Genomic DNA, 288,358 nt, shown 5'->3' on the forward strand with positions numbered 1-288,358 from the left:
TCCTACTGTATCAACGTACACAAGTTGTTCGTCACCCCCTGATTATTTTGCTGCAGCCGTACTCCGGCAACTTCAGTTCCCTTTCTAGGGAGGAAAGGACTGGACAATATATCCAATATTCAGGGCTGGGGTTGTGGCTCAGTGGGAGAGCACTTATCCTGCACATGTTAGGCACTGGGTTCAATTCTCAACACAAGAAAGAAAGAAGGAAGGAAGGAAGGAAGGAAGGAAGGAAGGAAGGAAGGAAGGAAGGAAGGAAGGAAGGAAGGAAGGAAGGAAAGAGAGAGAGAGAGGTATTGTGTCCATGTACAACTAAAAAAATTTTTTTTAATCCAATATTCTGACTTTTCTGTAGGCGACTTGAGAGTCTGGTTTCTGTCTTGTTTGAAGATGAACACTGACATCAAAGAGCCCTGAGAGAGAACAAAGGCAACTTAGAACAAGCACAGACATTCACTATAAAGCCCTCTCCCTAATTAATTGCCAAGTGAATAGGCAGAAACCTCATATTCCAGCTTCTGCCTGGAGAGGGAAACAGTTGAACTATGTAGTCATTCTTGCTAATTTTCAAGGGACTGCTGGCAGAACTGGCTTTTGGCCCAGAGTATTGATGGGACCAGCATTCTCTAGATGCCTAGGGGCTCTTGCAGACAAAAAGGAAAGAATTAGGGCCCACTGCTCCAGAAAATGCAGTCAGCAAACAGAATACCAGAGAGAAAGATATGAATTCCTGAAACAGAGAAACCACTTATCCCTCTGATCAGGAATTTGTATGCACAAGCCCAGAGAAAACACAGGTTTTGTTTTTTTGAAAAGGTTTGGGAATTTCCTAGAATCTCTGGCTTGGCTTATGGTCAGGGTCTTCTCCTGCATGAGGCCAGTCTTTGAAGAATAGAGATGTGGCAATTTTTCCTAATGCACATATTGCAACACAAAGAGTCAAGGAAAGTGAAGAAATGGGGAAAGCACAGCTCAAACAAGGAAACAAGATAAATTACCAGAACAAAACTCAATAAAAAAGATCTCTATGAATAACATGATATAGAATTTTAAATAACCATTATAAAAATGCTCAAAGGTCCAGAATGAGTGAAGTTAGAATTTCAACAAAGATTGAAATTTTTTAAAAGAATGAAACAAAAATCTTGGAGCTGAAGAATATAATAACTGAATTGAAAAATTCAATAGAAGGGTCAAATAACCAACTAGAGTGAGCAGAAAAAAATACCAATAAATACAAAGGTAGGTTATTTGAAATTATTTAGTAGGGGAGAAAAAGGAAAAAAAAAATTAAAATGAAATAAAGCTTAAGGGATTCTAATGGACACCATCAAGTGAAAAAACATCCATTATAGAGTCATAGAAAGAAAAGAGAAAAATCAGATCACAAAACTTATTCAAAGATATAATAGATAAAAACTTCCAAAATCTGGGAAGGAAATTGGAACCCAGATCCAGGAAATCCAAAGGGCATTCATTAGGATGAATCAAAAGAAATGCACAGGAAAATACTTTATAATAAAATTATCAACAGTTAATGACAAAGGGTTTCAAAAACAGCAAGAGAAGAGCAATTTGTCACATACAGTGGCAGAGAAAATCTCCATCAGACTTTAAGTGTATTTATTAGCAGAAACCTCGCAGGCCAAAAGAGAGTAAATGATATATTCCAATGTGCTAAAAGATAACCCCAAATACTCTATATGATAAAACTATTCATCAAAATGAAGGAGATATAAAACAAACAAAGGCTGAGGAAATTCATCATCAGTAGACTTGCCTTAGAAGAAATGCTTAAGGGAGTTCTTCAACTTGAAATGAAGACACTAAATAGCTGCTTGAGTATGTAAGAGAGTACAAAACTCAATAAAGATAAATATGAGGTCAGTCCTCATATTTATCACATTTCTATAACAATGTTAGTTAAAATACTTTTAATTCTTATCCTAAAGTTAAATGACAAAGGTATTAAAAATAACATAAGAAAATGTTTATGGGTACACCATATAAATAGACATAAATTGTGACATCAATAATGTACAGTGGGGGGTAGAGGAATAAAAGCATAGAATTTTTGTAAGGTACTGAATTAAGATGTTATCAGTGAAACAAGAAGGAAGACAGCAACAGATAAAAGAGAGATGAATAGGCTATAACACAGACAGAAAATAATTAATAAAATGTCAATAGTCAACCCTGCCCTATTAATAACACTTTAAATATGTTTTAACTCACCTGTGAAAAGGCATAGAGTAGCTGGATGAAATAAAAACAAAATACAACTTTATGTTATCTGCAAGACTCTTTTTACATTTAAGGACACAAGGAGGTAAAAGTGAAGGGATAGAAAAATATATTTTGGAGAAACAGTAAACAAAAGAAAGCAGGGGTAGTTATCCTTTCAGATAAAAGTGTCAAAAGAGACAAAGGAGGACATTATATAATAATACAAGAGTAAATTAAACAGGAAGAAGTTGCACTCATAAATTATTTATGCATCCAACATCAAAGCACCTAAATATATAAAGCAAACATTGACAGAACTAAAGGTAGACATAGATAGTGATAGTAAAAAGAAAGCTTTAATACCCCGCTTTCCAAAAAAAGGAACCAACCAGACAGAAAATCAACAACGAAAAAAAAAAAAAACATCAGATTTGAACAACACTGTAAAACAAATAAATCTAACAGACAAATATAGAACATTCACTCAATAGTAGCAGAATACACATTCTCCTGAATATTTAATTTGTTAGGTCACAAAACAAGTCTAAACAAATTTTAGAAATTTGAAATTGCACTGACTATTTTTTTTTCAACCACAATGAAATTTAATTAGAAACAATAGCACAAAAAAACTGAATATTGCACAAATATGTTGAAATTAAACAACACACTATTGAACACCAATGAGTTGAATAAAAAATAAGGAAATTAGATAATTTTTGAGACAAAAGACAACCTACAAAATTTATAGGATGTTGCAAAAGCAGTGAGAAGGAAGTTTATAGATAAATTAGAAAATAAAGATCTCAAACCTTCTCATTTTTCATTGTAGACTAGAACAATAAGATCAAACCATACAAGATTAGCAGACATGAGGAAATAATAAAGATTAGAGCAGGAATAAATGAAGTAATTTTAAACAATTTTAAAAATAAATGAAACTGAGAGTTAGTTTTTCTAAAAGAGCAGCCAAATTGATAAACATCTTCTAGACTAAGAAAAAGAGAAAATGCAAATAAAATTATAAATGAGGAGACATTACAACTTATGCCACAGAAATAAAAAGAACTACTATGAACATTTATATATCAAAAAACTGAAAACCATAGAGGAAAAAGATAAATTCTTAGAAATATACAATCCACCCAGACTTAATCGTAAAGAAACAGAAAGCATGAACAGACCCATCTATAACTAGTGAGACTGAGTCGATCATAAAACTCTCCCAACAATCAAAAGCCCAGATCAGATGGCTTCACTGTTGAATTCTATTGAACATTTAAATGATTAACACTAAGCCTTCTCAAACACTTATCGAAGAAAATATCAAAGAAAACACTGTTAAACATTTTCGTAAAACCAGAATTATTCTGATATTAAAACAATAAAAAAGACACTATACAAGACAAAAAGAAAACTGAAGGCCAATATACCTGATAAACATAAATGCAAACAATCTGAACTGAACGTTAGCAAATTGGAATGGAGATATAGTCAATTGTAGAGCACTTGCCTAGCATGGACAAGGCCCTAGGTTTGATTTCCAACACTTAAAAAAATAAATAAATAAAAAGTCAAATTCAACAATATATTAAAAGAATTATGTGCTGTGACCAAGTGGGTTTACCCCTAGGATGTGAGGATGGTTAAAATCAGTTAAAATCAGATTTGTTAAAATCAGTTCATGCAATATGCCATTGTACATCATAAAGGACTGAAATCACATGATTATTTTAATAGATGCTGAAAAAGTGTTTAAAAATATGACACTCTTCATGATAGAAATACTTATCAAACAAACAATAAAAAGAAAGTATTTCAACATAATGAAGATACTATATAAAAACCCATAGATAATACTATATTAAATAGAGAAAAAGTGAAAGTATTGCCTCTAAGAGCAAGAACAAAGCCAGGGTATACACTTTTGCCACCTCTCTTCAACATAATATTGGAAATCCTAGCAAGAGCAATTAGACAAATAAATAAATAAATTACATTTGAATCAGAAAAGGAGAATTATAATGATCTCAGTTCATAGGTGATATGATCGTATATGTAGAACACCCCAATGATTCCATCAAAAGCTTGTTAGTACTAATAAATTCAGTGAAACTGCAAAATACAGAATCATTACACCAAAATCAGATGCATTTCTATACATTAGCAACAAGCCACCTGAAAAAAAAATTAAGAGAACAATCCTATATATAGTATCATCAGATGAATAAATTTTTTAGAAATAAACCTAACTAAGGAAGAAAAGGACTTGTACATTGAAAATGCAAAACATCGATGAAACAAATTAAAGAAGACACAAATAAATGTAGAGATGGCCCATAACTGTAGATTAGAAGACTTAACATTGTTAAAATGTTCTATAGTTTGAATCTGGAATGCTCCCAAAAGGCACATACGTTAAAGGCTTGGTCTCCAGTTTGGTGACAACCCTAAGGTGTGGGGCCTAGTGGCTCATCTTTAAGCCTCTCCCTGTCCCCTCCTCTGCCTCTCTTTTGCTCCCTGGTCATGAGGTAAGCAGTTTTGCTCACCAAATGCTTCCCTATGATGTGCTTCTCTTGCCACAGACACAAAACAAAAGGGCCAATTAATCATGGGCTAAAACCTCTAAAACTATGATCCAAAAGAAACCTTTTCTCTTTACAAATCGATTAACTCTATTTGTTAAAGTGTCAGAAAGCCAACAAAAACAAATGTTCCTATTACTCAAAGCATTCTGTAATTTTTTTTAAAATTTTTTCCACTCTGCTCCTTTTTGCTACTTATTCTCACTGTAAATTAGGTTAAAAGCAGCCAATAATACTCATGCCACAGCCTGAAGGCTTTGCTCCTTGAAATCCTCTCCACTAAGTAAACCAGTCCATCACTTTTAAGTTCAGCCTCTCACCAAGTATCAGGGCATGGACAAAATACAGCCAAATTCTTTACCACAGTGTGACAGAAGTGATCTCTAGTCTAATTCCCAGGAGAGCCCTCATTTCCATCAGAAATCTCATCAGGGGGCTGGGGTTGTGGCTCAGTGGTAGAGCACTTGCCTAGCATGTGTGAGGCACTGGGTTCAATTCTCAGCACCACATATAAATAAATGAATAAAATAAAGGTCCATCAACATCTACAAAAAGAAAAAAGAAACCTCATCAGTATGGCCTACATTTCTTTCTACATTTCTGTCAGCATAAGGTGTTCTAAGCCACTACCAGAATCATTAAGCTACATTTACAACAGTTTGGCTTTATCTAGCCTCTCTAAACCCTTCCACACTCCTCTTGTAAACCACTGTTGCATTCAAAGGCTGAAGAACCATAGCAGTCTCTATGCTGCACACCTATAACCTCAGCTATTCAGGAGACTGAGGCTGGATGATCACAAGTTTGAGGCCAGCCATGGCAACCTAGCAAGAAGCCCCACCCAATCTAATATATATATATGTATATATATATATATATATATATATATATATATATATATATATATACATATATATATATATATATATATATATATATATATATATATATATATCTCACAAAGACTGAAGAACCTGAAGTCTGATAATATTCAAGGGTAAGGACAGCCACAGAATAACACACCACCTATGATGGGAGAGCAAGTGCAAGAGAACTAGTTCCCCCTTCCTCCACTTTTTTTTTTTTTTATTCCATCTGGGCCTCCAGCCTATTGGATGAGGCTGCATACATTCAGGGCAGGTCATCCCCACTTCATTTAGTGACCCATACACCAATCTTCTCTGGAAACACCCTCACAGACACACCCCAATTGTGCATTACCAATTCTCTAAGTATCCCTTAATCCAGTCACGTTGACACCCACAATTAACCATCACAAAGGTCTTTTCCTGATTTCAAACCATGTTACACATCTATAGTAATCAAAATAGCATGGTACTGGCATGAAGACAGAAGTATGCCAATGGAACAGATTAGAGAGCTCAGAAATAAGCTCTTAAGTACATGGTCAAATGATTACAAGGGTTCCAAGACCCTTGGAACAGTGCGTTCAACAAATGCTGTTGGGAATATGCAAAAGAATGAAGTTGAACCCTTACACCATATGCAAAAATAATAAAATTGATTAAATAGCTAGATGAAATATCTAAAACTATAAAATTCCTAGAAGAAACCATTGGGGAAAAATGTCATAAAATTGGATTTGGCAATTAGTTTCTGTATATAACATTAAGAGCACGAGTAACAAAAGCAAAAAATAAACAACTGGAACTACATCAAACTTTAAAACTTCTGCACATCAAAATAACCAACAGAGTGAAAAAGATAACTTAAAAAATGTGAGAAAATCATTACAAATTGTTTATCTGATAAGGGATTAGTATCTAAAATATAAAAAGAACTTCTGTAACTTAACAACAACAAAACAAGCAAACCCAATTGATATTGTTAGGTTAGTTAGCTATGAACAGGCGGGTGGAAGGAAAGGACAATGAAGGACAGACATTAGGCCCATGTACCAAGAAGAATCCAGGAGCCATAAAACTGAAGCTGGAGGGAAACTTGTCTCAACAGGCAAACATTAGGAAATGAGATCTGGAATTCCTAACCTTCCCCAGGCTGTGGAGGACCATAATCCCTTGAGGAAATTATTACTTAACATCCTGAGACCCTCACTAAGATAGATAAGTTTCAGAAAAGTGGAGTCTGGTACATCAAGACCCCCCAGCTATAGCTCAAGGGACACTACAGCCTTCAGGTAAGTATCATCATTATCTCTTGCAACCAACTATGTCACAACCACCCTGTCAACCAGAATATTCAGGTACTCACAGAGGAAGTTGCTGGGGGCTATGCAAAGGATAATAGACCAATTTAGGGGAGACAGGGCATGGACAAAATACAGCCAAATTCAAAGCAAGAACAAAGGACTCCGTTTCCTTAAAAACTCCTGCCCTGTGAGCACCCCACAGTCCTCTCTTCTGGGCGGTCTGTGTAGTCCCCATGTTGTGCATAACCCTCTCCTTCCACTGTTTAAACTTTCACTTGCTACTCTGTGTTTGAGTTCTTTCTGGCGAAGTCACAAGACCGGCACCTGAGGACTATGGTGGCTGCCCCAGCTCAACTGGGTAGGCCCTCAGCTCAGTAATATTATGTGTGAATATTTGTGTCTCCCCAACATTTATATGTTGAAATCCTACCCACAAAGTGATGGTATTAGGAGCTGATCAAGTCCTGAGAGGCCTCATGAATGAGATGAGTGCCCTTATAAAAGAAGCCTGAGAGACTTTCTCCCATCTGCCATGAGAGGATACAGTGAAAAGACAACTGTGCACAAACCAGTAAGCAGGCCACCACCAAGCACTGAATTTTCTGACACTTGATTTTGGACCTCCCTGCCTCCAGAACTGTGAAACATGAACATCTGTTGTTTATAAGCCATTCTACTTGTGGTATTTTGTTATAGTATCCCAAACAAATTAAGACACAAATTTGAAAATGGGCAAAAAAAAAACATGAATATATATTTCTCCAAATAAGACCTACACATGGCCAACAAGCATATGAAAATACACTCAACATCAATAGTAGAATACAGTTAAGTCAAAAACATGATAGTACTTTACTTCCTTAAGGGTACTTTTATTTTTTTAAAAAATTACACTCTCACCACACAAAAAATAACAAGTGTTGTGATACTGAACAAGAATAAATTTGGGCCAGGCATGGTGGTGCATGCCTGTAATCCCAGCACCTTGGGAGGCTCAGGCAGGAGGATCAGGTGTTCAAAGCCAGCCTCAACAAAAGCAAGGTGCTAAGCAACTCAGAGAGACCTTGTCTCTAAGTAAAATACAGAATAAACCTGGGGATGTGGCTCAGTGGTCAAGTATCCCTGAGTTCAATCCCCAGTACCCCCTCAAAATAAATAAAGTTGGGACACTTGCACTATACAATTTCAAGACTTACTATAAGACTACAATAATCAAGAAAGCACAATAGTGGTGGAAAAAATACAGAAATGTATCAATGGAACAGAATAGAAAGTCTAGTAATAGGCCAACATAAATATAGTCAACTGACAAGGAGCAAAAGCAATACATTGGCACAAAGCATTTTTAAAAAATGGTGCGGGAACAACTGAACATTCACACATTCTATGGTTTGAATCTGGACTGTCTCCCAAAGGCTCATGTGTTGGACACTTGGTCTCCAGTGCAGCAGTGCTCAGAGGTGGGACTTTGGGAAATGATTGAATCATAAGGGCTCTGATTTCATTAACAGATGAATCCACTGATGGATTAAAAATTTTATGGCATTATTGGGAGGTCGCTGAAACTGTAGGAGCTGGGAGTCTGAGGACATGCTCTGGAAGGGTATATCCTGGGCCCCTTGCTCAGTCTTTTTCTCCCTCTGCTTTCTGCTTGCCATGAGGTGAGCATCTTTCCTCTGCCTAGCCTTTATGTCATGATATTCTGTCTTGCTTCAACCTCAAAGGAACAAATCCAGACAACTACGGACTGAAACATCTCAAATCATAAGCCAAAATAATTTTTTTCTTCATTGAATTGTTTTTATCATGTATTTTGTCACAGTGATGGAAAACTGACACATAAACAAAATAGTAAGTTAAGATATAGACCTTACACCTTCTATGAAAATTAACTCAAAATTGATTAGGATCTAAATATAAAATGCAAAAATATAAAATTTCTAGAAAAGAATAAGGAGAAACAAAGAAACTTTGGACATGACAATGACTTTTGAGACACATCACCAAATGTGTCCAATGACTTTTGGACACATCAGGCCATAAAAAAATAATAATAATAATTGGTAAAGTGGACTCCATTGAAATAAAAAACATCTGTGAGTAAAAAAAAATTAGCCACAGTTAGGAGAAAACATTGGCAAAAAACAATACTAATAAATTATCAAAAATATTAATAAAGAACTCTTAAAACTCAATATAAGGAAACAACCCAATTAAAAATTGGGCCAAAGACTTTAATAGACACTCACTGAAGAAAATACACAGATGGCAATTAAGTAAATAAAAAAAGTAAATTTAAAAAAAAGTATCATATGTTATAAGGGGAAACAAATTAAAACAAATATCACTATAAACCCATTAAAATGGCTAAAATTAGAGACTGATCATAATAAGTGTTGACAAGAATATGGAGTAACTAACACTCATACCCTGTGGGGGATTTTCCCCTACCAAGTTGCAACCTCCTTGAAAATTAGATTGGCAGATTCATAAAAAAAATAATAGATTTATGATATAACTCTGAAAATTTACTCCTAGGTGTTTTTCTAAGAAAAATGAGAGCAAATGTCCATATAAAGACATATACAAATGCTCATAGGAACTCTATTGGTGAGAGCCAAAAACTAGCAACAGTCCAACTGTTGATAAATAAATAAATTGTGGTAAATTGATCCAGTGGGATATTAATCAGCAATAATAAAACAACATGGATGAATTTTAAAGTAATTATGCTTAGTGAAAGTGACCAGATGAAAAGAATACATATAGAGGAAAATTTTTTCCCTAGTACTGAAGATTGAAACCAGGGCATTCTATAATTGAGCTATATCTTCAGTCCTTCTTTCATTTTATTTTGTGACAGGGACTTGATATATCCCCCAGGCTGGGCTTGAACTTGCTATCCTACTGCCTCAGCTTCCTGAGTTTCTGAGATTATAGGCATGGGTCTCCACATCTAGTTAAGAATAGATAATGGGAGTTGGGAGTAGAGCTCAGTGGTAGAATGCTTACCTAGCATGCACAAGGCCCTAGCACTGTAAAAACAAATAAACAAGACAAAAAACATAATGTATTATTCTATTTACATAAAATTCTAGAAAGTGCAAATTAATCTCTGGGAAAGAAAGCCGATTAGTAATCCAGAGTAGGAAGGTGTGAAGTGGTGAGAGGGAAGGATTTCTAAGGGACAGTTAAGGTAATAGATTTTTATCTTGATTGTGGTAAGTTTCATGTTTATGCATGTATTTCAAAGCATATCAAGTGGAATGGTTTAAATATATGCAGTTTTTTGTATCCCATACCTTACTTAGCTTTATTTAAACAAATAAATAAATGGTGTTTCTAACAAATAATAAGAGAGAAAAAGAATATAAGAATCGATAGGTTAAAATTACATAAGACATTAATGAAATATTTCATATAGACTATTTGGATCACATAAAAAGAAAAAATCTATGAGATAATTGGAGAAATTTGGAAATTGATATTAAGAAATTATCTTTTTTCATTTGTTCTAATTAGTTATACATGACAGAAGAATGCACTTTGATACATCATACGTAGATGAAGTATAATTTCTCATTCTTCTGGTTGTACATGATGTAGAATCCCACCTGTGGTATAGTTGTATATGCACATTCCTCTTATTGTGAATTACCATTTGCATATCAGAGAAAACATTCAGACTTTAGTTTTAGAGGATTGGCTTATTTCACTTAGCATGGTATTCTCCAGCTCCATCCATTTGCCACAATTTCATTCTTCTTTAAGGCTGAGTAATATTCCCTTGTGTGTGTGTGTGTGTGTGTGTATAATACACACACAAACACATACCACATTTTTTTATCCATTCATCTGTTGAAGGGCATCTACGTTGGTTCCATAGTTTAGGTATTGTGAATTGAGTTGTTGTAAACATTGATGTAGCTGCGTCTCTGTAATTTGCTGATTTTAAGTATCATTTTTTTTTTACATATCATAACGGTATTGTTATTTTAATTTCAGAAAAGAATCTGTATCATTTAGAAGGAAGAAGATATGAAGTATAGATGAATATTGGCCATATTATTGAAACTCGTGATGGGTATATGTGGTTTTTATTCCGCTCTAGTTTAGGATTAAAACTTTTCATAAGAAAATACTTGAAAGCTGAGCATTGTACACCTGTAATACCAGCTACCTGGGAGGCTGAGGCAGGAGGGTCTTAAACTCAAAGGCCAGCTTTGGCAACTTAGATCCTGTCTTGAAATAAAAAAATAAGGGAATGGGAATGTAGCTGAGAGGTAGAATGCCCCTGGGTTTCATCCCCAGGATCACAAAAAGGAAAAAAAAAATGCTTTAAGAATTTTAAATTTAGAAAAATTAACTGTAGTTTAGATTTATAAACTGTATTTTCCTTTGTTACATTTGTTTGCAATTTGAAATACAATAAAGTCACCAAAATTAAAACTGAAAAGATGTTTTCCTAATATGATGGTCAATATAAAGAACTCCTACAAAGTATGATCTCAGCAAAAAGTATGATTTACCCTCAGAAAGAGTCTTGCAAGCTTTTATGTGCAAAAAATTTTGTAGAAATCAGAAATAGAAAGCCCTTTAAAAAGGTGGGGGGGAGGTAACATTTATTTAGCACATACCATATATTTCAAAATTATATAATATTTGTTATGATTATAGGTTCTTCAGATGTCCAGACACAACACAATGGTATCTGAAGAGACAAAAGATAGACTTTTTATTTCTTACAGCTCCAAAATAGAGGAGGCTGCTCTGCAAAGCCACATGGGGGCATGCTTCAGGGGACAGAATAACAGTAAGCTGGAGCTGTAGAGGGAGTTTATATAGGGTGGGGAGGCGGGGTGGGTAGCTTGGTTTTGTGGTTTCCTGGGGTAGATGCTTTGAATAATTCCACAGGCCCACAGAGAGGCCAGCCATGGGTGGTGCTCTCCGGAGGGCTCTGGCAGTTGCCTATTGGATATGGTAACTCAAGTTTATAACCAGAACCTGAACCTGGCAAGGGAAGTAGCTTCAGGGCAGGGCTTAGCAAACCTCCCCCAAAAAGGAACTGAGAGTTTTTAGCTGTGACTTCAAAACCAAGTCAAGTCAGCTCTTGTGCAACAGTGCACACACACTGTTCACATCTCTTTAATTCTGTTAACTCACAGCACTTATATAACACCTAGGAAATGGCACCATGATCCAGGTCAGGAACAAAGGCAGGAAGACACATCGTTACTTACTCAGTAAGTGACAAAGTGAAGATTTGAAACCACATGATTCAGTCCCAGAAACCACAAATCTTTTTTTTTTTTTTTTCTTTTTAATTTTTTATTGTTGGCTGTTCAAAACATTACATAGTTCTTGATATATCATATTTCACAATTTGATTCAAGTGGGTTATGAGCTCCCATTTTTACCCCATATACAGATTGCAGAATCACATCAGTTACACATCCATTGATTTACATATTGCCATACTAGTGTCTGTTGTATTCTGCTGCCTTTCCTATCCTCTACTATCACCCCCCCTCCCCTCCCCTCCCCTCTTCTCTCTCTGCCCCCTCTACTGACATTCGTTTGTCCCCCTTGTATTATTTTTCCCCTTCCCCTCACTTCCTCTTGTATGTACTTTTGTATAACTCTGAGGGTCTCCTTCCGTTTCCATGCTTTTTCCCTTCTCTCTCCCTTTCCCTCCCACCTCTCATCCCTGTTTAATGTTAATCTTCTTCTCATGCTCTTCGACCCTACTCTGTTCTTAGTTACTCTCCTTATATCAAAGAAGACATTTGGCATTTGTTTTTTAGGGATTGGCTAGCTTCACTTAGCATAATCTGCTCTAATGCCATCCATTTCCCTGTAAATTCTATGATTTTGTCATTTTTTAATGCAGAGTAATACTCCATTGTGTATAAATGCCACATTTTTTTTATCCATTCATCCATTGAAGGGCATCTAGGTTGGTTCCACAGTCTAGCTATTGTGAATTGTGCTGCTATGAACATCGATGTAGCAGTGTCCCTGTAGCATGCTCTTTTTAGGTCTTTAGGGAATAGACCGAGAAGGGGAATAGCTGGGTCAAATGGTGGCTCCATTCCCAGCTTTCCAAGGAATCTCCATACTGCTTTCCAAATTGGCTGCACCAATTTGCAGTCCCACCAGCAATGTACAAGTGTACCCTTTTCCCCACATCCTCGCCAGCACTTGTTGTTGTTTGACTTCATAATGGCTGCCAATCTAACTGGAGTGAGATGGTATCTTAGGGTGGTTTTGATTTGCATTTCTCTGACTGCTAGAGATGGTGAGCATTTTTTCATGTACTTGTTGATTGATTGTATGTCCTCCTCTGAGAAGTGTCTGTTCAGGTCCTTGGCCCATTTGTTGATTGGGTTGTTTGTTCTCTTATTGTCTAATTTTTTGAGTTCTTTGTATACTCTGGATATTAGGGCTCTATCTGAAGTGTGAGGAGTAAAGATTTGTTCCCAGGATGTAGGCTCTCTATTTACCTCTCTTATTGTATCTTTTGCTGAGAAAAAACTTTTTAGTTTGAGTAAGTCCCATTTGTTGATTCTAGTTATTAACTTTTGTGCTATGGGTGTCCTATTGAGGAATTTGGAGCCCGACCCCACCGTATGTAGATCGTAGCCAACTTTTTCTTCTATCAGACGGCAAATCTTAACCACCATTTTTCACTGATCAAAATGAGGTGGGGGGCAAACAGGGAAATAAAAATAAACGCTCTCCTAGGCCATTAAATCCTAGTGTCAATAAAGGGCTTTGTGTGGACAGTATAGAGAATTCAAAGGCAAAACTCCACTGTCATCCTCGTAAGGGAACCAGGACTTCCATGTGGGAAGCTAATAAAACAAGTGATGGAGGAGGGGTGGGAGGGTCCTGGAGGTCAGAGGGCAACTCTGCTGCTTTGATTTGGCTTAATGTTTATGTGAAAAGGCCCAGTGAGCCTCTTTATTGGAGGGTGGGGTGTTTAAAGTCATCCCCCTGGAGGAGCCAGTGTTGAACCATCACTCAGGCCGGTGAATAATCCCGCTGAGCTGAAATCCAACTGCATACACCTCAGAGCCTCCATTGTTCTGGGCCGCTCTAAAGGGAAGACAACATTCATTTAACGCTATACTGATTTTCAAGGATTTTAAGGAGAAAAGAACAGACCAGCACAGGGTTCATCCAGGAGAGATGAAACTAGATGAATATCAAGCTTTCCCAGGATAAGATTAAAAAAAAAAAAAAAAAAGATGCTCTCCACAATACAGACTGAGGAAATGCACCCCGCCTTTTTTTTTAAGGAAGGATTTAAAAACTCCAATCCAGATGTGATCAGATCAAAATGCATGATCATTGGGCAGTAAGCAACCCTGAGTATTTTCAAAATGCTTCCTAGATGATCCAAATACCCAACTGCTGTTTTTGATCACGGAGAAGCTTTGCAGGAAAAAAAAAAAATACAACTACAAAAATATGTTGTAACCAAACTATTTATTCAAAGTGAAAAGGCTGGCTTTGAAATGGATTTTTTGTTTCAAACTGTACAATAGCTTATTGAAAACCCCTTTTTCTAGTTATAATCTAGTCTATTACAAGGATTTATTCAATCAGAACACTTTCAAATATTTTGGTTTTGATATGTAAAATGAAATTTCCTACAGATATTCTAAAATTAAAGGTAAAAATTTTAAATGAGAAACTATCATATTATGGTCATAAAATTTTTGAAAAATATTGACGTGAGGAAAAGAAGTCACCCAAACCCCCCTAATACAGAGACACAATGCAGAGACATCTGATGTAATATGCTCTCACTATTCTTTCTTTCACACAGTCAAACAAATTGGTAATGATACCCATCATTGGCTCCTATCCTCGCTTCAGCCACTATTTTCATTTCATTAACCTTATGAAAATGTGCCCTTCCTCTTAGACTATTTACATTTTGGACTCATATCATATGATGGGGTTTTACAGCATCAAAGCCATGTGGCCCTCCCCGTGGTTGTTGCTGAGTGGGAGCTATGATGACATGGAAGGGATGACTCTCTTCCCTGCTCCACAAGCCCTGCTGCCATCTGATGTCAGAACAATGCTCTGATGTTCCCAGGTCTAAAAACTCATTCTTGAAATCTGCCCTTTCTCCCTCTGCCCAAAACCCCTTTTTTCTTTCAAGAACTCAAACCAAGTCACTGGGCAGGCATCTGATGGGAGACATCATGCTTTTCTTCCCATTCTTTCCTCCATCTCGCACCCATTTTGCTTTCTCCTCAGTGCTCACACATGAGCCTACTTCCCATTTCCTTCTTCAGTATAAATCAACTTGGATGAATACATGTGGACTCATGCATTCACCAGACACGTCCAAACATGAAAATTTAGTTCATCCAAATATCCCGTGCTCCCTTAGTATCAAGGATAATACCACAGAAGGCAGGCACTAAGGAGATGGGCTTCATGACTATTAAAACAGCCATTGCTTGGTACTCACAGGGGATTAGTTCTGAACTGCCCCCAAAACAAAAATCTGCAGATGCTCGAGTCCCTTATATAAAATGGCATGGTATTTATTTATCCCCTATGCACATTCTCCTGTACACTTTATCTCTAGACTGCATACACCTCAAAGCCTACCGTATGATCCAGCAATCCCAATACTTATAATACCTAATACAATGTAAATAGTATGTATATACTTGTTATACTATGTTGTTTAGGGAATAAAGACAAAGTATACATGTTCAGTAGGAATACAATTTTTGTTTTTCCCATATTTTTGATTTGAAGTTGATTGAAACCCTAGATGTGCAACCCACAAATATGAAGGGCCAACTGTATAGCATTCCTGAGTCATTTGTTTTTCCTAGATCCAGTTTTTAAAAACATGACTCATGATTCAATAGGAGTTGTCAGGAAGTACAAAATCATTGCTCAATTTATTTGGCAATAAAAATGGCCCTTATGGTTTTTATGTAATTTTGATTCTGTTATGTAATTCTTCTTGACATAGTGTTCCAACCCAGTAACTTGATAGTGATATATAGTAAAGTACCTGTTTAAGTGTTTTACCTGATCATCAACCAAATCCAGGAGTTAATCTGAGCCTGTGGTGAAGGGTGTAGACTAAGAAATACACTTTGCATCAGCAGACAAAATGAAAGCAGAAGAAAAATATAGCCTGCTAATAGAAGCACAGAGGAGAGCAAGCTCTTCCTAGCTACAGAAGCCACAAGACAATGTGAAACCAACTTGATTCCTGAATTTTGGGTCCAGAATTTCTAAACTGCATGAAAGATTCCCCTTTACATTTTTACATGATTTCCCTGCTCCTCAGGTCTACTTTGGACTTGTCAGTTGATGTGTATCAAAGTAATTCTTTTACAAATGATTCTTAGAAATTTTTGGTGTATTTTTGGTGGCTTTGAAACTTTGCCTTCACATGGAAACTAAAATTAAATGAATATAAAAATTTCACATTCACAACCTTTTCCCCCCAGAAAGTCTACAGATGGTATTCCAATATCTCCTGGCATTTCACAGTGCAGAGCAGTCAAAGTCAATCTGATGTGTAGGGTTCTGCAGGTAATCCACATTCCTCCTCTCCCTCTCCTCTGGAACGTTCACAGTATTTCTCTTCTTCTTTGTGTAGGTGCCAATTCCAAACCTACTATTTTCTTTATAGCAGAAACTCTATTATCCTTAAGAAGAGGCCCACCTTTGTTGAGAGAGGACTTTCAAAAGCAGCAGGTGAACTGATAGGCTTGGAAGAGCTGGGGTAAGGGAACGGATATGCTGGCTGCTGAGGGGCACAGGAAGAGGCGCTGAGTGCTTAGATAGTGATGGTAACTTGGAAAGGGAGATTCTGGACAAGAGGAAAGTTACCTGGGAAGCCAACGAGCAACTATCCATTAAAAGCTGCCCCCTAAAACAGTGTGGAGGGTTCTCAAAAAACTACCGTATGACCCAGCAATCCCAATACTAGATAAATATCCAAAGGAAATGAAATCAGTTGATTAAAGAGATATGTGCACTCCCATGTTTATTGTAGTAGTTATTGTATTCACAATAGCTAAGAAATGAAATTATTATATGTCAATAAAAATATCTCTTGATGGAAAATAAAAACTATCCCCTTAAAGTAAAAAAAAAAAAGTTTGTTTTTTCCATATTTATTTTCCTTCTGTCCAGCAATGCATACATTTACTTTTACCAAATCATTTTAAAACTGCAGAAATAATTACCACTTCACAAGAGCATGTATATTCCATGAAGACCAGGACATTCTTCTGCACCTCCCCAAAATACTATATATATATATATATATATATATATATATATATATATATATATATATTTAAAGTTTTTAAATATATAATAAATACCATCTTGTACAATGTCCTTATTTGTTTAAATGTATTCAAATAACTGAGCATACTGGTGCAGTTGCATAATCCCAGAGACTTGGGAGGCTAAGGCAGGAAGAGCCAAGTTCAAGGCCAGCCTCAGCAACTTACCAAGGTCCTGTCTCAAAAAATGAAAAGGGGTGGGGATGTAGCTCAGTAGTAAAGCAACCCCAAGTTCAATCCCCAGTACCAAAATAAATAAATAATGTCTTCAAATATTCCCCAGAAAAATATCTCCTTCATATCACACTCTATACACACCCTACTCAGTATTTAATTAAATATCACATTGTTTCTCTTTAGTTGCCTTTAACCTAGAGAGTGCTGTGTGTGTGTGTGTGTGTGTGTGTGTGTGTGTGTTTTATGGGGAGGAGTAGCCATTAAATAATGATATTTTAAAAGAATATAGACCTGTTGTCCTGTAGAATGTCCTACGATCTGGATTTGCCAGATTCCAGAACATCTGCATAATTCGCAAGACCTACTGCAAAATGAAAAGCCACTTTGCTAAAAATTTAAGAATTTCAAGATGGTCACAACAGACATCAAATTGAGCACAGATCCCTTCAAAGCTTGTCACATACCCATGAGTTGACCCAGCCCACTTTTGTCCTCCTGACTTGATGCAAGTTGAATGTTTTTTGCCAAGACTACCACATAGGTGACGTGTGCACCTCCCATCACAACCGTCAGGGAGAAGCACTTAGATCTGTTTCTTCAGCTTGGAAAAATTTTCTTGATAGGGTTTTGAGAGGTGCTTCTATTCTAATTAGTTCATTTCATCTCCAGGAACACATATTATTCTTACATTGAATTATAATCTTTGGTATCTCTCTTTTTTTTTTTTTTTTCATTTTTAAAAAGTCTTACCCTCCTACTTTTTGGAAGATTTCAACAATGTGTCCTTCAAATTACTTCATTTTCAACATGTCAATTTCTCTTCTTAGCGATGTTAATTCTACTGCTAAACTCTTTGTTTTCTATCAACTTTCTTCTTGTCCTATCCCCATCTCCCTTTTCATTTCATGCATTTTCTTTTCAATCTGTTTCTCTTTATTATTATATTTATTATTATTTTCTACACATAACATTACAATGATCTTGGCAATTCATACATTTGTATCATTGGGGTATAATTTCTCATTTTTCTAATTGTACACCATCTGTTTCTCTTTATAAATGGTCTTTCTTAGTAAATAGAGGCCATGTTTTCTCATATGCTATGGAAGATGCCTAAACGTCTTCTAAATTTTATTTTGATCCCTAAGATTGGAAATGTTTAGAAATTAGAGATTTCAGTATGATGCCCCCTTTCTGTCATTCTGCAGTATTTTTCAGACTCCTGTCGTCTGGTTCTTGTTTCTTATCACTCATCTTAAAGTTGAAAGAGCTAGCAGACAGCATGTTGCTCAACAGACGGAGTGTTCAAACGCTCTTGGCCGTCACCAGACTTCCTTCTCAGATTACAATTGTGTGGAAGATTGATATGCACAGTTTCTAACTCAATTCTTCATACCCAGGAGATATTCATCTAGTTTACACAACTAGACTGAAACATAAACTTTTCCAAGAAAGAAATCTGGAGTTTTGGCCCTGGATTGCCTATAAAGGTTCATTTTTAGCCATTTTCCAAGAAATAAGTGCCCAAGATTTTTCTTCTTATTGTCTTCATTAAATCAAGACCAGCCAGATTCATCAAATATTTATCAAGCACTTTTTATTTATTCGTTGTTATTCCAATATTATCAAGGCTTAAATTCTTTCTTAAAACCTAAAAGAACCTGGGCATAGTAGCACACACCTGTAATACCAGAGGTTTGGGAGGCTGAAGCAGGAGAATATCAAATTCAAAGCCAGGCCCTAAGCAAACTTAGCAAGTCTCTGTCTCTAAATAAAAATAAAAAGGTCTGGGGATGTGGCTCAGTGGTTAAGCACCCCTGGGTTCAATCCCTGGTACAAACAAAAATTGGAAGAAGAGCTGTGAGCATTTAATAGAGCAATATGTTGGACAGGCAAAAAGCCCAAGCCCAGGATTTCTGAGGAGTGTTCATCCTTTCTTTGGTTCTGTAGCAATACACCAAATGGTTTATTTAATTACCAATGCAACTATATACACAATAAGGGAAAAAAAGAACAGAAAAGGAGAAATTAATTACAGCAGTAAATATACATAAGACTACTTAGATAGTAGTCTAAAATATTACCTAATGCATTTTTCTTCTGAAAATTTCTTGTTTAACTTAGAAACTTCCATTATTAGATTCCTTCCAAGAGGCTAAGGTATTACTCAAAGAAGAATACTAAAATATTGGAAAATAAAAGATTAAGATGTGTGGCTTTTTGCAGATGGGGGCACAGAGATACTAGGGATTGAACCCAGAGTATTTATTTTTTGTTTTGAAGATCTAAGTTGCTTAGGGTCTTGCTAAGTTGCTGAGGCTGGCCTTGAACTTGCTGACCTCCTGCCCAGTCTCCTGAGTCATTGGAATAGCAAGGGTGTGCCACCATGCCTGGCTGATTTGTGGCTTTTTGAGGTCTTGTGTTATAGAGACACTAGTCTTCAACAGGCACTGAAATGTAAGGTCCATACATCTAAGAGAAAAGAATGTTTTAAAATATTCAAAAGCTTGGTTTGAAAAATGGAAAGACAGACTGAGATAAGATGGTATACAGTACATTGAAGAACCATAAATCAGAATAAGAAGGTATGCTAATATTGAATTTGTTCTTATGCACAGAAGTAAAAAAGTTTAAAAAACTGGTGAGACGTGCACAGAGGATTGGTGAGAAAGCCCAGCACCAACCATCCTCTAGGAGAAGAGTCACCTATTGATGGGTGGGGCAGGGCGTGGAAATATTTAGTAATAGAAATGCCAAGTAGGTCTAGAATTATGGGAGCAGAGAAGATGATAGTTAAACCTCCCCCACTGTAGCTCATGAACTTGCAAGTCTTGAAAAAGAGCCCTGTGTCCCCCATGGCACCAGAGGTTTAGAGTGGCCAGGGGAGGTGTTTAGGGAGATGACACTTAAGGCAGACTTACTGATTGATGATCACTAGGTCAGAATAACTTTAAGCCCCCTAACTGCCACTATACCAGGGTTCAGAAGGGTATAAAGATGAACCAAAAGCCCAAGTAGGATCTAAGTCAGGATGGAGAGGTTGCCCAATGTGCCAGAAACAGATAGCTGCTTACCCAAGATGTGTTTCTTGTTCTCTTCTGTACTGAGAGGTAACATCCCAGGTGTGACAATATGTTCAGTTCTTACCGATGGAAGGTGAGTGGAATTGATTAAGAAGCAGGTGTGTTTGCTCTTTCCACACTCTTTGCCTTCTCTGTGGCTGAAAGAAAAGATTGCAAGGCCAATGGTCATGGTTCCTACATACAATTTGGCAACCACAGTGAATTCACAGAGGGTATCTAAGAATCCATCAAATATTCATAGAAAACAATAATAGCAGAACATATTACAATGAAACAAAAGGGCTCCTTGGCTTTTAACTTTCTCAGGGAAACACAGCTGTCTGTTGGAAACTGATCAAATCACTGCTATTAAAGTTTTTGGCCCTCAGTTTGGGAACTTCTGCTTTAGTGTATGGTGAAGCCACAGATGAAAGGACATTGAGTTCCTAGATATCCACATGGAAGAAAGCCACTTACCAAGAAGAATGCCCACACTGCATTGCATAAATCCATTGAACACACAGAGTTCACTTATCACCGTGGATGGCGTTACCCTAATTAATACACAGAGTATGTGGGAATCTTAACCTTAGGTCATGGTGGTGCTCCAGACATCAACAGCAGACAACTGTGCATTGTAATTCCTGACAGCTGGATGAGACAAACCACATCTTAGTGGAGACCAAAAGGTCAAATGAATAATTCACTGAGTCCCTTACTTAATACCATGTTAGTACATAAACCCCCTGAGGAAGGGGAGGATATGGAAGAGGTAAAGGATAGTAAGGATTTCCCAAGTAGACAGAATACCCTTAAATTTGGCACGACTTTTTTTTTAACCACCAATGGATCACTGTTTGAATCTAAGTTAACTATAGTCTTTTGGGAAAGAAACAGGTTTACATTTGGCATAGTACATAATGGAATTATAAAATTTTCAATTCACCATATATATGTTACAGCAAGGCAAGAAATATAGAAGCCAATGAAGTCCACTGTCCCAGTTTCTACATGGTCACTTGGCTATAGATGATACTTGCGACTTCTCTTTTCTTCTTTCTTTCCACCTTCCCTTGCTTTGGGCGGGCATCTCAGCTGCTTGGGGTTCTTTGCTCATTGCGATAAGGAGCCGGACTCCCCAGCAGAGCTGCCTGGGTGAGGTTTCAGCACTTCCATTACTGTTCCTAGTATATGATGACACAAGGGACTCCCCTGAATTCCCTCTACTGCTTCAGCTCCAGCTATGCAGCAGTGCTATTTCTTTATTGATAGCCAAGCTAGATTACTCTAACCAACACTAGAATCCTTTTCTTACCCAATTTTTTTTTTTTCCAGAGGAACTCATAAAAGGATCGTGTTTTCAAATTCCAATTATAGGACACTGTACTGTGTGCCATGGTGGGACCATACCTCCATCTTTGCTCACTAAAACCTCTAAACCAGTAGAGTCCAGATTTATGAAAAGTTGGTACCAAAACTAAAGTAATGGATGACGAGTAGCCCCAAACCAGGAAGTTCATTATAGAAGTATGAGAACGTTTCATAGCTGACACATTCTTTGGTCCCCTTCACCTTAGATTTAAAATGAGTGACTTTTGCTGCTCATCTCTCTCCCAGATATATAAAACCAGCAACTTAGAAGTGAAGATTTGTCATCACGTAATTTAGTGGTTCTCAGCTAGGGCATTTTTGCACCATAAGGGAACATTTGACAATGTCTGGAGACATTTTCAGGGGTCACAAATGGTGGGGAGTGCTACTGTCATCCAGTGGGTGAAGGGTACACAGGGAAATCCCCCAACAACAAAGACTTGTCTGATCCCAAACTGCAATGGCTTTGAAGTTGAAAGACTCTTGATCCAGTTAATTTGTTATCTAAGTAATTGCTCCCCCTGTTGGAAGCAAGGTCTGTGACGGCATCTCTGTGCCTGGATCATGGTAGGCAACAAACATTGAATGGCTAAATAATTGATGGATGAATGCTACATAGTTGACATCAGACATGTTTATATATATTATTTCATCAAAATACGTTGTTCCTTGGATAATAAGGGTTAGTAGGATGAAGGTGGGTGACACATGGCACCATGGCTGAAATATTTGGGGTGGCACAACTTCCTTGAATGTCCCAATGTAGTTCTCTTCCCTACATGACACAACCAAAATGTTCATAATTTTCCTACTTGTTTATTTGCTAACTTGAAGGAAAGTGTGCAATTGCTACGATGTCCTCAATTCCTTCCTTCATTACATGAATGTCAACATGATAGCAAAATTGTAACTTGCAATTTGTACAGGGATTTGATGTTCTTTTAGTTGTTCTATGTTTTTCTAACAATTACAAATGTAGTTCCTTTTCTAGAAAAAGTGCTGTCTGTTGTCTCTTCCCATGATCCCTTGAAACCTCACTGAAGCTTAGAAGAAAGGCCAAGTCAAAAGTGGAGGTTGAGTGGTGGCTTGTCACCTCCTAACTGTCCCCACTGCTCACTCTCTCTTTTTGGTGGTAATGTAAGAGGGGTCCGCTTTATGCTTTGAATGTAGCCCTTGCTGCTCTGCCACTTTGATTTATTTTTAAAATGGACATGTTTCTTTCTCTTCTTCTCTCCTTAATCTCTCAGGGAAAATAGGATTACCTTTCTTCCCCATCCTAGGCAGATTTATCTGTCCTTGAGTACACACCTGCCATAGGAACGAAGTAATTCAGACTTTGGGGATGGTACCAAAGATGTCAGAAATGACTACTCCCAAATTAACAAATGAATTACAACTCCAACAGAGAACACCTGGAATGTAGCCTTTGAATTACCTTTTTAAGAGCCCCCTGTTCCTGCTGATGGAGGAGTCCCCTGTGTTTCTCCTTTGCTGGCAAAGCAATAAACCTTCTTTTTCCTTTTTCTCAAAACCATGTCCTTGTTATTGGATTGGTATGGGGACAAGGACTAAGCTTTTGTGGGGAGATTGAACCCAGGAGAGCTCACGACTGACATACACCTCATTTCTTTCTTTCTTTTCTTTTCTTTTCCTCATTTTTTCCCCATTTTATGTTGATACAGAGTGTCACTAAATTGCCCATGCTTTGTCTTGAACTTGTAATCCTCCTGCTTCAGTCTCCAGAGTTTCTAGGATCACAGCCCTGCCCACCACATCTGGCTGTCCCCACTTCCCTTTAATCATAGCTCTTTTACAGAATTAGTGGCAACTTTCACCTACCAGTTTATTCACAGGGCTTTGTCCCTTCTAGGTCTGTGGAAGGAGTTGTTCTTAACTGTCTTTGTAGCACTGGTACCAGAAGCATAAGATGGGCTCAATCAATGCTATTGAATGAATAAGATGCCTTTTGCCTACTTCACAATGTCACCCAGGGCACCCTTTGCCAATGTCACCCAAGACATAATTTTGCCTACTTCACAATGTCACTTTCAACTAGCCATGCAGAGAAATGGGGACACCACAGGGGATCAGGGGGTATTTAGTTTCAACCCTGCGTGAATCACACTCCAGTGGTGGCTCCAACCAAAGAAGAGAAACAAACGATCAAAAGTTTCTAGCAGCAGCAAATAGATTTAGGTTAAATCGCCTGAGGCACGGGGTGCTGATCCCTGAGGAACGGCAAAGCAGGAGAACCGCGTGTGGGCAGAGTATGAGCTCTACCATGACTCTGGATGCCTCATCCTCTGCTAGTAGCGTGGCCATCTGGGAAGCAGAGACCAGTGTCACTGTGAACTGATTCCTTCAAGCCCTGGGCCGCCAAACTGCCCGACTAGTCCTGAAAAAGCAGGGCGCAGCCTGCACGTTCCCCAGAAGTGCAGCTGAGGAACTTTCCCAGCCCTGCCCACAGGTTGCTGGAGGGTCAGACGAAAGGGATCCGCCTTCCCCAGATTGGGGCCCAGTAGGGCGAAGGTTGTTCTCAAAGCCACGTGAAGCTTTCCTCGCCCCTAAAAAGCCCCAAATAGGCAGGGCTAATGGGAGAGGAAAGTTAAGAACTCCCCAACTTCTAAGACGCAGGGCCCGCCTGCCACCCCGAGAGCTGCTCTTGCAACAGCTGCCACCGCGCGCCCCAGCGGTGCCTAGACCAGCCGAGAGGAGGTCGCGGCCGCAAAGCGATGTCCCGCCAAAGCCTCGGGCTGCGGGCGCTGCCACTGCCACTGCCACCGGCGCCGCTGCAGTTGCTGCCGCTGTTGCTGCTATTGTTGCCTTTGGCTGCCGCGCGCCAACCAGGTGAGCAGAGCCCCCCGTGCGTCTCCGCACCCCGCTGCGAATTCCCCCTGAATCTGCTTCCAGAGGGTGTCTTGTGTAGGGGTGGACGCCAAGGGAGACACTGCAGGGAGACTGGCGAGTATTGCTCCAGCTCTGCTGTAGCTCAGTGACGGCACTGGAGAAGGGTAGGACTTGGAGTGTGGTCTGCGAACTTGAAAAGTTTTGGCAAGAATTCTTGGCAGACAATCCGTTGGCTCCTGCGCCAACTCTTGACCCACAGAGCCTTGGCTCCTCCCGAAAACTCCAGCCAAAGGACATCTAAATATATTTATCCAGATCATAGGGAAGTATGGTTCCAGGCTGCCATTTGTTTTGTTTAAAAAAAAAAAAAAAAAAAAGACAGTGACTTTGACTTAAGAGAGTGATTACAGACTGGTATTGGCAGCTTAATACTTCGCCAGACAGCGTGCTAAAGGGTGCCGTCTTTTCACATAATGTTCACCATAATCTTAAGCAGAATTATAATGCCCATTCTACAGATGAGAAAACTGAGACTGGGAGGAAGTCAATAATTTGCATAAAAATAATAGCTAGTGAAGACAGCTGGGATGTCAGAAAGTATTACCTTAACTATTTCTTTCTTAGTAAAACAGGTTTTATTCCTACAGGTATTGATGTTAATCTATATCCATTGGGGGTAGGGGGGAAAAGCCTTGAATTCATTACTTCCATTCCCAGTATGACCAAGATAGTGAACTACAGGGACTTGAAAGACTTCAAAAATAAAGTTAAAAAAGGGTTAATTTTGTTTTATTATCTAATCCCTTTTCCATGCAGACCTTGTGCAAGAACAGGGTGGGACCTGGGGAGGGTCCCCTTCCCAAATATCTGTTCTGATTCTTATTACACCACTTTTCCTGCAACAAATATCTGCAATCACCGGATTTTAAGGACTTTGCTTCCAAAACTTGCCCACTTCAGTTCTCTGAGCTTGGTAGGGACTTGATAAACACCAAAGGGACTGCATCTTCATCTCTCCAGAATGAAGTTCATATCCTCTAATATGCATCTATTTTCCCAAAAACAACTTCTTTAATTTTTAAAACCCACTTGGTAGGTTTTTTTAAATTTCAGAAATTAGGAAATAATTATATATTTATCCTGGTTGTGTCTTTCAAGCATTATACACTTTAGACATTTAATCATGTGATACTTATCTTTCTAGAATGAAAAGTCCTATACATATTTTTTAGACTCTTCTTGCATAATTATATGCTTGGCACCGAGGCTCAAACCCAGGGAGGGTATCATGCATGCTAAATCCGTGCTGTATCACTGAGCTATATCCCCAGACTTCCTTATATTTTTCTAAGTGGTATATATAGCGAAGTCAGGTTGTCACTGGGGGAAAAGATAGGTTGGCTACTTTGAGATGCATAGCATATACCTTGGTAAAACTGGTTCTGAATCTGGCAGTTAGTCTTGCCAGGCTAGATTACAGTCATTCATCTTCCCAGTGCTGCAGATCTGATCAGATCCAAGGAAGGTGATTCACCCTGATATACACCCAAATCTATTCACCAGACTCATTCATTATTAATTATTCATTAGAAATATAACTGTCAAGCAGACTGGATATTTATGTAGACTGCTCCAGGCGCTTTCTCACTGTGATCCAACCTCAGGATGGTAGATAATACCAAGAATTCTAAGGCTGGAGACCTGATTCATCTGTCTACCAGTAGGCCCTGGACACTTGAATCAGCCAATAGAGTACCTGCCCCTCTGCTGGATAGTGCCAGTCTGTCACAGCTGGCCTGATGTCTGAGGCTGTCTTTTTACACTTCTGTAGCTCATCAGTGCTGGCTTGAGACTAACAGATTTCCTCTCTAGATAGGTTATCCCTCTAGTTGTTGAAGGGTTCACTGTCCTGGGAAGTCAATTTGATCTCACTAATATGGCGAGGCAGACCAGTGGTTTGGACCAATCTCAGCCATTCTTTTAGCTCTGAGTGTTTTCTTATTTCCAAATTTACTTGAGATAGGGTCTCACAGTACTTTGGGTTCATTTTATATATCTATGTATTTTATTTTTATGTGGTGCTAAGGATCAAATCCAGTGCCTCTCATGTGCCAGGCGAGCACTCTACCACTGAGCCACACTCCCAGCCCCTGGGTTCATTCTTTAGTTATTTATTCTTGGACATAAAGTATTAGAAAAAGGTAGCATGAATTCCAAAAAATAAAAACATGGAAACTGACTACCTGTGTTCGAATCCTGACTTCAATACTTACGTGTGACCTTTGGTCAGTTTTGTCATCTGTCTGTGCCTCAGGTTTCTTACCTGCAAAATGGGATTATGATAGTGTATATGGCACAGGGCTCTGGGTGCTGTGAGGAACAGTGCCTGGCATAGAGTGTGTATTATATAACTGAAGGCCCACTGTTATTGTTATTGAAATAGACTGGATTTAGGGGCTCTCCTGAAATTAGGAAAACCGGATTTAGGCCCCAAGAAGTCCTATCTCCTTTTGATGTGATAAGAAAGTCTTCAGGGAATCAAAACATGTTAAATACCTGAAGGAAGTGAAGGGCTGTGAACCCTGCCCAACCCTGACAGATACCAGAGAAGCTGGGAGCAAGATTTCCCCTTGTCTCAGGCCTGATACAGACTGGCCCCCCAAAAAATCTACATGTATATGTCTGGATTTTGTTTTATTTCCCTGTCTTAAAAAGTTCTGCTCACCTTCAGGGATTTTGGAGGTGGAACTTTTGAAACAATGAAGTGCCTTCCATCTTCCTTCAAAGTTGGCTTTCATTAAAACCTCTTTTCCTATCATTTTGACCCTGAATTTCTGGAGCATTGAGTGTTATGGCCCAACCCCTTTCCTCCCAAGGCATCTCCTAGTAACAGCATTAGAGTTGCTTCTACATGTATTATTTGTGTCTCCCAGTAACAGTATTAGAGCCACTTTTCTCTGGAAAGGCATGGTGGATCTCTTGATGAGGCAATCAGAATTGCAGATGATAATCTCTATGCTCCCAAGTAATAACTTGTTATAAAAGCAGGATGTTTGCTTAATCATGGCCCAATATTTCAGGATTTGGGGTACACACCATCCCATTAAGCAAATATTTCAGAAAACAGTGAGCAATATCTTAGATCACTTTCCTTGGTTATAACTGACTGACTGAAATAACCTTTATTATTTTTTCCTAAATGCATCTTTTCTTAAATATGCTTGCTTTAGAATTTTCCAACTCTTTTCTCTTTTCCAGAACCTAAGTCCTCCTCTCCATTATCATAGTGTAATGAACCTGATGAACTCAGTGCTCCCTATACTCTTGAACATTTCTGTGCTCTCCCTAGATCATTTTGAGTATAAAAAAAAATGTATATAAGTTCCATAACAATTCCTGGCAGAAATATCCATTTATCATTATTATTAAACTTGGTTTTCTGGTCCTTCTGGAAAACATGACTCCAGTAGAAAAGATCAAAATCTTTCTTTAGAAGAAAAATTATAAAGATCCATCTTCAGCATTTAAATTGAGGCCGAACGATATATTTTTTAAAATTTTATGGTGACTTATTTTTATAATATATAAACTGAACTTGTTTTGAAAGTTTGTTCTGACATGTAGAACATACATTTTTTTTCAGACTTCCTTAGGAATTAATTTTACATCATCACTTGTTATCTTTTGTTTTTGTAAAGCATTAACTATTGATCAAACAGACTGAAATTAAGAGCCCCTCTAAAATTGAGAACAACTTCCTCATACTGAGAGTAAAAGCTGAAGAGCCGTCCTCCTGGTTTTAGGGAACTTCAAGGAAGCTGTAAGTGACAGCCCCAGCCCTGGCCTGTCTGTCCCAGCTAACTTAAACTATATATGTTACACATGTATATTTCCTGCCTTTTGCTCCATTTTGCCACCTCTTTTAAAAGCTTTCTTTGCCCCCAAAGCTTTCTGAAGATGGCAATTCATATGAAAAAAAGTAGTTTCTTCTATCTTTCTTGAAAGCTGGCTTTGAATAAAACCTATTTTCCTTCCAATCTGGCTCAACATTTGTGAAACTCCTGAGCTTGCACAGCCTAACCTATTCCCTGGAGGTAAGAGTACCACCAGGCAACACTCACAGCAAAAGAGATCAGCAGCAGCATTCATGAAATGAATCTCAAGGGATTTATTTTCTTCAACATTTTTAGCTCTTTTCATGCACTCAAGCTTTTTTTTTTTAATTCAGTTGCATCTACAATTTATATTTTACAATCTTTTGAAAATTTAGTTTTAGCTAGGTGCAGTGGTGCACACCTGTAATTCCAGCAATTTAAGAGGTTGAGGCAGAAGGATTGCAAGATCAAGGCCAGCTGGGGCAACTTTGCAAGATCCTATCTCAAAATTAAAAAAAAAAAAAATTCTTTTAAAGGGCCAGGGATATAATATAGTTCAGTGGTAGACTGCCCTGGGTCAGTATCCCTAGTGCCAAAAAAAGAAAAAGAAAGAAAATTTAGCTTTAAAATGTGGCTAGGAAATTTGTCAATGTCATTATGTAGCTTCTTTATACTACTGAAAAAAAAAAGGAATTAACTTAATGTGGTGAAAATGAAATAGAGGTAGTGAAATTATGAGGAAATTTTGGTGTAGAAATTGAAACTCTGTGTCCACACAGACAACAGGTGTCCTGTTACAATTAAAATTGTGGAAGTCTCTTGAGAGATTAGAAAACAGAATGAGCAAATCACTGAAAGAAACCGACTTGCTCTGAAATCTATTAGCCTTGTAAATACCATATAATTGCAGCATAAGGTAATATTGAGTTAATCAAGCCTGCATTCTTTTCTCTGGGATCATTTGCAAACCCAAGATATCAAAATTTTAATTCAAAATTAGAAATCAAGAATTAACACACTATGAACTTGATAGGTTTCTGCTATGCAGTGTGACCTTCCCAGCCAGTGTGAGGGTTTGGGATTTCAGTTGTCATGTGATCAATAAAGTGTTGTGCTGGGTCAAGGGAGTGGACCCAAGGAAATATGAGATGTCACTTCTCATCCTCAAGAAGCTAAAATGTCAAGTTCATTGGACAAAGTGCACGCATATAAATATGTCTAATTAGCAAGCAATAGGGATGAGGATTAAGCTAACAGTGCCGAATCAGAATGAGGCGAAGTTGATGTTCTATTGACAGGACTGTAGCAAGAACGGAGAACAGCTGGCAGTGAAGAATAGGGATATTTCAAAGAATGGAGGAAAGGGATCACTCCAGATCCAAGCAAATCTCCAGCATTTTTCCACATGAGTGTTTTGTTGCTTTAAAGCTATTTTTGAGAGCTCTCTCTCTCTTTCTGCTGACCTGGTACAGCCATACATTGTGCATCCCGCCTTACATTCTTACATCCCCTTACTTGCCTTTTATTCCAGCTTCATGCAAGTGTAACATGAGGTGCACCACGTCAGCAGCACTGTGCAGGTTTCTTGCTTTCTACCTCAGAGCATCTCTGAAATTGCAATCACTTAGCACTGAAACACATGTAAACCCGGCAGTGAGGATTTCACACTCCACAGGGCAACTTTGGGCCTGTGCAGAAGGAGCAGATAAATGCTCCCTTTTCCATCCTAGGGGTGGAGACTTTGGAAGCTCATTCCACACATCTTTTTAGGAGGTCCCCATGGGAACAATCTCCAATGTCCATGATGGAGATTCTTGAATTGAATTTCTCTCCCAGTCCCAGTTTCTCACTCTAGTTTCCTGAGAGCACTTGGTCAAAAGAATCTCCCTTTCAGCAAGAGAATTAGCCTTTAGTCTTTGGAGAGAGTCAAGCTGAAGCATCACCTTATAATTCTGTTGCCTCAAGATTATTTAATCCATGAATCATTTATTTGCTTAGCGCCTGATGAAGAGTCAAAGCAAATCTAAAAACCAGATAGCAATTTACCAAGAGTGCTTTCAAGAAGTGAAGCACAATGCCAAGGTGCACAGACAGAAATACCAGAGACTTGTTCAGTGAACATAGGAAGGCAATTCAGAGATCAGAATCAGTGAATCATTAACTCTACCCCATCTGAATAGATGGTTTCAATTATATTTTTTTCTGTTTTTGCTCACATATTCTACCTGCTCTGTCTCATTTCTTTTTTGTCTCCCTCTAACTTACTGAATATACTAGGCCACCAGTATATTGCTTAGGGTTGACAAGTACTTACTCTTTCATAAAATGAGATGCTAGGAAAATCAGTTTCCACATCAACTTGGGAGGCTGAGGCAGGAGGATCAAAAGTTCAAGGCCAGCCTGGGAAACTTAGGGAGACTCTCTCAAAATAAAAAAATGAAAAGGGCCAGGGATGTATCTCAGTGGTAGAGCCCCTGGATTCCATCCCTGTTGGGGGGTGGGGAGAAAGAAAAGAAAATCAGATTTCAAATATGAGAATATGTGAAAGAGTGATTTAAGGCACTAAAATAATGTTAGGAATTTTTTTCCAACCTAAAACAATGAACTCATAGAAAATATTAAGCATGCAAGTACATATAAGAAATTTAATTTGGGTGTTTGGGGGTTTACTTAGAGACAAATATAAAAATAATTTAGAGACTCTTATCTTTATTTATAGAAGAAAAATACTTTTTAAAAATAGTGTTCCTATCTACTTAATATTTGTCAAGCAAGTCCATTTTGAGGACATTGCTACTAAGTGATGTTTAAATCTGATTTTTCATTTTCATAACTCCAGAGAGGCTATTGACAGATGGCATGAGCCTCTCTGGCTGGCCAGATCTAAGCTGAGAGTTGGAACCCTCCTATAGGTCTGTTACTCAAGCTTGCAGACTTAATCACAGGAGTTATTTTTGACAATAACTTCTGTGAATTAATGTACTGATAAACTTGCCTTTTATTGAAAGAACAACACACATTAAACTAGAGTCATCAAAGTAACATTATTTTCTTAGGTACAGCGGTTTTGGACATAAAGTAGAAAGCAGACAGACCCTGTTTTTACAGAGGCTTAGGTATAACTAGGTTACAATTAGAATAATGTTTTTCTACATTTTCACTATTTTACTTTTCCTACCATTTGCCTCCCAACATGGAGATTTATGTATTTTTTAAAATAAAAAGCTATGATGGGTTAAATTATTAAAGGATTAAAGAAAATCAGAGAATAGTGTGGATGCTGGGAAAACCAGAAAGAGATGCTCCTTGGAGAAAAATCTCAGAGTAGCCGAGGACATCCTTTAGGGCTGGAATGAGAAACTCAGTTTTGGTTTAATTCTCAAAGCATATGCCAAACTTAATTTAGAATTTAATTATCATTACTGCATTCTGAGGACTGGGTCAAGGTTTTTTCATGCATAGAGGTACCAGATGGCAAAAAAATTCATATTGCAGAGGTTTATTTTTTGTGATCAGGAAATTAGGCAGTACTGTTACAGGGTTGGGGCCTGTAACAGTGCGAAGGCCCTTCTTCAAACCTCGAGCCTTGCGAACAGGCCAGAAAGATTTCAGATATGTTCCTCAAAGTAACAGGCATGAGTTTACTAAAAGAGATAGAAAAGGGAAAAGAGGGATACTCTTAAAGGAGATAGTGGGACTTCTCAGAGAGGAAAGGGACAGTGTGTATAACTAGGTTACAATTAGTTCCATTGGGGATCCCAGAGAAATTTCCAGAGAGTGCCCCACTCAAGTCCACCTCTTGACTTTTGACTGACAACAGGATGACATCAGACTTTGAAGTCCCCACTGCCATGACCACTCTAGGTCCCTTTGGCCCATGCTGAACAGTTATAATTGGAACCTGTTCTTACAGATTTTTTAGTTAGGGGGAATTTTCCTTGTCTCCCTGAGTTCTGGAGTCTGGTCTGTGTAAGGATCACAAAAAGTTCCCTCCTTCAAGGTAACTAGTGGTGTTCTTACCAGCATTTTTCAGGCCTTCGTTTCTTCCACAGATAACAAGTAGTTTGATGAGAAATGTTAACATACCATGTGGACTTAAGCCAATCAGGACTGGAGGTAAATTGCTTTTTTAAAGTGAACACTTGTGGGGGTAAGCACAAGGGGCCTAGTTTATAGAATTATTCCCTTAATCTGTCCCCTGTCAGCACCCACAACAGTGAAAACACAGGGCCAAAGCACATAGCTTACCTTGAGCAAGCCAAGGTGTATAGCAAAGAGGGGAAGGCAGAACTGGGAGGTTGAGATGAGAAACGTTGGGGGTTAGAGAAGGAGCCAAAGCTAAAGTCACACTTTGTGGATAGCACTGACAGGGAACAGACCAGTAGGATTACGTGCCTTCCTTTTTTTCTTTTATGGTTCCTGTTTATGACTCCTCCCTTGGCACAGCTCTTTAGGGATCCTTTTTAGGAAGCCCTGCTTCCTCAATTCCATACAAGGCTCACTGGCTGTGAGGGTGGAAGAGAGTGTGTGAGAAAAGCTGGGAGAGGACTCTGCTATGACATTTGGGGTCAGAAATAAATTTGGGAAATATATTTATTGTTTTTGAAAGCATAAGGGAAGTTTCTATGGAACCTGCCCACAATTCTCAAATTGTGACTGGTTGGTGTCTAACAATTAGACACTTACTTGTGCAGGAAGCTTATTGACAGAGTTTCACTTCCACTTAACTTTTCTTAAAGAAAGCCTTCCATTATGGTCATGTTTTTATTAAGAAGTAAGTTGGCTTAGTTCTACTTCAGATTTTTCTTTTGGAATCATAATTAGGATCTTTCTGAGCTTGACCAAGTATCAGCCCATCACCCAGTCCCTCTGGGCTAACATACATGATTATTATGGAGCTGGGGCCTTCCCAAGACACCTCTTCAAACCTCGATTCTTGAGACCAAGTCATGTAGATTTCAGACATGTCGCTCAGAGTAACAACCATGAGTTTATTGACAGGCTAGGGAAAAAGAAAAGGGGACACTCTCAAGGGAGAGAGTGTGTCCTCTTAGAGAAGAGAGAGGGAGTCTTCCTCTCCTGCACTCCAATTTTATTAGGGATCCCAGAGAAATTTCCAGAGAGTCCCTCTCAGGTCCACCTCTTGACTTTTGACTGACAGCAAGGTGACATCACACTTTCAAGTCCCCACTGTCATGGCAACTCTAGGTTACCTTGGCCCATGCTGACTGGTTCTAATAGGATTCTTAACCACACATTCTTATAGATTTTTATGGGTAGGAGGAACTATCCTTAGCTCTCAGAGTTTCAGGATCTGACCACAAAAATCTTTTGGGTTCCTCTCATCAACATTATCTTGGGCCTGTATTTCTCTTGCAGGTAACAGGTAGTTTGCTGAGGAATGTGCTGAGGCCAGGAAGGGCTAAGGTAAATTGCTTTTTGGAAAAGAAAGCATGTGGAGGTCAGCACAGTGGGCCCATTTTACAGAATTATTCTCTTAACCTCATGTTTCCACCATTCACATCTGTCTGTCCCTAACATGATGATCTAGTGTCAAGATTTTATTTGTAGTGCTTATTTGATTGACAATCTTTGTAAAAAAATGTTGATTTAATTTTAAATGTTGTCAACAGATGACTCTATATAAATATTAAATTGACACTTTCTAGTCTTCTGACCACTAAAACTCTCTATGCCAAAAACTAAATTTACATTTCCTCCCAGGCTTATTCCCAGTTTGCTTCCTCTATCAGTAAATGATACAGCATCCATCCCCTGAGTCTCAACCTAGAACCTGAGAGTCAGTCAGCCTCCTCCTACTACTTTGATGACTGGCCTGAATATAACCACAACAGATGTACAACTGGTTTCACAGAGGGGAAAAAAAAAACTCACTATATACTGTTTCCTTTCTCCATTTTTTTTTTTTTTTTTTTTGGTTCCTCCCTCTTGTTTCTTTTCTAAGTCTTCTTTCTTTTCACAATTATTTATTGAGTACCTGTTACGTGCCAGGTTCTTTTCCAAGTACAGAGAAAACAGTCTCTGGCCTTGAGGCATTCAGTATGGGAGCAGGGACAGACATGTAAGTTCAGTTCAGTGGGACAAAGCCTAAAGATGTACAGACAAGGCACTTTGAGCTTGTAGAGGAAGTCAGCCTCTACAAAGGGGGCGCTGCTTCCTGAGTTCTAAATAGCAATTTTGAGATTGCTATAAGAAAAAAACATCTCAGGCAGACCAAATAGCATATACAAATCAGAAGCAATGACCCAGCTCATGGTCTGTTGCAGAGCTATATATAATAGTTTCTGCATCACAAAGTGCACAGAGGGGTGATGACAAAGCTGGTAAGGCCAATGGAAGTCATGTTATGAAGACCAAGAGAGTAAGGTGAAGGATTGCTATTTTGATAAGACATAGAAGCCATGAAAAATTTTAGTAGGCAAGGTGACAAAATTAGTTTGAATTTCTTTTGTGGTGATGGTGGTGGTGGTGTTTTATTTATTTATCTATCTATCTATTTATCTATTTTGGTACTGAGTATTGAACCCAGGGGCACTTAGCCACTGAACCACATTCACAACCCTCCCCTGGCCTTGCTTTTGTATTTTATTTTGAGACAGGGTCTCACTGAGTTGCTTAGGGCCTTACTAAGTTGCTGAGGTTGGCTTTCTCGCAATCCTCCTGCCTCAGTCTCCCAAGTTGCCAGGATTACAGGCATGCACCACTGCACCTGGCCTAGTTTGCATTTTAGAAAAATTACCCTGGCAGAGAATGAAAAATGGGCTAAAGATCTCCTATAGGAAAGGCCAGTTGTAATATACCTAAACTATCATAGAAATATAGAAAAAAAGGAAGAGACTGATAAGAGAGATAATTCAGGAAGTTTTGATTGAACATGACTCATGAAGATGGGGAGGCAGGATGGATTTTTTTTCAGATTGAGAGATGACAGATAAAAAGCAGGAAGGGGGGTAGGAGGGATTATGAATTTTATTTTAATATTTTTAAATATTTTTTAGTTGTAGTTGGACATAATACCTTTGTTTTATTTATTTATTTTTATGTGGTGCTGAGGATCAAACCCAGTGCCTTGCACATACTAGGCAAGTGCTCTACCACTGAGTCACAACCCTAGCCCCAACTTTCATTTTAAATATTTTGAATTTCTAGTGCTCATAGAATCTTCCAGATTATCTTTTCAAGTGTACTATGGAATATACAACAGAAAAGGGAACCCACAGGGAGAATGAAGAAAAGGGCAGGGAAAGGAGAATGGGATTCAAGAGAGAGGAGCATCCCAGATACCATGGGAGGAGAGAACTTTAAAAATACAGTTAACTCTTTGGGTCCATGTGCTCTACATCAAAGAATTCTACCAACCGCAGATTGAAAATATTTAAAATAAATAATTGTGTATGTACTAAATATATACGGACATTTTTCTTGTCATTATTCCCTAAACAATACAGTATAACAACTATTCACATAGCATTTATATTGTTTTTGGCACTAAAAGTAACCTAGAGATGATTAAAAGCACACAGGAGAATGTGTGTAGGTTAGATGCTAATGCTATACCATTTTATATAAGGAACTTGAGCATCTGTATATTCTGGAATCTGCCGGGGGTCCTGGAAGCAATCCTCTGAGATACTAAGCAACAACTGTAAGGAGTCACCAAGGTCAAGTGCTTTTGCAAGTTCATAGGACACCAGGATTTCATTAGTGAGCCAAGCAGGAGCAGTGCTGGTGGCATGGTGGGGATGGACAGGGGGGGCAGCAGGTGGGAGGGAATGAGGAAGTGAAGTGTGGGAGTGCATTCCTTCCAGAAGGTAGGCCTGGAACTGTGCCAGTCATGATGGCCGTTCTAGCACCAAGCACAGTCCCCAGTTCAGCGGGGATGCATAAAATTCATGATGATTTCATGAAGGGAGTGAGAGATCCCAACAATAGCTAAATCTGTTCACAAGATGCAGAGAAGGCTTTTGTATTTGGTTTCTTTTTATCTGTGAGATAATGGAGCATCTGCATTGTGCTAAGGGAGAAGGAGAAGGGTGCTTTAGGATACAGCCATGGTACAAAGTTCCTGAAGTAGGCAAGGGGGTGCATCCAGATTAGGGTAGGACTGGGGTGAACAAGAAGGAAGAGGTGGCATGAGTGCAGGGTTTGTGAGGATGGATTCACAGAACTACCAACACCCTGAGGAACCACAGGTGATAGCTTAGAGTTTTTCTGCAAAATAAGGATGTCACACAGGAAGAATTGAGCAGGGAATGTAGGATAAGGAAACTAAGAATGCCTTTGGTCCGACTGCAGAGAGAAATGGAAAAGTTGGTGAGTAGGGCCAAGAACCTTTTCATTAGCTGAATTAAGAAGTGAGGGAGAGAAAAAAAAAAAAAGAAGAAGAAGTGAGAGAGCTCCAGTTCCAGCTCTACCCAGAACCTCATTCCTAGGATGAAATTCGTAAGCCCACTTCTGTGATGCTGTAACTACACCCCTACGTTTGACCTGCCTCTCTGTGGTCTGGGAACATCCCTGTTGATTAAGGCTTTGGTTTTCCCCACTGGTAGCAAGGCAACTATATTCTAATAGAAACAAATGTGTTGAAATTGTTGGTTACATAGATGTAATATACCCAGGTTTCTATGGAGTACCGTTTTAGCAGTTTTTCCTTTTCTTCCAGAAGTCTACTATGCAACTGCATACTGGATACCTTCTGAAAAGTCGATAAAAGTCAAACACGTAATGGACAGGAGTGGGGATGCCTATGGCTATTACAATGACTCCATGGAAACCACAGGTTGGAGCATCCTGGAGATCAGAGCTGGGTATGGCGCTCAAGCTCTGAGCAATGAGATCATCATGTTTGTGGCTGGCTTTTTGGAGGGCTACCTCACTGCCCCGTAAGTACCTGAGTTCATGGAGCAATGGCCTGGCCACTTCTGTCCTTTTCCTTGTCTGGCAATGAATCTTGTTTTCCTAGCATTGTGCATTAGGTCCTTTGCATGTGATTAAAAAAAAAAAAAAAAAAAAGTCATCAGAATTACAATTGTGCCTGGGTGTGGTGGTGCACACCTGTAATCCCAGCAGCTTGGGAGGCTGAGGCAGGAGAATTGCGAGTTTGAAGCCAGCCTCAGCAAAAGCGAGGTGCTAAGCAACTCAGTGAGACCCTATCTCTAAATAAAATACAAAATAGGGCTGAGGATATGGCTCAGATGTTAAGTGACTGAGTTCCATCCCCAGTATCCAAAAAAAAAGAATTACACTTATGTCCATAATCACACCTACCTAAAAGGTGCACTGGATCTCTTCTATTCTTATGGCACTTCCTTCTTAATCTTCCTTTTGAATGCAGTGGTTTTAAATGAAAGGGAGTCATTACATTCTATTTGTCATTTGTTGTCTGGAAGAAAATAGATAAGAGGCGGAATGACTCCTTGAGAATCATAAAGCAGGGAAAGGATTAATTAAAAATAAAACGTAAGAGCGTTTATTTTCAACCATCTTGAAACATCTTTAGGCAAAGAGATTTTTAAATTTAAATTAAAATCTTAATGAGTCTACTATAAATGTTCCTTAGTTCTATTGTTATGTGATTCTGGTGTCATTACTTTGTCTTATAAAAATAACAGGGATGTAGTTACTAATAATGCAATCAGGATATATGCTTTTTAAGAAAATAGCTCTTTAAGGAAAATAAAGCTGCAACTCATTTAATCCATCCTCAACCCTTCTTGGATATAAAGTGTTTTTATGGCTTGACTTGGTTTCTTTTATTTTATGTGACCTAGTTATTAAGCGCACTTTCCAAAACTTATTTGGGGCTACTTCAGTCATAGTAATCAAGGTGCGGATCTTTTTTTTTTTTTTTTTTTTTTTTTTTTTTTTTTTTTTTTTTTTTTTTTTTTTTTTCCCAAATAGGTTTTGTTTTATTTTTATTGTTTTAATCTTATGACATTAGGAACAAAGTGTGTTTGAGCTGGAAGAAATCTCAGTGTGTATATTCTTTTTTTTTTTTTTTTTTTTTTTTTTTTTTTTTTTTTTTTTTTTTCATTTATTCATTTAAAACTTTTTTTTTTTTTTTTTTTTTTTTTTTTTTTTTTTTTTTTTTTTTAATTTTTTATTGTGGGTTGTTCAAAACATTACAAATTTCTTGACATATCATATTCCACACTTTGATTCAAGTGGGTTATGAACTCCCACCTTCACCCCATACACAGATTGCAGAATCACATCAGTTACACATCCATTGATTTACAAATTGCCATACTAGTGTCTGTTGTGCTCCACTGCCTTTCCCATCCTCCACCCTCCCCCCTCCCCACCTCTCCCCTCCCCTCCCCTCCTCTCTCTCTACCTCCTCCACTGTATAACCCTGAGGGTCTCCTTCCATTACCATGCAATTTCCCTTCTCTCTCCCTTTCCCTCCCACCTCTCATCCCTGTTTAATGTTAATCTTTTCCTCATGCTCAATGTGTGTTATACGAAATCACATATAAGAGGTTGTGAGGGGAAAGGGGGGGGGGGAAACAAGGGAGAGAACTGAACAACAACAGATGAGGTAGAGAGGGAAGATGGGAGGGGAGGGGACGGGGGATAGTAGGGGATAGGAAAGGCAGCAGAATACAGCAGTCATTAATATGGCATTATGTAAAAATGTGAATGTGTAACTGATGTGATTCTACAATTTGTATTTGGGGTAAAAATGGGAGTTCATAACTCACTTGAATCAAATGTATGAAAGATGATATGTCATGAACTTTGTAATGTTTTGAACAACCAATTTAAAAAAAAGAGGCAATTCAAAGGCTACATTCCACGTGTTCTCTGTTGGAGTTGTAATTCACTTGTTAATTTTGGAGACAGTCATTTCTGAGATCTTCTGGTGTCATCCCCAAAGTCTAGATTATTTCCTTTCTATAGTGGGTGTATGCTCAAGGACAGATAAAGCTGCCTAAAATGGAAGAAAGGGAATTCTGTTTCTCCTGAGATTAGGGAAGAGCCAGGAGAGGAAGAGAAGCATGTCTATTTTAAAAATTAGTTGCAGCGGTAGAGCAGCAAGGGCTACATTCAATGCATAAAGGGGGCCACTGTTACATTTCCCCACTGTCAATTTCTACATTCCATTTCTATGGAAAAATGGGCAACAACATCTCCACGTTGCTTCCTGCTAAGAGAAGGCGAAGTTGGGGGATGTAACCCAAAGTAGGACTGCCACGTTTTAAAATGGCTTTAAATGCAGCACGTTACCACCTCTAAAATGGCTTTCTTTCTATTTTGTCACTTTGGAGGCAGGAGGTGTGTGAGAAAATAGATATTGTGGGATGGACAACCAAGATGCTCAGATAAGAGGAGGATTGGTTGATCACCTTGGAAGAGATCATTTGCTCCTTGCAACTTATGAAATAGTTGAGATACCAACTATAAAAATGCAAATAAATATCATCACACCTTCTTAAGTATTTCCCCTGGAGTATGCAATAACTTTTTGCTTCCTTGAATTGTTACAACACTCCCAGATAACAATTGGGTCCTGGCCTGACCCTCCAGGGTTCATCATGATGCTAAGGCCATCTTCCTGAGTCTGCCCCTGCAGAATCATCATCATGAAGCAGCAGTAGCCAGAACCAGCTAGGGCCACAACTTAGAGTAGGGACTAGATATTTTAGGGCTATTTCTCACTGTCTTGCTCTTCTCTTCCCCTCTTCCTTTCTCCCTATTCTTCAACTGTTCCCTCCCCCAGAATCACTCAGTGCAGGATGTTGGCATTACCATGGAAACATCCCCCTCACATGGGCTCATGAGCCATGCTATAATACCCACCTGTTCCAGATGACCACAGACTGAGTGCATGGTGGCTTCTGACCCCAGACCTTTCATACATCCCCCCCACCCCCAGCTTCCTAGCATCTCTCAGAACCAGGATTTCTGACAGCCAGATGCTGCCTCCCTTAACTCCACTATTGAACAACTGCTCATCCTCCAAGTCCCTTTCAAATTTTGTCTTCTTGATGAAGCTCTTTATGATTCTATTCCCACTCCATCTCTCCCCTCCACCATCTGTTCGTGCCTTGAGGGCAGGGTCCCTATCTTAGTCATGTTTATAGACCTCAAACACTTGGCACGGTGCTTTGCCCCCAGCATTTACTTAATTACGTGTTTATTAAGTTTAATTGAATCTTGTTGTTGCAATTCTATTAGAGGTGAATCAGAAGGATGAGGTATATATTTCCATGTAATACACCATGGTAGCAGCCCTGGCCAAATTAAGCATCTTCCTTTGTTTTTCAACTCTATGGGGCGGCTTCCCTAGAGTTGCAAATTCAATTTCTGACATCTCACTGATGATGTTAATGTTGATAAATAGTCATGGATTGATTTTTAATAAAATGAGGCATGAAACCTTTCTGGAAAACAGGGTGATACGGGTGTGGAGAACTGGGATGCCCATATTGAAATGGCCCATCTCTTCCCTAGGGGGAAAGGGAGCAAGGAGAGTTTTTCATAAGCACATTCTTCAGAGGAGACTTTTAAAAGTATGTACACTGAGAAAACAGTTGCTAAAACTATGAGGAAGAGAAGTTCTAAGAAGTTTACTGCACAGAAAAAGTAAACATGATGCCTCTTTTATGTTTGTGCTACCAAGAATCTCCCTCCACACCCCCAGCTCGCTCCTTCTGATGTTAGAAACTGAACATGCTTCCAGGTCAAGGCTGTGGGCTAAGGAAAGACACTCAAAAATAACAAATGATCTATCAACTAGTAACTATTTGGAGTGTAACATAGATCACAAAATAATGATGATGATGACGATGATTCCAGCTAGTACTTAGTATGGCATTTCCACATGCCAGACCCTAGTCAAATCATTTTACATATGTTAAATTATTTAATCCACAACAATACAATAAAGTACATGGCATTGTTATTCTATTAGTAATGTGAAGACTTGGGCACAGAGAAATAATTATGTAGGTGAAAATCATAGCTAGTCAGTAGGAGCCAGGACTAGGCGGTCTAGCTACAACATTTGCCCACACATGCAAACACACAAGTGGGTTAGTCACCATGGGAAATACTAAAGGAGCCCAATGTAATCCGTTGCCCAGGGTGTCAAAACAAATAGAAAAGAGTAGGAGAGAATAAATGACAAGTGCTGAGTGACGTTGTATCAAAATAATGCAAAAAATATTCAGGAGAAGGTGGGCATACATGTGTCTTTATGACTCTCAACATGCGCATGGATGTGTCAGATATAAAGATGAGTCTCGTCACCTTTAGGAGGGAACTTCCTGCCCTTGCACTCCACAGGAGATGCAACTAATCCTAATATATCCATGAAGTGGATGCTGATGTGGTGTCTGTTCATGAGGTCCAGAAGCAGGAGGAGTTAGGAATCTTGCTCTTTGTCATGTAGTCCAGAGGTAATGGAGTCACGTCTTGAACTTGGAATTCATTCTGTGTCCTTCAATGTTATACTCTGTAGCTCCACCACACAGAAGTGTGTTGTCTCAAACCAGGGATCAGAGAAGAGCCTCATCCTAAGGAGCACGCAGGTGGGGGTTTCCCTCAGATCCCTTGAATGTGGAAGGATCGATGGATGGCACCACTTCTCACCTCAAGGTAGAGGTGTCTTCTCCCCTGCTATGATTGTCAGAATCAAAAATCTGGTCTCAAAATATCTTTTTAATAATTACCTCAGTTTCCCTCTCATATTTCCACCTGTCTTGTCCACTGTGATGTAGATATATCCTCAGCAGTCACTCCTAGGTCAAGATCAATGTTCCTCTGCTTCAGGATTTCTCTACCCCAGTGCTGCTGACATTAAAGGTTGAATTACTTTTTGTTCATTATAGGACATTTAGCAGCATCCTCTGCCTTTACCTGATAGATGCCAGTCGCACATCTTCCCTCAGTGTGACAACAAAAACTGTCTCCAGAAATACTCCCTAGAGGGCCAAATCACTCCAGTAAAAAAAAAAAAAAAAAAAAAAAAGACCCATTTTATTTTTAAATGGACTGAAAATGGGGGAGATCTGGAACTCTGGATAGAGTTAGGCAGGGTTCAGTGATACAGGCTTGGGGGAAAAGGTATGAACCTTTTGTTTCCTTTTCTGTATGGGCATTGTACATGAATAGACAATAATCTATTTTTTCTGAGAAATAAAACTTTATATTCACATAACTTGCTTTAATCCTAAGAGTTCATTTCTCCTGAGGCAGAGGTATTACAAAATAGTCATTTCCACAAAAACAGAATAACATGTCATTTAAACTGAGTCAATTCACAATGTTCCACTCCTCCTCCAACCAGATTTCCCTATGATGGGTCAGTGTTACAGAGGCATTTGGAGGGAGGGGAGATGTTTAATTGATGGTTTTCCTGTGTCTTCTTACAGCATCCATTAATGTAGAACCATCTCATTTAGTCTTTGGTTTGGGTGCCAAAGACATCTGATGAGACTTCCAAGGTCTCCTTGGTCTCTGGATAAATAATCATTGACAACTGAGGTTGCTATATTCATTGCCTCCAACAGGCCTATGGACTCTCATGTCTACTCACTCCACCCTAAGCACACAAGAAATATTTGGCTATTCCTGAAATTTGTTGAGGTGTGTAGGGGTGTCACATTTTCTCAGAGGCCCACGCAATTCAGGCAGCATCTCTACTTTCCCATGAATGGGAAACTGAAGGGTTGTTGCCTCTCTGAGCAACTAACTCAAATCATCAAACCTACCTAGGGTTCTGTGCTGGTCAATTTTCCATTACTGTGACAAAGTACCTGAGATAATCGACTTAAAAGGAGAAATCTTTTATTTTGACTCATGGTTTCAGTACATGGTTACTTGATCCTCTTGCTTTGGACCTTGGTGAGATGCCCTGTTTGCGTCATGGTGACTGAGGAACAGACGGGCATTATGATCCCAATATCCCCTTCAAGGTCACGGTCTAATATTCTTCCATAAGGCCCCACCTCCTAAAAGTTCAATCACATCCCAATAGCACCATAAGCTGGTGACCAAGCCTTTAACACATGGGCCTTTGGGGACATTCCAGAGGCCAACTGTAGCAGGTTCATTTACCTGAAATGTGAGGCCAACACGGAGAGTCCCTTTATGGTCAAACCACATATCTGTTCAGCTCTATTCTTCTTCTTTCTCTTATTTGTAAGGTGGTAGAAATGGAAAAGTGACCAACCATATAATAGAAAAGGTCAGATGGCATAAAAAATGCAAATAAAAGTTATATGTGATGGTTCAATTTAAAAACAAATGTACAAATAATTTGAAGGAAAAATTCTTCATGAGATAAAGTTTACTAAATATAAAGACCATAATATAAAATATTTCAAAGGACTTTAATGTCGTTTACCTAACTAGCAATAAAACTTTATTTTTGCTTTATTAGCTTCAGTTCTGAAAACTACTAGGTAAAGAATATTTAAAGTATATGGGGACAAATTCTGGTTCTTGGAATGAGTCAACTCTTGCTTCCAGCTCTACTCTCTGGATCAGTAAAAAAATCATTAAAAAAAAAACAACCCAGATTAGAACTTTAGGGAAATTTTCAGTCCATAGGGTACAGAGAGCTCATAATCTGATACATCCACTCTGCTCTAAACTTGTAGCAGGTGATAGATAAAATATATGGAAAGAAAGCATCCTAGTAACGTAACTGGGCCTCCAAAACAAGAAAAACATCTCTTGGACCAAAAAATGGAGTAGCATGTGGTAAGGTGAGACATCACATCTTAAGCCAGGAAGGAGGAGGGGAGAGGGAAAGAGGGATAGAAAGAAGTGGGAACTGGGTCCCATGTCCCTTTCAATACTACACCCCCAGAGGCTGGGGTTGTGGCTCAGCCGTAGAGTGTTCATCTAGCATGTGTGAGGCACTGGGTTCGATCCTCAGCACCATATAAAATAAATAAAATAAAGGACTTGGAAAAGTAACTTTAAAAGAGAGAGAGAGAGAGAGAGAGAGAGAGAGAGAGAGAGAGAGAGAGAGAGAGAAACTCCTTAATGAACAAAGGATCTTCCATAAGGTGTAACCTCTTAAGGGCCCATAGTACCTTCTAATACTGCCACACTGGAAACAAGTCTTTACATGTGGAAAATTTGGGAGCTTTTTATCCAAACCATAGCATCGTAGCCTATAGATAGATAAGAAGCCATGAGCATTTGCGAGTGGGGAGAACAAGGGTGGGAGGCAACCAAAAATAAAATCAGCCTGGTGTGGTGGCACATGCCTGCAATCTCAGGAGGTTCAGGCGGGAGAATCCATCCTAAGTTTGAAGCCAGCCTCCGTCACTGGAATGACCCTAAGTAACTTAGCAAGCCCCTGTCTCAAAATAAAAGATAAAAAGGGCTGGGAATGTGGTTCAATGGTAAAGAGCCCCTGGGTTCAATCCACAATACCAAAAAACAAAATCAAAAAATGGAATCATCCATATGCTGGCTCAGCTACAATACCTGCAATATTCCATAGGTAAAGTCCTCAGAAAAGTTTTATGAGACCTGATTCCCAGAACTCAGATGCAGGTACAGGGGGAAATGAGAGGAGAGAGATATATATAAACAAACAGACAAACCAGCACACCAGAGTTCCAAAACACACACACACACACACACACACACACACACACACACATTGAATGCTAAGAAAAACAGTCAGCTAAATCAATGATTATATAATGAATATACTCCAGATTAATTTGTGGAATAGTTTAACAAAGACTTAACTTATTTTAAGTTATTTTGATGTTTTAAATTTTATGTTATTTATTTATTTTTAATTTTCACTACTTGAGCCCAGGGTCTTGCACATGTTAGGCAAGCACTCCCACACTGACCTACAATACCCCCAGCACTTTTTATTTTATCTTAAGACAGGATCCTGTTACATTGCTCAGGCTGACTTCAAATTTGTCATCCTCCTTCCTCGGCTTTCAGAGTAACAGGGATTATAGGTGTGTGCCACCACATTTGGCTTTAACAAAAACTTTCAATTTGCTTAGGATGCTTTAAGTTATAAACAAAAAAACTTGAGGGAGAATTTATGGACTAAAAGGGAGAAATAAGAAGACAGATATTTTATTTATTTGTATGTTTGTTCTTTCTAGATAAATATGACACTCGAGTGTATTTTGACATATTATAAATACATAGAATAAGTAGAACTTGTTCCAGTAAGAATCCCATTGTTGTGGTTATATAGGCTGTGGAGTTACATTGGCCATGTATTCATATGTAAGGATAGGTACACTATGTCTGATTCATTCTACTGTCTTTCTTTTCCCATCCCGTCTCCCTTCCCTTTATTCCCCTTTTGTCTAATCCAATAAGAGGCTACCTTTTCTCCAATGTATGTTTATGGCACCTTTGAGAAGACAAATATTTTTAAATACCCTATTAGAAAAATGATAAAAGGGGCTGGGGTTGTAGTTCAATGGTAGAGTGCTTGCCTAGCACATGTGAGACACTGGGTTCAATCCTCAGTACAACATAAAAATAAATAAGTAAAATAAAGGTAATGTGTCCTTCTACAACTAAAAAGATTTAGAAAGAAATTATAAAAGCAAATTATAGAGGGAAAGTGACTAGGTCCAGTCTACATAGAGGGGAAGGAATGGCATACCTGAAGCAGGGGTCACTGGGGGCATTTCTAGAGGACTGGTTACCACACCTCCCTTTTACTTCTACATTATTTTGAGGCAGTTCTCAGATATCATGTCATCTCTTCTGTAAATATTTCAATGTGTATCCCTAAAGGGTAAGACTCTTTAAAAATATAGAACAAAAGTACCATTATTACATCTAAAATTTAGTAATTATCCTCAAATATTTATATATTCAATCTGTATTTGATTTTTCAGTAGTATCATGAATATCACAATATGTTGAGTCTGATTGGTATATTTCTTTTTTATTGTGTTTAAGTCACTTTTAATCTATTATTTCCCTCTTCTTTCTCATAATTTATTTGTTGAAGAAACTGTTTAACCTATAATTTGCTGCAGTCTGGGGTTTGCTTATCCATGTGGTATTAATTCAACAGATCTTCTAAATTTCCTTATAGACAGTCATTGATTTTTAAGATAGAATTTTTCACAAAACAAAATCAGGGTGAATCTTGTCATCAAGACATTGAATACTTTTTAAGGTGATAGTTATGACAGTATTGTCATTGCTCAGTGTATGCAAACTCGTCTTGTCTATTTATATTGTTATCACACTTCAGTTATGTATCTCATCTGGAGGTGCTAGGGATTGAACCTAGGGGTGCTTTATCACTGAACTACATCCCCCATTTTTCTTATTTTTAAATTTGAGACAGGGTCTCTCTAAGTTGCTGAGACTGGCCTTAAACTTGCAATCCTCCTGCCTCAGCCTCTGAAGTAGCTAGAAATACAGGTGTGCACCACTTTAACAAAAACTTTATATTTGCTTAGATTGCTTTAAAGTTATAAGCAAAAGAAAACTTGAGGAAGAATTTATGGTACAAAAAGGAAGAAAAAGAATACAGGTAAATATTTTTGAATGACTTATTATAAATATTATAAAAACTTGGGGCTGGGGATGTGGCTCAAGTGGTAGCGAGCTCGCCTGGCATGCGTGCGGCCTGGGTTCGATCCTCAGCACCACATACAAACAAAGATGTTGTGTCCACCGAAAACTGAAAAATAAATATTAAAATTCTCTCTCTCTCTCTCTCTCTCTCTCTCTCTCTCTCTTAAAAAAAAGAAAGCTCCTTTTAAAAAATATTATAAAAACTTACAGAAAGTCATTTTCTAAAATCTCACTAATAGGCAAACTGTGGACTAGACACAGAAAAAGATTGAGAAATTTACATAATATACAGCCCAGAGATATAAAAAGGGTAAAATACTAAAAGCCTGTTACTAGACATAGCAATTGGATTAAGAAATTCCAACATAGGACTTTTAGGAGTACCAAAAAGTTGACTGAAGGGAATTTCAGATAAGAAGTAACTGATAGGGTAATAGCTAAGAATTTATCAAAATTGAGAAAAAACAAATGCCACTTCCTTAGTTGGAAGACACAATCTATTAAATTGCTACAACACCATGAATGAAACTACATAAAATTGAGGGTAAAGAGAATAATCTTAAAAGCTATCATAAAGACATTAACTACAAAGGAATCTCAACTACATAGCATACTTCTCATCACAAATAATAGAGTCATAAAATATTTACTGAGAAAAAAATATCTAACTAGCATTTTATAACTATTTAAACTATCCAGGTAAGATCAAAATAAGGATATGTTCATACATATAAATTGAAACAAATTACCACCCATTCTTCTATTAAATTATTAAAGGATATACTTTAGTTAGAATAATAGGAGGGAAATTTTGAAATGTAAGAAACAATAGTTATAATATAAGAAACAAAAAAATTAACAAAAATCTTGATTTTGAAAATTAAAAAATAAAAATAATTTTAAACATATAAATAGTTTTACATTCAAAAGGTAAAACTAAATCTCTGAACAAAAATATGATGGAAAGTGTCCACAGCTAAGACTTACTAAAATATACTTCACATTTGGATGAAAAGAGAATTATAAAATTCATTTAGATTTTTATAAGAAAATATGTAGTTATGAGTGGCTTCTAAAATGATTATATGAATAGAAGATGGATGACAGTGTTATCTAAATAAAGAAAGCCTAAAAGAGCAAATGAAGAAAGGGATAAGAAATAGAAAGCAAAAGCTTATAAAGCCAAATCCAATAATATTAAAATCATAGTAAGTATAAATAGATTATTTTCATTAACTAAAAATATTTACTCTAAGCATTTGAGACATTTTTATTTTTAATTTTTAATTAATTTATTTATTTGTTCTAATTAGTTATACATGACTGCCGCAGTCTGGCTGGGCACAATTCAGGAGCCACTTATCAAGCAGAAACGAACTTTATTTTTAGAACACACACACTGCACCACTCCAGCTCTTCAGGAATTCCCTCAGAGCCCAACTGCCACCACCATCTTCCCACAAGCCTCTCAACACCACCCCCCCCACTCCTCCTGCTCTTGAGGCTGGGTCAAGTGGGCAAAGCCAAAAGAGTCCCCCAGTGAGCAGCTACGTGGTCTGAAAGGGTGGGGAAACAGCCCAATGAGCATCACTGCAGAGGAGCCAATCAGCTGGCAGCTGGAAGTTTGCTGGGGCCATGGTGAGCCAATCAGCTGGAAGTTTGCTGGGGCCCCTTTGGCTGTGGCTCTCAACACATGACAGCAGAATGCATTTAGATTCATAGCACACAAATGGAGCACAATTTTTCATGTCTCTGGTTGTACACGAAGTAGAGTCACACCATTCATGTCCTCATACATGTACCTAGGGTAATCATGTACATCTCATTCCATCATCTTTCCTGCCCTCATGCCCCCTCTCCCTTTTCCTCCCTCCCCTTTGCCCTATCCAAAGTTCCTTCATTCCTCCCATGTCCCACCCCCATTATGGATCAGCATCCACTTATCAGAGAAAACATTCAGCCTTTCCTTTTGGGGGATTGGCTTACTTCACTTAGCATGATATTCTCCAGTACCATCCATTTACCAAGAAATGCCATACTTTTATTCTCTTTTATTGCTGAATAATATTCCATTGTGTATATATACCACAGTTTCTTTATGCATTCAACTATTGAAGAGCATCTAGGTTGGTTCCACAGTTTAGCTATTGTGAATTATGCTGCTATAAGCATTGATGTCATTTCTAATTTTTAAGTTTTAACATAAAGAATCTCAAATACCCAATAATTCTGTGAGGAATGGAAATTAAACGGAGAAATTATTTAAACCTAACAAATTGTTGAAAATCAAAGTCTGACAATACAAAGTGATGGTGAGGTGGTAGAGGAAGAGGTCTGAGAATATAAATTGGTAAATCTGTGTGGTGAACAATTAGCAATAACTAGTAATTTTATGTATAAAAGTCCATATAATATATGCATACCATAAAATATACATATATAAAATTAATAGATATTGACAAATGTTTATATGATGTGTCATATATATGATATTCATCCCAGCAGTGATTTTGTGTGTGTGTGTGTGTGTGTGTACATGTGTGTATCAATTTAATATATGTAGGTGGTGGATCCTTGAGTATTTATAAATTTACCAATAAAGTCTATGCTTTTCTATATCCTGGAAATATTTCCCAATTTTATACACACACATACACACATACATTCTAAAAGAACAGGCAAATGTGTAAAAAAAAAAAAAAAAAAGACACAACAATTCTTAAAATTGCATTACAATATTGAAAAATTAGTTACTAGTTAAATATCTGTCAGAGGAATGCATACATGAATTGGTGCATAGTCATACTATGCAATATCATCAGCAGTGGAAAAGAATGAATTTAATGGGCAGATGGTAACTTAGGTATTTCTCTAAAATTTATGTTAAGAGAAACAAATCAAGATCAATTTTTGTTCATATTTTGTTTGTTCTTCAGCATGATAACATTCATTTAACCCTAAACATTGTTTAGGGTTAAAATATGTATAGTGATTATATAAAAATATACATGGGAAAAATATCAGATTTAAGGTTGCAGTTACCACTGGGGAGAAAGGAGAGAATTAACGTCAGGAAGGTGTATACGGGGACTTCAGTCTTTCTAATATTTTGTTTTATGTCTTAAAGTATAGATGGAAAATATGACAAAATATAATGATCTAATAAATTTAAGTGGTGAATACTTGGTTGTTTGCTATATTCTATGCCTTCCATGTGTTAGAAATATTTTTTAATTTAAATTGTGTGTTTAGTTTATTTTAAAAAATATAGTAGAGAAGATTTGTAATTGGAGGCACACTATTTAACCAAAAGATTGGGTAAATTGCCATGATGAAGAAATTCAAGAAGAAATCTAGGAATCTAACAGTTCTCATCTGTCGTTTCAGACACATGAATGACCACTTCATAAATCTCTACCCACAGCTGATCAAGAAACCTTCCCTCATGGATAAAGTGAAGGATTTTATGGAGTATGTATAAAAGCTTTCCTCTTTTCATTGTTGTTAAGACTAAAGGGCCTGAAACTGTCATTTCAAAGAGCGATTATTCCTTTTCCATCTCTGTAGCAGGATTCTGGAATTGTTCTAGAACAACTCTAGGGCATAGCATTTTTTTGATGATGGCATGAAAACTGGTTTCAGAAAACATATCCTCCAATTTCTGCTGTTTCAAAGGTCAACTTAAATGTCACAGTGTCAGTTGCTAACACTGCTAGAGGACACCATCAGTGTGCAGCAGGCAATTAAATCCCTGAATCCCTTCTGCATGGGTGCCTTGCTGCTTCCTGCAGGGAGCCTTTCTGCTGCCTCCTTGTTTCTTTTTCTTGGGTCTGGTGGCTAACCCAGGCTGGGTATCAGCTAATATCTAAAGTCATCATTCTCAACATCATATAAGAATATTTTCATTTTAATAAAGTTTCTGAAGACTAAAATTTTAAATAAGATTAAATTTGTGGAATGACAAGAGATTCATTTGGGGATGGAAAGGGTCTTGGTTTAGCCTTCCAAATCACACACTAAGCAACCTCTTCTTGAAATGCTACAAGTCCTGCAGGGCATCAGTTAAAAACTATGAGGCTAGATCCTGTTAGGCAATGACATTGTATTATTTTAAGAGTTATCTAGCAATAGACTGAACAAAAAAAAAAAAGAAAAGAAAATAGCTCTCTGTATACAAAGTCATATCAGATCATCCCAGATAGAACTGAAAGAAAAAAGAATAAAAGGATTATTTTAAAAGTAAGGGGTTTTTTTTTTTTGCAGATTCTCAATTGTTTGGGAAGAATCTAAGAGTGGACCTAAGCCCTGTGCCTTGCTTTCTGGATGACGTTTGGGGGTGTTAACCCATGTTTCATATCTTGTGGGCTCTGTATTGCCAAGAGGGCTTCATGGGTATCTAAAGCCAAATGCATATATGTCAATCTGAGTTGAGCTGAACACTGTATTTTATTTCGATCACACATAAAGACCTAACACTTGTTAGTTACCTTAATAAAGGAGAAATTAATAACCTAAGTAAAAAAAAAAAAAGAGGTTTTTGCTAATCCTGTTCAGCAGGGGATATTGAGACACACATTAATAACAACTGAAATGGGATGAACCACCGGGGGAGGGAAGGAAGGGAAAGGGAAAGTGCTAGAAAATGATATTGGCCAATTGTGTGCATGTACAAATATGTAATAGTGAATCTCACCATTATGTACAACTATAATGCACCAATTAAAATATGGAAAAAAGAAATGAGATGAATCATAAGCTGTGAAAATGATCTGAGAGAGAAGCATAAAATCTAGAAATCACCTTGTCTTTATGAGTTTTATTTCCTGTGGTCTAAGTACCATTTCTACACACAGATGTAATCAACTTGTTCTTATTGACTTATTTACATATTATGGTTTATATGAAATGCATTTGTGTTTGGTATCATTTCTTGGTATCACAGGTAGATTAATATTGCACATATGTTTTGGTTCTAGATGAGCCAGAAAAATCCATTAAAGAGGAGGGAGAAATTAACATTCATTTAAGGTTTGCTCTGAAATCTTTTGAGTAACTGGAATATTATAAGATCCAGAACTTAAATTATTTTAGCATTAGCATCTGTCATCTCTAAATGCCTGGTTTGATTTAGTTTTGGATGAGCAACCACTGAGACTTCTAGTACAAATATGATTTCTCTCCCAGAAGGCAAAATCATTGGACTCGGAAAAACATCAAAGAATTCAAGAATGACTCATTTTGGAGACATACAGGCTATATCGTGGCACAAATGGATGGGCTATATGTAGGAGCAATGAAGAGGGCTATGGCCGAAGGAACAAAGGTATTATTTTTAAGAAGCTGCTCAATTTATATGTCAAAATATTGTGAAATAACATTACAGTTTAGAAGCAGATCAAATTAGGACACAAGTATAAATTCCTTGTGGATAAGCACTATTATTTTATCTGTCATATTCTAGTACCTAACTCACTGTCTGACACAAAATTTAAGTTCAAAACACAAATAAACAACTTGTTTCTGTGTTTTCCACTCTTTCATACAACTGTGTTAGGAAGAAATTTTAAAACATGATGTGAACATAGTGGTTTTTAACTAACCTGATAAAGAGTTTAGTGTTTTAAACTATAGGTTAATTAAGACAAATATCTAGGGATAAATTTCTGTTTTCCACACTCCACAGCATCCATATAAACATATAAACACATACACATAGTAATTCTGGGGGAAACTACTGAATCATTGAGGCTTCCAAGGTACCATTGGATATCTTCCAAAAATTATTGTGGGCATTTTGTTTCCTGGAGGTAATATATATGTAGGTGTGTGTGTGTGTGTGTGTGTGTGTGTGTGTGTGCACGCACATATATATATACACCCTAGGCAAAACATACAAAAAGACTGTTCACAGAAAAATGATGCACATGATTGTTAATCATATGAGCTCAGCCCTGCTCATAACATGAGAAATGTAAATTAAGTCCATACTGGTAAATATTTTCTCATCAGTTTGGCAAAAATTCCAAAGTGTGAAAGTGCACCCTGTTGGCAAGGCTATGGGAAAAGAAAGCATTCTCCTAAAATACTGGTGGGAATGCAAACTGGTGTGTTCACTGTGAATGGGAACTTTTGTCACTTTGTATCCAAATCATATACTTACATTTGATTTTACCCAGCAATCCCACTTCCAGTATTATCACAGAGATATACACTTTTGCACTGCAATATACGATATGACAAATATATAAGTGTATTCATGGCAGATAATTTATTATATCAAAAGACTGAAAGCAGTCAGATACATAGAGGCTGGCTGTGTCAATAATGTAGCTGTAAACAAAGATGAGGTAGACCTCCAAATGCTGTTAGGGAATGACCTTTTGGATTTGTTATTAAGAGTAAAAATATAAGATGAAGAACAGGGTGTATTGTGTGCTGTCTTTCATATAAAAAAGGAAAATGAGTTTAATTCTTTAGAATAAATACCAAGGAGTGATGGTGTAAGCTGGGTCACATGGTGATTCCATCTCTAGTCTTTTCAGGAACATCCTTACTGATTTCCACAGTGGTTGTACTAATTTATGATCCCAACAACAGTGTAAAAAATGTTTTTTGCCCCCTACATTATTATTATATTATTTGTATGCTTGATGGCTGCCATTCTGACTGGAGAAATACATTTACACCAATGTTTATAGCAGCACAATTCATAATAGCCAAATTACCGAACTAGGAGTTTTATTCAGCCATAAAGAAAAATGAAATTATGTTATTTGCAGGAAAACAGATGTAACTTGAGAGCATTATGTTAAGCAAAATAAGCCATACTCAGAAAATCAAGGGCCATATGTTTTCTGTCATATATGGAAGCTAGAGAGGAAAAGGGAGGGCAGAGGAGTTGGGGTGTGTTTATCTTATGAAAATAGAAGGGAGACCAAAAGAATAGAGGAAGGTGTCAAGGGGGAAAGTAGAAGGGAGGAAAATGGGAGGTACTGGGGAACAATATTAACCAAGTTATAATTTTATAGCATGCATGTACAAATATGTAAAAAGTTCTATTATTATGTATAATTATAATGCACCAATTTAAAAAGTGAACAAGGAAGACATGCACAAAATAATGAGGAATGGCTTGAAAACAGTTGAGACAGGGTCTCCCTAATTGCTCAGGATCTCATTAAGTTGCTGAGACTGGCTTTAAACTCATGATCCTCCTGCCTTAGCCTTGCCAGCCGCTGGGATTACAGGTATGGGCTACTATACCCATCGATAACTGATTACCTTTTGAAGAGGGAATAAAAGAGAATAGAGGGAAGAGGAATGAAAGCAACATTTCTCTGAATGTACCTTTTTTATAGTTTTGACTCAGGAGCCATATAAATGTTGTTCTTGAATTGTAAAACACATTTAATCACAGAGAAGTAAAGCAGTCCCTAAAAAATTGAAACAAATGTATCTAACTATGTAACAAGTGATGGCATAACTACATAGAGAACTATTATTTCAAGTGACATTGAAATTGTTGCCGCTGTACATCTTTAGTGGGATAGACCCTAGGGACAAGAAAGACCACCAACAATAACAACAATAAAGGGCTGGAATGTAGCACAGTGGCAAAGCATCTGCCTCATTCGCAAAGCCCTGGTCAACCCCCAGTTCTAAAAAGAAGCCCACCAAAAAAAAAAAAAAACCTTTTTAAACTGTATGTGATAATCTCACCTTAATAATAGTATTAGTCTTGGTATTTGGAAATTTGATAGATTTGGATGAATGGATAGATAAAGTAAAAAAAAAAATAAGTAATTATGTCAGACACCAGAATTTTCAGCATTGAAAAAATTGATGAAGTAAAGACTTTGCAGTCTTTTAAACTTGAAATATAGATAACTGCCTCAAAAAAAAAAAAAAAAACTTATTCCCTCAAAGTAACCTTTGATCATTCTTCAGAATATGACTTAGGGTAGACAATGGTGTCTTAATACACAGGAGCACTACCATGAAGAAAAAGATTGATAAGCTCAGATGAATTTATCAATAAAGATTATTCTTTTTATCAAAAGATATCATATGGGGCTTGGGTTGTGGCTCAGTAGTAGAGCACTTGCCTAGCACTCATGAGAATGATTAGCACATGTGAGAATGGAGCAATTCTCAGCAACATATATAAAAAAATGAATAAAATAAAGGTCCATCAACAACTAAAAATACATGTAAAAATAATTTTTTAAATAGTCATTATATCGAAAGTGAAAGATAAGCTATAAACTAAAGAAGGTATTTGCAATACATTTAACTAACAAGATTTTTTATCCAAAATACATATGGAACAAAAATAGAAAATACTCAATGGAAAAATTGGTTAAAAAAAACCAGAATTTTATAGAAGAGGAAATGCAATGACTCATAAATATTAAGAAATGTTCAGTTTCAGGGAAATGCATATTAAAACCTCTCTGAGATCCTACCACACACTAAAATTGTGTGTGGCAAATTACAAACCAGAAAGATAATATTGCTAATTATTTAAAGAGCTCCTAAAAATCAAGTGGGGGGAAAAAACAAAGAACAACCCAGTAGAAAAAAATGAAATATATGAAGAGTTTACAGAAAACAAACTCAAAGGTTTTTAGAGATATGCTCAACCTTACTTAAAACAAACAAACAAAAAATACAAATTCAAATTACTATGGGATAGAGTTTTCACTTATTCGATTGGAAACAAACTAAATATTTAAAATGTTATTGAAGCTGGAAGGGTATAAATTGAAACAACTCCTCTAGAACAATCTGGCAATATCAATTAAAATCAAAATCATTTCCAGGAATTTCTTCTACTCATAGACTCAAATTCATCCATAATTAATTATTGTTTATAATAGCACAAGTATTATAATAGTATTGTTTATAATAGTAAAAGGCTAGAACAAACCTGAAAGTCCATCAACAAAACAGTAGCTAAAAGTATTATAATACTCCCATACATTGAAATGCTACTTAAAAGAATGGGTGGGATTTTTATACCCAATATGAAAAGACCCCAGATATGAACAGAAAAAAAAAAAGGTGAAGGGTAATTCATATAGAACACCATTCGTGTTAAAAAATGTATTTATATGACATTTTAAAAACTTTGCAGATACACAAAAGAAATTAGTAGAAATGATAAATGAGATAGAATGAAATTAAAGCAAATGGAGAATAAGAGACTATCCAATAAAGACCTTCTTATGATTGTTTAATTCTTGAATGATGAATGTATTACTTATTCAAAAAAGCAAAACTAAGAGAATATTTATGTAAATAAGTTATCAAGTTGGGGGGTTTTGCTTTTGTTTTACTTTTTTGTTAAAATGTCATTTGTATTCATTCGTCTCCCCACCTCTATTAAGCCAGTTTGTTTATAGATGCCCAGCCTAGAGATATGCTGGTAGATTGCACCTTGCTGGAGTTGTGAACTCTAAAACGTTCACACTCAAGTGCAATCTGACAGCTACTTCAGGGTTAGCGCCTTCTGATCAGTTCATTCTATGTTAAGCACACAATCAAAATCAGAACCATTATACTGAAATTTTTGCTGTAAAAGTTTTTTTTGCTGGGGTGATTTCTGCCTTGGCAATGTCTGGAGGAGATATTTTTGGTTGTCGAAACTTGAAGGTTGGCTGGGTGCAGCAGCTCAGGAAGCTGAGGCAGGAGAATTGGAGGTTCAAAGCCAGCTTCAACAAAGCAAGGTGCTAAACAACTCAGTGAAACCCTGTCTCTAAATAAAATACAAAATAAGGCTAGGGAGTGGCTCAGTGGTTGAATGCCCCTGAGTTTAATCCCTGCTACCCCAAAACCAAAACCAAAAATAAAAAACCTAGAAGGCTGCTACGAATAACCAGAGGGTAGAGGTCAGGGGTACTACTAAACATCTTACAGGGCACAGCCCCCCAAAATAAAGAATTACCTGCCTTACAATATAACTAATGCCAAGGTTGAGAAAACCTGTTATAGAGAAAAGCAAACAGAAAGCTCTGTTTTATTTTCTAAGAAGACATTCCAAATATCTGTGGATATCAGACATGCTAACACATCTCTTCTAATTTATAAAGCCATAAGAATTATTTTGTTAAGTTAAAAAAGCCAGGACATTTGTTACTTAAGAGACCCTTCACAATAGAATAATTTAATGGCACCTTAACAAAAGGAAAACTAGAAAATGACATGTGTCACAAAGTGATGCTAAGTCTGTGTTCTCTCCCAGCCCATGACCATGTTCCAGATTCAGTTCCTAAATGCTGTTGGAGATCTACTGGATCTGATTCCCTCTTTTTCTCCCACAAAAAGCAACAACATGAAGGTTTTCAAGAGATGGGACATGGGACATTGTTCTGCTCTTATCAAGGTAAGACATAAAAGCTCCTATCTTTTCCCTGGTTCACACAGAGTTTTCTGTATGGCACCCAAGAATGGCAACATCTCATCACCCCTGGCTGAATATCAGTTGATGATGTATCAGTTCATGAGTTCCTGGTATTCTTCCTGATATGGCAAAAGTTGAGAACTGGAAGGAACTTTGATGGAGGGAATTGGAATTTGAAGCTATTACCTCTGCTTCCCTTTCATTTGGGATGTTAAGACATCTGTTTTGTGCACAGTAAAGTTAATGTTCAACTCCTTGGCCATATTTTTTGATGATAAAGATAACAGTAAACACCTAAATTGACACATCTTCTCCATGCTTCCTACACTTGCTATTGAAGTCAGTTATCCATCTGTCTTTGTGTCACTCACTATGATTCTGGCTACAGGTTCTTCCTGGATTTGAGAACATCTTTTTTGCTCACTCAAGCTGGTACACTTACGCAGCCATGCTCAGGATATATAAACACTGGGACTTCAACATCAAAGATAACGACACCAGCAGTAGTCGCCTCTCTTTCAGCAGTTACCCAGGTAAATAAATTTAGAGGTATATCTGAGTACTTTTTCAAAATAAAAACTTGGTGATTTAGAGTTAACTGAAAGGGAGAAGACATGTTTAGTGCTCAGTATACATTCTGATTTTAGTGTGCCTTTTGAATGAATATATCTCTAATACTTATTTAATAGAATGACATAAATAAGATAATGGAGTTGCCAGGAAGTAGACGCTTTGTAAATGTAAACGAATGCATCTCAATTCATTTCAACAAATTCCAGCTGAGCACTTATTTAGTACATGACATTTTCCCCAGGTCCTGCAGAGGAAGTGAAAAGAAGCACGACAGGTCCTTCATTCAGAGCCTGTGCTTGTTTCTCTTATTCATTACTATATCTGCAGCACTTAATCTAGTGTGTAGTACCTAGTACTTTCTACATTTTTTTGCTTAATGAGTGGATAAATGAATATGTAGGCTTCCATTATAGTCAGGAGGCCAAGATAAGTACAATACAGATGATGATGATGATGATGATGATGATGATGATGATGATGATGATGATACTGGATACTGAATACGCTACAGAAGTGTAACAGAAGTCATGAGTATTGCAAAGAGGGAGGACTCACTTCTGACTGTTGGGGAAAGGAAAGAGGTTGACATTTCAGATAGACCATGACTGATGGCTGAATTTGAACAAGTAGAGATGGATAGGAGGATAGTCTCTGTAGAGAAGGGCCTGCAAGATCCTATACCTAAAGGAAAGGAGTTTGAAAAGAAGCAGACCTTAGAAAAGTGGAAACAATTGGCACAAACACATGACCCCTTGAAAGGGACAACCGCTGAGCTCCCACCAATGTTTGTCATCAGGAATGTGGAAACCAGTGTTTCCAGATCCTACAGCTTCTTGACATGGGAATATAGATTTAAAAAACATAACTCACCGTGAGAACCCAGTGAAGCATGTCTGCTACCTGAAGTTGGCCCCTCAGTTGCAGGTTTGCAACCTCTTCAGGAAATGTCATGAGCAAAGACAAGGGGGACACGTTACCAAACGTCTGAGGGTCCAACGTGGGAGGAGCTTGGACAGTTTAACTTGTAATGACACATCTGTAACTTGTAGGGTGGTCATGCCAGCTACCTGTTGTATCTGTTTACCTTTGTCAGCGTACGATTGCCCTTCCTGGTATTTCCTTGACAGTACTAACACCAACTCAGCAGGAATTCTACCCAGTAGGTTTCTGTCCTTCTCTCTCGATCCTTGGTTTGATTTCATGTTTATTTTAGTTTGCATAATTTTCTTAGTGCAGAGGGAGACTGAGGACTCTCTCCAAGTTAGACTGTGTTTTGCTTTTTTTTTTTTTTTAATGTTCTATAGACTGACATGTAAGGACTGCAAGAGACTGAGACAGTCTGATAGACTTACTCTTCCTCTTATTTGTGATTCAGTGCATTTCTCAGAGGTTACCTGCACTGCTTGAAATCTCTGTGGAGTCTGGTGTTCTCCAGTAGACTTTCAATCCTAGATTACAAAGGTCGCAACGGACGAGGACACGGAGGATTTTCTATGAAACTCATGACATTTGCATATTAATCTTTCAAGATTAGAAACATAGGTCAATAATATAGATAATATAAAGACTTTTTGGAACAATCCAATCTGCAAGAGAACAAAAGACATGTTTATATCCCAGATGTTTTTTTATAGGATTTTTGTAGAACAAGGTGATTAATATTTTCTCTAGATAGTTTTGCTCTCAAGAGAAAACATGAAAAACATACAGAGTCTTATTTATATTACAGATATTGAAAGGGATCAGCCAACTGGATTAATATAATAAACATGGCTCTAAGCTTTGTTGTGACGTTCATGTCACATGCATTGTTGAATCGAGAACAAAGCTCAGAGTTTTGTTGGCTTTTCTTTGGTGAAGAAATGTTATGGTAGATTAAGTGGGAGAGGAGTAAGGAGAGGTGGGTTTTTTGTTTTGTTTTGTTTTGAAGGCTTCTTCATTATCTAGGATGTTAAGAATTTCTGAGTCAATGATAATAATGTTTTGTGTTTTTGATAGTGGTTAAGAATAGATCTTAATTTTCCTCACCATAAAATAGTAACTAAATACAGTGTTAGATATGTTAATTGGCTTGATTGTAGTTAAAATTTCACAATGTATTTGTATATCAAAACATCATGTTGTAAACTTTTTATGATACACAATTTTAGTTGCTGATTCTGTTTCAATGCAGCTGGGAAAAGGGATGAAAGTGAAGTTATTTGAGAAATGAGAAAATGCTCTGTGTTAAGATTGGTTTGTATGTTTATGTTAAAGTTAAAGACAGGCAATATAAAAATTTAAAAAAAAAAACCCAAAACTTCTAAGTAACTTCTAAAAGAGAGTCAAATTTAAATTGAGATATAAAGACAATTTCAATCAGGCCAATGAGGATAAGGTGGTGGCAGAATGTTCCATGTGGAACAGACACTAGGTAAGTCAAGAGAAAGTGTAGAGAGGCCATTAAGAGAGAATAAAGATCAATACAAGATGATTAAAATGGGTGGGCCGGAGCTGGAGGAGAAGGGCAGAGTGATCTGATCCTATTCCTCGAGGGAGCGAGGCTACACTTTGGAGATGGTAGTTGTACTGCACCCCATGTGGAGGCTCATCCAAGTTTTCGGCGGACACAACATGTTTGTTTGTATGTGGTGCTGAGGATCAAACCCGGCCACACGCATGCCAGAAAAAGCTGAGCATGCGTGGTAGACAGATCACCCCAATTGGAGGAGGAGCACAGCCGCCGCCCGACCCTGCAAGGGAGACTTTTCAACTATACAAGAGCAATATAAATATATAGGGGGAAAATTTCAAAAACACAACAGTTTCACCAAGCAGAAAGAAACGTGAGCAGTATGAAAAGACAAGGAAAGAAAGGACCACAAGCAATGCAGGTCAACTCAACTTTAGAAGGGGTAATAGCTGCAGCAGATGGAATGTCAGATAAAGAATTCAGGATATACATGCTTCAGATGATCTGGAGTCTCAAGGAAGACATTAGACAGCAAAATCAGACAATGAAAGATCACTTCGACAATGAATTACATAAACAAATCCAGGAAGCAAAAGATCAACTATACAGGGAGATAGAGGTTATAAAAAACAAACAAACAGAAATCCTAGAAATGCAGGAAGCAATAAACCAACTTAAAAACTCAATTGAGAATACTACCAGCAGACTACAACACTTAGAAGATAGAACATCAGACAATGAAGACAAAGTATTTCAACTTGAAAAGAACATAGACAGCTCAGCAAGAGTGTTAAGAAACCATGAGCAGAACATCCAAGAAATATGGGATAACATAAAGAGACCAAACTTAAGAGTCATTGGGATACAGGAAGGTATAGAGGTCCATACCAAAGGAATGAGTAATCTATTCAATGAAATAATACGAGAAAACTTCCCAGACTTGAAGAATGAGACAGAATCCCAAATCCTAGAAGCCTACAGGACGCCGAATGTGCAAAATCATAAGAGATCCACACCTAGACACATTATAATGAAGATGCCCAACATACAGAATAAGGAGAGAATTTTAAAAGCTACAAGAGAAATGAAGCAGATTACATTTAGGGGTAAACCAATCAGGATAACAGCTGATCTTTCAACACAGACTCTGAAAGCTAGAAGATCCTGGAATAACATATTTCAAACACTGAAAGAAAATGGGTTCCAACCAAGAATTGTGTATCCAGCGAAATTAAGCTTCAGGATGGAAGATGAAATTAAAACCTTCCATGATAAACAAAAGTTAAAAGAATTTGCAGCTAGAAAACCATCTCTTCAAAACATCCTCGGCAAAACATTACAGGAAGAGGAAATGGAAAATAACAATGAAAACCAACAGTGGGAGGTAGGATAGTAAAGGGGGGAAAAATAATCAAAGAGGAAAACAAACCATGTTTAGTAACATAAATAAACAAATATGGCTGGAAGAACAACCCATATCTCAATAATAACCCTAAATGTTAATGGCTTAAACTCACCAATTAAGAGACACAGGCTAGTAGAATGGATCACAAAACAATACCCAACAATATGCTGCCTACAGGAGACGCATTTGATAGGAAAAGACATACATAGACTGAAGGTGAAAGGTTGGGAAAAATCATATCACTCATATGGGCTTCGGAAACAAGCAGGAGTGTCCATACTCATATCAAATAAAATAGATTTTAAGCCAAAGTTAATCAAAAGGGATAAAGAGGGACACTAAATACTGCTCAAGGGAACCATACACCAACAAGACATAACAATCATAAATATATATGCCCCAAACAATGGTGCAGCTATGTTCATCAAACAAACTCTTCTCAAGTTCAAGACTCTAATGGACCACCATACAATAATCATGGGAAACTTCAACACACCTCTCTCACCACTGGACAGATCTTCCAAACAAAAGTTGAATAAGGAAACTATAGAACTCAATAACACAATTAATAACCTAGACTTAATTGACATATATAGAATATACCACCCAACATCAAGCAGTTACACTTTTTTCTCAGCAGCACATGGATCCTTCTCAAAAATAGATCATATATTATGTCACAGGGCAACTCTTAGACAATATAAAGGAGTAGAGATAATACCATGCATCTTATCTGATCATAATGGAATGAAACTGAAAATCAACGATAAAAGAAGGAAGGAAAAATCATGCATCACTTGGAGAATGAACAATAGGTTACTGAATGATCAATGGGTTATAGAAGACATCAAGGAGGAAATTAAAAAATTCTTAGAGATAAATGAAAACACAGACACAACATATCGGAATCTATGGGACACATTGAAAGCAGTTCTAAGAGGAAAATTCATTGCTTGGAGTTCATTCCTTAAAAAAAGAAAAAACCAACAAATAAATGATCTCATACTTCATCTCAAAATCCTAGAAAAAGAAGAGCAAAACAACAGCAAAAGAAGTAGAAGGCAAGAAATCATTAAAATCAGAGCTGAAATTAATGAAATCGAAACAAAAGAAACAATTGAAAAAATTGACAAAACTAAAAGTTGGTTCTTTGAAAAAATAAATAAAATCGACTGACCCTTAGCCATGCTAATGAAGAGAAGAAGAGAGAGAACTCAAATTACTAGCATACGGGATGAAAAAGGCTATATCACAACAGACACTTCAGAAATACAGAAGATAATCAGAAATTATTTTGAATCCTTATACTCCAATAAAATAGAAGATAGTGAAGGCATAGATAAATTTCATAAGTCATATGATCTGCCCAGATTGAGTCAGGAGGATATAGACAACCTAAACAGACCAATATCAATTGAGGAAATAGAAGAAACCATCAAAAGACTACCAACTAAGAAAAGCCCAGGACCAGATGGATATACAGCAGAGTTTTACAAAACCTTTAAAGAGGAACTAATACCAATACTTTTCAAGCTATTTCAGGAAACAGAAAAAGAGGGAGAACTTCCAAATTCATTCTACGAGGCCAACATCACCCTGATTCCTAAACCAGACAAAGACACTTCAAAGAAAGAAAACTACAGACCAATATCTCTAATGAACCTAGATGCAAAAATCCTCAATAAAATTCTGGCAAATCGGATACAAAAACATATCAAAAAAATTGTGCACCATGATCAAGTAGGATTCATCCCTGGGATGCAAGGCTGGTTCAATATACGGAAATCAATAAATGTTATTCACCACATCAATAGACTTAAAAATAAGAACCATATGATCATCTCGATAGATGCAGAAAAAGCATTCGACAAAGTACAGCATCCCTTTATGTTCAAAACTCTAGAAAAACTAGGGATAACAGGAACATACCTCAATATTGTAAAAGCAATCTATGCTAAGCCTCAGGCTAGCATCATTCTGAATGGAGAAAAATTGAAGGCATTCCCTCTAAAATCTGGAACAAGACAGGGATGCCCTCTCTCACCACTTCTGTTCAACATAGTTCTCGAAACACTGGCCAGAGCAATTAGACAGACGAAAGAAATTAAAGGCATAAAAATAGAAAAAGAAGAACTTAAATTATCACTATTTGCAGTGACATGATTCTATACCTAGAAGACCCAAAAGGGTCTACAAAAAAACTACTAGAACTAATACATGAATTCAGCAAAGTGGCAGGATATAAAATCAACACGCATAAATCAAAGGCATTCCTGTATATCAGCGACAAATCCTCTGAAATGGAAATGAGGACAACCACTCCATTCACAATATCCTCAAAAAAAATAAAATACTTGGGAATCAACCTAACAAAAGAGGTGAAAGACTTATACAATGAAAACTACAGAACCCTAAAGAGAGAAATAGAAGAAGATCTTAGAAGATGGAAAAATGTACCCTGTTCATGGATAGGCAGAACTAACATCATCAAAATGGCGATATTACCAAAAGTTCTCTATAGGTTTAATGCAATGCCAATCAAAATCCCAATGGCATTTCTTGTAGAAATAGAGAAAGCAATCATGAAATTCATATGGAAAAATAAAAGACCCAGAATAGCAAAAACAATGCTAAGCAGGAAGTGTGAATCAGGCAGTATAGCGATACCAGACTTCAAACTATACTACAGAGCAATAGTAACAAAAACAGCATGGTACTGGTACCAAAACAGGCGGGTGGACCAATGGAACAGAATAGAGGACACAGAAACCAATCCACAAAACTACAACTATCTTATATTTGATAAAGGGGCTAAAAGCATGCAATGGAGGAAGGATAGCATCTTCAACAAATGGTGCTGGGAAAACTGGAAATCCATATGCAACAAAATGAAACTGAATCCCTTTCTCTCGCCATGCACAAAAGTTAACTCAAAATGGATCAAGGAGCTTGATATCAAATAAGAGACACGGCGTCTGATAGAAGAAAAAGTTGGCTACGATCTACATACTGTGGCGTCGGGCTCCAAATTCCTCAATAGGACACCCATAGCACAAGAGTTAATAACTAGAATCAACAAATGGGACTTACTCAAACTAAAAAGTTTTTTTTCAGCAAAAGAAACAATAAGAGAGGTAAATAGGGAGCCTACATCCTGGGAACAAATCTTTACTCCTCACACTTCAGATAGAGCCCTAATATCCAGAGTATACAAAGAACTCAATAAATTAAACAATGAGAAAACAAATAACCCAATCAACAAATGGGCCAAGGACCTGAACAGACACTTCTCAGAGGAGGACATACAGTCAATCAGCAAGTACATGAAAAAATGCTCACCATCTCTAGCAGTCAGAGAAATGCAAATCAAAACCACCCTAAGATACCATCTCACTCCAGTAAGATTGGCAGCCATTATGAAGTCAAACAACAACAAGTGCTGGCGAGGATGTGGGGAAAAGGGTACACTTGTACATTGCTGGTGGGACTGCAAATTGATGCAGCCAATTTGGAAAGCAGTATGGAGATTCCTTTGAAAGCTGGGAATGGAACCACCATTCGACCCAGCTATTCCCCTTCTCGGTCTATTCCCTAAAGACCTAAAAAGAGCATGCTACAGGGACACTGCTACATTGATGTTCATAGCAGCACAATTCACAATAGCAAGACTGTGGAACCAACCTAGATGCCCTTCAATAGACAAATGGATAAAAAAAAATGTGGCATTTATACACAGTGGAGTATTACTCTGCATTAAAAATGACAAAATCATAGAATTTGCAGGGAAATGGATGGCATTAGAGCAGATTATGCTAAACGAAGCTAGCCAATCCCTAAAAAACAAATGCCAAATGTCTTCTTTGATATAAGGAGAGTAACTAAGAACAGAGTAGGGACGAAGAGCATGAGAAGAAGATTAACATTAAACAGGGATGAGAGGTGGAAGGGAAAGGGAGAGAGAAGGGAAATTGCATGGAAATGGAAGGAGACCCTCAGGGTTATACAAAATTACATACAAGAGGAAGTGAGGGGAAAGGGAAAAATAATACAAGGGGGAGAAATGAATGACAGTAGAGGGGGTAGGGATAGAAGAGGGGAGGGGAGTGGAGGGGAGGGGTGATAGTAGAGGATAGGAAAGGCAGCAGAATACAACAGACACTAGTATGGCAATATGTAAATCATTGGATGTGTAACTGATGTGATTCTGCAATCTGTATTCGGGGTAAAAATGGGAGTTCATAACCCACTTGAATCAAAGTGTGAAATATGATATATCAAGAACTATGTAATGTTTTGAACAACCAACAATAAAAATTAAAAAAAAAAGATGATTAAAATGACAAGTGGAAGAGACAGTGTATAGTTTCTCATTTTGTAATGATCTGGCCCATGAAACATGGAGGGCAAGAGAGGCTGCCACAGAACCTTTTGAAGGTTGGTGCAAAATAATTCAGGTGATTCAGACCACTATAATGTTTTATACATGGTTAATCAGTGTGTGGAGAAAAGATAGATATCCACTTTCAAGAAGAAAACAAAATGTCAAAAATTACTGATAAATTACTGTAGCACACCACAACTTTCTGTGTGCTCCTTGTCCTAGCCAGAATCCTTAAGGGATAATTGCCTAACAAGAACTGTCAGAAGTGCACTCTCCAAATTGTATTCCAGCACAGGAGAGTAGAAGGAGATGTAGTAATCATGTTACGGAAAGCTTGGTCCTTGTCCCCAATACCAATCCAGTAACGAGGACACGGTTTTGAGAAAAAGAAGAAAGAAGGTTTATTCCTTTGCTACCAAAGGAGAAGCACAGGGGACTCCACTTCTAGAGGCTGTGTTTTCGCCCATCAGGGAAGACAGGGCTTTAAAGGAAGTTCTTCAGAGGCTGCATTCCAGGAGTGCCCTGACAGGGGTCCCAGGTGCACCCTGATGGTGTGTGAAATTCACTTGCTAATTTGAGAGATAGTCTCTTCCTAGATCTTCCAGTGACATCTCCTTCCTGTGGTGGGTTGGTGCTCAAGGACAGATAACTTGGTCTAGGATGGGAAAAGGTAATCTTGTTCCCCATCCCCAGGCTAGGGAGCGGGGAGAGGGAGAAAAGAAAAATATATCCCTCTGGGTTGGGGACATAGCTCAGTTGGTAGAGTGCTTGCCTTGCATGCATAAGGCCCTGGATTCAATCCCCAGCACTGCCAAAAGAAAAAATTCCTTTTAAAATAGGCCTCAGAGCAGCCAGGGATATATTCAAAATTGACCACTGTTACAATCAATCATCATTACTACAAAAGGACCCGCTGCCTCTACTGCAAGTGAACTTGTTGAAGCCAATCTCGTTTTCTGTGTTCACCAGAACCTCAGTTAACTTCATAAAAACAGACAAGGTTATATGTATTTGGCTGGGAAGGGTTGATTTTTAAATTCCAAAGTCTTATCAGTTTGTTGGGCAAAACAGACCAGGGCTCTTCTTGTGAGGAATGAAAAACTTCTAGAACAAAGTTGTTCAAAAGCCATCTTCTCTGGAGTATCTGAAACCTTGGGCAAGTATTTTCTTGTAGGGTCATTGTCTATGTAAACAACTTGGTTTCAATAATTATTACAAAATTCATGGTCCCTTATAAGATATAGTAATTTACCAATGGAGGTTAGAATAAGAGGCAGAGAAGGAACTGATATGTCTTTAATCAAGTCAGCACATGTGAAGATTTTTTTTATAGCATCTATGTACCATTTCTGGTAATTTCTTATCCCTGGCTAATTTGCTATCCCCTCCACCCTAACCCCATGAGAAAAATGTAGCAACACTGTTATTACTCGTAAAGCCCTGGCTGTCTGGAACCTGTTTGTCCTGAAACAACGTCCATCTTCTTGCCTCTGTAGTTCTCTAACACCATTTACGTACTGACTCCTCAATGTCCATCTTGCCACCTGTGAGTACTGACTTCTAATGACTCACAGATCCTTATGATGCTTCATTAACATTGACCACAAATGCAAATCTTCCCACAGTGTTATGAATAATGTGAATGATAATTTGTTTTCCAGCTACTAAAGTTATATTTGGAATTTTATAGTGAAAATGTAGATCAGCCCAGTCTTCTCTAGAGCCTGTAATTATTGCCTTCTTTGAAAGAGATCACTTTGCATGCTGATCATTCCCCCAGCCTTCCATGCCACCACCAGTGGAACAGATAGGCGAGAAGCCTGTGGACAGAGCTGGAAGAGTTGTCTCAAACTCAGAAGGAAAATCCACCAGTTTACGTTGGCCCATGAGAGTAGGAAGTCACCTCATCAACTGGAGGCAAGGGAACTATAGCAAAGGGCTGTTCCTGTTACAGAGCAAGGTTCTCCAAAAGCCCCAGAGGGGCAGGCCAGCCCTCCACAGAGGGACACCACATGGCCCAGAGCCTACAGGGGTGAGAGGTGGAGCTCTCAAAGTGGAGTTCTCTTGTCTCCTCTGGATTACACTCAGATACAGTAGAAGGGATGTGGCTCTGCACTGAAAACAGACAGGTGAAAGCCCACACAGAGCCCAGTACATTCTGGAGCCCAAGGGCAGGAGGTGATTTTTGGTAACCTAGAGCCCTGAACATAAGAGTTACTTCAAATCATCTTGTTGCCACCATTTTGACAACTCAACCGTGCATCATCCTGCAAAAACTTTACTGAGAGCCTGCTGAGATCTGCTCTCAGGACCAAGCCATAGGCTTGAGTCCAGAGCTGCTCCTGGCATCTTGTTGAACCCATGTGTGGGTGGGGGCTGAGGGAAGGAGCTCCCAGAAACAGCCATGAGGCAGGGGCCCACATGGGTCCCTTTCTGGGCTCAGAGAGCCTGACCCAGATGGCTCTGCTATCCTGGTCAGTCTTGGTCAGGAGAAGGGGATTTATAAATTTTTGAAGAGGAGGTTTATAAGATGGACTTAAAAGGGACACAGGTCAGCGCCTAGATGTCTGATATTGTCAGCCTGACTAGTTTCAGAGTGCTAGAGGGGGACTTAGACATTTTTTGGTTAGTTTATTTTATTTATTTTACTTTTTCATATATATGAAATATGTATATGAATATATATATATACATATATATCCATGAATATATATAAATTGTTGGTGGGGGACTTAGACAATTTTGAGGAAGACATTTAAAAGCTGAATAGAGAAAGTCCCTAGCCCAGAGCTGAGGTTGGTATTGAAGTCATCAGCACCCAGTACACTTTGCTACACTTTTGATTGTCTCAGGGCATTGTATGTTCACCTGTTTTGATGAAATAATTTTTGCAGGAGTTAAGGAAAAATTCTACCGCTTTTTTAGAACAGACTTAAAAAAATCAAATCTGTTAAGCACCCAATTTACCTTGAATCCTTCTGTTTCTTTGGCATGTGTATATTTCTCTATTTAGGTCTTAACATTGAGCAATATTTTATAGTTTTTAGTATACAGGATTTACATATTAGTCAGCTTTTCATCACTATAACAAAGTACCTGATGGTCTACTTATGAAGAAGAGGTTTTTCAATTCATAGTTTTGGAGGTCCAAGGACATGGTGTTGGCATCAGTTCAGTTTGTAGCTCTGTCATATCAGGGTGTATAACTATGACAAGAGTACTGTCAGTGAGCAATCTCAGCTCAAACCAGGAACAGAGAGGAACAGGGGATGGGTTCTGTGAGACCTGCTTTCAGAGGGCTTGCTCTCCGATGACTAAGGATCTCTCGCTAGGCTCCTTCTCCCAAGGGTCCCACTTCTTCCCAATAAGAGCACCTTGCAGAACAAGCTTTCAATCCCAATAGACCCTTTCGGGACACTAAACCATATTTGAATCATACCTTTAATTAAATAATTTCCTAAATAATGTTTGATGCTTGTGTAATCTGAATTGGTTTTTATTCCTATTTCTAATTGTTCATTGCTTTATAAATGTATTAGTTAACCCACTGCTATGTAAAAATTACCCTAAAAGTTAATGACTTGAAACAATAATAATCATTGAATATCAGTATCCTGTGATTTGTGTGGGTCAGAAATTTAGATAGGGCAGAGGGAGTATGGACCGTTTGTTTCTACTCTATGATGTTTGCGGCCTTAGATAGAAGACTTGGGGATTAAGGACTGAAGGGCAAAAGGGCTGAGATCTCTGACAGCTTGACTGAAGCTGGAGGAAATTCCAAAGACACTCACATGTTTGAGAGGATGGTTCTGTAAATCGGTTCCTCTTCGCTGGAGCCTCTCCTTCAAATTGTTTAAGTATGCTTGTGACAAAGGACCTGGCTTCCAACAGATCAAGTGGTCCAAAAGAACAAGCCAGGAACAGTGATGCCTATTATGACCTAGTCTCAGAAGTCACAGGCTGTCACTTGCACTACATTCTATTCATGAGAAGTAAGGTCTTCTGACTAGCCCACATTCAAGGGAAAAAAATATGGACCCACCTTTTCAAGAAAAAAATGTGCCAAAGTATTTGTGAAAATTTAAAAATCACCACAGTACAGGCCAGGGTTGTGGCTCAGTGGTAAAGCGCTTGCCTAGCATGTGTGAGGCACTGGGTTCAATTCTCAGCACCACATATAAACAAACGAAGAAAATAAAAGTCCATCAACATCTAAAAAAAAATGTTTTTTTAAATCACCACAATTTAGAGAGATGACTTTTTTTGTTTAGTTATTTATCCTGAGAGCTCTCTAAATTAATTTGTTAATTCTCATTACTTTTGTGTAGATTCCTTGGATTTTTCCTCCAATAATGACATCTCTGAATAAAGCAAGTTTTATTTTTTCCTTCCCTTGTAGAAGCTTTGGTTATTCTCTGGCATGATTGCACTGGATAACATCTTCACGATGGTATAGATGTCAAGTGGTGGGCATGGAAATCTTGCCTCATTCCTGATCTTAGGAGGGAAGTACTCAGTATTTTCAGCCTTAAGAATGATATTAGCTATAGGCTTTTTGTAGATGCCCTTTATAATGTTTAGAAAGGTCTGTTTTTCTTCCTACTGTGACTCCGCCCCCCCCCCCCCCTGCCCTCAATACTAGGGATTGAATCCAGGGCCTTGTGCATGCTAGGCAAATACTCTTCCATTAAGCTACATTCCCAGTCTCCTTTATTTTCTTTTGAGGCAAGGACTTGATAAATTGCCTAGGCTGGTCTCAAACCTTCCTGCCTCAGTCTCCCAAGTAGCTGGGTTGACAGCCACAAGCCACCATGCCCTGCTGCTTAATGTTTTGTTTTGTTTTGTTTTTTAATCACTAAGTGATTTTTGTATTTTGCCAAGTTCTTTCTCGGCATCTATTGATATATACATAAAATGATAAGGTGAGTTACATTGATTGATTTTCATGTTAAACCAGTTGGGGAATTCCTAGGTTAATCCCACTTAGTTATGATATATTATTCTTTTTATTTATTTATTCAATTTACTAATATTTTGTTAAGGATTTTTTTTCACCTACATTCATGAAAGACATTGGTCTGTAATTTCCTTTTATTCTGGTGGTTTGGGTATCTGCATAAGCTTATCCTTACATCTTGAATATGGAATTATTTCTTTTTCCTAAGTTTTCTGAAAGAGTTTGTATAAAACAGGTATTATTTTCTCCCTCAAGTGTTTTATAGAATTAACCAGTGAAGGCTTCTGGTTATGGAGTTTTATTTATTGAAAAGTTCTTGATTAAAAATTTAATTTCCTTCATTGACATAGGATCCAGTTTACTAATTCTTGAATTTTTGGTTTTGAAAATATGTGTTCAATGGGTGCAGTGGCACACACCTGTAATCCTGGAGGCTTGGGAGGCTGAGGCAGGAGGATCTGTGAGTTCAAGATCAACCTCAGCAACTTTGCAAGGCCCTAAACAATTCAGGGAGACCTGGTCTGTAAATAAGATACAAAAAAGGAGCTGGGGATGTGGCTGAGTGGCTGAGTGATTAAGCACCCCTGGATTCAATCCTCGGTACCAAAAAAAAAAAAAATTGTCTTTCAAGGAATTTGACCATTTCATTCAAGTAGTGTTTTACATATTTTTGACATGAGTTACAGTATTTTTCTTAACTTCTTAATGTTTGTAGTATATACAGTTAAGTCCCCTTTACCATTCATGATATTATATCTCCATCCTTGCTTCACAATAGGTTTTTCTTGCTGGTTTCAGCCTAGCTAAGATTACATTAATTTTATTGGTATTTTCTAAAAGCCACCATTGATTGGTTTCCTATTGTTATCCACTTGTCTTCTTCATTGATTTCAATTTTTATCATTATAATTTTCTTTCTTCTATTTACTTTGCATTTAATTTGCACCTTTTTTCTAGCTTCTTAAAATAGAAACTTAATTGATTTTTATATTTCTATTAAAAGCAAAGAAAACTCTAAATCTCATCTGCCAAATTTTGATTTTTTTTCATTTTCATTCAGTTTAGAATATTGTCTAATTTTTTTATATGATTCCTTCAATTTTTTTTCTAAAAAAATTGGAGTTTTTTTATATATCTTTTTCTCATTGTCTTCTAATTTAATTTTCTAATTAATTTTATTGTGACCAGACAGCATACTTTGTATAATTTTTATTGTTTTTCTTTTGTTACTGAGGATTAAACCTAGGGACACTTAACCACTGAGCTGCATCCCCAACCCTTTTTATTTTTTAGCCTGAGACAAAGTCTCACTAAGTTGCTTAGGGCCTCTCTAAATTGCTTTGGTTATCTTTGAAGTTGGAATCCTCCTAAGCCTCTGGGATTAGAGGCATGCAACACTGCCTGATATCAAATTCTTACCTTTATTGAGATCTGCTTTATGGCCCAGCTTGGGTCTCTCTTAGTGAATGTTCAGTGTGCAGTAGAATAAGTATCGATCAGGTCAAATTCACTGAGAATGTGGTTCAAGTCCTCTGTGTCCTAAATTATTTCCTGTCTACTTTTTCTGTCATTTACTAAGAGAGAAATATTTGCCTCCCACCAGAATTATTAATTTGTCTTCTTATTTTCTTTCTGAAACTTTTGCTTCATGCCTTTTGATGATCTGTCATTCAGCACTTAGATATTTATAAATATCACATATTCCTATTACACTGAACATTTTATCATTATGAAATGTCCTTCTTTTGTTTCTGGTATAACTCCTTGTCTTAAAAATCTATACTGTTTGATATTAATATAGCCACTCCAGCCATCTTGTGTGCTTATTGTTTGCATCTTGTACTTTATCCATTTGCATTCAACCTGTTTGGAACTTTGTGCTTAATGTAGGTCTCCTGCAGACACTAAGTAGATGGGTTTGGGTTCTTCTTTTTTCACGCTTGACTAATTCTGACTTCTGATGGAAGTGCTTAGTTCACTTGCATTTAGTGTAAATATTTATATATTTGGATTTAAGTCTGCCATTTTGCTATTTGGTTTCATTATTTCATCTGTTTTCTCTGTTCCTCTTTTCCTGTCTTCTTTTGTGTTACACATTTTAACACAGTCTTCTAAAAATGAATTATGTATCTTAAAGCCTCAGTTAACTTTCTATACATTTCTTTCCATTTGTTATTGTTTTTGTTTTTGTTATTGTTATCGCTCACTCTAAGGATTATAATATGCATCTTTAATTCATCATAATTTACATAAAGCTAATTATTTAATTATGTCTATTTATAAATACAGGAATCTTAGGATGGTAACAATCCTAGTAGTGCCCTCTATTCTTTGTGCTAATGTTGTCAGATCTATGTTATATCTAAATGTCATAAATTCATCAACAGGATGTTATAATTTTAAGCATTTTTATATTCTAAAGAAATTAAGATTATATATTGCAAATACATCTATACACACACTTATACCTACATATATAGAAGTAAACTGTATTATAGTTGGCTTTAAGAATAATAAATAGGATTTATAAATCCTATTAGCTCAACAAACCCCAAGTAGAATAAATACAATAATATTATTTATAAATCCTATTTATTATTTATTAAATTTGATGTTTTTCATCAAATTTAAGAACTTTTCACCAGTTAAAACTTTACATTTTTTATCCTTTTTTGTCTTTTCTGTCCTCTGCAACTCCAATTACTTATCTGTCAAATGTAGATAATTTTTTCGTGTTCCATATTCATGTCTGAGTCCTACAGAGACAGGGCCAGCCCAGAATCTTGCACATTAAAATCATTGAACCAATGGGAAGAAAGGAATGCCGTATTCCTTTTTGTATTACTATAACAAAATGCCAGAAATTGGATGATTTACAAGGAAAAGAGATTTATTTGGCTCACAGTTCTAGAAGTCCAGGAGCGAGCATGGTACCAGCAGTGGCTTCTAATGAGGGCTTCATGGCAGGTGGTGTTACAAGGTAGAAGCATCTACAGAAACCACATGGTGAAAAAGAGGAAATAAGAGACCAATGAAGGGCCAGACTCATTCCCATATAACAACCTGCTCTTGTAGGAACTAATCCACTCCTGAGTCCTAACCCCCTCCACATGGCCAGCATTAATCCCTCACAAGAGCAGTCGTGACCTAATCACCTCTTCTGGGTTCCACCTCTTTAGAGTCCCACTTCCTTTCTCTACCATTGCACTAGGGATAAAGCTTCCAACTGTGGACTTTTGAGGAACAAACCATATCCAAACACTAGCAGTGCAGGAAAATGGACAGGAAAGAGGTACACATTGTGGGTGACCCACTCTGAGGTGGACATGACAGAAATTGGAAGGAAAAAAGAGAGGTAAATAAAGTGAGAGGCATGGATGAGGGTTGCCTAAGAGATCATAGCTTCTACTGTAGCCTCATGGCTTTCTGTTCACACGGCCCTTTCTTTTATATGCTTGATTTGAAAACAGGAGTTCAAGAGGTCCAGGTATTGGACCTTTCAAGCGTAAATCTTTGTATTCAGCACAGAGCAATATCTTGAAACTAATCTTTTGTAGCTACTTTAATGATAAGTGCATGGAGGGGACTTGTCTGTTTTTACAGGAATGAGGCAGCACTCAAGGTTTTAAATAAATTACTACAAATTTGTTTGCACTCAGCTTGTTATCAGACAAAAAAGGAAAACAAAAATCTCTAAATTGGTTTATTCCCTACAATGTGCCTGGCTCTGTGACTGACACTATGCTAAACATTGATTTTATTATGTCATTCAATTTTTGTAAAAACTAACAGGGGACTGGGTGCAATGGTCATGTCACACAACTCAGCGTTGAGGACTGGGTTTGAATGCAATACACCTGACTATAAATACCCACTATTCTTTCAGGAGTGGTTCAGTTTGCATTTAAGTTAAAACTGAAAGAGTCATGGACTCCAAGGGCCTCCTGGCACGCCAGGTGGGTGGAGCTTTTGTGTGGGAACAAAAACTGGAATCTATTCAAACTACTTTTAATTGAGGATTCCAGTAATGATGATCCCTATGAGGCTGAAGCTTCAAATTTAATTATCTATAAGTAAGGTTCCCTGGAATGCACTTAGTGTGTTTCATGAAGCGTGCGTTGTTTCTATTTGGCATTGTGTCCAGATAACCTGTTACCTCCCACATGCGTGTATACAGATCTTTAAACTTAAATGTTCTTCATATTTTCCTTGGATCTTGCAAAAAAAAAATGCAGATTCCACAGTACCATTCATAAAATTCTTTATTTCTTATTTCCAAACTGGGGTGTTTGTAACAAGTACCCAGGCTGATTCTAGCATACTGGGTCCAGAACCCAGTCTTTGAGACTGTGGCAGCCTTTGTGGTTGATGTAGCAAAAACTTTGCTGAGACTTTTTTTTAATTTCAAGTTTATGTACTTTGAAAGTAGGTGCACATGAAGATAAAATAGGCTCAAGGTTCCAGGAAAATTCATTGTCAGCTCATAGTCCTGAGTGTGATTACTCCCGTAGATTGTTGAATGACCTATTTAATAAATGTATGGATTATAAACATCTTTAATATGCTATAATTACTTTTATTAATTTCATGTTATCTCTTTGATCTTTGAGACTTTGGTCATAAAAATGAAATACATACAAGTGAACATGGATCAAAATTGGTGTTCACTGCTTTGAAAAACAAAAACCAAGGAAAAGAAAAAAAATAAAAGCAGAACCAGGGCACATAGTCCAAAGGATTATGGATAAATTCAGTAATCTGTTTTCTTAAAGTAGCTTTCTTTTGTTGGTTACCTCCCCTTGGGCACCACCCAGACATGGATGTCTTCTGCCAGCTCACACCTGTCTCAATCATCTTTCACCACCTCGCTCAAGACACTTCCTCCCTGCTGTCCTTCCAGATCCTACCTAATTTTCCATACTTTTCTTGATAAACTGGTCATTAGGTGATTCCCCCAACTCCACCCTGTCTGAACATGAAAATCCTCATGACTCATTCTTCTTCATTGTTTCTAATGTACTTGTTCCATTATTGTTTCATTATGTGTGTTGAATTAATGTTGTCACAGTTTTGATGATGAAGTATCTGTCCCCATCACATCCATCAGGTGTGTGTAAAGAGGAAAAGATGGGTGTGTGTGTTTTTTTTAATATCTTTATTTTTATTTATTTTTATGTGGTGCTAAGGATCAAACCCAGGGCCTCACGCATACAAGGCAAGCGCTCTACCACTGAGCTACAACCCCAGCCCGGAAAAGATGTGTTTAACGTTAGACTTAAGTTTATTCTTCTTGAGGTCTATTAGTTTCAAATAGTTTGAACAGTTTATCTAAGCTCTTTTCTTAAAGGTCAGATGATAGTATCCATCCTCCTAAAGCAAGGGATCCAGTATGTAGTAGACGTCTAGTAAATGTTGGTTAACACTGTCTTCTTTTTCTTCCTTAGATTGCATAATTATTTATTGAGCACCTATCACATGTTAAACCCTTTTCCTGGCTCTGAAATGAATAAGCACCAGTTAACAAGGCAAAAGAGGTCCCTTCCCTCTCTAATGGAGTGTACATTCTATGGAGTGGATAGAAAAGAAAAAAGGAAATAAATCATACAATTGAAATTAGGATAATTTATTTTTGAAGAAAAGCAAATTTCATTTTGATATGGATCAGGATAACAGAATGCAGATCGAATGCAAATGCACCTTTTAAAATATCTACTCTATAAAAACTTTAAGAGACTTTCTAATTCTTTTATGTGGGTACTGCAAGATATGTAGTCTTCACAGTAAACCTGCAAAAGCCTGAATCCTCCATTGGCCACATTCCTACTGCAGGATTAGGCAGAAATGTGCTCAGTGACTACTTACATGATTAATACTGGGGAGAAGTAGAAGTTGATTGTTATCAGGATTTTAGCAGGCAGGGAAGCAGGTAAATACAATTTTGGTGAGAAGGTTAAGTCCATTGTGGAGCAGCAAAATAAAGAGATGCAGGAATTTTGTGTCTTGGAATGGCAGGGAGTCAGTCATGGACTTCTTTCTTTGGAATGAGTGAGCAGAGTATTTTCCAGTTACAAACAGCAACCTATGATCAGAGGGTCTGCTGGAGACTCAGAGGAGAGCAAAGGGAGGTAAGGGTGGGTGCTTGGGCATAAGCCTTTTGAGGAAGCTATGAGGGAATTCTGACACAGTCTGTGGATTGGGATCACTGCAGTGTTTGTCATATGAGAGGTGTTTAATAAACATTTGTTGACTGACTATTGCACTGGCTCAAAGACATAGGATAGCTGAGGCTAGGTGGTACTTTCCTCAGTTAGAAATAATATTGTCTCTCCACAGCTGAGGGAAGGAGGAACAGAAAGGCTGAATATGGCTCAAAATGGCTTAAAAAAAGAAAAGAGATTTCTAATGTGTTTCAGCCACGTTAAAATCAAATGGCAGACAGACAATAAAAAGCAAAATGTACTAACTGAATTAATATTACTGTGTCAGTTAGTTATGGCTGCATAAAAAGAATAATGCTCCCAATTTCATGGCTAAAAGCAATATGTATTACTTATGAGTGCACAGATCTGCTGAGTGGTGCCTTCTCGATGTCTCAGTGGGGCACATTCATGTATATGGAATGAGCTGTGGGATGGGTAGGCAGCTCTGTGGGCCTGGGGCCCTGGATGCACTCTCTTGCATGTTAGGGGTTGGCTGAGGTAACTGGGTCTCCTTTCGTGTGGTCTTTCATCTTAGAGACCAGGATAGACTAGGTTTGTCTACAAAGCAGCAACAAGGTCCAAGAGTGAGCAGAAATATGCTTGGTCTCTTGAGGCCTCAACTCAGCACCAGCAGATGCTTGTGAGCTGCAGCAAGTGCCAAACCCAGCCCAGATTTCAGAGGTGGGGAAACCAACAACACTGCTTGATGGGAGACACTGCAAAGTCACATTTCCCAGAACGTGGACAGAGTGAGGGGTGAACAAAAGGCAGCACAGTTTTTGCAGCCATGACTCATATGACGGGCCCTGAATTATACACTAGTCATCCCTTATGTTTTCCAAAATCCCCCATGGGTGTCTGAAACTGAAGGTAGTACTGAAATCTGTACTTTCTCTGTTTTTCCTATCAAATACAACTTCAACAGAATTTAACTTATAAATTTAGGGCACAGTGTGAGATTAACAATGATAAGAATAGTTATAACAGTGTACTGTAATAAAGTTATGAATTGTGTATTCCTGAAAATTTCCATTTAATATCTTCAGACCACTGTTGGCCTCAGGTAACGGAAACCCTGGAAAGTGAAACCAAGGCTGGGATCACTGTTGTATGTTATTTCTGTCCTTGTTTGACACTTGCGGACTATTCTAGAAGGAAGCAGTGTGTTTGGTCTGCACCATTTGAGCTTTTGGAGCAGCTGATGTGTTCAATGTGCAAGTAGGCACATTGTAAACATACTTAATTGGATAATCAGAGTACATTTTTCTGGTGTGAAGTAAGCAATAAGTCTAAATGGCATCTGGTAGTGGTTCCTGTTTATCTTTGTGATTCAAGTGTTTTTATGAGTCTTAAAATATGCTTTATTAACCAAAAGACCCCTCCCCTCCTTTTAAAGTTTCAGCCAGTAGCTTACCAGACATTGTTCGCAGGCTGGCGTTCACAAACACTGTGTGTCTCACTTCGCCTGACCTCTGTAGCTTTCTAAAGTTGCTAATGACACATGAGTGCAAGATTATACTTTTATATAGTTAAAGAACATTTTTTTCTCTTATAGGCCAATCTGTTAAAAGACTTTGTCTCCTCTTTGGGCCTTTTATTTTGAACTTTAAAATATAGACTTAGTTTCCTCAATGATAGTTTTTGCCAATCAATTCATGTTTTGTGTTCTAGAACTCTGGGCGACTTATATTTTTTCTATCTTCCAGTCATTTCTTAAACATTAGTGTTAGTCATTCACTTACACGTTTTAAAGAATGCCTGCCCTCTTGTGTCCAGAGAGGCTGCTACAGTAAGGAGTGAATTAGCAAACTTAACCGTGCCAGAAAAAGGATATTCTAAACTAAGGGGATTTTTCTACCAAAGAGCTTGCTCAAAGTTGCCAAGCATGGTTGTATAGTATGAGCACTGTAAAAGAAAAACAGACCAAGAAATGAATAGTTATTGAATACTCCTACACTCTGCCAAGCTAGATATACTCTCCAAGTTCAGACTGTGTCTTCCCAGAGAGGACACTCACTAAAATTTCATTCAAGGGTGTCATTGTACCACCTTGTATCACCTGGATTGTGCAACTGTCTCTAGTTTACACAAACCTCTAAATAGCCTATCGGCTGCCTTGTGAAGAAGCTCTTTAAGTTAGTTGGACACTCCTGCCATCATGTGAATTTCATAGAAATTTTCAGAAATTTCCGGAAGTTATACATTGTTAGAGCTGAGTGGCATCACTTAGTCCCAGGCTATCAGAGGAAGGGAATAGGAACAGAGGCAGAATGAGACTTGTCCCACTCATTAGGGGCAGTGCAGGTAATTAAAATGCAAGCTTCTGACTCTCAGTCCAAGCTTTCAAGTCTTTAACCAAGTGATCTATTACTTGAACTCACCTACCTATTTTATTCCAGAACTATTGCGTATAGTGCTATTGAAATGATTTTAGGTGACACAGGGACAAATATTTTTTGCACATTAGTAGATATGTATTTGTTTTAATGTTTTTTATGGGAAAAAACCCCAAACATTAAACCTGTAGTTCCTTAGACATTATTGTATATGACAAGGCTAAGTATTTTAAGTTTTAAAATGGAGTTAATATAAAGAAAAATATTAAGTAATGTATATGTTAAAGAACTCAAATTAGCTTTTTACAAGGTACACATTTGTTAAATGTCATGCTATAGGTCATAAAACTGTGAAATTTTTACTTTTTTAATTAAAAAAAAAGAAAATATCAACAACAATTTAGATAGTACTCAGATATGACAAAAATGACCAAAGTGGTGTAAAAATGGTGGAAGTTTGGGACTACTATTGAGAAGTTTGGTGGAAGTTTTTGGACTACTCCGTCTATTCTGACTGCTGTAACAAAATACCTTAGGTTGGGTAATTTGTAAACTATTGAAGTTTATTGTGTGAAGACCTAGGTTCTAGCTCCAGCACTGGGAAAAAAAAAAATTGCTCACAGTTCTCAAGACTGGGATATCCAAAATAAGATACCAGCAGATTCCATGTCAGCGAGTGCCCTTTCCCATAGATGGTGCCTATTTCTGTGTCCTCCTAAGGCTAAAGGAGTTAGCAAGCTCCTGGAGCCTCTCTTATAGTAGCATTAATCCCATTCATAAAAGATGCACCAGAAGACTGTATTACAAAAAGCCCCTCATTGGGGCCTTTCCTGACATTTCTTTAACATCGTTAGCTTGTCCACTTGATGTCAGTTACTGATGACAATATATCCTTTCACTGTTACAGCTGCACTTGATCTATGTCTTCCACACTCAGCCCAATATAAACCACAAAATAGGTGTTCAGAAAAGACTTGTTGAGGGCTGGGGATATAGCTCAGTTGTCAGAGTGCTTGCCTTGCATGCACAAGGCCCTGGGTTCAATCCTCAGCACTACCTACACACACACACACACACAAAAAAAAAAAAAAGGTAAAGACTTGTGGCTTCACCAATTTTCCAGTGTTGTCCCAACATTGACCCAGAGTATTAAGTATCCTAATTTCAAAACCATGTTCACATTTATTCATGTAGACGTTTTCCACTTATAAAAATCATGTTGACTCATAAAATTGTAAAATACAGAAAAGTAGAGAGAGAAGAAAAAAGACATTCTTATTCTTAATTCTTAATTATGCAAAAATGAGCCCTGATAATATCCTCCCTAGTTAAAAGTTAGCTTGAAAAATCCTAGCGAGTTGGGCTCTATTTCTGTGTATCATTTTGGAAATTTGGATTTCTCCTGATTTAAAATATTTTTATCATCCCAAATCATAAAATCAAACAATGGAGAATCTAGGGATAGAGGTCTATGGCCATGTCCTTAAGCAGCAGTTGGGTAGCTGCCCCAGAGGTAAGTCAAAGCTGGGAGAGTCTCCTATAGATCAAGGAAAATAATAGCTGATAGTCTGTAAAGTGCATTGGCTATGTAAAATTATGTACTAAAAATGATAGTAAAATATCCCATGTATACATATGCTGATTTGTATATTTGTCTTTCCTGTAGGGTTTTTGGAGTCACTGGATGACTTTTACATTCTTAGCAGTGGTTTGGTATTGCTGCAGACCACAAATAGTGTATATAATAAAACTCTACTGAAAGAGGTGATTCCTGAGTCTCTCCTGGCCTGGCAACGGGTCCGTGTGGCAAATATGATGGCATATGATGGCAAGATGTGGGCAGATATCTTTTCAAAATACAACTCTGGTAAGTGGCCTTGCAGAATAGCTTTTAGGCACATATATATGTTTAACTTTAGAGTTGTTAACCAGTAAGCCACATCCACACTATGTCTTTGTATCTCCCAATATTTTAGGCACCTATAATAATCAGTACATGGTCCTGGACCTGAAGAAGGTAAAGCTGAATAACAGCCTTGGCAAAGGCACTCTGTATGTTGTGGAGCAAATTCCTACATATGTAGAATATTCTGAACAAACTGACGTTCTACGGAAAGGTACCTTCTTCATGCTGTGTCTGAAAGTTTGATGAGTATGTGCATGTGAATATCTATATGCTTGGCATGTTTATGGTGTGTGAACAGATGATGGGCAAGAAAAGATGGGGATGCCATTGCTAGTTACACTGGGAAAAAATTAACAAGTTCAACGCAACTGGTAAACCTATACCTCAGTTCATAAAGGACCATGGGCAGACTGGGATACAGGTCAGGCATTCATAAACCTGACTTTTCGTGGTGCTAGTATTGCCTTCTCTCCTGGATTTTTGGTTAAAGTTTTACATTCAATTCAGCAAGTATTGATGGAGTACTACTTTGGCTCAGGCTGAAAAAGCCTGCCCATAAAGAGCTCAGTCGTTTAGTATAGAAGGTTTGTCTCCATACACTTTACTTCTATGCTAGACTGAAGAATCTAGGATAAACTATTTGCATTGCTTGATTTGAATCTTGAACTCCTCAAAACCATGGGCAAATTATCCTACCTCTCCAAGCCTCAATTTCTTCATCTGTAAAACAGGACAGTCTTGGGGTAGATCCACAATCATTTATTTGTGATTTTTGAAATCCCAAAATTGTAGAACCAAAAACTCTTTGTTGCTTTTGGTCTTGGCTCACTTGGTAGCAAACTATTACATGATCTGAACTCATTTAAGAGTTAAGAAGGGTTGCATAGGCCACGTGGTGGGTGCTGATTGGCGGGGTGAGTAAGGAATGGTGAGCAGACACTGTGTCCCGCGGGGATTGGTCGAGGAAACTTTTCAATTTGGCGCCCTTCGGAGAGGAGGGGGAGAGGTAAGGGATTATGTGATGTTCTCACGAGATGGAAACAACTTCAGTGGGGAGTCTCCCACACACCCAACAATTATTTTCTCTTAAAGATTTATCTTATAATTAGGTTATAAAAATATGAATATTTTTCATTATGAGATGTTCCCCAAAGAAAATGTCATACATATGTACTCCATGCTATACTAGAATCTGGAAAACAACAACAACAAAAAAAACCCCTCAATTCTGAAACTTATTTGGCTCCCGATAATTTTTGGATGTAAGAATATAGATCTTACAATTTCACAGGGTGGTCATGAAAATTGAGAGAGGTAGTAGTGGGAGAAAATGTTAGCCTCATAAATCTATAAAGCAGTATAACCTTTGTTGTGTAGGAAATGAGAGTTTTTGGCATGGGAAAACAGACTAAACATTGCAGAGGAGAAAGGAGACTAGTTATGAGACTATGAGACTACTTAAGAGATGACTATAACAGATTATCAGCTGATAGATGACTAGGAACAAAACCAAGACAAAGTGTGGTCCCTGGGGATCAGGACCTGGTCCTCGGTTTCCCAGGTCACATTTTGTAATGATTTCTGGAGTGAGGCATCTCAGCATAGAGTGATTCACACCAACTAAATGCTCATAAGACTTATGCATAAAGCAATTTTTTAAGGTGGGGGTTTCAACTGCATGCAGTTCATATCCTACAAAGCAGGAGACCTTCCTCCTTCATTATAGGTAAAAATAGTAAGAAGCCAAATAATTAAATAGTTACTTGGCTAACACAGCAATTCAAAACTGAGAATCTAGCTGTCCAACCACAGCTCCTAAAAGTGTCCCTCAAGAGAGAGATGCTTGCTCAAAGTAGCATTTCATCTTTGCACTATATACATATACATTATATTTGTATAATGTACACACATATGGGAGAGATATATTTTTGGATACATAATTATTTGGCTTCTTACAATTTTTCCATATAATATATATATCAGCATCAACTCTTTTTAGTCTTAGGGAATTTTCATGGGGTTTAAGAAGGGGATTGGAAAGAACCTAAATGCACCATTCTATCAGCAATGATGCAAAGAAAAAAAATGCTACTTTGATCAAGCATCTCTCTCTTGAGGCATACTCTTAGGAGCTGACTGCACCAGCTTGAAGTTTGAACAGCTAGGTTCTTGGTTTTGATTTGCTCTGTTAGCCAATAAAATAATAATTGTGTATCACCAGGTTGTTGTGAGACTAAAGTTTCTTTATTTTGAATGCTTTTGTAAATCATGAAGCTTTATGAAAATGTAAAGTAGCAGTCATTTTCTATTACTCATTTGAGCTGGTCTCATAAAAAGAAATATAATAGTTATTATTCATCTAATGTTTACCAAGTATTAGACAATACTGTAAACACATTTGAACGCATCTCACCCATTTTGTCCCTATGTTCTAGATATGGAACACCTATAAAAGCTAAAATATAGTATATAATATATAATTGTAATACATTAATATTAATAGTTAACATTTTACTGTAAAGCTCAGAAACATGATGTACTCAAATAAATGATGTTGTATAGTTAATACAATATATAAGCTTTAGATTATGATTTCTTATCTATTTTAATGTACCTGTGTCAAATTTTTTAGAATTCTTGCAGGATTGAAACTTGGAACTTAATGGGCTAATGCTCACAATAACCCTTGTAAGGCAAATAATGTCACTGTTTACATTATAAAAATGAAGAAACTGAGGCACAGGTAGAGTAGGTAATTTGTCCAAGGTCACATAGCTAATAATGGCTGAACCAGACTTCAAATTCAGGCATATTAACTCTTGAATCTATATAACCTAGATACGTTCTAGCAACAAATGTGTTTTTTTTAATCCTATAATGTCAGTGTCATTCTTATCTCTTTCTTCCTGATGCTCTGTCCCAGAATTAGCAAGGTTAAAATAACTCCTTCTTGTCTAGGAGATCCCATACAATAATAAAATGGAGACAGGCAAACAAGGGCCAAGAATATAGAGGTGATACATTATTCCTTGAATGGTAGACACATTCCTATTTTGAATGACTGCCCTCTTTGCAATAACCCAGGCCAGTGTTATTTAGGATGTTCCTAAAATGCTTCTACTAGTTGTGTCATATGTTTGGTGCTAAATGACTAACGAACTGTGTGGCTGTGGCATACTATGAATATTTGAATGAAACTGAGGTTTTATAGATGTTTGTAGTCGAAGGAGTTAAAAAGTCTACTGGAATATTAAAAGCCATCCCCAGCTCCCTCACATTGTAGGCTTCCTCTTTCCCTCCCACTCTTTCACAGAAGAAAAAAAAAATTGAGGCTAATTGCCTACGTTCTCTTCATCCATCCCTGAGCCTAGAATTTAGGTGTTTAGTTTTCCTATCCCCAACACTGTGTTTTAGGTGTTTAGTTTTCTTATCCCCAATCACTATCCATGATTAACAATTGAAGTCTCCCTTTTGGGGCCACATTGTGAACCATCTTTTGGCATTTCTGTAGCTGTATCACTTAAGTGAGCTCCCATACACTTTGCATTATATGTTGTTTTGGTTTACAGATAATAGGTCATTTTCTGGTTTATATATTCAAGAATTTGGGGGTAAAGACAAAGAATTCTAATGTTCTTCCCCTAACAAAATAATATAGAGGTATACCAATTCTCTTCCATTCTAAATTAGGATATTGGCCTTCCTACAACATTCCTTTCCATGAAAAAATCTACAACTGGAGTGGCTACCAACTGCTAGTTCAGAAGCTGGGTTTGGACTATTCTTATGATTTAGCTCCACGAGCCAAAATCTTCCGGCGTGACCAAGGCAAAGTGACTGATATGGCATCCATGAAATATATTCTGCGATACAACAGTACGTAGCACATTTCTCAAGAATCATTCTTCAAAACTCCTTTTCTTCCCCATGGATAAAGAATACATGTAAGTTTAACATCTGTGTACTAGAAGGAATTTTAAGAAGTTATTTAAGTATTTAGTATTCAATTAAAACTTTACATTTTTTTATACTCAGCAAACAGAATTTTGGTCTCCTTTATAAAATAATAGGGAAGATTCTACTTGAAAAAAATATATGTTAAACACACAGAAAAAATAAGCTATACAGGCTTATTTTTTATACAGGATATCCCTCCATCCCCCAAACATAGGTTTCCTTCCAAGGGCAAAAACAACTAATAAAAACAAAATAATCATTACTGATTTTTGGAAAATAGTATCAAAATCAAATTTGTATTTCTTTTATTAGAAAAAAATAATGCACATTTATCTTCTATTATTTCTCTTCCATCCACTCTTCACTGTGCAAGGTTCTTGAGGCAGGATAGGCCTTGTGCAGAAGATTTGCAGTTAATTGCTCCTAACATAAGCCAAGAGATGTCTGTATCTGGGAGCAAGCTAAGCTTTCAGGCTTTAATATGTCCCTACATCTAGTATTAACAAGTCCAAAAATCTTACAATGGACAAGTGTATCTCAGAATAGCCAATACTCACTCTTTTCCCCAATATTTTGTTTTCTAGATTATAAGAAGGACCCTTATAGTAAGGGTGATCCCTGTAATACCATTTGCTGCCGTGAGGACCTGAACTCAGTTAACCCAAGTCCAGGAGGTTGCTATGACACAAAGGTAACATACAGTTGGCTTTTGAATTTAATGTCAATCAACAAGTAGGCCAAAGGCAAAGCTGAAGAGGTTGTCTTAGCATAAAGAATAATGTCTCTAAACATAAACTAAATTCAGGAATCAGCTTTTTCAGAGATTCTGGCAGTGGATCCCATTGCCTTAACTACAAGTCTCCTCTGCCACTTAATAGTAAATCTCACAATTTTGTAATGTTTTCATTGCCTAACTTGTAAAGTGAAAACAACAGTACTTACCTCTTAGTGTCTTGTGAACAAACTTTTAATATCCATAAAATGTTTTGTACAGGAAGTAGTTACTTACAAATGTACATAATCATGATGGTGATAAGTTTTACCAGACCTACTCCCAAATCCAAAGAACATATTATTGAGAGCAGTGTTATTTTACATTAAACATAACTGAATTTAGTTGAAGGAACAAGAATACTGGACCAGGTGCCCAAAGCACTAAAGGGTTTCCACCATGTTAGAATTGATAAGTATTGTAATAGGCCTCAAATTATAGGTAATAAATAGGTTTGCAGTAGTGTGCTGAAGCCCACTCATATGGTATGCCAGAACTAATTGTTAGTTGATATACTGATGGCTTAAAATCTGATGGCAGATTTACACCATGGAAATCAGCAAACATTAAAATCCAGGGTCTTTTCCATCAGAGCTGCTTGCTACTTGACCTATGGTTTATGGATGTCTTAGAGGACAAATTAACTGGTTGATGGACATAATCATTCTACTACATCTTTTTATACTTTTGGCCTCTATATGTTGTCTTTTCACTTGCATCACCTGTCCTAAATTGTGGAAGAAAACTTTTACTTTTTTTAAAGAGTGAACTATTCTTCATTGGCTTAGAAAATCATTGGACTGCTGGCATTGTTTACACATTTTTCTATCTGCCTAATTCTTAAACAGGAAATGCATTTAGTAGTTGAGTTCCAGCTCAACCTTCTTTTACACTACGTGAGGATTGAAAGGTTAGGTCTTGATGCTCAATTTTTGTGTAATGTAAAAAAAAAAAAAAAGGTAGTGGTGGTAGTGGGGGAGGTATGTAGAGAGCCAGGCACCCATGAAGCCCCAACAAATGTTTGTATTTCATAGTATTTGCAAACATTGAGCAATGAAGTGTTATATTTGTCCCAGAATAGACCCCCCCCCCCCAAAAAAAAAATCACCTCTGCTGTCTTGCCTGCAAGAATCCAGCCTAGCTTCCATCTTCAAATTCTGTCAAAGGATATGTTAAAAATATAATTCTCTTTTTGCCGGGTGTGGTGGCACATGCCTGTAATCCCAGCAGCTCAGGAGGAGGATCACAAGTTCAAAGCCAGCCTCAGCAATGTAGTGAGGCCCTAAACAACTCAGTAAGGCCCTGTCTCTAAATAAAATATAAAAAGGACTAGGGATGTGGCTCAAACCTCGGCACCAAAAAAAGAAAGAAAGAAAAAAAAAACCTAAAAAATAAACAAGCCAATTCACTTAAAAAAAAAAAAAAAAAAAAAAAAAAAAAACAACTTAGTTGTAGATGGGATACAATACCTTCATTTATTTTAATGTGGTGCTGAGGCTTGAACCCACTACACCACTGAGCTACAGTCTCAGCCCCTAATTCTTTTTATAGCCATTTTGAGCACAGGATTTTTTTTCCTGTATTATCTGGTGGTTACGTGTTTGCAAGAACCATGGACCTCATTTTTTGATAATCAGTTCCTTCTACTTAAAAACTAATTACTAACCTGATAATAACTTTGAGGACTTTATTGTCTATGGTTTGCTCTAAGCATTGCTTTCATTAAATCTCATGAAACAGGGTTATTAGCTCATTTTGCAAATGAAAAAACTGAGTCATCGAGGGGTTAAGTGCTTTCTAAATAAGTTTTGAAGGTAGAATTCTGAATATGAGTAAGAATGTAGACCTCATTTCTTCTATCAGTCAATACATACTTGAAAGTGAAATGGATATAGAAGAGTATATTACAGGAAATTTTAATCTTAAAGGAGTCTAATATTGTGACTTTGGAAAGAGAAAAGTGAAAATAAAGGCCATGCATTTAGTCAAGGTTTTTCCCCAAATGGTTTTCTAAAATGCTCTCTTCCCCTCTCTTTGCAGGTGTCAGATATATACCTAGCATCTCAGTACACAGCCTATGCCATTAGTGGTCCCACAGTACAAGGTGGCCTCCCTGTCTTTCGTTGGAACCGTTTCAACACAACTCTGCATCAGGGCATGCCAGAAGCCTATAACTTTGATTTTATTACCATGAAACCAGTTTTGAAAATTGACATAAAATGAAGGTGGTACATGAGGGAATAGAACACTGCAAACAAGATACCAAAGGTTCTATTTTAGCTGTTTTTCCCATCAGAACTATTCTTAATAAAATATATTAAATTCAGTTTGTCATTTTAATTGTACAATGATTTTTTTTTTTTTTTTTTTTTTAGCAAGCATTCACTTGTTTGGAATGCTTTAGAAGAAACATATATAACGTATATAATACTAGGCTTCAGTGTACAAGCTAACACAAAATAGTATAGTAAAAACCACTATTCGTTTACCAAAATCCATTATTCTTCTTTTATGCCTGCAGAGACCAGACTACATCTCCCAGACTCCTTGGGCAGTTGTGCCACATGATTAAATTCTAGTCAATCAAACCTGAGATGAGTACCACTTCCAGGCTACTAAGAACTTGTACTCCTCCCATGTTCTCTTTCTCCTGGCTGAATATGCTTAATGACAAAGCCTTAGAGGATGGTGAAGCTGTTGGTGATTTCTCTGTTCATCAATAGGCATTAGTTGAGTCTTTGTGGTACAGGCTAGGAATACAATACAGCAAACCTCACTGTTGTCTCGAATTAAAAGCATTGTATCCCATTTGACAGCAATTCTGCATAGCAAATTTTCTTTTGAGTGAATAATTCATACAGTGCAGTGTATAACAGGGTGATTAAAAAATAAGATGGGAGATTTTCAAAAGAAAAAAAAAACTATAAGGGCTGATAATAATCAGAATGAATCAGTACTCAGAATGTTAAAAACCCAGTCATTTATTTCAAAGTATAAATTTCAGGCTTGTTGGACAAAACCCCACTACAGTTAACACTTAAAACAGACGCCACTCTATTGTACATTTAAGAAAAAAAGGAAAAAAAAAAAAAAAAGACACAGAAACCTTCAAAACCTAATAAAAACAGGGCAACTTTCTACAGCCCAGTTAATATTAGACATTAGGAAGGTCTTACATGGTCTTATTATTTACACTTTCAACTGCAATAAACAAAAATCAGGATGCAAGCTTCCTACAAAAGGATTTATACTTATATATAGTTTTGAAATGGTTGTTAAAATACTAAAGCCAGGATCCCCAAAGGTGTTTGATTGCCCAGTTACCTTATTTACAAAAAAAAAGAAAAAGAGAGACAACAGCATTTAAATGTAAATGACAGGTATTTAGTTGACTCTACAAATAAAAAACTAAGAAAGTTTATTTTGACATGATAAGATCATGTGAGGGTGAGAATATAAAAACATGTATTATATTATCCTATACCCCCCCCCCCTTTTTCACTGGCTGAGGGGATAATGAGTTTCAGGAATTAGGTAAGTTTGCCATACTAACAAATGCCTCAGGATGATTACCGGTTGTTGTTGTTGTTTTGTGTGTATCTCAGAAAAACCAAACCAAACCAATGAACAAGAAACAGCATTTGCCCAGTAAATAGTTACAAAAAGCAGAATCATATATTGGTTTTAGATAATTATTTGCAATAATCTAATACTGGGACATGGTTTTTCTGGAAATCAGAATAAAGTAGGCCAACAACAGTTCAGTAATAACAACAAAAATCATAAGATACTGAGGATATTGACATGGCCCAAGAAGGAAAGTTAGGGAGAATACTTGGAAGGTATCTAAAGTACCCTACTGTGCTGAGATCACAGTATATATAAATGAGAGATACCATAGATATTATTTTGTTAACTTTTTACAGTACTGGAGAACTCATGGAACAAGATAAATGCCTATCATGGAATACTGACACTAACCTTGCTGCAAAAATGCTAATTTGGAGAATACTTAGAGCAAAAAAACCAAGTTACAAAAACTAAGTTAACACTTAGACAATGCTGTGAGACTTCTGCAGAGAGATGCACCTAAGTAAGATTTTAGGCTCCTTGAAGGTTGCTTTTTTCCAAGGTATTTATTTTAGGGCAATGGGAATGGGTGTGGGAATGGGGAACACCTCTCTGTGAGGCAAATGGTATCCAGACAAATATTCACTGTTCATGGAAGAAAGCTTTCCACTTCTCTTATAAAATTAAATACTGTGTGAAACAGTACAATGTATTCTGCATATTTTAAAAAGTGAGTCCAGACAAATGGAGGGATATAGATACCTTATAAAGTTAATTAACACATGTCGTCTTTGTATGCCATTTATACATTTACTAGCAAGAACATAATTTTAAAAAGAGGTTTGCTCACACTTAAAACAGGTGAAAATTACTGACAAGGTTCAAAGTCGAGAGTAATAAACATTACTGTTGCCATATAATCATTCCTACATTTCAGGTTGAAATATCAGAAGTTTCCAGGATTTCCAATAAGGCAATACCTATACAAGTATTGTCAGGCTAAAAATGTAGCAAACTTGCATTCCCAAAATGGGATAATTGAGCTTATTTATAATACTTTGTGAAAAGATACCATGAAATAAAAAAGATAACCATGGAGTATGAACTGATACTAAAGAGTTCATTATCATTAGCTATTTCTAGTTGAGTCCTCCATTCTCTCTTCCAAAGTACTCAAACAAAAAACACTCATCAACATTTAAACCTGCCCCAAATAAAATCCTAGCATTCTAACTTAGTCCCTTTCAGTAAATCCAGTGTGGCTATTGTACATTAATCCCATGGCAGGTTAATTTGAGGAGACCATCTTATAATAAATATACTTTTTTTTTTTCTGTAAATAATTACAATCTCTCTTTATACCTTCCTTCCACCATCTGGAATAAAATAAGTTTTAGGAAATTATTTTCTGTAGTAAATCTATTTTTAGAATTACTATTTGAGAACTTAGCTTTTCTTTGACAGAAAACACCAAATATAGGCTAAAATAATTAAACATTTTCATTCTACTGGGCTTTCTTCACCTGCTTAATAATACTATGAAAACTTAAAATAAGATTAGTAAATATAAATACAAATATTCATCAAGGGAACCTTTTGTAGGCAGGATAAGCAAATTGTTGACCATAAAACTCATGACCATAAAACCAGTCAATAAAGAACAATTTTGAACATGGGCTTTTCTGTTCTGCAGACAGGAATGATCTTGAACACATCATCAACATTGCAACCACTTTAGGTAAAAAACATATAAACATGCAGATATAGATAGTTGCTCATATACATCTAGAAGACAATTAAGTTTCCTCCTGTTGAAATCTTTATTGCCATAACATTGGCAACTTCATTAACATCATCATTTGCCCTAGAATGAGTAATATCTACATAGTTGGTTGGCAAATTTGACTTGTGGAAAATTCTAATTCTCATTGTGGTCTCATTTTCTGAGAGTGAAAGGAAGGTTAGGAGCATTTACATTTTGGCAACCTATAGGCTTTCTTCATCATCAAACTTCATATTTAAGATGACAGTACAATGACCAGTGCAGTCTCTAAAGAAAATTTCTTTACAACTATAATACTTTCTATTTTAAGCCATCAAAGTTGTAAACAAAACAATATTAATAAAAATGATAGCTCCCTCCTATTAATTCCAGGAAAAATAAATGACCAATTTATTTTGAGAAGGTAAAAATGTGAATTCAAATATCACAAGACGACTTGAAAAGTGATTTCACAAACTCCATAAATACTTTAAAAAATATTTCCAGTTGCACTCTCATCAACCCAGACCTCTTGTCCTCTTGTCCTAAAAACTATCTACTCAAAAAACACTAACCTGACACCAGTATAGCTGACACTCATACTGACAATCCATGACCTAAGTTGAATTTCACTAATTTTAAAGAGAATGGAGATAACAAGATGTTATATTTCATTATTATAGAGAATGACCCAAAATAATACTTTCAATTTTATCCAAAGCTGATAAACGCTAATCAGATTAAACTTGGCACCATCAAAACAAAAGGTTAAAACAGGAAGGATGACATGAAAATAAAGAGGAAATGGAACTTTCCTCTTGATATATTAGCTCATTGTATTTGGTGAATCTTACTGTTCATTTCCTTTGAAAGGCAACTGTACCATGGGTGGTTAAGTATACTAGAACTGCTTTCATAGTGTCTAACACAGTGTGCAACATAAAACAGGTCTGATGGCAAACTTTCTTAAACAATGTTTTTCTCTTGGTCCATTTTTTGAAGTTAAATAATGACTCAAAAGCATCTATACCCTTAGAAGAAACCAGCAAGTCAAGTTTTTAAAGTTAAATGATGATGCCACAGATGAGAAAAAAAAAAAGTTATACGTGTGTGTGTGTGTGTGCACACATATATATGTACATATAAAGGCCTTGGTTTGAACTTACTTGAGGGGGGTGTGTGCTATATTTTGTGGAGATGATGGAGAAATAAAGGTTGAAAAGCTAAGAGCAAAGAGTAACAACAGTGGACATATGGCCATGTTTATTTCTATAGTAAATCTGTAAGGCACAAAATAAACATAAAAGCCAGGTTAAGAAAGGGGAGGGTGTCACTGCAGATGTTTTTCATTTAATTAACAACTTAAGAAACAAAAAAATGTACAAATTCTTTCCTGTGTTCAAATTAACCTATTTTAAACTAGTCATTTTGCTTTTTATTTCTTTGGGTTTTGTTTAGATTTAGTTTAAATCACTTAACTCTGATACTATAGATTCCTTGCAGATATTTAACCTACTTCATACGAAACAGAGGTAAATGTGAGAACAAAAATGGGAGTTTCCACTGCAATAAACATAGAAACAAAATGAAGCCCCCCACCCCGCAAAAAAAAAAAAAAAAAAAAAGTCACACACACACGTTCCTAGCCTCAAAACTAAAGCAAGGTACACACATATACATTTCAAAACCCTGAAGCTGAATTGTCTGGGAGAAGATTCTTGCTTTATGGGCTGAGTTTATTTTGCTTCTGGTTATAAACAAATGTAGTGTATACACACATCTGTCCAAGAAATCTTGCACAATGTGGATTTTACATTAGGTATCATGCACAAGATTAAAAACAAGACCAAAAGGTGAAACTTTTAAAAGAGGAAAAGATAAAGGCTCCAAGGTTTAATTGCTCTGGGAAGAAGAGATCACATCCGTTGACTGAGGATCACAAAAAGGTCCAAAACGTCCATAAATATCCTTGGCTCGTACTGCAAAATAGTATTTGCTGCCAGAAACAAACTGGGTGAGAGTACAAGCCATGGGCAAGGGAAGTGCCTTTACTTCCCCAATCTTTTTCCATTGTGAGGGCACAGTGGCACTGGGTTCCTCATGGTAAGCATAGAGATGGTAACTTTCCACAGTAGCACAGCTTCGATCCACCTCCAAGACACTCCATGACAGTACAATGCCATTTTGACTCTGAACTCGTGCTAACTTCAAGTGTGGCTTCTGAGGCAGAGAGGTGCTGGCAGCTTCTGGGGGCAGACGCTGTGGTTGTGGGGCTTCTGGTAAGGGTGCAGGGTGCACGGGGCGTGGGGGCTCCTAACAAAAGAAGAATCACATTGCTTTACAAGTGATTACAGAAAGAATTATTATAGAATGCTAGAATTAAGACACCCTAAAGATTACATATAGAGCGATCATTTTACATAAATTGGTGTGGGATACCACACTAAGTTTCAAAAGTTCTATTTGGTATTTTGTAACCAATCGTGCCCAAAACAATGGTGTTAAGGGTACTTCTACTAATACTCCTGAGACCTAAAATATTGAGGTTTTTCTTGATAAATAAAATGCTCTTGCTGAAAGAATATCATTTTTTAAGAGACAGTAAGCCAGACGCAGTGCCACATGCCTGTAATCTCAGTAGCTCGAGAGCCTGAGGCAGGAGGATTGCAAGTTCAAAGCCAGCCTCAGCAACTTAGTGAGGTCCTAAGCAACTCGCTGAGAACTTGTCTCTAAATAAAATACACAAAAAAAGGGGAGCTGGGGATGTGGCTCAGTGGTTAAGTGCCCCTGGGTTTCAATCTCCAGTAACAAAAGGGACACTGTAAAAGTAGAAATCATATACTTCTAAAAAATTAATATCTGATTTAAGTAACTATTCTATAGATTCTCACTTGAACATAACATTCTTTAAAATCATGTTTGAAAGTTTATCATATGAAATTGAAGTATACATTATTATATTTTCATTTTGAAGCTGTTTTGCCAATAAAGACAGTATTGTATTCTTATAAATAAGTATATTTAACGTTGAATGCATATTATGTCCTTGGTCAGCTTGCAATTGGTGATTGGTGATATTTAAATTGAACCATGAAAAATAGGACTTAAAGAGATGCAGAAATAGTTATGTACCTTTCAGTCAATAGGTAAAGCATAAGCAAAAGCATGGGGATACTAAAGTGAGAGGATTTACAGGCCAGAAAACCTTTTTCTTAGCCATAGGTTATGTGAATGGAAATAAATAAATAGATAGATAAATAAATAAATAAATAAAAAATTTGGGAAGGTAGGTTAAGGCCACATAATGAAAAAGCAGGATATTAACTTTAAAAAACCCTCTTGACAGATAATATCCAACACTGGAACAATGTCATTATTGTAAATATTATTGTTATATCTGGGTGTTAGGTAACAATGAGAATAATTTCTTCAAAAAGGATTTGAGAACCAGAAAAAAAGGTGTATGAGTGATTTTTTTTTTCTCCGAAGTGGAACATATCATTGGTTCACTGACTTTATACTGGAAGTCACATAACAATTAATTTCCTTAATTGAAATTCACTTAACAAATGTTATATATAGTTAAGGCTGGGGTGTAGCTCGGAGCATACTTAACAAGAAGGGGGCTGCAAGTTAAATTCCCAGCACCATTTTGGTATGTGAATAATTTGTATAAACTAAATATTAAATACTAAAGATCTAATAAGATCTTTTTATATTTCCATGGCAGGCTAGTGATGTGGCTAAGTGGTAGAGTGCCTGCTAGCATGCATGAGGCCCAGGGGGTCAATCGCCAGTACCACAAAACAAACAAATACATGCCTTATAGAGTCAAGCTGTCTAAAGTATAAGACAAAGTATTCTAAAATTCTCAAGAGAAACTCCAAGTCATATTTAAAGGTATCCCCACTGAACTAATAGCAGATTTGTTAACAGAAACCAGGATGTCTAGGAAGGAATGGAATAATGCAATCCAAGCCCTGAAAGAAAATTACTTCTAAGCAAGATTACTAGACCTAGCAAACCTATCCTTCAGAATGAAGAATAAAGGCCTTGAAACAAGCAAAAATCGGAAGGAATTCACAACAGCCTGACAAAAACATATTTTAAGGGAGTCTTATATCCAAAAGTGAAAGATTATTACCATCATAAAAGCATATGAAAATATAAATCCCACTAGAGGAGGAGAAACATTAAAGAATAAAATGTTTTCAATACAGTACACTATCAAACCACAAAGATGAATAAGGAAGAAAAATAATTAGAATATAATCAATAATAGTAATATTATTATTACCAATAATAATTATTGAATGTAAACTAAAATCTCCAAATAAAAGATTTATACTGCTTAAATGGATAAAATGCCAAAACCCACAATATGCTGTCTACAAGAAAGTTGCTTTACCAGTAAAGACACATACAAACTGAAATAAAAGATAGTAATGGAAACCCAAGCTAGCAGGAATAGCTATACTTCTATCTGACAAAATAAGACTTTAAAAAGACAAAAACTAAAGAGATGAAGAAGGTCACTATATAATGTTCAAGGGATCAATTCAGTAAGAGATAGCATAAAAATTATAGATCTATATGTACCTAATGTCAGAGCATTCAATTTTATAAATAAAAAAAGCCTTTTTGACCTACAAGAATAGATAAGATTCCAATTCAATAATAGGAATGCTCACATTGTACTTTCATCAATGAAGAGGTCATCCAGACAGAAAAGTCAACAAAACAAAGTTAAAACTCTACTATAGATCAAAGAGACTTAACATATGCCTAGAAACTATTTCATACAATACCTATGGAATACAATCATTTTCATCAGCCTATAAAACTTTCTCTAGACTAGACAACATATCCATCAGGCCACCAAAAAGAAAAAAAAAGAATCTTAACAAATGTCTTTTATCTTTTCTGATAACAATGGAATAAAACCAGAAGTCAATAACAAAGGACATTTTAGAAAGTATACCAATCAATTAACAACTGAATAACACACTTTTGAACCAACAATGAGCCACTGAGTCAGGATTTCTCACTGCAAATGAACATGGAAATACATCAAAACTATGGAATGCAGCAATAGTAGTACTGAGGTAAGTTTATAACAATGAATGCCTACCTACATCAAAAAAATAGAAAGATTTCTTTAAAACAACCTAATGATATATATCAAGGGCTCAGAAAGCAAGAACAAACCAAAACCCAAATTTAAAGGAAAGAATAACAAAGATTGTAATAGAAATAAACCTAGACTTAAAAGGGAAGGTGAATTTGATCGGTACACGTGATATCCATGTATGGAAATATCATACTAAATTCTATTAATATGTATAGTCATTACTAATGTATATGAAAAAATATAACTCCATGCAAAGCTTAGTACTGTGATGTGAATACAGTAAGAATGCATAAAAAATATGCTAACTAATACACGAAAAACTGAAGTAGAATTGATATGAGTATTGGTCAAGTTGCTATATTTCCTCTAAAGTTCTCTCTTTTCCTAAAGCGACTTAATCACTTCAGTAAAAACCATTAAATAAACATATAGCTAGCCTTTGACTAGAGGGATCACAGAGTTTTACGTGTTTGATAATAGCTGAAATGGCCTATAAAATCAACTTTTATGATTCTGAATCTGCTCAGACCTCACAAATGAGTATTTGTTTTTGCGACTGCAGTGGAGTTTTGTTTTGAATTTTTTTTTTTTTAGTCACAGAAGGACACAATGTCTTAATTTTATTTATTTTTATGTGGTGCTGAGGATCAAACCAGTGCCTCACATGCTAGGCAAGTGCTCTACCAGTGAGCTACAACCCCAGCTCCTGCAGTGGAGGTTTTAACTGAAGTTTTACAGAAACATATAACATCAGTGCTTTGCTCAAAAATAATTGAGCATATGCCTGAGTATAAACAGATGGGTGGCAATATGGATGAAATAAAGATGGTCATGTGCTGATAACTGTCAAAATAGGGTTATCAGTATTGAAGGAATGGTTATACTGTTTTTTCTTTCATATATGTTTGAAAACAGCTATCTCAAAAGTATTTTAAAAATTGCATTAAAATTAAAAGAAATGTCTATTTCTCTGGTGAGATACAGTTCATTTTAAGATAATACACAAGAAATTATTCACTTAAAATTTTTTTTAATTGTAAAAAGTTCTGATGGGTTATAAAATTTGCAAAGAATACTATAAATGACATTTTTGCTGTTTATTTTTAAAGGAATATTTGATGAAAACTTATTTGTAACTGCAAACAATAGAAATAACCTATTTGTCACATACCCAAATACAGCCAGAGTTGAAGTACTGTGAATATACTCTAGAGGTGCTAAGATTAGGCCATTTCTGGTTCTGGCTCTGACTAGTTTAATGATACTGAGCAATCATTTAACAACTTGTGACACAGCACACCATTTTCTTCCCAAAAGGAGAATAATAATTTTATTCCTCATAGGATTGTGAAGATTAAATAATACATGTGAAGTATTTCATAAAGTACCTAACATATATTGAATGCTCCATTGATATTACTTTTTCTACTACAGTGAAATAATAAAAATCATTACTAAAAGACTACAGAACAAAGACTATAGAGCTAGATTCATGGATCTCTAGGAGGTATGACCTTAAGTTGGTTAACAAACTTGGTGAACATGGGCCACATCTATAACAAAAAAGGGGAGGAAGAGGGGAATACTGGGGATTAAACTCAGGGGCATTCAACCACTGACCCACATCCTCAGCCATATTTTAGAGACAGGGTCTCACTGAGTTGCTTAGCACCTTGCTTTTGCTAAGGCTGGCTTTGAACTTGCAATACTCCTGCCTCAGCCCCTGGAGCCACTGGAATTATGGTGTGCACTACCATACCTGACTGTAACAAAAAAATTTTAAAAGTCCTTTAGGTAGCAGTCCCAAAAAACTCCTGGATTAGGACTAAGTATACTAACAATGCAGGGAATATGTTAAACACTCACAAATGCTAGGCATTATTATTAGTATTTAAAAAGAGATGTTCTCCTAGGAAATAAGTAATATCAAACCCAATCTCTTGTCTTCCTCTCATAAAGCAAGCATACCAATTTTCATGATATTCCATTCCAATCAATGCTATCATATTCATGTCACAGAATGATGTGACATTGTTTTAGAGGTTAAATCTAATGATAAAGCTTTGGATTTTTCCGCCTTAACAAATGAATTTCCTAAACCAGTGGATTATTTAAAACAATAAATTAATAATAATATAGTAGTTAGGACTGATATAAGACTTTGAGGGAAAGAATAAAGTTAGAACATAAAAAAATTAAAAATACCATTTGTATGCCATAAGCAAACTCAATGATCATTACCCTTAGAACATTTATTCATAATGGTATGACCAACTTTCTTAAATAAACTCCTACTGGAAGAGCAGAAAGACCTGTCATTTCCCTTTAGTATTACTACTTGAAAGAAAAAATTCTAGCTACAATAATATTTAACAGCTGTATAGTTGAGAATTTTATAAAGCCAAGCATCGACATTTACAGTATGCACTTGTGGTGGTCGGTGATGCACTGTGAGCTGAGGACCTGCTGATCCCAGAGTTAATCCATTGTTAACAACATATGTGGTTGTTTGAGGCACTCGAACTGTAACACCTATAAAAAAAAAAAAAAAAAAAAAATTAAGGAATGACATCAGAATTCTGTAAATTTAGTAGAACACTGATTTAACACTTGATGTTGGTGAAGCAATATTTTTAGAATGCAGGAAAAAAAAAATTCCAAACTAGAAGTTTATACTTGGCCAAACTATCAGTTAAGCATGAAGAAATCTTCGTAATATGCAAGCACTCAAAAAATACAGAAGATAATCAGAAATTATTTTGAAACCCTATACTCTAATAAAATAGAGGATAGTGAAAGCATCGATAAATTCCTTAAGGCATATGAGCTACCCGGATTGAGTCAGGATGATATAAACAACCTAAATAGACCAATATCAAGTGAGGAAATAGAAGAAGCCATCAAAAGACTACCAACCAAGAAAAGCCCAGGACCGGACGGATATACAGCAGAGTTTTAAAAGAGCTTTAAAGAAGAACTAATACCAATTCTCTACAATCTATTTCAGGATATAGAAAAAGAGGGAGTACTTCCAAATTCATTCTATGAGGCCAATATCACCTTGATTCCAAAACCAGATAAAGACACTTCAAAGAAAGAAAACTTCAGACCAATATCCCTAATGAATTTAGATGCAAAAATCCTCAATAAAATTCTGGCAAATCAGATACAAAAATATATCAAAAAAATCGTGCACCATGATCAAGTGGGATTCATCCCTGGGATGCAAGACTGGTTCAATATACGGAAATCAATAAATGTAATTCACTACATCAACAGACTTAAAGATAAGAACTATATGATCATCTCGATAGATGCTGAAAAAGCATTCGACAAAATACAGCATCCCTTTATGTTCAAAACTCTAGAAAAATTAAGGATAACAGGAAATCACCTCAAAATGGTAAAAGCTATATTCGCTAAGCCTCAGGCCAGCATCATTCTAAATGGAGAAAAATTGAAGGCATTCCCTTTAAAATCTGGAACAAGACAGGGATGCCCTCCTCTCTCACCACTTCTATTCAACATAGTTCTTGAAACACTAGCCAGAGCAATTAGACAGACGAAAGAAATTAAAGGCATAAATATAGGAAAAGAAGAACTTAAATTAGCACTATTTGCCGATAACATGATCCTATACCTAGCAGACCCAAAAAATTCAACCAAGAACTAGTAAATGAATTCAGCAAAGTGACAGGATATAAAATCAATACCAATAAATCAAAGGCATTCCTGTATATCAGTAACAAATTCTCTGAAATGGAAATGAGGACAACTACTCCATTCACAATATCCTCAAAAAAAAATAAAATACCTGGGAATCAACTTAACAAAAGAGGTAAAAGAGCTATACAATGAAAACTACAGAACCCTGAAGAAAGAAATAGAAGAAGACCTTAGAAGATGGAAGGATTTACCTTGCTCATGGATTAGTAGAATTAATATTATTAAGATGGCCATACTACCAAAAGCACTTTACAGATCCAATGCAATTCCAATCAAAATCCCAATGACATTCCTTGCAGAAATAGAAAAAGCAATCATGAAATTCATCTCGAAAAACAATAGACCCAGAATAGCTAAAGTAATTCTAAGCAGGAAGAATGAAATTGGTGGTATCGCGATATCAGATTTTAAACTATACTATAGAGCAATAGTAACAAAAATAGCATGGTACTGGCACCAAAATAGGCTGGTAGACCAATGGTACAAAATAGAAGACACAGAGACAAATCCACAAAATTACAACTACCTTATATTAGACAAAGGTGCTAAAACCATGCAATGGAGAAAGGATAGCATCTTCAACAAATGGTGCTGGGAGAACTGGAAATCCATATGCAACAAAATGAAACTGAATCCCTTTCTCTCACCATGCACAAAAGTCAACTCAAAATGGATCAAGGAGCTAGGAATCAGACCAGAGACTTTGCGTCTAATAGAAGATAAAGTTGGTCCTAATCTTCATCACGTGGGGGCAGGCCCCAAATTTCTTAATAAGACACCTATAGCACAAGAGCTAAAACCAAGAATCAACAAATGGGACATATTCAAACTAAAAAGTTTTTTCTCAGCAAGAGAAATAATAAGCAAGGTGAATAGGGAGCAGACATCCTGGGAACAAATTTTTACCCCTCAAACATCAGATAGAGCTCTAATCTCTAGAGTATACAAAGAACTCAAAAAGTTAAACAACAAAAAAGCAAATAACCCAAATCAACAAATGGGCCAAGGACTTGAACAGAAACTTCTCAGAAGAGGATATACAATCAATCAACAAATATATGAAAAAATGCTCATCATCTCTAGCAATCAGAGAAATGCAAATTAAAACCACTCTAAGATACCATCTCACTCCAGTAAGAATATTATGAAGTCAAACAATAAAAAGTGCTGGCGAGGATGTGGGGGAAAAGGTACGCTTGTACATTGCTGGTGGGACTGCAAATTGGTGCAGCATGGAGGGCAGTATGGAGATTCCTTGGAAAGCTGGGAATAGAACCACCATTTGACCCAGCTATTCCCCTTCTCGGACTATACCCAAAAGACTTAAAAAGACCATGCTAAAGGGACACAGCTACATCAATGTTCATAGCAGCACAATTCACAATAGCTAGATTGTGGAACCAACCTAGGTGCCCTTCAACAGATGAATGGATAAAAAAAAAAAAAAAATGTTGCATTTATACACAATGGAATATTACTCAGCACTAAAAAATAACAAAATCATGGCATTTGCAGGGAAATGGATGGCACTAGAGCAGATTATGCTAAGTGAAGTTAGCCAATCCCTAAAAAAACAAATGCTGAATGTCTTCTCTGATATAAGGGGGGTGATTCAAAATGGGATAGGGAGGAAGAGCATGAGAAGAAGACTACCACTAAATAGGGAAGAGAGGTGAGAGGGAAAAATAGGGAGAAGGGGAGTTGCATGAAAGTTGGAAGGAGAACTTCATTGTTATACAGAATACATTTATGATGTTGTAATGAGAAAAAGAAAAAAAAAGTGTGTCACATTAGATTGGACAGAGAGAAAGGATGGGAGAGGAGGGGGGGATGGGGGGATAGGAAGGGCAGTAGAATAGACAATATGATTGATGTAGTACATTCCATGTATGTATTATGTGTCAAAATACATTCTGCTGTCATGTATGACTAAAAAAAATTAAAATTAAAATTTAAAAAAAAATACAAACTTCTGGGAACCCCTTCTCAAGTACCCACTGAATTATATGTCACTGATGTGAGAAGAAAAAAAAAGAAGAAGAAGAAGAAGAAAGGAAGACATAAGAAAAGGATATCCAGCACAGAAAGAAATACATGTATTCTCACTAGGAGGACTACAAACAAAAATCCCAGAACACTGGTTCTGTGCCACACAAGAAGGAGGCAGACAAACTTCAATGAAATAGTGACTCAAAAGACAAACTGAAATTGTCTTTATAAAGATTCCTGTCTTCTTTCACATTTCTAACTAGAACAGAAAGCTTCAAGAAAGGTCATCCTTGCCTTGTGCTAATTAGGTTTTTCTCTTTTTCTTCATGTCCCACGGATCAATGGAGGAAACTACTTATTTTATCCACAAATGACATTTCTAAGACATACCCCAGGGCAACAGAAGTAGAGAACAGAGACATATACTGTCTCAATCATATTTCAGTCATATATTCAGTAGCTGGCTCATATCATAGTTCTGCCAGAAGGTGCCCTGGTGAATCTAGTTTCCCAAACCTCATTTTTATGCAACTGATTTTCCCAGAGAAGGCTCTTAACAACTTGAGAAAGTTAAAGCCAGACAATGAAAAAATGACTCTCATAGCTACCATATATAATAATGACATTATTATAGTTTCTTTAAACACCTATATTTATCTTTGCTATTAAATTTTTCAAAAGTTTCATACACACGCACACACACACACACACACACACACATATGTATGTATTTATGTATGTATACACGTGTGTATTTATTATACATATAACTATATTGGTGACAAAACTTTTAAAGCAGAATGACCAAGAGAAAAGCAAGGATAGTAAAAGAAAAGGGATCGGGATACAATAGGGAAAGGCATACTGGAGGGCCTATAGGTTACTGGTTAATCTTATTTCATAATCTAGTAAGTTCATAGGTAATCTACTTTATTATTTTTCTTTAAACTTTAAACTTTAAATATACCTCTTACACAACTTGAATTCGTATGCTATATTCTACTACTAAACATATAAGTATTTTTAATATAATATATAATATATAATATATAATAAATATAGTTACTATAATTTACAAATTATATACATAGTTATATATATATCAGTAATATATAACATATATATAGGAAAGTAAAAGTTTCCTTATTTTCCTTTCTTTTATTTCTCAAGCACCTTCGTACTTAAAAGAGTTTCTCAATGGAATCTATCTTTTAAAATGATTTCAATCATCTGGACTAAACCAAAATTGAACATATCCACTTTAATTAGGCACTGATGTTTCTTTAACAGAATGGAGTATAGCTATACATCAAATAAGGCACTATATTAAAGATATAGGCAATAAATAAGTGACGTCAAATTGAAAACAACACACATAGCACAAATCATATAGTGTACATATCCAACCTTCTCTGGTGAATTTTCCTAAGGATAAAAAAGTAAATTAGTAATAATTTTTTTTTGGCCACTTAAAAAAATTTTTAATTGAAAAACTATATACTTGTGGTGCATGGTATGTTTTGAAATATATACATACTGTGGAATAGTTAAATCAAGCTAATTAATATGCATTACCCTCAAATACTTAATTTCTATTACCAATTTTCAAGTATACAATAAATACATAGTTATCAATTATACTATAGAACTATGTTGTACAACAGATGTTTTGAACTTATAATAATTATTTTAATATGATATTATACACACTTTTTGCAAAATCTAATGTCAATCAATATAAGCCACTCCAACTAAATGCGGAAAAGGGAACTACATAAACTTCAGAGCCATATACAAGAAAAGAGACTTACTGTTTTGAGGGTTGACCTGACGAACAGCAGGAGCCTGCATAACAGTTCCTCGGAGGGGAGCCTGAGGTGGTGGTGCTGGGAGAGTTGTATAAACCACCTGATGGTTTCCAGGAGCTCTTGGTACAGGGAGTCTTGTAGTCACCTGAGTTATTGGACGATGTGTTACATTCACGGTGGTTGGAGCTAACGGAAGGGAAAAAAGATATTAAGAATGCAGCATATTCTATTAAGCAAACCATATTACATGATAATTATCTCTATATAAAATGTAAAAAACTATAAGATAGAGATAAAAGTGTCCTTTATGAACTTGCAAGGTAAAAGTGATAAGGCCAACCAAAATTAAGTGTAATATTAAAATCCAAGCTTTAGAGAACAACTCAATTTCACTCTTTGGTTTGACTACATAATAGAACTAGATTAAGAATATGTTTTGCTATGGGAATGTCTTTAAAGAATAATTTGTCCCTCCTCAATACTAAAGTTTTCCCTAAAATTACAGGCCCTATAGTGTCTTCTAACAAGGAGGTATAGATCTAAAAGAATATCTTTATATTTCAGTTCATCAAAGTGCTTGCTATTGTAATTCATATTTTTATTTTTATCAAGTGAACCAACCTATGTTTTTGGCCAGTTATTACATTCACATTTTTCTTCTTCCTTTACTCCGGTAACCCCACCTCAAAAGAACGTTAACACACCTTGAGTAATGTTAACAGACAGTTATCAAAAAATGAGTCTCAATTCACACAACGGAAATACAATAATGTGTTCTATTTAAAAGATAGGGTGTCTCAGGGTTTCACTATTTTGTCTAGGATGACCTCAAACACCTGGACTGAAGTGATTCTCTTGCCTCAGTCTCACTGAGAGCTGGGACTACAGATACCTGTCACTAGCCTGAACAAAATGGTGATTCTGAAGTTAACATTTTCTTGTTAATAACTCTGTGAATTAGAATCACATTTTAGAAATGATCATGTAGTAACAAAACATCACAAAATCTACTTTCACATCAAAAAATGGGTTTCATAATTCAATAAGTTTGAAGAAGAATTACCCATAAAAAAAGAAAGGTTTTCTTAATAAGACAACTTGGGCTAACATGCAGCTCATGGTAGAGTATTGCATAGCATACATAAAGTGCTGGGTTGGATTTCCAGGCAGCCAAAAATAAAACACAAATACACACACACACACACGTGTGCGCGCGCAAACAAACAAACAAAAAACAGGTGAAGACCCCTTGGTCTTTACATATCTTCAACTTTCAATGTGAACTTTCAAAAAAAGAAACTAATATAAGGAAGACTTCTCTTTTCATTATCTATGCTGTCTATGTATTTGTATAATGACATTTCCTTCTAAAATATCTAAATTGGGTAATAGTTAAAATTTTGTATAAACATAGAAACACAGGTAACTTACCAGCTTTTAAGGTTGAATTAATAATAACTGCCTCTTTAGATGAAACAGTGGTATTTAAATATGAGAACCAATATAAAACTTCACCAGAAATAAAGTCTTACATAAGCACTTACTGTTTTCTGTAAGTCAATAAGCAAGGCCAAAAAGGTAAAATGTAGTTTAACTGATGGGAAATTCTCGTTAAGCATCTAGAATTCTGAAATCCAACAAATCTACACAGTAATAACTACACCAAACCACACTGCACTTACTATATCAAAAATAATTTCATAATTCAAAGATTAGTTAATGAATGGGTTTGCTAAATCTCTAGAAAATATCCCTTTTCCTACAAATTATTCAGGTATTCTAAGTATAAATTTCATTGGATAAAATCCCATATTAACTCGATGTTTTCCTTAGTAAGCAATTGTAATAAGTACTTTGTAGATAAATTTCCAAGCAATAGACTTATTAAAAGGAGATAAATTGTCTTGACTGGCTTCTGAACAGTGTAAGGTGATACAGATTGTATCTTGAAAATGTCTGATTTATAGTTTCTTGAACTGCAGAAAGTAGAATATTAGCATATAAGTCCTGATGGTGTGTGAGAAGAGTTTAAATTAAGAACCACTCAAAAAAAAATCTTGCTTGAGAAGTCAATGATTATAACTTGGATTTACTCAGAACTGGGCCTTCCAGAGAAACTATGTCATCCATGTTCTTTAAAGTGGCAAATGACAAAGATATATAGATTAAGTCCTCTTTATAATCACTCTCTGCCAGTACTGTTACTTGACACAGTCAGCAACACTAAATTATACTGTATTTAAAAAGACATATATCACCTTCAAAATAACAGTGAAAATTATTCTTAATTTTCTATGTAATCTTTCATCTCAATTCCATGGTCATACTTCTCTACAGGCAAAACTACAGGTTCTGCTCAGTGATTCAGCAAATTTACCTGTAGGTAGTAAGTGTATTGTTGTTTGAGATGGTCCACTTGTTGGCACCCCTGATGCCTGAAGAGGTGGTGCTGGTTGTATGGGTTGCAATGGTCGAGACATAGGCTGAGAAGAACCCATGGCTGACACAGGAGTGTGATTTAGCTTTTTAGGGTCTGTTAATTAAAAGTGACACGTTAGGAATAATGATAGAAAAATTAGAAAATACATAACTTTCCTTTATTGATGAGTTTTAATTTTCATTTTCCATTGGAATGTCACGTTTACCCACTTCTCCAAGAACGACTTCTTTCCCCCCCTTTTTTTTTTGGTACCAAGGATTGAACTCAGGGGTACTCAACCACTGAGCTACATTTCCAGCCCTATTTTTTTTTTTTTTTAAATTAGAAACAGGGTCTCACTGAGTTCCTTAGTGACTCACTTTTGCTGAAGCTTTGAACTTGTGATCCTCCTGTCTTAGCCTCCTGAGCTGCTGGGATTATAAGCATGCTCCACTGCTCCCAGCAACTTCTTTATTTTTTAATTATGTGTATTTTTGAGGATTTGAAAGCCAAGTCAGGAGCTATTTAAATAATTCACTACTGCTTCTGAAAGCAATTCTACCTCATATTTTTAAGAAGTTGGTTTGTTTTATTATTTTAGTGGAAGTATCTTCTGGATTCAATAGTTATCATGTCAACCAGAATAATTTCATTGCAAGAATACTTATCTATATACATACATACCTGTATCAAGGAAATTTTCCTAGACAAATACTATAAAGTGATGGGTTTGTCAGTATGACTTTGAATTCCAATTGCTCAAGGTTGTTTAGGTTCTTCTGTTTGTCAATACAAATGGAGGCTTATCATCACTATCCGGTCTTTAAAATAAAATACGTACACAATATCTAGTTTCCAAAAAAGGTCTCAATATCCTAGAAAATAAATGTCTGCACCTCAGACAAGTCTCTTAAGAATAGGAATCCACTATATAATGTAATATGAGGAGTACAAGCTAAAAGCCTCTCTATATAAAATGATCCTTATCTATCTTGACTCTAAATAAAATTTAAGGCTTTAGCAATTGATACTTTAATGTTACAGGAGAATAATGTATTTTAGAATGGGGGAATTCAAGACATACCTAAAGGTAGAACAATGCAAAGGGACCCCAGGAAGCAATGGATGTTAGAAAGCGAAATGGCAAGAGCACTAAAACAAACTTTGCTTATTTTATATTTTAATGTATAATCAGCCCTACCTGTATCATCTCAAAATAGCCTACATTTATTTTTGTCCTCTACAGATCCATTATAGTCAAATCTGTCCATTAAAAAAAAGTGAAAGCAATACAGATAATTTGAAACTCTAACAAAAAGATTGTACTGGTATGCAGTCAACCATGATGAAAGAATGGTTTTATTTCAACTGTTCTTCAGTTTTATAAGAAAAAAATAACTTTGTTGTCATATACTCAACTGTATAGCTATTTAATTTTACTTCTCTAAAACCAAGTAAAGTATCTTATTCCCTAAAATATGACTCAGGTTTTTTTTAAAAGTTTCACTTCTTTAAGGTAGTAATAATTAACTTAGCATCTGATCTTACTAGATTTTCCACATGCATTCACTATCAGAGTTTTACAGAAATATCTGTGAACCAAATTATTTTCTACAAGTTTGAGAAATACTTTTATATCATGAATTAAGATTTATATTCTAAGTTAGCTAAGACTTAAAGAAGTTTACATTAAGGAAAAGACCCACTGAACTCTAATTCAGCATTTCCCAAGCTTTTTTAACCATGAATCATTTTATTTATAGAATATCTATTAACACTTCAAAAAAAAATAACAGGAAATATGCTTTAATATATATCCAATTTAGTTCCTAAATATCATAAGTCATTATAATATTATAATTATTAAGGATTTTGGATGTGAATGTGGCTTGTCCTAAGTCCAATGAATTCTTTCAACTCTAAAATGAGTATGACTAAGTATTGCAAGGATCAAGTGAAATAACAGACACAAATACAGAGGCACTAATAAATTAAATACACTGCTAGATGCTATTTTCCTCTAGGCCTTGTTCATATTCATTCAAAATTTGATTTCTAATTTTTAACTCAATTTTTAAAACTCTCATTCTCAAAGGGATACAAATACACCAAACATAATGTTGGAGAGATATGTCTTCACAGAATATTAGTGTAACAGGAGGAAAAAACAGAGATATGTCTTCATAGAATATTAGTATAACAGGAGGAAAAAATATATAACAGGAGGAAAAACGCATTCTTCACTATTATTACTATTGAAGTACCTTGTAAAGCTCCAGTCTCTTCATCATCCATTGTGAGATCAATGACACCACTTGAATCATTGCCAGTGGCTTTTCCACTCTGAAAAATAAAACTGCATTTCTCAAAGGAAACTGGCAGGTATATAGGAAAAATGTAGTAATAATGAAGAGAAAGAGTGATAAGGAGTTGTCTGGTTCAATATGGGTCCTTAAATGGCTTTACCTCAAGAAAAACAGTTTGTCATAGATATGCCCCAGTGTAGTCATGAGTTAAACTCTTACCATGGAAAATATAATTTACAAAAAAAATTCCAGAAGTTTTTTTAAAAATGAAGCTGTCCACTGCAGAGACCTTTAAAGTGATTAAATGTTTTAAGTACTAAGTATTAAAATAAGTATTAAATATAAACCATCCATTTTCTGACATCCAAAATGATCAATTCTACTGCAAATCACCAATTATTAATTTAACAAAACACCAAAGCCAATCATTAAAAGTCAGAATTAAGTTACAGAAAGAATCTAATTGAAATCTGTTTTCCCCTCTAAAAAAAAAGAAATTGTAACTCTAATCATGTAATATCTATCCATGCCATAACAGTCTGTCTATAAACTACCTGAGAACATGATTGCATAGTATTGTGCACAGCTGTATGCCCTTTTTAGTACTATGCTTTTGGAGAAGAAACTCAATTTTTTTTTTAAATAAATCAATCACTTAATGCTTAATATAAACCTACAATGTAAGGTTTATATTAAATAAGGGTTCAAAAAATGGATACCTTGAAAAATCTACGTGCAATATAGTTTTTGATCTTGTCAGGAATTTCAAAGCCAATGATTCTATTTTCATTTTCAAAAGAAAAAAATTCAAAGAACCAGACTAGTGGAAGACTTTCTAAGTTGTATCCATGTTGATGAGATATGTATGTATATGTATGTATGTTGTGATATATATATATATATATATATATATACACACATACATGTACATATACAATATACATACTTTACACAAGTATCATATATGCATGAATGAATCTATTGATATATATACACATACTCCCCACACATGGACACACATATCCACACATGTTCCTTAAGGAGCCAATTATAAAACACTTGCAATTCAAGCTTATTGTATTCTAGAGGTGAAGACTATTTGAATACAAGATTATATTATCTAGTGGATTGAAAGAGAAACTAAAGACTTTGGACTAAGGCAGGATCAAAGACTCTCTTCTCATTCTTTCATTATCAGAAAGACCTTTTAAACTGGAAAAAAAAAAAAGAGGTATGATATGGTATGTTATGCCATTTTGACCAATTTGACAAAGGTCGACCTATTGTCCAAAATCATTAGAAATTATAATTAAGACCAAAACAAACAAACAAAAAAATCCACCTTTAAAAATCATATGACAGTGACCAAAAAAAAAAAAAAAAAAAAAAGAAAGAAAATGGAGGGTAGGACAACATAGATAGTTACTGAGTCAGGATTCTTAAGTCAGAAGGACTGATTACATCTTACAGCTCAACTCAGCTATGTGAAAAAGGTAATTTCCTTAAGTTCTAAAATGTGCATACTTAGTAATTTTGGGTTAAATTTCAAAACTAAGTAAAACTTGAAAACTAGACCTTCTAGATAATATTGTAGTGCATGACTTCTTTTATATTCTTTGAGAATTGTTAGGAACTTTTAATTTTGGATTTAGCTGATCTATGTTTATATTTGTACATATGACATTTTAAAAATATGTCATATTTATAAATATGTCATATAAATATGTCAAGTATGTACCCAAAATGCTTAACACTACACATGTCGCATGGCTAACTGCTTAATAAATGGTAATCATAATTTACTTTGACACATCAAACTGAGAGCAACTCCAAATAACAGGGTCTTTGTCTACAAAACTCAAAACTTCATAAAATTAAAGAAAATGATTTCTTGACTACAAAATTCAGGCCTGATCCCAACACAGTAACATTATTCTAAAATCTTATAACTGGAAATCTATGAAAATGATCTCATTAAAAATGATATATTTTATATAACCATAAATCAGTTAAATGAAAAATTAAAATCTCCTAACAATTCTCAAAGAATGTCAAAGAAGTCATACACTACAAAATTATCTAGAAGGTCTAGTTTTAAAAATTGACTTAGTTTTGAAATTTAACCAAAATTATCAAACATGAAAGACCATTGAGTGGAATCCAATTTAGAACAAAGAATCAGTCAGACACTGACTCTAAGTGGAGCCAGATGTTACATTAAGCAGATAAAGACTACAAAATAGCTATTAAAAATGTGTTCGAAGAATTGAAGGAAAATATGAAGGCACAAATAGATCATATCAAAAAAGTCAAATTTGAAAGACAAAAAGGAAAAATAGTAAAGGTGAAAAGAACGATTATTAAAATAAAAATTATCTAGGCAGGCTCAATAGCAGATTATAGGACAAAGGGGGAAAAAAAAAACCTCTGTGAAATTGGTAACAGATCACCAGAAGTTTTCCAATCCAAAAAAAATAAAGAGAAAAAGCAGAAGGAAATAAGAGAAGAACCTGAGACCTATGCAATAATGAGAAATATTTCAGTAAAAACCAGAGGAAATGAAGGAGTTAAAAATTATCTGAAGAAATAATAACAACTCCCCAAATTTGGTGGAAAAACATTAGTTTACAAATCTAAGAGGTTCAATGAACCTCAATTGGGACAAACCTAAAAAAATATACTACTATATATATTTCACAATCAAACTACTGAATACCAATAATGAAAAAAACCTGTTAAAAACAACCAGAGAAAATTATATTTTACAAAGGAGCAAAAACTAATGCTTTTGTTCAAACTAAGAAAGCAAGAAGACTGAAGAACATATCCAAAGTGCTGATATCTTTTTAAAAGAAGAATTCTAAATCCAATGAAGTTCTCCCCGAGGAAAAAAGACAACACACAAAAGCACATGTTCGGGATATTAAAAAAGAAAAGAAAAGAAAACTCATCCTGAGCAAATCTATATACAGAAAAACACAAGAAAATTCTTCAGTTTGAAAGGAAATATCAATTTGAATTTATAGAAAGAAAAAGAAGACCAGAAAATATAAACACAAGGATAAGTTTTAAAGTCTAAATATCTTTTCCATTCTTAATTTCTTTAAAATTTACAGGGCAATTTAAAAATAATATATTTGTAAATTTATAACACATAGATGTTATAAATGTGGAATGTGTGAAGATATGCAAAAGAATGTAGTATATGTAAAGATAAACCCACTATATGAAAATAGAAATGTAACATACAGAAAGCAAGAACACTAAAAGAATAGCTGTAAGGTTCCTATAATTTATCTAAATAATTCAATCAACTCTAAGTATAGTGGTATAAGTTAACCAGCAGTATAACTCAGATACATACTGTAAACCCTAGAGTACCCCTCTTTAAAAAAACCAAAACATAAAGTACAAAGCCAATAAGGGAATGAAGATAAAGAACAGCAAAATAGGAGACTTAAGCATAAATATATCCATATTTACATTAAGTATAAACGGACTAAATAATCCTATCAAAATGCAGACACTGTCAGAAGGGTTAACACAGCAAGGAACCAGAAAATAACTAATTTTTTGTCTTGTAGGAATTCACTTTAAAATATAAAGATACAAATGAGTCAATAGTAAAAGGCTGATAAAAAAAAATAACAAACATAGTAAGCACAAAAATACTGCTGTGCCTATTAATATAAAGTAGAAAACTTTATAATGATAAAAGGGACAATGTTTCAGGAAGGTATAACATGATTATATATTATACATTATAGAAAACCATATAGTTTTAATAGAGCATCAAAACGTATGAAGCAAAACTGACAAAATTACAAGGAAAAACAGAAACACTCATAGTCATGTTGGAGACTAATATACCACTCTTGGTAAAAGAAGGGAGAAAAAAACATTACACCAAAACAAAACAATCCAGTAAACACATAGAAAATCCAAAGAACATTATCAACCACACTATTTTAATTGATATTTATAGAACTATACCACTATACCCAACAGCAAAATACATACTCTTTTGAAGTGTAATGATACATTCACCAATATATACCATGCACTGGGCTTTATAACACAGTCTAATATACTCAGGTACTGAAATCATACAGAGGATATTTTCTAAATACAACAACACTGAATGAGAAATCAGCCAAAAGATACTTTCAAAATCTCCAAATACCATGGAATTAAAAAACAGGCTAAGCAACCTAGGATCCAAAAAGAAATAACAAGAAAATAAATGATATGAAATTGGGACATTATAAAAATTTATGGAATGCAGCTAAAGAAGTGCTCAGAGAAAATCTTACATCATTAAAATCTTCTATAGGATAAGAAAAAAAGATCTATAATCAATGTTCTAAGTTATCAAACTATATTTTTTACTGCTCACAATATGACTGATAAATATGCACTACAGAGAGTTTGCTGGCTAGATTCTCTTTCTGAGAAATATAATTGGTAATTCTTTCTATAGTTAGTAAACATTTATTTCTAATATTTATAGTCTCTACTTACATTTATTAGCATATTTAAACCTATGAAGCAGTAACATTAGTTCCATTTTATAGGTGAAATATCTAAAAAAGACACCATGTTTATATCTATCCTTACATTACTGAACCTTCTAGTTTGAAGCCATCAAATATTGATTTTATCAATTATTTTTAGCACTCAGAACTAAAAAGTTAGCTAATAATGTATCAGTCTTATAAGGTCAACACTTAAAAAAAATTGAGAGCACAAATATTGGCTTTTTTAAAAAAATTGTGGTAATAAATATAAAATAAAGAACATATCTGAAAGACTAGAGAGAGCAAGGCACTTTAGCAATTACGAAGAAAGAACTAACACAAAAGATCTAGTTGCTTACCACCTGTACATCTCTCTAAAGGAACCTACAACCATAACTGAAGCTTGGTCAGCTACCAGGAATGTGGCCCTTGGAAAGTCATGTTAATGATTAATAATTTTCTAATAATACTCTCTCATTTTCTATACTACATGTCTTCTAGAAAGTATTTATTAACCATTATGAATTTATTAACACCTCATGCAATTTGACAACACTTTGATCTTCAAAATCAAAGACTGCTAAAGTTCATAAGAAATAAAATCTTTTTAAAGTTTTTATTTGATCTGTGAACACTTGTGCATATTTAACTTGAGTCAAAAATTCATCATTTTAAAGGAGGATACTCATAATTAAAGATCACTATAACCTTGTTTTAAAATTCTTATAATATACTTGTGCCTGATACTCAAGACTAGGAATAATATGACTTTCTTGAAATGATTAAAAGGAAGAAAATAAACAACTTCATGACTATCAACAACGAGTATAGACAATCTATCAACAACCTAATAACTCCACTATAAATTCATTACACCTAAAGTAATATAGAAGAATTGGGAAGAACACTATTAATACAAGAAAGAAGTAGTTACTCCACTGCTGAGAAATTAAAATTTAACAAGGAAAAGAGCTATCTGAAAGACAAGAGACTTTCTTCCCCCAAAAGATTACTTTAAGGAAATCACAATGGTGGTGAAAAGGGAGTGAGTGGGGAAGAGTAGTACAGGTTGAGGGTAAGTCAGCTAAGATCCTCTCAAAAAGAAGAGCCTAGAATAATACATGTGGTGCAGATTGAATCTTTACAGCATATAAAGGCAAATAAACTTGACTTTCAAATGTAAATTCAACCAGTTATAGATTAATATTATAGATTAATAGATTAATATTATTTCTTAAGAGAATTGCTAAGCAAAGAAACTCAACTTTTTATTAAACGTTACAGAAAAACTGTGAAAAAAATATCTGGACAGTTGTAAAAACCACACTTAGGATTAGTTTTCTTTATATCAGAGAATACTGATGGAAATTCCACTCTCTTGTGAAATTAGAATTTTACTTTGAAGTAGAAGGAAAAAATCTTACCTGTGATGTGCTATCGGCAGCTTTTTTATTAACAGAAGCATCTACTGTTTTGTTGGTTTGGTTTTCTGAGAAGTGAAAAAAGAAAAAAGACAATTTTTAAAAATATCTATGATATGCAAAAGTTTACATTGCTTTAAATACAATAATTCATGAAATTTTCTCCAACTATTTTTTGTAAACATGCCACATAGATAAATAGATTATTTGAGAGATCAGTGATACAGTAATTTTTCAGAAAGGGAAAAATTCATAATACAGATTTTTAAAAAAGACATCTACTCATTGACCACTGACCCATCAATTTAAACTTTATCCTAAGGAATACCTTGGAAAAAGATATACATGACTTAAATGTTCTAACATGAGGAATATATTAAAATATAGTTCATACTATTGTCTTATGGAGGAAAAACTTTTATGACATGTCAAAAATACTAAAAATAAATTCAATAGAGTAAGTTTAAGTGATTATACCTACATATTTCTCAGTTCTATAACAGATTACTTTTCAGTTATTTGTTTTTCAACTAGCTTATATGGAGTTTTGGTGGAAAAAAATGTTGTGTATGAAAATTACTTACAGAACAACAATAAAAAATAAACCAAGTAAGTTTTTGCCTTAATTTCTGAAGGGGGTAGAAGAAGATATTAAATTTTATCATATTTGCTCATAAAAAGAGGGTAAGAAGTAAAAACAAAGCCCTTACAATTTTTCCTACCCTATCTAAATTATTTAACTTATTTTTATAGAAAGAATATATTAATAGGTACTTATTGTTAAAAACAATTTAATATGAATGAGTATCTGTTTTAGACTGTGAAGTTTCTGAAAGACTATTTAACATAAAACTAATTTTAGGTTACTCATCCTACATGCCTGAATATTAAGATATGCTGGTAACATTATCAAAACATTAATTTGTTAATATACTATGTTAAAATATGTTCAGTTGGAATTGAAATGCACTTCCATTTTCAAAACAAAATAAAAGGTAACTTTATAAAAATTTTAAATGAGTGAATTTCATTTTCTGTTATAATTCATATAAAAATTCCTCAAGGTTCAGATTGCTTTAAAAAATGTTACATACAAACACTTTTTTAAAACAATAACTATGATTCATTACCCAGACTGATTCTCTCTTGGACTTCACTGTTTTAGGGCAATAAGTTAATTATTCACAGAATTACAATAATATTCCTTATTCTACATTTTCAATTAATATTCCCCATCCCTTTATTACTGACTTTCCCCCTTGACCTTTAATGTATCACTTTACAGTTTCACTGTATCTTTTTTACTTTTTTCCCACTACAATATCTTTCTTAGATGACCTCTGAAAGTAAAAAGTTATAAATCAATTTATCAATCAACAAAACTGGTCAGGGTTTGAAATAAAATTGTAGCTTAAAATCCTTTCATATTTTTAGAGCTGGGGTTGTGGTTCAGTGGCAGAGCATTTGCCTAGCATGTGTGAGGCACTGAGTTTGATCCTCAGCACCACATTTAAAAAATAAATAAAACCCTTTCAATATTTATCTTAAAAAATATTTCATGTAACCATCGGTCACTTTTAACCAACATTGCATTTTTACCACAGTCATAAAAGTACTTTACAAAGGTGTATACTGGCAGTATTCCCTGAGTAAGTCTATATAATTGTTGTATGAACACAAATAGAAGGCAAAATCTTCAAACATTTAACTTGGTCCTGGAAGAAACTAAAAAAATTAGAGTTGAAAAAGTGATTGTCTTTTATTTTATTTAAACTCTAGTTTTCTTATACTCTTAGAATAAGAAATGTTTAGTAAAATCTGAAAATTATAAATGAATTCTATATTACTAGATAATTCTCCAAATCAACTTTCTTTAATGTCTATAGCTTATTAAATGGCACTAATATGTAACAGTCTTAGAAACCAAAGTCATCTCTGAGTGTAACATTTCTTACCATCGAATCTTTTATCAATAATTTATAAGTTATGCCTGACAATTCTAACTTGAATAGCTTTTAAATCTTTTTGTTTTTTAATAACACACCTTTCACATCTAGTTCACTGCAAGAGCCTCCAAATTGATTTTCCTACTAATTCTATTATTATCCCCTCTCTAAACCATTCTCCACATGTCATACCATGCTATAAAAACCCTTGAACTTCATTTTCCCCATTAGTCTGTTCATTATCTCATAGCTTTCCAGATCTCCCATGTTCTCTCATGTCTTCTCAAAGAAAATGGAGTTAAAATACACTCATTACGTTTATAATTAAATACTTATTTAATGGCCAGGTTCCCTCTAGACTGTAAGTTTGGTGAGAAGAGGGATTATTTTGTACATTTCTGTGTATCTGCAGGGCCTTGGAACAATACAGACATCTAGCATTTCATGGATGAATGAAAATTAACTTTAATTTGAGCCCTAAGTTTCCAGATAGCTCCTAATGGACTTTACTATAAACAGAAAATACTGACTTTAAATCCATAAAGATATAATAAAGTATAATGAGATATATACAAATGTATACATAATAATATAGCATATGTTTTTATCAGGCAAGTAAATAATTTCTACATAAGTAAGGGACTTACAAAGTTTCAATTATAAAACTTAACTGATTTATCACAATAGGGATATAAAGCTTGGACTTGATTTTTATATTTAGCAAAAAATTGCTATTAGGCTTCAGTGTCAGTTTCAGGAAGCCCAAATGATTACTTTAATGTGATTTCTGGCACCTCTGAAATTAGGGAGGCATGATCAAAAAAAACATCGTATTACAGGTTTTTTTTTTGTTGTTGTTGTTGTTTTTTTTTTGTTGTTGTTGTTGTTGCTGGGGACCAAACCAAACACTTGTGAATGCTATGTGAACACTTTACTACTGAGATACACCCCCAGTCATCTTACAGGATCATTTTCTAATTAACATTATAAAAATAACATAAAGTTGGCATTCACGTTTATTTATTGTTAATATCTAGCAATTCATTTTATTTCTAGTTAAACAGAACTTGAAATAAAAATCTCCTTAATAGAGTTTACACATAAAGTGTATATAAGTAAATACATGTGCTAAAATATAAAAATTTATGTTTAAGTATAAATGTACATTAATCTCAAAAGTACAATGGACTGATTAATGACATAAAAACTATAAATTTCATATGCAAAAAATTAATACAAGTAAAATAAATCAAAAACAGACACATTACTCCTAATGGAGTATATCAGCTACATAATTTTGGCATATACCCTTTTTGTCTACCAAATGTTCATAAAATTTTGAGAGAACAGAATAATAAATATAATTCTGATACTATAGAAGTGTTTAGGTTCCAAACATAGCTTTAGCAAAGTATTTTTCTAATTTTTTTTTTCTTACTCGCCATGATCTTCCAGAAAAAGTTCTATATTAACAAAAATATCTCATCTAATGACCACGAATCAATAACGTCAACTTTGCCTCAAAATTTCATAAAGAAGATAAATTCTAAAATTATATAAATAATGTTCATCATAAATTATACATTACATTAAAAATACTAAAAATACTAAAAATTTTTAGTATTTTTTTGAGGTCTCCTGACCTCAACTGAAAGTAAGCATCTTTTTTCATCTCACAAACATAGGTGTCTACTTGTTGATGTCTACTCATTCTTGCTTATCTTTCCAAAAGTAGTGGGGATAAATGTAAAGTCAGAAATGAAAAGCAAGTCTGAGAATGCATACAAAACGTATGCTTTCTAGAAACAAAGATACAGAGTTTTGCAAAAAGAAAAAAAATACAGGTACCATCAAGTTCTCCTTTTTTGCAATATTTCTAAGTAAAATACAAACGTAATTATGTGTCTTATGGAAAAAGAAAAACAAAAAGGAATCGAACATTATGTAGTATATGGAGAAGGAAGAACCTATTTTTAAATTGTTCGAATTTGGATACTGTGAGTGATAAAATGCACAAAGAATTTTCCCAAATGGGCAGGGATACATTTTTTATTGTTCTATCCCAAGCAGATATCAATAAGATACTTACTAACAAAAGTATTATAAAAGCACTTCACAGTGCTTGTTACAAAGCCTAAATTAAAAACTTACTAAAATTACTAAAATACAAATTCTAACTTCTTATTCAAAATAACCCCATTCTCAGACTGGGGAGAAAAAGGAAAGGAAGTAAGGAAAGAAGTTCAATAAAGGACACCAAAACACAGATAGGAGATATTATTTCTGATAGTTTTAACCAATAAATTAGGGTAGTATGCATTCTATCTCTTTAAACGTTAGTTGTTTTTACGTGTTGGGAATGTTGTACTCTTCTAGTCATTTTGAGATACATCATAGATAGTCTATAGTATCTCAAAATGACTAGAAGAGTACAACATTCCCAACACGTAAAAACAACTAACGTTTAAAGAGATAGAATGCATACTACCCTAATTCATCATACACTGTGTACATGTATCAAAGTATCACACTGTATTTCATAAAAATGAACAAATATTGTACCTCAATAAAAATAACCCCCTCCCAACACCTACTTTTATAACATCATTTCTCTTGGAGGTATCTAGAAAATTACTAAAAACAATCTCAGCGAAATTCTATTTAATCTGCTCTTCTAACAATTTTATCTGGTTTTTTTTTTTTTTGGGTGTTTAAGTTTTGGTAAAAATGTTACCAATTAACAACAACAAAAAAAAAAGTTTAGTCATCTAAAGGCCATTAACATTCTTACATTTCTTTTACTAAACAACAGAGTGACTTACCAATCCTTGGGGTGGTAGTGCTGTTCTGTTCTGCAGAAGATGACGTACTAAAAGCAGAAATTGGAATTTTCATCTGTATAGGACCACGATTATTTGATGGACTATAGAGTCCTGATGGGCCTACTGTAGGTAAAGAAGTCCTTGTGGCTTGTACGATAGAGTGTGCTGTGGGAACAGCCTGTACAGCAAGTGTTGTTCCTAATGGTGCAGCACTGGCAGGAGAGTTCCTTTGAATACTAGGACTGGGCACAGAAGGACCATTGTTTGGTTTAGTAGGATTTGGCAAGGATGGCAAGGATACTGGATTTTTGGTAAGACCACTCACTGTAGGTGGGCTTTGCACAGAAATGAATTCAACGTTGCCGGATGGTTGGTTGGTCACTAAAGTCCCTGGATGGCTCTGTAGAAGCTGAGGCTGGGAGGATACTGCAACAGGTACATGCAAAATCACTGGCAAAGGTTGTATAGAGATTGTAGGTTGAGGATTTCCATTAGGCACCTGAGTAGTAGCAACTACTGTAGCTGTATTGGGTGCAGGAAGAACTGATGCTGCTGTCAGAGAACCTGAGGTCACTGGAGTCTGCAGCTTAGGTTGACTACTGACAACTGCTGGAGGAGTGACAAGATTGGTTGAAGACACTACAGAAAGAAAACAGAAGTATTAGTTTAAATAGCCATCTTAATTTATCAGCTACAAATTCAATACATTGTATGGCATGGAGTAAAGTCTTTCATAGTAAAAAATTATCTAGATTTCAATTCTGGAAATTCTTAAAATTAACTTTTTGAAATATTTTATATATATAATTAGTACATTATAAAAAACAACATGTAATATTCATAGAGGACTCAGTATCAAAACATTATTTAAATGTAGTGTCAATACTCCAACATAGACATAGGCAACAGCTTTCTCATTAAGCCTCCTAAAGCTCAGTAAATAATGCCAAGAGTTAATAAGTGAGATGGCATTGAATTTAAAAGTTTTGGGAAAAAAAATGTGAAGAGAGAACCTACAAAATGGGAGAAAATCTGCTAGCTATTCATCTGACAGAGGATTAATATCCAAAATATATTAAGAACTCAAAAAACTTAACACACCAAAAAAGCCCAAATAACCCAATTAATAAATGGAAAAATGAACTAAAAAGACATCTCTCAAAACAAAAAATACAAATAGCCAACAAATATATTAAAAAATTTCGACATCATTAGAAACTAGGGAAGTGTGAATTAAAACTACACGGAGATTTTATCTCACTCCAGTCAAAATGTCAGCCATCAAGAATATAAATAATAATGAATGCTAGAGAGGATGTAGAGAAAAAAACACATTTTTATAGTGTTGATAAGACTGTAAATTAGTACAACCTATGGAAATCAGTATGGAGGCTCCTCAAAAGACTAGGAATGCAATAACCATATGACCGAGGTATACCACTCCTTAGTATTTTATCCTGAAGAATTGAAGTCATCAAACTACAGTGATACATTTTTATAGCAGCAAAATTCATAATAGCCAAAGTATGGAACCAACTTAGGTGTTCATCAATAGAAGAATCAATAAAGAAAATATTGTTAAGTATAGACGATGGAATTTACTCAGCCATAAAGAAAAACAAAATTATGTCACTTGCAGAAAAATGGATGGAACTTGAGAGCATTATGTTAAGCAAAATGAGCCAAACTCAGAAGGTCAAGGTTCACTTCAGGGTACCTAACTAGAAAAACAACTAAAGAACACTGAAAACGAAGTAAAAATATACAGATATTTTTGAAACTACACTAAAAATATTAAAAATGCCTTATAACAGCAGCAATATAAAAAAATAAATAGGAAATCTAGAAAGAACCATGACCATTAATAAGTAAAAGGTAAACCTTGTCCATATTTTATAATTTGAATCATGTAAAACCTGTATATATATTTTAAATTCCCTAGGAAAGAAACACATGAGAGGAGAATCCCTCTACTGGCACTCTACTGAGATTAACTGATACAGAAAATAGCACTGAGTGGAGAATGTAGTGAATTAAGAAACAGTAGAGAAAATCTGGTCATTAGAGATTATAGTAATTTTGGTACTTGTTTTCAATCTAATTGGAACAGGTTTGAAGTACATAACTAAATGTATTTCTCAGCAGTTTCTAGTTTTCCAAAATCACAGGTACACTAAAGCAATAATTCTCAAGAGTATGGTCCAGGGGGACATGAGGTTTCTGAGATTGTTTAAGGAATTTTGCAATGTCAAAACTCTTGTCATAATAAAAATGAAACATTGAGTTTTTCACTTTATGGACATTTGTACTGATAAAACAAAAGATTGTTGTACTTATCAACAATACAAATTTTCACTTTATGGACATTTGTACTGATAAAATAAAATATTGAATAGAAATGCTGTTGCATTTCTAGTTTTCCCTTATCTGTTAGAGAAATGTTCCAAGATTCCCAGTAACAAACCCTATATATACCATGTCTTCTTGCATACAATCATGTGTTACATAACAACAGGGATATATTCTGAGAAACATATCCTTAGGTGATTTCACTGCTGTGTAAGTGTACTTACAGAAACCTAGATGTTAGTTCAATTATTCAACATGGTTCTTAGATGCAAATCATGAGACATAGCAAACATGAATTATATGAGTCTACTACTAGCATAACACAGAATATTGTTTTATAGTAAACTACTTAAAAGAAGAAATGTACTCTAAAATAACAACAAAAGGTATAGCACAAAAAATACAAAAACCAATAACAGTTATTTATTATCATTACCAAGTATTATATATTATATGCAATTCTATGTGCTATATACTTTTATACAACTTATAGTATTGTTGATTTGTTTACACTAGCATCACCATAAACTCAGGAATAATAAGTAATGTTGAAATGATAATAAAAATTATTGAACTCCATTATAATCTTATGGAACAACTATCTTATGCAGTCCAGCATTGATAAAATGTTTTTATATCATTCATAACTAAATAAATATTCCTATGATGCAGTTTCATTTATAAATTAGGTACAGTAAGAGATTCACAACAGTCAAATAAAAAAACAGACACTACAGTAAAAATTAGAAATTATTCTTGGAATTCAATATTTATAGATCATAGATACCAGAAAACCGTGGTAAATAAAACCACGGATCAGGAAAACCGCTACATAAAAATCAAAGTAATACAGTGTTACCAAAATGCCACTATATTTTTCATTATTAAATGTTTACAGTAAAAAAAGAAGAGGAAAAAAAGTCAGTTTTATTTAGGTATATCCATAATAGTGAAAATTATTTTATTATATTCAATCCTTGAACTAGAGTTCTTAATATTTTGTGTGAAAAAAAATAGTACACATAAAATAATACTGCTGCAGGCCAAAATGGAATGCATGACTCAAGATAAAATACTTGGGTAATTGAGAAGTAGGCTAAATTAGCAGTCCTTTTCATGGAAAACCATTTTTACTTGAAAGAATAACCCAGAAAAAAAAAAAAATAGTAAGTTAGAAGAGTTCATTAACATGTTTCTGATTCCAGTATGCACCAACCTTAAAGAAACTACTACTTGACAGTGTCAAAAAAAGAAGTTATCTAAAAGAGCCAACCTATCTGCATGCATGAATATATAACAAAGTATACCATAATTATGCATAATTATTCTGCACCAAAAAATAATTTTTTTAAAGGGCCAGCCTTTTCCATCTTCATATTTGTATGAGCTGAATATCCTCCATATACATCAGCCAAATCAACATACTGAAACAGATTATAAGCAGATGTAGACATAAGAATCCAAATATCTTCAGCTGGCTTAATATGTTAAGCAAAACATTAAAATGAAAGGCAATAATACTCTTTTGACTGTTAAAATTTATTTTCACTAAAAAAAATCCTCAATGAATAAATAGTTTTAAGAAGGTTTTAATTTCAATTGAGATTATCAAGTGAACAAAAGTTCTTTGGAGTTCTTAGTAATTTCTTAAGCTTACAAAGGGATGTAGAGACCAGAAAGTTTGGAATGTACTTCGTTAGAAATATATATATCTATATTTTTATGTATATTTATTTATTATCCTTAATTTTCAGTAATATTTGTACTTTAGACCAATGTCACCAGTTTTCTAGTTCATTTCAACCTCAAAAGAATGTAAGAATAAGCCAAACTCAGAATGTCAAGGGTCATATGTTTTTTCTCAAATATGGAAGCTAAATAGGAAAAAGGAAAATAAAGGTAGGGGATGGGGATCTCTTGAAAATCAAGAGGAGATGAACAGAAGAAAGGGACCAGGATCCAAAATATGGAACCAGCCTAGGTACCCAACAATGGATGAATGGGTAAGAAAAAATATATATGTATATATATACACAATGAAGTTGAATACAGCCATAAAGAAAAATGAAATTATGTTATTTGCAAGAAAATGGATGGAACTAGAGGCCATTATGTTAAGCAAAATGTTCTCTCTCATGTGTGAAAGCTAGAGAGGAAAAAGGAAAAGAGAGGTGGGAGGCAAGATAATTTCATGAAAATCAAAAGGAGATCAGCAGAAGAAAGGGATCAGAGTGTAGGGGGTAGGAAGGGAGGAGGAAGCGCTAGGAGTGATAATGGCCAAATTATATTGTTATATTCTGTGAGTGTATGAAAATGTAACAATAAATCTCATCAGTAGGCACAACTATAATACACAAATAAAAAATGTGGAAAGAGAAAAACAAAGTTTATAAATGAGAAAAAAAAATCTAAGAAAAGAGAACCAAAGACTTTAATTTGTAAGAAAATGTTTTTGGTGTTAAAATGTTACCTGTATTTACAGGAGTTTGAAAGGTTGATGGTGTACTCTCGCTTACATTTCTTTTGGACTCCAGCATCTGTCTCACCGTGCCTGCATTTCTATGAAATTTATAAAAACATACAAATAGTCAATGGATATACCAATCTAGGGGAAACCATTTGATGCATAGAAAAAAAGCATTGGCCAGTTAGGGAAAAACGTATGCCTAGATTTGGGTTTGGCAACCTAAACCACAAGCAAACGCACCCAGGTACAGTTGGCATGTGTACTTCTAAATACTGGGGTCTGTGTATTAGAGAAGAATCTTTCTCTTATATTCTAATATCATCAATACGTAACCTGAAGACTAAATGTAAGTTCTAATAAACACACACACACACGTATATGTAGAGAGACAAAGAGACAGACACATTACTCTATCTCACCCCTGATCAAAGCTTTTCTCAATTACTTAAGAATACTACTAATGGCATGTGGTTAAAGAAATATATAGTGACATGTGTACATGTACAAATGTACAACTATAATAAACCAATAAAAATGTGCAAGGAAAAAAAGTGTGCAGTGATAAAAGAAAGTCTTCTAGCAAAAGTTATATCTCCAGATGAACAATGTAACAAAGCAGGAAAAAGAAAATATTATTATTCAACATTTATCTCTACATAAATACATATGCTTACATTCAAATATTTTTCTACCAAATAAAGAAAATCAGAACCTTGTTCTGTTATTTAAAAACTAGATAAATAGACTATAGTTCTCACCTGTAGGGTATGTTATTATTGCTATTGACATCACTTGCAGACTTTCCTGGTGATACAGGTGGGTTTGGTGGATTCTGGGAGGAAAATACCAAAGCAAAAATAAGACTAGATATAAAGAAAATGTCTTTAAAAATAAGATTTTTTAAATGCTTTCTCAACATATGACCTGTTTCTTGTATAATGTGGGAAACATTACTAGTTGAGACAAGAATTTGGATTTTGGTGTTGCCACTGGTTTCCTATTTCTTAATCAAATCTTTTTCTTCATTAAAGACAACTGCTTATCATTTGAAAGACTAATATAATAATTCCTATACCTTGGTGTTCTTGTGACAATTATATAAAACATAAAAATGTGAAAATGGTCCATACAGGCATCACACATCAGAACCAGAAATTCAATAAAATGGTGTCCAAGTTCTCAAAAATCAAAAATTTCCAAATCAAATTTATTTTTAAAATTTCATTTTAAGTACTATTGCCAGTACAAAATTTCAATAATTTCATAAAAAGTTGACACAATTCTAAACTGCAGTAAAAACTTATTTTAGACTCTTCCTCCGCAAACCAAGGAATATACAAATGGAATTTGAATACTTACATATTGATTACAATTATTTAGGCCTCCATCATTAATGATACTATATCATCATTTACTTCTTAAAATGAGAATAATAAATAACTTCTCTCAAACTAAATGGAGTATAAAAATAACATATTAAACTAAAGGTAACTAAGTTCTGAGAATACATAGAGACTATGCCATTAAGCACTCTTCACAACAAATACATTTTACTATTTTGTGTATGTTAAAGAGTAATTTTAACCTACAAATATAGTATTGCATTAGGTTTGTGTAGAAGGCAAAAGAATTAATGCAATCTTCTATAAAGGTATTTAAATTTGGCTGTTAAGATAAATACACATGAAACAAATAGAAAAGCAAATTAAAAAAACAGATTAATACCAAAGGAATTTTTTTTTTTTTTTTTTTATTAAAGGTCTGGGAGAAAAGAATGCATCTTCAAACAGGTCTTTGAATAATTACTATATTCCCAAAAGGTTAAGATAAAAGAAAAAAATGTTAAGAGAAAAACAGGAAAAAGAAGAGCAAAAGCAGAGAATAAACAATTGGTTTAGAATATGGAAAGGGGTCATATTGTGGAGTTGTGGGATTAGCAAGATGATAGAATAAAAATCCCCAGGCCCTCCTTCCTTAATGGAGACAATGACTTAACAATGTGAAGATCAGAATGCCTTTGTGAGAATTCTAGAAATGAATAGACACATTAAAGCACCCTAGGCAAATACAAGGCCAAAAGGAGGTAAACTGAAAAGAGTAACAAAGTATACTGCACTTACCTACTATATCCCATCAACCTCCCACACAGCACAGCACAGCACAGCACAGCACAGCACAGCACAATCAAGGCTTCTCCATCAAGAAGGAAGGAGAAGGGTGGAACTTACATCCAACTAATTGACAGGATGCTTAAGGCACATGTTTTATTTAGCCCATGCAGAGACCTGACTTGGAATGCAGAGTGTGGCTGTGGTACAATTGCTGCCCTGGTACCTCAAAGACTATTGGCAAGAACCTCAGCTTGCCTATGGCCTGAAAGAGGTTACATTAATGCCGACAGACAGTAAATGCTTTAAATGCAAATGGATAAAACACCTTAAATCAAAAGACATCAGGATGGCTTAAAGTATAAAATACAGATTTAATCCAACCATATGCTGTCTACAGAAGACTCACTTTAAACCTAAGGACATATACAAGGATGAAAGTGAAAACAGAGGAAACAATTATTTTGTGCAACTGGTAATGAAAATAGGGTGGCTGAACTTAACACTTTAAGTCAGCACTGTCAAAACAGGTAACGAAAGTCATTATATAATGATAAAAGGGTCAATTCATCAGGTAAAACAATCATTTAAGTATATATGCTCCTAACATCAGAGCCCTCAAATAACATCAAACACTGAAAGAACTGAAAGTAGATGGCCACATAGTAATAGTGGAAATTTTAATAATGTATATAACATCTAAACAAAAAACTAATAAGGTAATAGGACTTAATATACTAGTGAACAACTGGACCTAATGAACACATACAGAACACTATATCTTACAACAGAAAACACATTCTTCTTAAATGCACACGGAACATTCTTAAGAACATGTTAAAAGTCACAAAACAAGTCTAAACAAACTTAAGAAGAATGAAATCATGCTAAAAATCTATTGTGATCACAATGGAATAAAACCTGTCATCAACAGCAGAAGGCCAATAGGAAAGTCACAAATACATGGAAATTAAACACATTCTTTGAAAACCCAATAGGTAAAAGAAGAAATCATGATGAAGTAAAAATATCTTGAGACAAGTGAAAACATAACAGAACAAAGTTTATGAAGTGAAAGCAGGGAAGGGAACAGCAATAAATACAAGAAGTATCTCAGATTAAAAAAAAAGAAAAAAAACCAACCTAACACTTCAAAGAATTGGAAGAACAATAATTAGAAGCAGGAAATAAAGAATGAAGATTAAGTAGAATTAAATGAAATGTGCGGAAGTATATGAAATAGAGAATAGAAAAAGTCAATCAAAATAAGAGTTGTTTTTTTTTAAATAAAGATCAAAAGAACTAGCCAGGCACGGTGGCATTCACCTGTAATTCCAGTGGCTTGGGAGGCTGAGGCAGGAGGACAGAGAGTTCAAAGCCAGCCTCAGCAAAAAATGAGGCATGAAGCAACTCAATGAGACCCTGTCTCTAAATAAAAATATAAAAAATAGGACTGGGGATGTGGCTCAGTGGTCAGGTGACCCTGAGTTCAATCCCTGGAACTACCCCCCCCCCCAAAAAAAGTTAATAAAGAAAATGGGATAATAAATAAATAAATAATAAAGAAAACAACAAAAAGTAAAAGCCAGACTATAGTGGACAAATACTATGCTAATGATGTTTAGACTTAACTGTCTACTCAAAAAAATATTCAAAGTGTTTATGGCAACAAAATGACTCAATATTTTACAATAATAATATAACAGATGACTACAAGGGGAAGATAAGAAGAGTTACTAGAGGAAGTGGAATACTAAAATACTTCAGGGAAAATGATAAAAAACTAAAACAAGAATGTTTAAAAAAGGCAAAGTAATTTTAACAATAGAAAATACAGCTTTAGGAATGCTATATCATCGGACAAATTAACATAAAATTTGACATATCACAATATTGAAAGAGTTTATTAGTATTAGAGCTTCAGCTTCAGAAATAACATAATGTATAGCTTAAAAACAAATTTAATACTGGTAGAAAAGAAAAAGTTTCATCCCAACTCAGCATTTCCTGAGATCACCACTTGGAGCTAAGCAGTATTTACGCAAGAATGAAACTCTTACTTCTTGTCTTTTCTTAAGATCTTCTTTGGCTGCTCCAAAGCGTTTGGTTAACCTGGCTATCTTGGCCTGAAAGAAAACAAAAATAAAAAGAAATCAAGTGGCAATATGCCATAAAAAAGAACCCATGCATATACAACAATAACAACAAAAAAACAAAACCCACAGATAACAGGAACCTCAGTAAGACAGTTAAGAGCAAAGTAAAGCAAGCTGATTGTAAAATACATACTTGAAAAATACAGATAATTATATGAAAACTAGTGAACACTGAACCAGATGCAAATACTCTTCATTAGAAGATTAATTGGTTTACACTCAGAACTAGGGGTGTTTGCTCACACACCAGTATGTTTCCAAACCGAAAACCTTGTGCTTTGTGTTATTTTTCAACACAGTTGCAACCATATGCAATTTACTTACTGAGAATGACATTCTGGGCATATATGTGAGTCATAAAAGATCCCTTGCCAAAACTACTTGGATATATGTACAGTGTACTGAATCACATGCTCTTTTCCACTGGGTAGGTTGAAGGTTTCTCAATGTTCTGTCATTATCAAATACACTAATAATTTCATTCTCACTTCAGACTATTTCTTTAGAACATACAAAAGTGGAATTGGGGGGGCTAGAATAATATATTCTTAAGAATTTTGTCTAAATGTTTTTTAGAAAGGCTTTATTAATTGATACTTTCAATAGCAGTTTAGATGAGGGCTCATATTTGCTGTTGGAAACAATTTACATTCTATTAATGTTTAAAAATCTGATGATGTTACCTTGTTAGTATTAACATTAATTATTGTTTGTTCTGCTTATAAAATTGCCTTATTACATATTTTTCCCAAATATATATCCAAAAGAAATATGGGGGGGGGGGGGGGGCAGGGCATGAAAGAAAAAAAGAAAGAAAGGGAGGAAGGAAGAGAACATGAGAGGAAGGAAGGAAGATGGGTGGGTAGGTTGGTTGATCAGTTATATCACCACATGAATATTTGGGAGTAATTCCTTTCAGCCTTTCACTAAGACATAGATGTGGTATTCATTTGTATCTGTTTTTGCTGTTGCTGCTAATGCTGGCATTTTATACTCAAGACACTTTCAAGAATATTAAAATTAACTTCTAGGATCATGAGGGCTGTATAAGAATTTTTTTTATCCAATATAAAGGCATTCATATCATTAAACAGTGCTATTTACTTTGAAGGTTTCTTTCAAAAAGTGGTCACTTATAAAGGAAATCTCAAATCTTATGGTCTACAAATAAGGTCTAGACAATTAATTATCCCTGACTCTCAAAGGTGCCTCTCTTCAGGACTTATTTATGAATATTATTAAAGCTAGGAACACGCTGTCTGATTTCATATCCTTAATGTGGATTTGCCTTTCTAAATATTTCTTAAAATATTTCAAGTAATTTTTTTCTAAGCATATATGTTGGAAAGTATTTACCCCAAATTATGCAAAATAGCTTTCATTTTTTTTTTCTTTAGTCAGGTTATCTGAGTGGACATTCCATAAACTATAGTATGTAAACTATTATTATTCTATTTTTACTAAAACATGAAAGCAAATCATTTATATATGTCATATAGATGGAAAAAGTGTAGAAACACATGCCAAAGTTAAAAGTGGTTACCTCTATAAGCCACAAATGGAAGAAAGTGGGGGAGAAGGTAAAGAGAAAGTAAAGAGAAAGACTTTGCTTTCATATATGTAATATGTACTCAAATTCTTAAATGTATCTGTATCTGTAGTATTCAAATTATTTAAAAAATTATTAGAAAATTATATTGGTAGTAGAGTGAAAAAAATAAAAATATAGACACTGATTTACTGTCTTCTGACAATATAAAAAGGAAATTAAAGAGCAGACGTTTGTTATTATATAGAAAACTGAACAATTCCTTTTTATTATTATTACAATTCAAAATATCTGACAATGTGTCTAAGACTAGGGTATCTATTTTGGCAAGTACTCTGTGAAACTTTCAAAATGTATAAAAATTCATATTTGTAAATTTAGCAAAGTAATATTCTATTATTACGTACTTTATGGTTTTTGGGGGGGGATCCTCAATATGTAGCCCAGGCTGTTATCAATCTCCTGGGTGGGCTCTAGTGATCCTCCTGCTTAAGCTCCTAAGTAGCTGGGACTATAAGTATGTACCACTGCACCCAGCATATTATAGTCTTTGGTTATTAATTTTATTTCATTTTTTCTTGAATTCTTTCTTAGGTATACATATACTTTTTTTGTGTAATGAAACAATGGTAGTTGTTTAAATATAGGGCACATCAACTGCTGGGAGTCACATAAATGGTAATTTACTTGCATATTTTACCAAGCAACCTTTTAGAAAACAACTGTCTAAAAAGAGTTAATTGTGCATTTAGTTTGGCCTAATAATAAAACACAGTAATTTTTAAAAAGCTAGTGAACAAACAGACATGTTATCTACTATTCAAAATTGTCCCCTGCATTAATTAGGCCACCTAGGTTCACTTCGTTGATCAGAGAAGGGATCAAAAGGAATAGTAAAGTAGCTATTTTCAGTTAAAACTACTTAAAATGATATTTTTCTAAGCCATAACCAATGAAATATTAACAGCTTTTCCATTTCCCTAAGAAATCAGGTTGAAATTTTGAATTTGTATGCTGATTTGCGAAGAACCAAGCACTGCTAGCTATCTATGAACTTGGTGTATCACAACTGACTCATGTTTTCTTCAACAGAATCTTGAATATTTTTTTAGGTTTATTTTTAAGTACTTTCATGAAATAACTACTATATGTGAAACCTTTTCCTCATATTTTTTAATCAGTTATTACTAATGTATAGGAAAACTATGTTGTCCTTATATCAAGTAGTTTCTAAATTTCCTTCTTCATCCAATAGTTTACCAAGTTAATTCCACCAGGTTCCTATTTTAACCAAGTTACTTATTTCTTTTTCCTGTCTCATTGCATTGCCCAAAGACTTCCAATAAAGCTCTAAACAGTAACATATGTTACCAATCCTTTTCTCATTCTCAATGTAAGTGAAAATGTTTCCAATGATCCACTATTAATATGTGATAATAACTTTTTGAAAGAGGGTGGGGGAAAAGGTTAAGAGCTCTTGGATATAAGAGGAAATATAAAAAACCATACATATGCCCAAAGTAGGATGCAGAGTTCAGAGGAGGTCTGAAAGGATTCTAAGCTTTCACCTTTGTCTGGCCTTTAGATTGAAAATAAATTGATAGTAAAATTCCAGGCATGTTCAAAAAAGCAAGTTATTAATGGTTCCACTAGGCACTGAAGGGTAACTGTCAAAATACCACCTGACCCCTAAGATAATGAAATACAGACTTCAGTGGCCATATACAACTAATACATATTTTCTAAGCAGTTGGAAAGTTAGTTTCAACAAGTTGATAAACAAACAGTAACCCACAATAATAAATAAAACAAAACCTAGGAAGGAGGAAAAAAATTTGATTTCCAGAGTTGCTAATATTATGTGTGTGTGTGTGTGTGTGTGTGTGTGTGTGTGTGTGTACATATATATCTCCATATAATGGGAAATCATTTAGTCATAAAAAGGGATAAAACACTGATGTATACTGCAACATTATATTAGGAAAATATTATCCTAAGTGAAAGAAGACAGATACAAAGGTCACATACTATATGATTCTCTCATATAAAATATACAAAATAGATATATCAATAGAGATAGAAAACAGATTAGTGCTTAGGGGCAGAAAGCAGATTAGGGGCAGGGGAAATGAGAAGTACCTGTTTAATGGACACAAAGTTTTGTTGTAAGCTGACAAAATGATTTGGACCTAGAGATGGATACGATGATGTGAATATACTATATCCCAATGATTGTACACTTTGAAATAGGGGTTTTATCATATGAATTTTAATTCTATAAAAAAGCTTAATATTATGAAAACACAGAAAGAGATGACAACTAAAGTTAACATTTAATAAAATAGCATGGTGAGGGCAGATCATTAAGGGTGATTAAATAAGGGAAATCATGAAATGGAGTTTGCTTTTTGGTACTGGGGACTGAACCCATGGGTGCTTTACCACTGAGCTACATCCCAGCCCATTTTATTTTAAATTTTAAGACAGGGTCTCACTAAGTTGCACAGGGCCTCACTAAGTTGCTGAAGCTAGTCTGGAACTTGCGATCCTCCTACCTCAGCCTCCAGAGTTGCTGGGATTCAGCCGTTTGCCATCATACCCAGCAAAAACTATGAAGTTGAAAACTTGAAATAAAAATTCTATGGACATTAACATTCTCAGGACAGTAAAGCAATGGGTGAGTATTAAGAAAATTGGATCAAAAACTATGAGATTGAGATTAAAAAATCAAATGAATGCTACAGTGAGTGGTACACAATTGAGGAAAATGATGACACCAAAAAGTGAAGAAAGCAGTATTTTAGAAAGACTAGCATAATGTTTTGGAAGTACCAGCCAAAACTCAAAAACTAGTAATCTATCAAGGAATTTACTACTTATGGCCTAATAGAAAATGACAGTTTACTAAAGGAAAAACCAAATAAAACCTCTATTTTCACTTGCTTTTAGTTAACTTTAAAAATTGTGAATTTTGGTGGTCACACAGCAATACATTATTTGTCTCCTGCTGGCTTGGGTGTAGGTGACACCTCTGAAGTTATCCAGTAAGTTCAAAATATTGCTTTTTGCTATCTCCCCTATTCTCCAGCAAAAGATGCTTTTTGTATCTTAATGATCAACTACAAGGTTAGCCATTCCTGGGAAAGGTACTAAAAAGACATGAATCCTAAAACTTAACTAATCAGTAAATTTACTCTAGATTTACAGAACCAAGAACATCTAATGGTCTTCAGATAACATCAAAATATGGGCCAATGAACTGTTAATCTTGTTTAATTAAAAGTGGAATAATATGGGCTGGGGCTGTATGTAACTCAGCGGCAGAGCACTTGTGAGGCACTGGGATCGATCCTCAGCACCACATAAAAATAAACAAAATAAAGACATGCTGTCCACCTACAACTATAAAACAATTTTTTGTTTAAGTAGAATAATGTTTAGCTTGGAGGAAAAATAATATTTGTTCCCCTGTCCCAAATTATAGTGACTAGCCTAGGAGATAAAGGTGGATTACTATCCCAAGGATGTTCTGGCAGAAAAACAATGAAAAAAAACACGCTGAATGACAGAGATATTGATTGAGCCTGGATGTAGGACTCAATGCATATAAGTCTACTGCCCATTATCCTTTGCTCCTTCTTTCCCTTCCTATGAAAGTGCTTTGTGTCCCTAAGTTCTTGATAGACTATGGTAACAATAGCCCTTCTACCTTATTCCCTTGTATTATTCCCTTATTCCCTTGAATAAAACTGATTTCTTTCCTACTAACTCTCATCTCCCCGAGTGTTGGTTTTTGAATGTTGAGTAGCCACACCTAAATATAGTAACAGAGACACAGATCTTTTAGGAAATAAAAACTGGAAATTTGGCAATTCAATGTATACGTAAAATGACAAAGAGGAGTTGGCTTCCAAGAACTGAAGGACTGCCAATAAGAACCATAATGGGAAGATGTTCCTTCAAACTTTTTCTAAGAATTAAAAAACTGTCACCAAGAAGAACAATGAGAAAGGGAATGCATTTGTGGAGAAAATGGTTTGGTGTTGGAAATATTCAATGAGTCTGAGGCTACAAAGAAACACTGAACTGCAAAAAAACATTAAGAGATTTGGACTTGCACCTTAAATGAACAAGAAAGAAATTAAAAACTAAGGTTTTAAAAACACAAAATAACTGCAACCAGGGGACTTCTGAGAAACAAAGAATTATTTTAAATCTTCACATATTTTCAGTTTTAATTCAAAATTCTCAACAAGCAAAATGGAGTTTAATAATTAGACCATACTATTTCTATAGAAAAAACCGATAAAGGTAAAAAACCAGGACTATTGCTCTAAATGATCCATTAAAAAATTATCACAAAGACTTCATTACTAGTTAATAATAAAGATTATTACTACTAAAGTCTTACACAAAACAAACAAAAAATCCAGTATGAAACCAAGGAAATAACTTTTAGCCTAGAAGCTATAACACATCTAAATTTTACTCATATTTAGCTGCAACCATGAGACTTCTGATTGATTTTTAACTGAAAAAGAGATTTAACTTTCAGGGATCACTTCTCCCTCATTTGTAAGATAAGGCCCTGTGGTTTACAAATCAAAATTCTTTAGACTATGCTCACACTTACAATAGGATAATAGAAACCATATTTTTACTTATGACAGAATGAATATACTGATTAAAATTTCTAATTTCTTAGCTTTGGAATGATACAAACTACTATAGCATTTCATGTATTCATTTCACTTACCAGAAGCCAAAAGTAGTAATTATTAATTATTAATGGATATAGGTTAGTAAACTAATACATTAAAACATAAGATCCACACAGAACATAGAAAGAATACTCTACAAATAATTAGTATATATTATGGCATGCTAGATGCTAGCCTTTCCTCAATGACAAAAAAATTAAAAGTTAAAAAAAACAAGTTAGATAATTTTTGAGTCTCTGAGTTAAACTATGGTTTAACTAAAGGAACTCCCCCTACATTAAACTCTGAACCTCTAGAAACTCAGGGTCACTGCAGAGAAAATTAGTTAAGATAAAGTCTAACTGAAGTGGGGAGGACCCCTATTTAATACAACTGGTGTCTTTAAAAAGAGGGAAATTTGGACAAACATACAGAGATGTATGTTTACCATGAAAAGATATAGCCAGAGACTGAGGTAATGCCACTACAAGACAAGCAACATTAAAGACTGTTAGCAAGCCAACAAAAACCAGAGGAAAGGACTTCTATCCTCCAGAATAGAATGTTACACATTACATGTGAGGTTATACATTACCGTTGATAAAGTCACCCAATTTATGGTACTGTTTTCACAGAAGCCCTAGCAAAGTAATACAGACTTTTATTTCTTATATTTAGAATTTAAAAGAACAAATGTAAGTTGAGTAAAATAGTCAACTTCAAATACATATTTCAGAAGACAAATTATAAAAATGATGATATAATTAAAGTCAGCATACAAACCTGGAGTTCAGTAAGAACTGTTTTATGCCTTTTGTTACATTCAATCTTTTCTACTCGTGTCTTGAGTTCTGCCAAAGTCTTATCAAATACAGCACACTGTAATGCACACAATTTTTCTTCCAGCAACCATTGTATCACCTAAAGAAATACATATTCCTTTGTTACACAAAGGCAATTCAACAAGCCCAGAACAATGAAAGTACTAATAATAATGTATTAGCTAATTAGAATAAAACATGCTTAACTAATTTAATGAATAAAATCAGCAAATCAATGCTATCTAATGAAATTCTCTACTTCCATATATATAAAGTATCTACCTAATGGGGGGGCATATACTAAAAATAGAAAATTTCTAGAGGGTGAAATCTTGAAAATGAAAGTTGAGCATTTTCTTCTCATATCCCATTACCATGCTCAAACCACTTACTGAAAACTAGTTAAAGATCAGTTTAAAAACTGTATAGTCTAGGGCTGGGGATGTAGCTCAGTGGTAAAGCACTTAACAGGCATGCACAAAGCCTGAGTTCAATTCTTATTATCTCTTTGGGAAAAAAAAAAAAAAAGAAAAAAATTCTAGTTGTTACAGATTGATATTTCTGTGATATATACTAGGAATAATAATTCAACATCATATTCTATAAAACTCTGCTAAATGTGTTCAAAATTCCCACATTAAATCATTATGGACCCACAACAAAAAGGACACTGAGATACCTGAGTTGGCACTATTCTAAAGGAGTAAACTCCCAGTGAACATGTAAGTTTTTAAACTTCTTTCATGCATCTATCTTTTTTTTAATATTTTATTTGTTCTTTTTATTATTATTATTATTTATTCTAATTTGTTATACACAATGGCACAATGTAATTCATTTTATATTACACATATGCAGCACAATTTTTCAACTCACGGATTGTACAATAAGTATTTTCACACCATTAGTGTGTTCGTACATGTATATAGGGTAATGATGTCTAACTTATTCCACCATCATTCCTATTCTGTTGCCCTCCTCCTTCCCCTCCCTTCCCTTTGCCCTATTTAAAATTCCACCATTCCTCCCATGCTACCCCTCCCATCACCATTATGAGTCAGCATCCTCCTATCAAAGAAAACATCCGGCCTTTGGTTTTTGGGGATTGGCTTATTTCACTTAGCATTATATTCTCTGACTCCATCCATTTACCTATAAATGCTATGATTTTATTCTTTTAATGTTGAGTAATGTTCTATTGTGTATATAAACCAAAGTTTCCCTATCCATTCATCTACTGAAGGGCATCTGGGTTGGTTCCACAATGTATCATGCATTTATCTTTAGTATTATTATTATTATTATATAGGCCAAAGAAAAAGAAACTGGAGACAAAGATACCACTATCACTTTCTTTCATTGCCTCTTTCTGGAAAGTATAGTTATTTGTACTGTATCTTAGAGGAATAACTGTGATTTATAATTTCACTATCTATCTATCTAGATAGATAGATAGATAGATAGATATGAATGAATATGAGAGAGAGAGATCTGGAAAAAATAGTATCATCTGAATTTCATACACCTCTCTACAAAATGCACTTGTTATAAAGGTTTATGAACATATTTTGAAAAATACAGAAAGTACTCAATATTTTCATTACTTCTATCTCTGTCATAACAGATCTAGGGGGAGGTTTCCAAAATCTTTATATATTCCCTTTCCACAGTCCTTCTATAGGTCTCTCCCAATCATTCTTAATATTAATCTTAACATACATGACAAAGATTTTAGTAAGTATAGACCTATAACCACCAAACAAGCATATAATAAAGATTAAAATATTAATACAAAAAACTCTTGTTTCCTTTTCAGTATAAAATTAATTTCAATATGGGAAAAAAGAAAATCTCGAACATTATTCAGTTTTGTTACAAAACAAATAAAGAAATTCATCATATCTACCTTTCATTTTGATAATCACTACCATCTCTTAAAAAAATCATGTGGTCAGTCAGAAGGAATTTTAAAATTATCAAGCAAAATCATAAACTCCATAACCACTTTCATCAAGTTCTCTGTTTCTATGATAAACTGGATGTATAACTAAAACACACAATGCTATAATGTAAAAAATCTAGAATAAAGACAGTGGTACTTTTTATTCAATATGGTTTATTATTTACAATACCTTTTGAAGCTTCTGGTTAATGTCTCCTTTGGCTGTAATCTTTACTTGAAATTCTGCTTCATATTCTTCTTCAATATATCGACGACGTTTGGACTGTACATTGTCCATGTCCTCTGATTTAGAACGTTTTCTTCTAGAACATTCATCTGAGAACAAAAACACAATGATGAGTCAACTGTTTTTATTACAGAACTAAAGCCTTTTCCATTTGCAGCAAAATACTGTTTTTATCACAATAGCATTCTCAACCAATTATTTTATGAATTGTTTTGAGATCAGAAAAGCAGGTATGTAGCTTCTTCTAGCTTTAAACTTGAAATGAGTTTCACTATGCTAAATAAGAACTTTCTAATGGATAAACTAAACATGGATACTGTAAACACAAAACACTCTTTCCTTGAAATTTTCATATTAATATGGAAAACTACCTAACAACTGTGTCATGAAGAAGGTAGAAGTCATTTTACATTTATTCCCTTTGCTATATTTCATAGTGAAATGAATTCTCTGGAAAAATACAGTATTCATTCTCATGCCAAATTCTATCAACTGCACACAGCTCGAATTATGTAATTCATCCTCTTCAGTAAACATAAGAAAAATTCTTAATCATTGGCCTTAGGAAAATAATATTGTAATAGTTATTTTTAATATATCCTAATGAATTTCAAATATATAAAAATTAATGTCATTATAAAGGTACATTTGTAAAGAACAGATATTAAAGATCTTCACATAGAAAATTCCTACTTCAAATACTGTTAACATTCATGATTTCATAAGCAAATTTTGTTGAGTTTATTTTTCAATATCTAAAAAAATGAAAACACTAAAATTCCACCCTTTAAGGCAAATACTCTTATATGATTATCCAAAGCCTCTCCTCCTTACTCTATACCCATAATGAGTGTGCCTATTTTTAAAATACATTTCTGTTCTATAACTTTATATATTATATAGTAATAACTTGCCCAGAGTCATACATGGAGAGCAACATGGCAGGAAGAATTATAGAACCCAGGTTTCCTGGTATCTAGTTCAGTAATCTTTCTAGAAACCTCATCCCATCGCTTCCCTTCCCATGAAGCTTAAGAAAATGAAGACCTAAAAGTATACTAATATCATCAAATTATTTAATTATTTAGATTGTCTCAACTTAATCTAAAACAATTTCCCTCAAGACACACAGATACTACCTTAAGTTGTAAGCCTATATCTTTTCTTTTGAAACAATGAATGATACTAACTCAAGTTGTACGCTTAAATCTTTTTTGTGGAACTATTAAAAATGTAAATACTACATTCAAGTATGAAATAATACATTCAAAGATTCTTGAGTTAGTCATCACCAAAATAGATTCACTATGTCTTACTTAAATTACAAAAATTTACAATCATGTCATGGGCAAAAAAATAATATTACATGTTTCTTAAAATCAGAAACAATGAATTATTATTTTTCAAAGTAGTTCAAGTTTATTTGTACATTCATACTTTTCTCAGAAGGTCTTTCATCTTCTTCATCTATCACTTGCTCTTCTTCCTCAGGTTTGCTGTCCTTTTCATTACTTTCTATTTCTGCTGGAACAAAAGTAGAAAAGAAAATTTTGTTTCTATTGGAATTCATAACAGCCCATTTATATTTTTTATTAAGTATTCAGTAAAATTTTGGGAATAAAATTATAACACATACTGATAGAAATAAATGACCAAGTCCACATTCAATTGTTCTACAATACAAAATAAACTCTACCTGAAAAAAAAAGTACAGATTTTAAAACAAGTAAACTTACTCAGTATTTCCCATCACCAATAACATTAATAAAATCTGAAAACTACTGTAAAACATTTAGATTCCTTTGCTACTATTAAAACTAAATAATTTGCGATTTCCCTAAAAATCACAAAAAATATTAGAAACTACTGATAGGTAAAGTCAAAACAACTAATATTTTTACAAGAAAGGTAGAATCATTAAGTTATTTTAATGGTTACAGGATAGTTCATAAACAATGAAATGGAAAGGCTATCCTTATTATAATTTTTTTAAAAACTTTACTGAGAAATCGTACTATTATATTTGATAGCAATGTCAGCAACCAAGCTTGGTGTTTGACATGTATTAGTCATAGCTTCAATATAATCCTATACTATAAGCAGTATTTTTGCCATCATACAGGTGAGGAAAGTAATGTTTGGGAAGGTTAAGTAATTTTCAAAAGAGGCATATAAAATGTAACAAATAGTGCTATCAACAAGTATTGCTAACAATGTTTATACAATTATATTGTGTTAACAACAAATAAAATCCAAGAGGTACCAGAAACCACCTTTGGTCAATCTATGTATACTCAACTAACTTAAGTGGGAAATAAAGGAGAAAAATAAATCACTATTTTGGACTTCTTTTCCCCTGACTTTACTGAAATGGTCCTTTGGTGGCTTTAATAAAACATATCATGCTTTATCATATTCTACAACTAAAATTAAATAAGCAATCACAATGTATATAAGCATTATAAAAGAGTATGACGAGACTTCTTCAAAAAATCAGAGTTTTAATCACGACAGTCTTAATGGTAGAAGTCAAGGTTAAAACATTTAAAAAATACCTTTTAGGTGAAAGTAAACAAAGATGAGGATCATTAATGAACTTATTAAAGCTCAAAAAAATTTTTTCCTCATTAAAGCAGGGTCTCACTAAAGGTAATACTGTACATAAATACCACTAAAACTATTTTTGAACTTTAATGAGTAGTAAAAAATTGATTTTCCCTTTGCTACCCTTTGTTTATTATAAATGTTTTAGGATCTCTTCTCTCAACTCATTTCAGTGAAATAAAAATTTGTTTTTTGCATTCTTGTAGATGGATTACAAACCCATTACAACACATTTTTCTCTATATTTTTCCAAATCTTCCTGATTTTTAATTCTAAGGGCTGGTAATTTCTCCTAAGCTTTCTAGGCATTAGAGTTTTCAAAGACACAAAGTAATTGAGATAAAAGGTTTAATTACATAGTCTTCATTTGGCAAATCTTCACATCACCAAAGGCACAAAATTAGCTATGGCTCCAACCAATTAGGAAAACTAGAAGCTAGAGAATCTAGAACACAGAATTAAACTGGCATTGTTTGGTCTTCCTCTTTTATGTATACATTAGCGCTCTCTCCTCTTATATATGTAAGTTTTAAATTGAGATTCTTTTACTTTACTCAAAAATCTCCTCCTATCACCCAATTCCCTTTTTCCAGATATGCCCATAAGATATTACCAGAAACATTCACTGGCATTTCAGAATAGATTAATAGGATTAAACTTTATGCTAGAATTATGTGTCAAAGAAAGAACTTGGGTGAGAAAAATGGTATTAACAGATTTGGTGGGGGAGGGGGCAGGAATGGGGATTGAACCCAGGGGCAATCTACCACTGAGCACATTTCCAGTCTTTTTGAGACAATCTCATTATGAGGATGGTCTTCAACTTGTGATCCTCCTGCCTCATCTTCCCCAAGATGTTGGGATCACAAGACATGCACAACTATGCCAGGCCAACAGATTTAAAGAAGGGTAAGGCTCATCTTTCATTTAACAGTTTTGTCCACAGGGTCTTTAGAGAACTGGAAGTGGCCTTTTTTCAAACATTTTAATAATCAAAGGCCCTTGTATAAAATTTTATACCCAATTGCAACAGTTTCCTAGGGCTTCTAAAATTCATCCAAATATAGTATTTAAGTTAAGAAAGTATTTTTAGAACTTGTCCTATGGACATGTTTCTCTTATAATTCTTCCAGTTTGCTTCAGTAAAGCCTCATCATGAGTGGGAAAGTTCTCTTAGTTGCATGTTCCATGAACACAGCTCTATAATCTTTTTAATCATACTAGATAGTAAGGTTATTATAGGAAGGGACCAGATCTTGTGATTTTGGTAACAGTAAACACTCTGACAAAGAGCTAAGATAAATTGAATGTTAAATACTTATCTGATAACTATTATCTTTTGTAAGGTTTCAGTAAATTAAGATGAAAAAAAGTATGTTAGGAATTAAGGTATAGAATTTACATTAGGGGATTTAGTTTCCCATTATCAGAACTATATTTTATAGAACCTCATTTCAAGGAAACAATGGATAAAACTATTGCCTTTGATCAGAGGTCTACAAATTATTTTTGTAAATAGCCAAAAAAATATTTTCAGTCTTGGGGTCACTTGGACTCTGATACAACTACTTACTTTTCAGGAATCAGAAATAAAAAAATACACAATATATAAACAGCCCTGGCCATGTTCCAGTAAAACTTAACTTAAAAAACACATGGGACCCATAGGCCACACTTCTAGAATACTAAAATCTCTTTTAAATTTTCTTCCTATAACAGCTATTCTTTCTTGGTCTCTTTTGCTGGTTCTCCCTAATCTCTAGACACTGAAATGTCAAAAAGCTCAGTTCTTACATCTGCTCTCTTCTCCATTTATAATCACTCTGAGATTATATAATCTTATCACTCAACTCCAACTAATGTCCAGAAGCTATTCTACTCCTAAATTTTTCTAAATTTTCTTCCAAAATCCCCTTTCATCATTTCCCTTAATACAGAAAACTTCCAGTTGTAATTTATGCACCACTGTATATGACTACAAGGCTTCACAAAGAAATGCTAATTACATAATAAATAGCTAAATATAAATGGAGCTGAGACAAAAAGAATTTAAGCTTAATACAACAGTGACAACAAATTATTAGTAAATTTTAACTGGCTAAATCATGCCAATTCTATCATTACTAACCTAAAGCAAAAAGAGAAGGAAACTCCAAATTCTATTCATTTTGTGTTCATCTACCTTTTTTTTTTAAAAAAAATTCTTTGGCATTCATAGTTTATTTAGTTTATCTTAAAGATCAAATGAAAAGGGAGGGGGGGGGAAAAGAAAGGGAGTGGAGAAGTGCTATCTTCCTATTTCTCCACAAGAAATAAAAGGATCAAAAAGAGGTGGGTGGGATGAACACAGTAGCCCAAAAGCTTAGGAGAGTCTGAAGTTTGAAGGGCCATCATTAAGAGGCCATCCAAGAATAAAAAGGAAAGACAAAGAAAAATATCCTTGGAGTTAACAATATAAGTATCAACGTCATTTCCCTGGGAACTAGGAAGAGGCCCAGCAAGACAGAAATCAAAAACTTTTCCAGAGAGAGAAATCTTTATTTTGCTAGTGGTCTTAAACAGACTATGATTTTAATGATTTAATAACAGCTATTGAATAGTACTATGCAACAATTCAACAGTACCTCCAGACCTATTAAGGTACACCTGCAATATATTGTTAGTTTTCTCTTATTTTTGTAAAATCAAAATAGCTCTTCTATTTGCTTTCTAACATCTTTCACTATTTTTCGATGCTGGTCACACACATTATAACTGCTGCATTTACAACAAACGTGCTAAACAAGTGCCTAAAAATGACAGGTTTGTATTGTTTTCCTATTAGTATACCACATAAACGTCAGTAGCTGGAAAGGGAACTGAAGTCAGACTTTGGTACCTCAGTTTATCATTTTGTGTTTTGATGACATTAAAAATTAGTCAAAAACAAATAAATTGATGCAAGTAACGCCTCAGCGGGTACACACCAACATGACATGTAGGAGAGTCTGCTGCCATACAAAGAGTGTAGTTTAAGAACCAATGAAAAAACTACTTAAACTCACAATAAACAAAATCAGAGAGGGTAGGGGAAGACACAAAATTAAAGTTCAGTTACTAGCTAAGAAATGAAATCTGCCATTAAAACATACCCAACTAAAAGCATAGAATCAGATTACACTCTAAAGGCAAATAACAAAAAAATAAACCCAACACTGAAATTTTAAAGTATGCAACGTGATGGCTTATTTTTCATTCTTTGAATTTAACAGCACTATATGGATGGTCTCCAACATCAAGATTTTGACATAGATAAAATGTACAGATTCATTAAATTACAAGCCATAATTGCTGATTTTTTTCCTTTACAAAGACTACCATAATGCTTTCTGAAAGAGTTGTCCCAGTGCTGTATTTTGTATAAATACCTACTGAATGGATTAATAAATTTCACCACACTATTGCCTATTATCTTTCCAAAATATAAATTATGCTTGAAACTCTTCAAGAGCCCCTCTATTGCCATCATAATGCTTTTAGCATTGTAACCAAGGTCCCCCATGATAAGCTTCTCTGACATTATCAATTATTCATTTACTTTACAAATATTTACTGAGCACTTCCGGTGTATCAGGCAACATTATAGCCTGATGTTGGTGGCTCAGAGCAGGGGTGATAACAGTTATGGGCTGGACTTCAGACCCATTCCAAAGACAGTACCAACAGGATTTCCTAATGGATTGTATCTGAGATATGGGAGAGGAAAAAAAATGGTTCCAAATTTTCTCACCTGAGTAAGAAGATGATACTGCTATTACAAAGAGTAAAACCTATGGTATGCATACAACAAAAGGCAAGGCTTCCTTGAACTCATCTGTGCACTCATAAAGTTACCCTCCTCTACCCTCCCAGAAAACCAATTTAACATTATCACTGTATTTACAGCCTTGGTCTGTGATTTAATTCTTATCTGCATCTTGGGGGTATCTTTAAATCCTTAGAACTAAGAAGAGCCTACCTAACCTCTCTACATAAGTTCTTTGGAAATGAAGTCATCTTATAATGACCAAAAAAAAAAAAAAATCTCTACCTCCAAAACCTAAAATGATATAATATTAAAGTTTTCCTCTTTGTCTACTAGTCTTACCTCCCTGTTTTCACTTTAAACAAAGGTTTTCTAGCTGACATTCTGTTTTATTGAACAAGATTCCTCCTGAGATCTCTAAGAAAATGTCATACTATAGGAACAGAAAGGTATTCATGGTAATCTGAGGGAGATTAATGTTTTATATAGGAATAATGCTTCCAAGAGTTTGATCACAAAAGCAATTAGCCTTAAAAAAAAAAAAGAAGAATGTTTTACCAGATGGAAAATGTAGGTGTTGATCAAATCATGAAGTTTCTATCACTTTGGTAAGTAATTTGGAATTAAACTAAAAGTAACAGGAACCTCATGAAAGGGAAGGAGATCATTCAGAAGATAAAAGGAAGAGAGTAGCTTGGGTAGAATCAAGAGGGCTGAGGAAACAAATGAGTAAAAAGTCTTTATTGAATGGATAATCGAGTTTCAAGGGTTTTGGCTTCGAACAATGGTAGTATTGTTGCCTGGTCAAAAAAATATATATATTTAAAAATAAGATTTTATTGGGAAGAATAATTGAAAACATGATGTTACAATTGAAGGAAATAAACTAGTAGGCTGTTAGATTGTAATTTGTTCATTAAGTGATACCCAGAAACAATTGCTAGGACTTTGATCAATTATGTACTGATTTAGATTTTCAAAGTGGTATATTGGTCCATCTTATCTCTGTTCCTAAACTAGAAGTCACTTGTGAACAGGCTATATTTTCTACCTATCTATACCCTTTTCCAGAATTTACCATGATGTTGCTCACAGAAAGAGCATTTCATAATTATGAATTCTGTGAAGAATACATTAAGAGATCCTTCTATAGAGTCACCACCATTCTCAACGTCCTCTGAAACTAATATAAACTTAAAATTTTACCAGAATGTTTTATCAAACAGTTGCAAAAGCTAATAAAAATCTTTAAAACTTATATAATCTGCTAACCTGGCGAGTGTGTCTCATTTTGCGATATAACTTCAGACTCCTCTTTTTCACATGGAATATCCTCTTCATCAGAGAGGACCAAAAAGGCTTCTTTTGGTAAACTCTCACTACTTTCTTGTTTAGATGGAGATCCAAAAGAACCTTCCATTTTCTCCTCCAAATCTGGATTTGTCTCATCATTTGAAAGGAGAGAAGTTTTAGAAAAGCAAGTAAGTTCATCTTCAGCAGGAGCAAGTTTTTCCAAAATAGGGATGATTTCATCTGTCTCCATAGAATCTGCACTTTCTAAGATATTCTCATTTTTGTCGTCTTTTTTAACATTTTCATGAATGCTTTCTACAAGGTCTGTAGAATTTTCATCTTCATTCTTTTCACCATGGTCAATTTCCATACTGCTGGATATAGCCTCTTCTCCTAAAGCAAGCTCTGTAATAGGATCTTCCTCTACCTTCTTTTCGTTTTCATGAAGTAGATCTGAACAAATAATTGTATTATCTGTTTCTGTAGCTTCTTCACTGCCACCAATATTATTATCACCTTTTTTTTCCTGATCAAATGAATCTTTACACTGAATTTGATCTAACTTTTCATCATCATCTTTTTTTTCAAGAAAATCATCATCTTTTTTGCTACTCTGCCCTGTATTGTCAGTTTCAGTAATTGGTTCACAAACTGGTACAGAACTTGGTTCAAAGGTGGCTTCAAAGGTTGATTCAGAAGTCAGTTCAGAGGCCAATTCACCAGAGGCCAGTTTACCAGAGGCCAGATCACCAGAAACCAGATCATCAGAGGCCAATTCGCTACAAGCAGGATCACCAGAAGATAGTTCACCAGGAGCTAGATCACCAGAGGCTGAATTATCAGAAGCAGGATCACCAGAACCTATCTCACCAGAGGCAGTTTCGCCAGAAACTGGTTCACCAGAAACTGGCTCACCAGAAATCACTTGAGTAGAAACCGGTTCACCAGAAGTGGAATCACCAGAGCTAAGATCACCAGAGACAGGCTCCCTAGAGGAAGGATCAGCAGAGGAGGGATCAGCAGAGGAGGGATCAGCAGAGGAGGGATCAGCAGATGGATCACCAGAGGCAGGATCTATAGAGGCTAGTTCTTCAGAGTCTGGATCTACAGTGGCTGGATCACCAGAAGCTGGTTCAGTGGTCAGTTTAGAGGCTGATTCAGGAGTTATATTCTTAGGAGACAAAGGTTCACAACTTAAATTATCATCCTGCTTGTTTTTTACATTAACATTTAGGATACAGGACATTTCTTTCCATTCTGTTTTACTTTCTTCAGGATCAAAACAAATCTCTTCAATACCATTCACTTCCTCCTTATCTTTAATATAATCTATATTTTCCAAAGGTGAGGTTGGGTCCAAATCTCCATTTTCATGGTTGCCATTTAATAGCTTGACATCAGTTTTTAACAGTTCTTCTTTGACTTTGTACACAGCTTCAAGTTGTTGACGATCACTCACTCTCATTGTTTTCCGAGCTTTGAAGACTTTTTTCTGAGGTTCTTCTATACTATCCATTTTGAATCTTTAAAAAAAAGAAAAAGAAACGAGTTTAATAATTTAAACAGAAGTCACCTAATTATTGACTTACTACAAACTGATAGTACAAATTGATAAATGAATAAAAGCTTACATCATATGATTTTGAAATAACAAACCAAAAAATTAATCCTTGCTGTGTACTGATTTTCATATTTAATAGATTTACATAATACAAAAGTGACAACGTAGTACTGGGTGCAGTGGCGCACCCCTGTAATACCAATACCAGGGACTTGGGGGGGTGAGGCCCTAAGCAACTTAAGGAGTCCCTGTATCAAAACAAAATATAAAAGGGCTGGGGGTATGGATCAGTGGTTAAGCCACCCTGGGGGGGTTCAATCCCTGGTACCCCCCAAAAAAGAGTGACAATGTGAACAGTTCATACTAGAACATTAATTTACTAGGAAAAAAAAAACACAGAAATAAAAAGACCAGTTTTCATTTTCCACGTGAGATGTATAGAACCTAAAGGAGATATAGGAGAATACAAAAGCAGATGAAGAAAATTAGAAAAAAAAAAAGTGTAAAAATGAAAACAGAAGGGGATGGAAAAGACATAAAGGAAGAATTAAAGAACATATAAGGAAAGATTATATGTGAATCAAGCCTAACTATAAATTAACAGAAGTTTTTAATGTTAACAAGGCATTTACCATCAAAAAAGACATTGTCAATTAAAAATTTTAAATATTTTTTAAAAAGAAAGTGAAGACAATTCACACAATGGGAGAAAACATTTGCAAATTCTATATTGGTAAGAGACATATATAAAATGTATATATGTGTGTATGTATGTATGTATCCACACACCCATATCCACAAACTAAATAGACCAATTTAAAAACAAACAAAGGTCTTGAATAGACTTGTCTACAAAATAGCTCGGTAAGTGAATACTCTATAAGGAATAAACATGAAAAAGATGCTGAACACCATATGTCATCAGGAAAATGCAAATCAAAACCACAATGAGATAACACATACCAGGATAGCTGTAATAAAAGAGAATTCTGAATTCTGGAAAGGATGTAGAAAAATTTGAACCTTTAAACAATACTGGTGGGACTGTAAAATGGTGCAGCTGCTTTGAAAAACAGGCAGTTCCTCACCATGATAAACACAGATTTGCCATATGACTCTGCAGTTCTTACTCCTAGGAATACACCCAAAGAAACAAAAAGATTAAGTCCATACAAAAACTTACCCACAAATGCTTATAGCAAGCAGCATTACCTATAATAACCCAAAATTGAGAAACCTAAATATCCAGAAACCAATGAATAGATAAATAAAAATGTAGTATGTCCATACAATGGAAAATTATGCAGTCTTACAAGGAAAAAAAAATGACATATGCTATAACACAGATTAATCTTGAAAATACATTGAGAGAAAGAAATCAGTCACAAAAGACTACATACTAAATGACTTCAGTTATATGATTTGTTCAGAAAAGGCAAATCTATAGAGATGGGAAGTAAATCAGTGATTGCCTAGGGCAGAGGGTTTGGGAAGAAATGGTAGCTGCTAAAAGGTATAGGATTTCCTTATGGAGTAATGAAGATGTTCTAACACTGACTGAGGTCATGCTATATAACTCTGTGAACATGCTATAAAAACAGTAAACTGTATATTTTTATGGGTGAACTGTATGTATGTGATTATAACAGAAAAGTTGTTAGCAAAAATGGTTGGGTTTGTGTGTATTGTGTGTGTGTGTTGTATTTTATCTTGGCTAATATTTCTGTTTTACATCCGCTTTCTAGTTTCATTTGTTATTCCTCTTTTACTTTTTTGAGCAGGTTTAATTTACTACTTTTTTACTTGAGGTTCAAGTTTAATCAGTTTTTAATCTTTTCTCATTTATAATGTATATGCAGATACTATAAATTTCTAAGAGCTGATTTAGTTGCAGCTCACATTTTGATGTCATACTTCCATTATTACTCTATTAAAAAAATACCACTATGGTATCTTTTTAAATCTAGGAGTTACTCAGCAGGGTTTCTTAAAAATGCATTTCTTAAAACGATAATACCTTACTACCAAAGGAAGCTCATTTAAAAAAAAATTCTAGATTGATTTCACACCCAAATATCAAGTAATACTGATCAAGAGCAAATCATAAGCATTTGGCTTCAGTTCACACCCACCAAGGTGCGCAACAGATGAACGTCTGGTACCAGATTCTTATTGCTTGAATTGTGCAAACACATACACACACCCAGAGTCCTAAACCCTGATACCCGAGAATGTGATTTAATCTGGATAATGTTTTTAACCAAAGTAATTAAGTTAAAATAAGGTTATAGCATGAGCCTATCTAATAAACTTCAGAGACTGCCTTGACTTAATTCACAATAACACACACACACACATTTTTTCAAGAATGAAATGTACAGAAGGCAGAACAAATCCTTGCTTAGTATCTTCAGAGGGAGCATGGCCCTGACAACACCTTGATTTTAAACTTCTAACTTAGAGAATTGTGGGACAACAAATTTGCTGTTTAAGGAGAAAAACATGAGTTTGTGTGTTTGCAGAGCACTTCACCACATAAACAGAATAGTCGAAGAAAATAAACAAAAAAATCATTTCAAAATATTCATTTGACAAAAACTGACTCAATTTTTCAAGAAATTAAGAAAACACTCAAATTTGATAAAGGTTGTCTATACAAACATTATAGATATTATATTAATGGTGAAATAAGAATTAAGACAAAGATGTTCTGTTATCACCATTTTTATGTTAACACATGCCAATACAAATAAAAGAGGGTAGAGATATGATCCTGGAAGGGAAAAAAGTTATCAATCAATAGGGGATGTGTGGCTGAAGCCAGAGGTTCTTAAGTTTAAGGCTATCTTAGACAACTTATCAAAATCCTGTCTCAAAATAAAACTTTATTTTTTTTTTAAGAGAGAGAGAGAGAGAATTTTTATTTATTTTTTAGTTTTCGGCGGACACAACATCTTTGTTTGTATGTGGTGCTGAGGATCGAACCCGGACCGCACGCATGCCAGGCAAGCGCGCTACCGCTTGAGCCACATCTCCAGCCCTCAAAATAAAACTTTAAAGAAGGGCTGGGGATGAAGCACAATGCTAAAGCACTTGTCTACCATGCATGAGGCCTTGACTTAATTCACAATAACACACACACACACACACACACACACACACACACATTTTTTCAAGAATGAAATGTACAGAAGGCAAAAATGCTTTCACATTGGTTATCTTTCACCTTTATCTGCAGGAACGACTTGCTTTGGTCTGAGAGGGGATATATATATTTCATTCATTATGTATTTATTTATTTGTACTGGGGATTACAGAGAGGGGCTTTTACCACTGAGTTACATCCTCAGCCCTTTTTTGTATTTTATTTAGAAACAAGGTCTCACTGACTTGTTTAGCCTGGCTTTGAACTCACAATCCTCCTGTCTTAGATGCCCAAGCCACTGGGATTAACAGGCCTGCCTCATTGTACTTGGCCTTGGCCTGAGAAAAAGGAAAGAAAAAAGAAAAAGCAGTCTCTGAAATCTAGAAACCTAACTGATGCTACTCACAGTTAGGCCTCAATGTCATTAAACACCAATCTGATGCTTTTAGCTAAGCCATTCTGGTTTATTACTGAACAATAAAAACACCTTAAAAAACCTGCAAGACAGACAAGACCACTATGTATCCCACAGAATACCACATAACCCCTTCTCTCACTATATGAGTGACGGCTACTTCTTTATCAATTATAGCTTCAGACTCAGTATAAACAGTATACTCCTTCACAGCTAAGATTTATTGAGATTTACTTCCCAACATTACCCAATCCAAAGTGAGGCTCTATAAATTTTTTTTCCTTAAATTCTCCCCCAAATAGCCTAACATATACTATAATCAAATCCTGTAATAATTTCTTTCCCCCCTACCATCCTGATGTACCTTACAGATTCCCTATGTAAGCACTCTTCCCTCCCTACAATAAATAGTAATCCTTAACTTGTTCAATAACAAGTGTATTCCTTGTGGTCTTTGGTAAAAGTATAAAACAAGAAGCCGGCCTATTTTCTGGAGGAATCTGACACTTTAACATAACACTTTCTAGGTTGTGGTATATATTCTGCATTTATTCTCTCAGTTTAAGTCAATAACGCAAAACATAATTTTTAGTCTTCCTAGCCTGTTAATTTAAATTATAGAACAGATTTAAGTTATTTGGAAAAATTGTTCAATTAAACAGACACCTTAATGCAAAATTATCACAGGCACTATTTTAGGTCTTAGAATTTAAACGTCAAGGTTTTTCCTTCCCCATCCATTCCAAAGTCATGTAAATCACAAAATTTCCTGGAAAGAAGTTACAATATGACTTTTGTAATCAACTTTCCTTGCTAACTCCAAAGATATAAAATAATTAAATATATAACGTAAGTTGCATGGTTACCCTTTAAATATTTTCAAATACTGAGAACCTCATAATGTCCACATTCTTCAAATGTTATATGGCTAGCTACAATTATCCTGAGTTTCACTAAAAGTAAACAATCCTTTTAAAAAATGTTCTTTGTAACTTTTAGTAACCCAATTAAGAAAATGAAATCTACATGGATTCATGGATTTAAATCTCAGTTCAGTATTTATGATGTGACACTGAGCAAGTTATCTATAATTTCAATTTCTTAGTTTTAGTTATATTAAAAAGGAAATAATATCAATACCTGCCAAAGAGGCTTCAGTGAGGGCTGAGATTAAACTAGTTATCACTAAAATTAATTAACTAGCACTAATTAATAATAAACACTGGCACTTAGAGTAGTAAGCACTCAATAATTATTATCATCATTGTCTATGAATATTCAGGATAATGTTTTAAGGCATACACTTTTAGAGTCTGAGGCAAATTTTTCCTAAGTACTTCTGGCATTTTTATTTATTAGAAAAATCCATCATATAAGCCTAGTATTTAATATTAAATTGCCTTGACCAAATAACATCTAATAAAAATAGTTCTAATCTAAGGCAAGTTGATTGTATCAAAAAACTGCCATTAAACTCATCAATAATAAAATGTAATAGAATAACTACCATCCATACCCACAAGAGAGCACACTATAGCTATTTACCACGTCTTTTATGAATTCTAAATATAATTTAAAAATAGACAAAGCAATAAGTAACATAAGCAACCAGTTCAAACCAGTTCAATCATATCTGCACAAACCAATCAGTAGTCTGCTTTTAGAAATCTATTTTGCATAAGCACCGCACATTTAAGAAAGACACACATTAAAGAAAGATGTGTTACTAGCAAACAAGTCTCCATAGTTTATTACCAGAACATTTCTGAAGATCATTTTAAATACTGTCATCTGGATCTAAGATGTCATTCATAAAATTATTTTGCAGAATAAATGCTACATTTAAGGTGGCAACACTAACTCATGAAGCTTTCATATGGATGTAGCTTGTTTCCACAGGAAAAACAGATGTAAAAGCAGAAAATACCTGCCATATCTAGAAATAACTGCAAGACAAAATGAACTAGTTTCTCCTGGAAGTACTTTTTTCATGAAAGAAGTCCAAACAAATGTTTTTAATTCCCTATTCTGTATATTTGGATTCAAGAACTTTGGGGAAATACTAACAGTAATAAATCCCTTTCTACAAAAAAATAAAAATAATATATAAATATAACCAGAGAAGGATGTGTTACCTACAAATATGTCTTTATGGCTTACATATTTTTCTTCAATTTTTGGTAAACTATTTTTAAGGAAATCCAATGAGCCTCTTCTGTAAGTGAAAACATTATTTGCTTCTCTGCTTCATCGAACCCTTTCACCCACTCCTTTCATTCTTTCTAGCAAATAGATCATAGCTATGAAATAACAAAGGGAAGCTGTTTTGTCTTAGCCTACAATCTGCCTGCTGAAAAAGCTCAAGAATTTAAGTGGCTGTTCAAGAGCAGCTGATGGATTCAGCCAATCAGCATCCAGCATTCTGATTCCTGCCCAGCAACAGGAGACTGACAATAAAATCAGGGAAACATAGTTTAAAAAGATCTGGATCTTCTTTGTCTGAAATAAGTAATCTAGAACATAGCTTGCATAATATCCTAAATCCATATTATATGCACTAAGCATATAAATAAGTAAATAAGATTTATTTCTTTTATGATACTTTATCTTGCTTTAATAAATGTCCATGAATGATTCTAGAAAATTTTCTGAGGAATGAGTTTAATATGGATAATAGAAAAGAGTATACTTTCTACACAATGAGTTAGAATCTGCAAAAATCAAAAGTAGATTTCCAAGAATGCGTAGATCTTATATGGATAAACATAACTAAAACTGACAAATTTTAAATGCAAATAACAAGATTATTTTCATACCCACCTGCCATTATTATCATATATTTCTGATTCCAAAAATAAATAGTACTCTGCATCAAAAGGATTACTGTGGAGAGCACGGTAAAATGTTCTGATGTCTACTGCACTAAACTGATTCAGTTTAATTCATGAGATTAAAACATCTGGTTCTTGCTGATAGGTTTTAAGTGATAATATAATTACTATATCCTTTTCTCCTTAACTGCTTTTCACAGCTAGGTACAATATGAGCTTTCCTTTTGAAGCAATAAGATGTGTAGATTACAAAGTAAATATTCACAGAAACTGAAAGGAAATTTTTCTTATATTACATCAATTTACAGCTTTTAAATATAACATTATGAAATATAAAATAGAAAATCTGTGGTCAGAATAAATTTTTTCTCAAATTCACTATGCATTAGATTTTTCTGAATAAACAACTTTTAAAAATAAACTTTTTAAAATTTCCCTTTCCTTGCACATGAATCTTGTAATTTTTCAAACATACTCAAAAGGGAGCTTGCTGCAGCCATACTCTTAGTTTATATAATCTCCCCATAGGAAAGTAAATTAACAGCTGCTTCAATGCTCCATTCCTGTGAGAGAACTGAAATTCACTGTCTGATTGGCTCAAAGCCACAGATGTCTAATACCAATCAGACAGCAGTATCACAAACCTTGCCCAGAAACAAGGGAAACAGATGAGGGCAAATGACCTATCAAAAATCCAATGGGTGTGAAAATATAGATGAATAATGAAATTGAAACGTATTAGTACTGTAAACCCAGACGCTTTGATTAAGAAGTCTTTGGTATTTTCTTTTTAATTAAATAGAGTTTGTACTGGTCCCCTCTCTCCCCACAAAAAAGGCCTTCAGAAAGTACCAACATTACTGGGTCAAATCTCATATACACACAAGCATGACATTAATTCAAAGTAATGCATACCTGATGCAGTATACTTAAAAATAAAACTTAAGGAAAAACTTAGAAAATATGAATAAAACAATTTAAGTCAATATATCACTTTTATCTTCAAAAGCACTTCAGTTATATTCAAGCTGTTAAATGACATTAGTATAACTTTTTTTCTGAATGGGATGCTGAAAAATAATTATTATTCAAATTTGGTTTTGTTAAATGGCTTAACTAAATATGATTCAACAAGCCTCATGATCACTTCCTCTTAAAATAACTGAGAAAAAGCCTTCATCCATGATTCCTAATCTCTTAATAAATGCCAAGTATTCCTGGACTCTTTAAAAATCCCAATTCTTAGTTGAGAACTCTTCTGATTTTATTTTGCACTGCTAAATTTTGCTTGAGAATTAGCAATACTACTGAAAAAGAATCATAAAGAATAATCAGTGTGTTGTATAATAAATAATAATCTGCTTTACTGTTTATTGCCCATTAATTAGAATGGTCAACCTAACAATGCAATGGTTCACCCACTACGACCTTACCCACTCCAATTTAGTATATATACACTTTTAAATTTTATTTTAAACACTAGGTATCTTGTCATTTTTGTTTAAAATTAATTATTTTTCTAAAGTAATTAAAACATAGTACTACTGTCACTATTTCTGTTAAAAATCCCACAAAATTTTTTCATCATGTACCCTTTTTAACACTACCAGGTAGCATGCTCCTCCTTCCTCATCCTTTTCTCCCAAACACAAAGGAGACTCTTAAATTTGGTGTTTATTATTCCTAAGCCTGCCTTATACTTTTTCTATCTAATAAATTCCCCCTTTAATTAAACTACATATCTTGAAAGGAGAAAAAAGAAACTGATGCTTATCAAAGGACAATTATATGTCACACACTATACTAAGGCTTTTTCTCAGTTATTAAAGCGACAATTTCTAAAAGCTGAATTTCACAAATTATCAATAACCATACTGCTTGGTTAGGTCTATCTATAAAGTAGATCATCATCAGTATTACCAACAGCCTTCCAAAACATGTCATTTTTAAAACTACTTTATGCTAAATTCAATATGGCAATTAATAGCAGAATTCACTCAACAAACTAGTAATAAAAGGAAAAGTACTCAACCTGATAAAAGGCACCCGAAGAAAAAAACACTCACAGCCATCATACATAATAGTAAAAGACTGAAAACTTTTACTCTAGGATCAGGAACAAGAAAAGCTTCCTCAAATATAAAACTGAAGAGGTTAGACCAGATACTTGGAAAGGTCCATTCTATCTTACATTTTACATTTTTAAAATTAAATGTCTGGCTATCCTGAGCAGAAAATGTCTGCTATCAATTCTTCTATTCTCAAACTGAAGGTTCCTATGAGAACAATTAAGCTAGAAAATGAAATAAAATCATACAATGTGGGCAGGGGGTAAAACGATCTCCATTTGCAGATGACAAAATCTTGCACATAAAAAATAGTTAGGAAATTTAAAAATTATTAGAGTCAGTAAGAGTTCAACAGGTTGCAGGATATAAGATCAACATAAAAATCTGTTGTATTTCGATATCCTTGCAACAAACAATGCAAAAATAAAATTGAGAAAGCAATTGCAGGGTTGCACTGTAGAGGGCTTGCCTAGCATGCACAAGGCCCTGGGTTCAATCCCCAGCACTGGAGGAAAAAAAAAAAATGTCATCTTAGAAAACAATTCGGCTGGGTGCCCCATACCCTGTAGGGGGAAAATGGCTTGAGCTCACTAATTCCAGGCCAATCAACTTAGTTGAGACCTCATTTCAAATGAAGGGAAGGATTCCACTTATAAGAGCATTAAGAATAATACATTTAGCAAAAGAAATACAAAACTTAGCTCTAAAAACTATAAAACATCACTGAAGAAATTAAAGAGCTAAATAAGTGGAGAGACATCTCATGTCCATGAATTAGAAGGTCAGTATTATTAAGATACCATGCTCTTCAAATTGAGCTAAAGATCAAGGCAATCCCTTATCAAAATCCCAGCTATCTTCTTGGAAGAAACTGACAAACTGATCCTAAAAAATCTCATGAAAATGCAAGTGACCCAGAATTACCAAAACAATCTTAGAAAAACAAACAAATCTGGAGGACTCACACTTCCCATTTCCAAAACTTTATTACAAAGTTATAGTAATCCAAACAGCAGCAAAAGAACAGATATTTACATTAATGGAATAGAAGTAAACCTTCACATTTATACTTAATTGATTTTAGATAAGAGCTGCCAGACCATTCAATGGGGAAAGAACAGTATTTTTTAACAAAAAGTGCTGAGACAACTGTATAGGTACAAGCAAAAGAATGATGCTTGGATCTTAGTCTCTGGCCATACACAAAAATTAACTCCTAATGGATCAAAGATCTAAATTAAACACTAAAACTTAAAAATCTTAGAAGGAAACACAAACATAAAATGTTATGGTCCTGGAATAGGTAATGTTTTCTTAGACATGACCCCAAAAGAACAAGCAACAGAAGGGGGGGGGGGGGAGAACAAGCTTTAACCAGACTTCATCAAAATTATTTCTGTGCTACAAAGGAGACCATTAGGAAAAAAAAAAAAAAAATTCACACAATGGAAAAAAATTGTAAATCATTTATCTGTTAAGATATTTCTGTTATATAAGAACTGTTTCAATAATGAAAACTTTAACAGCCCAACTTTCAAATGGACAAAGATCTTGAATAGACATGCCTGCAAACAGACCAAAAGCCCAACAGCCTATAAGCAATAAACATGAAAAGATATTCATCAGGAAATTTTAAATTCAAATTACAATGAGACAACACTACACACACACCATGACAGCTGTAATCAAAAAGAATAAGTGCTGGCCAAGCATATGAGGAAATCTGAACCCTCACATGATTCTGGTGGGATTATAAATTGGTGCAGCTGCTCTAGAAAACATGCAGTTCCTCAACATATTAAACACAAGAGTTGTCATATGACTCCACAATTCTACTCTTAGGAACATATCAATATATCCAAAAGAAACAAAAAGATATGTCCATACAACCTTGTCCACAAATGCTCATAGCAGCATTACTCTTAACAGCCCAAAATTGAGAAATCTAAATGTCCTGCAACCAATGAATGGACAAATAAAAATGTGGTATGTCCATACAATGAAATATTATTCAGCCATAAAAAGGAAAAAAGTACTGATATATGCTATGACAAGGATGAACCTTGAAAATATCCTGAGAGAAATGAAACCAGGCACACAAGGCTATATACTGAACGACTCCGTTTGCATATGTTCAGAATAGTCAAATCTATAAGATATAAGTAGAATAGTGATTGCCAAAGGTTGGAGGATTTAATGAGGGTTGGCTACTAAAAGATATAAGATTTCTTTATGGAGTAATGAAAATATTCTGAGATTGATTATGGTGAAGGTGCTGAGCATGACATAACTTTCTGAGTATGCTAAAAGCCACTAAATTGAACAATGTAAACAGATGAACTGTATAACATGAATTATATCTCAATAAATCTGAAATATTTTTTAAAAGAATAGCAGAACTTCAGTTGTTGTTGTTAGTTTATTTTTAACCTAACCCTCTTTGCTGGGGCATACTTCCAACAGAGAAAAAAAAAAAAAAAAAAACCTAACAAGAAAACTCCATGTTGATCCATACTTTTCAGGGAGTATACACTTCTAGACTTATAATAAGAGTATGTGTAATTTTACTTACGACAAAATGCAGTATATGTAAAATTGCACCAGCATCATTTTCTTAGGTGTTCATCTTAGATAATCCAGTTATTCATTTTGTCTTAAATGTGACATAAACATACTTGTTTTGCAGGATGGTAGTATGATGCATGAGACACCACACAACAGAATAAAACAAGTTTCAAAAAGAGGTACTGAGCATGACACAGGTGAACACTTTAAGAACAATTATTAATCATCTTTTACACAAGGAAAATACAATTAACTATCTTTTACCAGAAGGACCAGAAAGTCTTCAGTGAAGGAGAAACATTGTCTTCCATTACAAACTGGTTGAGACAAAAAACTGTACACTTTACATGTAATCAATGCTGATAAATTTTAAAATGAGGTATATTTCTTGAACTTTCTGGAGTTACATATAGCTTTGTTACATTTTATCAATATTTTCTTCATTCATATAATATATCTTGCCACTACTTACTGTATTTGCCAATAAATTAAAGGATGCTTTACAGCTAATCACTAAAAAAGGAACTTAATGTACTATTAAATGAAACACTTTGGCACTTTCCATCAGATATCTAATAAAAGATTAATGCATTTTATGCATCCAAATCTATGCTAGGATTCATATTAGCATATTGTTTCTATCCAAAGCTTTGATGTCAGAAAACATTCTAAACTAGCTGATATCATTGTGATATGCTTCTGAATTCATTCCATAAAAGTGTGAAAAAAAATGAAATAATTATTCTGATATTACAATAATGAAGGGGACACACGGGATACACTTATTAAATAATGACTGAAAGAATGATGCGCTGTATACATATAACTGACACCTAAAATAATTCTTAAAGGAAAAAACCTATTCTTTGAGAAAGTACAGGTAGTAATCTAGAACATTTTAACAGACTTGTAAATGAACATGCTGGCATATTCACCTATAAAAAGTAGTAAAATATGCCCACTTACACACTAACAGAGGCAAAACATAGCACCATCAAATTAATAAAATCTGACACTCAAGCCATTTTTCAGCCTTACAAAGCCTGCTTAGTTTAAAAAATAAAATACTTCTTTAAAATAAATCTACGTTTGTTTATTGCTACATAATGATGAAAACCCTCTTTAAAATAAACATACCCCAAAAGGAGCCCCTTGCAGCCATCTTATCATTTCTCTCACAAAAACAGAAACTGAAATACAATTTGCATAGTCACTGTGGTTGGCTAATGAAAGCAGAGTCATGTAACCAATCAGGAAGCCAGAAACTGTGCTACCATAACAGGAGAAATTTTAAATCTGCCTGGCAACAGCCTAAAAATAGAAACAATATGCTAGTATGAATCCTAGCATAAATTTGAGTATAATAGCAAAACTACTAGCTAAAATTCTTTATTTTCTTGGGGAAAAATATGGGCCTTGATTTTATCATTCAACATATCATCTGACACCTTTTCACATTAGGTGCCAATTAAAAGAAAAATGAATGTTAAGGTAAATAAAGGGCCACTTCCAAATAACATGGTATTGCTTGTATTACTTGTGTACTATGTGTGTATATGTCCGTGTGCACACATATACATTCATACATCATACTGAAGTGCTTCCCCCTCCCCCAAATAATGCAGCACTTGATCACAGCTAAAATTAATTCAAGGCTCTCTAAAAATCTCAAAATTTGAATAGGTACTATATATTTCTCTAGTACTTTTTTACTCCAATTATTTTGAAATCTTATTTGTAAAAAAAAAAATTAGCATTCATTAAAAGTACAAAGTTCAAATAACTCATCAATACAATAGATATGTGCCTTCAAAACAAACTTCTCCTAGCACACAGTAAACAGGGTGTCATACACACAGTAAATAGATTACTATCAGTAAGGGAAGTAAATTATCTAACTGCTCATGTGAAGTAAAAGTTAAATTTAATATGTGAACATATAACCTGTACAATACTGTTTCGGACTTTTCAATTATGCTTAGATTAATTTTAAAGTTGATATGCTTAAAATTCTTATGTTATCCAGAAAACAGAATGTATGTCATCATTCTAACTTTTCAACCTAATAATGCTTGACATGCATGTTTCTGTGTATATTACAAATTTATTCTAGAGTAGATTTTAATCCCTAAAGATACTAAACAAATTTCAGTCTAGAATAACAATTATGAAAATTACGAGCTAGTAAAAGATGACCAAACCCCCCCCCCAAAAAAAAGGAAGGGAAGAAATAAAAAGAGGAAACAAGAAAAGGACATTAAAAAAAAAATCAAGACTTTAGATTAAATTTGAATGCTGATGAAACAAAAGGCTAAAGTACCATGTTCTAAGTTATATTTATTATCTCAAATCTTCCATCAATGAGTTTTTATGTGGTGGCAAAATTTTAAAATGTCTAGTTCACTGCTAAATGTGAAATGAATTTGTATATTTGACACTATGAAAGTTTAAACATGTAATGTGAAACTTATTACATAAATGACTTATTTTAATTATGTATAAAGCTTGGAAAGAATACTTTTAAAGCACAAAGGAACACAGGACAGTTCTAAGTATCCAAAGTTCCACTTAAAGTAAAAATTCAATGAGTACTATATACTAATACTTATTTTTTACTATTTATTTTTTAGTTATAGACAATATCTTTATTTTATTTTTATGTGGTGCTGAGGATCGAACCCAGTGCCTCATGCATACTAGGCAAGCACTCTATCTCTGAGTCACAGCCTCAGCCCCCTAACTAACACTTTTTAATCTACATATTCAACAGTGGCTAGATTTTAAAATGAAGTTTCTCCAAGCTTTTAAAAATAAATATTGTTGGGGCTGGGGCTGTAGTTCAGTGGTAAAGTGCTTGCCTCACATGTGTGAGGCACTGGGTTCGATCCTCAGCACCACATAAAAAATAAATAAAGATACTGTGTGTTCTTTTACAACTAAAAAAAAATATTTTTTTAAAAAAAATCTTATTTTAAACAATAGTGCACATGAAGAGTAGCTTGGCATTTCAGTATTATTAACATTATGTTCAAGTACAAAAGATATCCAAAATCTAGATATAATTGTATCTTATAACATCTTAGGGGAATGGTATGGTGGCAAAGACCTGGAATCCCAGTGATTTGGGAAACTGAGGATCACAAATTCAAAGCCTGCTTCAGCAATTTAGGGAGTCCCTAAGCAACTTAGTAAGACCCTGTCTCAAAAAAATAAAAATAAAAAGGGCTGGGTTCGAATCCCCAGTGCAAAAATAAATAAAAATCTTAGGGCTGGGGGCATAACTCAGTAGTAGAGCATGCCCAAAATCCTTGTTAAATAACTAGCACCCCAATAGATAAAAAATAAATATTCCAAATGTAGTATGTACATAGATTTTGTTTACTTATCTGACATAAACTATTATCCTCATCCCAAAGGAAATCAGTTATTAATTAACCTATGAGTTACAATTAGTGGAAGAGTATTTTATTGAAGAAATTCTTTGATAATCCCAGATTATCAATATTTCATATTTTTCTAAGTAGTATTGAAAGCAGTTATAATATATTTTTCAAATTTTTTACTTATATTGGCCAGTTTATTTCAAGAAAACCAAAACAGCATAAAGTTTGTAGAACATTATTCAAAATAGTCACAATCTGGGGGTAACTGAAGATTCAAGCAAATTTAGAACAATTAGCATAATAACTATAATGCCCAAGAAGTTTTAGACAGTTCCAGAAACTTCATCCTGGATCAAGTCATTAATCTAGTCACTCCTATTCCTAACCCTGCTAAAAACTCATAGAAACTTAAATAGCTGCTGAAAAAATCACATTGTTCTCTAATCCCAGTTTCTATGTACAGAAATCTAACTTTAGTAACAGCTATAACTAAATAACAAACCTTAAAAATTCCTCTTTGTACCAATTATTTTTCTCTTCCATAGAAAAGCAATATTGTCCGTTTTCCTTACTTGTAGATGTAATTAAAATTATTTTTACCATAATTTTCTACCAATTCTACTTATAAATCTATATCTTTGTTCAAAAGATGCAGATTGTTTAAAAAAAAAATTTGATAGCAATATTTATACCAGGCATATAACAAAGAATGAACCAACAACTTCCCTGTAAACAAAAAAAAAATTTTAATTCCCATTCTGAAATTTTTTATTAACAATGTAAAAGGATAAAATCTATTGCATGCTGATTATGTTCCTTAGAACCTTAGTTTCATAGGTTGGGCTGTTAGAAGCTATTATCGAAAGTTGATATTCTAGGCACTGGGTGGGCTGGCGCATGCCTGTAATCCCAGAGGCTTGGGAGGCACAGGCAGGAAGGATTGCGAGTTTCTGAACTGATGATGCTGATGCCAGCATCAGCAAAGGCAAGGCACTAAACAAGTCTCTAATAAAATACAAAACAGGGCTGCAATGTGGCTCAGTGGTCAAGTGTCCCTGAGTTCAATCCCTGATATCTTCAGCCCCACCAACCAAAAAAAAAAAAAGTTTTATATTTTTTTAAATACAGAATTTCTCTACCCAATTTGAAACCTAAAAAAAAAAAAAAAAACTGTAGTGATCGGACAAAAAAAGTTACTATACTTTGAACACTAAAATATTCTCTCTCTAATCATCATCATCAATAAGCTTGCCCATTAAATGCATTAACTGGTATTCATAAATACACAGAGACTTGTGCTATTCACACTTAAATCTATACATGAGCTGTTTGTCTTACTGAATTCAGTTATAAATTTTTATTATAAATTATAGAATTCAGTTAAATTTTGAGTAAACTGATGAAATATGAGTGCAAAAGCAAAAAAAAAAAAAAAACCTTCTATATATGCATCAGTAAGAGAGATCAATGCAATACAGAAAAAACACATCCCCAAGTATGGGAGATATTAGGCAAATCATTTAACACCTCTAAAGTTTCCCACCCAAAACATGTGGAAATTAAACTAGAGACCTTAAAAGATCCTTCAAGTTTTGATTCTCTATTAACATTTTAATAAATTGTACTCTAGAATATATTGCTCTTTAAGCAATGATAAAAAATAGGTTGGCTTTGTTCATTCATGTACATGAACATTCATCAGGGTCATTATTTTAAGGATGATTTTAGGACTCTGTAAATAAATGACAATTAAAAGTACAAAAGTACAGCTCGATATAAAATGTTACTACATATAGATTTAAGTTTATATCTGGAACAGAATCAGGCAGTAATTACAGCACATTAGGTATTTTTCTAGGTGTACAACGCTCAAAATTAGAAGTGCTCTAGTTTCCATGAACTGCCATGTCTCCATTATAGACTTTTAATTCTAATAATCAAAAACAGTCTTTCAAATGTGAAATTATAGACCTCTACAGAACCCTGACTTTCTGACAGGGTCTAAGATTTCTGAAAACTGACTCTGTATTAAAAATCACTCAAATTCAAATGGAAAGATAGAAAAAGGAGTATGCCTTTCTTTTCAATCTCAATTTCAATTGCACTTCTGCTTATAACCCTATTTATAATTCAGTTATAGCCACAAGACTTCAGAAGCAGTTGCTAAGCAACAGCAGCATGCTCAGTTCAGGGCTATTGGAAACCTGGCTCTCTGCCAGATGAAAATATTTAAACTGAGTCTAGAGCCTCCAGAATTTAAAAAAGGAGAGGAAGAGGAGGACAGAGAGGAAAGAACAGAGGTAAAGGAAAGGAAAGGGGTAAAGGAGAGAAAGCAAAACAACAATCAAGGACATGTGATGATAAATGTAATAAACCAAGTACTTAAATTAAGCTCTTCTCAAGGGTTCACAAATTCAGACCAAGAACCTTATTTTGGTATTTCCAAATACTTATTCTATTTTTCTTATAAATTTTTATCATCTTTTCTATGTTAAGATAAGGATTCTCAAGCTATTCTTCTGTAAACAAACAAAAAATATTTTTTGATACACCACATCACTGTTAACAGCATGCAGTCAAATTCAATAAATATATGCTGTACAAAAACAGTCCTTGGAAACAGTAGGATGGCACTCTGAAGGAACTGACTGCAACTTTAAGGCCTTTAAGGTTCACCTTAAGGTCTTTAAGGCTAAGAGACAAGAAATTACATTTTCCTAAAATTCCTTTATCCCTCCAGGCCTGGTTAAGATGAAATAACTTTTATATCCTAGACTGCACTATTTTTTCAATTTAAATACTTTTAATAATTTAAAATATAAGCATATTAGGAAATTTATTAACAACCTAAAATGATTACAAAAAATAACTGTTATTTCTCAACAAAAACTGGAAAGCACCCAGTATGTTTCAACATTCGTTAATTAAAAAAAAATTAAACACTGATAACATTTTTAAAAAGTAATATATATAACGGGAAAAAATGTCCAAAATAGAGGAAAATCTTTTGAAAAATAAATATTTTCAAAATTTATTTTGAAAATCAAAATAAAAAATGATTTGTCCTCTTAGATTTGACAGCATATGACAAAGCAATAATTACTATCACAATTCTAAAAGAGTACAACAGAATAATTATCCAAAAGATAAAAATAAGCAATAATAAATGTAACATGACACAGAAAGCATCACAAATTAACAGAGAAAAGGTAGGTTTTAAAATGAATGGTTGATTTTGAAGAACCAATAATAAAAAAAAAAAAAATGCAAAAAAAAAGTAAAATGAATGGTTGAGAATGGATTCAAACAGTTGATATATGAAATGTAATAGCAAAATACTCTAGGGATTTAAAAAATGGAAAACTTTAAGGACTCAGAAGGTATTATAAGTAACCATAAATTCTGAGAAATACATAAGAAAAAGCAGCACAGTGGTGTAGGATTAGCATTCCATAATAAAAAAGAGTAAATAAAATGGACAAATGATTCAGAAAAAGTTAACATAAAATAGGCAACTTTTAAACAAATATATTCAATTTCACTAATAATCAGTGAGAAAAGAAAAATAGGTTTTTATAGTTCAGTTTGACAACTATATTGTTTAGCATTAACGTACACGAGTGGTCTAATACTGTTAGCAGAAGAGTTAACCATCACAACGATTCTTAAATATATAAATAAACACAAACTGTGCATCAACTCTGACAAAGCAAAGGTACTTAGAGATATGTATCTTAAGATATATTAAAAGTTTTAAAAAGGTGGTACATGCATGTAATCATAGGGGCTTGGGAGGCTGAGGCAGAAGGATTGCAAGTTCAAAGCCAGCCCCAGCAAAAGCAAGGCATTAAGTAACTCAGTAAGACCCTGTCTCTAAATAAAAATACAAAATAGGGCTGGGGATGTGGCTCAGAGGTGGACTGCCCCTGAGTTCAATTCCCAATACCCGCTCCCCCCCAAAAAAAACATTTAAAAAGGGAATGCCTAATAATAACAAAATGCACTTAATAACAAAAAATAGTTCGCTAAGAAAATAGTTTTAAAAAATACTAGTATACACTAAGGAGTTTAAAAGAATATGGTAGATCCTTCACAGGTGTGAAAAGATCTTTGTGAAATATTAAGTGAACTAAAAAAGCACTGCAGAATTCTTTCGTAATAAATATGCAAACCCTTGGGCCAGACATACCTATGTAATACTGGCACCCATTCTTTCCCGGTTAGGTTACCTATCCAAGAAATATTTCCTTTCCTTGCCCCAGTATCCTCATCCATGAAACTGAGAATATAATAATGTCTAACCTTACAGAAATTTTAGGTGAATTAAATGAAACAATAAAAAGTTCTTTGACATCAAAAGCAGTCATTTAACTGTTTTCCTGTTTTTATGCCATTACATTTTAAAACACACACACACGCACGCGCACACACACACACACACACACACCCCTAAACTTGTATAAAGGCATGTAGGTGGTATTTTAAAAGTCTGGAAGAAATGCCAAATTAATTAAATCAGCTTACTTGGGGAGAAACAAGAAAATATTAACTTGGATTTAACTTGGATCTGATACACTACTGAATTTTTTTTTGAGAGAGAAGAGAGAGAGAAAGAGAGAGACAGAGAATTTTTTAATATTTATTTTTTAGTTTTCGGTGGACACAACATCTTTATTTTATTTTTATGTGATGCGGAGGATCGAACCCAGCGACCCACGCATGCCAGGCGAACACGTTACCGCTTGAGCAACATCCCCAGCCCACTACTGAATCTTCATATGAAAATATATTTGTATAATTTGTATTCGAATGATTAAGCTCCTCCTATTTTTTCTCTTCCATGTTAGTACTAAGAAAGGGCAGCAGTGACATTTATGACTGTGGTTAGAAAGTGACAGAGACACTAAACCCCAGAGGAGATAAGGAAGTCATCTTTCAAAAGAAATTACAGAGCTGGGGGTATAACTCAATGACAGAATGTTTGCCTAGCATGCATAGGGCCCAAGATTCAATCCCTAGCACCTGCAAATTTTTTTTTTAAATAAACAAAAAGACAAACTATCCCATGTGGAGCAAGTAACACTTCCCCAACCTTTACAGTCACCTGAGTAATCAAGCATCTACCCAAAGTAAACAGGAACATCTTAAATACACAGAGAGAATAAAAAATGTAAAGACCAGGAGCCAAACCTTACAAAACCAACAAACTAACAAAAATCTAGCTAATCAATAACAGAATCAACACAATAAACTTTAAAATAGTATATCAAAACATCCTCAGGGTATATAAGATGTTACTTAATTCATAAGAACAAGCAATAGGAAATCAATCTGAAACCTCAGAAATTCAAAATACAAGCTGCATGAACATAGCTGAAGTGACCTTGTTGATTAATACAAGATGATCAACTAGGAAAAGAAAAAGTAAAGAAAAACAATAAAGCTAAGATATACTGGGGGAAGTGCATTCAGAAGCAACAATTTTCAATGAAGATTTTTAAAAAACAAAAAGGTGGAAAGAAAGAAAATAAGAAAAAATTCATAGAGCTGAAGAAATGTACACATTTTTCAATAATTAAGGCCTACTAAATACCAAAAGACTAAATTAAAACAAGATAAAATTTTTAATATCTACACATTTGTGATAAGATTTCAGAAAACCAAGTGAGAAATATTAAAAATTTAGAGTAATAAAAAAAAATCACTGAACAAAGAAATAAAAATTAAACTGACATCAGACTTGTCATCATCAATACTAATATTGAAAGAAACAATACCTTCAAAGTTCAGGGTAAAAGTTATTTTCATCCTGGAATTCTTTACCGCCAGGCAAAGTATCAATCAGCAAAGAGACAGAAATAAAGATATTACTTCTAAGCAAGGAAATGAGAAAACAGCTGGGCCTGGTAGCACACACCTATAATCCCAGCAGCTCTGGATGCTGAGGCAGGAGGATCACAAGTTCAAAAGCCAGATTCTGTTACTTAGCAAGGCCCTAAGCAACTCACAGAGACCCTGTCTCAAAATAAAATATAAAAAGGACTAGAGATGTGGTTCAGTAGTTAATTGTCTCTGGTTCATTACAGGTACAAGACAGCAACGGATCCTTAAAAAAAGAAAAAACTCAGATGAGAAAATCAGCAGTGCTCAAAAAATGGGCAACTTGAAATAACTGAGGATTCATCACCTTAAAAATAAATATTCTGAACTAAAATCATAGATAATTACAACATGGGAGCTAGCAGATTTAGGGGTTGCAAAATATGGCAGAAATAAAAAAATCATGTCCTGTTGATAAAAGACATGTCACTAGAAATGTGTATTTTTGATGTACCTAAATAACATCATTTCAAATCATGTAAAGCAGAAACAGTTCTAAAAGTTCAGAAAGAAACTAATAAATCCACAAGCAGAGTTATACATACCTCTTTCTAAAATCTACAAATGAACAAAATAAAAGCAATAAGAATGCATTTCCTAATTAACATGTTAGAATACCCAATAAACCCAAATATAAACTTCTCACAAATACATCCAATAAATATCAATATTGATCCTGCATGTGGTAACAAGGAAATCTTAATAAATTCAAAGGCAAATAAAACAAATCACACAAGGCCATATTCTTTGGCTAAAATATAATAAAGTTAGCTATACTAACAAGATGAGAGGGAAATTTTCTCCTTATAAATTAAAAAAAAAAAATAGAGGAAATCAGTGGAAAAATAAATCACTAGCAATATAACCTAAGAAACTCAACTAAAATGATATTCATATGAAGACTGACAGTCATATTTTCATATGCTAATTAAAAACCCGCCAACTCAAAACCACTAGTCAAGGCAGAAAGATATAATACCAAAGCAAGGATTTAAAATAAAAGCAAAATTATGATAGAAAAACTCAAAAAACTAGTCAGTAGCCAATGAAACCAATGCCAGTTCTTTGAAAAGACTACTATAAAGGGGTAAATATAGCAAAGAAGATCCAGAGAAAGCATAATGAACATAATAAACAATACTAGAAATCATGAAAGAAACCAGGAGTGGTGTTGCAAACCCATAATCCCAGTGTTGTGGAAGCTGAAGCAGGAAGACTGCAAGTTTGAGGCCAGGCTCAGCAACTTAAGAGACACTGTCTCAAAGAGAATTTTTTAAAAGAGACATAAAGACAACTACTTGGCTTAAATATTCAAATATAAAAGACTAAGGAGTTTTTAACTTACTGTACAAAAAAATTCAACAGCACAAGTGGCTGCCAAAAATACTACTACAAAGTTAAAATTGCAGAATAGAAGTATACAGTCAAGGAGAAGGGGGAGGGGGACATTTTTCGAGTATTGTTTGGATCAGAGAGACTTTTAATAATTGAATGTAAACAAGAGGATGATCATTCATCAAGAATGATCCTGAACAACATGTTTGAAGAACAGTTGGAATAAGAGAAGGATATTTAGCATAGAAAACACAAGGAAATTTCCATGGTTTCAGAGGTAGACAGAGACAGAAAGCAGATGGACATTGGGAGTGAAGGCAAAAAGCAACTTTGTCTCAAAAATGTTACTTTGTCAGATGTCCAAGAAAAAGAAGGAATTGCCTTTTGAATCAAAGATGCTTCCTTCATGTCATTAAAAATGCTAAAGCCAATAACTAGATAACTTACCTGTCAGAAATATTAAACAGTAGATTTCTGTGCAAAATGTAATTCTGGTTCATTTTACTTCAAAGATTTTGTGATTCTACATTGCTTGCTACATGAATTGAATTGCCTAAGAGGAACACAAGAAGTAAAAACTCATACTTTTATCCCCCAGGTTTTGGATTGCTTACACTCAATTTGAATACTACCAAAAATTATAGCACTCTTATTCTCATGACTTTTATCTTTTCTTCCATGCTTCCTTTTAGGTTTGTCTATTCAGAATACTCCTAGAGCCTATTCCCCTTATTTTTCTTTGCTTATGAGCCCCTACTATAACAGCATTCAATAAATGCCTCTATTTTCATCTAACAATTCCCCTTTTCTATTTCTCTCTAAAAAAAAAAGGCAGTCCATCTCAAACACCTTCCCAGACCAACATTCTTCCAAATTATGGTTCTAGAGAAGTTTGAAAACATTTCCCAACTGTTTCAGATGTGCGATGTCCTCCACACCAAGAGAAGAATGACCTTCCCATCCAATCTAAACACAGTAATCAAAATGGGTATCTTTCTATTATCATTTTGTCAATCATAATGAAATTGTTTATTAAGATGAAACACACACCAAAAAAACCCATAAATTTCTATGTTTTTTTAAAACCTTTAATAGACTACATATTATTTTTTTTAACTCTAGGCAAAAATGTCAAAAGGCAACAGGTTCATGCCCCTGGAACATGTGACTTCTATCATAGCAGACCTCTAGATTTAAGTGCACTACCACACAGTAGTATATGACCAGTTACCTTTCAGAAGCTAGAGAAATAAAGTCCCACCTAAAACTAACATTAATTTAAGATTGTAGAAAGAGCCTGTTGTTTAACTTCTAGAGAGGAGGCAAAGAGTAGACAGAACTGCTTAATATAATTCCTTTCTTCCACTTCTCTAAACTAACCTCATTTCCGCTTTCCACTTTATCCTTACGCCCATTCCCCCCAAATAATTATATCAGTAATATTTTATCTGTAGCCATACTAATGTTAACAGACATACATATTTACATTTCTTGATAAAAATATACCTTCATATCTTTATAGTAATGGCAACATAGTCTTTGTTTTATATAGTTAATTTAAAATAGGATTTCGTTTTTCTGTATACAATACTTAAGGCAAACCAAAAACAAAAACAAACACCTGTGTACTCTTTACCCAGCTTAAGAATAAAATATTTGATTCAATGGAATTTCTAATTAATACTATTATTTTAGTTTTAGATTCTTACATTCACTTTGTTAAAACTGTGATAAATTTAAATATATGGAAGTGGAATAAAGGTCAAACTGAAGAACTTGTTATATTTTTATAAATACATATTATCTAATGCATGTCAATGAGCCAAATGTGAAAGCATAAGCAGCCTTATTTGTAAGGGTAAATTCCAAGTGGTAAATTTACACTAAAACTCTAATTAAGTAATGTTACAAAATGTCATCTCTCTGCATGTGCCAGTTGGTGTCAGTGCAACTGAGAACATAGTAACAGACTATAATAAAAAGAGATCTAAAACTGATTTATATGTAATATGAACATACTGTATATAAGAGTAATGTTCATATGTGAAACCCACTGTTAGTTCATTTCAATTCAAATTGAAATGAGAAAATTTTGAAGAGGAAAATAACATTTTTTAAAGACCAAATCCAAATTTGACACTCAAAATTTCCTGAAATATTAACATTAAACAATCTACCAACCCTGTTACTACTAAAACTAAAAACAAACAAAATCCTTCCCAATGGTGAGAGAAAGATGCAAGCTTGGGGGAGGAAGATTAGGGGAATGTCACAGAAAAAGGACCTGAATCTCTTACCTGTGGGCAGCTTGATACTGGGAAAAGAACTTCCTCTTCTGTAAATCACTGCTACTTAGTTCATTTGTATTAATATTAAAATCTAATGCAGACTTCTAGGTCAGTCTTGTTGAGTCTAAATTTTCTTGTTTGATTCATATTCATGAAAAAACAGGAATACAGTAGGTTGGCTACATATTAAAATTCCTTTCAAATAGTGGTTCACATCTGTTATGTAGTTTGTGCAGCAAACATCCCATTAACCACAAAAGCCAAAAACGTCATTCAACATGTCAATGAAGCTCACAGAACAAACAAAGTATATCTTCAAAATGACTATTTCAAGTGAAAATGCCCAGAATCAGAATTCTTTGTACTGCTTTCTATGCTGTCAACTATTGGGTCTGCAGCAACTGTGTGCAGTTAAGTACCTCCCACATATTACCCAATAGTATCAATAGGCATAAACCTATAAAAGCAGAACTAAAAGCTTAAAAGGCTTATAGCTTCTCACTACTTCACATATTTACTGTCAATTGTGAAGGTCTCACTCTGTTATTCTAATGCATCAACTCTGTTCTTCCAGTGCAAAAGGCTAAATTCTTATACATTCCAAACAGAAAATCCATGACACATATTATTTGCTGCCCTAGCACAGCCAGACTGCAGTTACAGCTAGCTGGCGCCAGTAAGAACAATTTACATAAAGCAGTCCTCATTTTAAGCCCAAACTAAAGGAGAGTACTGCTGTGTAAACCCTCCCCATTTGTTCCCCAACAGGCCCTAACTGGTTCTAGAATATATCTGGCATCTATTTACTAATATAATTCAAATCCAGGTAATAAAAGAACACCAACTTACACTTCTTATATAACTGAAATTACATCCCCATCACATGAAAAATATTTTAACCCCCCCAGATATTAAAAAGCCTTAGCTTACCAAAGCTAAGTAACCAGACTACTAATTACTTAAAATTCAATGGTTGCAATTTTTAACAATCATTGAAAGTATAAGTTACAATTTACATTACCAAAAATGTATCCTTGTTCCACACTCTACAACCACTTTTCAAATCTCATTAATTTATCAATTAAATAGTAAATATCATTTAATAATTTGCTATAAGAATCATATTGTATAATGGTGCCCAAACACATCTTCAGGTACCACTGTTATGATGTTAAATAATCCAACACATTTGCCACTAATTAATATTATTAAAGCATGTGCTCAGTATAAAAACCCAGGCATGTCAAATACAAATATCCTCATAAGAACATATTTTGCAGGGCCACATTTTTTTTAAAAACTGTTATCACTAATGTACCATTTTTACTGCCCAGATTTAACCGGACAAGAGTTGAGTTATTACCTATGGAGATCCTTTGTTGAAAAAAGAAAAAAATGTATAGTTACTTTATGATTTACTATTATGTAATTTTATATCTCCACTTCTATTTTTCAACTTATTTTGTTAAGAGTATAGATACCTTAAAGTTTACTTTCAAATAACAATCCAGAAACTAGTTTAGTGGCACATCTGAAAGGATAATAAAATGAAAAATTACTTAAAATGCTACTTAGGGGTTATCCAAAATATTTTATTATTTTAATCTTATTTTTAGCTGTCTTAAAACACACTTAAGTTACCCATACTGCATAATAAACATAATGAGGTAAATTTCCTATAATAATCATATGACCTAGGTAATGTACAAATAAGAAATGATTTCCTAAAACAACTATATTCTCTTCTCAGAATCTGTACCCCACCAGCAGCAGATTTAGTGATGTAAACATACGATGATATAATTTCATATGGTATAAACCATACAATTAATACTTGGTGGGCAGTAAGGTAATATAACAAGAGCTAAGTACCATATATTGATCATAAAACCTCAGAGTTGGAAAAGATCTTAGAAATTATCTAGGTACTATATTCCTTCCTAGTTTTTGAAGTATTGTAGTATTGCTTCCTAGTTTTAATTTTTTAGATGCTTCCTCTTTTTTTTCTACTTGTATATGCATCCAACTTTTGAGCAGAAGTACTTAAAATTCAAAAGTCCTGAAATCATTTTTTCAGAATAAAATACAATAAATAACAAGCATTTAAACATTATTTTTAAAGTCAAATACACTAATTAACTGACGTGAATTAATTAATCAAAAGAAGCAAAATCTCTGCAAACTGCTTATAAAAGTATCAAAAATAGAAGTTGTTGATCTAGCTCACAGCTTCTCAAATAAATAACTGCAAAGGACTGGTATCTTCCAATTCATAACAGACCAATGTTTTATAAAATAAAATCAAAATTAGTTATTTGAAAAATAAAATTAAAAAGGCAAAAATATGAGCCTATATTTTATTATTGTTTGACCCAACTGACATAAAATTAGTTATCATATTTGATATTAAAATTCAATTTCCACTCATATGTCATGGAAGCCCAGAAACAAACAATTCTTGAACTAAGTACAGACCACATTCACAATTGCTCAGTATTTGTCACCTTGTCCAGTATTTTCTGTGTCTTCCCCACTCCTCCCCAAAAATGTTTTGGATATAATGGCAGGAATCTTGTATACCAAGCATCAAGACAATTTGTTGAGTCACTTGATCACAATTCACTTTGTTTTTATAAAACTCTACCATGATGCCTTATCCCAAATAAGAATTCTTGTTTTGTCCCATTTAGGCTCTTTAAAAGTCTACACTGTGAGATTTTAAACACCTTGATCTCTAGCATTTTTACTATAAATCAGCCACACTCTTAACAAAGTCCTCACCTCTAAAGATCTTTTTCTAAAGTACCTAGTAACTCAGACTTCACCCTAAATCCATTCTTCCTAAAATAATGATTGGGAAAATAAAATTCTGTGCTAAAGGTAACCCTGTGAAACAAAAACAACCAATATTTAACTCACGCTTATTTTGTGTCAGACTCTGCACCAGGTGCTTTACATTTGTTATCCTCATTTAAATCCCAATATAAACTCTGTATGATAAAATTATTCCCATTTTAAAAATAAGAAAAACCGAGATTCTGAAAATAAGAAACTTGCCTCATCCCATAAAAATACCAGACATATGGAACACATACTACAAATAGGTATGGAATCTAAGCAGTATGCACACATTTTTCATTTAATCTTTAACTATCCAATGGAAGCACATGGATTCACTCTGAATCTAACTGTTGAGTTGGTGTAGAAAGAGGTTAAGTAATCTATCCCAAACTATACAATTAATAGCAGCACCAGACCAGGAATAATCTTTCTAGACTTCTATATTAATGCTATCCACCACACATGCCTCAGTTCCTTCTATATCCAGCAAAGGAAAGCACCAGTCAGATATAAGATTTCTACTGGCAGCTGAATCCAGCTTATTTCAGAAAGGAAAAACAGACACCCTCAGACAAATGCAGAAGTAACTCCTCAGACATCTTGGTGGTGTTAAAACTCCCTCTTTCATTGCCTAGATTCACCAGGCAATACTGTTTGCACCATTTCCATATGCATATGTTCATGACTAATAACAGACTGCCACAAATCACCATCAGAGGATACTTGGTGAAAGTTCTAAAATGAACGTTTAAAAAAAAAAAACTCTTATTTGAATATATGTTAGTGTCTTTCTTCCCAAATCACTCTATTTTGGGAGTGTGAGTAGTAGCAAAGCAGGGATTCCACATTTCCTATGTAGTTAACCATATTTTCAATTTTTATGAAAGTTTTACCTTTAAATGCAAAGCTATTTTTCAAAAAGGAATAATGTTTTGTTTTGTTTTGTTTTTAGCACTTGCTTAGCATTACCAACATCCTGGTATTTTACGAATGTTAAAAAGTTGGCTTTTACTCTGGAAAAGACAGAATTCAAATTTAAGACCAAGATTATAAACTATCATCTTTTGTGCAACAAAGATAATCTTCACAGTGTTGACGTGGTTTATCACGTGGTTTATCTAGTTAAGAAACATCCTACTAGGAAACATTTGCAATTAAGAAAATTTTCTTAACCCTTACTCATTATTTTGTCTAAATTTCTTAGCTCAATCAGTTGGGTAGGAGGCACAAAAAAACACCTTTTATAAAATGTTATTTTATTGACCTAATTCAAAAAACTGCATATCTAAAAGACAGTTTAACTTTTTCTTATTTGGTATCATTATTAAGAACACCAAGTTGATAGACAGTGATGTCTCTAATACAGTGATAATCCACACACATTAAGACCTCAGACAATCTGTTTCTAATGAGCATTCTTTAATCCCTTCATTTTCAACTGATTGTCACTTTTTGTGGATATTCTTCATCTGGTCCCATTGTACTCAATATAAAAATTATAACAAAGTGAAAAGTTAACAAATGTGCCCTATCTTCTAGAGAATGAACTAATTTTTACTTGTGCTAGAACTCTCCTACAAGTTTACTTTGTTCCACATTAGATATATTTTAGAAAGTTAAGGCTGCCAATACTTACTTCATTAAATAAACAGTATGGGGATTTAAGATAACCAACCTACAGAGACCTGGTAAGTAATGTGAATCAGCTAAAAAGGACTACATGTGAGCAAGAATATGAAGGAGACAGTATCTACTCAACTTAGATTACTGTTCTTAAACAGAAATGCATGCCTAACATTGACCTATCTTTTCAAAAAGTGAGACATCTTGATTTTCTTCTGAAATCTAACTTTAAATGTCAACAACTGGAAAAACACAGGAATGGCTAAAAGACAAAAAATAAATAAATAAATAAGTCTGGTGGCTGCCAGTTTGTGTTCACTGAAAGAGAATGTTATTGTTCTTAAAAGGACTCTTATTTATACTGAAACAGGAAAAACTAGGCCCTGAGTTCAAGTCATCTTTTCAGAGAATTCATTTTCTTACACTATGTTTGGAGGATTCACCCAGACCAGAACTGAAACATTGCTCCTACTACTCTTAATTCTATAATGCCAACTTTTTATATTGGTTTTACTTAATAAATATATGTCATTACCCACGCACAGCAAAAGATGGCTGGCTAATTTATTTAACAGAGTAGTACAAACATAAATATATAACACTACAAAGTGGACATACTGAATGTTAGCTAGCAACTTCTCACTTCTGAGCATGAGTTATATGAAAATTTTCCACACTTTTTCAAAATACTGCGATCTAGTGACGCTTGATAAAGTAAAGGACATCTGAGCAACAAACTGAAAGCATGCAAAACTTACGGGCAAAATGAGAATGTCTGATATACATAGATTATTTCATGGTACTATTTAGAAATATGCAAACTGATTCTCAGCATATGGTTGCCAAACAGGAATTTTTACCCATTTTGTAGATGAGGAAACAAGAATCAGAAAATGGAATGAGCTGGTCAATATCAGAAACCAGTAGTCAAAACGTGATTCAAATTCAGATTTGAACTCTTGGTTAATGTGCTTTCCAACACTCCCACATTTCCCTTAAAAAAATTATGTTAATGAAATGGCTTATAAAAAGAAGATAAACAAACGGGACAAAAAAAAAGGTGACAATAAACAATCCCAATTATCCAACTCTCAGATATGTTATGCCCTCAATTGTCCAACATAATAACTAACCTGTAATTAAGCATAGAAAACTTGAAAACTGCCCCCAACCCCAAAGTAATCACAGTGAAATATAGTTTATATTTATAGTTGCAAAAATACAACACAGCAGTGAAAGCATTAGCAATAATACCCTATGTAACCACAGAGTGCTAGTGTTTCCCCAAGTACAAGTAATAATCTTATGAAAAGTGGGAGCAAATTTTATAGTCAGCAATAGAAGGCAAAAGAAGTGGATCACTAAAATTTCCCTATGTCCCACTCTGAAAACCAACATAAATTGCTCCGTAATTTTAGCCTAGTCAGGGTTTCTCCAGCATTAGAGAATACCAAACCAAGAAGGTCACTTGCATTATGTAATTTTTAAAATATACATATTTTAAATACTAAAATGTATATTTCCTTCCCTCCACCTCTGCAACTAAGACAGTAAGCTATTCATACTATAAGCATGAAAATGAAAGTGATTAAGGTCACAGAATATTTATGTTTCAAACACACTACAGGGCATGACTTTACTGAAAGAATGAAGAGGCTACCTTACATATATTGAATTTTTTATTCTTAGTTTTCTCTAACTAACAATTAAAAAAACTAACAAGTAACAATAAAAAAAAAAAAAGTTTGTGATAAGGCAGCAACCTTAACCTATTAAGTCTTATATAGTCTTATAGTCTACCTTCATGAAAATCAAAACAGAACATAGATACAGTCTGATTTTCAAACTGAATTTCCACAGTGAATTACTAATAAATGAGTTAAATGGAACTATCAATGTTATAATTATCATATATGATCTAATTTGAAGCGTTTTCATAACTGTGTAACCATCTTCATTTTATTAAATATACGTATGATGTTATAAATTTATTCAATAAAAGAAAAGTACAACAAGAAAATATCACATTAACCCCTTTTTATTTATTGGGGTCCTCTGTAAGAACTTAATTTGCAAAATGTTGTTTTTAGAAAGTTGCTCTATCTTGAAAGTTCAGACTTACTGTTCTATGTCATATTAGTCAGGGATATATTCATAATAATCCACTGACAATGTCACAGGAGAATACTATACTATTTGAATTAACAGAAAAAATCTAGTAAATACTGTGATTTAAGCACTGCTTAAAGTACAAATGTTCTGCTATATGAAATATTACATGAATAAGAATTTCGTTCTCCCACCTTTTTGGGTAACCACAGAGCCTTGGAGTAAGTATCTCAATAAACGGTTCTACTTCAGAACAATACTGAGAATGCTTTCTGAAACTTCTGAAACCACATTTACAAAATTACTGAATTAGAGTACTTTTAAATAGGCATAATATCATCAGTTAATTAAAACAATTATTTACTCCAGCTATAATGGCATTAAAATACACTACACATAAAGTAAAAAGGTATCCAGGCTTAGATGTAACCTTATTCCTAAATTCTAAATCTGAATCTAAATGTCAATTAAATTAAAAAGTACTAAGAAGAAAAAAGTGAAGCACTCTTAAGAATGTGAAGAGAGTTGGATCTCAGAGGAGACAGTATGATAAGAAAGATTTGGGACCCATAATGAAGTTTTTTCAAAAAGATTTAAGAGTATTAAAATATTTTTCTAAGATTTATATAGAGAATAACCATTCTTCCTGAAAGCTTCCAAGCAATAACCCCCACATACACAGGGAAAAAAAAAAAAAGAGCAGAAAAGTTACACCCTTTGCATGGTTTATTTAGACTTCTGTTTTTTAAAAACCTGTTCAGATAATATATTGTTTCAATTTCTACAAATAAATATCAAACTAACCAAAATATCCAATATAGGAGAATTAAGTTAATCAGGCCAAAAAAGCACTACTATGGTAATTAAATGTTCTGACAATGACAGAATATAAAATTGTAGGAAATTACAGGAATTTAACCTTTGACCTCACCATCCTATGTAATGTTTCCATAATATAGGCTTATAGTTCTAGTAAACATTTCAACTTTTTAGCAAGCAAGCTATAAGTTTGCCTTCCTATATAAATTCATTTAAATTCAAATGATTTTTAATTAGACTGTTTAAAGAAAAGAGTAATTGGTTCTTACCTCTGGTCCTGATGTATGTGACAAGTCTCCTCACTAACATACTTGCTGCCTAAGCAGCTACAAGGACTAGGTTAGCAGCCATTTTGAGACAGCTGCACAGTCTCAGTTGCACAAAAGTGTAATTAAGATGGCTGCAATGTGCACTCAAGAACTCACAGTGAAAACCCAGCTATGTATCAAACAAAGCCCCTCCCACTTTGTCAGTCTGCAGGAAACTGAACACACACAACAGGCAATGCATATACTGCAACAAACAATGCAGCTACTCAGGACACAGAAAAAGAAAACAGAGGCAGCAAGCCAGGTTTGTAACATACTGTCTGTGAATCCGGGCTTGCAACACAGACTTTGTGCACATCCAGATCCCAAACAACCTGAAGTCCATGCCACATATTAGCAGTTACAGAGATAGAGCCAAATCACACAGAGCAAACATCAGGGAATTCGCCTGAAAGAAAGCCTCCATTTCAGTCCAGAAAGAAAAAAAAAAAGTCAAACCCTGCTCAAGGCCCCCCACCTTTAAAAAAAAAAAAAAATCTTTTATGTTCTTTAATCATAAAGAGTTTCAATTTTATAATTTCTGAAAAATCAAGTTCTTTAAACCCTAATAATCATTTGATCAAGTTAATTTCAATTTATAGAAAGCAAATTAAAAAGATTTCTCCCCAGAATCTAAAGCCTCAAGTGCTCAAATCCAGCAGAATGGCTAGATCTTTCGATCAAATTTTTGAAATCTTGTCAATAGAGTCTTTAGAACTAAGATGGAAACAAAAGTTTACTTTGAATAATGTACCATAAGAATAAAAATGTCTTCTCTTTGGTAGTCTAGATGATCATAAATACATCCCCAGGTTAAGTGTTTGGTCCCAAGGCAAATTATATTTCATGCCCTGCCACAGACCTCCCAACATTTTAATGCTAGGGAAAAACAAACAGAACATAGACACTAAGAAGAAAAAACAGGGGGCACAAAAGGGTAAAAGCCAGTCTGAATGTGAGAACATTAACAGGCAAATTTGAAAGCGACCTCAAAATTGTGACTTGGCAGTAACATAGCCATCAAGAAAAGGCCAAATTCACTGAAAAGAACCTGTTTGTTTGACAGTTCCCATTAGCTATGGAATCCACATTTTCCTTCATTCTTCCTTGGTCTATCTTCCTGAAATTTAGCCATCCTGTGTTATTTTATACATCATTAAATGTATACATCACTAAAACTTTCTAAGAATATAGTAAGAGTGGTAGGAATATAGCAAAAAGGAGACTGGCCCCATGAAATGATAAATCATTCAAACTCAGTGACAGGCACATTATTCCACTCTATTTCTGTATTTGGAAGCTTCCATAATAAAAGGGTTTTTTGTTGTTGTTATTTTGTTTTTAAAAATAACTCAGTTTTAGGGCTGGGGATATAGCACTGTCCTAGCATGCACAAGGCCTTGGGTTTGAAGGATCCCCAATATCTTTCCCCCCACAAAAAAAAAAAGAAAAAGAAAGAAACCAAATAAATCACTAAGCTTTAAAAAGTCTTTATTCATTTTCCATGAGGCAAACTGGATAATAAATGTAAGAACTATTTTAAGGACCATATCAGGGAAAAAAGTTATACTTGATATAAGCCAAATTAATTCTTCAAAAATATGACTGATTCTCTGAGGATAGCTTAAGCAAAATCTATTCACTAAAAGTAAATGTTGATAAAAGGGGAAAGATTTGAACAGATAAATATTACTGTAGCATTGGAATATAAATTTAATTGAGGGGCAGGACTGTTATAAACTCCCAAAATATTTAGAGATATATGATGAACACATTTTATAAACACTATGTCAATTCTCATACCAATCCTAACAGGTTTAATCACCAATTAGTGGTAGCAGAAACATGCTATGAGACTAGCTTCAAAAAACAACTAAAAGCTGAAATATAATACAGACTACACTCAGACCCAACCCAGAGTTATCTACCTGGTCATATGTTGGTTCTGTTTCTGTCTTATGGTAACAAGAAGAGAAAATGGTAGGCTGCTATTCAGGTGACTGGTGCCAGTGCCAACACTTTTCACACTCTGTTCCAAAGAAAACTATCCTAGTTCACCTAGTAAATCCTATTAATGATTCAACCTAAATTATCACTAACATTCCTCTTCTTATTCCTTACTATGCCCACTCCACAAACCAGGTTCTCTCACACTTACCACATTAAAATTACTTACATCTTTCTTTAAGAACAGAAATCATACCTTTATCCAACCTCTGGTCACAGTGTGAACGAGTATTTGCTCAATAGGTGGAAAATTGAAATTAATTCACAGTGCTTTTGTTTCTACCACAAAAATCTCAGAAATTTCTACATTTTAAAAAAAATTTTGTTGTTGTTGTAAATGGATACAACACCTTTATTTTACTTATTGTTTAGTGGTGCTAAGGATCGAACTCAGTGCCTCACATGTGCTAGGCAAGCACTATACCGCTGAGCTATAAACCCAGTCCTACATTTTTAAGAATCTTCATTTTTAGAGTCTGTGTTCTTATATTTATATAGTAGTCAAATAAGTTTTTAGTCATGATATAAAAGCCTCCATACTACAGAATCCAAAATACCTTTTGTAGAGCACTTTTCAGTTTTTAGTGTTTTTATAGGCACTACACTGGAGCACCTATGTGCATAAAATAGTTAATCTCTGAAGAGTCTATGGAATACTATAAAAATATAATTACCTACTTTTAAACTTTACTATTTATAAACAGCACACACCTTGATCAGATAATACCACAAATAATCTTTATCAGAAATTTTAGATTAGGACTATTGTTATAAGCCCAATCATTTCATTTGTAAAAACATACATATTTGGAAAAAAATTCTCATGTTAGGTAAACATTTCCAAGATTATCCAATGTTTTATCTCTTCCTAATTAAAAACTAGCATGTTTCACATTTCTTTTCCAAAAACCATGTTAAAGATTGAGTGCTACAATCTCTAATTTCTATATCTAAAGAATACTCATTTGCCAAGAGTACACATGTAGTAATGAGGAAAAAAGAAAACCACAAGAAGGGAATTAATTCTAGTCAAGTACTACATTTTTTATATATCACACTAGAAAACTATACATATGCAAATTACTGAAAATTCCATAGAACCTAAAGAAAATTTCACTACATTTGATAGACATGCATTTGGTAAATACAAGTTTCATTTGTTTAGTTAGGACATCTACATGGATCATCTCATAGAAAATTTCAAAACTGCTGAACTTAGATATTTCACTCAACTTTTTAGTCTTCCACATTACATTATGCAATCAGCAAAGGAAGAAAGCCACTGAGAAAAGTGTGTAACATGGAGGGCAGACAAAAAAAAATTTAAATAAAATACACGAGAGGAAAAAAAAAACTTCAATAAACATTAATAGATAGAAAAAAAGTGTTGTACTCCAGTTAAGAACAGAGTACTATAAACAAGAAATAAAAAATAGAAATTGATAGAGAAACACGATAACAGAAATGAAAAACTCAACAGAACAACTACATCATAAAGTTGAAATGTGCCAGAACAAAAAGAGAAAAATAGGAGGAAAAAATAGAGTTGGAGGGTCCAAACCATCAAATTGGAATGACAGAATGGCAGAAGAAAAAACATTACCAATGAAATCACAAGAAAACATTTCAGGACCGATGAAGTAGCTCAGCAGAGCACTTGCTTACTGCAGGTGAGGCCCCCAGCAAACAAAAAAAGAAAGAAGGACACAAGGAAGGGAGAGACCAGTAAAGTCCAATAAATATCAGGAAATGGCAATAAATCCAAACTAGGGCATGCTACAATGAAATTTCAGAACACAAGAGGTAATTAATAAATTCTCAAGCTTCCACTAAAGGAGAGAAATCAGAAATAGTAGTAGATTGCAATTTCTTGATAGTGATAACAGACGCAAGAAAATGATGTAGCAGTGCCTTTAAAATTCTGAAGGAAATTTATTTCAACCTAATGTTCTATACCCAGCCAAACTATCAGTCAAGTATAACACATACAATGACATTTTTCAGACACACATGTCTTAAAAACATACTTCCCATGTACCTTTCTCCAAATGCTATTAAAGAATATGAACCTTTTTCCCCCAAGAGGCAGAAAAAGTCAATAAAGACACATGGGTATGGAAAGCAACTGTCCTGCGAAAGCAGTAAAGGACATCCCAATTAAGGGTGAATAAAATTCTAAGATAATAGTTGTACACAAGACACAGAGAACAAAGAAGCTACACTGGAGCAATGAGAACAAATAAACACAATATTCTTGATGTTACTGTACCTGAAGGAAAAAATGTGTCTTCTAAGTAAATACTGAAAATTCTCAGTAAAGAACTATACTAAAAAGGTCTGGGAGTGTAGCTCAGTGGTAGAGTGCTTGTTTAGCATGAATTAAGTCCTGGGCTTGACCTCAAAGTACATCGAAAAGAAAGAACTACATCAAACCATCATAACTAATTCATGATGCCAGCAGGCATTTTGGTATAAAGCTGGAGTTACCTTCATGAATAAATATCTGTAATAATTGCATCAAGGGAATAGGTCAGAATTTTCATGATTCTATTACACAGAGCAGAAAACTTTGTGTAAGCAGTTATTTAACCCAAGATCAACAAAACAAGAATTATCAAGTGCTAACTGAACTGATTTAACTGTAGTTAATAATTTTAATGGTCTTAAGAGAAAAATATATTCTTCTTAATCTAACCCACAATTTAAAATATACATTGTATAAATAGTAATTTAAGTTATATCTTAATCCATCACCCTCAGAATTCAAGGGGAAAAATATCCTGTGAAAGTTCCTAATATAGGTATTAAGTTAACCAGAAACATTTTAGAATGATTTTATAGAAAAATACTGAATATACTGATTAGCATTGTCTAGCAACTGCTTATAGCGATGATTAAATACTGATAAAGTATTTTTTTTTTACTTTTTATGAATCAGTTTATAAAGTTTTAATGTTTTCCTCCCTACCAATATAAAATTCGGATAAATTAAATCTGTAACATGGCCACACTACAAACATTTAAAAACAAATGTCTTAAATTAGGTATAACAGAAACAAGAACTCCATCTCAAATGTAGAAATGATGCTTACTAAATCTTCACAGGAAATCAATTTAGTATTTCTTCTAGAATCTAAGCTTTAAAGGGAATAAACAATATCAGTTCCTTTCAAGACAGGAACATGTTAATACAAGAATATGTAAATACAAGAATCTTGGAGAACCATGATACCAGACTATCATAGTTACAGCAGATTAAAACTGAGATAAATTAGAAAACTCTTGGATCCTGATCAAGTGAAACAAGCTGATATATAATACTTTACAAAATATCCAGACAGAAGTTTACTCTGAAGTTATCACTGCATTTAGACCTATGTATATAATTAAATGATCAATAAAATACCAAAATAAAATTAGAAACCAACTAAGAAATTTATATGGCCAAATCTGTGCATTAAGGGCAGAAGCCTGATCCCAAGGGTGGCTATGGGAAAAATAATAATTTTGTTTGACTTCAATTTTATCTATCTATCTATCTATCTATCTATCTATCTATCTTATCTATCTTTGAGTAAGGGTTTACTAGGAATTGAACCCAGGAGCACTTATCCACTAAGCCACATCTCCAACCCTTTTTATTTTTTATTTTAAGTCAGGGTCTCACTACATTGCTTAGGGACTTACTGAGTTGCTGAGGCTGGCTTTGAACTTATGATCCTCCTGCCTCAGCATCCTAAGCCACTGAGATCACAAGTGTGCACCACTGCACCCAGCTCATTTTTAAGAGATGGAGGCTAGAGATGTAGCTCAGTGGTATACTTGCCTAACATGTTTGAGGTCCCAAGCTCAAGCCTCTGCACTGAAAAAGCTTTTAATTAAAATAAGTGAGAAAGAGAGATGAGGTCTTACTATGTTGCACAGCTTGGTCCCCAATTCCTGGCTCAAGCAATCCTCCTGCCTCAGACGCCTAAGTAGTTGGGACTATGGGTGCTTGAGCTCTCTCCTCCAATTTGCCTCAGTTTTTTTGTTTTTTTTTCTCCTTTTGGTACCAGGGACTGAACCCAGAGGTACTTAGCCACATTCCCAGTCCTTTTTTATGTTTTCTTAGAGACAGGGTCTCATTGAGCTGCTTAGAGCCTCACTAAATTGCTGAGGCTGGCTTTGAACTCATGATTCTCCTGCCTCAGCCTCCAGAGTCACCGGGATTACAGGCTTACGCCACAGCACCGGGCTCAATTTGCCTCAATTTTGATTGAACATGTCCAGCAAGTTCTATAACTGAAGTTGAAGAAAGGGAAGTATTCTGCACGCTGAGATTTTGGGACAGGGGTATATAGTTGTGTGGATCTAGTCCTCAAAATTAATGACTTCATCCCTAATTTTAGCAATGACAACCATCTGAAGAAATGTGACTAATCTTGCAGATCTAATTAATGTGAGGGAAAAAAAAAGGATGTTTTTTCACCATGAAGAGATTTGCTATAAATTTAGTGACCTTAGTAATCTTTGGGTTTTTTTTCTTTAAATTCTTGTTTCTTTTTTTATTTAATAAGTCAGTCCTAAAACAGGACTCCTTCACAAAACTGCCTAAATACTTATACTCCTTACTAGAGGATGGTATTATCAAATCTGTTTTTCTAAACTAATTGTAAAAAATATTTAAAGCTTAGCTCTAAAAATTTTCTGTAAATCAGCCTGTACAGCAGGTCTCCCTGAACACAGCTGCCTCTTAAGAAATACTCATGAATGACTAATTGATCCAAAAAGAAACAAAGCAAGAAAAAAGGAATGTGTCAAGTACAAACGCTAAGCATTCTATACATGAAAGCTCATTTAATCCTCACAACATTACAAAGTAGAGTTAAACCCATTTTGATAAAGATTACTACGGGGAGATATTTATTCTTTCTACTTCACTATATTACTAACTTGCTTTAAGAAAACTCTTCGCCTTTTCTTTTTTTTTTTTTCTTCCTTTCTTTGTTCATTTATTTTCCAATTTTAAATCACTTAAATCTGGTAGGGGAAGGAAAGAATCATAGAAATTTAAAATAAAATATATTTTTCCATCTTTTCTGCAAATTCAGATTAATTTGAATCAATGATTTTCAGAGTCATATTTTAGGAACCTAATAAAGAAAAAGGGTTTTTCTTTATTCTTGTTTTCTTCTATTTCTGAAGTTACTGAAGGTTTTTCCCCCAAAAGTGGATTTACATTTAAATTTATAAACTTATTATTTATAATTTTTACATATAAACTGCCTGTCAAATCTTTTGATAATTCATCATTTGAACAATACCACTCAAGTAAATTACTTGTTTGACTACTTTTTAAAAGTTCTGACTTCTGTGGATAATGAGTTAAATGTAAAAAAAAGAATCAGAACATCCTACTTCCTGTTTTTGCACCTCCACCTAAAACTAAGAAATTCTATTTCAATGAGCAACATTTATTGACTATTAAGGTAGGCACAGTAAAAAGCAATTTTAACTTTTAATAGAGATCTTATTATAATGAATTAGAATCTGCCTTTGAAATATGGCAATTGTCAGGTAAATCAATAAAATATTATTCCTAATCTCAAAAAACTGACAAAGTACACAAACAGACATAAAAGTGAAAATTAAAAAATGTCTTTAAAAGAAATATAAAGTAAAGCAAAGAAAGTTATAAAACTGAACTGAGAAAAACAACATCCTTTGTTAGGCATATTATAAAGGTACAATGATTCTTATTAAAAAATCAAGGATTTATATTAGAGAGAGCTGTTTAGTGTTATTTTGGGTTTTAAATTTGTACAGTACTATTCTCCCTCGAGATTCAAACTATGTAGACTTCTCCTACCCTTTCTCACCTCTGAAAATCATGTGCAATTTCCATCCTTTACTAGTAATATTATTCTAATTCATTCCTTAAAATAAAATTCCTCTAAGATTTCCTTGATTCCCTCCTACAGAATTCCACTTTCTCTGCCCTATACAAATTACTATCGTTCACTTACATTCCACAGAAAGCTTCCGTGTTTTTGTTTGTTTCTTGGTTGGTTGGTTGATTTTTCCTCGCCCCCAGACCTGGGGATTGAGAGCCCACAGACGCGCTACCACTAACCCCTTTTTATTTTTTATTTTAAGACAAGGTCTTGCTAAATTGCCCAGACCATCCCTGAACTTGTGATCCTCCAGTCCTGCCTCCACTTCTGGAGGAGCTGGGATTACAGGCACCTGGTCAATCCTTCCTTTTAAATTAAGCAAGTACAAGGTTCATAAATACTAAACTGAATTTTTAAAATTAAACATTTCAATTCTCAGACTGGAGGTGCAACTCAGTGATATGTGCTTAGTATACACACAGGCCCTAGGTTCAATTCTTAGCTCCAAATAAATAAATCCCAGTTCTTGGAAAACTAACTGATCATTATTTAATGTTTCTAAAGGCTGACAGAGAGGGTTAAGAGTTCTATCAAATAACATAAATATTTATAATAGCTGGGATTTCAGCCACAAATTAAAAAAACAAAGTTCAAAAAAATACCATTACAAAGGAAGTTATACAATGTTACATTGTAACTGGACCTAACTCAAAACAGAGAACTAGTTTTTTGTATCAAATTATGAATTACTTTGAGAGACCACTTTCCCAGCTTCCATAGGTAGCACTAAATGCTAGTTGTTCGCTAATATGGGGTTTTCCTTTTTATCTAATTTAGCTGAGCACATGATCATCCAGCTAGAGAGTTTCAAGCCTCTCTTTCCTAGCTAAGTATGTTTCAATGAGTAAATTATCAGACATAAAACCTGAGTCAAAGTGAAATGTGCCACTTCTATATCATGTTCTCAAATGAATGATATGCACTCCTACTGCCCTTTCTCCCTTACTACTAGTAAATGTGCAAAAGCCATGTTAAATGATGAAAGCCATATGCTAAGACAAAAGATATCTATATACCATAGACTTATTCTGTATTGTTACAAGTGAAAAATAACCAATAGTAACATAGTCCCTTATAGTAACTTGGCCTTCAATCCAATTGATTCTGACAACATTTACCACCATTAAAGATCAAAGTTCAAAAGTGGTCTTATCCTTTCTATGCTTTTCTACATTTCTTTCTTAAGGCATTCTATCTAATTAGGGTAAAAAGACAGAAAAAAACTCTTAAATTCCAAACCTCAGTTGCAATGAATTGAAGCATTCAAATTATTCATTATTCCATCAAATTCTTTTTCTCCTGGTCCTCAAAATTAGACTCCCTTCTCATTTTCTGGGTTTACATTTCCTCAAAATGGAGGGCATTATCTTTCAGAATTACTCACCTAAGGACAGATCCTTTTATAGTTTTGATAGTTCTGGGAATCACTATTCTAACAGACAATTCAAATTTCTTATTAGAATATAAAAGTACCATGGAATGATGGACATATAATTCCTAAGTATCAACTAAGACAGTAGTTCCTGAAAGTAGCACAGAGCTACACAAATAAAGGGGGGAAAGATCACATAAACATAAATACTACTATCACATATCACCATCACACAAATGGCTTCTCTTCCTAACTAAAGTGTCTACAGCTAGTTATTCTCAGGTATTAGACACAAAATAGAACAATTATTATAATATTCTGAACAATGAAACTAAAGGCATGAATAAGTGAATATTTCAGAATGCAAAGTTAATATATTATCCTCATTTCCCACAGTTTCACATTTATATAGATATAATTAAAAAGATTCTCAGAAAAGCACTATCTGCGTGTACCCTTAGAACTTCCACATGTTTTTCCCCACATCCTCTCCAACACTTATTGTCATTTGTATGCATAATAGCTGCCATTCTGACTGGAATGAGATAAAATCTCAGAGTGGTTTTAATTTGCATTTCTCTAATTGCTAGTGATAATGAACATTTTTTCATGTATTTGTTGATTGATTGTACATCATCACCTGAGAAGTGTCTGTTCAGGTCCTTGACCCATTTATTGATTGGGTTATTCGTTATTTTTGGTGTTTAACTTTTTGGGTTCTTTATATACCCTAAAGATTAGTGTTCTATCTGATGTGTGAGGGGTAAAGATTTTATATAAGGAGTCTGATTCATAGTGGGATAGGGAGTGGAAGCATGAGAGGAACAGATGAACTCTATAGATAGAGCAGAGGGGTTGGAGAGGAAGGGAGGGGGCATGGGGTTATTAATGATGGTGGAATGTGATGATCATTATTATCCAAAGTACAGGTATAAAGACACAAATTGGTGTGAATATACTATGTATTCAACCAGAGATATGAAAAATTGTGCTCTATATGTGTAATAAGAATTGTAATGTATTCCAATGTCATATATAAATAAAAAGAAAGAAAGAAAAAGAACTTTCATATGTTTTTGAAATGTGACCAACAAGATGTTTCAATCATTCTCTTGAAGACACAAAAATCCAATGTCAAAAATTCAAAACTAGAAACACTCATAAGCACTAGTAGTCCTGGTCCACTCATTCTTAAACAGAAAATGTTTCCTAGCATTCACTCTGTCTCCACTAAGAAACAAAAGTTTAATTTTGTGTAATTCACTTCTGTTTTGAACAAACTAAAATGCCAGAAATAAACTAAAATGCCTTATTTACTCTGTGTACTGCAGCACAATCTGAGAAATACTACATGCTAACCCTGTGCACTGGCCCTGACTGGTTGGGCCACCAGCTTCTCTCCTGACTCTGGTGGCCCTCATCCATTCCAGGGGGATGTCCTCTCCCCAATCTTCACATACACACCTTTGCTGAATTAAAGTTTATAAATAAAAGGTTTTAAAGATAAAAAAGAGAAGAAAGAAACAATACTACAAAATAATTTTTAAGGTCTTGGGCTCTCTAAGAAAACATCAGAGGGTCAAATGGGTTAAGGATTATGAATCAGAAGCTCCACTAATGGTTGGGTAACCTCTTGAGTTTTCTAGGAAAGAGAAAAGAACTATAGCTTCCCAGAGCTAATTAATGATATTTTAGAAATCTGTTCAAATAGTGTTAAAACATCACCTAATTTTTATTTATGATATGCCCACAACTGTTAGGAATTCAAAGGCCTTAAACTTCTTCCTACATTTGAAAAACTAGGTTTGCCAATATATGAATTTTCCATAGGCCTCACAACACTTAAAACAGCAACAACAAAAACACCTCAACAAAATTACACACTACTTTGCTTCTAAATAGGTTGAACTTAACTAAATATTCTCTGTGATTCACAATCATTATTAATAAGATAATCAACTGCCACATTGAACATGTTATGAATACTAATCCAGCTCTGGAAATACTAATTCCCAAATTGCCTCACAACTAAATTTATAACATTCTTGCTAAATTTATAACATTTGAAACATGATCCTCTTTTACTGGCATGATACTAGCCATCATCTTGCCCCTATACCCATAAGTATTTATCTAGTAGTACTGTCTCTAATTTGCTACTTCTCTTCTATGTCTGAAAAATAAAGAATTATAATTTCCCAGAACTTGGAAAAGTTTTCAACTAAGGCCAAAGGTCACACAAAAAAGTAAAACATCCAAATCTTTATAATTAAATTTGCATGAAAAGACCCAAAGACAGCAATTTTTCATTAAAAAGAATTAAATGCTTAAGAAAAACCAATATCTTGACATTTGGTATATATCCACAGGATTCATTTTCTTGAAGCCAATAATATTTTACATTTGAGTTCTATCTTTATTTCCTTGATTTTTTCTTTTCAAGATTTCATTAATTTTCAAGTTAACAATAAAATAAAACTGGTATTTTGGCAATAATCTGACTTTTTTCTTTTTCTCCCTTGTTACCAGTGATTGGATATAGGGCCTCACTAAGATACATAATCATTAATAAGATCATCAATTGCCATAATGAGCATGCTATAAATACTGATTCAGCTCTGAAAATACTAATTCCTAAATTAGGCAAGCACTCTACTACTAAGCGACATCCTCAACCCAATAACCTGACTCTTTCCATTCTGATAAAAAAGTAGAATTACAAATAAAATACATCATTACTAATCAAGAATAATATTTGTAGCTGGTCACGTGGCACATGTGTAATCCCAGATGCTCCAAAGGCTGAGGCAGGGAGATCGAAAATTCAAGACTAGCCTAGGCAACTTAGTGACATACTATCACAAAATAAATTTGAAAGGGCCAAGGATATAACTCAATGGTAGAGCACTTGCCTAGCATGTGTAAAGCCCTGGGTTCAATCCCCCATACTGCCAAAATAATAATAGTCCCTGCAATCAGCATAGAGATTTAATGGAGAATGAATTCATGCTAATTAGGGAATGATCCTTATGAGAAAAATGTAACAATTAAATGCTGTCAAAGAAAGTAAAATAATTTTTATCTTTATTGTGAGATTAGACCCCCATCTTGGCCAGAAAGGAATCAGATAACATCAAAATTCCTCCACTATTAAAAAAAAAAAAATCTGTTAAACAAAGATTATGGTTCAAATATTCTATTATACTTCATTTTAAAAACTATTTTTCTAAATTCTAACTTCATACTGGTATTACTTTCATGTCACATCATCTTAAATGCAGATTTCAAACAAATATAGACCTAATGGCCCCACATAATTCATCCCTATTAACATATCAGCACCAGGAAAACAGTAAAATAACATTAAAAAGTCATAGATAGTAGCCCAGGATGGTGGTGGCACACACCTGTAATCCCAGCAACTGGCTGAGGCAGGAGGATCACAAGTTCGAGGACAGGCTCAGCAACTCATCGAGGCCCAAAGCAACTTAGTGAGACCCTGTCTCAAAATTTTTAAAGATAAAAAGGGCTGGGGATATGGCCCAGTGGTTAAGTGCCCCTGGGTTTAAAAAAAAAAAAAAAAAGTCATAGGTATCACAAATTTTTCCAACACTCCTATAAACAGTACGTTTGGGGGGAAGGGGTTATAGGAAGTATACCATATTCCTGAATAAAGAAAATAATATAATATAAAATAAATACAAAGATTTACCCCAATTTAGAATTAATAAATTCTGTTGTTATTGTTTTGGTTTTGGTTTTTTGGTGGTGCTGACGATTGAACCCAAGGTCTCATACGTGCTAGGCAAGCATTCTACTACTGAGCCTCATCCCAGCCTATAGATGTAATGTAATTCTGGACAAAATCATTAACTGGCATTTTAAAAATTTTAACCAAATGAATCTAAAACTCATCTGTAAAGCCAAACACATAAGATTAGGTAAGAAAATTGTGAAGAGGAATTGTGAGTAAATTTGTATTGCATATAGCATCACAAACACATAGTTATATAATGCATAGTCCATTGCAAATTTTTAAAAAATGCAATCCTGCTTTAAGAATAAGTTCTTGAAGCATTGGTTGTTAATCTGTTTTTAGATTTTATATTACATATTCCTTTGAAAAGCTAACTTTTTACCCAGAAAAATGCACATATCACACTCACATAAAATAGCATACAGCAAGGAATCTGGGAAACTCTCTAGTATCTACAGAACCCCCAAGGGCCAATGGACCTCAAGTAAAAATGAACATACTTGTTCACTCAAACATAATACATAAGTTATGATCAGAGAAGCAACCAAAGCAAGTGATGAATCAACAACATAAAATTTGGAGAAAACTGGACATTTTAAAAAAATAGTTCCTAGCAACCCACCTTTATACACAATACGTGAAAATACATATATATATATATATATATATATGTATATATATATATATATATATGTATATATATATATGTCCATGTAAATTTAAAAGTATTTTTAAAAGTTCATTAAAACTTCCAAAAAATTTAAGTTCCAGAAGTAATTAACAAAATAAAGGAATATTTACTTCATCTCACAATAAGTAACATTTTATCTACACAGCAGTTCTAAAAGAAGTCATAAATGAAAAAGGCAGTGAATTTTACTAAATAGAAATGTAAAACTTTATGTGTAAAACTTTATTAGTAAAATTAAAATATTGGGGCTGGGGATGTGGCTCAAGCGGTAGCATGCTCGCCTGGCATGAGTGCGGCCCAGGTCTTCAACACCACATACAAACAAAGATGTTGTGTCCACCAAAAAATAAAAAATAAATACTAAAAAATTCTCTCTCCCTCTCCCCACCCCCTCTCTCTTTAAAAAAAATAAATAAAATAAAATAAAAATGTAAAACACATAAAATCAAAAATAACTTAAAAGGTGAAAAACTAAAGGAATTTTAAAAATTACTGCAACAAATACAAAAAGTTGAGGACTAACATTCATAAACAGCTGTTACCAACGATAACAACAATAAAAAAGCATTAACAACCACCATGGTGGGGGGGGATCGCAAGTGGCTAATTGACAAAAAATACAAATATAAAATATTTAAAAGGTCAACCTTATTACTTGTACTAAAAAAAAAAAAAAGTTAGTAAGCTACTACTATATTTTTCACCTGCCTAACTGAGAGAGATATGGGAAACACTTGTGCAAAGGGTTTTATCAATTTGTAATGTCAAAGAAATATTCTAAGTTACAGAATATGACTCATATAGAAGGATGTTCGCTATAGCATTATTTATAATAGAAAAATGAGCAACAAAATGGTCAAAAAAGATAAAAGCTTAATAAATCACAGTACATTCTTATTAAATTGATAATAACATGTGGCCATTTGTAAACATGTCTGAAAGAATATTTGGTAATTTGGGGGATTTTCACAATATGGTATTATCATGAGAACATTTTAGAAAACAGTAAAATGGGGAAATACTCATAGAACTAAATTAAAACAACAGGAATTGGGGGGCTGTGGTAGAACTCAGTGGTAAAGTGTGTGCTTAGCACATGCATGGCCCAACACTGCACACACACACACAAAAAGAGTAGAAATTAAATTATGGTCCCAATGAAAAGCTAAGTGACATTCATAGGTTGATCAACCATGCAAAAAGCAGTCCTCAAAATCACCAGACTATTTAGAGTGCTTATTTCCAAATGTTACTATTTTTAACATTTCCCAAATGTTCCATAATAACTACATTAAAAATATTTATACACATCACATTCAAATCATAAAGAAAAATACAATTTTAATGGTTTACGGCTGAATCATTCAAATCTGTTTTTTCTAAACTATTTTATGAATAAAATTTATAAAACTGCATGAGATTTTTAAGTAACTTCCCTAGCTAAGTGTTCATTCCTCAAGGAAGCTAATCTAAACATTTATATATTCTTTATATGTCAAAATCTTGTGGCATCATAACCACAAAACTGATTTCAAAATATGCTTGGTTTCTGACAGTATTAAAGAACAAATAGTTGATCCTCAGACAATTCATTAATCTTACTACATTAATAGTTATATATGCCTTCTAAGAAACATGAGCAAAACTGTCCTATCAATATTTACCTTGTATAAGTTCTTCAAGTACCCCTTATGACCTTCGATATAAACTCAAGATGCAATCATCTGTATATTCAAAAGAAAACATAAGCTTAAATGTATAAACCAAAGAATTTCATTTTTGTGGAAGTGAAAAACTATACCTTTGCCCTAAGATCAAAGTTATTTTCTTAACCTATTATGTATACATACACAGACACAGAAAACACACATACTTTCAACTCTAAAACACTTGAAATAACATGCATGTAGGGAGTGGAAGTTAACCACCTCAGAAGCATAAAAGAGTGAAGACTGCCTTCATTTTGTGTAGAAAACAACAGAGGTCCACGAATTACATTAGAACAAATTAAGATTCTGTTGAGAAAAAAGAAAAATCTTTTTTATTACTCCATTCCATCTCATGTGACATCATTAAAAAAATCTACCAACCAAAAGTACTCCTTTCAATTACATCTAGTTAATACTTCAGATATTTGTTCTGGGTAATAAAGATGCATTTAACAAACCAAGAGTATAAAGCCATAACCACTTCTTTTGCCAGTAGAATGATTCAAACTTAGCTCATGTAACGAACCAAGAAACCAAATGCTGTACATATGAACAAATGAAATTTATGAAACTGTAAGTTTTTAGCCTAATAAGCAGCAATTTACACTAAGGGGGAAACATATCAAAGCTTATATAACTTCCCCCAGGTGTGTTATATAAGATCTAAATATAGTGACACTACCATTTTAAACTAGAACCAGTGGCACTTAAAAATTATCTTAAGAAACAAACAAAAAAAGACAGAAGCACATCTACAATTTAAAAAATCAAACACGACTATATCTCATAAGCATATATACAGTACTGTTGATATGTTTAAAATCGACATTTTTTTTTTTGATGGTCCACTCAATTTCTTCATTAAGGCCACAATAACTCGATATTCTTTGTAAAATTCTTCATCACCAAAATTTACCAAGTATTATGGCTTACATATCATCACAAACAAAATGTAAAGAATATGAACTAATTTCAAGAGTTAACAATAATTAACTGAAACAGTAATGGACAACTGATCAAAGGTACTGAAAACATGTAAAATTTAGATGTTCAGCATACAAATATTCAAATTAAAACTTCACTGACTTGGGATCAAATTTTTTAAAAAATAAAAAATTGAATAATTGAGATTTCACTTTAAACTACTTTCTATATTCCTTCACTGTCCCAATATTTCCAAAATTAAAATTCTATTTCGTAAATAGTGCACAATCCTTGATAACCAAACTGGTAAAAACAGGGTTAAAAATGTATTTGCAAAAATGCAGTTCAAATAAATGCACTTCCCGTGCGAACACCACTAGGTGCCGATCTTTATCTCCCTAAACGTAAACTTTAGTCCCACAATACCCTAATCGTGAAATTCAACCGAGAACCACAAGTGACAATTTTCACATAAAATTTAATCCACAGCGTCTCAGAATCAAGTAAAAAGAGAGGGGTTGAAGGCCGGTATAAGGGTACAACATAACAGAACGTTTTCCTTGAAACTGTAGGAATTGCAGAGTAACAAAACGAAACCCCTCAAGAATGAAGAAAATTAAATCTAGAACCCAAATGGCGTCCAACAAGAACATTAGATCTTGAAAATGAATATTGCGCTTGCGCAGCCACCGCCCCGCCAGCTGCACAACTGCAGCTAGAGCCCGACCCCGCAAGATCACGTGCTCCCATGCAGCGCCCGCCCGCAGCTCCGCAACCGCGCAGGCGCAAACACAACTCCCGCAGCCGCCATAATGCGGTCTTGAGTCTTCAGAAATACAATAGTAATTTAAGAAAATGTTCTTAGAACAGCCCTTGGGATTCACATATACCTTGGGGGGCGGGAGTTGAGGGAGGGGGCAACCACGTTCCTTCCTACAGAGCCGTCCCGAGCAGCCGTCCCCAGCGCTGCCGCCTCAATCTCGCGCGCTTCAGTCGCCGCGCCGCCGCTGCCACTGCCGCCGCCTCCGCAGATTCAAAAACAAACCCGCTTCTCCCTTGCACGCGCCGGGGCCGTTATGCAAATTAATGTAGGCGGAGCTCCCGGATCGTAATATGTACCCCGCCCACTGTGTTATTAGCCAATAAGCGCAAGGACTGGTCATACCCCATGCAAATCTCCTAGTTTTTTATTTGAATGAGGGACTTTAGCCCCGCCTCCTGTCGTGGAAAAGAGAATTAAGTCTGAGATGGTGGCGCTGTGCCTTTAGTTGCACTATGAGGAGTGTTTTTGAGTGGAGCTTCCTCCATCAGTGAGTAGCACTTGATGAGCGCCCTCTATGAGGCTTCCGAAGGGAAGGAATGAAGTAGGTGAGAGTTGAAAAGTGGAAAGAATTTCAAAAGAGGCTGGGGTACATTGATTTATTCATGTTTTGTTTTGTTTTTTTAATTCACAAAATATACTTGAACTGTGTTAATAACCAGGGAATGGAGGAGGCACCCTTATTTTCAGATATTCTATGAGGGAGTGAGTACTTCAATTCATACCTTGGTACACTGGAAGTTGTATCCATCCCTTTCAATTATATGGGAGGCTGGGGACCAAACCTTAACCAAGAGCAGTCGCTACCCTAATGGTCGAGAGATCTGGATTTATTTCCAAGTACTGCGCTTCTTGCCTCTTCTTCAGAATAGTGAGTTACTCAGTTTTCTCATCTCTAAAATGGTGATAAAAATTATAATTCAACTCGATTCAATGGGCTAATAAACATAAATGTGTTTCAAGCCAAAAGGGGACTGAAAAATATTAGATCGTAAACAATTTCAATGTAATTCTTTATTAAATTAATGCATTTGTTCATTATTTAGCAATCACTGTGTTCCAAAACTATGACAGGTGCCTGTCCTCAAGAAATCTGTACTCTGAACTGACATGGTAGCTCATACCAGTTATCCCAATTACTCTGGAAGCTTAAGCAGAAGAATAGGGAATTAAAGGCCAGCCTGGGCAACGTGGTGAGACCTATCTCAAAAAAAAAAAAAAAAAAAAGAACAAGAAGAAGAAAAAATTCTACACTTTGGTGAAGGAGACAGAAGAGCAAACAGGAAATTTTTGTACCTAAGAAAAAATTAGCACCAAGTAGTTAATACTTTTTTTTTTCATAATTTAGGCCTTTCAATTGCTTGAAATATAGGGTGGCTTTCAAGAGTATCACCTAATCTGGACTTGAAAAATCAGAAAAGCCTTTCTAGAAGAAGTTACCTTACATAAATTTGTTGCCTAAAATCTGAACTTTATCTTGAGAGCAATGATGACTCATTTAAGTCCAGAAATAACACAAATAGATTTGCATTGCTTAATTGCTGAACTTTGTAAAGTACTTAGTATAGAACATAGTATATAGGTGCTCAAGAAATAATAGATGCTCAGTTATACTAAATTATCATTTATTATCATTTGTTTAGTACATGGGTACTCAATAGTAAAAGAATCACTCTACAATAAAAAGAAAAATGGGATTGGTTTCCCTTGGTATGTCTTCTGTAAGCAAATTTAAAAAATCATTTTTATAATAGTCTGTTCTCAATTGCCTGTGCTAATAGCAAAGGGAAAAATAACTATCAGTTTTGTTAGATATGCCTATATTAGAGACTTATCTCTCAAAGATTCCAAATAAACAATTTTACTGGCTTTGAGTTTTCCCAGATGTCCTTAACCACACATTTCCATTCTCTTCAGATATACTACCTACTGATGGATCTAACCATTTTTTCACTGACAATAATAGTATTAATAATGCAGTCACACATTCTAGGTGCTGGAGATACCCAGAGTAAATGATGGTGCCTCTAATAGGGGAAGGAGTTATATATATATATATATATATATATATATATATATATATATATACACACACACACACACACAAACATTTTGAGATCATTAATATCATGGAAGTATGTATTAAATATAAGAATATATAAAACAAGAGGACTTAAATCTTTCTCATAGTATGTTGGAAATTTCACAGAGGGACAGAGAGTGTAGCTCAGTGGCAGAAAGGCTTGTCTACTATTCACAAGGCCCTGGGTTCTGTCCTCAGGAACTGCCCCCATACACATACATACCAGATTTCACAGAGATGATAGTTGAACTGTCTTTATGCTGCAAAATTTTTAAAAGCTGCCAGACTACATAAAAAAGAAAGATAATTCAAGTTAGGTAAAACAAAAGGTACAAAGTAATAAAGAATGAAAAAACGCTTGACTTTGACTTGTAGGTAGGATACTCAAAATGTTTATCAATCCTTACTAGGCACTTCCCAATAAAAATGAAAGAAGTCGAAGATACCTTATTTTGTCAGATGTTAATCTTTTAGTTGTAGGATTGTGAGGGTGTCCAAAGTTCTTCAGTTGTAGATTAAGGCAGATAAGGGGAAGAAGACATATTCAGGAATGGGGCAGCTACTTACCAATCAGTACAGAAGGATTTCAATATTTTATCTACAATTACGTTCTTATTACATCAGGCCAAATATCATTCTTCTTGAAAAAAGATGCTAGAATAAATTGAGACCATAGAACCTCACAGAAAGAAAGAAAGGTGAAAATAATAAATGTAAAACCAAACTTTTCAGTTGTAGAAATTTTTTTAAAAGAGAGAACTTTTTTTTTTTTTTTTTTTTTTTAGAGAGAGGGAGAGAGAGAGAGAATTTTAATATTTATTTTTTGGTATTTGGCGGACACAACATCTTTGTTTGTATGTGGTCCTGAGGATCGAACCCGAGCTGCACGCATGCCAGGCGAGCACACTACCGCTTGAGCCACATCCCCAGCCCAAAAGAGAGAACTTTCAAAAAAATAAAAAAGTATAATCTTCAAAAATGAAACAGATGAAGAGAAAAACTGAAGTTTCTAAACAAAGTCTTGAATCACATAACATTTCTGTCAACAGACCAAATTTATAGTGGTTCACATATGCGATTATAATGGAACCGAAGATTGTCACCTATGACATAGATATCTGAACATCATAACACAATGCATTACTCGTGTTTGTGGTGATGTAGGTGTAAACAAATCTGTGCTGCCAGTCATATAAAAGTATAGCTCATATAATTATATGTAATAATACTTGATAATGAAAAAGAAATTACTTAATGGTTTATGCATTTATTATACTCTACTTGTTATCATTATTTTACAGTACTGGTGTTCAAAAAAGGATTTACTATAAAAGTCTGCCCTTTAATACCAGCAGCAGCCTCATCCATTTCTATCTTGTATTTATCTTGATTGCATCAAGAGGTCACAATAAGTGACCTCTACCATTTAGATTAGTGTGAATATATTGTGATGTTCACAAAGTGGTAATTTTATGATAACATGTTTCTGAGTATTTATATCATCATGAAGTAATGCAAGACTGCTATAAAATAAGGCCTAAACTAATGCTTTCGGGTCTCTGAAGTCTTACTACCTAAACTGGAATTCTTTCTCTGCTTCTTACTTGGTTTGCTTTCTGAAATTCTTTATACAAATAATATTTCCTTATATATAAATGGGGATGATAAAAATAGCCCTGATCTGGTAAAGTTATGATGAAGATTAAATTCCAAAAAATGTTTGGAATTATACTGGATATAGAGTAATAGCTCAACAAATATTAGCTAAGAGTGATTATAACAGTAGTTGTATTACTTACAGGAGTAGTAATAACTAAGCTTGCACAATTTGTATCTGCATTTTCCTTACTCTGATGAGGGGATATAGCCTAGTAGTAGAGTGTTTACCCAGCATACATAACTCCCTGAATTACATCCCCAGTACCATATATACATAGAAATCAAAAAGGAGAATTCCTTTGCTGGGCCTGGTAGCACACACCTGTAATCACAGGTATTCTGGAGGCTAAGGTTGGTCATGACCAGCCCGAGCAACTTAAACTAAAAAAAAAAAAAAATTCAGGATGTAGGTCAGTCAATGTGTTCACCTAGCATGTATGAGGCCCTGGGTTCAATCCCCACTACCACCAAAGAAAAAGCAAAATAAAGAAGATGAATCAACCACAACCTAATAATTTCTATTATTGTACTCTAATTTACAGAGAAGTTCACTGAGGTATTAAGCAGGCAAACTTGGGACTACTCAAGAAACAACTCTTGAGAATAGGGTTGTTGGAATTCTGAGATGACACATATGACTCTTACCCTTAGGTATTCACACCCTACATAATTCTATCCCCTTAAATGTGGACTTGCTTTTAGCCAAGAGAACATGACAAAAATGAATGAATTTTGCAAATGCAATTAAAATCCTAAATACATTGATTTTGAGCAAACCAAAAAAAGTGATTATCTTGGGCACACCTGACTTGATCTGATTAAAAAATACTTTAAAAAGGAACTGGACTCTTCCCAAGGAGGAAGATTTTACTTGCTGGCTTAAAGAAAGCAACCATGTTGAATAAGACCACGCAGAAAGTTACTACAGGTGGCCTATCAGTTCTTCAGGTGACCTCTAAGACCTGAGAGCAGACTGCAGCCAACAGCCAGGAAAAAATACCAGGGCTCTCAATCACATATGTAGCCATGAGGAAATAAGTTCTGCCAATAAATTGAAAGACTTAGAATCAGATTCATCACCTATCAGTCTTCAGATGAAAATGCAGCTCAGATGCTGTCATTTAAATGTGTGTTGGAAAGTTAACCTTCAGTGCAACAGCATTAAGAGGTGGGATCTTAGCCAAGCATAGTGGTGCATGCCTGTAATCCCAGCAATTTGGGAAGCTGAGACAGGAAGATCACAAGTTCTAGGCCTGTCTCAGCAATTTAGGGAGACTCTGTCTCAAAATAAAAAGTATCTTTAAGAGGTAATTAAGTCATGTGACTCAAGCTTCATAAATGGATTAATGTCATTATCTCAGGATTGGGGTCATTATAGCAAGACTGGTTCTGTTATAAAATTGAATTTAGTTTCCTCTTGCTGTTTGGCATGCTTTTGCTATATGATACCTTCTGCTATGTTTGACACAGCAGGAAGTCCTTCACAAGATGCTAGCCCCTCCCCAGGCATGGTGGCACACGCTTGTAATCCCAGCAACTCAGCAGGCTGAGGCAGGAGGACTGCAAGTTCAAAGCCAGCCTCAGTAATTTAGTGAGGCCCTAAGCAACTTAGCAAGACCGTTCCTCAAAATAAGAAAAAAGGATTTGGTATGTGACTCAATGGTTAAACACCCCCGGATTCTATCCCCGGAACCAAAAAAAGATGCTAGCCCCTCACTCTTGGACTTGGCAACCTCCAGAACTACAAGAAATAAATCTCTGCTCTATATTAATTACCTTGTGTTGGGCATGCTGTTACAGCAGCATAAAACAGATTAAGACATCCACTACACCTTGATTATAGACTTGTGAGACCTTGAGCTGAAAATCCTTGACCCAGAAGACCATATAAGACAGGCCCAAACTCCAAACCCACAAAAACTATAAAATAATAAATGTGTGTTGTCTTGTTACTAAATTTGTAGTAATTTGTTAATCGGCAATAGAAAACTAATATAAGAAGTCACCAGAAAAGGGGAAAATCTGCTGTAGTCCGGCTGGGTTAAATAACCTAGAGGTGACAAGCAACTTGAAGGTTGAAGCGGGAACTACTTTATTGTGAGTGAACTCAGCAGGAACTGAGCGAGAACTCAAAGTAGCGGGCACCCGAGGTAGCAGAAGCCGCTTCTCTGCCAGACAGCAGAGGTACATATACCCAACTAATTACACACAGCTTAACTCAATTAACATCATTTAGATACAGCAGTCAGTCATTAAGGAATCCTCATCATCTTAATGGCTCGCTAGCATTGCTTCACAAACCACTCCTCCTGGCAAACTGCCAGGCTCTATCTTGACTTGATTTGCATCCCCAACAAAAATCCATCATAACAATCTTCCAAATTGATAGGCCACATACATGGCTGAAATGGTTCATATTAAATAATGTTTAACTAGGGTTCACTGAAAAGGAAAGATCCAGTATCGCAATTATACCTGGGCAGTATTTTAAAGGACCCCTATGTAAACATACATTTAAAAGAAGAAATGGATTCCTTTGTTTGCTCAGACACTCAACCTTACCATAATGGGAACTGGGACCTTAAACATCTGCTCTTCTAATATCATTCTCTACATACCTTCCCTAGGGGAATGCTTTGTACTTCTGTGTCCTCGAAACAAAAGACAGCTATCAGAATGTTGTGAAGATCAATGAGTTGAGATACACACAGCTTTAAAGTATGTAAAGATTTGAGCAGCAGAGTGACTTAGATAAGAAAAAAGGCAAATGAATTTCTCATATTCTTTCTGTTAGCAAAGATTCAAAGGATTTTTACACACCAAAGTCATTTTCTAGTAATATCAAGAATACATTTCTTGCTGTATGCATATTCCAGTTTATGGTTCTGTAGGTACTCTTGAGTTATTGCAGTATTCACAATATTTGTATTGGAATATGGCTACTGGGAAAAAATTTGAAATATTAAGTAATTCATTTTGTATCTGACCATACATGTAAATGTTGATGTAACATATATGAAACATGATATTTAATTTTTAAATTGATAGCTAATGACATTGAGTTCTAGTAATTTTATTTAAGTGAAAATATTTCATGACTACTAAATTTAAGAATACTATCAGATGTATTTAAATAATTTTGATTTAAAAATTTAATATCACAGTTTTTACTCTCCCACTTGTTACATTTTTTAAAATATATATTTTTAGTTGTAGATGGACATAATACCTTTATTTCACTTATTTATTTATTTTTTATGTGGTGCTAAGGATTGAACCCAGTGCCTCACACTTGCTAGACAAGCACTCTACCACTGAGCCACAACCCCAACAAGCCACTTAGTTAGATTTTTGAATAATTTAAAAGAAAAACAAGTTTTAAGAAATACATAAGCAATTTCAATCTTGATATTTTTGGAGACTTTTATAAAAATATATTTGAATTTTATATTCTTTGAAAATAATTTCATTTTGTTGGAGTTTTTTCCCTGTTAATCTTTTAATAATAACTACAGGTTGAGTGGACCTCTGAAAAGAAAAAGAGGTCTGGGGATGTAGTTAAATGGCAGGTCTTGCCTAGCATATGTGAAGCAGGGAATGGAGGGAGAAGGAATCTTTATAGAAGTATTATTTAATGAAAAATTACTGATTAAAACAGAGAAATGAGAAAAGATAATCCCATCCAATCTTCAACAGTTTAAATTCTTACAACCTCATATTATTTATTAAATATAGTTGATTATTGATTGACAAACATAATTTGCACACGATAAAGCATACAGGCAATTAATAGGACAGTGCAACACATTACTTTTTTTAAATAACAAAATAAAATGGAAAACTTGAAAGAATCTAAGAAATTCTATATGGATCTAAATTTTGTTTTAAGAGATTATGAAAATCTTACTGTGATGGTTATTGGTGAAATTATTTTATGACATTTCAGAGAGAATAACATAATAGTATGAACATGATATGTTAAGATCTTGTTAAGTTTTTTTTTTTTTAAGATCTAAATCTCTCTTAAGAATTTATTGATAATTCAGTTGAGTGCAATGGCACACATTCATAATTCCAGTAATTCAGAAAGCTGAGGTAGGAGAGGCCAGCCTCTGCAACCTACCAAAACCCTGTCTCAAATACCAAAAAAAAAAAAAGAATTTTATTGATAATCCTTAGTAATTAAGCAGAATGAAGTTGCCTAATTAGACTATATATTTTTTTCTTCTTTTTTTTTTTTTGAGATGGGGTTTTGATATGGTCTCCAGGCTAATCTGAACTCCTGGGTTCATATGATCTTGTCACCTCAGCTCCCAAGTAGCTAGAACTACAGGCATGTTCCACAGCACCTGGATTTTGCTATACTATTTTTAGTAGTGATACAAATGTAATCATATATTATGTGCTGGGAAAAAATAAATGGGCAGGAGGAAATAAAGGGATAAATTTGAAGAAAGTATATTCCTTAGATATTGTACCCATGGAAAAAAAGAACAAAATGCTATTTTAAAAGGAAGAGAGGTTTACAATGGCATCAAAGTGAATATAATACTTAGGAATAAGTTTAACTGAAAAGGCAAAAGACTTATACACTGAAAATTTAAAAAGTGCTGAAAGATTTAAATTAGGCATAAATGAATGAAAAGGCACTCCTGTTTATAGACTGGAAAACTTCATATTGTAAAGATGGCAATACTACCCCAAATCTATAAATTCACAACAATCCCTGCCAAAATCCCAATGAAGTTATCTGAATAAATTTTTAAAACTCACCTTAAAATTCATATGCAATCTCAATATGTAATATAAAAAGCCAAAACAAATCTTGTAAAAGAACAAAGTTGGAAGATTTATTCCTCCTGATTTCAAAACTTAAAAAGCTACATAGCACACAGCATAAGTACTGGCATAAGAATAGACACATGGATCAATTGAATAGAATAGAGCACCCACAAACAAATCTTTATATTTACAGCCAGTTGATTTTTCTACAAGGATCTAAAGACAATTTAATCGGGAAAGGACAGTCTTTTCAACAAATGGTATTAAGAAAACAATATTCACATGCCAAAGAAGGAAGTTGGACCCCTACCTTGTACTATGTGAAAGGACACTTGCAGAGTCCATGCAAAGTCCAAAGACCATGCCACACACCAGAATCTCATGCAAGAGATTTATACTCAGTACCACAAGGCAAACTGACAAGGTTGTCCCTCCAAGGAGAGCAGCAGCATGTCGGCACCCACAGAGCAGCTTTATAGTCCACAAGTTGAATTTTATAAGCTTCATAGGAGTTATATCATAAGCTTGGGTGGGGTTGATCATTTAGCAGGCACACGTTCTTACGGGAAGTTAAGCAGCATCCCTCAGAATTGAAACTTTGGAGGCTCTAGATAAAATGGCTCCTGACCTAAAATGGCAAATCTGATGCCAATATTGAGCTGATGCCAATACTATATACAAAAATTATCTCAAAATGAATCAAGACCTAAACTTATGAGCTTAAACTTTAAAATTCTTAGAAGAAAACATAGGGGGAATCTTCAGACTACTGGATTTGGCAATGATTTCTCAGATATTATTTCAATAGCACAAGCAACAAGAGAAATAAGCTGAACATCAACATCAAAAACTTGTGCATCGAGGTCATTATCAAAGGAGTAAAGACAGCCCACAAAATATAATAAAATAGTTATACATCTGAAATAATATCCAGAATCATAAAGAATTTCTACAACTTGCCAATGATCTCTGTGATTCCTCCTACTCTCTACCAGTTGAGGATGTAGGCAAAAAGGTGGCTATCTGCAAGCTAGGAATAGAGCCATCATCAGAACTGGACCATGTTGAACCTTAATATAGGCCATCCAGCCTCCGAAGTGATGGAGATTAAAATACTGCCCCAGGATTCTTATTATGAAGACTAAACCGCATAGGAGATGAAGACACAAAGCCACAGAGAGATGAAGTAAATTGCCCATGGGTATGCTGATAGGAAATAATGGAGCTGGCATTTGAACTGCAGAGAGTGGGCAGAGGGTGACCAGTTGCTTTTCCATCCCTAAATTCCTTGAAAGCAATGTAAGAGACAACTATGGCTCCTTGTTTGGACTAGAACCAGTTCATTCCATCACTCATATATTCTCTCAATGAAGGTATAGCAGGTGCCACAACAAAACAAAAAATCCTGCCACTTAAATAAAAATACCAATTAAAACATGGAAAAATGACTTATATAGATACATCTCCAAAGAAGTTATATAAATGGTCAATAAGCACCTGAAACGATGATCAATGTTATAGGAAAGTGCATATCCATAACTTTTGCAGAGGTATCAGAAAAAAAGAAAAATAATAACTGTTGGTAAGGATAAGGATGATCTAGTAATTCTACTCCTAGGTATATACCCAAAAGAATTGAAAACTGGGGCTCAAATGGTCACTTATACACCAATGTTCAGATCAACATTATTCACAATGGCCAAAGGTAGAAACAAACTGTTTTAGTCTATTTGTGTTGTTATAACAGAACACCACAATCTGGGTAATTTATAAAGACAATAAATTTATTTCTTAAAGTTCTAGAGACTGGGAAGTGCAATATCAAAGTGCCAGCATCTGACAAAGACCTTCTTGTTGCATTATTATGGCATGGAGGAAGGAAAAAAGTGAAAGAGGGATAGCAAGAAATCAAATTCACAGTTTCAAACCCTTTCCTAATTGTCATTAATCCATTCATGAGAGTGAGGCCCTCATAACCTAAACACTTCCCATCAGCCCCAACTCCTGGCAGTGTTGCATTAGGGATCATTTCCAACAGAAGCTTTTGAGGCAACTCATTCAAACCACAGTACAACCCAAGTGTCTATCAAAAGATTAATAAATAAAGAGAATATTGTATATCCATACAATGAAATATTATTAACTCATAAAAAAGGAATGAAATTCTGATACATGTTGGTGAACTTTGAAAACAATGTACTAAGTGAACTTAACCAGACTCAAAAGGACAAATATCTTATGACTACACTTATATAAGAACCAAGACTAGTCAAATTCACAGAGACAAAAAGTAAGTTAATAAGTAAATAGGTGAAAATAAAGATAGTGATATATACATGTCACATAGAAATAGGTAATCAAAAAATTAGAGCTTAATAATTTAAAATGGTTGCTCTTGGAAGAGGTGGGGTAGGGAGAGGAGGGACAATAGAGCACAACTTTTATTATAAGATTTTTAATAAGAGAGTTCATGTATAATGGCATAATTTGGCTTGAACATACTTTATATACAGAGTTGTGAAAAATTGTGCCGTGAATGAATAATTATGATTGTAATGCATTCCACTATCGTCATGTAGGTAAGAAATAAAATAAATAAATAAAAGACTTTTTAGCCCTACTATATTTTAACTACATACATGTATTAGTTTAATAAAAAAGAATACTTTTAATAAATAATTTCATCAAATAAAAGGATAAATATGATACAAAGAATTAATTATTAAATGTTTAAATTGCTATGAAGAATTATGGAGTTTCTGTTATCACTGGTAGGTAGCATTGAACTAAAATTATATATGTAGCATACTCCCTTGTTTGGAGGAATTTCTTACTATGGAAACTTTATAGTTCATTTCTTTTACATGCATTGAGTAAGGTACCTGCCTAATTGTTGTGTTCTGAGTTGAATATAGGATAATTGGATAGGGTGTAAAATATCTGGAATTAAATTGCAGAGTCTAAATAGCCACAGCATCAAATGGTCTCAATAAAAGAACTGTAACAAAATGGCATCAAAACACTTTGTGTGATTTGCATATGGCAGCTCTTATCCATGTATTTTGATAAAATCACTTTGGTATCTATCCAAGGTAAATACATGCTTAGATCTTGTTCTTTTCTCCCTTTCTTCAAATTTCAGGTTACCTATTTATCCTGTAGTCATAGTTATCTGCTGAATTCAGGAAAAGTAATTTACTTTTCCAGTTTATTTTTCTTGTTGTGAAACTTGAAGCCAAGAATGGCCTTTTGGAGACTTAGTTATGGAACCATATGGGTTTCAACGCTTTGTAGAATTGAGATAATAGCCTCCAACCTGCAATATATATTCCTCTGTTTCCTTTTGTGCAATACTGGATATTGAACCCAGGGCCTTAACACATACTACACAAAGCTCTACAACTGAACAATACTCCCGACCCTTTTTAATTCTATTTTGAGACAGAATCTTTCTTTCCCAGGCTGGTCTCAAACTTGCAATCTTCTTGCCTTAGCCTCCCAAATAGCAGGGATTATAGGCATACACCACCATACCTGGCCTGCAGTTTTTATTCTGATTCGGTGACAGATTTTTGATTCATGAGCCACACAATCAAAGACTGAAGTGCCCCTTATTGCAATTACAAAACTTAATGTTCCACAGGTGAATTTTTTTCTTCCTATCCTACAACTTTGGGCTCTGTTGGTCTGGAGGAATTCGTTCCCAAGGGAAGAATACTCCAACCGGGATGCATACTAATTCTGTTAAACGGAAATCACCTGAATTTGTGGGTGCTATATGCTAGTAAACCAACAGACAAAAGGAAATTACTGGACTGATGAAGTAATTTATATTCTTAAGAGGAAATGAGGTTGTTCCTACATAATGCATTGAAGGAGAAGTACATCTGAAACACAAAATCCTATCACTAAAAAAGTAAAAGAACAACCAGGCATAGTGGTGCATGCCCCAGAGACTTAGAAAGTTGAGGCAGGAGGATTGCAAATTCTAGGACAGCCTCAGCAATTTAGTGAGGCCCTAAGCAACTTAACGAGACCCTGTCTCAAAATCAAAATTAAAAAGGGCTGAGGATGCATCTCAGTGATAAAGTGCCCCTGAGTTCAATTCCCAACACCAAAAAGAAAGAAGAAAGGAAGGAAAGAAAGAAGGAAAGAAAGAAAGAACAATACAAGAAACTAATAGTTTTAGTTAAGACTGTTAATGGCAAACTCCAGAAATATTTTTGGATCATTGCATCAAGTAAAGAAATAAACCCAGCTAAAGATAATGATACTAAGTAAAGTGAAGTAAAAGAGGAAGTTTTAAACACCATTTGCAACCATATGACCAGTTATAGAAACAAGAACCATTATAGAATTATAGAAACAAGGAGTATTTCTTACTTACTTGAATATGAATTATTGTCTTTTTTTCTTATTCCCATTTACCTAATATCTAACATAGAATATGCTAATAAAAGTGGAGTGTGATTCAGCTGGAAGACAAATGAACATCTTAAAAAATGAATATAGTGACTTCATATTCTGTTTGGGGGAAGGGCTCGCATGTTTTTGGTTATAGAAAGGATTATTGTATCATGCTAGCAGAAGCACTATGTTGTTATGTATTAAGAAGTTAAATATAGTTTTAAAATGATATGTATGAATGCCAAGTTGACCTGGAATAGACTTAGTAAAGTTTACTCTGTCACCATAGTTAATATGGAATTTTACTTTCCATTCTGAAGGAAAGTGGAAAGGGGAAAGGTTTAAAAAGTCAATAAAAATTTTCTCAAATCAAAACTTTGGTAGAGTAGTTTATTGCCAGTGGAACTATTCTACAGGAAAAATATTTTTTAAACAGAAAGTTCCTCAGAGCCTCCAGGCCCACTGTACCAGTGATTCTAGAGGCTGAAGCTGAAGGATTGCAAGTTGGAGGATAGCCTGGGCAATTTAGCACAACCCTACTTCAAAATAAAAAACAAAAAGAACTGCTCATGGTAGCTCATCCCTGGATTCAATCCTCAGTACTGGGAGTGGGGGTAATTCTCCAGGGAGAAAGACTATTATGTAGGTTAGAAATGTGGACCTTTGCAAAGATATGAAGAGTATCCAAAAAATATTTTAATTGCTTTAAAAGATAACATAGTGTATAAAGCAAGATGTCATTCTGTCATTCCATTAATACAGTTATTTCACGTAACGGGGAACACAGTAAGCCTAGTGAACTCCATGCACATATTGTATTAACACAATTATATTAACACAATTCATTTGCTATAAAATGAGTTCCATAGGTTGTGATGGTTTTGGCAGAAGCATTGCAGATAGAGAAGGCAAATAAGCAAATAGACTTCCAAAGTAATAATCTGTTCCCATGGGAACAAAGTTTATCCTTTGAATGATGAAGTGATATTGATGTAATGGAATCAATCTGCTCATTGGCTTACTCTCTCCAGAATAATGCTAAATCAGATTTGTTGTTGAACACTGCTGTTGCATTGGTTTTGATCAGTGAACATCTATGTTGCTAAATCCATGCATAACCTCTATTCCTTCCCACATGACTACTTTGGTGTTTTTTTCATATTTTTTATTCATGCATTATAATTATACATAATTATGGGCTTTGTTGTTACATTTCTATTCATTCACACAACATAACAATATAATTTGCCCAATATTATTCCCAGTACTTACCACATAACTACTTTGCAGAAAAGCCTATTGCACAAGGACAGGAATGCCCCGGAAAGATGATACCTGATATCCACAGCACTTTTTAATCTTATCTTTTCTAGATTCTTTTAAAGATCCTTCTTGACTTGAGGCTGCTCTTTGGTGACTTTCACCTGGGACACAAATATTTATCTCCACATCTTCTGCCTTTTTGGAGAGCTCTAACCACATACCTCCATCCCCGACCACCAATTTTCTTCTTTCCATGTCCCTGACCATCCAGCAAAATATCAGCAAATGCCCATGAATCAATATAGATCCATGTTTATGACTCTTTGTTCCAGATACAGTGGACAATTAAATGTGTCATTTGAATTCTGCTTGCTTGAGAGGATTTTCCTTCACAGTATTCATCATTACCATCCCAGAGTGGGGAGACTGTGGTACCACAGCCACCAACTTCAGGTAACACTAAAATAGATTGCAAAACCATGCCCAATTATTTTTTTCCTTAGCCATAGGAATTCTGTGGTATAAGTTGAGAAAGAAGGCAGTGTAGCAAGAGTTGAAGCCACTCTCATACAACTGACTTTTTCCTATAGGAATGTCTCAAGGCTAATTAAATTAGAGTGCTACTGTACACACTTGGTTTTATGGCTTGATAAGTCAGAAAACACTCAGTTCATATTGGGCAGCTTATGTCACAGGGCAACTTGGTAACCCATAGACAAGTTTGTATTAAGGCAAATAGCAAAAGACAAACCATGATTTAAAAGAACAACAGAAATCTGCAAAGGATGACATAGCTTTGCTTCAAAATTCTACAGGAGCCAGGCATGGTGGTGCACACCTATAATCCCAGCAGCTCAGGAGGCTGAGGCAGGAGGATCACTAGTCAAAGCCAAGCCTCACCAACAGCGAGGCACTGAGCAACTCAGTGAGACATTATCTCTAAATAAAATGCAAAATAGGGTTGGGGATGTGGCTCAGTGATTGAGTGCTCCTGAGTGCCGGGTTTCTGTTCTCACGACTAAAAGGCTCAGTTCACTCCAGTTGAACTGGGCTAACTGGGCTGCACAAAATAACCACACAAGAGACACAAATACCTTTTTCTTTGGGGTCGCTGTGACAGCTCCTCTGACCTGAAGGATCCGCAGAAAGAGAGAGAGCAAGAGTACACTGACCCCTTTTATTGAGGAGAAGCTATTCAAATGAGGCAAGGGGTCAGGTTTCAGGGGGCTGAGTCTATCTTCATGATGTCCACTGTCAGCAGGTTGACTGACACCTGGGTAGGCCACACCCAAGGGCACAGTAAGAGAAGGGGACACACACAAGGCACTTCCATGGAAGATTCTATCCTAAACAGGGCAAGGGGTTAGATTACAAAGGAACAGGTGAGCATAGCTTCACCCATGGGGTTGTAACAAGACATACCCATGCACAAGACACCGACCCTCGAACCCAATAAGGATGGGGAAAGCTCTGCCACATTTCTGTGACTGAGCGCCTCAACAACCATCTGGGGAGTGTGACTCAGTCACGTGTAAGGTTGGTCTCCCACATCTGAGTTCAATCTCCAGTACTAGAAAAAAAAAAATTCTATAGGAGACTGCCAAAGTCTCTCTACAGTAACCATACCAAATATAATACAAACATAATCATATCTGCTAGATTATATGGCCCAAGTGGCAGAGCAGACTGTGCAGCAGCCTTATCTATTGCTGAGAGTCCTCTTCTTCTGGAATCCTCCATACCAAACCATTTAGGTTATTTAATCTTTAAGGTTATTCAGTCCATGTATCATAGTGGTATGTGTAATACATTGCTGCTAAAATCCAAAGAAGCCCCATCCATAGTCATTGTATCTTTCTCTGAGAAGAGGGATTGGATGGAACAACTTGGAAGAAGTCAATACCTTGTATCACTGGACCCTACAAAGCAACTAGCCTTGGAAAGATCATTACTGGTTCCTTCAGACAAGAAAATCTGTTTCATAGACACAAACAGAACACAAGAGACTATTTCTACTACAAAAGATGCTGGGTAAAATTTGGGAATTCATTGTCCTTAGCTTTAGTGGAATCTTGCCTATGTTCCCACCCCAATTCTTTTACTTCTTCCTAATCAGTGAGACTGTAATGTTATTAATTTAATTTGCGTTGTACGTTACCCATCCACATAACCAGACTCTGCATTTTTTCAGAAATATTGCTACCCTGCAGTTAAAACAAGTAGTTTATTTTAGAGTAAAGAAGACACCTGGTTTCTTACCTGGATCTAGAGCTAGAAAATTGAAATTCTGAACTCATGAATTTCTTTCTCCAAATTCACCAATATACCAGGAAACAAGCAAGTGACCCTATTTTTTTAATATTTTCTCGAAAATAATCTATGGTAACAACTATTTTTATGGTTACTTCATTGCTGATTCTATGGTTGTAATATTTTAATTGACAAGAATTGTATTTCTCATATATGACATGATGTTTTAAAATATGTATACATGTGGAATGACTAAATTGAGCTAATTAACATATGCATTACCTCACATACTTAGATTTTGGTAGAGGGGAATGCTTAAAATCTACTCTCAACAATTTTCAAGAATACAATGTATTATTTTAACTCTAGTCATCAAGATGTATAATAAAGTTCTTAAACTAACTCCTCCCATATGATTGAAGTTTTGGATTTTTGACCAACATCTCCCAAATTTCCCTATTCCTTCTCTCATTAATCAACATTTTACTCTGCTTTTATAAGTTCATTTTTTAGATTCTGCATGTAAGTGAGATGATGTCTTTTTGCATCTGGTTTATTTCACTTAACCTAGTGTCCTCTTAGGTTCATCTATATCATGAAAAATGATAGGACTTCTTTAAAAAGGCTGAACAGTACAGGTACTTGAAAAATTTGTCAAACCATTTTAAGTTGCAGACCGTGGATATTCCACTGAAGATCTCTACTACATATAATAGCTCACTAGTAAGGGTGTGTGTGTGTGTGTGTGTGTGTGTGTGTGTGTGTTATGGGGATCAAATCCAGGGCTCTCTGCATCGTAGGCAAGCACTCTGCCTCTGACCTTCCTCCTCAGCCCCGTTATTTCTACTCTTAATTTTGTAGAAACCACATAATGTTTCCCATAATGCTGTAGGTAATTTAAATTCCAACTAACAATAAGCAAGGGTTCCTTTTTTCTACATATTATCATTCATCTTTTTGTTGTTGTTTTCAGTATTGGGGATTCAATCCCCCACTTTATTTATTTATTTAATTTTGAGCTAGGATCTTGATAAATTGTTGAGGGTCTCACTGAGTTGCTGAGGCTGGCCTTGAAATTGTTATCTTTGTGCCTCAGCCGATTCACTGGAATTATAGGCATGTGCTACTGCCCTAGGCTATCTTTCATCTTTTTGATAAAGCCATTCTAATAGTTGTGAGGTGATGGTTCATTTTAGTTTTAATTTTCATTTCTTTAATGTTGCTCTGTTAATTATTTTTTCATACGTTGGTCATTTGTCTGTATTAAAAAGTATCTATTCAGGTCCATTGCTCACTTTTAAATCAGGTTACTTGTTTTCTTGCCACTGAATTGTTCAGCATGTATATATTTCTTTATATATTTTGGATATTCCTTTTGTCATATTCATGGTTTGCAAATATTTTCTCCACTCTGTAGGTTGTCTCTTCACTGTATTTATTATTTAAACTGTGCTATGTAGAAGCTATTCAATTTGATGTAGTTCAACTTGCTTTGTTTTCATTGTTTGTGTCATTTTTATCTATGAATTCATTGCCAAGGCCAAAGTTGTAAAGGTTTCCCTGTATTTCCTTTTAGTTGTTTTATAGCTTCAGATCTTACATTTAAGTCTTTAATCCATTTTTAGTTGATTTTTTAATATGATGTCAGATAAGGTTCTGATTTCACTTTTTTTTCATGTATATATCCAGTTTTCCACTTATAATTTATGTACCTATTTTGCCACTTCATGCAATGGATTATTGCCATATTACTATTAGCAAAGTATCACTAATCTTTTAAATTTAGGCAGATCAGAGAACCACCATCATGTTTCTGTTTCCCTGTACCCACTTACTATACTAATAATGGTTAGCTAGGGTTTGGTAACAGAAGTGGAAACCCTAATAAGTCCTATCAGATAAGAGACTTATAGAATTTAAACCTTCTACACTTGCAGTTAGAGCTGATGAAATGATAATCCAAGAGGGTTAGTTGGAGGAACAGAGGAGTCATCAACTAATTAATCTGAAACATCTGGTACACACACTAAGTGGGGATGCAAAGAAAATATTATTGCCTCAAACATCTATTGGTGGGCCTTGGTTCATTGTTGATCAACAGATTTCGTAAATAGCAAGATGAGATAGAGGTGAATGAAAGAGAGTGAAGGAAATCTGGAATTTGCCAGTCTCTTTGTTACCACATCTAACTAGGATGACCTTCGGAGGGTAATGGCCAGTGTTTCATTTCTGCCTTTCATGTTACATGAGATCTCCACATTTGGCCAATACTAGCACAAAACGATATAGAAGAAGAAATTATAAAAAAATATTAAATACAGATTAAACAAATTGAACATGGTTCAAACACAACAAGTAGGGGCTGGGGTTGTGGCTCAGAGGTAGAGTGCTCACCTAGCATGTATGAGATGCTAGGTTCAATTGTCAGTACCTCATAAAAATGAATTAAATAAAATAAAGGTATTGTGTCCAACTACAATTATATATAACCCCACAACAAGAACTTTCATTTCCTTTGAAGGTACTACAAGTCCCCATTCTTAGCCTTAGTGGTTCATATTGACCTGATCTCACCACCCAACTTTAGGCCTTAACATGTGAAGCATACCTATCTAGCTCTAGTCATATGTCTTATTCTTCAATGGACATATAATACATCTTGGTCCTGAAACTTCTTGAATCTACAAGAGAAATAATTTTCTCTCCACAGGCATTAATAAAAAATGTATGATCAGTGTTGCCCATGACAATCTTTACTTGCCTGGAAATTAAAACAGCAGAAAAAGCTAAAAAATAGATAGTGATAAACACCTAATGTTATTCTCTAAACAACTGGATTGAAATGAAATCTTTTCTATCCCTGGATTTTTCAATATATGAGAAGAGTGCCTAAAATATAGTAGACAGACAATAAGTATTTGATGAATTCTTGAGTAAGTAGTCAATAATTGTTTTTTATGGTTAAGCAAGTTTGAATGAAATACCTACTTCTTACACACAAAAGATTAATATACTATTTGATTGAAACTCTTTTTGAAAAGACAGTTCTGTAGGGACCATGTCCACATTCCAGCCCTCCACTCAAACATATGACTGACACCAGAATTGGGAACTTAATCCATTTGGATGACCAGTGATTCATTGCTAGATAACAACTGAAATAAATAGATGAGCTAAGCCAAGCCAAGCATATCTGTTTTAAAATTAAAATATATATATATAAAATAAAAAAAGCCCTAAATGGCAAAGTTATCCACAGTGGTAAAGTTGGAAGAATGCCATAGAGTTAGTAGGGTCTGTATGTAAATTATGAAAGAGCAGTATGAGATAGATAAAATGCATAGAAAATAAAATGAAAGAATACACCAATTGAAAGTTGGGACTAGCTGGCACAGTAGTGCATGCCTATGACCCCAACTTGGGAGGCTAACACAGGAGGATTGAAAGTTCAAAGCCAAGCCGGGCTCAGTGACCCATGCCTGTAATCCCAGCAGTTTGGGAAGCTGAGGCAGGAGGATTATGAGTCAAAGCCAGCCTCAGCAAATTAATGAGGTCCTATGCAACTTAATGAGACCCTGTCTATGAATAAAAAATAAAAAGAGCTGGGGATGTGGCTCAGTGGTTAAACACTCCTAAATTCAATCCTCCATATCCTCCCCCCCTCCAAAAAAAAAAAGTTGGGACTAGAATAAAGTAGATATAGTGGGTAAACAGAGAGACAATGAAAGGAGAGCATATGGCCCAGGAGCAAGCAGTAGAAATAACTTAGAGCAAAATCAGTAGGATTTCCAGTTGTTTCAGCCATGCATATCCTAAAAAGAAATCGTTTTTCTTGAAGAAAATAGAATATCTCTCTGTTCTTTGCAATAAAAAAATATCATTTTAAAGGCCATGACTTTTTTTTTTTTCCATTTTTCTTTCTTTCTTTTTTGGTACTGAGAATTGAACCCAGGGGTGTTTTACCACTGAACTACATCTCCAGTCCTTTTTATTTTGAGAGAGTCTAAATTGCTGAGGCTAGCCTTGAATTTACAATCCTCCTGCCTCACCCTCCCAAATCATTGGGATTATAGGCATGAGCTACTTTCCAGGCAACTTTCTCAATTAAGCATATAGCTATAAAGAAAAAAGCTATTGAAAAAGATATAAGGGACCAAATGACCTAAATCTTTTTTGGCAAAACAAAGCTATAAAGAAGTTACAGGGGCTGACCTTAGGCAGTTAATTAACAATTTATTAAGATTCAGGAAAAAGTATGTTCTTTCTTTGTTTTTGTTTTTGTGGTTCAGGGCAAGCACTCTGGAGAACGTATATTCTTAAAGGCCTAGATAAACACAACATAATATTTTCATATAGTTTCTAAAATGGTATTTATTAGTTCAAAAGCATTTAGAATGCATACATGTATATATATTTGATTTTTAACACATTGTGATATTACAATTTGAAGTTTAGAGTAATTTGGTTTGTGGTTGTAACTGCAGAGCAGGCTTTACTAAGATATGCAGATCCAAATAAGCTGCACATTATTGGCTATATTTAATAACTTATAATATTTATTTTCAATATCATCTACCAAATTTGGAATACATATTATGAATAATATGTATTGATAAGTATCAATAAGATGTTAATGCAAATTAATTAGAAATCTTTGCATTTTTATATATATATATTTTTTTAATTAATTAATTTATTTATTTTTTATTGGTTGTTCAAAACATTACAAAGCTCTTGACATATCGTATTTCATACATTAGATTCAAGTTGGTTATGAACTCCCAATTTTACCCCAAATACAGATTGCAGAATCACATCGGTTATAATCCACATTTTTACATAATGCCCTATTAGTAACTGTTGTATTCTGCTACCTTTCCTATCCTCTACTATCCCCCCTCCCCTCCCCTACCATCTTCTCTCTCTACCCCATCTACTGTAATTCATTTCTCTCCTTGTTTATTTTCCCATTCCCCTCACAACCTCTTATATGTAATTTTGTATAACAATGAGGGTCTCCCTCCATTACCATACAATTTCCCTTTTCTCTCCCTTTCCCTCCCACCTCATGACTCTGTTTAATGTTAATCTTTTCTTCCTGCTCTTCCTCTCTGCTCTGTTCTTAGTTGCTATCATTATATCAACGAAGACATTTGGTATTTGTTTTTTAGGGATTGGCTAGCTTCACTAAGCATAATCTGCTCTAGTGCCATCCATTTCCCTGCAAATTCCATGATTTTGTCATTTTTTAGTGCTGCGTAATACTCCATGGTGTACAAATGCCACATTTTTTTTTATTCATTCATCTATTGAAGGGCATTTGGGTTGGTTCCACAATCTAGCAATTGTGAATTGTGCTGCTATGAACATCGATGTGGCAGTATCCCTGTAGTACACTCTTTTAAGGTCTTCAGGGAATAGTCCGAGAAGGGCAATAGCTGGGTCAAATGGTGGTTCCATTCCCAGCTTTCCCAGGAATCTCCGTACTGCTTTCCAAATTGGCCGCACCAGTTTGTAGTCCCACCAGCAATGTATAAGAGTACCCCTTTCCCCACATCCTCGCCAGCACTTGTTGTTGTTTGATTTCATAATGGCTGCCAATCTTACTGGAGTGAGATGGTATCTTAGGGTGGTTTTGATTTGCATTTCTCTGACTGCTAGAGATGGTGAGCATTTTTTCATGTACTTGTTGATTGATTGTATGTCCTCCTCTGAGAAGTGTCTGTTCAGGTCCTTGGCCCATTTGTTGATTGGGTTATTTGTTATCTTATTGTCTAATTTTTTGAGTTCTTTGTATACTCTGGATATTAGGGCTCTATCTGAAGTGTGAGGAGTAAAAATTTGTTCCCATGATGTAGGCTCCCTATTTACCTCTCTTATTGTTTCTCTTGCTGAGAAAAAACTTTTCAGTTTAAGTAAGTCCCATTTGTTGATTCTTGTTATTAACTCTTGTGCTATGGGTGTCCTGTTAAGGAATTTGGAGCCCAACCCCACAATATGTAGATCGGAGCCAACTTTTTCTTCTATCAGACGCAGAGTCTCTGATTTGATATCTAGCTCCTTGATCCACTTTGAGTTAACTTTTGTGCATGGCGAGAGGAGGGGATTCAGTTTCATTTTGTTACATATGAATTTCCAGTTTTCCCAACACCATTTGTTGAAGATGCTATCCTTCCTCCATTGCATGCTTTTAGCTCCTTTATCAAATATAAGGTAGTTGTAGCTTTGTGGATTAGTCTCTGTGTCCTCTATTCTGTACCATTGGTCCACCCGCCTGTTTTGGTACCAGTACCATGCTGTTTTTGTTACTATTGCTCTGTAATATAGTTTGAAATCTGGTATCGCTATACCGCCTGATTCACACTTCCTGCTTAGAATTGCTTTTGCTATTCTGGGTCTTTTATTTTTCCATATGAATTTCATGATTGCTTTATCTATTTCTACAAGAAATGCCGTTGGGATTTTGATTGGCATTGCATTAAACCTATAAAGAACTTTTGGTAATATTGCCATTTTGATGATGTTAGTTCTGCCTATCCATGAACAGGGTATATTTTTCCATCTTCTAAGATCTTCTTCTATCTCTCTCTTTAGGGTTCTGTAGTTTTCATTGTATAAGTCTTTCACCTCTTTTGTTAGGTTGATTCCCAAGTATTTTATTTTTTTTTGAGGATATTGTGAATGGGGTGGTTGTCCTCATTTCCGTTTCAGAAGTTTTGTCGCTGATATACAGAAATGCCTTTGATTTATGCGTGTTGATTTTATATCCTGCCACTTTGCTGAATTCATGTATTAGTTCTAGTAGTTTTTTTGTAGACCCTTTTGGGTCTTCTAGGTATAGAATCATGTCACTGCAAATAGTGATAATTTAAGTTCTTCTTTTCCTATTTTTATGCCTTTAATTTCTTTTGTCTGTCTAATTGCTCTGGCCAGTGTTTCGAGAACTATATTGAATAGAAGTGGTGATAGAGGGCATCCCTGTCTTGTTCCAGATTTTAGAGGGAATGCCTTCAATTTTTCTCCATTCAGAATGATGCTAGCCTGAGGCTTAGCATAGATAGCTTTTACGATGTTGAGGTAAGTTCCTGTTATCCCTAGTTTTTCTAATGTTTTGAACATAAAGGGATGGTATACTTTGTCGAATGCTTTTTCTGCGTCTATCAAGATGATCATATGGTTCTTATCTTTAAGTCTATTGATGTGGTGAATAACATTTATTGATTTCCGTATATTGAACCATCCTTGCATCCCAGGTATGAATCCTACTTGATCATGGTGCACAATTTTTTTGATGTGCCTTTGTATCCGATTCGCCAGAATTTTATTGAGGATTTTTGCATCTAGGTTCATCAGAGATATTGGTCTGTAGTTTTCTTTCTTTGAGGTGTCTTTGTCTGGTTTCGGAATCAGGGTGATGTTGGCCTCATAGAATGAATTTGGCAGAGCTCTCTCTTTTTCTATTTCCTGAAATAACTTTTAACTGATATATTAGGCACATTAAATTCCCTTATTTAGAAGATTTTTAAATAGGCTAAATAATTTTATTTGCATGTTTTTTATTTATAAAAATGAACATTTTTAAAGATTACAGCCATTGTTTTTAGCAATAAAATCACACAAAACAATAATGGTCATACATTCATTTTTTTAAATTTTTTTATTGGTTGCTCAAAACATTACAATGATCTTGACATATCATATTTCATACATTTGATTCAAGTGGGTTATGAATTCTTATTTTTACCACGTGTACAGATTGCAGGATCATATTGGTTATACATCCACGTTTATACATACTTCCATACTAGTGTCTGTTTTATTCTGCTGCCTTTCCTATTGCCTTCCTATCCCTCCTCCCCTCCCCTCCCCTCCCATCTTCTCTCTACCCCATCTACTGTAATTTTCATTTCTCTCTCTCTCTCTCTTTTTTTTATGCCCATCAATAGATGAGTGGATAAAAAAAAAATTTGTGGCATTTGTACTCAATGGAATATTACTCAGCACTAAAACATAACAAAATCATGGCATTTGCAGGGAAATGGATGGCATTAGAGCAGATTATGCTAAGTGAAGTTAGCCAATCCCTAAAAAAACAAATGCCGAATGTCTTCTTTGATATAAGGAGGGCAACTCAAAACAGAGTAGGGAGGAAGAGCATGAGAAGAAGATTACCATTAAGCAGGGACAAGAGGTGGGAGGGAATGGGAGAGAGAAGGGGAATTGCATGGAAATGGAAGGAGACCCTCATTGTTATACAAAATTACATATAAGACATTGTGAGGGGAATGGGGGGAAAAAAAAGAGAGAAATGAATTACATACATTCATTTTTAACATGCTCTTTCCATAGCACATTTCTTTCAAAATACTGTTATATTCTTCATTATTTTAAAAGTCGCATCTTACTCTAAGGACAGATTAATATGTTTCTTTTTAAAAATATAACCAAGAAGCAACCTTCTAATGGCCATTTATTATGGAAAGTTCAGCAAATCTAAAATTTTGACTTTTTGTAAAATAAAAGTGTATGATTCATCTTAAAGTAAATTGTTGCTATTAGTATTTGCTATGAATAACAAGGAATCCTCTGGATATTACAGAAGATTTTCATTGTCACTCCCTACCTGCTATGGTTTGAATGCTATTTGTCATCCTTCTACCCCAAAATCATGCAAGAGTTTAATCCCCAGTCACATGTTAATGGTAGTAAGAGGGTAAAAACTTAATCTGAGAATGGTATTTAGAGGTAGGATTTTTGGAAAGTAATTAGGTTTAAAGTCATTAGGTAGAGTACCCATGGTTGAATTCTGATGACTTCATGTGAAGAGGGACAAAGCATATATACAGACAGATATTTATGTTCTTGTTTCTTGCCATGTGCCACTTTGGAACTCTGCCAGTAAGATGACCATCACCAGAACTGAGCTGATATCAGTGCCATGCCCTTGAACCCCAAACTGTGATCTGAAATAAAGTCTTTTTAAAATAAAGATTAGTCTGCCTCAGGTATTTCATTATAATAATGAAAACCTAACTAATATGCCATCTAATTGCAGTGTTTTTTTTTTTTTTTTTTTTATCTAACATGTTGAGGCTGGGTGTATGGCTCATTGCAGAGTGCTTTCCCTAGCATGCACAAGGCCTTGGCTTCAATCTCAGCACCACAAAAATAAAGAAATAAATGTCTAAGATAGAATATTAACTACAATAAAGATATCCTGTTGAACTCAATTCCCCTCTAGTTTAAATTTCTTTCCTTCATGATAGATACAGTAAATAAAAAAAGATCTCAATTGGAGATACAAACTTTGTAGTTTTGGGCATAGTTGGTCTTTGAAACCAAGTTTATCCTCTGAGGGGTATTGAGCATAATAAAAACAGAAGTCAGGGTACCCCTTGGGGAATACCAATATTTATGAAATAGTAGGAAGAAGAAAAAGAATAGTTAATTGAATTTTATTTGACTTTATTTAATTTTTACCTTTTGCTAAACACTTTAAGAGAATTGTTTCATTTAATCTTCATAACAACTTCTACAAAGGAGAAACTACTACTCTCCTTATTTTCTCTCTTGCCCAAGGTAGAGTTAAAGTAAGAAAGTAAGTCTGCTCCAGAGTACTGTATCATCAAAATTAAATGAGCATAAAAGTCTATCACAGAATGATATAGAAGACAGATGTCAGTTTGGTAAGGTTCTCTGTGTAACTTAGTTTTCTCCCCCTGAACCTAGTATGTATTTCTCAAGGGCTTTCAGTTAAATGCCTCCTATGTTAACTTGGCTCTTTTCTGTAAAGATCTAAATTCTAATCCTTATCTCTTTGGTATCATAGACTGAAAAACATCTCATACTTGTTTTCAGAAGCATTCTACTTTGTTTGCTTCTTGTCCTGCACAGCTTAAGAATCGCACAGTTTAAGAATTTAGCATGTCTTTAGAATGTCTTTAAGCAAAAACTTTTTGCATGACAACCTCCATTTTTTATTCCTATCTTCTCACTCATATCTTAGCTCATCAAGCCCCCATTTTTGTTACTCTAGCAAAAAGCAGCTATAAAACTGTTTCTCTGTTATCCTGCAGTAAATCTTTGGGTAAGTTGTGGAATACCAGCTTCTTGAACTATGTCCAGAAAAGGAAAATCCCTCCAGAGTAAAAGCAGCCAGAATCACTGATCTATAGTAAGATACTGTGTACTCTAACCTAAGAATAATACAAAGTTATTTTATAAATAACTTATACAATATACAAAATTTTTATTTAAAGCAGAGGAGTAACATAAGATTCATATTTTAATATTTTATAACCCCTAATGGAATGATCACTTCAAAGACTAGTCATTGATGACTACTAAATTCATTAGCTTAGCAGTTCTCCAACTTTTTATACTTTTAAAAATTGTTGAGAACCACAAAGAGGTTTTTGTTTGTTTATTTTTTTTATTGTGATTTAGGTTATATTTTTTAATGTTAACCATACTAGAAATTAAAGCGAGAAAAATTTAAAACATGAGAATTTTATGTAACCTATTGAAAACTCTGCTGAACATTTCTGAGAGAATAAAGAGATAAGACAAATGATGTGTATTAAATTATTTTGAAATAATTTGGGCCATGAGAATTCTCTGGAAGAATTTCAGAGATCTCCAGAGGTCATGGACTTCATGTGAAAAACTGCCATAATCTAAAAGATTGTTGGAAAACTTAATGAATTAGGTGAGTAATATTAATCAATACAGTAAGAAAGACATTTTTTGACTCACTGTGATAATATATGAAGTATATTACATCATCTCTGAAACATTCTTGCCAAAAAAAAAAATGAAACTCAATCTAATAAAATCTCTAGATTAAACAAATTCAAAGGAAATAAAAAAGATAAAAGAACATGTTTATACATAATAAAATCTATAATATGGAAAATTCTGCATGGCAAATCCACTTTTTCAAACAAATGACAAAGCAGATAAAAGGAAGGCAGGATTATAAATTTTTAAAATTATGGACATGATAAATCAAAGGAGTGTGGTCCCTATTTGGATCCTATTTTAAACAGACCAACTCTTCAGTACATTTTTTAAGTGGCATAAGAAAATTTAACAGATGGGTTCAGTGGCGCACACCTATAATCTCAGTGGCTCAGGAAGCTGAAGTAGAAGGATTGCAAGTTCAAGGCCAGACTCAATAATTTAGCAAGGTCCTAAGCAACTCAGGGAGACACTGTCTCAAAATAAAAAATAAAAAAAAGAACTGGGGATGTGACTCAGTTGGTTAAGCACCTCTGAGTTCAATTCCTGGTACCAAAAATAAATAAATAAATAATAAATAGTGACAATACTTGTTTATATAAAGAAATTATATCATGCCTGCTTCTTTCAATTAAAACAATGTAGTAGAACTGGGCGCTATGGCACATTCCTGTAATCCTAGGGACTTGGGAGACTAAGCAGGAGTATCACAAGTTCAAAGCCCGTCTCAACAATTTAGTAAGACCCTAAGCAACTTAGCAAGATCCTGCCTCAAAATCTAAAAAATTAAAAAATGTGCTGGGTATGTAACTCAGTGATAAAGTACCCTGGTTTCAATTAGTACCCCCCAACAAAAAAAATCTAGTAAAGAAAAGGAGGGGGTAATATAAATATATGGAACAGTATGCCCACATGTTAATTTTTGAAGTTTGGTAATACAATCCATGGGATTTCATTATATAATACTTAGCAATTTTTCCTACTTTGGTAATTGTTTGCAATTTCCATGATGAAATATATTTTTTAAAATCATCAAAATAGTTTAAGAAAGTTAATTATAGTTATAAAACAAATGTAAGAAAATAATATTTAGGAATAGCTTAGTTAATTTTAAAAATAGTAAAGGAAATAGACTGCCTTCTTAGTGTAATATATGCAGTTGCAGTAATAAAAGCTGTATTATACTGACACAGGAATAGACTAATATAGCTATACCTCAAAATAAAGGTTCCAAAACTAGAAAATGTGCTCATAAAAGAGAATTTGATAAAGAGTAGGTATTGCATCAGGATTCAGTTGATAGGGGGAAGTCATTTAAAAGAAAATACTTTGATGAAAATTATTCATTATAAAGACAAGAATATTTGAATTAATACCTTGTACCATAAAAAATAAAATCACAAGAGTTCAATACTTAAATGTATAAAAAAAAAACTGTTAGGATACTTAAAGAAAATGTTGAAGAATTTATGACAGTGAAGATGAGGGGAATTCTTAAAATCAAAAAGTATTGATTATTTAGGAGAAATGTTGAACTTTTTTATCAAAACTTAATCAACAAAAGTACTACACAAAAAGTTTACAGAGGCAGGACTTATGAATAAAAAATTTACCAATGATTAAAACTAATAAGGGATTAGTAGGTATAATACACAAGAAACTGTTAGCAATCAATAAGAAAATGACAGAAACTCCAATAGAAAAATTGATAAAAGACCATATACAGGTAATTCACAGAGGAGAAATGCTCAGCAGCATTAATAGAGAAAATAAATTTTAGAAATGGAAAGTCTGTATAGGTAAGTCCTTAAGAGAACTCCAAACCAAGATAGTATCACTGATTAATTCCATTACACAGTTAAAGAGGAAATAACACTAATATTATGCAAATATGTTGAGAAAACAGAAGTGTACTTTCCAATTCAACAGACCAGAATAACTTTAATACCAAAACCTGCTAAATATATTGAAAAAAGTTTACAAATTGCAAAATATAGATGCAAAAATTCTTTAACAAGAATTACCAAATCAAATGTAACATTGTATAAAGTGGATATGATAAAGTAGGACAAATAACTGTATTTTTCCAAAACAAAAAATTAATGAAAGAATGCCATTGTTTTACATTTTGGCAAATCTCTTTATTTAACAAATAATAGCTGGGCTCTCACATCTGCTTCCACATTCAGTCTTGTGATATAACATATCATGTAGCCCCTGGAGAATTTTTCTATTTGTGAGAAAATGAGAATAAGAGAGGAAAATAAAATTTTAGTTTTGTTAAGAAATAGTTGGACCTCAGGAGAAGTCCACCTGATCCCTAATCACAGACTTTGGGAAACACTCATGTAAGAAATACCAATTTTAGTGAAAGGTAGGGAATGGGGTATGATAGAGTTAGTTAAGAAATAGACAGCAAGTATATCATAACTTTAGATTTTTTTGTATCAATGCTTCTGTTTAAAAGAGGGAGGGGAATGTTAAAGAATGATAGCTGAAGGTAAGTGTAGCCAAAGGGAAGCTTCTTTTGTCTTTTTAAAGGTGGGAGGATACTGAAGAGAAGGATCCAGTTTATAGCAAGATATTGAAAATTCAGGAGAGAGAAAATAATGGGATCACAGTTTTGAAGAAAATAGATGGTGGGAAAAATTGGAAACAAGAGTAAGAAGCAGTTTTGGTTAAGAGAAGGGACACCTCCCAGGGCCAGAACTAGGGTGAGGCAAGCAAGATCCCCAAGGTCCAAAATTTAGGAATGAATTCACTCTCAGGGTCATGCAAGTGTTCAGGACCAGCAAAGTAAATGAATGCCTTCATAAATTTGTGCCCTAGTCCTGGCCCTGCCTCTTCATTAGTTACATAGGAAAAAAAGGACGACATTTTATTAGGTTTGTGGATAGGTGATAGGAAATATTCAGTGCTCCTATTGCTTATTTTCTATTTTACATATTAAGCAGATGCTAATTTGGCATAGGAGGAGAAGGAGTATGGGAGTATGAAGTTTGAAGAGATGAGGCAAGATTTAGAATGTATTTATTTAACTCTAAGATAATTTTTATTTTTTGAGATAGGTTATTGCTATGTTGCCCAGGCTGGCCTCGAACTCCTAGGCTGAAATCATCCTCCTGCCTCAGCCTCTCAAGTAGCTGGGATTACAGGCTTTCATTCACCACTACAGAGGTACTTTTAAAAAAAGTTAACATTACTAAAATCAGGATGTTTCTTATAACTGTATATGGTTAGTATGGTTATGCCAACTTTCCTCCAAATATTCTATTATTGAAAAAGCATTAAAGATGATGTATTGGAAGTATGGTAACAAGGGTAAGGAAGCTGTATGGTTTGGATTTTAAGTGTCTCCCAAGGGCTCATGTGTTGAAAACTTGGCACCCACCTGCTAACACTATTAGGAACTGGTGGAACCTTTAAGACATGGGGCCTGGTAGAAGGATGTTAGTCACTGGCAATCTGCCCTTGAAGGGAATGTTGGGAGTCTAGACCCTCTTCTCTCTCTCTTTGCTTCTCGGCTGGCATGAAGTGAGAAGTTTTGCTCCATCACATGCTTCCTGCAATGAAGTTTTGCTTCAACACAGGCCCAAAGCAATAGTGCCAAGCAACCATGGACTGAAACCTGAAACCACGGGCCAAAATAAATCCTTCCTCCTTTTAAATTGATTTTTTTTCTGGGTTTTGTCATAGCAATAGAAAGCTGTCTATCACAGAAACTAATTAGAAAAACATGGTAGGGCTGTTGAACTATATTAAAGGCACAGTTAAGGCAGGAATCCACTCATTGGAAGCAGTACAATCTGCTTGAATAAATGATTTTTCTATAGCAAACAGCAGCCCAAGTGCAAACACAGAGAATGAAATAGGGAATTCTTGTAAGTTTTTTTGAATTAACAATAACATAGAGGACAAAGAAGTCAGGGTACATCCATGACTTACATACATTTCACTGATTTTTAAAATAAAATGACAAATAGCCAAAAAGCATATGAAAAAATGTTCAACATCACCAATCATTGGGGAATACATATCAAAACCATAATGAAATATCACTTCATACTATTTAGAATGGCCACTATCCCAAAATAATAAGTGTTGGCCAAGATTTGCAGAAATTTGAACCTTTAGGAACTGTTGGTAGAAATGTAAAATGGTACAGACACTGTGGAAATCATATGAAAATTTCTTTTAAAAATTTAAAATAGGACTAGTATATGATTTAGTAATCCTTTTCTCTGTATATATCTGTCTTGGTTTGGATGGGATGTCTCTGAAAAGCTCATGTTGGTCAATACAATATTGCTCAGAGATTAAGAGATCAGATTACTGGATGTAACTTAATCAGTGGATTAATCCATTTGATGGATTAATAATTTGAAAGAAGAGGGTGGTAACTATAAGCAAGTGGGGGCAGCCAGAAGACGTTGGTCAAGGGGGTGTGTCTTTGGGGTTTATATTTTGTCCGTGGTGCTTTGATTAATATCTCTCTCTGCTTCCTGGCCACCATGAGCTGAATAGTTTTCCTCTGCCACAATATTATGTCTCACCTTAGGACTAGAGCAGTAGATCTGGCTTATCATGTACTAAACCTCTGAAACCATTAGCCAAAATAAACATTTCCTCCTCTAAGTTGTTCTTTTCAGATATTTTGGTCACTATAATGGAAAATTGACTAACACAATATCCAAAAAACTTGAAAGCAGGACTTTGAAGAGATCCACACCTTTATGTTCATTGCAGTATTATTCACAGTACCCAAAGGTGAAGCAACCCAAATGTCCATTGAATGATGGATGGTTAAAGAAAATGTGCTTTATACATACAATGCAATATAATTCCGCCTTGAAAAAAAGAGAAAATCCTGCCACATGCCACAATACAGAATGCTAAGGGAAATAAACTACTCACAAAAAGACAAATACTATGTGATTTTACTTACATGATTTAAATTAATCAAAGTCATGAAAAAAGAAAGTAGATAATAGTTGCCAGAGACTGGGGAGGAAGAAATAAGAGATGTTGTTCAATGTGTGTACGATTTGTTTTACAGAATGAAAAAAATCTAGAGATCTATTGCCTAATTATGTAAATATACTTAACACTATTGAACTATATACTTTAAATGGTAAATTTTATGCTTTATTTTACCACACATTAACAAATACATAAATAAAGTGATGAGTAAAATAATATTTAGAAATACAAAGATGGTGTTGTTGCTTTTTAAAAAGTTTTAAATTTCTAACTGAATTGTTTTATTCTAAAAGAAACTTGATGCAAATATTTATTTTTCTTGTTGCAGTTTATTCTAATTTTACTTTCCAGAACTTGTAAGTTTCTATAGTTGTGTATGTGCATGCATGCATGTGCACATGTGTAGATGTGTTACATAAAATAAAAACTGGGAAGATTCAATTAATGTCAAAGAGGGACTCAAAGCAAGCTGCTATGTCAATTGAAATTAAAACAGAATTGAAAAAAAAAAAGAGTTTAGAAGTCTTTGAGGCAAGCCACATTGGAAATCTGGTGAAACTCTTTTTTTCAAATATTCTAGTAATAGAGTAAATGGAAAAATAATATGGGCAGTGATTGTAACCTAATTTTTTGGAGGTTCAACTAACATGACTACTTATTTTTTAAAGTAGTGATGTTAATTTTAAAAGAAATTTTTTAAACTCTTTTTTTTAATATTTATTTTTTAGGTGTAGATGGACACAACACAATGCCTTTATTTTTATGTGGTGCTGAGAATCGAACCCGGGTCCCACCCATGCTAGGCGAGTGCTCTACCGCTGAGCCACAATCCCAGCCCTGGTAAATGAAATTTTTTACTTATTTCTTTATTTTTATAAATCTTCTTTAAGTGTATTCATATAAAAAAGGAAAAACTTAACAGATATTTTGTTTTCTTGTAAGAAAATGTACTTTTTCAAGAAGACTTAATTATGTTTTATTTTTCAGGTACCTAACCAAATGCAGTCATTCTTCCATATCTGCAGTTTTCACATCAGCAGATTCAACCAAATGCAGATAGAAAATATTTAGGGGAAATAAATCTGAACACATACAGGCTTTTCAACCCTGTAATTACTTCCTTAACAATGCAGTATGACAATTATTTGCATAGTGTTTACATTATGTTATGAATTATCAGTAATCCAGAGATGACTTGATATATAAGATGTATGCAAGATTATATGCAAATACTTTATCATTTCACATGAAGAATTTGAGTGATTTGAGTATCCAGGGGTTTTGGTGTCCACAATGGGTCCTAAAACTAATTCTCCAGGATACTAGGAGACAACTATAGTTAAAGTTAGCAAAACAATTTTTTATCATTATTTCCTAAATAATTTATCTAGAGAAAAGGGGAAAGTAAAAGGAGATAAAGAAAATTGTTAGCTGGAATGAACAATTAAAGCTAGGACCACCACTAGCCTGTAGGGTTGAAATAAAGAGATTATGTTTGATATTTTACCACAGTTCAGCTAATATAAAGAAAGTTTTATATATTTGGTATTCATTTAATTTCTTAAAATGTATTTGTATTAAATGTATATCACTGTATATATAAAAAATAAATATGTCTATTAGATATATTTAGAAGTGAGATGCTAGATTGCTTAATGAAAAAGGCTTTAAGAAGAAAAATGGAGATATCTATAAACAGTTTCATAAAAGAGGGACTATGCTTAAAATTTTAGTTTTTAAGGGAATAAAATGAAGTTCTTTGGGCCTAATGTGAGGGACAATTTTAAAAGTGATTTCCTAGTAAATGTTAGTATAATTTTTATTTAAATTATTTTCTATTTATATTTCATTTTAATCAAGCACTTATATATGGAGTTGAAGGAGGCATTTGTTCTGGATAGGCCCTCAAATTTCATGAGTAGAAATTGATCCAGCTCCATCTTTGTTTGGGCCATCAGGTAATACAGTATCCTAACTTGGTGGATTACAGCCCACTGCAAGGGAAATGATGAGTGCAAGATGGCCACATATCACAAATTCTTTTGTTGAACTGTGTTTGGTCACAGACTCGGTCTTAAAAGTGCTTAATGTGAAGTCCCTGGTAGGTTTTGTGGAAATACACAAACAAACACAATAAAATGAGCCAATATTTGGCATCACGACATTTTGTAAAAAGTCTACAAAAATTTCTCCACTTGGAAATCTAATAGTTCTACCCTATCTCCGACAATGTAAATTTTTAAGATCTTCCCTTTTAGTTGCTATTGTCATATTGCCTTCTCAGGTTTGTTTGATTTAACTCTATCTTCCATAGTGTTTATTAGGAATTTAACCTATCATTTTAGCTGTGTATTATTATTAACATTTTATTCTATTGCTCTTGTTAAAATGTTGTCTAACCTTTGAGTATTTTTAGTTCACAAAATTATTGATTTTCAACAATACACATATCCAGTTACATCAGTAACCCAAGTATCGTGTTAGTGAGGCAATAAGGACAAATCTAGAGCTTTCTCCTGTACTCTGGCTACCTCTGAAGTGACTTTTGATGATGGATTCAGACAAATACCCTTTCCCATTACATGAAAATGGTCTTGTTCTTTTTAAAGTCAATTAGATGGACCTATAATATTGTTATTATATATAATTAAGAAATATCCCAGTGGGACCAGAACATTGGGCCTGTAATCTACTGATGGTCAGAAATGCAAATTTATATCCAGAGATATGGAGGTTCATGAACAAAAAAATTAGTTATTATAGTATTTTATATTAGCCCTCCAGTTTCTTTGAGGACCTAGACCTGTATCTCTGTTTTACTCATTGTCATTTTTGGGGGGGAGGGAGGTGTGGATACTGGGGATTGAAACCAAGTGCTCTTTACTATTGAGGTACATCCCAATCATTAGGATAATCCTGCATCAGATCCCAAGTAGCTGGGATTACAGGGCTGTGTCACGTGCTGGGCCTTCTTTAATCTGGGAATTAAAATACTTAATGTAAACAGCATGAATATTCTTTATTGACCAGTGGTTTAAAATATTGGTGGCATAAGAATACCCAAGAAGGCTTATCACCAGTAAAAATCCCTTGACTGCATTACAGACTTCAGAGTAGCATCTAAGAAATTATGTTTTTGACAAGTAGATCAGTTATTTAAAATAGTGAAGATAACATGAAATTTTAATTCATCAAGTAGAGTTAAGTTCAGAAAATTAACAATAATATTGGCTTTTAAAAGATAAATGTTAATTTCTCTCAAAATCAATATATTTCTCATTATAAGAGATAGCCAAAGCTAGGCAATTCAGAACTGTCACAGCCCTTCCTTATGTAAGGAACTTGGATTCCCTCTAAATTGTTTCTTTATCTGTCTTACTGCTCCTTCGTCTTCAGTGAGGATGAACCTCATTGGTCCCAGATGGGTGTTTGAATGACAGTCACTACATTAACATTTGTCATGTGGGAAATTATCTTCATGCTATAATAGCCTCTAAGTACACTCCCATATAAGTGTGGTGTGGTGACACATACCTGTGATCTCAGTGACTCAGGAAGTTGAACCAGGAGGATCACAAGCTTGAGGCCAGCCTCAGTAACTGTCTCAAATTTTTAAAAAATAAAATAAAAAGGGCTGGGATATAGCTCAGGAGCAAGCCATCCCTGGGTCTAATTGCAGTACTAACAGGGGTTTGGGGGCAGGGGGAATTCCTAGTTTATGTGGTTAATTAAATCAAATTAAAACATAGTGAAATCATACTGAATGGTGGGACTGAAAATTGGTGCAACCACTCTGGAAATCAGTATGGAGATTCTTCAGAAAACTTGGAATGGAACCCCCATTTGACACAATTATCACACTCCTCAGTTTATACCCAAAGGACCTAAAATCAGCATAGCCACATCAATGTTTTATTTTATTTTGTTTTTTTTCCCTCCAAGCAGATTTATTTAACCTAACAAAATTTTATATACAAAGTGACCTGGACATGCTGCTTCAAAACATGATCCTTTTTTATTAATATCCTGAGAGGTTGGTTAAAAAGCAACTCACTCTAAAATAAATAGAAAATTACCCAGTGCACATTAAATGAATGGTTTAATCACTGCAACATAAATAGTTTTATAAGATAATTAACATAGGTAATTATGAAAGGCTGCTGGAGAACTAATGAGAGACATCAAGAGGCTACTTTGTGCACTGCCATTATGATGCCATCCTGCTTTTGTATCATAACATTCCCATTATCTGATTCTAGGCACACCACAGGATTATCAGTGGGGTCAGAGGTTAGTTTATCTGCTTGCTGGGCTAGAACAGATATCACCTTAGCATCTTCATCTGACAGGGTCCTGCAACAGCCAAGATAAAGTCCTTGTGAATCTATGCACTAGACTCCAACAATGGATGGATTCTTCATTGTATCCTCCAAGTGCTGCTCCAAACTCTCCTCCTTCACACTCAAAGCTCACCCCAGCACAAGCCACATCAATGTTTATAGCAGCACAATTCACAATAGCTAAGCTATGGAACCAACCTAGATGACCTTCAACAGATGAATAAATAAAGAAAATGTAGTAAATATACACAATGGAATATTACTCAGTCATAAAGAAGAATGTTATTGAAGCATTTGCCAGTAAATGGATGAAACTAGAGACAATAAGGCTAAGTGAAATAAGCCAGTCCCAAAAAACCAAAGGCTTAATGTTTTATCTGATATGTGGATATGAATACACAATAGAATTTCATTGGATTAGACAAAGGGATAAAGAGAAGGGGAAGGGAATAGGAACAGGAAAGAATGAATTGAACATAACTTTCCTGTGTCCATATATGAATACGTAGTCAGTATAACTCCATATTATGTAGAATCACAAGAATGGAATCCTAATTAGAATAAGTTCTACTCCATATATGTGTAATATATCAAAATAACTCTACTGTCATGTATATCTAAGAAGAACAAACAAGAAGATCACTAGAGACCTGAGAAGGCCTGCCCCACCATGTGCCCACCTTGCCAGAAACTGGAGAGGGCCACCACCACACTTGCACAGAGATATCCACAGCATGCTGCAATTCCCTATCAACAAATATGTGGCTCCACCCAAAGCACCTTCATCTTGGGACACTACAGCCACACCATAACTCTCCCCACATGGTAGTTTCCATTGTGGAATAATAGACAGGACCATGAAGCAGCTGCCTGCTGCAGCACTGCATGCCACAGTGCAGCATCACTGAACAGGCCAACTAATGCTGTTGCACATCCCATCCTTCCAGCAGTTGCCTCCATATTGGGACACCTCCACTACCATCTTGGGTTAACTTTGCTGCCACCTCTGCCATCTTTAATTGGGATAGCTTCCATCTTAGGACACTGACTAAGGCCTTGAAGCCCAACATCAAGGTACAGGCTTGATGCTACTGCCTACACCATAGGGACATGGATGGTTTCATCCAGGGAACAACAACCAGGAACTGGAAGACCATTACCAAGGTCCCTAGGGCCCAGTTGCACCAGAGTTATCCCTAATAGGTGTGCTAGCAGTCACCATCCTGTGGCAGAGGCAAAGAGAATCCTGCATGGGGTCACATCTTTCTCTTTTATCTCCTGCTAACAGCCAACTTCTTTTGAGTCCCTGTTCACTCATCCTAAAATCTAATACCTTTATATTCTCACATCCTGTCTCATAAACATCACATCCTAGCCCCCACCCCCATTCTTTCTTTGTTCACCATTAGAAATAATTGTAAACCCTTAGATAAACCTACTAGCTATATGGTAGATGATAACCAAACTCATCATTCTGTTTATCATGACAAAACTGTAAATGTTCAAATAGGAGATAATCGATTTATGGCTGTACATTGGTTGCATTGGGTGCTACAAACATTGATCTCTCCCTTAAAGGTGAGGTATAAGTAAACTGCAGGAACACTACAAGATTGTAGGGTAGAAACTGCAATATCTCAGCTCCACACTGCAAGAGAGGAAGACACATAGACAACATGAAAAAACAAGGCAAGAAAGTGCCCCAAATAGAATCCATTGACAGTGCAGTATATGGAATATCAGAGGAGATCAGAATGTACATAATTAAAATGATCTGTGAATTAAAGAATGACATAAGAGAGCAAAAGGCAAAAATTCATCTTCCAACAAAGCAGTAAGAAAGCAAATATAGGCAAAAATTGATCACTCCAACAAAAAGATAAGAGAACAAATACAGGTACCAAAAGATTACTTCAAAAAAGAGAGATTCTGAAAAACAAAAACACAGAAACCCTTGAAAGGAAGGAAACAATAAACCAAATAAAAAAACTCAATAGAAAGCATCACCAACAGACTAGATTACTTGGAAGACAGAACCTCAGACAATGAAGACAAAATACAATCTTGAAAATAAAGTTGACCACACAGTAAAGATGGTAAGAAACCATGAACAGAACATCCAAGAATTATGGGATAACATCAAAAGATCAAATCTAAGATTTATCAGGGTAGAGGAAGGTACAGATTCAAACCAAAGCAATGCATAATCTCTTCAATGAAATAAAATCAAAAAAATTTCCCAAAGAAGAAGAATGAATTGGAAAATCAAATACAGGGCACCAAATGTACAAAATTACAAGAGTGCAACACCAAGGCACAGTATAATGAAAATGCCTAGCATACAGAATAAGGATAGAATTTTAAAGGTGGCAAGAGAGAGGAATTATATTCCATATAGGGGGAGACCAATTTGGATCTCAGAAGATTTGTCAAACCAGAACCTCAAAGCTAGGAGATCCTGGAACAACATATACCAAGCTCTGAAAGAAAATGGATGCCAACCAATAACTTATATCCAGCAAAATTAAGCTTCAGAGTTGATGATGAAATTAAAACCTTCCATGAGAAAAGTTAAAAGAATTTATAATGAGAAAGCCTGCACTACAGAACATTCTCAGCAAAATAGTCCATGAGTAGGAAATGAAAAACAAAAATGAAAATCAGCAAAGGGAGGAACTGCATTAAAGGAAAGGTCAACCAAAGGAGAAATCAAGTCAGATTAAAAACCAAAAATAAACCAAAAGGACCAGGAATACAAAACATATTTCAATAATAACCCAGAATGTGAGTGTCCTAAACTAATCAATTAAAAGACATAGAAAGGAAGGTTGGATTATATATAAAAGACCCAATAATATGCTGCCTTCAAGAGACTCATCTCACAGGAAAAGACTGAAGGTGAAAGGATGGGGAAAAACATGTCTCTCATATGGACCATGTAAATAATCAAGGGTTTCCATTCTCATATCACATAAAATGGACTTCAAGGTCAGTCAGAAGGGATAAAGAAGGACATTTCATACTGCTTAAGGAAATCATACATCATTAAGACATAACAATCATAAATATTTATGCCCCAAACAATGGGGCGTATATGTATATCAAACAAACCCTTCTCAAGTACAAGAATGAAATAGACCACAATACAATAATACTGAATGACTTTAATATACCTCACTCACCACTGGATAGACCTTCCAAACAAAACTAAACAAAGAAACTATAGAACTCAATAAAACAATATTTTAGACTTAACAGACATTTATGCAATATTCTATCCATCAATGAGTGGATAGACTTTTTTCTCAGCAACACATGGATTGTTCTCCAAAATAGACCATATATTATGTCACAAAGCAAGCCTTAGCCAATACAAAAAAATAGAGATACTATCTTGCATTCTGTCTGACCATAATGGAATGAAATTACAAATCAATGATAAAATGAAAAATAGAAGCTACTCCAACACCTGGAACCTAAATAATATGCTATTGAATGATGCATGGATAACAGAAGACATCAAGGAGAAGATAAAAAATTCTTAGAGGTAAATGAGAACACCAATACAACATATAAAAATCTCTGGGACACTATGAAGGCAGTGCTAAGAGGAAAATTCATTGCATTGAGCTCATTCATTAAAAGAATAAAAAGTCAACAAATAAATGACCTGACATTACATCTCAAAGCCCTAGAAAGAGAAGAAAAAACCAACATCAAAAGTACTAGAAGATGAGAAGTAATTAAAATCAGGGTTGAAATCAATGAAATTGAAACAAAATAAATAATTGAAAAAATTGACAAAAACAAAAGCTTGTTCATTGAATAAATAAATAAAATTGACAAACCCTTAGCCACCTAATGAAAAGGAGAGAGAAAACTCAAATTACTAAAATTTGTGATGAAATATCATGACAGACACAATTCAAATACAGATGACAATTAAAAACTATTTTGAAAACTTATACTCCAGCAAAAATAGAAAACCTCTAAGACACTGACAAATTTCTAGAGGCATATGATCTACCCAAACTGAATCAGAAGGACATACACAATTTAAACAGATCAATTTCAAGCAAGGAAATAGAAGATGCCATCAGAAGCCTACTAACCAAGAAAAGCTCGGGACCAGACGGAATCTCAGCTGAGTTCTATGAGACCTACAAAGAAGAATCAATACCAATACTCCTCAAATTATTCCATGAAATAGAAAAGGAGGGAACCCTTCCAAACTCATTCTATGAGGCTAGTATCATCCTGGTACCAAAACCAGACAGACACACATCAAGGAAAGAAAATTTCAGACCAATAACCCTGATGAACATAGAATCAAAATTCTCAATAAAATTTTGGCAAATTGCATACAAAAACACTATGATCAAGTGGGGTTCATTCCATATGGTTAAACATATGGGAATCAATAAATTTAATTCATCACATCAATAGACTTAAAGATAAGAATCATATGATTATATTAATTGATGCAGAGAGAGCATTTGACAAAACACAGCACCCTTTCATGTTCAAAACACTAGAAAAACTAAAAATAGTAGGAACATATCTCAACATTGTAAAGCTATCTATTCTAAACTCAAGGCCAACATCATTCTAAATGGAGAAAAATTGGAAGCATTCCCTCTAAAAACTGGAACAAAACAGGAATGACCTCTTTCATCACTTCTATTCAACATAGTCCTTGAAACTCTAGCCAGACCAATTAGACAGATGAAAGAAATCAAAGGGATACGAATAGGAAAAGAAGAACTCAAAACTATCATTATTTGCTGACAACATGATTCTATACTTAGAGGATCCAAAAAATTCCACCAGAAAACTTATAGAACTAATAAATAAACTCAGCATAGTAGCCGGATATAAAATCAATACCCATAAATCAAATGCATTTCTATACATTAGAGATGAATCCTCGGAAAGAAAAATTAGAAAACTACTCCATTGATAGTAGCCTCAAAAAAACAAAAAACAAACAAAAAAACAACCTTGGGTATCAATTTGACAAAAGAGGTGAAAGACCTCTACAATGAAAACTACAGAAAGAAATTGAAGAAGATCTTAGAAGATGGAAAGATTTCCCATCCTCTTGGATAGGCAGACTTAATATTGTCAAAATGGCCATACTACCAAAAGCGCTATACCAATTCAATGTGACTCCAATTAAAATCCCAATGTCATTCCTTATAGAAATAGAAAAAGCAATCATAAAATTCATTTGGAAAATAATTGGAGACCCAGAATAGCCAAAGCAATCCTTAGCAAGAAAAGTGAAATAGGACGCATCGCAATACCAGATCTTAAACTGTACTACAAAGCAATAGTAACAAAAATGGCATGGAATTGGCACCAAAATAGACATGTAGACTAATGGTACAGAATAGAAGACACAGAGACAAACTCGCATAAATACAGTTATCTCATACTAAAAAAAAAAAAAAAAGATGCCACACACATTGGAGAAAGGATAGCCTCTTCAACAAATGGTGCTAGGAAAACTGGAAATTCATATGCAGCAAAATGAAACTAAACCCCTATTTCTCACCATGCACAAAACTCAACTCAAAATAGATCAAGGACCTATGAATTAGACCAGAGACCCTACACCTAATATAAGAAAAAGTAGACCCTAATCTTCATCATGTCAGATTAGGCCCCAACTTCTTTAGCAAGACTCCTAAAGTGCAAGAAATAAATAAAGTGCAAGAATCAATAAATGGGATGGATTCAAACTAAAAAGCTTTTTATCAGCAAAAGAACAATCAATGATGTGAAGAGAAAGCCTACATTTGGGGAGCAAATTTTGCCACACACTTCAGATAAAGCAGGATATATAAAGAACTCAAAAAATTTAACATTAAAAAAAAAACCCCAAACAATAAATGAGCTAAGGAGCTGAACAGACACTTCTCAGAAGAAGATATACAACAGATCACAAATGTATGAGAAAATGTCCAACATCTCTAGTAATTAGAGAAATGCAAATCAAAACTACTCTAAGATTTCATCTCTAGGCAGAATGGTAATTATCAAGAATAAAAGCAATGATAAGTGTTGGCAAGGATATAGGGGAAAAGGCACACGCATACATTGCTGATGTTACTGCAAATTGGTGCAACCAACCTGAAAAGCAGTGTGGAGATTCCTTAGAAAACTTGGAATGGAACCACTATTTGACCCTCTCCTCAGTCTATACCCAAAGGACTTAAAAACAGCATACTACAGTGACACAGCCACTTCAATGTTTATAGCAGCACAATTCACAATAGCTAAATTGTGGAACCAACCTAGAGGCCCTTCAATAAATGAATGGATAAAGAAACTGTGGTATACACACACAGTGGAATATTACTGAGCATTAAAAGAGAATAAAATTATGGCATTTGCACGTAAATGGATGGAGTTGGAGAATATCATGCTAAGTGAAATAAACCAATCCAAAAAAACAGGGACTGAATGTTTTCTCTGATAAGTGGATGCTAATTCATAATGGAGGTTGGGGGCATGGGATGAGTGGAGCAACTGTGGATGGGGCAAATGGGAGGTGGGGAGGGACATGAGGGTAGGAAAGATGGTGGAATGAGACACACATCATTACCTTAGGTACATGTATGATTGCATGAATGGTGTGACTCTACTTCATGTGCAACCACAGAAGTGAAAAATTCTGCTCCATTTGTGTACAATGAATTAAAGAGCTTTCTGCTGTCATACATAACTGATTAGAACTAATAAAAAATTGTGCACCAATCATTTGTTTAAAATCATAATGAAATAATATATACCAAATATTAATAAAGGTGATATTTTAATTATTAAAAGAAAAAGGAACAAAGAAATTGGATTACAAATAAAGATACTTACGATGCAAGTAGGATAGAAAGATTATACCACTTGAATCCTGGGTTCAAATGTTTATGTGTCCTATCTTTCTGCCACATCACTCCTTCCCCTTTCGTGGCATGATTATGAAGAGCAGAACTGGAATTTGGACAAGGAAGCTTGGCAGACAGAAAGTATCTGGAGCCAACACAATTTGCTCCATCAGCAAGAAGCAAGGGCAAGTATGCCTGGTACACTTATAGATCCCTAATTTTTCTTCTGAAGAGCTGTGGGTGCTATCCATGAATACATGTAAGGCTACAACAGGACCACAATGAATATTCCTAGTGAGGAGCATTATTCGTTTCCTATTACTCTACAACTAATTACCACAATCTTAGCAGCTTAACGCAGTACCCATTCATAATTCATAGTTCTGTAGGTTAGAAACCTGGCATTGCATGACTGGATTCTCCTCTCATCACAAGGCTGAAATCAAGGTTCAGGTGGGTTGAGTTCTTGTCTGAGGAAAAAAATCTACTTCCAAGCTCATTCTTCTTGGCAGAGTTTAATTTCTTGAAGCTGTAAGACTGATGTCCTGTTTCTGTGGTATCTCTCAGCTCATGGCTGCCTTCAGCTTCTAGAGGCTGCTCACATTCCTTGCCATATGCCCTCCTCTGTCTTCAAGTCCTTTCATGCTTTAAATGTCTGTCTGTCTCTGATCTCTGGACTCGATATAAGGGCTTTTCTGGGTATTTTAGGCTTACCTGAACAATGTCCATAACTTAAAACCAGTGACTTGGGGATTGGGGATGTAGCTCAGTGGTAGAGTACTTATCTAGCGTGCATGAGGCCCTAGGTTCCATCCCACAAAATGTGGTTAAAAAAAAAAATTGGGATCTTAAATACATTTGCAATATGTAAATAAGTGTTTGACTAAATAACTGAGAAAAGATGTATATAAACCAGGGGCCCAAATATTGGGGTGGGGGTTTTATGATTCTGCCTATCCTAGTTAATTTAGGGATGACAGCTGTCAGGGTAGAGGTGACCTATACTTTGTGATTTGATCTCCCCCCTCCTTTTACATCTAAGTAGAATTTTTTTGTCTATTAATAGTTTGGGTCTGAATTATCTCCTAAAGTCCCACATATTAAATAAAGGCTTGTTCAACTGCCTGTGCTGCTGTTGAGAGGTGATAAAACCTTTTGCAGGTTGGGCCCAGTGGAAGGAAATTATGTCACTGGAGGCATTGGTCCTTTCCTGTCTTCCACTTTCTTTGCTTCCTGGCTTCTATAAGGTGAGCAGCTCTTCTGCCATGCACTCCCCCACAAGACATATTACATCCTCACAGGTCCGAAACAACAGGACCAAGCAACCATGGGCTGAAACCTTTAAAACTTTGAGCCAGCTGGGTGCAGTGGCACATGCCTATAATCCCAGCAACTCTGGAAGCTGAGACAAAAGGATTGTAAATTCAAGACCAACATCAGCAACTTAGGGAGGACCTAAGGACCTAGTGAAACTCTGTCCCCAAAATAAAACACTACTGGGTGTGGTGGTGGAGGCCTCTAATCCCAGCAGCCTGGGAGGCTGAGGCAGGAGGATCACAAGTTCAAAGCCAGCCTCAGCAATAGTGAGATGCTAAACAACTCAGTGAGACCCTGTCTCTAAATAAAATACAAAATAGGGCTAGGGATGTGGCTCAGTGTTTGAGTGTCCCTTTGTTCAATCTCCAGTACCAAAACAAAACAAAAAATAATTTAAAAGGACTGGACTCCTTATAAATAATTTGTCTCAGATATTTTTGTCATAGCAGTAGGAAGTTGACTAAAACAAACTGTCCCATCAGATACTCTGGTTATTATATCTAATTTCAACATGTCTTACAAGTTACTAACTCACAATTGGTATTTAGCACATTTTTTATGAATTCTGCCTATGACTCACAAGCAACTTGTTTACATGTTATCTTCACTTAACACATTCAATGAGTTTCACCCATAAAATAGAAAATATAAGCTGTGTGCATAACTGGTATATAGGCTTGATACTTTTTATAAGTTTGAAATATTTCATTTATTTGGAAGAAATTAATATTATCAAATAATACAGCAAACAAACATTACAATGTTTCAGTCAGCAAAGAAGGGAGAAAGTGAAAATGGTATGTTCCACCTCTGCTTCCCATACTCTTAAAGGACTTTCACAAACAAGATTTTTTGTATTCTAGTGGTCAGAACTTAGTTGCATGGCCATTCCTAATTTAAAAAGAGATAATGAAAAGCAGTCTTTATTTGGGTGGTCATGTTCCTAGATAAAAATTGTATATTCTGTTACAAAGGAAGAAGGGGAGAAAGAGATGTAATTAGTTAAAAAGCCAAAAATAGCAATGATAATAATTTTAAGTAGATACTGGGCTAACACCATCATTTCTGTAGCTGGTAATGAGGCAATATGATTTATAACTAACCTTTCCCTTTTCCTAGATTGTTCCTTGTGTTCTGGTGGCACTTTAGCTTATGATTTTACTCTTCTCCCTTTCCTTTCCTCACTTTCCTATTCATCCCATCCTCAGCAGAGTGACTTAAACTTTCAATACTATGATTGATGTATCATTTTTTATATTTTCTACACAGTTTTTCTGGTACTCTGACAACACTAGATGATAGTAGAAAGAGATAACCCCAGGAGTTTCCTAGGATTCTTGCTATACCCGTCATTTCATCTATATAATAACATTCATAGTACAACTAAAGTCATCACATCTTTTTATGCCTTTTGTTTTGATGGTATAGAGTCTGAAATAGGTGGAAATTTCTACCTCAAGTCTATTTCCACTATTACCACATTCCATTTCTTAAAACTCTCCCTGAGAGTTTAGAGCTTCAAATCTGTGGTTACTAGTTCTGGGGATAAAATTCTAAAAGCAGGTTATTAAATTTGATCATGAGCATTGCCACTCCCAAATATACTGCTAGTTTCCTAGAATCTTATTCCTTACTATAGAAGAGAAGTGTCATTGCTGGTGACTGGTTCAGAATATGTATCATATTCTTCAAGTCAGGACTATAACACTACAAAATGAAGTTTCAAATCTGAAACTTCAGTTGAATTTTCAATAAAATGTTTCTCTTTCTCATGTGGCTGACTTGTATGCAAAGAGCATATGATAATAAATACTACGGGCTTCAGACTCATTTATTTGGTTTTTCTTTAAAGTATGAATGGGCTTTCTGTTTGCTGGACCCAGTGTCTTACCAATTAAAACTTTAAGAAATGTAAAGTTAACCTGGGTGAAGTAAAGTCTGGGTAATAAAATTGTAATAACTTCCTTCACTGCCTCCTGGCTGCTTTGCTCTTTGGTCTCTTGAGCAAGAACTAGGTCAAGAATGATAAACAATGTAAGTCATACCATCCAAATATTCAGCCATCATATTTAAGCAAGGTCAATATGAAATCTAAGATTGAGGTCAGAATTAGATTGGGCCAACTGTGCAACAAGTTTATATTAGAGTACCAAATATTTTATGATATTTCTAAGCCCCTGTTCTTTTAATATTTATTATTATTATTATTATTATTATTATTATTATTATTATTTTAGGTGTGGATGGACACAACACAATGCCCTTATTTTTAGTGGTGTTGAGGATTGAACCCGGGTCCTGCCCGTGCTAGGCGAGCACTCTACCGCTGAGCCACAATCCCAGCCCTAAGCCCCTGTTCTAACTAGCAGAATTAGTAGTATCCTGGGATATGAGCATTAGGGATGTTAGATTATTGTCAGTATCAAATAGTTCATAAAAAGTTTTGTGGTACAGCATTTGCCTAGAATGTGCAAGTTCCTGGGTTTGAATCCTAGTACTGGGGAAAAAAAAGTTTTGTTATACCCATTGTGTGATATTGTATCATTTTCTCTGTGGGGTTCCACATCTCCCATTCACTTAAATATTGCACATTTATAAACTCATTTATGTCAGAGAACTGAGTAGGAGCTTTTCATTTTATTTTGATAGTTTAAGCTATTCTTTGTTAGGTGTGTTTCCTAAAATAAACATCAAACAACAGCTTAGTAAGCTTGTTGTCATTTTTTTCTTGCAAATTTCACTGTTTGGAAACTAAAACCATTAATATCTAGAGTGGGGCATCTTTGGCAATATTTAGATTATTGTGCCTGATTAGCTGCTGCTTTTCCTTTAACCTCTACAACTGCTATGCTTGAATCACCACATTCATTTTATCTACTTAATAGCTACCACTTGATCCAAACCAATCCCAAATCTTTCTTTTTAATGACAGCATTTGCTATCAATAACCCCATTTTGGTTTCTGCCTCTATATGAACTAATATGAAAAACTTGATTTCAATCTCTAGTCTCAAAAATATGTTCTAAGGATCCCATGAATAAAAATTCCCTGGGAGGTCTGGGTAAAAATGCCAACTCCTGAGCTAACTTCAGTTGAATAGAATCAAATATCTGAATACAAAGCCAAGAGTCTTCATTTTAACAAGTTTATTACATAAACACAAGAACCACTATCTATCTGGATAGCTTATTAATTGACTCATCATAGCTAGAGAGATGAATGAAATATTGAACCCTGATCAACGAATTTGGTAGGACAGTGAAAGAACAAGTAGAGTATTCCTTCATGGAGAAAGTTTTTTCCTTTTCATCATAGGCTAAATATATGTGTCTTCTGATATTCATATGTTGGTATCTAAATCTCAAAGTGATTGTATTTGGAGGGGAAACTTTGGAAGGAAATTAGGTCATGAGTATGGAACGCTGATGAACAGGATTAGTGCCCTTGTAAGAAAAGTTTGAGCTAAGCTTGCTCTTTTTCCACCATGTGATAACAACCAGGAGTTGGGCCTTTATGAATCCAATCATATTTATACTCTGCTCTGAGGATTTCAACTTCAGGACTGTGAGAAATATATTTCTGTTATTTATATCCAATTAATTGTGCTTTGTTATAGCACCCCAAAAGACACGTTTCCACATAAAATCAAGTAAAGACAGTGAGACAAAAAAGGTTAATATATCCAAGATCATAGAGCTAGAACCAAGTATACTCAGGAGGCTGAGACAGGAGTTTCACCTAGACAAGATTAATCTAGGTTACATAACAAGACCTATCTTAAAAAATAAAAAAATCACAGAACTAGAAGATTTGACCTGAGATGTGGTACCACTGCTTCCTCAACCACGGTTCTATGCTTAAATACATAGGGTCATGGCATACACTAGAGAATAAATACTTCTAAACATGCAACTAAACTGTAATTGAGAACAGCCAAAGATAAATTTTGCTTATGATCAGATATAAACAAATATAAAAGAATTATTCATATTTATTGTGGGAAAGAGTGAAAACACAGGAGTTGTCTGAGACCCTAATCTACTTGAAACTTCATTTTTCTATTTTTAGAAACTCAGCTAAAAGTGTTTCCATAGGAGGAAACACTGACATCTGCCTAAAAAGAAATCAGAGGAATTAGAGTTCTTGCCTTTGCAAACAAACTAAAGGTGAATTCTCAGTAAAAGCAATTTTAATTGGCCTGCAAGTTTTATCTGATGTGAGATCCCAGCAATCTGCAAAACTGTGGCAAAAGTAACTAAGAAGTAAATGAAAGTCTAGGGAAGAAAGAATTTACCCTGGCTCTCTCTCCTATTGAGAAAAATTATTAAAAACTTGGAACTAAGGCAAGAAGATGATTGCATGTCCTTTCAGCCTCTTAATTGTATCTCTTTAGTTCTAGGATTATTTAATTACTATGTTTAGTACAGTAATGATATGTATCACCTGGTTGATTTTTTTCTGGGAGAGTTGCAAATAATTAATATTCAGTAGAAAAGATAATATCAAAAGTTATAGCAGTATTAGTCAGTAGAGTATTAACAATATTTTGTCTAAAACTTAACTAATTTAGCTGAGTGTGGTGGTACACACCTTTAATCCCAGCCATTTGGGAGGCTTAGGCAAGATAAGTTTGAGGCCAGCCTAGGCAATTTAGTAAAATCCTATTTCAAAATAAAAAATAATAATAGTAAAAAAGGATGCTGGGGATATAGCTTGGTAGTAGTAGAGCACCCTGGGTTCAATCCCCAGAACCACACACACACACACACACACACACACACACACACACACACAAGTAATAAAACCTAAATAGATTTTTTAAATTTAAAAAATAAAATTTTTATTAGCTGTTGATGGCTCTTATTTTATTTGTTTATTTGTATTCATATTATTTTATTTATATTCTCAGAATTGAACCCAGTGCCTCACACATGCTAGGCAAGCACTCTCTATCACAAAGCCACAACCCCAGCCCATATAAATAGATTTTAACAAATTTATTTCAGTATGTCTTTTCTGATGGTTTGCTGGATAATCCTTAATTTCTGTAGTTCTCTAAATCAGCTTTACAATCTTATTTCTTCCACTAATGAAATAAATAAACAATTGAAGTTTCATTCTATGTATATTTGGGTCATTTTTAGCTTTTTAGAAATAAAATTATACTATAAAAGTTATGGAAGTTGTACCATCATGTTTGCTGGAGCCACTAAACCACATTCATGTTCTAAGACATACATTATCTTGTCTTAATGAAGTGGCCAAATTTCCTAGGATAATTTTTTATTTTTTCTTCTCAAGTTTAAAATTTAAATTCAGAGAAAAAAATCAAGATGATTTTTATACATCCATTATCTTTGGGGTTTAGTAGAGACTCCCATGGCAATCACAAAGATTTGCTCTTTTATTTTGTTTCATTTTTATAACAAACAGTAATTTATTTCTCACAAATATAAAGGCTCAAAAATCCAAGATCAGGAAAGTCTTATTATTTTACCTTGCTAAAAGATTAGAAAACTAAAATCAAAGTTTGATATACTCCATATTTTGTAATTTTTAGCACTATTTTAAGAGGCACATACCAAGAACTGTTAAATCAAAATATAACTGCGTTGGTTGATGTTGAACAAGTAAAGTATCATTAACATTGCAATGTTTCAGATGCTGTGTTACATTTTATACGAAAGGAGAATTGTTAATGCTCTTCTTGCCCCTAATCAATTCTTAGTTTTAGGAAGACATTAATCAGCATTTAATTTAATATATTTTACACTATAAAAAATTTTATTCTCCATTCTGATTTTATTGGCTACAGATACTAATTAATGAAAGACTTTATGTCTTGTCACTAACATGTGGTTTTTGCTTTCCTTTCATGCTTGCCTAAGGATTCTGACACATGCTATAAGTAAAAATTGGGTCTTTAATAAAAGACAATGTTTTAGTCAGCTTTTGTATCACTGTGACTAAAATACCAAACAAGAACAATTTAGAGGAGGGAAAGTTTATTTTAGCTCATAGTATGAGAGATATCAGTGCAGTATGATAAACCTAACATGGAGGAATAAAAATGTTTCTTAGTCTGTGGAGCCAATACACATAAATGAATCAGTTTAAAATACCACCAGCCTAGCTTCTAGAAATACATGTACGTAAGGCTAATATCCAGAATTTTTTTTTAAGATTAAAAGGGGGACTGTTGAGAAAATTATCCAAAGTCAGAAACAAGACTAAGAAAAAAATCATTGCATGTTCTTCTATTGTCTAACAAATCCATCCAAGGATTGTTTTATTTTCTAGGAAAGGTATTTTTGTGTAACTTCATATTTACTATTGATTTGGGCCTATATATTATATATTCAAATTAAGTCATATTTTTTTTTTCAGGGAGAGATGCAAAAGATTTCTTTCCTATAGAAAAAGTACCTCCAAAATTTTACTCAAACCTGGAAAATGAACTATCGTATGTCCTTATTTCTTCAATTCTTCTTTACATATATTCATTCTATGTTTTAAAATAAAACTGAGACTTTCTCTAATAGCTTCTCTGATTTCCCTACTCGAATCTAACCTACATATTGCTGTCAGTCTGGCCTGCCTAAAATATGGCTTGTGTCACTTAATCTCTTTCTTGCTGAAAGATGTTATCAATAAGATAAATTTTCAAAAATTATTATTCTGGCATTTGCAATCCTTCACTGTTGAGCTCCAAGTGGCGTTAGCACCTTATCTTTCACATAAACTCTCATTTTAGCCAAACAAAATACTGTATTTGTTTTATTTTGAACAGTTTGTCATATTAAAACAAACAAAACACTCAGAATTTCTTCCTCAATTTTTTCCCCTCTTTTAGAATTTCTTTTCCCTTAAGCTGGGTCATTTTATCTTAGCCAGTAGTCCCCCATGGCAAATTAGTGTCTGAATTCTTACAGCATTTAATACAACATGAAGATGTATTATAGTGGGGCTGGGGTTGTGGCTCAGTGGTAGAGCATTTGCCTAGCATGTGTGAGGCACTAGGTTCAGTTCTCAGCACCACATATAAATAAATGAATAAAATAAAGATCTATTAAGTACTTAAAAATATTTTTTTAAAAAAGATATAATATAGTATAATAAATAATTATCTGGTCTTTGTTTTCAGTTTCTACCACAGAGCTTCAAAAGCTTTTGAACTTCCATAGTGAGAGGAGTTTCTTTTTATGATACTGGGGTGACTTAGATAACTTACAGATAGGTCTGATCATGAGAAAGATCAACCATGTGATTAGAGGATTACATGGTTGGGACTTTGAGCCAGTCTAACCTTTAGGGAGGTGAGCAAGGCTGAAGATGTGGCCAATGATATATTCAAATAATTATGACTATGTACTGAACATCAGGTAAAAAGTCTGGATTCCAAAGCTCAATGGAGATTCCTGGTTGGTGAATACATTGATGTGCCAAGAAGACAACTAATCTGTATTCCAGGAAGAGAGGGCACAGAAGCTCTATATTCCCTCCCAGACGTTGCCCTACATATGCCTTCAAATGACTTGCTATGTATGCTTTATGATAAAAGTAACCATGAATATAGTTTTCTTTAGTGTTGTAGCTAATTATCAAATCTGAGTAGGTTATGAGAACACCAAATGTGTAGCCAAGTTGGTCAGATATATGAGTGACCTAAGAAACCTCTGGAATTTGCGGATAGCATCTGAAGGGAAGTCTTGTGGAGTTCTGAATCTTTAACTTGTGGTATCTGCACTAACTCTGGGTGGTTAGTGTATTGTTTCGGTTGAAACAGAGTATATATCTAACAGTGTATTATGTTAATAGCTTACATTTCATGGAAAAAACATGTTACTCTATTTGTTTGCTTTATTCAGCCTTCTTCTTAGGAATTTTCTCCCACAGCACTCAACTATGTGATTTTTATTTCCTGGGCATGGGTGATCAGAATGGATATGTAACCCAGGTGAGCCATTAAGAGTCTACAAAGCAATTCTTAGAAAATACAAACAAAAAATTTATATAATTCCTTGCATCTTATCAAATCATAATGGAAATAAATTTGAAGTTAACACAACAAAGCCCTACTATATAAACACATGGAGATTGAACAATACACTTTTAAATGATGAATGGGTGATAGAAGAAATCAAGGGAGAAATTAAATAATTCTTAGACTGAAATGAGAATAGTGATATGACACACCAGAACCTCTGGGACACTATGAAGTTAATTCTAAGAGGAAAGCTTGTAGCTATGAGTACCTATAGAGGAAAATCAGAAAGATCCCTAAATATATCTCAAGGCCCTTATTAAAAGAACAAACCAATTCTAAAACCAGTAAAAGGAAGAAAATAACTAAGATCAGAGCTAAAATTAATGAACTTGAGACTAAGATAACACAAAGGATCAATGAAACAAAGTGTTAGTTCTTTGAAAAGATAAACAAGATCGATAAGCCCTTAGCCAAACCAACCAAAAGAAAAAGACCCAAATTAAAAAAATAAGAGATGAAAAAAGAGAAATCACCACAGACATCACAGAAATCCAGCAGATCATTGGGGACTATTTTGAAAACCATTCTCAAATAAATTGGAAAATCTAGAAGAAATGTGTATGGTTCTAGACACATACAATCTGCCAAAATTAAATCAAGAAGGCATAGAAAACCTAAACAGACCAATAACTTATAATGCAATAACAGCAATAAAAATCCTTTCAACAGAGAAAAGCCCAGGACCAGATGGATTCTCAGCTGAATTCTACCAGACCTTTAAACAACTAATGCCAATACTCCTCAAATTATTCCATGAAATAGAAAGGGATGGAACATTTCCAAATTCATTCTGTGACGCCAGCATCACACTCACACCAAAACCAGATTAAGACATGTTGAGGAAAGAAAACTATAGACCAGTATCCCAATGAACTTAGATGCAAAAATACTTATTAAAATATTAGCAAATCAGGTTCAACAACATATTAGGGAAATTGTACATCCCAACAAAGTTGATTTTGTTACAAAGATGGCTTACTGTACACAAAATCAATAAATTTAATTCATCATATAAATAGAACTAAGGAAAAAAATCATCTAATCATCTCAATAGATGCAGATAAGGCCTTCAACAAAATTCAGCACCCATTTATGATAAAAACACTAAGAAAAACTAGGGGTAGAAGGAACATACTTCTATATCATAAAGGCTATATATAAGAAACTCAAAAAAAACCACATAGTAAATGGGGAAAAACTGAAAGCCTTCCCTTTAATATCTGGAACAAGACAAGAATGTATAGTCTCACCACCCCTATTGTGCTAATATAGTGTTAGAAATCCTAGCCAGAGCAATTAGGCAAGAGAAGGGAAAAAAAAGAGATAAAAATAGGAAAGGAAGAAATCAAATTATCACTGCAGATGATATGATCCTACACTTAGAAGATCCAAAAACCCTCTACCAAAAGACTGCTAGAGCTAATGAACAAATTCAGCAAAGTAGTAGGTTAGAAAAGTAACATGTGAAAATCAATAGCTTTTCTATATACCAACAATAAATGTGCTGAGCAAGAAATCAAGAAAACTATTCCATTCCCAGTATCTTCAAAATAAAATAATATAAAATACCTAGAATAAATCTAACCAAAGAGATAAAACACCTCTACAGTGAAAACTATAGAATTTTGAAGAAAGAAATTGAAGAAGATCTCAGGAGATGGAAAGACTTCTCCTGTTGATACATAGGCAGATTAATATTGTTAAAATGGCCATATTACCAAAAGCAATGTACAGATTCAATGCAATACCCATCAAAATACCAATGACAATCTTCACAATACTAGAAAAAATGGTCCTAAAATTCATTTGGAAGAATAAAAGACCCAGAATAACCAAAGCAATTCTAAGCCAAAAAAGCAATGCTAAAGGGATCACAATACCTGACGTCAAATTAGACTACAGAGCTATAGTAACAAAAATTGCATGGTACTGGCATAAAAACAGATACATAGACCAATGGTAAATGATAGAAGACCAACTACAGTCTTCTGATCCTTGACAAAGGTGGCCAAAAGCATACATTGGAGAAAAGATAGCCTTTTAAACAAATGGATCCTGGGAAAACTGGTTATCCATATGTGGCAGAATGAAATTAGCCTCTTATCTCTCATCCTGCACAAAAATCAACTCACAATGGATCAAACTTCTAGGAATTAGACCAAAAACTATGCAACTCCTAGAAGAAAACATAGGATCAACACTCTAGTATATAAACACAGGCAATGACTTTTTCAATAGGACCCCTAAAGCTGAGAAAAGAGTTAATAATTGGATGGCATCAAATTAAAAACAAAAAACAAACAAACAAACAAAAACTTCTGCACAGCAAAATAAATAATTACAAATGTAAAGAGAAAACCTACAGATTGGAAAAATATGTTTGCTAGCTACTCTTCTGACAGAGGATTAATATCTAGAATATAAAGAACTCAAAAAGCCCAGTGCAGTGCATACACCTGTATTCCAGCAGCTTGGGAGGCTGAGGCAGGAGGATCCCAAGTTCAAAGCCAGCCTCAGCAACTTAGCAAGGTACTAAGCAACTCAGTGAGATCCTCTCTCTAAATAAAATATAAAAAAGGGTCGAGGATGTGGCTCAGTGGTTGAGTGTCCCTCAGTTCAATCCCTGGTACTCCCCTTAAAAAATTCAAATAACAATAAATGCTAGAGAGGATGTGCAGAAAAAGGAACATTGAACAGTTGGTGGGATTGCAAATTAGTACAACCACTATGGAAATCAGTATGGAGTTTCCTCAAAAGACTAGGCATGGAATCACCATATAACCCAGCTATATCACTCTTCAGCATTTATCCTAAATAGTTAGTCATTATTATTATAGTAAACATGCATCACTATACATATATACCCATGTTTTAGGAGCACAATTCACAATAGCCAAACTATGGACCAGCCTAGGTGTCCATTAATGGATGAATGGATAAAGAAAAGGTCACACACACACACACACACACACACACACACACAAATACATATGTAGCACTTTTATTCAGCCATAAAGAAAAATTAAATTATGTCATTTGTAGGAAAATGGATGGAACTAGGGATCATTATGTTAAGCAAAATAAGCCAAACTCAGGTCAACGGTCATATAATCTCTTATATGTGGAAGCTAGAGAGGAAAAAGGAAAAGTAGTTGCAGGTGGGGGACAGGATCTCATGAAAATCAGAAGGAGATCATTAGAGGAAAGAGCCCAGTGGATAGGACAGGGGAAGGGAGGGGGAAAGTGCTGGGAAGTAATATTGACCAAGTTATATTTTTATATTGTATGCATATTCGAATATATAATAACAAATCCCATTGTTATATACAATTAGGAAGCACCAATAAAAAAAAAAGTCTGCCTTCCAATGATGTATATGGAAACATTGAAATGTTAATCTATTGTCTGGATGCTAGAGCAAGAGAAATCTGGCACAGTAAGTACAAAATAGATTTTGTTGTTGTTGAATGAATAAGTGAAAAAAAGTTTCTGTAATTTTAAGGCTGTGATGGTCATTCTCCCATATGTATTGGAAAAGCAGAAAAAAAATCAGTATTCTGAAAGAGAGAATGAAGTATGCTATGGTCTTAATGTCTGAGCCCCTCCCCTCAAATTACATGTTGAAACTTAATCAACAATGCAATAGTATTGAGAGATGGGACCTTTAGGAGATGATCAGTGTACTAGTGTCCTTATAAATGAGGCTTAAGGGAGTTTGTTTAATCCTTTCTGCCACATGAGGACACATAGTTGCCACACATATGAGTCAGAAAGCCTTCACTAGACACTGACTCTGCTAGTGGCTTATCTTAGACTTCCCAGCCTCCAAAACTGTGATCAATACATTTCTATTGCACATAAATTACTCATCCTTAGCTAAATATGGTAGTGCATACCAGTAATTCCAGCTACTCAAGAGGTTGAGCCAATAGGATCACAAATTGGAGGCCAGCCTTGACAATTTAATAAGAACCTGGTTCAAAATCAAAAGTTAAAATAAAAGGACTGGGGAGGTGGCAAAGTGGTAAAGTGCCCCTGGATTCAACCCCTAGAACCAGAAATTTTTTTTTTTTTTATTGAAGAAAAAAATTATCTAAACAAAGGCATTTTGTTATAGTAGTTCCAAGACAAAGATGGTGCAAAGTGAAAATCAGGGTGGGAGTGCATGGCAGAGGAAGATGCTTGCTTCATGGCAGCCGGAAAGCAAAGAAAGAAGAGGAGGGGCAAGAGCTCCAGTATGTCCTTCTAGAGAATACATCTAGCAACATAACTTCCTTCCACTATGCCCCATCTTTTAAAGATTCTACCACCTCTCAATAGTGCCTTAGTTTAGAGAACAAATCTTCAACATATGGGCCTTGGGGAGGAGGGGGAGAATTTATCCAAACCATAGTACTTTGTGTGAGAAAATAATTCCCTTCATGAAAAATCTACATAGGTACAAAGAGAAATTTAAAAATAAATAAGTAAGTAATTTTAAAAATCACTGCTACTATAAAGATTGAATCAACCCTGGCAACCAAAGAATAATGGAACTCCTTGAATCCAATCTTCCTAGCCAGATTCTAAGCCATTCAAACACAGGAAACTTGCCTTATGCCTAACTTATCTTCATAAAGTATATTGTAAAAAGTGAGGTTCAAAAAATATTTCCTAATTGGCTGTTGAAGTTAGCAAATTGAAACAAGAAATTTGTGACCCTGTTTGAAGATTAAAAACATTGACTAAATAACAACACAAATTAAAAAACAAGTACTCTTCCTAGTCTATAGTGAGAAATAGAAAGTGCAGATTCCTGTGATTTAATAAAGTAGTGCCAATGAACTCATTATCAAATGAAATCATTATCAAATAAGTTGATCATCTCATTGTAAAATATTTCATAATCATATTTAGGAACATTTAAAATCTCTATAAAACATAACCAACTATACAATAAACATCTGTTATATATTTTTTATATCTGTAAAAATAAGATGCCTGTAAAAAGTAGAAATTTTCATGTACACAATGCTAGGGGAAAATGGGCTGATTCTATCATTTCTGTTCATTTTCTAATTCCTCCTCCAACATCCCCGGAAATCTACTGCTAAATAAAAGGATAAAAGAGAACTGATAGTATCATTTTTTTTAATACCTTTATTTTTTACTTATTTATATGGTGCTGAGGATCGAACCCAGGACCTCGCTAGGTGAGCGCTCTACCGCTGAGCCACAATCCCAGCCCCTGATAGTATCATTTTTCAAGGTTAATTTATACCACTAATAATGAGACCTTGAAAAATGAAGGAGGAGTTCTTCTGGGCAGCTGACCATTGAGGTCAGAAAAGTGTGTCTCCACAAGATTAGGTGACAGTTTGAGAGAAGAGGCCAGTCACTGACCATGGTTATCCCACCTTGAGCTTCATGAATGTACAGGCACACTTGAGGAGATAAAAGTCAAGACTGAGGACTGTACAAGATCAATTCAGAATGTTATAACAGCTAGTTAGAAGCCCCACGTGTGCCTTAGGACTGCTCAGTCAAGGGCCCCACCTCAGGGCCAGACCATGTTCTTCCTTCCTTGCTCTGATAGCCTTCTTTCTCGTGTGTAGGCATTGCCACAGCATATGTAACTCCCAGTGGTTTTCTCTCCTGATCTAAAAACAGTCTCCCTGAAGGAAATCAGAACATATCACTCCCAAATATGCTTCTCTGATATTCAAGCTATTTTTGAGCTGAAGGCAATTAAGCAGCAGCAAATGGATGTACATGTTTCCTGTCTCTTGCTATATAATTCCCTGTGTCCCCTCAAGACTGCCAGCAAGAAGGCCACCCCCAGATGTGAGCTCTTGTAACTCCAGAACTCCTCAGATATTTTGTCATAGCAGCTGAAAATGGACTAATGTAATAAGGAACTGAATCCCGCCAACAACCAGGAAGCCAGGAGGGAGACTTGAGCCTCAGATGAATTCATTCATAACCTAGCCCATACCTTGTTTTCCCTGATGGGATCTTAAGTAGAAGACCCAACTAACTGATGCCTAGACACTACCCACAGAAGCTGTAAGATGCATGTGGTATCATTTAAAAGAACAAGGAGAAAGAGAAAAAAAGAAAAGGCAAATGGAGAAAAAGCTCTTTCTATCCTTCTACTTTGCTGCCAAAGACAGGATATAAATTCTCCTTGATTGGATACAACTTTAGATTTCTGTTAGTCTAGAGACAGCCCCAGAGGAATCTACAAATGAAACTTATTCTATTAGATTCTTCTCATTCTTTCTTGCCCTTGGAAAGCAAAACCTGCTTCCCCATATCCAGTTATTTCTCTATAAATGTATTGTTCTTTGTAGAAAATGCTACGTAAGTTGAGTTTTAAGCTACCATTTTGAGTTAATTCTATTGAAATTTCTCCCTCATGATGTGTCCTGCATATATTAATAAACTGTTTATCTTTCGTTAATCTTTTTATTGTTACAAGGAGTTGTTACAGCTAAGCCTAATAAGAGATGAGATAAAAAATTTTTTTCCTCCCTTTCAGCTCCATCCCTCACATTTCTTTCAGGCTTTACAGACAAACCAATAACCAATGATGACAGGCATTTTTATTTGTTCCTCTTTAAGAATTTTTTTGTGCCAGGTGTGGTGGCACATGCCTATAATCCCAGTGGCTCTGGAGACTGAGTAGGAGGATAGCAAGTTCCAGGCCAGCCTTAGCAATTTATCGAGGCCCTGTCTCAAAATAAAATATAAAAAACGGCTGGGGATGGCAGTGGTTGAGCGCCCCTGGGCTCAATCCCTAGGACCAAAAAAATAAATAAATAAAATAAAAAATAAGAGGGTTTTTTTTGTTTTGTTGTTGTTGATGTTAATCATCACCAGGAACTAAACCACTGTGAAAAACCATGACCAAAAAAAAAGAAAGAAAAAAGTGGTGGTGGGAACTATAGGATTTTCACAGCAAGCTACTTTCCAAATTAGTTACAAGTATAAAATAATTTTAGAATTTTTTTCCTTCTAATTTTATTTCTCCACCAAGGTGGTAGGTGGAATCATCCCCCTGTTTCAACAATAAGCAATTTACATGTTTTGGAACCCACTAGAACTTTTCCATGACCCTGCAAAGTCTGTTCTGCAAAATGAAGACCAACATAATCTCAAGTTAATTAGTTACCTCCTTTTGGAAAGAAAGGAAGAATCTCGGTGCTGATGAAATTTGAAATTATAAATTTTATTTAAAAGTCAGGAAGAAAATAAGAAAGGAGGGAAGGGCAGAAAAGAAGAAAAAAAAATCTTTCTAAATTGAGGTGAAGTTGGGGTTTCAAGTACCTAATCAGATCATTTCCAATTAGGACAAAGAAGACTCTTTGGGTTGGAGTCAGAGAAGTCCTTATTCTTCTATGACTTAATGACATTATTCTGGTATTGTTAGGGATAATATGTGATATTTGAATAGCATAAAAACCATGTTTTGTGTGATTCTGTAGTGACATAAATTTAGTAATTCAAGGCCAAAACTTAATTACAATTGTTATTGGTTCACTTTAAAGTATAGAAATTGTGTTGTCTTTTCTTTCCTTTTTTCTCTTTTGTCTTTCTTTCCTCTTTTCTCTTTTTACAGGTGTGGTGGCATACACCTGTAATCTCAAAGACTCAGGAGGCTGAAGTAGGAGGATCACAAGTTCAAATCAGCTTCAGCAAGGCCCTAAGCAACTTATTGAGACCCAGTCTCAAAATAAAAAGTGTAAATGGCTGGGAATGTGGGTCAGTGATTAAGAACCCCTGGGTTAAATCCCCGGTGCAAAAAAAAATACACACACACACACACACACACACACACCAGGATCTATTATCAGAGGTAGAACCTGCATATTGACTGAAACTTATTCATATTATTCTACCACACCCAAAGTTAACTGCATTTGTCTCAACAAACTTGATCACCTATATTTCTGCTGTTCATTCAGACTAGACTGAACAAAATAATACTGATTTACGTCAGATGAAATCTGGATAGTCTAATTCTAAAAGAGTCCTCACATACTCAGCAGAGACAGTTGGATGCCATCATCTTGTGCTGAGCACCAAATGCACATGTGGATCACTTCTTATAAACTCAATGCTTACACAGTTGATAAACCCAGCAATCAGTAACCAATGACATCATTCAGAGAGTTTGCTTCCTTAATACAAAACATAGTTTATCATATTTTGATTTAAAGACTCCAATTTTATCTCCCCAAAATCTCATTCCCAAGAGCCCACTTGGAGTGCTTAAATGAACTCCCTGTTTGGCAGTAACTTTTCCACTAAGCTCTAAATGTTTGGTCTGTAATGGTCTATGTATGTATGTATGTATGTATGTATGTATTTATTTTTAGGTGAACCCAGAGGTGCTTTACCACCGAACCACATCCCCACCCCTTTTTAGTTTTTACTTTGAGACAGAGTCTCACTAAGTTACTTAGGGCCTTGCTAAGTTGCTGAGGCTGGCCTCAATCTTGCAATCTTCCTGCCTTAGCCTCCCAGCGTGCACCACTATGCCCAGCTCAAGAAAATGTTTTAATGCTTGAGACCAGCAGACTACCGTGGGATGTCAAGCCCAGCGGCCCAGATCTACCCACACTGGCCCCGAGCAGGATCCAGGATCCAGGCTCTCAGCAGGCTCGGTTCACCCCTCCCCCTGGCAGGGCAGACACCGCCAGAGCCTAGCCTCTGGTGCAGGACCGCCCCTTCCGACCGACCGACCAGCAGACTACCAGGGGAGGTCAAGCCCAGCAGCCCAGATCCACCCACTCCAACTTAGGCATGACCGAGACCCAGGATGCAGTAGCATTCATTGAGGGACACCAGCAGGGTCTGGAAGCCCAACATCAAGGTGAGGTACAGACAATCTGCATGGGTACTACAAGAATACAGGGAAGAAACTGTAGTATCTCCGATTCACACTGTAAGAAAGGAAGACACACAGACAACATGAAAGAACAAGGGAGGAAAGTGCCCCAAACAAACCAGGACACTATAATTACAGAACCTATGGACAGGGACGTTGATGAAATGTCAGAGAAGGAGTTCAGAAGGTTCATAATTAAAATGATCTGTGAATTAAAGAATGACCTAAATGAGCAAATACAGGCAAAAATTGATCACTCCAACAATGAGAGCAAATACAGGTAGCAAAAGATTACTTCAAGAGAGAGAGATGGAGACCCTGAAAAAGAAAATGTCTTAATATCTTGATATTCCTTATTATTTTCATATTTTTTTCTTTTTTTGGTACTGGGGACTAAACCCAGAGTACTTCACCAGTGCTCTACATCCCAACCATTTTATATTTTGAGACAAGTTTATACTAAATTGCTGAGGCTGTCCTTGAACTTGCATTCTCTTGTCTCAGCTTCTCAAGTAGCTGGGATCACAGGTGTACGCAACTGCACCGGGCTTCTGTTTTTCTTTAACATCTTTGTGAAATGAAGTCTTTATTTCTTTTCAAAGAAATGTCAGGTGGAGTAGTGAGTAGGATAACCATTCCATGGCCCCTGAAATACTACTTGTCTGACCTCTGAGGTTAAACCCAGTGAAGAGTCACTAAATCTTGTTTTACCATTAGCAAATAATTGACCAACTCCAATGCCATTCTTTGTGTTGTTAAAGCAAAGTCAACTTTTATTTGCTTTCCAAATAATCATGATATAGAATATAGATAAAGAGCTCTCATACAGTTGTTCCATGGTATACTCAGGGGATTGTTTCCAGCCACCCTCCCCACAAGGACACCAAAATCTGAGGATGCTCAAGTCCCTTATATAACATGGCCTTGTATTTGATATAACCTAGGTATATTCTCATATAGTTTAATAATCTCCAGATTGTTCGTAATACTTAATATAATGTAGATGCTGTGTAAATAGTTGTTATTCTGAATTGTTTAGGGGATAATGACAAGAAAAATATGTGTACATGTTCTGACATTTTAAATATGTTTGATCTGGAGTTGGTTGAAGTCTCAGATATGGAACCTGCAGATATGGAGGACCAATATTCATACTCATTCACACTCTACACACCCTCGGAAGTCTAACAAATATACTGTTGACCTTGGCTTTTATCATTTAACTTTGATGAAATATGGTAACAATACAAACTTAAGAAAGCACAGAGAACATTGATTTTTCTTCCTTAAAAATTCACTCTGGGATCCAACATGGCGGAGAGTGGGGAGGCAGCGCTTTCAGTACCTCCGCAACAACGGGGTCAGAGAGACGCATGGATACGCTTAGATTCGACCTGCTGAGAAACTCCTAGCAAAATTCCACTAAAGAGAGACCGGCCGGGAATTGGTAGGATCTTTGGAGGTGACAGTTTGCCCTAGACAAGTGAATCTCCGCCACGCAGCGCAGAGGTCCAGATCCGCCAGCCGCTGCCCGCGCGACTCGGTGACTGTCAGCTGCCTGCACGCAGCCCCCGCGTCTGGGCGGATAGCCTCCGAGGCGCAGCGCAGCAGGAGCGGTGCAGGGACTCTAGGAAGAGGTCTCTCGCCAAGCCTTCATGAAATAGCGAACCGGGAGCTGAAACCAACCAGAGACAGACCAGTCCCACCCCTCCCTTCGGACACTCCGGCAAGGAGCCTGGGTCCCGCCATAGCAAACAGGTGACATCACCAGAGTTCCGCCGACGGAATTCCTTCCCAGCAGAATCCACGTTAGCAGGTGTGTGACTCCCACCCCCTCCAGATACAAGCAGCCAGGAAACCTCGGGAATCTCTCCGGGGGCGTGTCTGTAGGGAAGCAGAGGGGATTCCAGATCCCCACCTCCCCTTAACACCAGCGGGGACACCCAAGATCTTAGCCGCCAGTTTCTGGGGGCGTGCCCACAAAAGGGGTCCGGAAAAATTAAACTGTTGGTTCCCAGATCACCCCACCACAGCACTGGGGCTTAGATGAATGACAGAGAGGGTGTTCATCGTTCAGGATATAGGACACACGGTGGGGCTGCAAGTGTAATCAGATCCTTGGGGAACCGCCTCCGGTGAACAGGACCTGTCTGGCTGGCTGGCAGGAGGAACAGGGGGAGGGGCCGGATAAGTGAAAGGGCTCTGGACTAACAGGATTGAGAGACTCCCAGGAGCCACCTTACAGGGATTTCTGTCAGCACATAGAGGGCAGAAGCTCGGCTCGGAGGGCACAGCTCCGCCTATTGGAAGAGAAGAAAATGGGATTCAGCCATAGAACAGGGGATGCCAGCATGGCAGAGATCTGATGTCATCGAAGAGCGGCCGAGGAGAGAACTTCATTGGTGCCAGCGGCGATGGAAACAGTTGGTCAACTGGTAGGGAGGGTGAGTCACAGATACCCGAGTCTCTCTCGCTTTGTCGTGGAGCCAGAGGGGAGGAGCGGGGCCGCCGCCCGCGCCCGCAAGGTAGGCAGACCTGCGACCAACCTGCAGATCAGGCCCAGCGGACGGCGGGCGTGGTAGGAGGGGCAGGGCAGAGCCCCCGCCCGCGCCGGCAAGGTAAGCAGACCTGCGACAGACCGGCGGATCAGGCCCAGCGGCCTGCCAGCGTGGTACACACTTCACCCCAACTGGAGTACGGGCAGAGCAGAGCCTTCGCCCGCGCCCAGATCAGGCCCAGCGGCCCGCCTGTGTGGTGGTCACGTGACCCCAATTGGAGTGGGGGTGGAGCGGAACTGCCACCTGTGCCCGCAAGGTGGGCAGACCGGCGACTAACCTGCAGATCAGGCCCGGCGGCCCGCGGGCGTGGTAGGAGGGGCAGGGCAGAGCCTTCGTCCCCGCCTGCAAGATAGGCAGACCTGCGACAGAACCACGGATCAGGCCCAGGGGTCCGCGGGCGTGGTAGACACCTCACACCAATTGGAGGAGGGGCAGAGCAGAGCCCCCGCCCACGCCTGCAAGGGAGACTTTTCAACTATACAAGAGCAATATAAATATATAGGGGGGGGGGGGGAATTTCAAAAACACAACAGTTTCACCAAGAAGAAAGAAACGCAAGCAGTATGAAAAGACAAGGAAAGAAAGGACCACAAGCAATGCAGGTCAACTCAACTTTAGAAGAGGTAACAGCTGCAGCAGATGGAATGTCAGATAAAGAATTCAGGATATATATGCTTCAGATGATCAGGAGTATCAAGGAAGACATTAGACAGCAAAATCAGACAATGAAAGATCACTTCGACAAGGAATTACACAAACAAATCCAGGAAGCAAAGGATCAACTATACAGGGAGATAGAGGTTATAAAAAACAAACAAACAGAAATCCTAGAAATGCAGGAAGCAATAAACCAACTTAAAAACTCAATTGAGAATACTACCAGCAGAGTAGAACACTTAGAAGATAGAACATCAGACAATGAAGACAAAGTATTTCAACTTGAAAAGAACATAGACAGCTCAGCAAGAGTGTTAAGAAACCATGAGCAGAACATCCAAGAAATATGGGATAACATAAAGAGACCAAACTTAAGAGTCATTGGGATACAGGAAGGTATAGAGGTCCATACCAAAGGAATGAGTAATCTATTCAATGAAATAATACGAGAAAACTTCCCAGACTTGAAGAATGAGACAGAATCCCAAATCCTAGAAGCCTACAGGACGCCGAATGTGCAAAATCATAAGAGATCCACACCTAGACACGTTATAATGAAGATGCCCAACAAACAGAATAAGGAGAGAATTTTAAAAGCTACAAGAGAAAGGAAACAGATTACATTTAGGGGTAAGCCAATCAGGATAACAGCTGATCTTTCAACACAGACTCTGAAAGCTAGAAGATCCTGGAATAACATATTTCAAACACTGAAAGAAAATGGGTTCCAACCAAGAATTGTGTATCCAGCGAAATTGAGCTTCAGGATGGAAGATGAAATTAAAACCTTCCACGATAAACAAAAGTTAAAAGAATTTGCAGCTAGAAAACCATCTCTTCAAAACATCCTCGGCAAAACATTACAGGAAGAGGAAATGGAAAATAACAATTAAAACCAACAGTGGGAGGTAGGACAGTAAAGGGGGCGAAAACAATCAAAGAGGAAAATAAACCATGTTTAGTAACAGAAATAAACAAATATGGCTGGAAGAACAACCCATATCTCAATAATAACCCTAAATGTTAATGGCTTAAACTCACCAATTAAGAGACACAGGCTAGTAGAATGGATCACAAAACAAGACCCAACAATATGCTGCCTACAGGAGACGCATTTGATAGGAAAAGACATACATAGGCTGAAGGTGAAAGGTTGGTAAAAATCATATCACTCATATGGACTTCGGAAACAAGCAGGAGTGTCCATACTCATATCAAATAAAATAGATTTCAAGCCAAAGTTAATCAAAAGGGATAAAGAGGGACACTACATACTGCTTAAGGGAACCATACACCAACAAGACATAACAATCATAAATATATATGCCCCAAACCATGGTGCAGCTATGTTCATCAAACAAACTCTTCTCAAGTTCAAGAGTCTAATAGACCACCATACAATAATCATGGGAGACTTCAACACACCTCTCTCGCCACTGGACAGATCTTCCAGACAAAAGTTGAATAAGGAAACTATAGAACTCAATAACACAATTAATAACCTAGACTTAATTGACATATATAGAATATACCACCCAACATCAAGCAGTTACACTTTTTTCTCAGCAGCACATGGATCCTTCTCGAAAATAGATCATATATTATGTCACAGGGCAACTCTTAGACAATATAAAGGAGTAGAGATAATACCATGCATCCTATCTGATCATAATGGAATGAAACTGAAAATCAACGATAAAAGAAGGAAGGAAAAAGCATACATCACTTGGAGAATGAACAATAGGTTACTGAATGATCAATGGGTTATAGAAGACATCAAGGAGGAAATTAAAAAATTCTTAGAGATTAATGAAAACACAGACACATCATATCGGAATCTATGGGACACATTGAAAGCAGTTCTAAGAGGAAAATTCATTGCTTGGAGTTCATTCCTTAAAAAAAGAAAAAACCAACAAATAAATGATCTCATACTTCATCTCAAAATCCTAGAAAAAGAAGAGCAAAACAACAGCAAAAGAAGTAGAAGGCAAGAAATAATCAAAATCAGAGCTGAAATTAATGAAATTGAAACAAAAGAAACAATTGAAAAAATTGACAAAACTAAAAGTTGGTTCTTTGAAAAAATAAACAAAATCGACAGACCCTTAGCCATGCTAGCGAAGAGAAGAAGAGAGAGAACTCAAATTACTAGCATACGGGATGAAAAAGGCAATATCACAACAGACACTTCAGAAATACAGAAGATAATCAAAAATTATTTTGAATCCTTATACTCCAATAAATTAGAAGATAGTGAAGGCATAGATAAATTTCTTAAGGCATATGATCTGCCCAGATTGAGTCAGGAGGATATAGACAACCTAAACAGACCAATATCAATCGAGGAAATAGAAGAAACCATCAAAAGACTACCAACTAAGAAAAGCCCAGGACCGGATGGGTATACAGCAGAGTTTTACAAAACCTTTAAAGAGGAACTAATACCAACACTTTTCAAGCTACTTCAGGAAATAGAAAAAGAGGGAGAACTTCCAAATTCATTCTCCAAGGCCAACATCACCCTGATACCTAAACCAGACAAAGACACTTCAAAGAAAGAAAACTTCAGACCAATATCTCTAATGAACCTAGATGCAAAAATCCTCAATAAAATTCTGGTGAATCGGATACAAAAACATATCAAAAAAATTGTGCACCATGATCAAGTAGGATTCATCCCTGGGATGCAAGGCTGGTTCAATATACGGAAATCAATAAATGTTATTCACCACATCAATAGACTTAAAAATAAGAACCATATGATCATCTCGATAGATGCAGAAAAAGCATTCGACAAAGTACAGCATCCCTTTATGTTCAAAACTCTAGAAAAACTAGGGATAACAGGAACATACCTCAATACTGTAAAAGCAATCTATGCTAAGCCTCAGGCTAGCATCATTCTGAATGGAGAAAAATTGAAGGCATTCCCTCTAAAATCTGGAACAAGACAGGGATGCCCTCTCTCACCACTTCTATTCAATTTAGTCCTCGAAATACTAGCCAGAGCAATTAGACAGATGAAAGAAATTAAAGGCATAAAAATAGGAAAAGAAGAACTTAAATTATCACTATTTGCAGATGATATGATTCTATACCTAGCAGACCCAAAAGGGTCTACAAAGAAACTATTAGAGCTAATAAATGAATTCAGCAAAGTGGCAGGATATAAAATCAACACGCATAAATCAAAGGCATTCCTGTATATCAGCGACAAATCCTCTGAAATGGAAATGAGGACAACCACTCCATTCACAATATCTTCAAAAAAAATAAAATACTTGGGAATCAACCTAACAAAAGAGGTGAAAGACTTATACAATGAAAACTACAGAACCCTAAAGAGAGAAATAGAAGAAGATCTTAGAAGATGGAAAAATATACCCTGCTCATGGATAGGCAGAACTAACATCATCAAAATGGCGATATTACCAAAAGTTCTCTATAGGTTTACTGCAATGCCAATCAAAATCCCAACGGCATTTCTTGTAGAAATAGAGAAAGCAATCATGAAATTCATATGGAAAAATAAAAGACCCAGAATAGCAAAAACAATGCTAAGCAGGAAGTGTGAATCAGGCGGTATAGCGATACCAGACTTCAAACTATACTACAGAGCAATAGTAACAAAAACAGCATGGTACTGGTACCAAAACAGGCGGGTGGACCAATGGTACAGAATAGAGGACACAGAAACCAATCCACAAAACTACAACTATCTTATATTTGATAAAGGGGCTAAAAGCATGCAATGGAGGAAGGATAGCATCTTCAACAAATGGTGCTGGGAAAACTGGAAATCCATATGCAACAAAATGAAACTGAATCCCTTTCTCTCGCCATGCACAAAAGTTAATTCAAAATGGATCAAGGAGTTTGATATCAAATCAGAGACACACCGTCTGATAGAAGAAAAAGTTGGCTACGATCTACATACTGTGGGGTTGGGCTCCAAATTCCTCAATAGGACACCCATAGCACAAAAGTTAATAACTAGATTCAACAAATGGGACTTACTCAAACTAAAAAGTTTTTTCTCAGCTAAAGAAACAATAAGAGAGGTAAATAGAGAGCCTATATCCTGGGAACAAATCTTTACTCCTCACACTTCAGATAGAGCCCTAATATCCAGAGTATACAAAGAACTCAAAAAATTAGACAATAAGATAATAAACAACCCAATCAACAAATGGGCCAAGGACCTGAACAGACACTTCTCAGAGGAGGACATACAATCAATCAACAAGTACATGAAAAAATGCTCACCATCTCTAGCAGTCAGAGAAATGCAAATCAAAACCACCCTAAGATACCATCTCACTCCAGTAAAATTGGCAGCCATTAGGAAGTCAAACAACAACAAGTGCTGGCGAGGATGTGGGAAAAGGGTACACTTGTACATTGCTGGTGGGACTGCAAATTGGTGCAGCCAATTTGGAAAGCAGTATGGAGATTTCTTGGAAAGCTGGGAATGGAGCCACCATTTGACCCAGCTATTCCCCTTCTTGGTCTATTCCCTAAAGACATAAAAAGAGCATGCTACAGGGACACTGCTACATCGATGTTCATAGCAGCTCAATTCACAATAGCAAGACTGTGGAACCAACCCAGATGCCCTTCAATAGACGAATGGATTAAAAAACTGTGGCATTTATACACAATGGAGTATTACTCTGCATTAAAAAATGACAAAATCATAGAATTTGCAGGGAAATGGATGGCACTAGAGCAGATTATGCTAAGTGAAGCTAGCCAATCCCTAAAAAACAAATGCCAAATGTCTTCTTTGATATAAGGAGAGTAACTAAGAACAGAGTAGGGACGAAGAGCATGAGAAGAAGATTAACATTAAACAGAGATGAGAGGTGGGAGGGAAAGGGAGAGAAAAGGGAAATTGCATGGAAATGGAAGGAGACCCTCAGGGTTATACAAAAGAACATACAAGAGGAAATGAGGGGAAAGGGAAAAATAATACAAGGGGGAGAAATGAAGGACAGTAGAGGGGGTAGAGAGAGAAGAGGGGAGGGGAGGGGAGGGGAGGGGAGATAGTAGAGGATAGGAAAGGTAGCAGAACACGACAGTCACTAGTATGGCAATATGTAAATCAATGGATGTGTAATTGATGTGATTCTGCTGCAATCTGTATATGGGCTAAAAATGGGAGTTCATAACCCACTTGAAGCAAAGTGTGAAAGATGATATATCAAGAACTATGTAATGTTTTGAACAACCAACAATAAAAAAATAAAATAAAAATAAATAAATAAATAAATAAAAAAGCAATAAGCCCATAAAAAAAAAAAAAAAAAAAAAAAAAAACAGGAGGGTCGCTGGGCGCAGTGGTGCACACCTGTAATCCCAGTGGCAAAAAAAAAAAAAAATTCACTCTGTTTTTTTTCTTAATAATATAGTTTATACCCTATGATTTCTTTAAGTCATGATGAAGTAGCTTCATACTCAAAATATCAGCAGAGTGTGTGCTAGTGAAGTCAGTGAAGCAGTATTAAGAAGTAGGAGTTTAGGTTTCACTTCTGTGTGGTGAGTATAAAAAGTTATCCACCAAAGGTGGAGAGACTATGTGTTCAGGAGGGTGAGTGATACGTGGGAACTCTTTGTATTTTTCACTCAATTTTGCTGTGAACCCCAAACTGTTTTTAAAATAAGAGTCTTTTTAAGAAAACTTATTTGAGTTAGAGTGAATCAACAAGAAAATGACTATGTAGGGTCTTCTCTGGGCCACATTTTGACATAAATAATAGTTAACTTTTTCCCCCGCTCTTATAATCTATTTATTTATTTTTTGTTGTTAGAGCATTATAAATATAGCAGTTGGGTTCATTTTGCTAAAATCACATATGCACAGAATTGAATTTATTCCAATTCAGTTCCCATTTCTCCCCATTTTCAATTTCCCTCCCCTTCCCTCCCGCTATTCTCCTTCTCCTCTACTAATCTTCCTTTTCACTCATTTATTTATGATTGGTGCTTTCTACATATGCAAAAAGATGAAATTCTCTGTAGTATTTTTATAATGTGCATAACATATGTAAATATATTTTAATATATTTTAATTATAAACTGTTAAATTCATTCTGCATTTCTTCCCTTTTCCCATCCCTCCTCCCTCCCTTTCAATCTCTTTCTTCTACTCTACTGATATTCCCTGTATCTTTATGATATCTGATGTCACCCTCCCCTGCCTTTTTTCCTATAGGTTCCACATATGAGAGAAACATTCAACACTTCACTTTCTGAGTCTGACTTATTTCACTTACCACGATGTTCTCCATTTCCATCCAGTTACCAACAAATGCCACTATTTCATTTTTGTTAAACAAAATTTTAGTTTTAGATGGATGCAATACCTTTATTATTTTATTATTTATTTTTAAATGGTGTTGAGGATCGAACCCAGTGCCCACATACTAGGCAAGCGTACTACAACTGAGCTACAATCATAGTTCATACAACCATTTCATTCTTGCTTATGACTCAAGTAATAATACTCCAGTGTGTATTTACGCCACATTTTCTTAATCCATTCATCTATTGACAGACATCTGGGATCATTTCATAATTTGACTACTGTGAATTGTACTGCTGTAAACATTGATATGATGTGTCATTATATTATGCCTATTTTTGTTCTTTTGTATAAACACCCAGAAGTGGGATAGCTGGCTATATGGGGTTACATTTCTAGTTTTTTGAAGAATCTCCAACTGCTTTCCAGAGTGGTTGTACTAATTTCTAGTCCCACCAACAATGTATGAGTGTACCTTTGCCCCCACATCCTTATCAACAGTTATTATTATTTATTTATGGTACCAGGGATTGAACCCAGGGGCACTTAAACAGTGAGCCACATCACCTGGTCTTTTTTATGTTTTGAGATAGGGTCTCACTAAGGGACATGATAATTGCTGAGGCTGGCTTTGAACTTGTGATCCTCCTACCTCAGCCTCCCAAGTCACTAGGATTACAAGTATGTGCCACTATCAACATTTATTATCATTTGTATTCTTGATAATTTCCATACTGACTGGAGTGAGATGAAATCTTAGTGTAGTTTTGGCTTTCATTTCCTTGGTTGCTAGAGATATTGAACATTTTTTCATTTATTTGTTGGTCATTTGTGTTTCTTCTTTTGAGAAATGTCTGTTTAGTTCTTTTGACTATTTATTGATTGGGTTATTTTGTTTTTTGGTATTAAGTTTTTTGAGTTCTTTATATATTCTGGATATTAATCCCCTGTCAGAGGAGTAGCTGGCAAATATTTTCTCCCATTCTATAAGCTCTCTCATCATACTCTTAATTATTTCCTTTGCTGTACAACTTTTTAATTTGATGGCACCCCATTTATTAATTTTTGCTTTTATTTCTTGAGCTTTAGGAATCTGGTGAAGGAACTCAGTACCTGCACCAACATGATAAAGTATTGACCCTATTTTATGGTCTAATTCCTAAGTGTTTGGTACAGCTTTTTTTTTTTTTTTTCTTGGTACTGGGGTTTGAACCCAGGAGCACTTTACCTCTGAGCTACATTCCCAGTCCTTTTTATTTTTAATTTTTTTTCTTAGTTGTTGATAGATCTTTATTTTATTTATTTATACATGGTGCTGAGAATCAAACCCAGTGCCCCATACATGCCAAGCGAGTGCACTACCTCTGAGCCACAGTCCCAGGCCCCAGAGGTGCTTTTCCACTGAGCCGTATTCTTATCCCTTTTTATTTGAGAAAGGTCTTACTAAATTGTTGAGGCTGACCTCAAAATTTCAATCCTCCTGCCTTAGCCTCCTGAGTCACCGGGATTACAGGCATTGTACCACCATGCCCAACATATGATCCACTTTGATTTGACTATTATGCAAGGTTAGATATAGGGATCTAATTTCATTCTTCTATATATGGGTATCAGTTTTCCCAGCACTATAGGTTAAAAAAGCTATCTTTTCTTCAATATATATTTTTGGCCTCTTTGTCAAATACCATATGACTATAAGTATGTAGGTTTGTCTCTGTGTCTTCTATCCCATTGCTCTTCATGTCTGTTTTGATGTGAATATCATTCTGATTTTGTTGCAGTAGGTTTGTAGTATAAATCTGAGTTTAGGTATTCTGATGCCTCCTGCATTGCTCTCCTTGCTCAGGATTGCTTTGGCTCTTCTGGGTTTCTGATTCTTCTACTTCTGTGAAGAATATCATTAGTATTTTGATGGGGATTGCATTGAATCTATATATTGATTTTCATAGTAAGGCCATTTTAGCTTAATTCTGCCTATCCAAGAACACGGGAGGTCTTTCTGTCCTCTAAGGTCTTCAGTTTCTTTCCTCGGTGTTGTATAATTTTTACTGTAGAGATCTTTCACCTCCTTGGGTAGATTAACTTCCAATTCTTTCTTTCAGTTTTTTTTTTTTTTTTTTGGATGGTTTTCCTGATTTGTTTCTCAGCAAAATTGTTGTTTGAGTACAGGAAGCTTTATTTATTTATTTATTTTTGTAATACTGTAGAGTGAATCAAGGGCCTCACACATGCCAGGAGAGCACTCTGCCACTGAGCTACATCCTTAGCCCAACATTTAACATTTATTGAATTGTTAACAATATGATAGATTCTTTGCTATGTGATTTCACCTGCTAGACCCAAGACTAATTTGTGTTAACAAATATCTGTTCTTGTCTCCCGATTAGTTGCAAGTCCTTCTGGACAGGCCTGCCTGTAAACCCAATGGCTCAGGAGCCTGAGGCAGGAGGATTGCAAGTTTGAGGCTAGCCTCAGCAACATAGAGAGGGCCCTTAGTAATTTAGTAACCCTGTCTCAAAATAAAAAATAAAAAGTGCTGGGATATACTTCAGTGCTAAAGCATTCCTGGATTCAATCCTCATTACATACAAAATAGTAATAAAACTCTCACTTTTTAGTGGGCATTTGGCTTCCTAGTATGAACCCTTAATTTTTAACACTTATAGATAGGTGTGCCACGTGACTAAATTTCTGAAACAGAAATAGGGGCACAACTGAAACTGTTATTTTTTTTTTTCTGGAAAGTGTGGGGAGAGAGGTATCTTTTTCTTTTTCTTTTTTTTTTTTTTTGTGAGAGAGAGAGAATTTTTAAATTTTTTTAAAAATTTTTCGGTGGACACAATATCTTTATTTTATTTTTTTATGTGGTGCTGAGGATCGAATCCAGCACCCCCTGCATGCCAGGTGAGTATGCCATCGCTTGAGCCACATCCCCAGCCCAAGAGAGGTATCTTTTATTTACACTTTCTTCTTACTAGCTTGGCAATGAAACTATATTCCCATAAAAGCAGCCCCTTCAGCAACATGTGGCCATGGAACTAATTTCTAACCAATAGCAAGAGGAAAAGTAGGACTGCAGAACTGTTTTCAGGTCATGCTTTATCTACTTCAAAGTTAACATACGTGAAAGATTATTCTTGGTATGGGTGGAGGCACAAGTCTGTAACCCCAGCTACTTAGAAAGCTAAGGCAGGAGGATCTGAGATCCTGTCTCAAAATAAAAATCAAAAAAGGTTGAGGCTAAAACTGCGAGGCAAAGTGCCTGTGGGTTCAATCCCAGGGGAAAATACAAAACATAACAAAGCAAAACAAAACAAAAACAACCCCTTCCAGCAGGGTATGGTGGCATATGCTTATAATCCCAGTGGCTCAGGCAGATGAAGCAGGAGGATTGAAAGTTCAAAGATAGCTTGAGCAATTTAGTGAGGCCCTAAGTAACTTAGTGACATCCTGTTGCAAAATAAAAAATAAAATAAAAAGGGCTGGGGATGTTGCACAGTGGATAAGCACCCCTGGATTCAATCCCTGGTACAAAAACAAAACAAAACAAAACAAAAACCTTCCATATTGTTTTAATATCTGGGCTTTTGTTTTTAGGTTTCTGTGTTTTGTACTGATTTTTTTTCTTATTTTTTTTATTTTACTTTTTTTCTTTCTTGTGTGTTTTGTGTGTGTGTGTGTGTGTGTGTGTGTTTTGCTAGGAATTGAAGCCAGGGCCTCAAATGTACTTACTACACACTCTACTGCTGAACTACACTCCAGGCCCTGTCACAAAAAAAATAAATAAATAAATAAAATGAAGTCCTAATAATTATGGATTAAGTACCCGGAAGTAGGAGACTATACCTCATGAAAAACTAAAATATGGTACTAGACTTAGAAGTTGGACAGCAGGTGGTATAGGCTCAATATCACAATACTATAACTTTGGTGACAAATATTTTTCTGCTTTAGCTTAAAAAGGAGACCACATGCTGATTGATGTTGTAGCTTTAGGGGAAATGATAGAAAAGATTAATGATTTTTTTTTTATTATGTATTGGCTTCTTATTAATACTCTCAGAAGGTCTTCCAAGCTAGAAAAAGGCAACACAGAAGCAGAGAGGAAGGTACTGCAGCTTTGCTAAAAGAGCTACTTAAGGCCTACACTTGAAATTGATAATTTGCACCTTTGCCAAGATGAAAGGACAACTGCTTTTTTAACCGAATCTCAAGCAGTTGTTAATAGTAACTAAAAATCTGCAAACTTTAACAGGCCTGGTAAATGCCTGCCTATAATCCCAACTTCTCAGGAGTCTAAGGCAGGTGGATCAAAGTCTGAGATTGACGGGAAAGTGAAGAACAAGAGATGGAGACCAGGCAGAGATACATATGAGAGTTTATGTATCAGAGCTGACAAATAAAGGCCATCTCTCCATAGGAGAGAGAGGCAAAACAGGCTTGGGTTCTGGGATTTTTATAGGGCAAGCTCAGGAATCAGATCTGGGCAGATCCTAATGCAGGCGATTAAGGGTTGGGTTGGTATGAGGGAGTGCTGAGCCTTTCTCAGAAAGGCCCTTGGGCGGGAAAGCGAAACTTTTTCCTTATAATGGTGGCTGGTGAAAGGCCAGTGACTCACCCGAGACAGAAATTCAACCAAGAGATTTTATTGGGGGGCTGCCCAAGGGGGAAGAAAAGGAGAGGAAGAGAGGGCAGCAGTGTTAGCCTGCAAGCTTTGGCTTAAGAAGGGTTGCTTTGGGCTGGGGATGTGGCTGAAGCGGTAGCGCGCTCGCCTGGCATGCGAGTGGCGCTGGGTTAGATCCTCAGCACCACATACAAACAAAGATGTTGTGTCCACTGAAAACTAAAAAATAAATATTAAAAAATTCTCTCTCTTAAAAAAAAAAAAAAGAAGAAGTGTTGCTTTGGCGATGTGGCGGGTGCTCATTGGCAGGGTGACTCAGGAACAGGCGAGCAGACACTGTGTCTCCCGGGATTGGTCAAGAAAACTTTTGACTTTGGCACCCGTTGGAGAGGAGGGGAACGGGTAAGGGATTATATGACGTTATTGCTGAGAGATGAAAATGTAACTTCAGCTGGGAGAAACCTGATGGGGGAAATAAAACCAAAAGGCAAGTTCTCCCACACACCAAACACTGTCACTTAAGATGGCCATTCAGATGCTAAACAAGGACCTTATATTCCCCCTTTTTTTTTTGTTTGTTTTTTATTGGGCCCCTTAGGGAACAGGGACATAGGTCAATCTTCTATAACTGCTTCCTGCTGGGAAGGGGTGGGTTTGAATCATTGGAACAACGACAACAGAGGTTGAGTGGTGGTGGAATGCTGTACCTGGCGGCCCAGTTTTGGTGAGGGATTGGTATTCCTTCAGCAGAGGAGAACTGTTGTTTCCAACATTCAAGGTCCTGTTGGAGTTGTTTTACCTTGTTCTTCACTATACCAGATTGATTGACATAAAAATAGCATTCCTCCTGTAGGTACAAAGTCCGCCTTTTTTCTCCATAAGAAGATCAAGGCCCCTTCAATTCTGCCACAGCAGCTAAGGAATCAAGCTGGGATTGCATAATTAATATGGCTTGAGCAAGTTGCTATAAATTTCCTTGAAATCAGAATGATAATCCCTGGCAGTAGTACCCCTGGGAGGTGAGTGCAGAATGAGGGAGGAGGGCAAAAATGAAAAAGGGAAGGATGGTTCTCATGGTTCTGCAGTGTCCTTGTGCTCCTCAGAGACCTAAGGAAGATTGGAGGCTCTGGCCTTGGAGAAATGCAGCTAGAGAGGGCCTGTGGGTCTCACTGTATAATAGGGCAGAGAATTATGAACCCAATAGGATGCCCTCAAGGCGGGCTGCCAAAGGAGTTGTAAGAATGACCCAATAGAGTCCATTTTATGGAGAGTTGAGAGGAGCAGGGGGTCTGTTGGGAGGGTTAAAAAGTACCAGGTTGCCAGGAGACAGAGTGGGAGAAGGGGAAGAGGCAGAACTAGGTTTTGCCAGTATCACTGTATTGCTAAAGAAGGTTTCTGATATATACAAGAAGGGGCCAGAAAAGATGAGGAGCAAGGGGTAGTGGAGAATCAGAAGGTGGTGAGCTGAGCAGGGAGATAGGCCGTCCATTCAGAAGCTCAAAAGGGGAGATGTTGAGTGGCTTCTTTGGAAGGGCCTATAACCTAAAAAGAGCCAAAGGAAGGAGTTTAGTTCAATCTAAATGTAATTCAAGGGATAGTAGATATTAAGGGAGGCTCCCTTTGCCAAAGTGAAGGCTCTGATGAGGGCAACAAGGTCAGCCTGTGATTGGATGTATTATTGGGGAAGGGAGCCACTTCCACAACCAAAGTTAGAGAGACTATAACATACCCTGCCTGAAGAAAGGAGAGCCATCTGTGAACCACGTGTATGTTGCCTGGAGCAAGGGGCCTTCCTGTATGTGGGAGGGATGTAGAAGAAGCTCCTCTAGAATTTCGATGCATGAATGGGTAAGAGAAGAGGTGGAAGAGTCCTGAGGAGTGGGGAGGAGAGTAGCAGGGATTAAAGGTGAGCTCATGTGGAAAGTAAGACTGAGATCTTCCACCAGGGAAACCTGTAGAGATGAAAGGTGACCCAGGCATAAGGAATGTAAGCCCTTATAGGTGAGAAGTTCCTTTAGGTGATGGGAATCCAGGATGGTTAGTGGGGCCCCAAAGGTGAGTTTCTTTGACTCGTTAATGAGTAGAGAGGCTGCGGTCAACTTTGGTAAGCAAGGGGCCCATCCCAGAATAGTAGGGTCAAGACCCTTCGATAGATAAGCCACACAGGGGCAAAGGTTGGCCCCAGCATGTGTCCAAGGACCCCTAGAGCAAATCCCTGATTTTCAGCCACATAAAGATGAAATGGGTGTATGAGATCAGGGAGATGAGAGAAAAAATTTTGAAGCCATTCTTCTGTGTTTCAGCCAAGGGAAAAGTTAAATTGACACTCTTTTTTTAGTCTTAGGCCTCTTATCAACCCTGCTGAGTCTGTCCTTTGTATTTCAATGTTAGCTTCAGTGTGGTCTTGGCCAGGGAGATTGCTGCCTAGGGCTTTACAATGTACTATGCCAATAGAAGAAGGGAGGAGGGTTCTGGGTCCCTTGTTTGTCTAGAAGTAAGGTCTTTGGAGGAATCCAGAGCTTTGGTGACAAGTACAAGTTGGTTGGGGGAGCAAGAGGGGCAAAGGGAAGGCTTAGAGTGGAAAAAGAAAAAAACCTGCATGTAAGGGATTTCCTTCCATTTTCCTGAGCACTTGCAAAAGTTATGAAGATTCCATTGAGAATCTAAATATTGAGATCAAAAGTGCCATTAGGTGGCCATTGTCCAAGTCAGAGAAGGGCCATGACTGAGTGGAAAGTTGAATTAATTAGGAGCCAAATGGAGTGGGGCTAAGTGGGCCAGGAGGCAGCCGAGAGGTGAGTCAGATGGGATTCTGGATTGGGAGTTCCCCAAGGCGAGTTGGAGTGCTGGAGTGGCTAAAGGCAGGTGTCCCCAGTTCTAGGCTAAACCAGAGTGAGAGAGGGGACAGGAGGGAAAAGGGGTCATCACCACACAATTCACTGGTCCCAGGGCTGAAGCCTTTCTGGGACTGAGAAAAGGGAGTCATCACCCATTACTTCCCTAGTTCTGGGCTTTGCCTGTAGAGAGTCTTGGTTACCTGGCCCGGGCTTTTGTAAGCTCTGCTGAGGAGCTGAGAACCAAGACTTGAGAGTGAACTCACCAAGGGGAAGGGATGAGAAGGTCAAGAATCTTGGCGCTGGGCCAAGATCTAAATTAACTTTTATCTCTAGAGAGGAGACTTGTCACTGCCAGTCTCTAGGGAGTAGACCTGTGGGGAAGAGGGGAAGGGAAGGGCAAAATCTCTTACCCAAATGAGGCCGGTGTGTGGATGAAAAAGAAGAGCGCTAGTTGAAAGGAAGAATGTATGTGATAATTGTCCTGGGCCCTCAGGAAGATATGTGGTAATTGTCCTGGGCCCTCAGGCCAGGATCCCAAAGCAGCTCAAATCCCCAGAGGGGACAGCAAAGCTGGTAGGGGAACATGATCAAAGCTGCTCTGCAAAAAGAGAGGGACAGCAGCAGCAAGGAGGGAAAGCAGGTATTGTGATTGGGCCAGAAAATGGAGGAGGTTTTTGAGACGGATGTGAATGGGCTCATGGTGAGGCCATAGGACTTGAAACTTCCCAGACTAGGATCTACCTCGGAAGGAGGTAATGGGAAGGCACTGGCAGACAGAATAGGGGATGGTCCTAAGGTAAGGGTGAGGATCAGGGGAGCAGCAGGCAAGTCTGGATGGAAGCATATGTGAAGAGAGAAGGAAAGCGTTAGCCCCGAACTTTGTGAGAATGTCCCTTCCCATAAGGGGTACAGGGCCTGTGGAATGACCAAAAAGGAGTGGGTAGAAATTAGAGAGCCAAAAGTGCAAATAAGGCTAGGTGTCTGTGTTAGTAAGGTTTACCTTCTACCCCCACAACAGAGGTCATAGAAGGAGTATTGGGCCCCCAGAACTCAGAGAAATAAAAAACAGAGACCAGGCAGAGATACACATGAGAGTTTATGTGTCAGGGCTGACAAATAAAGGCCATCTCTCTATAGGAGAGAAAGGCAAAACAGATTGGATTCTGGGATTTTTATACGCCAAGCTCAGGAATCAGATCTGGGCGGATCCTAATGCAGGTGATTAAGGGTTGGGTTGGTGTGGGGGAGTGGTGAGCCTTTATCAGAAAGGCCCTTGGGCCGGAAAATGAAACTATTTCCATAAAATGGTGGCTGTCACTTAAGATGGCCATCTGGATGCTAAGCAAGAACCTTATAGAGGTCAGTCTGGGAAACTTAGCAAGACCCTGTATCAAAAATGAAATAAAAAGAACTGGGGTATAACTCAGGGGTACAGTGCTTGCCTAGTATGTGTGAGGCCCTAGGTTCAATTTCACTACCACCAAAAACAAAAACAAACAAACAAAAAAAACCTGCACCTTTAAGTAGATGAAACTAGTGTCTCATCATAGAAAGCATTTATCTGATGGCAAGGAGTAGATTAAGTGTACTTTTTCCCACTCAATCTGTTTTAAATGACTTCAGCATAGCTGCCATTAAATTGAAAGAGAAATGGATGGATATGAATACTGTAACCAACAAAGACTAGTTTTCAGTCCTTAAAACAAAACTATTTCTAGACAAGATCTTTGGCTGTGATTACAAAGAAAGGAACTTAACTGAAAATTAATAAAAAAGAATTCCTATTTGACAGAATTACATTGCTCACAAAGTCTGTGCCTGTTCAACATTTAAAGCAATCTCCAAGTCTGCACAAATAAGAAATGACTGAGTAGTGTGTGTGAGGCCCTGGGTTCCATCCCTAGTACCACAGCAAAAATTTTAAAAGAATGGACAAACTCTTTTTCCTTCCCACTGGCTGGAATGAGGACAACATTTTTGGAACTTCATTAGACATCTAAAACTCTGGAGTTGGTGTTGAAACCTTGGCCCTTGGTCCTGGTGCCAATCTAATAACAAGGAAACAGTTTTGAGAAAAAGAAAAAAGAAGGTTTATTGCTTTGCAAGAGAAGGAGAAACACAGGGGACACCTGTCCCAATGTCTGTGATTCTGCCCATCAGCAGGAAGAGGGGGTTTTTAAAGAGATGATTCAATGGCTACATTCCATGTGTTCTCTGTTCGGAGTTGTAATTTTCTTCCTAATTTGGGCGATAATCATTGCTGAGATTTTCTGGTACCAGCCCCAAAATCTAGATTACTTTGTTCCTATGTGGGTGTGTACTCCGGGACAGATAACTCAGCCTAGGATAGGGAAGAAAGGTAATCCTGTTCACCTCTGAGATTAGGGAGGGGAAGAGATTAGGGAGGAGCAGAGAAAGAGGAAGAGACAGAAACATGTCCATTTTAAAAATAAGTTGCAGTGGCAGAGCAGCAAAGGCTATATTCAAAGCATGAAGTGGACCACTGTCACAGAGTAAAGCTGCCTACTGAAGACAGCACTGCAGAAAAATCTAAAGAGCTAGGTTCCTAGGATTTTATTACATGAGACAGAAATTAAAGCCAGAATCATTTGGGGTATACTGGATTTTCCGTTGTCAACATGTTAAACTAAGCAGTGTGTTTCCCAGAATTCCCTTTCCCATTTGGCTCCAGGTTCGAGTTGACCACAAGAGGAGCTTGTTTATAATTTGCCAAGCAGAAGTGAAACATGCCTCTCTAGAGGTCTTCATTGTGTCATGTGGGGTAAGTCAGATGATGAGATACCCAGCAGGTCCAATTTGTCTGTTCTCCTCTGTTCTGCACTAGGTTGTTCTTAACTGCCAGCCCTGATGATCAAAAGCAGCTGCAGGCCCAATACCAGACACACAACAATTGACACAGATATGTCCATAGGAGAGGCATCACTTCCCATCAAGTGCTTCACAAGCTCCCAACTCACAGTCTCGCTTTAGATGATGGATGTTCTTGGCTTCTCAGATTTCTTTATAAGCTTCAACTTGTTCACTCACCCCAGGGCATCAAGAGAATTTCTTCATGGTCATTTCTCCAACTTCTTCTTGGATCTTTACTTCCTGATCTCCTCCCTCAGTCATAAGCTCTGTTCCTATTGTTTGGGCTCAGAAAATGGTATCTCAAAATAAAGTGCTTTGAGATGCTGAGTACTTCCAACTAAGAAAAGCAGTCTGAAAACAACTTCTCTCTGACTTCTCCCCACCACTACCCTCCTCTTGTCTCACCTATTTTTCTCCCCCAAAAGGACAGGGGGAGGCTCTCTCTGAAGTTCCCTTATCTGAAAAAAGGAAATTCCTCCTGGAGGAGTGTAATTATCTCAAACCTCCTCCCTATAATCTCATCAAAGAGATTAACTCTCAGAAAAGGCAAGAGTTGACCCCACACCCATAGCCCAGTTAATTTTGTCCTAAGCTATTATTTGTTCTTTGAGTTCATTCTTCTCCACTAAAAATCATTTACTCTTTCTCTAAAAGTGCCTACAGCCCTCACTTCCTTCTCCCATATGATGAAAGATATATAAGATTTTTAATCTTACTGGGGTGTGAGTACTTACTTTTTGTTCTTGTGATGCCCCTGAACACACAACAAATTTATATGCCTTTCTTCTTGTTAATCTGTCTTTTGTCAGTTTATATCAGCAAACTCAATTATTGAACCCTCAGAGGATGGAAGCAAGGTCCCCTGTACTCCTACACCATAAAAACCCTTTGTTAATAACACTTGTAGTGGCTTTATTCTCTCATTGAACCCTGACTGATTTATTTTATGACATATGCCCATTACTTTATGCCAACAGAGTCAAATACATCATCCTGTTAAATCATCCAAAGAACCGTGAGAAGGTGTCACTGTTATCTTGTTCATTTTACAAATGTGGAAATGAGTTTAGAGAAGCAATATTCTCACTGTTGTGCAGCAAGTGTACAGTAAAGTCAGATTATAATGATCTACCTCCTGCCAATGCCCCAAAGCTTAACCACTGCACCTTTACATACAAGCACCTATGTCCTGGAGTTCTACTCTGATCCCTATCCCTTCTTGCTTCAGTGTGTGTGTGTGTGTGTGTGTGTGTGTGTGTGTGTGTGTGTGTTTGTTTAAAACCAGTCATGCTAATTGGTCAGACAGCAATAAAATAAGAGCGACACACACAAAAGACTGCTAATGTATCAGGGAGGAAGAGCATGAGAAGAAGATTACCACTAAATAGGGAAGAGAGGTGGGAGGGAAAAGGAGGGAGAAGGGGAATTGCACGGAAGATGGAAGGAGACCCTCATCAGTATACAAAATACATGTATGATGTTGTGAGGAGAAAAAAAAAAAAAAGACTGCTAATGGCTAATGTATCATCAGGGTTTACTTAATACCTTTGGAAAGGATCAGTTTTACTCACTATGTATTCATCTCTTTCCATTTCACCACTGGTCAAGCAGAGCTCCACTCCCAGGCAAGGACTAAGGTCCATTTTTTGCTTTTATTTAATATTTCAAAGCTGAGGAAAGATTAATGCCACACCCTCGGCATATTGCCTACTGAAAGCAGAGGCTTCAAGCTAAGTTGCCAACAATCAATTCTAAAAGAACAAAAGGACAGGACAGAGCCTGATATTGAAGTGCAAATGAAAATGAAGTCAGACCTGTGGAACATTTTTGGGATTTACCAAAAACATACCCACAGGATACACAAAAACTTAGGCATAATGTATAGATGTTGTAATGTACTTTTGAATTCTCTTAGATCTTAGTGCTTTATAGGGAGTCCTAGTTTTCATTTTCTTGGCCAGTGTGGAAGATATCAGTACCATGCTCTGACCCCTGCAACATTTTTTCCATTCATGCAGACAGCGTGCTTATTGCTAGCTCATGACTCTGCCTGAGGGCTTTCTCTAAGCCTAGGTACAGAGCAAATCCAAAGTACTGAAGAGTAACACTCCTGGGAGCAATAGTAAACTAATAACTTATAGGAATTAGAGGATAAATACTCCAGCTTCCTCTCCCTACTTGAGTAGGACAACACTCAAATGATTCCCAGCATATGATTGAGCCTCGATAGGTAGCCCCAGTGGTAACTTGCTAATTAATGTGACTAGGCTAGGCTTCCCAAGTAAGGGAAGTAAGTCAGGGAAGTAACCCTGATTTACTTTCCCTTTCCTTATCAGTGCTTCTGAGAATCATCTCATCACACTATGTGCAGTCACATCTTTTGCCTAAAATGTGTTTCTGAAAAAATGTGGCCTGAGCCAGGCATGGTGGTGCACAACTATAATCCCTGCTACTCAAGAAGCATCATAAATCTGAAGTCAGCCTGGGCAATTTAAGGAGATCCTGTCTCAAAATAAAACAACAAAAGGACTGTGTTGCGGCTCAGTAGTACAGCACTTGCCTAACATGTACAAGGATTGGGATTTGTCCTAAGACAGCCCAGTTACTAGGAAAGCAGTCCTGACCCAAAATAATTGGCTAAATTTCTCCATATTATTAAGTTTAAAATTCGGTCCATTAGAGTTGGGCATGGTGGCACATGTCTGTAATCCCAGCTACTTGGAAGGATTGCAAAGTTTGAGGCCAGCCACAGCAACTTAGTGAGGCCCTAAGCAACTTAATGAGAACCTGTCTCAAAATACAAAATAAAAAGGTCTGGGGACTTAGTTCAATGGCAAAGTGCTCTTGGATTCAATTCCCATTACCAATAAATTAAAAAATACATAAATAATGTAATAAAATTCTAAGGGTATTTGAACTCAGGAAGTTCAAATACCCTTACAGGATTATAAAATTTATCTTAATTTTTCCAGGGAAAATTAGTTGTTTACATTGCTTTGCTCTTCTAATTAGTCAACCTGGCCTCAGTATTGCTCAAATAAATCATTGATATCATGAAGTAAGTGAATTCCCACTGCCTAATTCTGTAGCAGGCAAGAGGAGTATGATCTCAAGTCTACATCTGCAATTTAGAATTGAAACACTGAATATACAAATGGACAATGGCCAGATTGTAAATAAAAATAGAACCCATGAGAGGGATCAGAACATGCTGCCCCAAAATATACTGTTTTAACATACTGATTATTTTGAACTGAAGGCAATGGAGAAATAGCAAATGTTCTCTCTCCTCCCTCTTTCTGCGTAATACATTTTCCATGAGAAAGGTGCCTTCCTAGTATCAGAAAAGAGAATATTCTTACCACTGGAAATAGGAAGTTGATACCAAGTTGAGTCTGCACAAACAAACATTATAATATAACTTTTATATCCTTATATTCCATTAGTTTCTCCAATATTTCCTAGTAATTTTTTCATAATAAACAATCCTTAAAAGCCAAGCCCCTTTCTTTTGTCTAGTCATTTATTCCTGATTTATCACCCTTTGCTAAAATGGTATAAGCCCCTGAGTCTGACTGCCTTTCCCCAAACCCCCCACCCCAGTGCTTGGAAACTAACCCAGGGTCTCATGCATGCCAGGCAAGAACTCTGCATTCCTAGCCCTTTTTATTTAAGGTCTCACTAAATTTCCCAAACTAGCCTCAAACTTTCCATATTCCTGATTCAATTTCCAGAGATTACAGGCGCCACCATACCTAACTGTATCTTCATTTTTGAGATTTCTACTTCTCTATGAAATCCTTCTGCTATGTAAAATTATTAATATCAAATAAAATTGTATGTTTTCTCATATGATGTATAATTTACCAAGTGTTTTTCTATGGTACTGGAGATAGAACCCATGGGCATTCTACCCACTGAGGTACATCCCTAATCCTTTTTTTTTTTTTTTTTTTGTGAGATAGGGTCTCACTAAGTTGCTGAGGCTGGCCTTGAACTTGTGATCCTCCTGCCTCAACCAATTACAGGAATGTAACACCATGTCCGGCTACCATCTGGCAGCTTAAAATTTGCAAGCCCCAAGTACATGGCATAAGGGGATAAAGAAATTTCTTTATTCCTCCCTTACACTGACAATATGCAGCAACCATTAATTTATTTATAAAATTTATTTATAACCATCTCAGAAAGACAGTCTGTTATAAGTTAAATTTGTGGGAAGTCAGACTATCTTTAGAGATAGTCCAGGAAGCCAAACAATAACAGTTGTCCCCTGTGATAAAGCCCCAAGTGGTCAGGACTTGATTAATAACTGAGAGCTTCCCCAATTTTTGTCCTTGCTTCCAGCTTGGGATCAACCAGAGAAAGCTAAGTTTATGCCCCTAACCAATAACATGGGACATCTTGCTTCTAGTTTACCAGCCTATATCGGCCCCATACCACTAGCCTCTAATTAGGGCATATCTGAAGCCTTCCCTGTTTTCTACTACAAAACTTTCCTGCTTCTCTGCCCAACTTTGAGGCTGTGTCCAAAGACAAGTAACAGTGGTTGACGCCCTTGCTATAGCAAACTCTAAATAAATACACTTTGCTGGTTTTCATTTGATTGTCTTACTTTATTTCCACAGATTGTCCATCCCCATAACTTTCTATTTTGGGATAGTACCTTATTCTCTTCATCCACATTGTCCTTATACAAATGACACCTTATTTTAGAGTTCCAAATTACATTTGGATGCTTTTCATTCCTAGACAAGATTGCACTTTGATTATTTTAATCTTGGTGATATGGAATTTTTAGTGAGTGCATCAAGAGAAACAGGGCAGAGGATTTCATATATCCTTTGCCTGCTATCATAGATAATTGCACACAAACACACAAAAATTAGATATTTCCTGTATCCTTTAAAAAGGGTTAAGGATTTGTCCCTTATCCGTTGCCTGAAGGAGGAACTCTTCACTTGTCTGAAGTTTCCTTGTCCCCCACACATAGTTCTGATCCCTCAGTGCCTGAGACTCTTGAGTGACTGTCTATAGGTTTACCATTGAGACTCCACAATGATCTTTCCTCAAAAAGGTGACGGAGTTTCTCTACTGTCCCAGGGTTATGAGATATAACTTTCTTTTTTTGTTGTTGTTTTCAACTTTCATTCTCTGTTCTTTGCTATATGTTGTAAGGTGCTTGGATTCTATATCTTACATTTCCTGGCTGATTTGGGTGATATGTTGCAATGGGTGCAGATTTAAAAGCAGGAGGAGTTTGGCTGGCCTGGTGGCACAAGTCTATAATCTCATCAACTCTGGAAGCTGAGGCAGGAGGATCAAAAATTTGAGGCTAGCCTCAAAAGCCCAAAAGGAAGAAAAACAGGCAAGAGGGGGTGAAGATATGACTTTCTTTTTCCAGTTTTGAGCACTTGAAACAGTAGCTGTTTCCATCACTTTAAACAAAGACTGCACCACTGATAAAAAGTGGAAATGCCAATAATGTTGGTGACAGAGGCAACAGTAGTAGTAAATCTGTGGCCTGGGAAGCTACAGTGACTCTGGCAGCAGCCTGCACTTGCAGGCTTCTGGATTCCAATAACATAAGCCTTAGACCACATACCCTTGGCCTCTATATAATGATTTCCCTTCTTTAATCTAGGAATGGCAGTAGATATTATTTATTGAGTAACCTTCCCTTTTTCTCCAGTCTTCCAATAACCTTAACTGATTTCTTTATTTAATCTCTTCTGGTTGAAAAAAAAATTTTTTTCCTAACTACATATTCTCATGGTGGAATCCAATTAATATTCCACCCATAGTGAAATCTCAGGGCATCTTTCTTTTGTTCTATTTAGCAGATAAAGGAACACATTTCTGTCTTCTTTTTCTGGAAAGATATTTGCTTTAGATAAATAGCATGAGTTTGCATAGATGATTATTCTCCCTTAGTGCAGATATGCAACCATATTCCAAGAAAGGGCTCTATAACTTTGAACTACTTAAGAATAACTGTCCTCATATTTTAGTACTTCTTGTTTATAAATTTTTAATATATAAATAAACAAAATAAGAAATGAAAAATAACATAGACAAGGCCATGTGGACATCATCCAGAATATCTCACCTAATACAGTTTTTCCCAATCAGTAGCCTGAGATAAGGTGAAGGGTTGGGGAAAGAAAATTAAAATCTATATCAATGCTGGAGTGGTAATGCATTCCTGTAATCCCAGTGGCTCTAGAAGCTCAGGCAGGAGGATTTCAAGCTCAAAGCCAGAATCAGCAAATTAGCAAGGCCTTAAGCATCTTAGTGAGACCCTGTCTCAAAATAAAAAATAAAAAAAAGACTGGAGATGTGACTCAGTGGTTAAGCACCCCTGGGTTCAATCCCTGATAGAAAGAAGAGAGAGAGAGAGAGAGAGAGAGAGAGAGAGAGAGAGAGAGAGAGAGAGAAAGAAAGAAAGAAAGGAAGGAAGGAAGGAAGGAAGATCTATCCAGGAAGACAAAACAAATTTTCTTTATATCAAACTCTTTTGTGCACTGGTGTGGAAGCACTGGTTTTGATTTTTAAATATTTTTTTTTATCAATAAAATGCACCACCCTGCCAGGCATGGTGGCACACACCTGTAATCCCAGCCGCTCAGGTGGTTGAGGCAGGAGGATTGTGAGTTCAAAGCCAGCCTCAGAGACTGAGCAAGGCCTTAAGTAATTCAACGAGACCCTGTCTTTAAATAAAACATAAAACAGGGCTGGAGATGTGTTTCAGTGTTGAGTGTTCTTGGGTTCAATTCCCAGTACCAAATTTTTTTGTTGTTGTTGTTTAAAAAAAAAAGCACCACCCTAGGCCAATGAGTCCCTCTCCTATACTGTCCTTGTAGCCCTGACTATTCTGACCCATTCACATTCCTAGACCTTCCTAAACCTTCCTAAATCCAAACAACTAAGGAGTTAATGACTCTGTTCCAGTACTGTGACCAATGTCCTTTTTGATTAGTTGATGTCCATGGTGTGGGGCTCTGACTCTCAATATCTATTCCATTATCCCCTGCTTGCCTAAGAGTGGATCCAAACCCCATTGGGGAAGAGAAGGCCTGTGATGCACTCCAATGTCATACATCTAGGGTTCACCAGGACTTTGGAACTAGGGTCATCCACTCTCTGCTTATGATCTTACTGAGTGATCCTTACATGATTGCCTGAAATTAAAATTAAACGTTTTTGTTTTCTTGAGGTATTGGAAGTTTAATCCATGGATGCTCTACTACTGAGCTACATCCCCAGCCCTTTTTTAAATTTTTATTTTGAGACAGGGTCTCACTAAGTTCCTCATTAAATTATTGAAGCTGGCCTCAAACTTGTGATCCTCCTGCCTCAGCCTCCTGAATTGCTGGGATTGTGCACCACATCACCCAGCTCCCTTTGTCTTAATTTAATTATTAATTATATCTATAAAAATCTAATTTTGTAATAGCTAACAGAAAAATTTTCAATTAAACTGTTTTTGTTTTTAGTTCATTGGAAGTTGAGAAGTCATCACCATGAATAACAGTGCTATCATTAAGACAAATTGAAAACTTTAGTATAAACCATCTAATGATTATCAAGTCAATTGAAGTGTTGTCATAAGAGTTTACTGCAGTTGTTTCTGTAAAACCATGGCTTAAAAAAATCAAATTATTTGGAAATTATTAGAATAATTTGAAGAAAAATTAAAATAAGTAGTTTTATATACATATACACATATGTGCATATGTAATTGAATAAATAATTTTATAAATATATAAATTTTATAATTTAGAAATGGAGACTATATTTAAATAATTTTTAAGTTATATACCAATACACAGGTTAAATTATGGTATATAGGTGATTAAATATGTTGACTATCACCCTTTGCCGTAACTATTGACAAATCCCATGTTTCTAATCAATTGAAATGGTAAGGAAAGAAAAAATATTTTCTCCCATATAACTAGTAGCAAAGAGTAGGTTCCAGACATGGTCAGATCAGAGGTTCAATAATGTCATCAAAGTTCTTTCTTTCTTTCATTTCCTTCCTTCCTTCCTTTCTCTCTCTCTCTCTCTCTCTCTCTCTCTCTCTCTCTTTCTCCTTCCTTCCTTCCTTCCTTCCTTCCTTCCTTCCTTCCTTCCTTCCTTCCTTCCTTCCTTTCTTCCTTCCTTCCTTCCCAGAGATTAAACAGGGGCATTTAACCACTGAGAAACATCCCATCCCCAGTCAGCCCTTTTTATATTTATTTTTATTGTTTTTTAATAATATTTATTCTTAAGTTTTAGGTGGACACGATATCTTTATTTTATATTTATGTGGTGCTGAGGATCGAACCCAGTGCCTTGTGCATGCTAGGCAAACACTCTACCACTGAGCCACAACCCCAGGCCCTTATTTTTATTTTTTTAATTTTAAGACAGGGGCTCACTAAGTGGCTTAGTGCCTCAGTAATTTGCTGAGGCTGGCTTTGAACTTGTGATCCTCCTGCCTCAGCCTCCTAAGCCACTGGGATTGTAGGCATGTGACAGCCACCACCACTGGCTATCAAGGTTCTTTCTGTATCCATTCCTCTTTCCTCAGTATGAGGGTTTACCCTGAGGCTGGATCTCATATTGAGATATTGAGATTTTATTATCTCAATATGGCCACAGTATTTCCTCAAGTCACATTTGTGGTGATTTAAGTTATGTGCACAAATTCTTTAATATTCTTCCTGCAAACATAGAGCCTAATTTTCCTCCTCTTAAATGTGGGCTATTCTTAGCAATTCCTTTTTGATGACTAGAATGCAATAGAAATTATAGTGTCTTGCTCCTAAAATTAGAATAATAAATACATATGGCTTCCTCCTTGTTTTTTCTCTTAGATGACTCACTCTAAGGTAAAGCCAGCTATCCTATTACGAGAACATTCAAGTAACCCTATGGAGAAGTCCTTATGGCAAGTAACTGAGCTTTCCTGCCAGGAGTCAGCAATGAACTGAGCACTTCTGTCAATAGCCATTTAAGTGCATCACCTTGGAAGGAGATCTGTCTTCAGATATCTGTAGCATAGCCAATGTCTTAACAGGAATTTAATAAGAGTTTCTGGACTCAAATTGTCTGGCTAAACTGCTCCTAAGTTCCTAACTCACAGAAACAGTCAGATAATAAAATACGTGTTGTAAATTGCTACACAGCAATATATAACTAATGCAATACCTATGTATGACAACATGTTGCAGGATTCTCTCACAGAGAGACAGGACACTGAGGCTTTCAGCCAAGAAGCAGTGTTTATTTGTGCCAGCACTGACCTTCCCAGGGGATTCACACCAAAAGGCTGAACTCTGGGACTCAGCAGAGCTTTGTCTTACATATATATCCTTTGTTGGTTTCCCCTTTACATGTTAGGCCTTTGTCTCCCTATTTGGTAACATACAATCTGACTGGGTATTCTATATTATAGGGTTGCAACAGAGTTGTGCATGTACACATAGGTACTGCGTGGGCCATGTTGTCTTCTCTTTGTTCTGGGAGAGCCCTTTGATCTGGGAATGCACTTACCACATTTCCCCCTTTGAGGCACAGCTCCTTTCAGGGTCAAAGAGCATCATCTTGATTTAATGGCTCATATTTCCATAATATCATAACATGTGCCATTTTCCTTTCAGCCATAGCCTCCATGAGACTGGAGACAGCTCTTATAACCAGAGGTAGCAGGAATGGTAGAAATAGGCAGACCTCTAGCATTAAAAGTTTTGAATCGCTCAAAAGTTGAAAACCCACCTCCCATATAGTTCCCTCGGGTTCCAAACTTTCCAGGTCTGGACTGGTACATGGGCAATCTTTCTCACAAGATATATGATTTCCTCTATGACCTTGCCTTCATAAGTTTGCAAGCAACAGTTGCTTGGGTTAAGTTTCCCACGTACCCCACCTTCAGAAGCAAGCAATAGTCTAAGGCTAAACAGTTTTCATAGATAATATTGTGAATTTTAATGCTTTGTTTGGCCAGTAAATTGAGGGCTCTTTCAGTTTCATTAGTTATAATTTCAACAACAGCCTGTAGCCTGATAAAACAGTTTAATATATAGATGGGAACACAGTACCCATAGGACTTGCCTTGGTGGCAGGGCCATAATTGTGAATTATCTGTTCAGAGGGGCATTTGTCATCTTTCTAGTTACCAATTGCCAGTGCTCACCACTCCTTTGGGCTCATCAGTCTTCATACACTGGTACTCCCAATTGTTCCCTTGTGGCTAATAGAAGGAGGAAAAGAGAGGGGTGAATCATCCCCAGTACACAAGATCTGGACCAGAATCAGTTCTTTGTTTGGTCAATAAATTGAAGGCTCTTGCAGTTTCATTAATTATAATTTCAACATCAGCCTGTAGCCTTATAATACAGTTTAATACATAGATGGCAGTATGGTACCCATAGGACCTGCCAGAGTGGCAGGGCCACAATAGTGGATTATCTGTTCAGAGAGGTACAGAGTTTGGCATTGGT

The 288,358-nt window shown here is 35.4% G+C and overlaps 2 protein-coding genes across 7 annotated transcripts; one reads left to right on the forward strand and one right to left on the reverse strand.

Moving 5' to 3' along the window:
* The first annotated feature begins 24,458 nt into the window (after positions 1–24,458).
* On the forward strand, positions 24,459–88,893 carry Plbd1 (phospholipase B domain containing 1). Of its 2 annotated transcripts, none has more exons than XM_071610128.1 (11): positions 24,459–24,784; positions 37,346–37,562; positions 50,614–50,697; positions 52,411–52,549; positions 57,470–57,610; positions 58,017–58,161; positions 81,599–81,799; positions 81,909–82,049; positions 85,529–85,714; positions 86,380–86,486; positions 88,608–88,893. In XM_071610128.1, the coding sequence occupies exons 1-11, from the start codon at positions 24,670–24,672 to the stop codon at positions 88,788–88,790; spliced, it is 1,659 nt and encodes a 552-aa protein (XP_071466229.1). In that variant the 5' UTR covers positions 24,459–24,669; the 3' UTR covers positions 88,791–88,893. The 2 variants fall into 2 exon arrangements, with proteins under 2 accessions (XP_071466229.1, XP_027811722.2); XM_027955921.3 differs by having other exon boundaries at positions 24,460–24,784; positions 37,343–37,562.
* Positions 88,894–89,532: 639 nt separating this feature from the next.
* Positions 89,533–196,597, reverse strand: Atf7ip (activating transcription factor 7 interacting protein). 5 transcript variants are annotated; one of them, XM_027955929.3, is made up of 15 exons: positions 196,460–196,597; positions 145,984–147,527; positions 139,761–139,844; positions 138,267–138,412; positions 136,097–136,234; positions 128,969–129,034; positions 125,559–125,632; positions 124,804–124,892; positions 119,985–120,623; positions 115,220–115,284; positions 109,237–109,315; positions 106,931–107,086; positions 104,557–104,739; positions 99,450–99,562; positions 89,533–94,212 (listed from the first exon to the last, which is right to left on the reverse strand). In XM_027955929.3, exons 2-15 carry the CDS (start codon positions 147,518–147,520, stop codon positions 93,793–93,795), a joined length of 3,789 nt encoding a protein of 1,262 aa, XP_027811730.2. In that variant the 5' UTR covers positions 147,521–147,527; positions 196,460–196,597; the 3' UTR covers positions 89,533–93,792. The 5 variants fall into 5 exon arrangements, with proteins under 5 accessions (XP_027811730.2, XP_027811731.2, XP_071466226.1 ...); XM_027955930.3 differs by having other exon boundaries at positions 139,761–139,847; XM_071610125.1 differs by lacking the exon at positions 196,460–196,597 and adding an exon at positions 194,601–194,637 and having other exon boundaries at positions 139,761–139,847.
* Between the last annotated feature and the right edge of the window lie 91,761 nt (positions 196,598–288,358).

Source organism: Marmota flaviventris, chromosome 3, assembly GCF_047511675.1.
Source record: "Marmota flaviventris isolate mMarFla1 chromosome 3, mMarFla1.hap1, whole genome shotgun sequence".
NCBI lineage: Eukaryota > Metazoa > Chordata > Mammalia > Rodentia > Sciuridae > Marmota > Marmota flaviventris.

Excerpts from the sequence above, each read along its gene's own strand:
- Plbd1 (XM_027955921.3), top strand. The coding sequence starts at position 24,670 with ATGTCCCGCCAAAGCCTCGGGCTGCGGGCGCTGCCACTGCCACTGCCA. Across the intron at positions 24,785-37,342 it reads GGCTGCCGCGCGCCAACCAG|AAGTCTACTATGCAACTGCA; the intron begins GTGAGCAGAGCC and ends CTTTTCTTCCAG. Across the intron at positions 50,698-52,410 it reads AAAGTGAAGGATTTTATGGA|AAGGCAAAATCATTGGACTC; the intron begins GTATGTATAAAA and ends TTTCTCTCCCAG.
- Atf7ip (XM_027955930.3), bottom strand. The coding sequence starts at position 147,520 with ATGGATAGTATAGAAGAACCTCAGAAAAAAGTCTTCAAAGCTCGGAAA. Across the intron at positions 138,413-139,760 it reads TGAAAGACCTTCTGAGAAAA|ATGAATGTTCTAGAAGAAAA; the intron begins GTATGAATGTAC and ends TTTTGTTCTCAG. Across the intron at positions 107,087-109,236 it reads AGAGACTGGAGCTTTACAAG|ACCCTAAAAAGCTAAATCAC; the intron begins GTACTTCAATAG and ends TTTAATTAACAG.